The sequence below is a fragment of the Pteronotus mesoamericanus genome, unplaced genomic scaffold (genome assembly GCF_021234165.1).
Source record: "Pteronotus mesoamericanus isolate MK-2021 breed Mesoamerican mustached bat unplaced genomic scaffold, CSHL_Meso_final contig_557, whole genome shotgun sequence".
NCBI classification, from domain to species: domain Eukaryota; kingdom Metazoa; phylum Chordata; class Mammalia; order Chiroptera; family Mormoopidae; genus Pteronotus; species Pteronotus mesoamericanus.
Genome location: NW_026555200.1, coordinates 850,548 through 1,080,565, shown reverse-complemented (window position 1 = coordinate 1,080,565; position 230,018 = coordinate 850,548). Strand labels below are relative to the sequence as shown.

General features: G+C 55.5%; 1 protein-coding gene across 2 annotated transcripts; it reads left to right on the top strand.

The window, feature by feature from the left end:
* The first annotated feature begins 37,514 nt into the window (after nucleotides 1-37,514).
* On the top strand, nucleotides 37,515-178,249 carry ARHGEF10L (Rho guanine nucleotide exchange factor 10 like). 2 transcript variants are annotated; one of them, XM_054579670.1, is made up of 29 exons: nucleotides 37,515-37,648; nucleotides 73,251-73,334; nucleotides 78,891-79,079; nucleotides 79,761-79,794; nucleotides 93,815-93,906; nucleotides 95,545-95,628; nucleotides 99,320-99,489; nucleotides 104,032-104,148; nucleotides 106,903-107,011; nucleotides 109,452-109,558; nucleotides 111,866-111,943; nucleotides 112,831-113,010; nucleotides 114,026-114,142; nucleotides 115,575-115,667; nucleotides 116,408-116,581; nucleotides 120,593-120,738; nucleotides 122,365-122,379; nucleotides 122,623-122,804; nucleotides 125,662-125,777; nucleotides 126,336-126,463; nucleotides 128,014-128,114; nucleotides 135,176-135,297; nucleotides 141,431-141,517; nucleotides 142,979-143,211; nucleotides 144,006-144,160; nucleotides 150,323-150,471; nucleotides 168,288-168,462; nucleotides 175,682-175,804; nucleotides 177,009-178,249. In XM_054579670.1, the coding sequence occupies exons 2-29, from the start codon at nucleotides 73,298-73,300 to the stop codon at nucleotides 177,545-177,547; spliced, it is 3,852 nt and encodes a 1,283-aa protein (XP_054435645.1). In that variant the 5' UTR covers nucleotides 37,515-37,648; nucleotides 73,251-73,297; the 3' UTR covers nucleotides 177,548-178,249. The 2 variants fall into 2 exon arrangements, with proteins under 2 accessions (XP_054435645.1, XP_054435646.1); XM_054579671.1 differs by lacking the exons at nucleotides 37,515-37,648; nucleotides 73,251-73,334; nucleotides 78,891-79,079; ... (4 more) ...; nucleotides 104,032-104,148; nucleotides 106,903-107,011 and adding an exon at nucleotides 108,514-108,685.
* The last annotated feature ends 51,769 nt before the right edge of the window (nucleotides 178,250-230,018 follow it).

The following is a 230,018-nucleotide window of genomic DNA, read 5'->3' as shown; positions in this document are numbered from 1 at the left end:
GACACCTCTCCCGCTCTGATGTTCTTTGGTCTGTGATGGACCACATACTCTGACAATCTAGAAAAATCCTCTGAGAAGAGAGTCAGGCAGTGGACAAGAAAGCAAGCCTGTTTGAGCGCTCCCGTTGAACTGTGCAGGTCTGGAGCCGATCCAGGCAAACTTCTTCGCTTTGAAGATGTGACCAGATTTGCAATTTGTCATCAAATACCAGTGTGATGATGGGGCTGAGGAGGCCAGAAGCTGGCGGCAGAGAAGGAAGAGCCTTGCAGGTGGGAACCTGCTCTCTGCCCGCCGTGTCCAGCGTGTATGTGCGAAGCATAGTCGTTTCTGTGGCAGTTGGGTTGCTCTGGAAAGTACCATTTTCTAGCCAGAAGTTGGCCGCCTCCTTTGAAGAGTGCGGAAAAGGCAGGCTCAGAGAAGGGGAGCCGCCTCCAAGGAGGACGACCGCGTGCAGGCTCCCCGCCCCTCTGCTAAGGAGCCACCCCACGATGAAGCCCCTCATTACCTTTTATCTCCTGGGTAGTTTCAATCATAATTACTATGCACACATTTTTCAAAAGAGCGCGTTTATTACCAAATCTCATTAAATTGCTGGAGTCTTGGGCTGGTTTCCCTTCCTTGCCCTGCAGGGAAGGAAGGCACTGGGCTGGCGCAGACGCGTTCCCCCACCCCGTCATTACCTAATGCTCCGTTTCCAAAACGTGGTGCTAGGGGGGCCTCTGGGCAACCAGTCCGGCCGGGAGAGGGTTTCCAGATGACTCACAGGGCAGCGGTAAGTACAGGTAGCACCACAAACCCACTCAGGGCCCTTTGGGGGAGGCTAAAAAGAGCAGACCAGCGTGGGAGAGAGCGTGGGAGGGAGATGGAGAGCGCAAACGCTGGAAGGACCTGCCTAGGTTTAAGCCCCAGCTCTGCCCCTTGCTGCGTGATCCTGGACGAGTTGAATAGCTTCTCTGGGCCTCGTTTCCCACCTCTGTAAGTGATAAAGGCAATAGGATCTACGAGAGAGCCTCGCTCTGTGGCCTGAGTGAGCGAGGTTTAGAATGGTGCCTAGTATGAAGTGAGTGCTATTGCGTGGCTACTATCCTAGACCTTAGAGGGGCAGCCCGTGAGTCCATAGACCTGGGCCAGAGCCACAGCTCCAACCCGATTCGCACCATGACCTTAGCCCTCTTACTGCACTCCTCTGGGACCTCAGTCATCTCGTGTAAGGTCAGGGTCTGATGGAGCTCACCTCGAAGGAGCCTTGTGAGGAGTCATGAACTTGAACCCACAGTGTGGCACAGAAAGGGCCCTTGAAAAAGCAGAGCTTGCGTTAGCTAAGACCCTTGGCCATGGATTGTTGGAATCTTGTTGGGAATGTTCAGGACAGGCCAGAGCGGCGAATGTCTCTGACCTCATGGGTGGAGAGGGGGCGACAGATGAGGAAGTTGAAAAGACCCAGGGTGAGGGGCCAGGGTCTGAGTCTCCAGATGACCCTGGGCAAGGTCCTCACCACTTCTGGGGCCTCAGCTACCCCGGAGGTACAAGGGGAGCAGAATCTCATCAGGGGTCTTCTCGGAAGGTTTCCTCGGCGATGCCTGGGCCTGGGCTCCCCCATCCCAATTCAGTCAAAGCATATTAAAAAACAACAACAACAGATATCTGTTGGGTCCTTACCATGGACCAGATATTTGATGCCCATGTGCATGTAGCAGAATTTTGTTCCTTTTTACTGATCTGTATTCCATAGTATGAATGTACTGCAGCTTCTTCAACATTCACCCAGTTAAGGGACATTTTGGTTGTTTCCAGCTTGTGGCTAGTACGAATGACACCGCTGTGAACATTTGTACACAGGTTTCTGTGCGGACATGTTTTTGTTTCTCTTGGCTAAATGCCCAGGAGTGTAATTGCTGCCTCATAAGGTAAGCATACATTTAGTTTTCGAAAAGAAACTACCAAACTATTACATCCCCGGCAGTGGTGTAGAGAGATCAGCTTCTCCACATCTTCATGGGCATTTATGTTTATTTTTTTCCCTGTTCTAATAGGGATGTTGTGATGTTTCCTAAGGGTCTTGATTTGCATTTCTCTAGTGATGTTGAACATCTTTTCATGTTCTTTTTGCCCTCTGTAATTCCTCACCAGTGAAGTTTCTTCAAGTCTTTTGCCCATTTTCTAACTGGACTTTTTTTTACCGCTGAGTTTTGAGAGTTCTTTATATATTTTAGATAGGAGTCCTTTGTAAGCTATGTGGTTTACAAATATTTCCTCCCAGTCTGTAGCTTGTCTTTCCGTCCTCTTAATGAGCTTTTTCATAGAGGAAAATTTTCCAATATTGATCAAGTCCAATTTATCAAATTTTTTCTTTTATGGATTATGCTTTGGCTTCCTAAGACCTAGCCCTAGGTTGCGAAGACATTCTGCTGTTTTTTTCCTAAAAGTTTTAGAGTTTTACTTTTAAGTCTGAGATCCATTCTGAGTGAATTTTTATAGGAGGTGTGAGGTTTAGGTCAAGGTCATTGTTTTGGCCCATGGGTATCCAATTGCTCCAGCGCCACTTGGTGAAAAAGACCATCCTAACTCTATCCGGCATGGACTTATAACCGCAACCCTTTGACACCTCTATGCTTTATGAATTTGTGATCCTTGCAGGATTTTGTTTGAAGAAAAAAAATCCCACTGTTAAAAATCCCACTAGAAGAAGCAGATGTTCTCCCAGGCTCTAATGTCTTAGTTCTAAGCCCTTGGGCAATGCATGAAGTTCAGCGGCTGCCTTGAAAGTCTCCCAGAGAAGGGACTTTGGGGTTCCTGCCTCAGCACCAGCAGGCCTCCCACCCCTGCTTCCCAGTGTCCCCCGCCCCTATCTCACCACCAAGAGCCTCCTCCCTCGAGGGGGCCTCTAACCGCAGAAGGAGCAGGTCCTCATTAGTGGGACAAATGACATTCCTGGCCAGGGGCAAGGTCCCACAGGGAGGGAGACAGCCTCCTAGTGAGGAGCAATTATGAGCTAGCAACTTGGAAGAGGGGGTGGGAATGAAGGGGAAGAACTGGCCAGGACTTGGAAAGGTGCTTCCCAACGCCACAATTTAAATATTGCCTTCACCTCCCAAATCTTTGATGCTGGGACAGAATGGCAGCCACTTAATGCCCCTCCCGCTCCCTCCTCCTTGGTGGGAGAGAAGTTGCAGAGGGCCAAAGAGGTATGGGGAGCACTCCCTGCCCGCCCCCCCCGCCCCCGCCCCGCAAACGCATGTAGATGTACCAGGATTAACCCCATGCCAGTAATGGCCCAGGTTCCCCCATGAAGGGATCTCTCTCCTGCCATCCCTCCCAACAGCAATGAGACTTGAAGGTTGCTGGTCAAAATCTCTTGTTTTAGACAAAAAAGGCAGTTAAAAATAATACCTGTGGAAATTCACTCACTGCTCACATCACTATGATGATAGTCAGGCCTCACAACTCTGGTGAGGACATGGGTCACAGGTCATTGTGCCCATTTTACAGGAGGGGAAACTGAGGCTGAGAAGGCCAAGTGGGCTGCCTTTCCCCTTTTCTGGCTCTCTCCACTAGGCCACAAGTGCCCAAGAGGACAAAACACAGGATTTTTATTTTTATTTTTTTAAATGTATTGATTTTTAGAGAATGAAGAAGGGAGAGTGAGAGAGAATGAGAGAGAAGGAGGGAGAGAAAAAAATCTTAAGCCACATGTCAAGAAAGGGGCAGAGCAGATTCACCCCAGGCGCGCAGGATCCCATAGCCGCGTCCTCTCTGCAGCCAGCCTCTCCTGCGGCTCCGCGTGACCTCCCTCAGAGAGTTCCCTGGGTGTGGGAACCCCCTGGAGTCCTCCGCCACCCAACCACGGGGTCCAGGTTGCTACCTCCGCTGCAGCCAGTCAGCTTCCCTGTGGCCACTGCCTTCCTCTTGCCCGCCCAGCCCAGGGTATGCCGGGCGCTGGTGCCCTGGAGTTGCACGGTGCTGGCATGAGAGTAAGGGGGAGGGGCCTTTGGACAGGCGCCAGGCTCCAACCTGCTTTGCTTGGCATGACCCTCAGCCAGACAGCCTTGGCTCTCCAGCTGCCAGCCTGGCTGTGCCAGAGGTCAAGGAGGGATGCTTCAGGCAACACCCCCGCCGCTTCCCTGCATTCAAGAGCCCAGCTTCCCAGGCTCCTTCAGATAGATTGTGAAAGGCATTCGGAGGGGGGTTTGGGGGGAGCGGGCGGGGATGGGATGGGGCATCGGAGCTCTTCTTATGGCCTCTTACACGGGTCCCAACCGACTGGAGTCCAAACCCGTAACCCAGGCATGTGCCCTGGCGGCGTACCAAACCCGAGACCTTTCGCTTGGCAGGACAACACCCAACCAATTGAGCCACACTGGCCAGGACATACAAAACAATTTCTAAATTAATACGTAGTATTTCACAGAACCTTTTTTTTTTTTAGATTTTTAACATTTACTTTTTAGAGAGGAGGATGGGAGAGAGAAAGGGAAAGAAACAACCATCGGTTCAGTTGCCTCTCACACGCCCCCAACTGGCGACCTTGCCCGCAACCCAGGCCTGTGCACCAACCAGGAATCAAAGTGGCAACTCTTTAGTTCGCAGGCTGGGGTTCAATCCACACCAGCCAGGGCAGTTTTTTTTCCCCCAAAGGTTTATTTTATTCTCATTCGGCAGAGACAGGGAAGGGAAGAGGAGGGAGAGAAACATCAACGTGGGAAACACCCATCAGCTGCCTTCTCCATGTGCGCCAACAGGGGATCAAGCCTGAAACCTGGCAGGCACCCTAATCAGGAATCAAACTGGCAACCTTTTGGTTAGGGGACAACACTTCAACCAGCTGAGCCATGCTGGCTAGGGCATAATATTTGTATTTAGGAATATTTTCTTTAAGTAGATTCCCAGAGGTAGAGTTACTGGGGCAAAGGGCATGAATATTTTTAAGACTCTGGATGCAAATTTCACACCAAGGAATAGAGGTGCTGTGTGCTCTGCTGTAAGCAGCCCACAACAGGACACAACAGGGTATCATCGGTGGGTGTGTTTTAAAATCCTACCACCAAACACCCCGCCTGTAATCACATTCAGTCTCTATTGAACACAGGAAGGGAAGATGATGTGTGGCCCTTAGCACCTGCCATAGAAAGCTTGTGACACTTTTGCATATTCTGACTTTCTTAAGCCTCACAATGATCCTACGAAGTGAGTACTGTTGTTATCCCCATTGTACAGATGAGGATACTGAGGTGCAGAGAGGGTCAGAGGCTTGGCCAAGGAGAGTGCCTCTCTGGCCCCCTGCCCCACCGCATCCAGCCATTTCTGCTCCCCGCACGGCTGATCTCTGCTCAGCTGGACTTCTGGGCTCCACCTGGATTCCAGCTGCTGTGCAGTGTTTGAGGAACTGTCCCCAGGAAGCAGGTGGCGGGTGGGGCAAAGGGTTGGGCTCACTTGTGAGTTTCCTTCCTCTGGGACCACAGGCTTCTGCTGCCTGTGGTTTAAGGCCTGGAAACCGTCCCTTCGGGTACTTCGTCCAGTTTTGTGGTTGTTGAGGATGGGACCAGTTATTCCCACCACATCTACCAATGCAGCTCCCATTCCTTGTTAGCATGGCGTTTCTTTTTTTCTCATCAACGATTTTAAATTGCAGTAAAGTACACATAACATAAACGTTACCACCTTAATTGTTTTTAAGTGTCCTGCTCCATGGCATTAAGCACTTTCACAGTGTTGTGCAACCAGCACCACCCTCTGCCTCCAGAACTTTTTCATCTTCCCAAACTGGAACTCCCCCAGCGCCCTCCCCCCACGCCGGTCCCCCAGCCCCCACTCTCTTAGAAAAGAGAGTTTCTATGAATCTGAGGGCTCTAAGGGCTCCGTCTAAGTGGATATGACGGTGTTTCTTGAAAGCCTTTTTTAAAATATGAAAACAATACAGAGACCCCCTGAAGGAAAAGTAGAAAGGTACAGGAAACGGAGGAGAAAGATCGTCCAATACATTCTTTCCCTTTGACAGCCCCGCTTTTTTGGGAGCATCCAAGTCAACTGCGGCGTTTCAGACTCTGGCGTGCTGCAGCCGATGAAAATCATGAACTTGGGGTGGCCGGGACCCAGACACTTACTGGACCTAATCGAAGACCCTTTTTGGATGGAAAAACACTAACAGCTGCGTACAGACCTCGCGACTCACTAAGTTCTCTTCTGAGTGTTGTTTTCCCAGGCTTCATTCCCACCGGCAGCCTGGCCTGGCCAGCGAGTGACTCAGCCAAGGCAATGTCTTCCTATATTTTTGAAAACCTAAATGCAGTCAGTTACCCTTTTGGCTGATTTTGTTTTGGTGGTGACCTTCGTGTGCAGGTCAAGGAGAATTACGAAACCTCCCGTCCCCTTTGCACCGGGTCTGAGCTCTTGGAAAACAATTGAATGCCTGCCCCCGAGGCATGTGAATGCTAAACACAGGAGGTCGGGGGGAGGAAGCCTTGAACAAAGCCCACCCTGCCCGCAGTTTTGAGAAATCATCATAACCAGAGCTACCATTTCTTGTGCTTTTTCTAGGGACAGTTGGGTACTTAAGACCCATTATTTTATTCCTTCCTGTGATTTGGTAGTATTTCCAGCAGAGGGAAGCTCAGAGAGGTGAGTTGATTAACTTTAGCTTACACAGTATGTGGTAAAGCCTATTTTAATGATAATTTTTTATTATTATTATTACTGTTGTAGCAGGTAGCATGTATAGAGCACTTACGAGGTGCCAGCAAAGCTTTACTTTTGGAAATGATCCCCACCGATCTCAGGCGGGGGCTGGGACAGGCACTTTGGGGTTCATCACCCATTCTCTCTTGTCTGAAGGGCACAGGCCCCCTGCAATTCTAGTGCTTCTGCCGGGGACTGGCCTCCTCCCCCGCCCATCGATGAACTATTGTCTCGTGGCAAAATCTGAGGGATTATGTGCGCTTGCTTGCTCACAGGTACAGTGGTACCTCAGTACTCGTTATTCGTTCTAGAATTTGTGACAAGGGCCTAAACTGAGGAGAACCCGATGCTGAAGCATTTTCTCTTGGGGGGGGGGCGCGGCGTTGTGACTCATACAAGCTTAGCAAATGCCACAAGTCCCGAGCCAGCACCGAGTGCTGAAACATTTTTTTCCTCCTGAAAACACAAGGAGGACAGGGCGCATTCTGAAGCCCAGGAGTACTGAGGTGGGACTATTTGCAAGCGTGGTGACAATCTGAGCTCCAGACTGGTGGGGAAAAAAGGGCCGCATTTGTGAATTTGATGTCTGGAGTCTAAGAGAAGTTCCGCTCTTTCTGGGAACAGCCTTTTCAGCCTTCCAGGTCCTTCAGGCTAGCTCAGAAGTAAACCCTTTGTTCTCAAGTCCCAATCTTAAAAGAGTTCTTTCACTTCCCTCTCTGTCTTTGTTAGTTCAGACTCTTCTTTTTGAGGCGGAATTTACATACTGGGAAACTCTCTCGTTTCTACCTGCGGGGACCATCAGTTCCATTAACAGGCTACACCCTGGTCAGGGTGGGACCTGTGCCCGGGTCAGGATGCTGAAATCCAGGAAGTATCTTCAGCCCCTTCCCTCCCTCATGTTCCCTGGTTGAGGGCACCCACCAGAGGCCAAGCCAAATCACTGGGCAGCTCAATGCCCGGCCCTGGCTGGGGTGGCAGCTCTCCAGGGTCCAGGAGAGGGGCACCTAGTCTTAGCCTTCACAGAGCTGACCCACTAGGGGCTGAGCCGGAGAGGGAAGAGGTAATTCCACTGGGTGGAGACCCAGGTAATGAGAGGTTGATGTGAGGTACAGAGAGAGCCCAGCCGAGGGCCTTTCCAGCTACGGTGAGATGAGGCACTGGAGCACCAGTCTAAGCCTTGCCGGCACGTCTGTCGGTTAGAGCATCGTCCCGATACACCAAGGTTGTGGGTTCAGCCCCTGGTCGGGGCACATACCAGAATCAACCAATGAATGCAGAAGTGAGAAGAACAGAAATCGATGATTCTCTCTCTCCCCCTCTCCCCCTCCCTCTCTCTCTAAAAACCAATAAATTAAAAAAAAAAAAAAGAACACCAGTCTAGTTAATTCAAGGGGGGGGGGGTGTGTGTGTAAAACCCAACGATGACAATGGGTGCAGTTAAAAAAAAGAAAACTGCACTGGAGGCTTGTTAAAAACTGCAGGCCTGCGAATAGAAAGGAGAGACCATTGTTAACAGCGGAGAGAGTGAACTCAACTCTGAACGCATCACAGGCAGCTGGGGATTTATAGCCAAGGTACAGCGTGGGGGTAAATTTTTCTTTACTGGTGCCCCTGCCAGGAAGGGGAGGCCCACTTGATTTCTTTGTGATATTTATTTGCCCAAGGACCAGATCAAGGAGACACGCCTAGCACCTTTTCACAAATTGGGGAGAGGCGTGGCCCCATTTGTAGATTATTTTTTGGGGGGAATCTGGGCTGTGGAGAGGGGGAAAGGGAAAAGGGGAAGGGCAGAATGAAAAAGTAAGCGCAGTGCAGAGGTAAGGCGACAATCTCAGGGTTCCTTTGGCTTTGCTTTCCCTCAGATACCGGCCCTGGCATTGCATCCGTTCAAAGAGCTTCCTTTCAGATGTATTCCTTTCGCAAGTATTTGCTGACTGAATTGTTCACTGCTCCTGCACTAGGGATAGAGCAGGGACCAATCACGACAAAGATCCTACTCTCCTGGGGCTTCCATTCCGGATCTAAAACCCAGGGGGTGGCAGGAGGCAGACCTTAAGCAGGATGAAGAAGTAGATTGTGGTGACTGAGGGACGGGAGAAAGAAAGCTGGCCACACCGGCAGGCTTGCCTTAGCAAACGGGGTGGGCGTGGAAGATTTCATGGGAAAGGAGACATTCTGGCTGGGGAGCCAGCTAGGAGGCGGGAGGACACCTGGGGAAAATCACTGGGCAGAGGGAGGGGCAGGCGCAAAGGCCCTGAGGCAGGCTCTGGGGTTGGGCGGGGGATGGGAAACTTCCCCTTTTCCCTCTTAGTTCTTCTGGCTGGTTGAATAATTCAAAGGCCAAAGGCAGACTAACAGGAGAAAAGCAAATTTTCATACCTGCTCATGGGGAGTTCACATAGGCATGAAAATTCCAAAGATAGTGAGGTCAAAGGAGGGGCATATGTCATTCAGAACTAATTTGGGGGAACAAATGTATACGTGCTTTCCTGAGACAGGAAACACACCAATGGTTCTCACACACCAATGAGAACTTTGGCCAATCTCGCTAGGTTCCGCCCTGTCAAGAATACCTTACCTTGTTCATCATAAAATATAGTCATTTATGATGGTAACTCCCTTCCTGGAGCAGATTCTTCATCTAAATTCTTTTTGGCCTTAAGTGGGGGAAGGTCCAAGCTCCTTCCAGAGCCTTTCGGACTTGGGTTGTTTTCAGCTGCTAACAGTCTTCCCGATAGTCCAGGGTGGCACATATCGGGGGTCTTGTCCCGAACCCCTGCACTCGGATGTTGAGGATCCGCAGCACGGAGGCTGGTGTGTCTGGGGCCGAGGGGGGGGCAGTCCCAGGGCTTGGCCTGGAACCCCGCGGGCATGGAGTGGAGGAGATGTGATCCTCTTTTTAAATTGGGTCACTTCATTTGCGATGCCGAGAAGGTGGTAAGGGAGGCAGCAGGGAGATCACTTGGACGCCAAGGCGCATATGTGAGGTGTATTTTGAAGGAGGGGCCATTAGGACTCGTTGATTGTGGGTGTGGGAGAACAAGAAGATGACTGCCATTTTAGCCTAAGCAACTGGAAGCCATCAAAGGAGAGGGGAAGGCCCACCGAGAAGCAAGTTGGAGTGGGGGAGGGGGGGAGGGGAGACTGAAGAGGGGCATCCCTTGGAGTTCAATGTGGGGATGTCGACACGAGACGCCGCTAAACGTGTTACAGAACAACATTAAGCTGGGTAAATTTGAAGATCTAATTGGCTTTATTAATTAATTCATGAATCGGGCGGGCAGCATCCCATCTGGGAGCTAGAAGGGTTCAGGGAGTTGAAGAGAAAGGAAGGTTTCTCTAGGCAGAGGGTGGGGCAGTTTTTGGCCTGTTCTCCTATGTGGATTGCCTCCTCAGTATGGATTGGGAGTTTATAGACTGATTGGTTTAAAATTCCCTCTCCTGGTAGACGCTGAAACTGCAAATAGGTTTAGTTATTCATTTTTGGTTTGGTTAAGTGGCTTAGAAAAGTGACTCCATTTTTGGTCTGTTGTTTTTTCTTTTCTTTTTTTTTTTCCTCCCTTTCTCTTTTGTCTTCCTTCCTTCCTCCCTCCCTCTCTCCCTCCCTCCCTCCCTCCCTTCTTTCCTTCCTCTCTCTCTCTCTTTTTTTTTAACATATACAAGTGAGGATGTTGAGCAGGCAGTTGGCTCTCAGAGTCTGGAGTCAGGGAGAGAGGTCTAGTCCAGAGAGGTACATATGTGAGTCATCTGCTTGAGGGTAGGCATACTGTCCAAAGCCTTGAAACCACATAGGCTCTTCAAAGGAATAGAACCTTGGGTAATAGCACCAGAAAGCCCCTCACAGTTCCCCCAATCCAATGCTTCCACACGGAAGGAATGAGGCCTAGAAAGTGATGGCAAAGTGAGGAATCAGACCTCACTATCAGATCAGCCTGGATATCCGATCGGGTTCCTTGCCCCCCACCGCCATGTCTGACCACGCTGGCCTGCTTGCAGCAGGAATCTGGGGAGGGAGGTTTGGCCGGAATCCTGCCTTATCTCTGACATCCCTCTTAGTCATTTGACCACCCCTCACCCTTGGCTGTAAATTCCCACTTTTTCCCTCTCATATCTGGAGTTGAGCCCAATCTCTCTCTTACTGGAGAGCCCATGGCGGTGGTCCTTAGCTCTATTGCGGTGGTCCCTGTGAACGAAGCCGGCCTTACTGTCCTTTAACAAGGGCCGTGAATCACTTTTCTTTTGCAGTAGAAGCCACCTTGTGGGAGGCTGTCCGTGACCACCTTCCTGTAGGAGCAACCTGGTGCTTTGCCGTATCTGTAAACTGCACCAGGGACATGCAAGTGACTCAGAGAAGACGTGGAAGGTGATGGGCAGGCGGCTCCACCCTCATGCCTTGCAGGCGATACACCTGCAGCCAGTGGTGGGGAGAGGCCCGTTGGCTTCCTCCAGGCCCGGGTGAGAGGGGAACGTATTTTGCCTTCCATGGTGGTTAAACTTTCTTCCCCTTGAGACCATTCTCTTTGCTAAGGAATTTCCTTTTCCACTTGGCTCCTGAAACTTGCCATCTTTCCTGAGCCTGCCCATAGCCCTTGCCCATGGGCTCGGGCTGAGGCAGGGTTTTCAGGCATGCGTGACTTTGGGGGCCAGGCGAGCCTGCCATAGGGTCTATCCTGTGGCAGCGGGCGGTGCAGGAGAACCCTGGCCTCCACCCACTAGATGCCAGTAGCCCCCAGTTAGGACCGCCAAAATGCTCTGCAGACGTTGCCAGATGTTCCCTGGGAGCGAAATTGCCCGCCCCCACCCCCAAGCTGAAAACCACTGAGTTACTGGAAAGATTGTTTTCAGCTGTGGCAGCAGGGAAGCGGGGCTGAGGGGGGCCCCTCCAGGGCAAAGTGACCAGAACCAGATGGGTGGCTTTGATCATTACACTGAAGCCCACTTTAAGGCCACATGTTTCCTATCGAGCGGGGCCCCAGAGATGGCTTTTTTCACTGTTATAAACCCCTGGGGGTGGGAAGGATTCCGAGAGAATTACTGGGCCCCCTCAGCACAGCGCAGGGTGGTGACAGGTAAGCGATGTCTTGGTTAATGAAGAAATATCTCAGCCTGGGAGGGGAAGGGGAAGGAGGGCGAGCTTGGGATTGGTCCTGGCCCGCCTCAGCATGGCTGTGTGACATCAGGCTGATCATGTGACCTCTGGGTGGTGAGGATTCAGTGCACCCAGGGATGGGAGGCGCCCAGGAGAAGTGTGTGGCCTGCCATGGGCCTGCCCCAGAAATGCAAATTCTCCATTTTAACTCTGAAGGATGACGCTGGGCATGATTGCGGCAGAGGTTTCCTAATAGCCTCATGATGTTGAACTCTGGAAAAACAAAACCAAATGTAAAGATCATCCACCCAGGGGTAGATGTGAGGGCGAGTTAATGGTAGGTAATTCTGCAGCATAAGCAGCACTGAGAGCCAGGACGTGCCTATTTCTAGAAAGAAGACTCAAAGGGTTAGAAGGAAGCCTGGGGGGTTATTTAATGACTTCTTGTTTCACGCTGATCTGGCTCAAATATTCTTGGAAAGTTTGATGTTCTCTTAAAGATGTCTGGGGAGAGAAAACACACACACACACACACACACACACACGCACACACACACACACAGTGGCTCTTAAAGGAGTCTTGCCTGCTAAATTCCATGTACTTTTATTTTCAGTGCCAGCATATACACCTGCCCAGCCCCCTGCAAACCCCTAATAAATCTACATAATAATGTCAGAATGGGGAGGGGGGAGGATGACACAGATTTGCAGGAAGTACAGGGACCACAGAAAGAGTGGAAGTAGCTTTAAACAAAGAGAAAATCACAAATTAGGTCCCTCTTAATTTGACTAATGTTGACTGAGAGAAGTGAGCCTGACCCACCAACTGATTAGCTGCCCAGGGCTGATCTATTTGAACCCCCTTTCTTCTTTGGGTTCTGATTGGCTGGTCCAATGTTTTGTTTGTTCTGGAAAGTCCTGGCTTTGAAGCTTCAAATGCACCAGATCCTTTTGTTCCCCTCCCTCCCTCCCTTCCTTCCTCGCTCCTTTCTCCTTCCTTCCCTCCGTTCCATCCATCCAATGGTACTGACCTGCAAATCCCTAATTCTAGTTAAATGCAGCTCCGGTTGCCCTCACCCAGTCATCTCTGTGCAGGTGAACCTTTAAGTCAATTTCATTCCCAGGACACAGGTGACATTTTAATATAAGAATTATCTGCCTCACTCTTGGGTTTCTACAATTTACAGAATGTAAGTTAACATAAAGGCCGAAAGGTGAAGACGGGCAAGCTAGTCCGGACACCTGCCGCGTCTCAGACTCTCACGATTTTCTCAACATTCCTCCTGCCTTCTGCTGTTCCCTTCCCCCGCTCACTCTGTTCCAGCCACGGGTCCTCCCTGCTGTCCCTCAAGCAAGCTAAGCTCCTGTCCTCAGAGCTTTTGCCCCTGCTGTCCTGTCTGCCTGGAATGTGCTGTCCCCAGATCACCCCGGCTCTTCAGAGCCCTCGTCTTGCTCAGGTCTCTGCTCAGAGGTCACCTTCTCAGGGAGGCCCAGACAAAACAACCACTGCCACCTGTCCCCTACACGGCAAGGTCCCAGACACAAGAAATTATATTATTTTTAGAACTGGAAATGGGCTTGAGATCTTTGTGACACGCTGTTATTTTAAGGACAACCAAGAGCAGGAGAGGGAAGCGCTCGCCAGCATCACACAGTGGGTCTATTCAAGGCCAGGCAGTGGGGTGCGGCGGCGAGGCCTGTGTTCCCAAAGCCTGCTGCTGGGTTCAGTACTCATTACGTGACTCTAGGCCAAGTTCCTTCAGGATGCCGAACCTCAGGGTCCTCATCTTTGGAAAGGAGGTGCCGCTAGCACTTGTTGAAAGGGTGTAGGTGGACTTCTGAGCACTGCAACGCTGTGCAGCACATGTCGGCATGTACCCAGAAGCCCGCAAAACCATGAAATAAGCCATATGGAGTCTCAAAACTTGGACCCGCCCGCTCTCCAGAGCCCGTGTGGTTTTTGAAGGGAATTAGAGGTGCAGCTGGGAATTGATTTATTGAAGTCTGAATCAGAGAGCGGGACCCTCAGGAATTGCTTAGAACAGTGGTGCTCAGATTTTAGCCTCACCTGGAGGGACTTGTTCAAGAATTGGCACATCTCACGTGTTCCCAGGTGACAAGGGGCCACCTGCTACCCTGGCTCCCAGCCCAGTGCTATTTCTCCTTTTCCACCTTTGCTGAGTCTGCTGGGCTTCAGTTCCCACTTGCTCAGCCCAGCTCCCTGCCCTTCCTCCACCCTCCCCAACCTGGCCTGGGATTTCCTCTTCTGTCCTTAGGCACCTGTACACAGGTAGTTCTTCTCACCCTCTGGCCCCACTAGCGCCTTCTCATTCTTTCAGGTGCAGTCAGACAACAGTCTTGGGCTTTTATCACAGGCAGGGTGGTCCATGCCAATTACCCCTGCCAATTCAACCTAAATTGTTTTAGCCTCAGGGAATTGAACGCCTGAATCGGAATACCCATCTCTCACTACAGATCACCTCCTCAGGAAGCCTCTTGGTGAGGGGAGTGTGTGCATGTCAAGGCAGGGATGATGCCTGGCCCACCTCAGCATCCCTGGTTCTCTTGGTGTTATTTTTCACTGAAACCAGCAGAGGGCGCCTCAGCACCACGATTCTGCCCGCCCGGGTTCCTTCAGACTTGGGGGTGAACAGCCCAGAGCTTCCTGTTCTCAGGAGGCCTGGGATAAAGGGGAGGCTTCCCTTGTTCTTTGAGAACCAGGCCACCTGTGGTTAAGAGCCCCGGACTCGGGCCCACCCAGACATTCCTAACTGCTTGATTTTGGGCTTTGTGACTTGATTTTTCTCCTCTATAAATCGGCTATGATCAAGTCTCTTTGGAGTTTTGTATTTTTAAAAAATACTTTATTTATTTATTTTAGAGAGACAGGAAGGGAGGGAGAAAGAGAGGGAGAGAAACATCAATGCATGAGAGATACGTCAATTGGTTGCCTCTAACATGTCCCCAGCCAGGGATGTGGCCCGCAACCCAGGCGTGTGCCCTGACTGGGAACTGAACAGGAGACCTTTTGGTCCGCAGGCCAGCACTCAATCCACTAAGCCACACAAGCCAAGGCTTAGTTTGTTAGTATTTAATCAAACGATCAAATGAAGTGCTTAACCCAGCTAGGCTTGGGAGAATCACTCCACCACTCACTAGCTGGGTGACCGTGGACCGGAGACTTCATGTCCCTGTGCCTCAGTTTCCTCATCTGTAAAGTGGAGATAACTTGAATTCCTCACAGGTGTGGACACAAAAGGGGCCACATACTGAACCTGACATGCTCAGGGGAGGCCGCGTGGTGGACTTACAAATGCAGCGGCCAAAGGTAACCACACAGGATGATCTGAAATGAACACTTTCTAACTAAAAGCAGGTCGTGGCACGTAGTCATGTTCTAGGCCAGTATTTTTCCCTAACAAAGGTCAATAATTAACTTAACTGAGGCTGTCATGCTAATTGTTGACTATCCTGTACCCACCTAGGTAAAAGAAGTGTGTCTGTTTGTTTAACTTTTTATCCGGTCCCAGAGATTTCTCCCTCTTTGCTTTCTCCCGCGTTCCTAATCAATCACCAATGAATTTCATGTAACTCCCTTACTCTGATGTATAAAATAAACTGTGAAACTGCAAAGCCTTCCCCTTTGATTCTGATGTATAAAATAAGCTGTAAAACTGCCATTTTCTGGAGCATTTTCTCAATCCCTCGAGATTTTGCTTCCTGGCAATTGTCGTCAGTTCGGCTCAAATAAACTCATAAAAATTCTCCCAGGTTTGAACATTTCTTGTGTTGACACAGGGCTGCTGTGAAAATTAAGTGAGTTAATGTATAGAGAACACTAAGAACTGGCAGGCAAATGGTCTGTGCGGCATTATCATGTCCTTTTATTCTTATTACTTGATGATGAAGACAGTGATCCAGCTCTGATTGTCACCTGTCACATCCTGATGAGTCAAGGCTGCTCCACGTGGCCTCCCTGGGCTCCCCCTGCTCCCCCAGAACTGTTGCTCCTGGTCGGGGCAGGATCTGTGCCCCAACTTTTTTCGAGAAGAGTTGGTTGAGCCTTTTGCCCTGAGCTGGTGGCATTTGGAAAGTTGGCTTCCTTGAACCTGGCTGAGCTCAGGGCAGGAGTGAGAGTCTGCGGTGCCCCTAAGATACCCCCAGGATGCCCCCAGGATGCCCCCATGCCCACCCCACAGAAACAAAGACTGCTTTCTGAGGGGAGAAGAGGCAGCAGACAGCATCGAGGCTGGTGGCTGGGTCAGCCTATAGCCCAACTCAGGGTCAGAGGTCAGAGAATAGAGCTCGGACTGCCAGCTTCTCTGTTTCTCCATTTCTCCATCCATGTAACGGGGACAAAAAGACCTGTCTCCTCTCTTCCTCTGAGCACAGTCTGGTAGCGCCCCTCTGTCCAGTGGAGTTAGATGAGGGGAGGAGCCCACATTTTGGAGCCTGACCATATGGCTTTGAACCCTGAGTCTACTCCCTACCAGTTGTGTGGCATTGGGCAAGTGACTGAACCTCTCTGAACCTCAGTTTCCTCAAAGTGATACTGGGAGGACTGAGCATGTTGTATACATGTCGTATGTTATTGCTGGTTTACTTTTGCTGCGATTATTGATGTTAGAAGCCACACGAGTTTCTGTGTAATCTTTAGTTCAACAGTGTAAGGTTATATTCTCTAGTCCTGTGTCTTGACACTAGCTTGACCTTGAGCTTCCTGCTGCACGATGTTCCTGCTCTCGTGTCTGAGCAGAAAGGTGGAACTGCTGTCCTCGGGAGAGAGGGGAACTGTTCCTGGCACACCCACTAGGCACCAGCGCTTACAGATGGGACTTCACCGATTCCTCATAGCAACAGTGAGAGGTCATCATCCCAGTTTACAGGTAAAAAAGGGGAGGCTCCAGGAGGTGGAGGGACTTGTTCAAGATCCACATCTGCAAGACCAGGTGACCCAGAGGCTTCCTCTGGTGGGGAGGAGAGGGCTTGAGAACCTGCCACCATCCCGCCCTTGAAACGCCTACTGACAGTAGTGCTTTATGCACACACCAGGGGGCGCCATGCACCACCCAGATCCCTCCTGGAGATCCCGGCCCAGGCTGTCCCTCTGAGCTGGCGCCAAGGCTGACTATGGATTTCAGCAAAGATGGTTCTGAGAAGACAGCACTGTAGCTGGTAATGACTGATTATGCCCATCGCTGGCCTCTTGGAAACAGGGCCCCTTCCAAGCCATTGGCTTCAGTGTCCCCGCCAACTTGCTTGCTGTTTCTGCAGTGTCTTGAGTGTGTCCCGGCTGCTGTGCTGTCCATTAAATTCCCACAATGGCCCTGTGCTTGACAGAAGATAGACATGACAGGAACCTCATAAATATGTGCTCTGCCAGACAAATAGACGTAAATAAGTTGTGCCTGGGATCCTCGTCATGAGCTGACATCCTCAGAATACTCTTTCAGGGCCCGAGCCAGAAAGGGAAGAGACCCAAGTTCAATACCAAACACGGAGGGCATGGGAGACCCGAGCTGCAGCTGGAGACAGGATGCCATACGAACAGTGGGCCTGTGTTCAAATCCTGGCCCAACCACTGCGTAAGTGACAAAAATGGCCTCCCTGCTGTGCTTCTCCCACTGTGGAGTGTTTATCTACTCTTGCTTTGACCAATGGAACATAGTGGAAGTGAGGACTTGTGGCTTCCAAGCCAGGGTCTCTGAGGCCTTGCCCACGTACACGTTCTCTGCTTGGACCTTTGTAACCATCATCCGACATGAGCTTGTGCTAGAGTGCTGGCGGAGGAGGGACCATGCGGAGGGAAGGGTCGTGAGCAAGGCCACCCTGGACCAGCCGACCGAGGACTAAGCCAAGTCCAGGTGGGAGCAGCTTAGTTTGGTCCCAGCCAGAAGAACAGAGGATCATGGACTATATTAGATGTTTATTGCTTTAAGCCACCAAGTTTGGGTTTGTTTATTATGCAGGAATAGTTTATCAATACAGCCACTGAGAGTTAAAGGATCGTGCTCAAATTGCTTACCGTCTCTGAGCTTCAGTTTCTTTTTCTGTGGTAGGGGCATCATAATAGTTTATGCCCCAGAGGATTGACGGCCAACAAGGCTCGCCAGGGCAGGGGTCCAGCAGGGTGCGGCATGGCTGAGGTCATAAAGGGGACGTTTAGATGATTGTGCGTCCCTCTGGCTGGCCTCCCAGGGTCCCGGGGGCGCAAATGTCATCTTTGAAGCTTTATCTGCACCCATAGGAATTCCTTCCTCCCATTTATGTATTTCCTTCCCTTTCTCATAAATCCCCCTGCCTTCACCTCCCGATCAGAACGCTCCCTGGGTTTCTACCTGAATCAGCATTTCTCTCAATAGCCATTATTTTGGATCTCAAGTAAAAGCTTAGTTGCCACTGACTTTGGCCATTTATTTTTAGGTTAACACCCTCAACTCAGGACAGCTGGTGTAGCCAGGGCAGCTGAAATCCTGAACTTGAAAGGGAAAGTTTAATCTCTTCTGCGCATTTTTCATGAGTTGGCTTGGCCTGCTCGAGGTTTTAGTGGGTTTGTTTAAGAATCATTTGCCATTGGCCTGGCCATTATGAATGTAAGTGGGGCATCCACGGAACTCACTTTTGCTTTCTTAAATTTCTTAAATTTATTTATTTGCTCACTAAATATTAACTAAACCCCTACTATGTGCGAGGCACTGGGTTAAACACTGAGAATGCTGATAAAGCAGATACATTGCATAATTACAAATTCTCTAAATGCTTTAGAGGGAACAGATAAACTTGCTTATTAAAGCTTAAATGATATAAAGGTAAGTTTCAGGCTAACCCGTGGAATCTGAAGGTTTTTCTAGGAAACCGTAATAGAATTAGACATCAACACGGCCTGCTAAGGCTACATATGTAAATGAGTGCTTTATATAAGCAAGCTCCTTCACTCCTTACAACAGCTCTCAGAGCTGAGTGTCATTATCCCCATTTTACAGATGCCCATCCAGAGGTCAAGGGGTCAAGTGACTTGACGGAGGTCACATGCATGCCAAGGAAACTGGATTCAGACTCCGGTTTGTTTGATCCGTCCCTGCTGGAGTTACAGACCTTGCCCATGCAGTGCGGGCTGGGCTCCCGCTACATTATTTGTCTTGTTTTTGTTGTTAAGCTCTGGCAGGGATTTCTTAAAGCCGCTGGCTGTAGGGCTGGGAGAGAGCAATAGAAGTGGCTAGCGGGAATGCTGCCGCGCTTTGGGCTGAGGCTTCCCATCCGAGCCGGAAGAAGGGATGGATGTGCCGTGGAGGCAGAGGCTGGCAGTTGCTATTGTCAAGGTCTAGTCCAGAAGCTTGTCTCATGACAAAGGAGAATAACTGGCCTCCATCTCCAGAAGGGAGCAATAGGCACACCTGGAAACGGGCCCCTGGCCTCAGCCTTGGTTGCAAAAGCTGGGTGAGGATGATGGCTCGTGGGGAGAGCCCCAATTCTGCATCTGCATTGGCCAGCACGTCTCTCATGGCCTTGACTGTTCATGCTCTCAAGGCTGTAAGCACGTGGCTTAGGAGCCCAGGAGCCTTAGGAGGTTGGAGCCAATTTAGAGGCCCCCAAGCTCAAGAATCTGGCTCCCTTGCTTCCGGGACCATTTGCCAGCAGCAGTCATTGTATGGGAAACACAAGCTCCCCTAACCTCTTGGAGTGGCCGATAGTTTGGGAAAAAAGAAGTGGAGGTGGATTTGTTGGGGTTTTTTTCCGAAACTCATGGCTCCTTCTCAATGAATATTCAGCCCCTCCACTGCCCCCTGACCTCGAGGGTGGGGGGTAGGGGCGAGAAGCGGCAAGAGAAGGCCCTGGAGAGACTTTATACAGTTCGGGAGGATGGGGGTCTGGCCCAGGTGCCCCAAGGGAAAGACCAAGGCTGACGGGCCCGTCCCCCACTCCCACCATGACCTTTGGTGCTGCTGCTTTTGGGAACGGAAGGCCCAGGCTAGCCCCTTTGAGCCGGTGACATGGGAAAGGCAGTGGCCCTTTGGCATGGGGCTCTGGGAACAAGGGGGCAGCTTCCCAACAGTGGCAGCCTCTCCCCTGGCCAAGGACAAGGGATGGCGCTGGGGTGAGGGTGGGAGGCGGTGGAAACATCTCTCCTTTCGAGGCCCTTGAACTGGAACAAGGAAGCACCCCTCCCAGCTCGGGCCAGGCCCTCTTACAGGGAACGCTCACCCCACCCTCACTGCTGCAGGTGGAGGGGCCGCTTCTCCACCTCCCTGCCTCTTTGCTCACCCTTCATGCTCCAATAACAATGACAAAGCAGCTGTAGCAACAACAGAGGGCTCCTGCCCTTGACACTGACCTAGGTGCTTTACACGCACAATCTCATTTCATTCTCCTGTGCTCTTCATGTTCCCACCTTACAGGTGGCTCGTGTGGAGCAGGACTCGAACCGAGGCCGCTTCCCAGGAGGGAATGCAGGGGGCAGGTGCGTGTTGACTCTCTCCCGCGGTGTGGAACTGCCAATCCTACTAGAGCTCGTGAAAGCCCGCCTGCCCTAGGCCTGTGAGCTCACCTGGTAATTCGTGGAACCAGACGCTTTGGTTTCCGTCAGCCCTCATTCAAAATATTCATCTGTTACAGAATCTCAGTGTGACCTCAGGCAAGTTACTTCTCTTTCATAAGCCTCAGTGTCCCCCTCTGCAAAAAGGGGGACCCCTTGTCAAGCTTATACTCGTATGAAGTTATGCAGGGAGAGGTTTTTAGCAGGTCAGACATGTGAGATAAAAACAAAAAAATGACCAAGACTATCATCCTCACTACATTATCATTGCCGGGGATCAGCACATTTTCTCCGCAAGGCCAAGCAGCAAATAACTTTAGCTTTTAGCTTTGCAGGTAGAGACCCTGCAGTCTCTGTCACCACTTTCTTCTGCCCTTGTCTCTCCAAAGCAGCCATGGACAATAAACAACTGAATGTGGCTGTGTTTCAATAAAACTTTATTTACAAAAACAGGGATGGGCTGTTTTGGCCCGAGGGCTGCAGTACGCCAACCCTGATGTAGGACCTTGGCTTGATTGCCGGTTTCCCGTAGCAGAAAGTGGAGCAGGAACGCAGGCCGGGCTCGGTGTGAGGTCCAAGCATCCATGTGTAAACCACTGTTTGTGGGAGTTTGGAGGGCAGGGGCTGATCTACCTTTGAGACCCCCATCGTGGGCTCTCAGGAGCACATGGTAAATGCAGAGCGTTTGTGGTTAAATGACTTAGTCCTAATGTCCAGATGCTCGTGCTCTTAATCAGCACAACAGGTGTTTGGCTAACATCTGGGGGCCACTAACACTGATAATGAGAATGTAAACAGGGCCCTGGCCAGTGGGTTAGAGCACCCGCCCAATACACCAAGGTTGTGGGTTGCATCCCTGGTCAGGGCACCTATAAGAAGCAACCAGTGGCCCTGGCTGGTGTGGCTCAGTGGATTGAGTGCCGGCCTGCAAACAGAATGGTTGCTGGTTCAGTTCCCAGCCGGGACGCATGCCGGGCCTGCAGGCCAGGTTCCCAGTTAGGGGCATGCGAGGGGCAGCCGGCCCATCGACGTCTCTCTTATACGTTGATGTTTCTCTCCCACTCTTCCTCCCTCCTTTCCCCTCTCTCTAATAATAAATAAATAAATAAATATTTTTTTAAAAAAGAAACAACCAATGAATGTATAAATAAATGGAACAACAATGTTTCTCTCTCTCTCTAATCAATTAAAAAAAAAAAAAAAGAATGCAAACAGGACTCTCCCCAGTGTGCCATTCTACTTTCCTGATCAGGTGTCCTTTTAATCAGAGTGACGACTACTGTCTATCCCCTAGGAGCTGGGCCTCCAGAGCCCTTTCCCTGCGCCGTAGCATGCAGTTCTCACGAGAACCTTGTCAGAGCGGGCTACTCCAGTGGACCGAGAGAGGGAAACAGGCTTGGAGGGCAGGGATTCAAACCTGAAACTTTCCCAGGTCACAGTGTGTGCTTCTCCGCCTTCTCACGGTGCCCTGGCCCTGGGGCCGTTCCCGGGCCAGTGGGCAGCTCCAGTGCTAAGCCTTCCTGCTTGCACCCGCCTTTAGAGCCCCCCACCTTTCTTCAAGCTCCTTCTTCCTTTTTCACGCTGGCAACTTCTATGGTCCCAGACCCCGCCCAGACTCGGCAAGCTCTCTTTAGTAGACTTTTTTCTTAAGGGCTTTTGGAAAATCTCCTACTGCCCAGCAGGTCTAGCAGGCGCGTGACTCACACACCTGGTATACGCAAACCGGTGCGCCTGACCCCTGGGCTCCTTCCCGCCCTGCCAGCTGCTGCAACAGCTGGGACCCTTCCCTGCCGGTGGGGCCTGTCCCCGTCACCTGCACTTCTGTCCCTGAGTGCTGGAATTGGACCACACAGAATCCAGGTCAGGTTTTGGGTTTTTTAACATCTTGCTGAGCTGGAGGAGGATCCTTTGGGGCTCCCTGGGTGTATGGGTGGATCTCTCCGTTGTTGAAACCCTTGGGTTCAGGCCCAGGGTTACCCTGCCCTCTCCCAGGTATCGGTGGGGTTTGGTGAGGGGAACTCTGCTGGGGGCCTCAGTCCTCAGTGGCTGTGGTCCTGGCCCTCAGAGCCAGCTCGTGGGGCAGGTCAAAGCAAAGTGGGGGTGAGGAATGCAGAGGGAGCCCCACAAGGGCCAGTGAGTGGTGGGAACTCCCCCCCGCTCCCTTCTTAGGGTCACAGAGTTGGATGATGGCGTTTGATATGGCCTCAAAGAGCACCTAGTGCAATGGCATCATTTTACAGCTGGGAAAAGTGAGGCTCGGAGCGTGGGGACTAACTCAAGGTCACATAGTCGATGGGTGACGGAGCAGGGTCTGGAAGCCACAGCCGGCAGCTGCTTTCCCACCCAGTGCTTCTACCTTCCCCGCGCCTGCCCCTCCATCCCCGCCCCCGACCACCCTGGTACCCTCTCCCATCTCCTCCTACCCTGGCTGCGTGAGCAAGGAGGAACGCGATGTGCCCAATTCCACTGGCGGGATTCCATGGGCTCATAGTTGGAAGCATTTTGAAGATCACCCACGCGGGTCCCTTCCTCACGACTCCCCGGCAGGTGGCTGTTTAGTCACAGCGTGCCTGTCTCCGATGAGGGCGAGCTCGCTGTTTCCGTGGCAGTCTCCTTCCCTTGTGTGGCCGATGCTTGCTGGACGCTTACTTTGTGCCAGGCACTTTGCTCAGAGCGCGTTACAGGTGTTAACTCGTTTAACCCTCCTGGCACCTCTAGGAGGTGTTATTTGTTTATAGCTGAGGCAACAGGCGCAGAGAGGTTAAGTAACTTACTCAGGAGTCCACAGCTTGGAAAGGGGAGCTGAGATGTGAGGCCAGACAGGTCTGGTTGTGGAGTCTGAGGGTGTCCTTAGCCCCGTCCCTGGACTGCTGCAGGGAGGTGACGAGGTTCACCGGGGTGGGGTCCAGCTGGGCATGGCAAGGCTGGGTCGTAAGGGGGACATGTAGATGATTGCGTGTCCCTCTGGCGGGCCTCCCAGGTCCTGGGGGCACAAATGTCACCTCTTCTCCTTTCACCTGCTTCAGCTTTGTGACAGGTCACACTCTGCCTCATGCAGCCCCCCAGCTGCAGGTCCAGGACAAATGGTCCATGACTTCCGGGGGGGTCTGTGGTGAGTGACAGAATGAGGGTTAAAAGCAAGTGGCCCAGACTTTCACCCTCAAACAGGAGCATCGGGAGTCAGGGGTTTCCATGGACTCCAACCAGGCAAAGGAGACAGGAGGGGTGGGTGGGCGTGGCGGACGGAGCCGGAAAGGGCCTGGTCCTGGGGCTTTTGACTTCTTCCCCTCATCACCACCCTGAGTCACCTCTGCTGTGCTCCACCTTGTGTTGCCTGACTAGGGAGGGTCCCTTGGTGAGTAACAAGGGCAGTGCCCCAGTCTAAGGCACTTGGCAGTTTACAGAGTGTGCCTGCTGTCCCGGGGAGCCTCCTGCAAGGCTGGGGAGTGGGCAGGACAGCAGGTGTGATCCCCACGGTGAGGATCCGCGTCATTCAGGGACAGCGGCTCAGGGAGGGGAGGTGACCTACTTGAGGTCACACAGCTAAGAGATGGCAGAGAGTCAGGCCCTCCCGCCTGGCTCCTAACAGAGTGCGCTCCACACTGGGATGGCTCCTTTCTTTTGGTAGCTTTTCCTCCACAGATCCTGGTACCTCTGGGACGGAAGTGTCCGAGGTGAGGATGCCTTCCCAGCTTCTGGCCCCTGAATCGGCAGCGTCTCCTGAGGCAGAACTGGGGGCCACCGCCTATCTTCTGTCCCCCAGGGGCTGAGGTCCCCTGGGAGTAGGCCGGCAGTCCTCCTGGCTGCGTCTCCTCAGTGGGTGAGACTTTGGGGTCTTCACAGGGCTGACTGGTCCGGTCCCAGTCCCATCCCTGCCACCTCGGCCGTGAGAAGAGTCCCTGGTGTCTCCTTCCGGGGCCTGATTATCTTCTGTCTTCTCCCTCTCACAGTAGTAATTGTATCATGGCGCTATTGCCTCTTGGCACTGCCACCATGACGATGTTTCCCTTCGCTGGGCAGGCACCATATGCTAAACTCTGCGCAGGCATCCTGCTTTGCCATAGCTCCTTTCTTCCTCCTGACAATCCGCACGTCCCAGGTGAGGAAGCGGGGGCTCAGAGAGGTGAAGCCATGTGTCCTCTGGGCAGGGCTGGGCCACGCTGGGACTAGGGAGCCACGGGTTTGGGTTGTGTTCTGACGAGGGCAGGGCGCTCAGCCTCTGAGGGCCTCAGTCCCCCTTTCTGGAAACAGAGGCCATTCTCACCGAGGGCTGCGAATTATCGCCAAGGCTGGGACTGCCTTTAATCCCTGAATTAGTGTGAAGAGAGCTAATTCCCCAAGCAGCCTTTCCGTCCCCTCCGTGCCTGGGACGGCCTTGACTTGTAATCCCCACAATCGCCTTGGGAGGTAGGAAGTCAGCGCTACAGCAGGAAGCTGAGACTCAAAGGAGTGACGTCACAGGACTAGGGGTGGGGAAGCAGGGATTTGAACCCAGTCTGTGTGTTCCCAGAAGTGAGTACCTCCCACCGCAATGAGACAGCTCCCTGAAATAGGGGACTCCGCGGTCTGCTGGCTCTGAGCAGTGAGCGGATTTGGGGACACCCACTTTTTGGGTTCAAGGTGGTCAGACTCATGGGAGCAGGTCCCTAGCAGCTTAGCAGGTAGGTCCGAGGCAGGTGGGGTGCAGCCGCAAAGGGAGCCCCTAGCTCCCCCGCTCAGGCCTCTTCCCACTTCACCCTTTGGGTAGAATGAGAAAGACCCCTCCCCCATCCTTCTTTGTCTCAGGGACAGAGGCCGCCCTTGTTACAAGGGGGCCAGGAAAGAGGGGGCTCCCCTGGCCAAGTGGGGACCTGCTCTGCAGGTAACCCCGATCCCCTCTCCTGGTCCAGCCAAGCCCACTTGGCAGAGCGAGGGAGGGAGGGAGGCAGCGGGTTAGGCAGCACCTCCCTCCCCACCCTACCCTGCGCCCGGGTTTTCCTGCTGCGTAATGCCGTAATTAAATCTGGTAACTGTTCATTCTATCTGATGGAAGGGGCTCCAATGTCACGGCTTTTTTGAGACAGGCTGGTGTGGGAGAGGGGACCCCAGACTGGGAGCCCGGAGGCTGCCTCTGCTCCCATTCCATTCCTCACCTTGTGTGACTTAAAAAAAAAATTATTTGTCTATTCTTTTAGAGATAGGGGAAAGGAGGGAGAGAGAGAGAAACATCCATGTGAGAGAGAAACATGGATTTGTTGCCTCTCATATGTGCCCTTACCTGCAACCCAAGCATGTGCCCTGATCAGGGATCAAACTGGAGACACTTTGCTTTGAGGGATGAAGCCCAACCAACTGAGCCACACCAGTCACTGGGCAGCACTGTGTGACCTTGAGCAAATCCCTTGCCCTCTCCAGGCCTCAGTTTCCCTTCCATAAAATGATGGGCTTGGCTCGGATCATTCCTAAGGGCTCTTCCAGCTCTGGAAATCTCTGAATTGCTCAAACATGACTCTGAGGTGCCCCCTGGGCTCCCTGCCATCTTTCCCTCTTTCCCACAAAACTGAGGAGCACAGACTTGTGGGGGAGGCAGCGTTTGCTCCTGATATGTGGGAACTGGCGGAGACTGGATTGGTCTCCTCAAAACCCGCTCCAATTCTGGCTGGCCGATTTCGGAATAAACCCAGGATACCAGTGTTTGCCCCGCTGTAGGGGAGAGCCCTCCTGAGGTCTTAGTCACCTTGTCGTTGGTGGAAAGAGCATGGGCTTTGGGGCCAGGCTTGAGTTTCAATCCCAGCTCTCTCCCTTCTAATGGTGTGAACTTGGGTGGGTCACTTGGTCTTGGTTTATATAAGTGGACAGGAAGCTATTAATACCAAACTCACTCAGGTGTGACAAGGGTGATGCATTGTCCCCGGCAGAGCCCTTGGCATGGTGCATAGTAAGTGCTCAGAAAAAGCAAGGGCGCACCTTTCTTTTGGTCCCAGCGCCATTCCATTGCATCACTTCTGGCAAGTAGATCAGGCTGCAGGATGACAGGACACCTCAACCTGTTCTCCCGGACCTCGATGACATGTCCATGCACATGAGCAGATGTCCCCAGGTGGTAGGGATGATGCTGAGCTTTATAGTCTTTCCCCTTCCTCTTTCTTAAAACCACAAAACTGGCCCCATGCTGCAGTGCCCGCTCTCCTGGGACCCCTGGGTTTCTTCTTCCCTGAATCCTGCTGGAAGCCCAGGGCTCCGCAGGGGTGAGTGGGGAGGAGGACAGCCTGCTTCACACTGATCTGACCCCACCTCCGGCTGGCTGGCTTCAGCTGATGGTCACAATTCATGAGGTCCGAGAATTTGAGGGGCAGCATGAGATCTTTTAAATTATTAACTAGAGAGGACGCCCCACAAAGCTCAAGGCTCCTTGTGGGGGCTCCCCCAGAATTCTGAGCTGCCACCCAGGGGACGGGCTGGGGCTGACTTCCCGGGGTTTGTCCCTAGGCCCAGTCCCAAAGCCACAGGCAGAGAGATATGGTCTGGGATGGAGCAGATCAAATTCCCTGCCGAGTTTCTGGGCCAGGGGGGATGTGCTTGATCATGCTGCTGCTTACTTTCAGCTCTCTCAAGGCCGTCGCCCACATCTCGCTCCTTTTTCCCTCCCCTAACAATCGGCACACTCCTCTCTGCTTTCCCTGGAGACCTGGCCAGGGGATTTTTCCCATTAGCAGAGAAACTGCCTCCAGCGCTCTCTTGCTTCCCTGAAGTTGTGGGTGGCTGAGAGTGCAGGAGGCATTTATTGTTCTCTAGTTCTTTTCCTCTGTTTTTTGACTGTATTTATCCACCTGCCCATCCATCTGTCTGACCATCCGTCCATCCATCCATCCATCCGTGTGTCCACCTATCCATCTATCCATCCAATCATCCATATATTCATCCATCCATCATGCGTCTATCTACCCATCATTCATCCACCTATGTGTCCATCCATCCATCCATCCGTCTGTCCATCCACTCTTCCATCCATATATCCATCCATCCATCCAAAGACTGTTTACTGAGCGTCTACTCTATGCCTGGTACTGTGTTCAAGAGATACAAGCCTGTGTCATTCAGATGTGATCTTCTCCTCAGAGATACGACAGTGCAACAGAGATGACAGACATTTCAACGAGTAGTACAGTGTTTTGTGCTACGGCCTTATTGTCTCTACTTACCAGTTTCCTTATCTATTGCATGGGGTGATAACAGTACCTACCTCATGGGATTATTGTGAAGAGCTGGTGAGATAACACAGGTCAAGGGCTGACCCAGTGCCTGGCATGTAATAAGTGCGCGATAAATGTTAGCTATGATGCTAATGATCCCGATGAAGATGATGGTGGTGGTTGAGATCACTCACACAGTGTCTGACACTAACAAAGCAACCATATGTTTCCGTGAATTGTCCTGGGCAGGCTGGTTTTCCTCGCAGCAGCCGTAGGCAACGTGAATGGTGACGAAGGGCAGGCCCCATGCCAGCTTCTCAGGGTGGGGCGGCCCAGAAGGACATTATCTCCACCAAGGGTGCTGGCCATGCCATCTGGTGGGGGTGTATGTGTGTTGGAGGGCTTCCTGGGGAGTCTGAGACAACACAGTCACCTCTTTGGTTTGCCCAGTTTGGAATCGGTGGTGGAGCATCTTAGGGCAAAATGAGCCATGAGACCAGGAGCTGTATGTAGGCTGCCTTGGCAGGGGTTGGCACAGGCGATCTGGAAAGCTCTGAGAAGCTGAGGGGAGGCAGGGCGGCCAAGGGAGGCAGAGGCGGGGAAGAGCCCTGTGCTGGGGGTCGGGGGAAGTGGCTGCAGATGGAGCTCCAGGGGAAACAGCTAGAAAGGGTCCGGGGGTCCCTGGGGGTCCCCCATGGGGCTGGTGGGGCCTGGGCCATGTCTGTCTTGCTTACCCCTGTATCTCCGGCTCTGGGAATGGCGCCAGGCACACGGTAGGTGCTCATTTGAGGAGTATTGGGAAGTTTGCTGAGTGCACGCCAAGACCGTTGGCATTCCAATTTGGTTTCATTATTGTGCTGACTTCCTTGGAAAAAGCAGTAGTCCTGGAACGAGGCAGAAGTGGGTTTAAATCCCAATACCCCCACGTACCAGCTCTGGAGAACCCTGGTAAGACGCTTCCCCTTTCTCAGCCTCAGTTTCCTCATCTGCCAACCGGGAATTGCAATACTGACATTGAGAGTTACTGTGTGAGTGGGAGATGGTGAAGGGGTTTAGAAGCCACCCAACAAAGACTTACCGCTTTTGTCATTATCCACACATCTGGGAGACACCCAGAGTTGTGAGCCAGGACAGTGGGGCTGGGCCAATGGGGACAGAGTATCTGCTGAACCCCACATTGTGAAGTTTGGAGGACACCTAGGATCTATTGCTTACTTGCTGTGTGACCTTAGGTAGGCTACTTACATCTCTGTGCCTCGGCTCCTCCTGTGAAGAAGGGGATCTTGAAAGCAGCCATTTTATAGAGTTCTGGCAAGAGCACACAGGCTCATGTATGAAGAGAATGGGGCCTGGGGTACTGCATGTAAATAATCGGTAGGAGGGGGACTGTCACCATCCACAGTGGCCTCAGAGGAGGAATGGGTGAACCTGCTTGGGGAGTGTGAATGTGAGATGCGGCGAAGGGCTCCGATTTCACCCGAGGGAAGGAGCCTGAGCACTCTCCCTTCGGAAGTAGCCTGTCCCGCTCTGTCTCTGCTGACACAGGTGTAGACCAACAGGACCACGCTGGTGGGGGCGTCAAGGCCTCAGAAGACGCTTACTTAGTTCTGGGAGTAAATCCAAGAAAACCATTCAGCTTAACCTCTTGGATTTCGCGGGGCAGGACCTGAGTGGTCCTAACCAAAGGCCACGTGGTATGGGGGAGGGAGCCCAGAGTCTGGGCTTGAGCCCCGACTCCTCTGGTCTCCGGCTGTGTGATCCTGGGCAAGCCACCCAACCTCTCTGGATCTGCTTCCTTAATCATAAACCAGGACAAAGGCCCCTTCCTTGCAGGGCTGCCTGTAGGCTGAGCACACTGTGGGCCTCTGTAATCAGGAGTGATTTTGCAGGCTCCATGGAGGGCAAGGGAGTAGATGTTAATGAACGCTGGGGCTGGTCCAGAAATCCAGTCTATAAAACTCCTGCCTGCAGCTTCTGGTGCGTTGCTAATGGGAGTTTCTGTGAAGGACACAGTGGGATAAGGGCCCATTGTTCCGAGCTGGGATGGTTTTATGACTCTTAGAAAGCGTCTTTCATCTGGGAGACCAGGGAGCTTATGGAACCTTCCAGCCCTGGGCGGTGAAACTAGGGGACGCTGAAGGTTTCTGGGGCTGGTGCCAGGCAGCAGTCATGGCCAGGCCCTTCTGCTGCAGCGTGGGCACGCAAGTGGGGGTGAGGGGGCGGAGACCCCCCTCTAGTGTCACTGCAGGCCCAGGGGTGGCAGCTGTAGGCCTCCTTTCCCCAGGCCCAGGTCCTTTCCTCCTGGAGGCCTTCTGCTGGACCCCAGTCGCCTGCCTGTTCCCCATCCTCAGCAATCAATGCCACATTCTCCTCATCCTCCGGGCAGCTTCTAGAACAGGCCTTGGGCCTTGTCCGCTGTCAGCTGACCGGCAACTCTCATGCCTGAGAGCCTCTCCTGGCTGCCTGAGCCTGGCTCTGGGCAGTAATATGATGCCAGGAAGCGAAGACCTTGCTTTTCTTGTCCTTTCTGTCTCCTTGGCCAGGCCCCAAGCAGAGAAATTCAACCTCCCTTGGCTCCCGGACAGATGCAAGCCCTCTGCCTGCCTATCCTCCGTGGAGGCTACGGGCCCCCGGGGATGGCGCTGGCTTCCTCGTGTGGACTGGGCTGGCACACGGGGCCTGTGGGGTCTGTGTCTGCAGCTGCCTCTGATGCCCCAGGCTGGGAGGCTTCCCCTTTACCCCCCTCAGTGTTCCATTGGGGGAGATGCAGGAAGGCTAGAGCAGGATGTTTGGGATGCCTTTATTGGGCCCAGAATCCCCCCGCATCTGGCCGAGACAGTAGCCATGGGTATGGGGCACTATCTGAATGTTAATTAACCCCTCCTCTCGGTCACAGGAATAAAAATCCACTCAGGTGAGTACAAGGAAAGGGTGGGGGACTCTGTGGGGGCACAACAGGACACGCTGATGGACATTCAAGGCTAGGACAGAATGCCTGTGTGCCTCAGGTTTTTCATCTGTAAAACGTGATAAAAGTGCCTACGTAATAGGCTTGCTCTGAGGATTAAATGAGTTAATACCAGCATAGGGCTTAAACAGCCTGGTGGAGAGAGAGTGCTTTGGAAGAGCGCGCGGTTACATTGCTGTGAATGCCTTCTAGGGCTGTGTGGTCTCTGCTTCGCTGTCTTTTTCTCCCACTTGACTCTGCGCTCCTGCCTTTATTTTTTTCTGCTCTGGCGACTGATCTCCCAGAACCTCAGCTTGAACTTGGCTGTGGCTTGTTGCAGCATGAATGCTGGCCCAACTCTGCATGATCTTTCAGGCACAGTGTCCACTGTCATTTGACCAACTCAGCCTCTCAGCTCTCCAGTTCCAAGTTCCTGGAAGAAGCGAGCTGATTGGCTCACTTTCAGTCGGATCCGTCCAATCAGCTGCGCTGGGGAGGAGTGGGCTGCCGTGGCACATGGGGTTGGTTGTACACATCCTGTCTTGTTCACCCCAGCGGCATCAGAGGCTCTATCAGTGGAGCAAAAGAACCGTAAACTGTGGTTTGGTGCCTTTTTCCTCAACCCGCAGGGGTGTTCCCATGTTTCTCAGTGTTCAGGACAAGCTTTCAGAACTCTTTCTGGTGCTGGCGCTTGGAGCCTGTTTGGCTCACAAATTACTAGCCTACTTAAATTTGCAAATAGCTGCCCTGGCAGGACAGGTCAGTTGGTTAGAGCGTTGTCCCGATATGCCAAGGTTGTGGGTTTGATCCCCAGTCAGGGTACATACAAGGAGCAATCAAAGAATGCATTAGTGGGAGAGGCAGCAAATCAATGTGCCTCTCTTACTCCCGCTTCCTCTTTCTCTCCCTCTAAAATAAGGAAAAAATTTGAAATAGTTGCCAATATTAAAAATCAGGAGATGTCATATAGAAATTGGATTTCTGGTTTGTCCTGGGGAAAAAAGAAACTCTGGAGACACTGGGCATGGGGATGCACCTATCAGGACTGGGTGGTGACTACCCCTTCTCCAGGGGCATGTGCTTTCCAGGCCTCCAGAGGTGCCCCTCTCTCTTTAGTGTCCTCAGTCTCGAAACCTAGTGTCAGTTGTCTCACACATTCATTCTGCTTCTTCCACTTTCACCCCCTGCCTGGTCCCTTTGGCCCTGGAGTGTGCCACCTGATTCTATAGCCTGCACTTTCCCTGGCGATGGGAACTGCATGGAGGAAAAAAAATGACAACGTTTTTCAAAATTTTGGAATGTGTATATGAGTCCAGTTCTGTGCCAAATATTATCAAATATTATCTCATTTTATTCTCTAAACAACCTTTGCGAAGCAGGTATTATTACCTCCACCCATACTATACAGGTGATAACTCTGAGGATCAGAGATTTAAGCAACTTGTTCTAGATTAACACAGGCGCCTGGCTTTAGAAATAATTTCATATTTACATAATTTGTAAATATGTAATTACATAATTACAGAACATTTGCAAGTATAGTTTTTCTCCTCTGAGGCATTTGAGAGGAAACCGCTGATGATGTTTGTTAACTCTGGGCACTTTAGTGTGCATTTCCTACCAACAAGGATATGCTGCTACAGAACCGTGAGATGACCATCAACACCAGGAAATTACGCAAAACATTTCTACCATGTAACCTTCAGGCTCTATTCAAGTTGTGCCAATTGTCTCATTAGTGCCCTAGTAGGAAAAGGATGGGGTTCAGAACCATCCTTTTAGTTGTCGAAATTAAATTGTTGAATTTAGTTGTTGAGTGTCTTTAGTTTCCTTCAATATGGAAAAGTTCCTCAGCTTTTCCTCGAGCTTTGTGACCTTGGCATTTCAAGAGACATGTAGAGGAATGTCCCTCCGTTTGGGTATGTTTGATGTTTGCTCACGACTATGTGAGCTATGCATCTTTGGCAGGAGTGTCATGAAATGAGGTTGTGTGTTTCTCAGCGCATCACAGCAGGAGACTTGTGAGGCTCAAATATCCCCACAGCTGGTCAAACTCTTACGTGAGGATGTGTCTGCTAAGTTTCTCTGCCGTAGAGTTGTTCTTTCCCCCTTAGGGTCAGTAAGTATTTTGTGGGGAAGTACTTTGAGATTATGTAAACAGCCATTCCAAACTTTCAATTTGTTCATTTATCAATTGACATCTGTATGAACTCTTGGTTTTCTGTTGTATTCAATGGAATAGAAATCCTTACAGTTATGATTTACTTTGATGCTCAAGTTGCCCCCAGTTTGGCTATGTGGATCCTCTTTGAGCTGGTTTCTGTGTCCCTCTGCTATGTCCCCATTGCTTCTTGAGCAATTTGTTAATTTATGGCACAATATGTTTTTGGCTCAACTTGTTTTTCCCATGGAATCAGTCATTTTTCCAAGGAGTGCTGGTTCTTTTTAGTAAAAATGGTATTTAGAAACCATGATTTAGCTGCTAAATGTGCTAATTGCTATTGGGACATTCCTGTTCCCACGTCTTCTTGGTGGACAGAGCTGTGAGCTCACAGCAACACTTCCAACACCACAGGTTCATTCTACCCTCCTTTCTTTCCACATTTATAATTCCCTTCTCAAGCCCCTTCTCTATCAGGGAGACTCCCAAGAGTTTGAACTCTTGACCACCGCTATCCTAGTTTGCCTCTCATAAATAATAGTTATGACTGTTTATGATAATACGGTATTTATTTATTTATTTATTTATTTATTCATTTGAGAGAAGGGAAGAGAGGGAGAAAGAGAGGGAGAAAAATATCCATGTGAGAGAGAAACATCAATAGGTTGCTTCTCGTACGTGTCCCGACCAGGGGACCAAACCTAGGCATGTGCCCGAATCAAGAATCGAACTGGTAAACCTTTTGTTTTGCAGGAAGATGCCCAACCAACTGAGACACACCAGTCAGGGCAATAATATAGTATTTAATAGCATATTTACTTAATTTCATCAGTGAGAAGTTGAAATACCTCTGTTAGACTATACTAGATGGATCCTTCAAAATCTTGTGAGATGGAAGAGGGCAAACAGATTGTTGTTCCCACTTTACACACAGTGGGACCAAGTGAAGGAGGCTGAGGGCTGTTCTCAAGGTCGTATAGGGAGCTCAGGGTGGAATCAGGCCCAGAGCCCTGTACTGCATTGATGTCCAGCCCACGCGACATGAGCTGTCCACCCAGCCTGTGGTTGTCTTGGGAGAACTTGGAGACTACACCCCAAAGAGAATAAACTGCACAGACTGACCTCTTCCTAATACCAAGGCCCATAAAATGGTAGCTCAGAGAAGCCAAGTTTCTCTCCCTACCCGAGCTCCTGGGACCACCTCCACTTGTGGCTGTACCTTTGCCCTAAACTTGCTTTCCCACAGATGCAGGTCCTGGGTTGTGAGGAATCTGAGAGGCTTGGAGGGTTGCTCAATACTTCCCAGCCCCCTTCAAAATGCTCATCCTATAGAACAGGGGCAGGGGTGTATGGGAAGAGGGTTTCATCTTGGTTAGACAGACTCTATCATCCTCATTGGTAATCAAAGTGTGATCCAGACTCTCTTATACAAGAGCCGGTCCACGATGGGTTTGATGGTATAGTATATATTGAGGACTGACAGTTTCCTGCACGCTCTTCACTGTACTGCCTGTGTGAGGCTGGTATCTGGGCTTGGGAAGTCCACTGTCCAATCCACCCACTTCCTTTTTGACCCACTGTGGGCCTGGGCTGGTGGAAGGGGGGCCAGGCTGAAAGGTAGAGGCCGGAGCCCTGGGTTTCCATCTTGACTTTGCCACCAGTTTGCTAGGCAGCCTGGGGCAAGTCACTTAGCCTCTCTGGTCAATGGAAAGTACCGCCCTGCACTCCTTCCCTCTTTCCCAGGCCAGTGGTGGTGACAAGGGAGAGCAAGGTCCCAGTCCCATGTGGATGTATTATTAACGGTTATGCTTACACAGTAAATCCTGTCCTCGCCAGGATACACAGTGAGTGGGAAATTCTGGTTAATTGAATGTTCTGGGACATGGAAACAGTCCCAGAAATTCTTTTTGTTCCTTTTGTGGCTATTGAAACCCAGTCATTCATCTATTAGCAAATATTTGTCTCCTGCCTGTGCTCGGCCAGGCTCTGTCCCAGGTGTTGGGGATTCCAGCGGGAGTGACACAGCCAAGTCCCAGCTCCCAGGGACTCATGGTCTGGAAGGAGACATGGGACAAATACACCACACCACACAGTGGGATGGGCGCACTGATGCAGGAAGTGCAGGACTGTGTGTGAGCCCCGGAGACTGGGGACACTAGAGAAGAGACCCTTGAGAAGGTATTATTTATATTGAGAGCATCAAAGAGCCGTCAGCTACTGAGTCTGTGGGATGGAGGCAGAGGAGACAGCATGGGCAAAGGCCCCGTGAAACACCTTGTGCATTCGTTTGTGCTGTGGAGCGTAGACCCTGACGCTGGGGAGGCGAGAGCGAAGGGGAATGCGTGTCAGGAGAGGGAGGTGGTGGGGAGATCAAGAATGTGGGAGAACGTGGCCTGGCCTGGGGCCTGGGCGAGCCTGCAGGTGAGGGCTGCAGGCTCCTTTAGTCTCAAGTATGTGCTGCTCCCTCATAAAATTACAATGTAGAGGGGGAAATGGAATGAAAATGCTAATTCCCAGAGGAGAGGCCTCCAAGTCAGATGGGTTCCACAGGGTTGGGAGGGGTAGGGGCAAGCGGAGGACATGGCTCTGGTATGGAGTCATGGCTCCTTGGGGACTGTAGAGTGTGACTGGGGCGGGGGAGGGGAAGGGGGGCTGGCATCATCGAATCTTCACATTAGGTAAGAGAAGCCAGCAATCTGGCTTTTTATGGGATATCTTTCAATTATTAGATGTTGGTAACTAATTAACAGCAATTTGTCGGCAATAACAAAACTGTGGGGCAGTGGGTGAAGCAAAATGCTTCCGCGGGCTCCATTTGTTCTGTGAGCTGGTGGATCGCAACCCTGGATCCAGAGGGTTCTCCTGATAAGGGTAAGAGGGTATCCACCGAAATCTACTAGGGTCCTCTAATGGCCCCACCCTGTGCTGGGCTCTGGGGTGCGATGGGGGCCTGGGGTCTGGCCCTGCCCTCAAGGCCTTCCAACTGGAGACAGTTCAAATCAGCACATGCCCAGAGCCAATGTAACAAAACACCAAAGCAACTAACCAAAGCAGAGAGCGCTGTGCAGCTCAGAGGAGAGGTGGTCAGGGACCAAAGGCCAAGTGGGGAGGCTTCCTGCGCCTTCTGGTGGTTCTGGGAGGGAGGGTAAGCCCAGTGCAACCAAAGAGGGGCAGACAGTCAGCCTGGGGGGCTCCAGGGGGCTCACGCCTAGGAGGAACATGAGATAGCCAGGGAGGGGGGTTGGCGCAGACCAGAAAGGCTGCGAAAGCAGGTTCAAAACACCTAAATCCTGGTCCAAGGCTTAGTGCTGTGAACCCCGGCCCACTCGCGGGACATCTGGAGATGTTCTTGCCTCTTTGCTAGCATTCCAGAAGCTCCCCCTCTGCTGCCATGGCCACTGTTTATTCACCCCTGGAATGGAAGCTCCAGCAGGGCGAGGACCACGCCTGTTTTGTTCACTGATGTCTCTCCTACATGCCTAGAATGATGTCTGGAACACAGTAAGTGCTTAACGAATGTTTACTGGCTGATTATTCTGAGCCCAGTGTTGCTGTAGGCCTGGGGCTCCGGGCAACCCTATGAACTAGTCTGAGGACAGGCTCTATGGAGCTTATGTCCCTGTGTGGAGCTGGACAATAAACAAGCAAGCAAACAACATAATGAATAAGATGATATCAGAGAGCATGGCCCCAGTGTAGCTTGCTTCAGGACACTGTAGTTGCCTGTTTATTTCTGTCTCCTCCTGGACCGTGAGAGCGGAGGGGGCAGGGCTGGGGTCTTTCTGGTCCCTTGTTTCATTCCTGGCCCCTAAGACTGGTGCCTGACAATTAGGGAGTAGTTAAAAAAAGATTTCTGCGGGCTGTACTGGGTGAACGAACACAGCGTGAAAAAGATTCCTACCCACATACACCTGTACCCTTTGGAGTCTACAGAACTCATTATTATCAACCCAGGAGTAATTGCTGATAAGCCTGAGTGTGAATTTCATTGCAAATTGAGGGGTAGCAGGGCAGTGTTTAATAACTACAGGGAAAATCTTAATTAATGACCTGATAACTGTAATTAATTGCATCATATCTGGAGGCCCTCTTTGGAATTCTGGGAGGGAGTAACTAGTGCTTGGCAGCTTTGGGGGCTGGAAGGAAGGAGTTGCTAGGATCTCCTTTCCACGACTTTGCTGGGTGAGCTTTGGCAGGTTACTCACAGCTCTTAGCCTCGGTTTCCTCATCAGGAGGATGGGGTTCCCAGGCAGGGCTGTTGCCAGTTCAGTGAGAATTTCTCACTCAGCATAGCAAACCCTTCATAACTGTAGCTGCTAGGGTCATAGTTACTTAGTTTGTTGACCGAGGCTGGGGGCCAAGGCCACCAGGGCCTGGAGGGCTCTCTGTCCCCTGCGACAGGGTGGGGGCCATAGCACTTCTGGGTTTTCCCCTGGAGCCATCCCAGGACTCTCTGGCCCCTCTGGGAAACACCTGGACAAACTCCTCCCGTTGGGTAACGGGATGGTGTGTGCGAGCTTCTGGCGGGAGAAACGGGGAAGTGGGAGGGGACACTGGGAGTGAAGGAGTGCGAGGCACCGCCTCCTGCAGGCCTCAGTTTCCCCAACTGTGTTGTGAGAGTTTCGGTCAGGTTGATCGGAGCAGGGCCATCGGGAGGGCCGTAGCCCTCCTGCCACCAGTGGCTGGGGTCTCCCCTCTTCCCTGTCCCGTCCTCCGGGGGCGCCCGCGCAGGCAGGGGCGCGGCGGCGGCCGGCCACCAGGGGTTAAGCGGTGACTTCAGCGGCAGCGGGCCGGGCGAGCGGGGGCGGCGCCGTGTCTCCGTGCTCTGCGGCTGGACCAGGCCGCTCCGAGGCGGGCGCACTCCCGGCGGGGCCGCGACCTCGCGGGCGGCGCGCGGCGCGCTGCGCGGCCATTGGCTCGGTGGCGGCGGCGGCGGGCCCGGCGGCAGGGCGCGGGGTTGGGCCGGCCCGGCCATGGGCGCCCGCGGCGGCCGGGCGGCTGAGGCGCGGAGCCGGCCGCCGGCGCCTTTGTGAGCGGCGAGGACAACAAAGGCGCGGCCGGGCGGCCGGAGCGGGTGAGTGCGGCCTGAGGGAGGGGGACGGGCGGGGGGTCGCGGGCGCCGTCGACCCCGGGCTCCGCGAGGGGGTGTGTGGCTCTAGGTGACTCCAGGGCGGGGATAGGGGGGCATCTCTCTGCCAGGGTTGCGGAGAGTCCGAGGGCCCCGTTGCCCGGATCGTCCCGGCCCCTTTGCGTATGTCTGTCTCTGCGGGATCTTTGTGTGTCCCTCCGTCTGGCAGTGTGAGCCTGGCGTCTTCTCCGCGTGTCCCTGGGTGTGTCTCAGAGTGTGTGTCTCTGTGCCTCCGGGTGTGCGAGTCCAAGCCTGCATCTTCCGTGTCCTTGGTGTGCGTGTGTGGTTCCAGGAGCCGGCGACTTCTCTGTCCCTGTATCCCGAGAGCCTGTATGCTGTGGACGTGTCTCTGAGTCTGCTCACTGTATGGGGGGTCCCTGTCTGTGTCAATTGAGTGTGAGAGTGTATGTGTACCTCTCTAGTGTGGGTGTTTGAACCCCCTCCCCAACAGGAGTCTCTGTGTCCCTGGATGTCCTGTCTCTCTGCATGACTTCTGTTTTTTGTGCATCAGTGTATGTGTGTGTATGTGACTCTGTGCCTCACTTTCCTGTCAATTGATGGGACCTTCAGGTTCTGCTGTCACCATGGCTCACCTCCCCCTGTTCTGCCCTTGGGGGTCTCTGGGGTTACATGAAGTCTGGGGATGCTCCTGGCGTCTGTGCTGGGAAGCCTCTCTCAGCCTGGCCGCCCACCCAGGGATGGAACCGGGGCGGCTTCACAGAGGAGGGGGTGGCAGGTAGAGAGGGTGCCCTGCTCCGTGGGAAGGCCATGGCCGCAGAACCAGGTTGGCCTGGACACTCGCTGAGGCAGGAAGTATATCCGGGTTGGCCCTCGTGAGAATGAAGTCCAGCCCCCTGGCCTCCAGGGGTGGTCTCTGAGAGGGGAGCCCAGGCCTGATGTAGGAGAATGCGGGGGCAGTTTCTCCTCCCTTTCCCAGGGTGGCGGCCCTGGGCAGGGGTCAGGAACCTTCTTTTGCCTGGAGAGCCTGAGGACCCTGGCTCAGGCCACAGCAGGGAGGTGGTACTGGGTGGGCGGCACTTCTTCCCACTCTGGAGCTGAGACCTTGCCTCAAAGTCCTTGGTTTTCCTGAGGGACGTGATCGAGGGAAGCCCCGCCCTGCCTGCCCCGCACCATCTGCTCCTGCTCAGATGCTGGGGAGAGGGGACAGGTTGTGCGTGCTCATTAAGATGCTCAGCCCTTCCCTGCAGCCCTGTCTGCATGGCCGTCAGCTGCAGCATCCATCTGTCTATCTGTCCATCCTTTCATCCACCCAGCACTGCGCCCCACAGTGTCCAGTCCTCCAACCCGTAGACGAGAAAGGAGGGCCCAGCCTGGAAACCTCCAACCTCCCTGTGACTGGAAGTGGGGGCTACCCTGCCCTTCTTCAGGCTCCAGCGTGACGCTCAGAACCCTCCTTGTGGCTTGTGAGGGGGCCGAAGGCTGTGCGCGGGTCTGATTCTCACCCTGCTCCCTCATGCCCACCTTCCTGAGGCCCCCGACCCTCCTCACCAAAGGCCCTTCCACTTGCTGTTCCCACCATAGAAAGCTGGTCCCATCCTTCACTTCTTCACTTCTCACCCGGGGTCTCTTCCTCTTTGCCAGCCAGGCTGGCTCACGAATCCTTGTTCACGATGCTGTTTTGGCTTTCTCTGCAGTGGAGGTGGCTTGTTTATACCCCCAGGGGCCTGTAAGCCTTCGAGAGTGGGGACCGGTCTGGAACACTGTTCGATAAATAGTTGCTGATTAAATGGCTGTCTGGTCATTAATAGTTTGTAAATTCTGCTCTTTCAGGTTTTATCTTGGGAGGCGTCTCGGGGCGTGGGTATAGCTGGTGCGTTCCTTGGGGCCCAAGTACCAGGTTAGTGTATGACGAAAGCCTGCTGTTAATGAGATGAGTAGTAAATGAATTAACAGACATTTACGGTATCTGGTTAAGTGCCGGATGCTGGGCTAGCTGCTTCACAGATGGGGGAAGGGGCAGAGTGGAAAGCATATAATCTTCTTAGGTAAGCTTAGAAAAGATGAAGTGACCGAAGTGTATATACAACAACGGTAACTTAGACTCATCTTGCTCTTTCAGATTCTCTTTGAACCTGAAAAGGATTCATACCTCCTTGTTTCTACAGCAGCCCTGATAATTCGGCAGGGGACATGGGTTCATACCCATTTCACAGATGAGGAAAATGAACCACAGCCTTAAGTGACGGCCTTGAGGTCACGGTTAGTCAGTGAGAGACTGCAGCCTGGGTCTCCCTGATGGCCCAGTCCTTGTTATTTTTTTGCAAACGCTTGTCTTCACTGCCTTTGTAGTCTCATCACCTGGCTGGGCAGTGGTGAACAGGCCACTGTCCTTTGCCTTCAAGGGGGTCTGAATTTCAGGAAAGAAAATCAGGTTCATAAACAGCACAGTGGGCCCAAGTCCTCTGTCCATCGCACTGTGCTGCCCAGGCCCCAGCTCAGCTCCTTCCTGGTCACGTGTCCCTGGAGAGCTCCTTAGTCTCTCTCTGTGCCTGGCCAGAGGGCCTCAGAGCCACCTTCCTTTGGGGTCCTGGTCGGATAGAGCTCCCAGGAGTGGCTGTCCTTGTGCTGGGCGCCAGTTTGTACCGAAGCATGAGAGCTGATCACTCAATTTTAGGAATTTTGTGAGCTGGCTGTTAAACATAGCCTTTATTAAAAAAAAAAAAAGTAAGTATATACGTTTACAGTTAAATAAATCATACTAGAAGCAAGGGTAATAAATACTCAAAATATAGTACTTCCTAATTCTTTCCAATACCTATGTGCTTGGGGTTATTTGTATCTTTTATGTGTGTATATATGTATATTATATATGAAGGGGGACGCTCAAAAAACAGGAATTATCTTCTGAAGGGTGAACTCTTTGGAGTATAGGCTTCCACCGCTAGGTGAGTGTTCTAGGAACCCGTCTGTGTCAGTGCACCAGCTGGCGTTGTTGTGAGAAGCTGCGTTCGGCTTCAGTGAATTTTTTTGAAGACTCTTTCAATGCGTCTGCCCATTTCATGATGGGTGATTTATGAGCGCACCTGCCTACACTGCACTGAATGTTCAGCAGTTTTTGACCAAAAACAGAATGATCCCCCCCGCCCCACCCTCGTTATTCACATGATTTTGCCCCCCAGCAACTTTTTGTTTTGCTTTGTTCCCCCACCCAGACTAAAAAAGTCTTCAAATGGAAACATTTTGCTAATGTAGAAGAGGTGAAGCAAAAAACAGAAGCACTAAAAGGCATCAAAGCTGACCACTTCAAAAACTGTTTTGAGCCATGGAAAAAGTATCTTGATACATGTTTTGCATCAAATGGGTACTATGGAAGGCTGACTGAAGTTTAAACATGTAAGAATAAATACACAATTTTTTATAAATAAATTCCATTTTTTGGGTCCCCTCTTGTATATACAGTCATGTGCCACATAACAAGGTTTCCGTTAATGACAGATGGCATATACAATGGTGGCCCCATGAGGTGAGAATGGAACTGAATTTCCTGTAAGAAATGGAAGGATACGTGGTTCAGGAGAATTTTTTTCTCTCTGACGGGAGCAGTGTCTGTGGGGCTTGACAGGAGATCTCCTCTCGCTCACAGCACCTCCATTCCGAGGGCACAGGTCACCGCCCAGGCCGCCGGGCGCTGACCTGCTCGGCACAGAGGAGGCCGCTCCCCGCGCTGCGTGTGCAGAGGGTGCGGCAGGCCTCCCAGACCGGCCAGGCGGTCCCCAGAGAGCAGGCTGCAAGCTCTGTGTTGAGGACCTCAGACCCTGTACAAGGACACAGGTCCCCGGGAGCTACCTGCACAGGTGTGAAGTGGCGCTGCTGCTTCAGTAAAAGCTTTCTGTGGTCGTGTGGGGCCAGCCAGTCCCTCCCCTTTGGAAACATTTTGGTTGTAATGGCGTAAAGCATAGGTTCGTTTTATTCCTTCCATCAGTTCAATAACTGAAAGGGCCTTCTATGCCAGGTGGGGTCACTGGGACCAAAACCAAATTTCCAAAGTCAACATGGTGAGTCCTCAGCTCTACCCTCTCTCCCTGTTAAACAACCTCTTTTTCCCTGAATTCACCACAAAGCTCCCTGACCTGACCACTGCTCCGACAGGCAGGAGCCAAGCCACAGGCCTCTGCCGGTCCCCTGCGCTCCCCTCCCTCCGTCTTAGTTTCCCGTTCCTGCTCATCCTCAGGCCGCCTTCCACTCCCTCCTGACAGTCTCCGTGGCGGCATCTGCGTCCTACCAGCGGCTCCTCCTCCGTATTTCCAGTCAGTCCAGTCCCCGTCTCTGTTCAGGGAGCAGCTTCGATGTTCCGTCTCTGATCCTGTGAGAAGGAGGCGGGGGGAGGGCTTGCGGGACACTGTTATGAAGGCTACAGTGGGGTCCAGCAACGTCCTGGGGCTCCACGGGCACCTCTCACCCACGGACTCCCAGAGCACCTTCCAGCCCCACAGGCTCCACTCGTGGTGCGTGCCCTGTACAGGTGCCCTGATTTTTATCTTTTATACTCTATTTTTACTGTATCTTTTCTGTGTTTAGATATGTTTGGATACATAAATACTGTTGTGCTACAATTGCCTACAGTATTCAGTGCAGTAGCATGTGGTACAGACTTGTAGCCTGGGAGCAAAAGGCTGTGCTGTAGAGCCAGGTACACAGTGGGCTGGACCATCTAGGTTTGTGTAAGTGCCTCTGTGGTGTTCACACAAGGGCAAAATACCCTAACGATGCATTTCTCCGAATGTGTTCCCATTGTTAAACAACATGACTATATAATCACGGCTAATACAGAGTTCTTCCCAACTGTGTGTTTGGCGGTATCACCTTGGTAGCTTGAAATTTGCCGTAGTGAGTATTTACACCACAGAAATTGGCAAACTCTGCGACTCTGCCCCCCCACCCCCACCCCCAGCCAGCTGGTAAACAGTTACCAGCTCATCATCAGGATCCATCAGTCCCCACCCCCTGGAGTTTGCGTTCTGGTGTGACACCACTCCAGGGCTGGTTTAGGGTCTTCAAAGGTGCAGAGCGAGAGGGGCAGCTGCTGGGTTGGGCCTGCTATGGTGGGTGGGGTTGTAAATTACCCTCAGATGACCTCTCCCTTTGGAATCTGAGTTATTAGATTACCATGCACCACGAAGAGGGGAAATGGGATGAGGATAAGATTCAGTTAATTGAGAGCCTGCTTTGCTGTTGATTGAATAACCACACTCAGGGGACTGAGGCATCTGGGAAGCAAAGTGGTGGTGGTGTCCGAGGACCGACTGTGGACAAGTCAGATAGCTCAGGGCTGGTGCAGGTGTGATGTCCAGGACCCAGGTGTCTAGAGCTGTGTGGAGGAGGCTTAGGCGATAGTGGACGTGACCTGTCCATCAGGGTTCAGGACAGCATAAGAGAGTAGAGCCAGGCTGTGGAGTGGACATTGTTTACAAGAGCCATAGTTCTTGTCCCATGTGTGAGCTGTTTGGGAGATGGACGTGTGTGCAGGTACGTACAGGGGAGGCGTGAGAGCAGGAGAATGGGGTGGGGAGAGGGAAAGGGTCTAGATAGAAGGAACAGCATGTGCGAAGGCTCAGAGGCATGAGCTGTTGGGAGGTCAGTCTGGCTTGGGTGTCAGGACAGGTGCTGAACCTTCCTCACGTCAGAGGGCACAGCATCATCGGGGCACCAGCAAAGGACGCTGCCAGACCTCACCTGCTAGAGGCATTGTGTTGTGTGGGTTACCCTCTCCCCTGCACATTTTTCAGATTTCTTGGGGATTTCTTGGTAATTTCTTGTTATTCCCCAAGTGTTCTACTATTTCAGCCCTGGCATCTGTAGCTGGTAGATTCTCAAAAAAAGATTTCCATTTTAATATCAGACAAACAAAACAGAATTGGAAAGGTGGATCTGCTTCCCTCTACCTGGCCCCCCACCCCCAAAATAATATCAGAAAAAGCCAAAGATGAAAGTAACTGGCATTGAGATTATCTAGTGTTTTTGGTTACTTTGGCTACTTCTGTCCTTCATTTAAGAATTGGGAGATTATTTCTTTAGAGATGACTCATGTTCACTTTATGCCTGGACATGCCAGACACTTTTCATGTGTCAGTTCATTTCATGCCCATACTGATACTGTGGGCGGGCAGTTATCCCATCTTACAGGTGAGGAAACTTGAGTCTTAGGTTGAGTGACTTTTTCATGGTCATCATGTTTGTAAGTGGCAAGATTCAAACTAGGTAGTGAATCTTTCCAAATCCCTATTTCCTTCCTTTATCTCATTTTTTCTTTTTCCCTTTGAGGAGGGGAGGGAGAGAAGATCCACCACCGGTCTGTAATTTCAACACACCTTGCCATCCTTTGTTTGAAATTGACCTGTGTTTTTTCACCCACTGAGCTGGATTCATTGCCCTGTGGTTTAGGGTCAAGGCCTAGAATAGAACCCAGTGCCCAAGGGGGCCCGCAGGCCTGCTGTCAGGAAAGCGCTAATAATAATGGCTCGTATTTATGGAGGAGCTCTTATTTAGGGAGTGCAGGCACGCTGGCAGGCACGGGGCTCGCGGGAGCTTGTTCAGCCCTCAGCCATCCTGAGAGGTGGGTCACATTGTCACGTCCAGTTTGTCCCCAGGAAGTGGAGGCCCAGGTCAGTCATCTTGCTTGTCCAGGTCACGCACCTCTGATGGGTGGAGGCAGCACGGGTTAACCTCATTCTGTTTGCCCCAGACTCCCAGTCCCCAGCCCTGTGTGCTAGGGCAGTGCCACCCTTTCCAGGACCTGGCCTGGCTGTGCCCTTGATGTCCCCTGGCAGCAGTGACCACATGCGGTGGGAAGCAGGGAAGGACAGTTGACCACTTGGCCAGAAGTGCAGGTAGGGCTTCCCTCTTGGTGAGAGCCGGGCAGTGAGCCCCGTGCCAAGGACCCCAGGGGTTTGTCTTCCCAGCGGCCTGTCTGTCGAGGGGGTGGTCTTGGCCCAGGCCCCACCTCTGCCTTCTTTGCAGGGACACTATTAGTCCAGGGCAGTGCAGGTGGTTTGGGGGGCCCCTGCCCACGTCGGCCGGTGTCCAGGGCCCTAGGTAAGGCAGCATTTCTGGCTCTGGACCCCTCCTTCTCCTTGAGAGCCTGGCCCCTTGGCCTCTACAGAACCCCCCTTCCAGCGGCTGCCTGATGGGCCTGCATCCTGCCTCCCAGCCATTGGCACTCAGAGCGGGAACCCCCCTCACTACCCCCCTCTCTTCATTGTTTGAAGTGGACAGACTTGGAGAGAGCTTTAAAAATGCGGGCTTGTTATTCAATTTTGCTAGAAAAACAGTGGTTTAAATTAAGTAAAGGAATGACAGTCTCTGAAAATTGAAGAAAAATCTTCCTGGACCAAGACATTACCCCAAACCTTTGAATTTCTTTTAAAAATAAAGATTTATTGTACTTTAAATTTCATACGTGTTATACAACTATTGAAGAAAACTTGGAAAATACAGAGAGAAGAAAATGAAGATCTCCCTTATTCTACCACCCAGACACCACCCCTTTCAATATTGTGGTGCATATCTATCGTTCTTTGATTTGGTGATTGATTTGCCCGTTTGGCAAGGACCTATTTCGGATCCCGAAGGGCCAGGCTTTAGTTGGGCTTGTGGGGTAGGTGGATTCCTGCTTCTTGCTGGGCCTCTTTCTGTGCTGGACCTTGGGCAACTCACTTGGCCCCCCTGCATCGCATTTTCCTCATCTGTCAAATGGAGATAATACCAGTAGCTGTGTCATGTGTTGTGTGGATTTGACGAGACAGTGCGAGTGGGCTGCTCCGGACGGTGCCTGGGCCGTGGAAGGGCCTGGCATTGTCAGCATCGTGATGTCGCTGAGCTGGGTGCACGTCAGTAGCCCTGCCCTGTGGATCTTCCGTGATGGGGGAGAAGACAAAAACTGAACAGATCACTCAAGATTATAAAGTAACTGCATGTTATTGATGAAAGAATTGCAACCTATGGGAAAGTTTTTATGAGAGTTTATTTGAGTCACAATTATGAGGATACAGGATCTCAACAGATTGAGAAAGTGCTCGGGAGAATGGCGATTTGGTGGTTCTTTCTATGAGTTTGGAATCAAAGGAGAGAGCGTAGGGAAATCCATGGGTGGTAGATTAGGGAGGTGGAAGGAAGCAAGGCCAGGCAACCTGTAGGACTGGATTAAAAGCAAAATACGCCGACATTGGAGGGTGCAGAATGGTGAACATTTAACATCTACAGCCCATATGGACGGTGTGCAGGCAGCAAGATGACAGGGAGGAGTCTGGTGGTCTGTGCTCTCGTGCCCGCGGTTGTGCCTCCCAGGGGTCTGGAAAAGGAAATTACTGTAACATTCCAAGTGTATGTTATCCTAGGTGCGTAAGAACCATGGACAGTGTTCACTTCAGGTAAAGGCTGACCTTTGCGAAGGAAACTATAGGCCCGGGATATGACTTCCCGCTTTGACCCGCCCAGTTAGGGATTTATGATCAGACCATCTCATGGGGTTACTGTCATTCACTGAGCTGGCCAGCTTTGCCAGGTGGCCTCCAAGCTTGTCAGGGCTCCTGCGTCGTCCCTTTTTGTTCACAGTGTCACATAATAAATCCTGTGAAGGAAACAGCCTGATGCGATGTGACGGGAATGACCGGGCGCCTCTGGGCTGAGATTCAGGCTTGGGCGCGGGTAGCACCTAGATGGAGCAGGTGGGACCGTCCGGAGGTCGCGCAGAGGAGGAGGAGCCGGGAGAGGAGCAGCCAGGGAGGGGGCAGGAAAGGGGGCGCTGGGAGGAGAGAGGACAGTGGGGTCTCTGGGAAGCCTACACGGGATTCTGCTTTAGAAAGAGCTAGTGGTCAGCAGGGCTGCAGGCCTGTGAGAGTCCAAGTCAGAAGGGACAGAAAAGGGGCCACTGGTGCAAGTACCACGGAGGCAGTTCGGGGCTTTCCGTAAGAGCGGTTCCGGTTCCGGAGGGGGGTGGCGCTGCAATCCGAAGCGGGAGAGGGTCGGGGGATGGGAGGCGAGGAAGGAGAGGCCGCGTGTGTGGACCGCTTCCGAGACTCCAGCCAGTGAAGGGGGCTTGAGGAAAGTCTCAGCTAGAAGGGGACTGGGGCACCCAGGAGAAGGATCTGTGCTGTGGCCAAGGCTGCTCCAGGAGCGGACGAGACACGCGGGGCAGCTGCGGGAGCCGGATGTTTGGGTGGAGGAGAGAGGAGGAAGCTCCCAGGTGATGGTGCAGGGTGTGGGGGCGTGGGGGGGTTTAGGGGAGCAACAGCGCTTCTTGGGAAGTGGGAGAAGTTGGGGTAGATTTGGAGTATACATGAGGGGAGGTTGGGGACAGTCCCATTTGATAGCCTTATGGTTCTCAATGACACTTTGGCAGGTGGGGTTGGGGTACAGCCCAGCCAAGACTGCCCATTCTGGTAGAAGTCATTTGCAGCCACTATGAGAATGAGCAGAGACTTTTGTATCCCCAGAATGGCAGAAACAGGTGCTTCTCAGCCCTCCTTTCTCGAGAGGAGGGGACGGGCTCAGCAAGGGCAGTGGTGTGTCTGAGATGGTGCGGTGGGGCCCCCAGTCTCCAGGGCACTGGGCTTCCACGATGGGGGCCGGTGCTGGCCGACGTGAGGAGCTCCTGAGCCGGTTGAGAGCCTGGTGTCGGGAGAACTCGGTTCCCTGCAGCAGAAGCCATTTTAGCTGGGCCAGGTGGCCACTTTTCTTCCTTTACGTGAAGTGCAAGGAAATCACCTTCATGTGCTGGACACTGCGCTGAGCACTCTGGGAGGATTAGTTCACTGCATCCTCACAATAAGGAGCAGGTGCTCTTACTGTCCTCACCTTACAGAGGGGTAGGAGGCCACCCAGCCAGCACACTGAGACGGGGGGTGAAGGCGGGTGAAGGTCCCCACCCAGCTGTCTAGCCACCTCTCCTACAACATTCCTGTTTGGCAAGGAGGAAACCAAAGCTCACGGAGTAATTTGTTTTGATTTGTCTGTCCTTGCATTCCTCTCTTCACAGCACATATTTATCTAGCACAGATTTCCTTATGGAGCCGGTGCCAGGTGAGGAGCTAGAGATGAGTAAAATGTGCTTACCCGCTTTCTGCTGTGGGAGGCAGCCGGGTAGCCATGCAGAGATGGACAGCACCTGACCCAGGCGTAGAGGGACAAAGAAGCTTCCTAGGGGAGTGTCTGAGCAAAGCAGCCGAGAAGCGGTCAGGTCGGGAGAGAGAAGCATGAGAAGCATTGCACAGAGCGCAAAGGCTGCGGGAGAGCGCGCCTCGGGCCCTGCCCTGTCGGGGGTGGAGCCGTGGGGGATGCTGCTGAAGGGCTCTGGACATCTCACTAGGAGCTCCTACTTTATCTTGAGGACCACAGGAAGCCCAGCAAGTGTTTGCAGATGGGGAAGAAGAAGATCAGAACCTCTTGTTCTTGGTGGAGACAGGGTTGGAAGGGACAGGAAACATCAGGGAGAACTTTGGAGGCTCTGATTCCTCGATCAGACTGCCAACTCTGTTGCTTCCTTAGTCTTCCTAAACTCTGCTCATTTCTCTTTTCTAAAAAGGTTCCTGAGACTCAGAGAGGTTAAGCAGCTTGCCTGAGGTCACACAGTATAACAGGGCATCCAGGCAGGGACTGGTCCCCGGAGTGAGGCAGCCGAAGTCTCAAGGCTGGAAGCAGGTGGTGAATAACCCGGGAAGGGGCTCACTGGAGGCTCCAGGGGAACGTCACCGTCCTGCAATCTGCAGGTCCTCTTGCGGTTTCAACTGCTGCCCTGCGGCAGTCTCTGGAGCGGGCAGCACCTCCTGGCTGCCACCGCCGGGGAGTGGGAGTGGGTGCTCCCTGAGCCAGCGCCCCATGGGTGTTTAAGCATTTTCCTGGGCCTTGGCTTCCTCCCCGGCAAGTGATTAGAAAACTCCCTGGGAATGGGATTTGCCCCTGGACCTGCTTCACGTGAGGCAAGGGAGGGAGGCGGTCTTCGTTGGGGACGGCAGCTGTATTTTGCAGATGCCAGGCAGAGGCCTCATTTTCGGGGGCCAGGAGAGAGGGGTTGCAGTTCCCAGAGACCTGCCCCTTAGGAGTCCCTTCACTTCAGGCACCTCTCTTGCCTCTCTGCGGTTTCGGCTGTCTCCTCTGTGAAGTCTGGCTGATGGGAAATGTGATCCGGAAGGACTGAAAAAACGGCTCTTGTTTACTGAGGGCCTAGAGTGTACCACACAGCACACGTTATCTTCTTTGAATTCCTTGTGGCATTCTTGTGAGGTATATGTGGTTACTATCTTCATTTAACAGATGTGGCAGCTGAGGAACAGAGAGGGTAATTTGCCTAAGGTCACACAGGTAGTAAATGGCAGAACCGGAAGCCTGATCCGTCTGACTCTGGAGACTTTTCTGGAAACCCTTTGTTTCTTTGAGCCTTTCCTTGGCAAATTACCTGATAGAATCTTGCAGGGCTCCACCATTCAGCCCACGGTGGGGCATCTGATTTAGCCCCACCCCTTATGTTTTATCAGAGTGTTGGTGCTCCAGTGGGCCGAACGCTCTCTGCTCATCATCTCAGAGCCACTTGGAGGAGACTTGGGAAGAGAATTCCAGCATCCTGGACCCATGACCTCTGCTCTTTTCACTGCCCCAGGCCCTCGGGAAGAGCGCCGGACTGTGAACCAGGCACCTGGGTTCCAGTGAGGATGGTGAAGGGACAATGGCAGGGAGAGCAAAGACAGGACTGTCTCCCCCTGGACAGAGCTCAGCCCAGCTGAGTTCATGCCTCAGCTGCTTATGGGGAAGGGGATTTGTGACCGGGAGAGGTTGTGACTGGTGGGGAGAAAAATAGAAGCTAAGGATAGGACGATGGAGTCAGAGACTCATTTAGAGCTGGGAGGACCTTCAGGGGTCATCTAGGGCCAAAGTCCTAATTTTATGTATGGGGACATCTTCGTCTGGGGAGGGGTGGTGACTTGCCCCAGGTCACAAATCTTTTTCTGTTCCTGGTTCTGCTGCCGGTCCAGGAACAGAAGATTTGAGAAGCTTCACCTCTTGGCCTCTCTCCCTCCCATCAGAACATGAACAGCAACAATAAAAATAGACGGAAGGAATCATCTCAGTGTGTACTAAGCACATTGCTCTCCAGTGCAGACTCAAGGCATGCTGCCTTGCTCAGGTCCCACGGTCCCTGCTTCCTGGTCCATGACTTTCAGTACACGACCCCTTTTAGTCTCCAACCTTCTTCCTCCGTATCAGGATTTAACGTATTTGCTGTGTATCACGCGCACCCACGTTTTTGTGCTCATTATACATGGGATCATTATACCCATAGTATATAATCATCATACCCATGTATAAACGTGCATCCTTATTTTTCCCTCAGAAATTTGGGCCAAAAGTGCACATTATACGTGGCAAAATATGGGGTAAGCAGATTTTGAAATTGCAGGACTTACAGAGCCTTGAACCTGCCCAATATCGTTCACCTCTGGGAGAGAGGTCTCTACTCTGATTCTTCCATAGCCTTTGACCACTGAACACCTTTTTGTGCCAGTGAGCACCTGTTAGCGTATTTCAGGACATTAGTGCTCCCCCAGATAGGCTGATGGAGAAACATGGATGTCGTGGTTCCTATGTCATGGTTCCTCGAAGCTGTTTAAACTCTTATTGAATTTAGACACTGTAGACTGATCGTGGAGTTTTCTTTTTTCTTTTTTCTTTTTTTTTAAAGAATTTGTCTGTTTATTTTGAGAGAGAGGGGAAAGGAGGGAGAGAGGGAGAGAAACATCAATGTGTGGTTGCCTCTCGCGCGCCCCCTACCAGGGACTTGGCCCTCAACCCAGGCATGTGCCCTGCACTGGGAATCGAACTGGTGACCCTTTGGTTTACAGGCCGGCACACAATCCACTGAGCCACACCAGCCAGGGCTGATTGTAGAGTTCTGGGGAGACATTCTCTACTGAGCTTTGACAATCAGACCCCCTCCCCATCCTGTCTCTGGGGTCAGCAGAACCATAATCGCCCAGACTGTTTAACCGCATTCCATTCTTCGATGCCCACTCTTCCCTGGGGTATGAATTGCCTTATCGTTGTCCATGGTGGAGACAGCCAGGGCCTTCCATGATCGGAGCCACTGTGACTTCCTGGGGCAGCAAGGCTGGCTGAGATCCTCTGGGCTGACAGCTGCTGCCCTGCTGGAGACTCTTCCCAGGGACCCTGGCTCACCTGGGAGCAGGGTCAGAGAGTGTGAGATTGGGGAGAGCCTCCCCCGCAAGCCAGGCAGCCTGGGACTGTGGGGTGAACCTTGGGCATGGCCACCTGGCTTCGAGCTTGGCTCTGGCACTGTCTCTGTTACAATTTTGGGCAGGAGACAGCCTCTCTGGGCCTCGGTTTCCTCATCTGTAAGATGAGAGGCTGGGCTTCATGACTAACTGGTTCCCTTCAAGGCTCAGGTTCTGAGGAATGGGCACATTTGCTGCCTTTTGGCCTCTCACCTGGTTTTCTGGGTTTCTTGGCGTCCTCCAGGGCGGCCCCTCAGGAACTTTCCTCCACCAGAAGACGACGTGTGCATGAAGGTGCCGGCCACATCGGGCGGACTTAGCACCCTGAGGAACCTGCGGGCCAGTCATCCTCGTCCACACGTGTGTGCCGGGGGGCCCAGCTTGCCTGCTAAGGATGCAGGTTTTGGGAGCCTCCCCCCAAGAGACTCTAAGTTTATAGGCTGGGGTGGGACCTTCAAATCTGCTTTTTTAAAAAGGCTTCCTCTCACTCATGTGGTTCTGAAGTCGATAGGTCAAGGACCACACTATGAAAAGTGCTGTTAGACTCTCTTTTAACCTAAAAGTTTTTGGGAGGGTGGTGGTCGGCTGGAGCTGGTGGTGGCTCTGTAAGGCCCTGTTCTGAGATGCCTTCATGTGGTCGCAGCCATCAGTAGCTGGGGACTCCTCTTCCCCAAACCGCGCCGATCACTGGAATTGCCAGGAAGCTTTTGAACAAAATACGCATTCTTGCATTGGCCCCTGAGAGATTCTGCCAGCAGGCCTCGGCCAGCACCTAGCAAGCTCTGCGTTTCAGAAGCTCCCAAGGCCTTTCGTTCATTTGTTTGTCACTCATTCAACAAGTGTTCACCGAGGCCTGCCGTGGCCTCAGCCCAGGGAACGGCATTGAGGACGTAATTGTTAGGCCAGACGCAGCCTTGGGTATTATGTCACCTGCGCTACAAGCCCAGTGAAGGAGACAGACGGTGATGACATCGGGATTCTCCGCCAAGCTGGGGAAACGTGTCTAGAAAATGGTTGGGTCAGACCAGAAAACCTGGGGCAAAGCCAGGATTCCTAGGGAGCTGAGCTCCAGTAAATTCCTGATTGACATGGAGCCTCTGGTCATTACCTGTGGGATCCTATTGTTTGTTTATTCATTTAGTCATTTATTTATTCACCCATCCACCCACCCATCCATCTCTTCATCCATCCATCCACCCACCCACCCCTCTACCCACCCACCGTCTATTATCCATCCATCCGCCCACCCACCCTGCATTCCATCTTCTCTTGAATCTCTGCTGTGTGTGAGGACTGCACAGGGTGCTGGAGAGACAGAAATGAAAGGCATTGTTCCTGTCCTCAAGGAACTCGCAGTCTAGTGGGGAAGTCAGAGGACAAAGCAAGCGATTCCCGTCCCGAGCATGAGGTGCTCACAGGGGTGAGTGGCTGGCCCTCCTGGCGGGCATCGTGGAAGACTTCCCTGAGGTCATCTTGTGTTAAGGCTCAGAACATAGCTGGGAGTTTCCCAGGCAGACGAGGTGGGACACAGTGTCCAGGCCAAGGAAGGGTCTTCCCCTTGGGAAGGCAGGTCCTGGGGCTGGGGCAGGTAGGGGGGTGCGTCTTCCGCCCCCAGAGCTCAGGCTCTGTCTTTTGTTTTCCATGGCTGATCCCCATGGGGCCTGGCCCACAGCAGGTGCTCAGCAAACGTTTGTCATTGGTGTCAACGGGGAGATGGGATGATCCGTTAAAAAGGATTGCCTGTGGGCCACACTGAGGAGCTCCTGGCTCTGCGGGGCCCTGGACAGGGTGCAGGCGGGGAACGACACTGTTGCCCAGGCCTCCTCGGCTCAGGCGTGGCGTTGGGGGAGAATGGGGAGGGCGGACGAGGGGGCCTTCCCAGCGCTCACCTTCCCCGGCCTCCTGGGCCTTTAGCTCTTTCCCTGTGCGGATCGGAGCCATTGTGTTCATGAGACCTTGGTCAGCCCATGACTCCTTCCCAGTGGCGGTTCTGTCCTGCTATAGCTCAAGGGCTTTGCCCGTGTGTGTTGGGGGGATGAGGGGACAGAGTTATGTGGGGGACGGAGTCCATGCCGTGGTGGCCCCTGGGGTCAGACCGCCTGGTTTTGATTCTCGCTCTGCCTCTTGTCCTCTGTGTGTCCTGGGACAAGTGTCTCCACCTCACTGTGTTTTTCATTTTGGTTTCTCAGCCTGTCAGATAATAACAGCCTCTCCCTCATCCAGATCTTGGACCAATGAAGACAGTTGTCATGTGTAAAGCATGTAGAGCCATGCCTGGCGCTCGGTAAACATCCGATAAACTGTAGCTGAGATGTGGAGCTTTGGAGGCAGGGTGTTTATTTGCCTTGGAGCCAGGAGACCCGATTTGAATCCCCCCTGTACCGCCGACTAGTATGAGAGGCCTGGCAGGCCAACTGTGGGGTTTCCCTTCTGTGAGAAGGGGCTTGCTGTCCCAGACAGCTGCTGGGAGGGCACGGAGTCTGCTGCTTCCTTCTCTGCGGTGGGCTTCTTACTGAAGTCAGAAAACTTGGGTCTAAACAGCTAGAGCAAAATCTCCATTTGATGAGGGTGGCGTGGCTACCACCTCCACTGCTCACAGACATGGGTGCTCAGTCTTACGTCTGTAGGACCTTAGCCTTCACCCTCCCACATTCTCACTGGTTTCTGGGATTCTACGCAAATGAGTCATCGGGTGATTAGGGCTCTGGGTCTCTAGAGCAAGTACTACAGGGTGGAGGGTGACACTTGGCCTGCGGAGACATGCGGAAGGGACTGTCTTTTCCGGGCCAGCCTGAGTCCGGGTGCCCTGGAGAGTTTCTGACCCCTGTCCCAGATTCAGTACCCCCTCTCACCCCATGTCCTTGCTTGGTTAGCATTCTCAGCGCTGAGTGACTCAGGCATCCCTGATGGCCTAGAAGATTTGGGCCATAAGCAGGTAAATATTAACTCCACAAATCTAGATCTGAGGGCGAGCCTGTTTGGGCTGGTTGGCTGGGGCACTGCCAGGTTCAGAGTCCCCTGCCCAGTGGATGGCCAGGATAAACAGGCTCCCTCCAGGGGGAAAAGGGGTCCTGCCTCATGCCAGGCGATGCATTTACTCACCATTCCTGTTGGGGGGTCAGGGGCTGCTGTGTCTTTTTTTTTTTTTTTTAACAGAGGAGGAGACTGAGGCATAGAGTGGGTGGGAGGCCTGCTCAGGTTTACCCAGCTAATGGGGCGGACCTGCGGTTGGAGCTAGGGACGTCTCCCTGCAAAGACAATGCTTTCCACTCCTTGTACCCCCAACTGGCTTCCTTGCTGCTGTTGGGCCCCGCTACGATGCTCCGTGTGTCATGGGTGCTGAGGGTTTTTTTCTGGCTCCTCTGAGCCTTGGCCTCCGATTCCTCTTCCCCAAAGTGGACACAGGCTGCTTTGGGGTCCCTGGCAGGCAGGACCGGCACAGGACCCTTGAGCGCAGCGAAGTGGGAACAGGGGGAGCTGGACCCACACGTGACGTATGAGGCTGGGGAGTAACCACCGGGCCAGCCAAACAAGCCTCTGCATGGAGACCACACAGGAGGCACCATGGGGACACCTGGGGCCCAGCCACAGTTTCTGTCCCCTGGGAGCTGACACATGAGCAGGAATGAGAACACAGATTTGGGGACTTCAGGATCCAGGTTTGAGTCCGGGTCTTATTAGTGGTGTGAGCTTGGGCAGGCGCCTTTGGCCGAGCGGCGCCCTCTGAGAGAGGAGTCGGAACCCGCATGTCACGGTCAGTGTGGGGGTGAGGCGGCCCGGCGTTCTCAAAGCTCCTGGTGTGCAGTGGGCACTCAGTAAATTGGCTTCCCTTCTTGGGCTCTCAGATGCTGGTCTTCCAAGGCCGAACGGGACCAGCAGTTTTGAAAGATGAGTGAAGGCTGCTTCCCTGTGACGCCCACAGCCCAGCGGCAGCCTGGGGTGACTCCGCAGGCAGCTGGAGATGGGACATAGGGGAGTGTCAGCTCCACGCCTGGCGGGGGGAGCACAAATGAGATGTGGACTCAGTTTGGCTGGGGAGAGGGGGAGATGTCGGCTTTCACTGGGTTTGGCCCTGCCCCGGCCCCCTCCGCCCCTGCCCCTCCCCCACCCCTGGGCCCTGTAGGCAATGGCGACCTCAGCAAGGCTTGTGGGCATTTTCACAAGCAGGGAACACCAGAGCCTGGGAGCGGAAGCGACTTGCCTGACCTGGTAGGAGTTGGCAGCAGAGCCAGGCTGACCCCTGCCCGGCTGCCGGGGGTAGGCCCCTGGCACTGTCAGGCTGTCTGGCTGCTGAGGCCCGCCTGGAGCCAGCTCTGAACGGAATATTCCGGGGCACATGACTCACAGGCTGATCCTTTTTCCACCAGAGCACTTTTTGTTTTTCCTCTTTTCGTCCCTATAAGGTCTCATGGGGCACTCATCTCTCCTTTCTTGGGCCCAGAGGCTGGTGCCTTTTGCCCCTGAAGGCTGTTCTGGGAGAGCGGCTATTACACAGCTGCCAGACCACAGGTGCTCGAATGTGGGGAAGGTCAGGGAGAGGCCGGGCCGGGGCGCTGGAGTTCTGTAGACCTGGTCCCTAGCTGGGTGGCCCGTTCTAGCCGCGCGACCTCAGGCAAGTCACTTTACTTCTCTGAGCCTCAGCTTTCTTAAGTCAGTCCCACCAGCATTTATTGAAGGCCAGTTAGATGCCAGGTAGGGAGCTAGGCATTTTGGGAAGGCTCAGCCACCGATCGCTGGGAGCCTTGAGATTGAGCGGGGTGTCAAGTGGGAACCTGGATGGAGCTCCACCTTGAAGTGTCGAGAGCCTGTGAAATACCATGTGGAACTCCTGATTTTAGCAGAAGCGCAGAAACAATAGTGAGCATCAGTTTTGTTCCCAGCCCGTGAGAGCAGTTGCTGGGATTTCATGTGAGCTACTGTCACTTGAGTGTCACTTGTTTGCAGGAACGTGCAGGGGGCTGCTGCTGGAGGGCAGTGTTGATTTTCCCTGGGCATCGGCGATGTGAGTTAGTGTCCCTTGTTGTGAGCTGAGGCTGCCATGTTCCCATGCACACCCTGACCTTTGCAAAGAGGAAATGCAGCCCTGGGCGCAGAGGGGACACCCAAGAGGTGTTTGTTGAACTAATAAGAGGGGCCACAGCAGCCTGGACTGGGATCCCAGTGGGAGTGCAATTTGGGGGGAAGGAGGGCAGCCGATGGGTGTCCTGTGCAGGAGGCGGGAGCCTCGTTCTGAGAAACTCCAGAAGGTGAATTGAGGGCAGGTTTAGACCCTTCTTATGAGTCTTTCTCCAAAAGAGAAATTAAAATCCGAAAATATGATGTGGCACAGAGACCCAGGCTTGAGGTGAGTGGGGGGTCGTCCCAGGGCAGGGCTCAGTAGGGCTTTTGGGGCAGGGAGCCTTACCCATTGTTCAGTGACGTATCCCAAACACCTGGAACGGGACTTGGCTTACGGGGTGCTTAATCAATATGGGCTGAATAAATGAATGAGTGTATTACTTAATTAGGTGTCAGGAGAGTCATTACACCCAGTCTGCAGATGAATAAACTGAGGCTGAGGGAGGCCAAGTCACACATTTGTTTGGTTTTGGGGCTGGGATTTGAGGTCAGGCCTGCTTGACTTCAAAGCTCAAGCTTTGACGCACCTATCCGCTGGGATTAAGGAGTTCTTGCTCGGGCGGCCAGGCTGGATTTCAGCCTCTCAAACGTCCCTCCCTCCCGAGAGTGACTGGTTGTGGGAGAGGACAGACTGCAGGACTCAGAAATAATGGAGGGGTCCCTGCTGAGGAACATGGACGGTACCCCAGCCGTTAGCTACTGCTCGGACCAGGAGGCGCCCTGTTAAGGGGCCAGGTGAGGAGGGGATTTGATGCTGCTAGCAGTCAAGGGGGCCCTTCCGGGCGTGGGCTGACGCCATGGTCATCCCCAGTCACAGCTGGGGGAGGGCGCTGGCTCAGTCCATGGCTGCTGCACATGCCCGCTCAGGTTGGCACAGTGGGGCCCGAACCTCAGGCTGTGCCTGCCCAGGTGCCTTCTCCATGGTGCGGGCTGGATGGGCCTGGGTGAATCCCGGTTCACAGGACCATGTGCCCACCCCAGTTCCCCCGCTGGGCCCAGACCAGCATGCCCAGTGAGACTTAGCATGTTTACAGTGGCTGCTCCTGGAGCCCAGGGCTGGGACCTGGACAGAGGGCGCTGTTGTCGAGGCTCCATTTGGAGCAGTGCTGCTAGAACCGTCCCCGGGCACCACAGGGCCCGGTGCTGCGCACTTTGCCAGTCCCCCTGCTCTCTTCCTGATGTGCCTCCCCCTGGGGCCCTGACCCACCCACTCCCCTCGAGTGGGGTTCTTGTGGTCCCACCTGCTCACCGGGGTGGTTCCCAGAGAGCCCAGCTGACTGGTGGCGGGCTGGTGGCTGCCTGGTGACAGACTGGTGGCTGACGGAAAACCCAGATCCTCTTGGGGTTTAGCCCTGCACCCAGAGGGCCTGGGTTCAAATCCCGGCTCTCCCTCTATTGACCATGTGACCTTGAGCAATGTTCTTAACCTCTCTGTGCCTCTGTTGCCTAACCTGCAAAATGGGGATGACAATAATTCTTCTCTCATAAGGTCATTGCAAATATGAAGGTCATTATAGGAATGAAGGGCTTGGCATAGCTCTGGGCACTTAGAGGCAATTAGTCGACGTTAACCGTTGTGATGCTGGTTTTGGCACTCACTCTGTGGTAGCGTTAGGCAACCTAAGGAGCTGCTGCCTTTTTATGTGCTCAGAGCCTGGACTCTGGGTTCTACCCACTCAATCCTGTTTGTCACGAGGAAGGAGTACCTGGGCCAGGTCGCTGGGGAGAGGGGAGCGGCGGCAGCAGCAAGTGGGCCCCTGACTCCCACTGGCAGCCCCTTTCTGCGTTCTCCCCTCTGTCCTGCTTACATGTTCTCACTGCTGCCGTGCCCCGGGCCTTGCAGAGATGAATGATTCATGCTCTGTTCATTGTTTCCAGGAGTATTAACTGATGGGTAGGCTGCCACCCCCCCATCTAGGCTCAGGGCCCCTCCCAGGAGTGCCTACGGCCGCCACTTCTCCCCCACAGAAGCACTGCCTGCTGTTTACTCTTGGTACCTGTTCAGTTCTCCTTCCCCGGCTGAACTGTGAGATCCGAGGCGTAGGGACCGATGAATGAGCGTGTGTGGTTGAGCCATACACTAGGCTCGGCTTGGGGACACAGAGAGGACCTGGCCTCAGAGAGCTCACAGTCTGGTGGTTTGTTCAAGAACTCAAACCCAGCTGCTCAGAGCCAGAAGTGGCGCAGGGTGTTGGGGACTGGAGAGGCATAACACGCGGTCCCTACCTTGGAAGGCTGCAGTTGGCTGCCCCGCTTCCCTCTCTCCCTCTCCCCACCCCCGTTTCTGTATTCCAGGCGCTGGGCCAGGTGGTGGAGAGGCGCAGAGAAGTGGGTCGTGGCCTCTGTCCCCAGCCCAGAGTGGAGGTCCACAGAAACAAGTAACCGTGGTGGAATGCACTTTTTTAGAGGCCTGTAGCCTGGTATTTATGTGCTGTGGAAACCAGTGGTCATGACTTTGGTCTTTGTGTCCCTGTGACTAATAGCAGTAACATTACCCCGTGTTAACAGCACAGTATCTACTCTAGATCTCAAAGGACTTGACCCAACGCCCTGGAGTAAGGGTCCTCCGCCTGGGCACTGTCGACACTCCAGCCGGGTAATTCTCCGACGTGGGGCTGTCCTGTGCGCTGTAGGGTGTTTAGCAGCATCCTTGGCCTCTACCCGCCTAGATGCCACTTGCGTTCACTGCCCTTCCAGTTTTGACCAGTTTTGACCAGTTTTGACAACCAAAATGTCTCTAGCCATTGCCAAATGTCCCTGGGAGGACAAAAATTACCCTCAGTTGAGAACCACCACCTTAGATGGCTCAGTAAGACTATCTCCCTAAATCAAGGTGGGATGGAAATTTTGACATCTAACACTGCCTTCCCCCAAAAAAAGCAAAAGAGGGAAAAAGAGCCCACACCTTATTTCATGGGTGCAGACATGACCTTGTTTGGCATAAAATGCAAATGCCCATTGGGCGGTGGGAGGGCCTTTGGAGGCTGGGCGGTGTGTGCCTTGGCCCAGGCCACACGGAGGCAGAGCTCCTGGCAAAATTAACTGGGTTGTCACCAGGTTTTTGTGTTCCCTGTCTTTGTGTGGTTACGATGCAGGGCAGGTCATCAGATGACCACATGGAGTGCACAGGGCCAGCATCAGCCCTGGGAGAGCTGAGTCAGTGTTCGGCCGTCCGCCTAGCTGTCAGCAGAGCCCTGGTGTTCTTCCTCGCCTCGCGGTGCCTATCCCGGTTTGTAACGACGTGTGGATTTGTGTAATTGTTTAGCATCTGCCTCCCTGTAGGACTGTGGAATCCAGGAGGGCAGAAACCAAGGGTGTCTTGCTCGTCAGCAAACCGCAGACCTTGCACAGTGCCTGGCATACGGAAGCGCTCATTGTGTTGTTGTAGAATGATTGAGGGCTGTTGTTGGATGGCAGAAGGACCTAGAGAGTGGAGACTGGCTTTTCTGCTCCCTGCTTGATTGCTGCTGAGCTTCAAGGTTCCCAGAATGAGGGAGTGGGGCCTGGAGACCTCAGTTCTGACGCAGATGGGACTTGGGTGGGAGATGTGACCTCCATCACTCGCTTCCTGGTTTGTACCCTAATGGGGAAAGAGATGGTGCCCCATCTTCTGACCAAGACCTCCACGTCAGGAAGGACCGTGCATGAGCCAGGCAAAGGCGCAGTCCTGGCAGGGCGTGCAGGTGTCGGCGCCGGTGTTCACCCCTCCGTCTTGCACTGAGCACCGGCTAGGTGTGCCGGCTGCCAGCAGGGAAGAGAGCCCTGAATCCCGCCTGCCCAGGCCTGCTCTCTCTCTGCAGGTCCCTCAGGATGCTCCCGATGTTGTTGAGTGACAGCCCTGGGCACGTGGGGGGCCACGGTACCCTTGCTGCCTGGAGGAGGCTTGTCCCTGAGTTCAGCTGGATGTATTGGAGCTTGAGCGAGGGGGAGGAAGCATCCTCCCACGTTTGCAGCTCCCCTGGGCCGATTCTCCCGTCAGCGTGCCTCACATAAGGGGGTATATCTGCAGCCAGCTCCGAGGCCCCCCCTGCCCGACCACATGGACTCAGGGGATTGGAATGCCTGCCTGGCACCAGGCACGGAGCTTCCGTCATCGCTGCATTTCACACCAATTAAAGGAACGTGCTGTCTCTTTCGGGGGTCCTCCCCTTTCCTGCCTGTAATCCCTTTCCCTGGAATCTTGACTTTAAAAGGGATGGGAGGCAAGTGGAGGCTTAAGGGAGCTCACACAGCTGAGGGTCAGGTCAAAGGGGTGGCTGTCCCAGAGCACTTCGTTGGGCACCCCTTGCCCTCAGAGGGGGGTGCTACCAGGTCAGATGCTGCATGAGAGGCTGCTGCCCTTTAAGCTTGCTCTTACTTGGAGGGCAGTGATGGGGAGGGCTGTAGGGTCACTCAGCCCTACTTGGGACGGCACCCTCCTTGTGGGCAGGGCCGCCGTTCAGTTAGAAGGAGGTGGTTGTCCATTCATTCATTCATTCAACACACATTTATTGAGCACCTACTGTGTTCTAGGCTCTCAGCGAGGTACTTTTTGTGAATTAACTCATTTAACCCTGATAACAACCCTACGTGGTGGGGATTTGTACAGTGAGGGAGCCAGGGATCAGAACAGGGAAATAACATCTTGACGTCACAGTCAGTGGGGAGCCAGGACCCAACTGGGTTTGACCGCAGAGCTCACCTTCCTAAAAACCATCCGCATGGCATTATGGTAGCCAAAAGGGGCACCCGAGGGGTCCCTGTGGGACCAGAGACTGCTGAGAGCAGGAGCTGCCGGCAGTGCAATGGGCCCTCCATTTTCCACCGAACAAGTGACTGCATCTCTGGCAGGGGGCCGTAGGCAGGGGTCGGCCCCCGGCACAGCTTCAGTGCCAAGAGCAGAAGGAAAACAAGGGCGTTGAGGAACTCTTTCTAGGACCGGCCTGTGGGTGGCGCCTGAGCTACCCAGTTCCGCACATGTCCCATTACAGGGCTGGTAAGCGCCAGGTGGGTTCCTGGGAAAGCTGCGCGTGGAGAGCCAGTGCTGTCCCCAGCACCTCTAGCCCAGGCTCCTCAACCTGTCTCCAGCCCAGGCAGCATCCTCTCAGGGGCGTGAAGGTAACAGCCAGAGGGGGAGAGGTGGACTTACTGGGGAGGGAGAGGCACACCTAAGGGGCAAAGATCGGGACAGACCTTGATCTTATCAGGAATCTGCCTCGGATGCACTTGACTTTGGATACTGCATTTTGCCGTGTATAATGCGCTCCCACGTTTTCGGCCCAAGCTCTTAGGAAAAAAAGTCTTACGTTTTAATTTTTTAATTCAATTATTATTTATTTATTTATTTATTTATTTATATTTAGATACTTGTTTTTTTGTATTATAAAGGAATTTTTGTGTTCATTTTTGAACACATTAGGGTATAAGAAACATTATGTAACATAGTTACAAAACACAAGAACAGGTACAAGGTATTTCAGGTACTACCTATGTATAATGCACATCCTTATTTCCCCCCCAAAAATGTGGGCAAAAAGTGCGCATTATACATGGCAAAGTGCTGGTAATCTGCCTCTCTGAGCCTCAATTTCCTGCTCTGTAGCACGCGGTGGGTCCGCCCACCCGTGGGACAGACCACCTGCTGGCAGGGCTGGCAGGTGGAACCACAACTCTGAGCCTCCCCCACGGGTCTGGACAGAGAGCAGCTGGACTGACACTCCCCTCCTTCTTGGGGACAGGTCTGAATGTAAGTGCTGGCTGCTCTGAAAGTTCAGCCAGAGCTGTCCTGGGCCCTGTGGCTGAGGCTTCTGGTCCTCTGGGGCTCCAGGCAGGGCTCGCCTCTCAGGAGACCGCGGATGCTGCCTGGCCAGCTCGCTGGGCTCTGGTTGGGTAGTTGGAGTTATTTTTAGCTCTGAGTTTTGCACAGGTTTCTTCCTGCTCAGAGCCCTCTTGTGGGATAAAGTAGACGGCCCCTTCCCTGAGAGAGACAGAGGGTGGGTCTGAACGAACAGATCAGAACTAGATTGGACCTTTGTGGGCTTTGAAAGAGGAGCCTTTTCCACTTTCCATGGTCTGCCAGCCAGGGGCCTCCAGCACGCAGCTCTGACCCTGTGCCGCTGTGCTCTGTCCCTGGGTGGCTGGGTATATGGCAGGTGCCTCACCTGTCTGTGTGGGGAGGGCTGGCATCTGTACCTCCTGCTGAGCCGCTGAGGGTGGCAGCCATTGGAGCTCTGGGGTCCTGTTCCCTCTCCCAGCCACGTGCTTCTGACTCACCAGAGCAAGAATGTGGACTTTTTGGGAGCAAGTTCTTAAAAATAGTCCAAGTCCTTCCTCCTATCCTGCCTCTCCCTTCCTCCCACCCTGCCTCTCCCTCCCCTCTTCTTCTGATCACACCCTGACTTTGGCGCCAGACCTGGTTTTGGGGAACCACCCCTCACACAGATTGGCAGAGAATCTGTTTACGAAGCTCTCCTGGGAGGAGCCGTCCTGGCTGCAGGCTGATTTCAGATGGGAGGAGGCATAGTTCCCAGAAGTGGGTGCCCCACAGGCCTTGGCTGCCTTATCCCCTCCCGAAATTGGGCGGTGCTGGGACTGACCCAGACCCAGGGGTTCCTTCATTCATTTAGCAGGTGTGTGTGAGGCCTAGTGTTTGCCAGGCGCTGGTCCAGGGCTGTGGAGACAGCAGTGAACAGAAACAATAACACCCTGGCTTCTGTCGAGGCCACACTCACGTAGGAGGAGGCTGTGAGAAGCAACTGACATGCACAGATGCCTGGGAGTGTGAAACACTATGAAGACAGGGAAGCCGGGTTGGGGGACGAGTGTGATGGGGAAGTGTATGTGCTGTCTTAAAGAGGGTGGTGGGGGAACTTCTCTGGTATGGCGACCTTTGAGCAGAGCCCCGAGGAGGTGAGGGGGTGTCCATGTGTAGGTCCTGGCAGAGGGAGCAAGCGCAAAGGTCCAAGGCTGGAGCCAGAGCGGGGGTGTTTGAGGAACTGCGTGGTGGTCAATGGGACTGCGGTAGAGTAAGCCGTCAGGGAGAGGTAGGGTCAGAAGTCAGGCAGGGAGCGGGGGCGGCTGTGTCACGTCGGGCCCTTGCAGGCCAAGACGGGGACTCTGGCTTCCATTCTGAATGAGGTAGGAGAGCATTTGAGGGTTTGAGCAGAAGAGTAACTTGGCTGCTGTATTGAAAAACGGAAGCAGGAGACCAATCAGGGGTTATTTGATTGGTCCCAGGGAGAGATGATGGCGGTGTGGACGCAGTGGTAGCAGGGCGAGGGAGGGGAGTGGCGAAATGTGGTCAGATTCGGGACACGTTCGGAAGGTAGAGCCAACGAGGTGTGCTGATGGGGAGGATGTGGGTATGAGACAAAGAGGGAGACAAGGGTGAGTCTGCGGTCTTCAGCCTGAGTCCCTGGCAGGCGGGGCGGCCATCAGGGGCGCTGGGAAGACCGGGAGGAGCAGCAGTGGTGCCCAGGGGTTTGGATGGATGTTAAGTTCCAGATGCCCAGTCCACCACAGGCAGATGAGCTGAGGGGGCTTATTTCCAGGCAGAAGCCTGGAGTTCAAGGGAAGATCAGTCTGGAGTTGTCATGGGGAGGTGGTCTTAAACACCATGAAATGAGCGAGGTCACTCAGCGGGGCGCAGGTGGGGTGAGGAAGTGAGTCCGGGAGCGGCCCAGCGGTGGAGGAGAAGGGCCGGGCGGTGGGGGGGGGGGTGCGGGGGGAATGGGCGCGTGGCTGGCTGGGAAGGAGAGCGGAGGGAGCGCATAGAGAAGAGAGTGGCCAAGTGGTGGAGGGGCTGGGGTGGGGCTGAGGCAAGTCCACTGCCTTTGGCACCGCAGGGGGCCGCTGGTGGGACCAGTGAGCTGGTGGCAGATCGGCAGGGAGAACAGCCAACCTGGGAGGCGCCCTCCCTGGAAACCCCGGCTCCCTCCAGCCTCTCTGCCTTGGTCCGGGCCTTTTCTGCAGCCTCGACTGTCCATCCTGCCCCTGCATCCGCTCTGTCACAGTGCATGGAGCCAGGCGCCCCTTTTTTTCCTGGTTCCGCCTCATCCGAGGCACAGCTTCCCCATCTGTGAAAGGAGGGAGCGAAGCCCACCCTCTGGTTTGGTTCCCGCATGGAAATGGCTCTGCTGGTAGAATGAGTGTCCCAGAGCCACACTGGCCCTGAATTGCCTGAGAGGTGACCGCACGTGGGGAAACAGGCTCGGAAAGGTGAAGGGGTAGCACAAGGTCCATGCGGTTCCCTTCTGGCCCCCACGTGTGTGTGCTGTGGGGCCCTATCACATGGGCCACCCAAGACTGGGCTGAGGATCTGGGACCCTCTGGTGATGAGTGCGGATGACGAGCTCAGGATAGTTCAGTCAATAAATAGGAGCCTTTTCACCTGGCCCTTCAGCCTGGCGCCTCCTGTCTGGGCTGGATGGTTGGGGACAAAGGGGTGAATGTGACTGGGGGCTGTGAGGAGGAGGAAGGGCTGGGGACCAGTCTGGCAACAATGCCCCCCCCCCCCAACAGCTGCCCCTTCTACTCTCTTTCTCTCTCTCTGTCTCTCTCTCTCCCTCTCTCTTACACTTGGTCTTGCAGCTTCTGGCTGGCTCTGGTTTCCTAGGCAACAGCCCTTAGGGATCCCTTCTGGAGGGGTGTAGGGTATGGGGTGGAGGCAGGGTGGGTAGGCTCTTCTGCCCAGAGGCCTCTTCCTGGGGCTGTTCCCACTTGTCCCGCCTGGGGATCATTGACCAGGGCCGGCCTAGCCAAGGAAGTCAATGGAGGAAGGGGGGAGGGGCTAGGGACGCCTACTCTGGCAGGGACAGAGCCCCCATTGTCTGAGGCTTCAGCCACTGACCAAGCCTCACCCCTGCCCACAGCCAGGAGGGTGCCCCTTTCAGAGCCTCCCTCCCGCCTCCCACCGCAGGAAGCCCATTGAGCAGCCTGGCGTCCAGTGGACGAGGGCTGGGGCTGGCCCTATTGTCCCTCTGGCATTTGGAGGCTCCTGCCTCGGGCTGGGGAGGGCCTGGAGGATGTCCCCTCTTCCCTCACCCGCTCTGGGGTCCTGCCCTGGCCTTCCCCACTCACAGCCCAGTGACGCCTCTCTCAGTAGCTGCATGGCCTTGGGAATGTCCTTCAATCTCTGGGCTTCCTTTTCCTCATCTGCTAAGGGAATTAAATTAGACAAAAGCTGAAAAATGTTCAGCAGGAGGCCTGATGCACAGTGGCACTTGGATGTCAGCTATTCTTATTTGATCATTTTGTGACCTCAAGGGTGGTGAGGGTCACGAAGGGCAGCGCACAACCTGCTGGTTGACAGTTGGCCTGGACTCAGTCGAGCCATCTGCAGAATGGGACAATGCTGTGTATCCTTGGGGAGCGGCAGGGGCTCTGGGAAGGAAACTAGCATTTATGTAGAACCTCCCAGCCTTGTCAAGCCCCATTTTATTGGCGTTCACCTCTGACTAGCGAGGACGGGAGACACAAGGTGAATAACCTCCTGAGGTCTCGCCACTGGCGAGCAGCAGCTTCAGCGTCTGAAACGGGGTCCCTCGGACCCCAGGCTGTGCCCTCTCACGCCTCTCTTTGTAGGGCTCTGCATTCTGGCCATGTTCCTCTTGCTGTAGCTCCTCCAGTGTTTTCTTGGATCAGTCACCTTGTCTCCCTAGAGCCTCTGGGAGCCATCGGCTTCCAGACTGCAACGGGTGGCCATTTGTGCCGAGGGCAGAGCTTTGGGTGTCTCGCCACCCTGCCTACATAGAGGTGGGCCCCTCTTCCCACTGTCTGGCTGGACCCCCACCTTACCCTCTTGTTTCTGGTCTTTCTGGACAGAGCGGAGGACACCTGGGCAGCTGAAGTTCTCGCCTGGACGTGTGCTTCTCTTTCCATTGGCCAGAAGTCCCCACCTGCCCAGGCCCAGGGACTCCAGGGAGTAGGTGTCAAGCAGGGCAAGGTCTTCAGGCTCTTTGGTTCATGGCCTCTGGGCTCAATTTAGTGCTGGCCAGGCAGCTGTTGTCTAGGACGTGGCCCATTGCTCCAGACACTGAGATGAAAAGAAGAGGTCACAGTCTAATTAGGGAGACAATGATAAACGAGGCTATGTGTGTCCCAGAGACACCTGTGCTCTTTAATAATAGACTTTTCCTGGCGGCACCTCTGAGCTACGGAATCTTGGGCCTGGGGCACGAGTATTTTATTTATTTATTTATTTATTTATTTTGAAGCTCCACAACTAGGCTTGGGAACCACTGCGTGAGATGGGTCTGGGGGCGGCCTCACAGAGGAGAAACTGGGTCTGGGTTTTGAAGGTTGAGTGGGAGTTTGCTTGCTGTTTGTGAGAGAGAATTCTACCTGGAGGGAGCAAATGGGCTGAGCCAAAGGCCCAGGGAGGTAAGACAGGTTGCCATGGTCATGGGCCTGACAGCTCTTCCTGGGGCCGGAGCAGAGTTCCCTTTCAGGCCAGGGGTGGGAGCTGCTGAGGCCAGCGAGGTCTCCGGGAAGGGGGCGGGGCGCATCACCGAGGGCCTTGCCGTGGGCCTGGCCTTCATTCTGAAGGCGATGAGGAAGGGTCAGAGGGTGTGTGTTGTGGAACAGCCATTGCGGGGGTTACTTTGGCCAAGGACACGTCTGACAAGGGCTAAGAGCCAGGGAGACCTCTCAAGGTACAGTCACATGGGCAACCGCTGGTCCTGACTAGCCCAAGCACCTGGTCCTGCCCTGGGCCCACCCCTTTTGTTCCGGTGTCCGGGAGAGACACACGGGTGTCTGGGCCAGAATCTAGTCCTCGTTCCCCTCTGTGCAAGGCTAGGTGACAGCCACCATCCTCGAGCGAGGCCGCCCGACTCAGAGGTGCCTCCTCTGCTGCTGGGACTGACGTCTGCCTGCCTGGACCCCTGCCCTCCCCCTCCTCCCTGATGGGGTTCTGTCTCCTCAGGCCAGCCGTCCCTGTCCTCCAGCTCCGGGCCAACTTCTGCAGCCTCCCTGACTTTCGGGAGCGCTCCAGGTGTATTTGCCCAGCTGTCCTGCAGGAGGCAGGGGGATGGGGCCACTCAGCTGAGTGCTGCTGGGGGCGGGCCCAGGACGGGGTGGGCCCCCAGGCTAGCAAGGAGGAGCCGCTGGGAGCGGCAGGTGCAGGCTGGAGGGGCTGTTTCCTAATGAGCCTTTGGGCTGGATGGACCTTGACCTTTGAGAAGCACTTTGGTTAAATTAGAGCCAGGAAGAAACCTGCCCTGGTGAGCAGGGCTGCTGAGGATGGAGGGAGGTGCTCCTGCCGGCTGCTCTTGGGTGGTCCGGGTCACTGGGCCTGACCCGCCGAGGCACGCCCTGCAGCCCACAGCTCGGGCTTCCTCCCTGGCTCCTCTGCCTCTCGCCCTGGCTGAATGTGGCCATTTTGCATTAGCGGGAAAGGGCACTGTTCAGGGGGTCTACCTGCCCGGCATATCGGCAGCCATTTTCATAACGAGATGAACCCCCACCAGAGAAGAAACTCTCCCCTGGCACCCAAGCATAACGCTGTTAGCATTGTAATAACAACAGCCGGTTTGTACGGAGAGCTTACTCTGTGCGAAGCCTCTTGCACACCCCACTCGGTCCTCATTCCGTCACCCCGGGGGCTGTGCGTGGCAGGGGTTAGGGAGCAGCATGTTCACTGTGCTGCCAGCAAGTGCAGACTTGGATCTGAACCCAGATCTAGCAGCAAATCCCATCTTTCTAACCACTGAGCACCGTGGTTACGTCTCCACCTCTCTGGTCCCCCGAGCAAATCCCTCCCCTCCTTTGGACTCAGTTTCCGTATCTGTGAAGTGAGAGCCAGCGTGTCTCATAGCTGCTTTCTGGATCTGACCTGCTCTGATGTTTCTGTGCTAATCTTCCTTTTACAGATGAGATTTGTGATTGGTATTTTCTCTCACAATGAGCACTGTAGATAATCTGGGAATTTTAGAAAAATAGAAAGTAAACAGGAAATTCCCTATAACCTGACCCCTGAGCATAACACTGCATATCGCTGTGAATTTCCCTCTAGTTCCTTCCCTTTGTGCGCTTTTTTTTCCGAACTATAAGTGAAAGTTGATTTAGAAAGTTACAGAGGCAAAAGAAGGGTCCGGGGAAAGAGACCGGTAAAGTAAAGCGCCTGGAGGGGGAAGGGGGAGAGAGGCCCCACATGCTCGGGGAAGGGAGAGCGGAGCTGGGGAGCAGGCCCTGGGTCTTTGGTCTTGAGGGTTTTAAGGGCCGAGAGTTTAGGGGAGGATCTCAACAGGATATTTATCAGCTGTATGATGATGAGCCGAAAAGAGATTTATTCCCTTAATTTCACCACCAGGTCCTTGGGTGTGGTCCTCTGTGCTCTTTTATTTTTCAATCCTCATCCGAGGACATGCTTACCGGTTTTAGAGAGAGGGGAAGGAAGGGAGAGAGAGGCGGGGAGAGAAGCATGAATGTGAGAGAGAAACGCTGATCCGTTGCCTTCCGTATGTGACCCCCGTTGGGACTGAACTTGCAATCTAGGCATGTGCCCTGACCAGGAATCAAACCTGCAACGTTTTGGTCGACAGGATGATGTTCCGACTAACTGAGCCACAGCGGCCATGGCCGTGCACTTTTAAAATAGAGTCAGAGAAAACCGGTTCACACCGGAGCCTAGTAGGGAAAGCATCTTGGTCAGACCCGGCCGCATGGCAGGACTCTGAGCAAAACCTACCACCAGGGAGGTGCCGTCTGTCACCATGGGTAAAGGAGACTCCAGCAGGCCGAGAGGCAGGACGTTCTTGTTTGTCTTCTTTGTGCAAACCTACTGGGAAGAACACAAAAAGAAACACCCTGACTTTTTTGTCAGTTTTCCCGAATTCTCTAAGAAACGTCTGGCGGTTGGAAGACCATGCCTGCAAAGGAAGAGCTGAAGTTTGAAGATGTGGCAAAAGAGTGACGAAGCTCGCTGTGACAGGGAGATGAAAAATTATGTTCCTCCCAAAGATGGTAAGACAGGAAAGGAAAAAGATCCCAGCTCTCCTAAAAATACCCATCTGCCTTGCTCTTCTGCTTTGAACGTGGCCCAAAGATTAAAAGTCAACAACCTGGCTCATCCATTAGAGATACTGCAAAAACAAAAAACAAACAAAAAAAAACCCCCCAAAATTGGGTGAAATTAGCCAAAGACAAGCGACCACGTGATCAAAGAGCTGCTGAGCTAAAGGAGAGATTCGGAAAGGGTATTGATGCACAGCGTCTCCAGGGGCGAAGGGACGCGGGAAGGAGGGGCCCAGGCAGGCCGACAGGCTCCGAGAAGAACCGCCGAGGATGAGGAGGAGGAGGAGGAGGAAGAGGAGGATGATGGGGGAGGAGGAGGAGGAGGATGAAGATGAGGAATAAATGGCTATCCTGTAATGATGTGTGTGTGTGTGCGTGCGCTCAGGCAATTGTTTTGCTAAGAAGGTGAATTCCAGTGCAGCTCAATATGAACTTCAGTATAAAAACTGTACAGATTTTTGTAGCTGATAAGATCCTTTGTAGAGAAAGTACTTTTTTAAAAGGGCAGGTTGTAGCTTTCTGAGGGGCTGCTATGTACAGTTAGATTTTAAGGCTTCTGACATTAAGTGTTTCTAAATATGCAATGGTTTCTTTAATTTCTTGACTCGTGTGTGGTAGCACAATAAACTCATAGGAATTAATATCAATAGTAAATTTTGGGTTTTTTTTAGAATGTTGCATTTAAAAAAATTTTTTTTGTAATGAAACGATGTATATTAAAAAAAAAAAAAAGAGTCAGAATCCCCCTGTGTGCTGGGCCACTTTTGGTTTTCAGCCGGCTGCTGCTTTTGCCAGAGATGGTCATGGTTGGAAGGTTCTAGGTCGCTTTTCTGAGAGAGGCTCATTTCAGGGGCTTCACAATACATTTCTTTTGGCTCGGGCTCCCTCCTCAAAAGCTTCCAGACCGTGCACAGCTCAAGGAAGACATAAAGATGAAAAGGAAACAGCCTCCTGAGCTCTTAGCCTGGTCACACCCATGACCTGGCCCCTTGCATGTGACAGCCCGTGGGATCGTGTGGGCAGGTACTGTCTCCACTTTACAGAGACAAGGCTCACGGCACCCGAGAGGCTGAGAAGAGGTCAAGTTCGCTGAGAGGACCAAGGCAGAGCCCAGCCTGCAGGTGGACCCGGCTGCCCTAGGCCGCTGCCCCAGGTCCCCCGATTTTGGGGTCCCTCTCTGAGCCACCCATAGGGTCCTTTACACTCTTGGGGTGTGGAATCCAGACACAGAGTGCCATTTGCTGCCCCCCATTTTGGGGGGGGGCATCAAGGACTGATGCCTTGGTTCTAACTGAGCCTCCAGGGGGTTGGAGGTTGACCTCAGGTATGCTGCTGGGAGTCCTGTGGGGCAGGTACTGGACCCCCATTTTACAGATGGGGGCACTGAGGCTCAGCTCGCCTCCAGCGGACCTCAGCCTCTGGCTTGGGTCCCTGACTTTCCAAGGCGGAGCTGTGGCGATCCTGTGTCCTGAGTGTTAATGACAGCCATAGACTCGTGTGTCCCAGGGCCCTGCCAAGGTTTTTACACATTTTTACTCCTTAACTTCCTTCATAACCCTTTGAGGTGGGTACTTTGTAATCTCTATTTTGCAAGTGGGTAAACTGAAGCCCAGACGTGGGGGTTAAGCCACTCATCCAAGGTGTCGTAGCTACTGAGTGGTGGGGCGCAGGTGGTATCAGGGAGCCTGAAGTCTCTCCAAACAGTTGCACCATGAGGGTCTCTAGTGGTGACAATGGGCTGCTCTGAGCCATCCCTACTCCCTTGCCCATATCCTGTGAGACCAAGGGTACGTGTGTGCACAATGGTGGCCACAGGCCTATGGCCATGCATGGGGTTTGCAGGTCTATGTCCTTGCCTGGGGACCTCACTGGCCCAGATTAGCTTAGACAGTCCCAGATTCCATCCCCAAAGCCCAGGGAGGTGGTGTAATCAAAGGAGTGAGACTAGGGCTGGGGACAGTGCCCTCTGGTTGATTCCTAGGGTTGTCACCCTGTTCCCTTGCCTCTGTGACCTGAGGCAAAGCCTCACTCTCCCTAGCCTTGGCTTCTGCATCTGTAAAGGAAAAAGGCAAATGAAGCTCAGGCTCTATAAGTGCTGGTGTCTCCCTTCCTTCCCGGGAAAGCCTTGGGCTTGGAGCGGAGGGTAAGAATCGGCCAGGAAGGGGAGGAGGGAGGGGAGGGGAGCAGACTCTCGGCCTGGAATGAGGATCCTGACTTTACTACATCATCAGAAAACTGCACTTAAGGAGCAGCTTGCACATGATCTTGGGCGAGGTGCCTCCCTTGTTTCTCCGTAGCAAAATGGGGCTACGTCTCCCTGAGACCCCTGAGTGGTTTTGAAGGAGCCCACAGGGAGGAGGCACCACCCACAGAAGGACTGCTGGGCAGCTGCATGCAAGCATTTTAATTTGCTTTCCCAAACCGTTTGCTGGGGAAAGTTTGAGTCCTCAGCGTTCTCAGTGTGGGGCTAAAAGGCACAGTCACGCACTGGGTGGAGAGCCACTTGCATTCGATCAGAATTGACCCTGGCAGATCCGTTTCTAGGAGTGTGCCCTAGGTTCATGCATCTCTTTGCCCTGTTGTGGGGGAAGTTAGTTGCTGCATTGTTTATAACATCAAAAGCCCGGAAACAAACTCTGAACCATTGGTAGGGACATGAAAAAAAATATGGATCTGTTAAAAAAAGTGAGACCCATTTCCATGTACTGTTCTGAAATGATCAATCAGATTCTTAAGCAAAAATAGCGGTTGCAGCCCAGTGGGTGCAGTGTGCTTTGTCCTGTACAAAACAAGGCGTCTACCCAGGTCTGCGGGCTGGGTACCTGGAGAGTTCTGGAGGTTTCATAGGGAAACTGTAACATGGCCACTTCTAGGGGATTCGGGTGACTGGGGATGGGGGAGGTTTACTTTTCATTGTATACCCTTTGTCTTGTTTGGATTTTGAGAGGCACTAGAGAGTGATGGTTACTTAAGGAGCACAGACTCTGATGCCCATGGCCTGCATTCAAACCCTGGCTCTGCCACTTACCAGCTGTGTGATCTTGGGCAACTGACTTAACTGCTCTGGGCCTCATGTTATCATTTATAATGTGCAGTCTTGTATGTTAAGATTATTTGTAAAATGCTTAGTGTTTGAGATAAAGCAGGCACCATGTGAATGATCACTGTTATTAATTAATTGCCATGTACATGCATTCCTTGTTCATTTAGGAAGCCAGTTAATAGAAGCACAGGTTTTAGAAGCAGAAAGGAAAACAGGCACACAGCCAGTTTGTGGCAGGGGCTCATTAGGCAGGAGGGCTGGGTGCTTTCCCTCCTGGATGCTTCCCTCTTCCACGGGGCCGTCTAGAAGGATAGCCTCTAGTTTTGAATCAGGGGTACCAGTAGGGAGCGGGGAGAGCTCTCCTTCATTGCTTGGCAGGGGACGTCTGGCGAGAATGGCTCCAGGGCCCGGGAAGCCCACCAGATGCACTCACTGGCTTCTTGGTTGTGTGACCTCCCACTGCAAAGCCAGTTCCCTGCTCTGAGCATTTGAGATTCTGCCCCTATCTCACGTTGTCTGCCTCCCTGCAGCCCTTTACTTTCCTTACACCCATATGTCATGGCTGGGTGGCCCCTTGTCAGCTGGCCAACCCCTTGGGGCGGGGCAGGGAGAGAGAGAGAGTACATGGCCTCAAGCGGGGCTCTGGGCAGGGGCAGGTGAGGGCCGCTGGGCTCAAGGGAGCCTGTGGTTATTGGGCAGCCGGGAGGAGGAGGAAGTCTCCGGCTAGTGCCATGGCAGTTCAGGCGAGACCCAACTCCTGGAGCCTGGGGGGCTGAGCCCGACTCTGGTCTCTGGGGCTGGAGCTTCACCCACAAGTCAGAAGGGACAGTGCTGCGGGGGGCTAGTCTAGCCAGACCCATCAGACTCCTGAGGGTCCTTGACACTGGGCAAAAGGAAGGTCAGTGGTGGCAGGGGCTTTCTGGAAAGACGTGGCTACTGTTCCACAGCTGCTGGGTTTTCTGCATTAATGATTTGTGACGCGTCGGGGCTGGGCCCTTTCTGGCTGTCCTTTGCTCCTGGCGCTGCCGGGGAAGCCATGTGGGAGCCAGCGGGCTGGAATGCACAGGTCATGAGCCGGTGACCCACCCCTCTCTGCTGCTGAAGCTTCGGCCTTGGGTGTCATCTAATTAGATTTCTGGCCTTCTTTTCACAGGCGAGCGAGCGGCTGGGTCGGTGCTGGGCTGAACCGGACTTTGTCTGATGGCTTCCTCCACCCCTCCTCCACAGGCTGCCACAGGTACTGCGCCCTGGGCTTCCTGCCCATCCCCATCTGAACAGGGCTGTGGGGGCCAGCAGAGCACCCCCGGCTTGGGAGCAGGCTGCCCTGGGGTGTGAGTCCGGCTCCACTGGCGGTGAGCTGCGCGCCCCTGGGCAAGCATCCTCACCCCTCTGCCTCGGTTTCCTTGTCTGCAACAGGGGAGTAGTAATTTCCTTCTCACAGAGTGGGCTCTGGACAAGGGCTTATTCTCACCTGTGTCCCTAAGATCCCTTGGAGAGACGGGCAGAACCCGTCTGGGGACTGGAGCGCGCTGGGGGATGAAGTTTATGAGCTGAGGGTGGGGACCGGAGGGTTGAGGGGAAGGGGCATTTGCGAAAGTGCTAAGGTCAGGGCCCCTGGCAGTGGTAGGGCTTCCAGAGTTGGCAACAAACAAACAGGACCCCCTTCCCCCAAACAAACAAAAATGCTTAGGTTAAAAAAAATTATTTGTTGTTCATCTGAAATTCATTTTGACATCCTGTATTTTATCTGGCAACCCAGGTGGTAGGGCTTCAGACGCTGTGGGTAGAACCCAGGCCATACCCTGGAGGGGCTGGACATGGGCTGCTTCCCCCATTGGGCCTGGCTTCCTGTCCTATTGCCCCTTTTGGGGGAGGCAGATAGCAGAGTGGTAACGAGAGCGGGCTTTTTCGTCAGCCTGACCCTGCCACTGCCACTCGAATAACTGGGTGTCTCTCTGGCTCCGTTTCATCACCTATTAACATGGGGGTAATAATGACACCCTCCCTTATGTTGTTGCAAGGCTGAAACTCAGGTAAGGCTCTGGCATGTGGTAATCAATCGCTCAATGAATGGAAGCTGTTATCGCTGCGGGATGTGGGCAGGACGCTACGTGGGCTATGTGTGCTGTGCACTGAGCCGGGCTCCCTTTCAAAGGATGGGGGCCAGCAGAGTGGATCTGCTTTCTCTACGACAGGGGTGGCTTCCTGGGTCCCGGCCTCCTGTGCTCCCTGGGGTTGGCCGTCCCGACAGTGGGGCGTGTCCAGGAACACCAAGGGTACGTGTGGCTGGCTCCAGCTGTCCCATCTGTCCAGGCGGGTGGGAGGGGCTCAGTTTAGCTCTCAGTTGCTCAGGAACCGGCCTCCTGATTTTTCCTTCTGATAAGGAGTGATATCTGATCGCCTGCGTCTCAGGAGCCTGGGAGCAGCACTGGGGACAAGGGTATCTCCTGGTTCATGACCGTGACTTTGGGTCCCAGGATGCCCCCACTTTGGCCCCTGCTGCCATGGTCACCTTGCATCCTTTCTCTTACCTACCCAGGGGCTAGACATGGAAAGTGAAAACAAACTCATTTTATGATTAAATCCTCTTAGTTCTACGCAAGAAACACTTGATGGACATCTCTTGCTCCAGCTCTGTCTGCTCTTGCTGGCCAGTATCATCTGGTTGAGCCAGGCTCTTGACCATTCTCTTACTCTTTGAGAGCTCCCAATTGTCTTACCAAATAAAAATTCAGATTCCCAGAAATACCTCTTCAGTCATCTTTTAGCACCTTCATTCTTGCTCACCTGTTCAGGTTCCCTGGGAGCCTCCAGGTTTCTTCTCTGTACCTGCTGCAGCCCCAGCCTGGAGCACCTCTCCCCGCCTGGTCCTGCCTGGCCTTTGCTCATCCTTCAAGGCTCTGTGCAGGGCAGCCTTGTGCCCGGGGCCCCGGCTGGCATGAGCCCCCTTCTCTCTATCAGCCTCTGGGGTTTTATCTTTTTCTCTTGCCGTATCTGCCTGCCCCTACCTGCAGTGAGCTCCTTACGTTGGGGGTCACGTCTTACTTCTATGTGAACCTCCTGACCAGAGGCTGCTGGGAACAGTTTGTTGGATGCAGGCACGACTGTGTTGATGGGCGGGCTAACTGAGGCCGCCAGCCGAGAGAAGGTGCAGAACTGACCTGAGTCCCTGGACACGGTCTAGGCCTGGCCTGTGAGTGGGGTAGGCCTGCCCGTCTCACCCAGGGTCAGGGACTGGGCTATGATTCAGGGCAATGGTCATAATCGTGGTGGTGGCGGTGATGCTGCTGCTGCAATGACAGTGATGATAAATGGAATCATCATAAGAAGAGCCAACATTTAGTGAGCACGTACCTGGCACCAGGTGCTTTATGAGTGTTAGTTCATTCCACCCTCCCAACAATACTGCGAGGCAGTCACTATCATTATCCTCATTTTACAGATCAGGAAACTGCAGCTTGGAGGGTAAACGAACTTGGCACTCACACGGCCAGTAGATGGGAGAGCCAGAGTCCGTGCCAGGTGTGGTCTGACTGTGAAACTGCTGTCACTGGAGTGATACTGGCTGGGTGTAGAGGGAAGCCCTCCCCGCCATTGCCTGCCTGGCAGGTCTGGTGGACAGGGACCTAGAGCACCGAAGCCACCCCTGGCCAGGAAGGGCCTGTATCTGGCAGCCCAGAAGTGGTGGGCAGGGACTTTGGGGTCATTTGTTTTGATGTTTTTTAAACTTTTAAAACCATAACTCACAGATGTGACAACAGGTGTGTGTGTGTGTGTGTGTGTGTGTGTGTGTGTGTGTGTGTGTGTATTCAGCAAATACTTTTTATGTGCCTACCAGATGCTGGGGATACAACAATAAGCGGAAGAGACAACAATACCTGCCTTCAAGAAACTATTTTCTCAGAGGGGAACAGACAGTGAAATAAATGAAACTTAGAGAATGTCATGCACTCATATAGGCTGTAGAGAAGAATAAAGTGGGCAAGGCGCATAGGGAGCCCGGGTGCCTCTGTGGGCAGTTATGGGCAGGGCAGCCTCGCTGGGAGCTCATGTATAGCACAGGCCTGAAGGTGGGGGCAGAGCGTCCTGGACCCTGGGGCTGGAAGGACAAAGGTCCGGAGGCAGCAGTAGCAGCACACGGGTGGCGCATTCACGGTGCAGCAAGGAGACCAGAGTGGCTGGAGTGGAGAGGAGGGAGAGTGGTAGAAGGTTCTACACACACACACACATGCCAGCGCATACATGCACACACAAACACGTGTCACACATATGCACAGACGAATAGGGATGCATGCACACATTGCATGAAACTGAAGGTTTTCTATATTAGCTGAAACAGAAGAGTAAAAACAATGTCAAAAGTAATACTAAATGTGATTTTATGACTATTATAATATTTAAAAATACCTCAGATAAGCAGTTCATAAACAAAAAGTGCTGCCTGGGAATCTGCTAATTGATTTTATGACCCACCAGAGGGTGGGGAACGGTCACTTGAAAACCACTCGCCTGGCTTCCCACTCAGCCCCTGCACTTCCCATGGGAAATGCATCCCCGCGGGGCCAGGTGGCCAAGGGCGACTTGCAGGAGGAGGCAGCAGGGCTTATGGAAGGACTATGGGACGTGAGCGAAACCAGAGCCGGATTGGACTGCCGCTCCCCACTTACTAACTGTGCGACAGTGGGCATGTATCACTTGATCTCTGGAAAGCTCTGTGGCCCCGTTGTGGGGTGGCTGTGCGGCTTCCACGGGGAGCCCCATGGGGTACATTGCAGGCTCTCCACGGTGCCCGTTCCTCCACACCTGGGGGAGACACTCAGCGTCAGGCACAGAGCTGCCCAGAGGAGTCCGCCTGCCCGTGTTGATCTGTGGGGGCCCCAGAGCTCCCAGGAGGGGCTGGGTTCCCACCTCAATGACCTCCGCCTGGTCATCACCCCACAGAGGAAGTCGGGAAGGGAGGGTGAGCTCTGGGTTTCTGCTGCGGCCAAGCAGCGGAGGAAGGGGCTTCTTGAATTTGATACATTTGCGCCTCAAATGTCCCGCTCTGGAGGCCCCCAGGTCTCTGTGGGCAGGGACTGGGTTTTTCTGGTCAGAGGGACTGCTGGAATCTGACGTGTCCATCTGCCTGTCTGGCGGCCCCGCTGCCCGTCTCTCTGCTCCGTCCGCCTCCCTGCCATTCACTCATCATCCACCTGTGAGCACACCTGGACCAGAAAGGCCCGTCCTCAAGGATGTCAGGCCAGGAGGGGCACTTGTTACACCACCAGGTGATATTAGGTAACACAAATACCGGGCGCTACGCCTTGCCTTCTGTCTACCCGGCGGTTCTCAAGTAGGGGCAGTTTTGTCCCTCAGGTGACACTTGCCAATATCTGGAGACATTTTTGCTTGTCGGAGCTGGAGGGCGCTGCTGGCTTCTCGTGGGCAGAGGTCGGGAGTGCTACTACACACCCTGCAGCGTCCCCTCGACAGAGATCACGCAGCCTCCACGTTGACAGTGGCGAGGCTGGGAAACCGACCTGCCTCTCAGTGCACGTGCACATCGGCCACATGGGGTAGGCGCTGCTTTTATCCTCCGCCTCACAGTGGAGGAAATCAAGGTTCAGAGAGGCGGAGCGGCTTGCTCAGAACCACGCGGCTGGAAGGGGGCCCAGGCAGGAGGGGCTGAGCCCAAAGCTCACGCTCTCAGTCGCATGGCCCGAGCTGCAGCAGGACCACCCAGGGCAGCCCGAGGATGGGTGGGCAGCCTCGAGGACTTTGAAAACCAGACTACACTGCCCTTCGGTGTGGGAGCATGTTTGCATGAGGTAGGGAGTTGGGCTTAGAGGGTGTTTGAGGTTCTGTCCTGCTCCAGATTCTAGGGAAGAAGACTGGGGACCTCAGCGGAGTTAAACGGGTAGAAAAGCAAGGGCTTGTTATGCTTCAGAATATGGAGACTCTATTCCTTCACTTGTTTACGAAGCTGCTGGGCTCCGACCCGGGGCCAGGCCGGGACCTGTCCCCTAAACGGGCACAAAGCACACCCTTACATGTTCACAGATGAAGACAATAAGGGTTTAAGACAGAGAAGGGAGACAGGACCTCATTTAGTTAGGGCAGTGGCTGAGGGCAGGAGCTGGGAGTGTCTCTGCCTGAATTGAGCTTTGAGGGACAGCAGGAGGACATGGCCATGAAAGGGGTCTCCGAGGACGGGGGAGCAGGTACAAGGCCGCACCGGGCAGAACTCCATGCTGGGCGCATGCCCCCCTAGCCCTACCCCAGCCAGTCTGCACCCTGGCACCTGGGAGCTGGTACCTTCAGGCTCCAAATGCTTCCAGGCAGCTGTGCATGATGCCGCCGTGCACGCTGAATGAAGTGTAACGTGCAGAATGAGCCTGTGCATGCTCATTTGCACACATGCAAAACACACAGTCATATATGCACACACAGAAACGCACACACGTGTCCTTCTATGCCCATGTGCAAATGCATTTAAAAAGCCCCCTGCCTACAAAATAGGAAAATAGAAAACAAGAATATGAAAGATACACGTTCAAGTACAGATGTGCACATGTGCACCATGGAGGCGTGCTCCCTCCTCCTCTGTGTTTACTGCCCTGCTCAGAGCTCTAACGCAGCCACGGGACACCTCTGGGGCGCAGCAGGGCCATCGGGCCTGGGCTAACCTCGTCTCTGGGAACTGCCTTGCTCTCTCGCTCTGGCCTGCAGAGCTGCTCACCCCTTTTCAGCCATCTCCCCCTTGGCCAAACCCCGAGACCCTGCAGCCTAGCTAATAACTCCTCCTACCTTCCAGGAGATCAGCTGCTTCCTGGAGGAGGCCTAGGCCCCTCCTCAGAGGCGGAGGACGATCCTGGAGAGGCCTTTGATTTTGACGACAGTGACGATGACGAGGACACCAGTGCTGGCCTGGGCGTCCCAAGCATTGCTCCAGAGAAGGACACAGATGCCCCACTGATCCATTTGGACTCTGCCCCTGTCACTGGTAAGGTGCTCTGGGAGCCTCCAGGCCCCTGGGTAGGGGTGGAAGCGCCCGGCTCCCAGTGATGCCTCTGGTCCCTCTGCTGTCCCCAGAAAGCAGGAAGGGAGAAGCCATTGGGAAGAAGCTGCATTCCATTGCCTCCCCTGGGAACCAGGATTCCTAGCATTCCGGCAGCATCTGGTGCGCTTTGGCACATAGTAAATGGAAGCCCCCCCACCACCCGCAGCTTCTCCGGGGCATCGGGCCAGCCAGAGGAGCAGCCTCCCAGAGGACTGGAGAGCCTGTGGCCCTGGGGGCGGGAAGGCCATGATAAGGCTGGTGTTAAATGGCAGCTTCTGGGCTCTTAAGTCTGTCATCTGGGAGAGGCTGGGGACCAGACTAGCAGGAACTTCCTGCATGCTTGGGGACAAGGGAGTCCTTGAGGAGCTGGGGGTGGGGGCAGGCCCAGTGCGGGCAGGGCCACTGGTTCTGGTTGGAGTTGGGATGTGGGCCACGGGGGTGGGGGTGGGGGTGGGGGCGGTGCAGGCAGGACAGGTAGGGGAGCTTGGTGTCAGTGAAGTGGCTGGGGGAAGGGAGGCGGGCCCTGCAGGCACCCAGGCCGGCCAGGCCCTGTCTCCTGCACCCCGGGGAGTCCACCCAGCCAGCCTCCGGCCTGACGGGCTCTCCTCCCGCTCTTCTCCGCAGACCCAGACCCAGCGGCCGCGCCGCCCCAGACACAGTAAGTGAGTTTCCTTCCTTTTATTTTCTTGGTGGCTGGAGAAAGAGGAGACACTGGGCAGGAGGTGTGGGAAAGGGTGGAGCGGCAGCCAAGATGGCTCATGGCAGGTCTTGGCGAAGGAGGAACGCATTTCAAGATCTCCGGGCCCGAGGGAAGAGGTCAGTTCCTAAAACTCAGGTTACTTCTTTCTTTATTTTGCCCACAAGCCTGTGAAATAGCAGAAGGCAGAGCTCGCTCCCCTACCCTGACCCTGCCCCTTGCTAGCTGCATAGCTGGAAGGAGGCATATGAATTCTCCAAATACAAGTCTGCTCAAATGCAAAATGGAAACAGTGAAGTCCTCAGCCCGCTGGGTTGTGGCTGAGAATTAGCCGGCTCTCTGGTGCTCAGCTTAGTGCCTGGCCCATTGTCTCCGCAAGCATCGCCGTCTGTTCTGCCAACACCGTCCCCATTCCTGTGACTGTGGTCAGGGGCTCTGTCCTTCTCCACCTGGGAGCCCATCTGGGGCAGGACCGCCTAGTGGTTACAAGCTGGGAATTTGGGGTGATTGCCTGCGTCTGGCTCTGGCCCCAGCACCAGCTATGGGCCCTTGTGTAAGTCACAGTCCTCTGGGCTTTGGTTTTTCTTATTTGTAAAGTGCGCTGCCCTCCCCTTCCTAGAGGGACATGCTGTTGGGGAAGAGGCCCAGCGTCGCAGCAGGCCTCAGGCCAAGGACCTAACCCTTCCTTCTGGGGTCTTTGACGAGTCCGCTCTGGGTTGCACGGTGCGTTTGGGGGTTGGAGACCTGCTGCTCACTGCCCTGCTCTGGGGACATGGGTGCTTAGGGAGTCCTCTTCTGAGGGGAGCGCTAGTGGTGGATATAGTCTCTGTGGTGAGTGACTGGGCAGCCATCCTAGTGTTGGGAGGGACATTAGACACGTCCTTTGTCTTCCATGTGAGAGTGGGGGGTGACTGATTCTCAGGCAGGTATTGTCCCGCTGGAGGTCTCAGAGGGGCAGGTGTGGCCCTGGGCCCCTGGAGTAGAAGGCAGGCCTGGATTCAAATCTGTGTCCACACAAGTCCTTGTATGTGCTCATTTGTCGCCTGCAGTGGGCAGGCCCTGTGTAATTAAGAGCCGAAGTGGGAGCCCCTTCTCCTCCCTGATTAGGGACCAGAAATGAGTCAGCAGTCCTTTTCCAGGACTGGGGGGTTCAGAGACAGCTGTGATCTCCCAGGATTATAGCCCCCCAGGTGGGCTGGGAGTGGAGCAGCCCAGAAACTCACAGTCTGGTGGGGGAGGCAGACACATCAAAGTGGGACAGAGAAGGGTGCCCAGGGGACTGGTCCACTGGCTGGAGGGAAGCCAGGAGGGGGGTCTTGGCTGAACGAGTCAGCGCACATTCTCTGGTGGGAACAGGGGAGGCGTGGGAGGAGCGTCCACAGGGAGGAAGTGACTGAAGCGGGGGTGTGAGCATCGAGCAAGTGCGCCCCCACCCAGGGCCTGGCGCTCTTGGTTCTGTCAGGCCACCCTCCCAGGGACCCCTATTCCCAACCTTGGGGTCGGGAGCATAGCAGCCTGGCCCACCCTTGGCTGCCTCTGTCCATGTGTCCTGGGGACCTGATGACTCTGCAGCCAGATCATGTGTCTGGCAGGTGCTGGATGCCCCAATGAGCTGTGACCCAGTGGTCCCCAGAGCTGCTGCCTAGTGCCTTGTTTTCATCAGCCCACTGGCCAGGACAGCTTGAGGGGACCCAGTGTTTCTGAAGCAGAGGCTCAGTCCCTCTGCCTGTCACCTCGCAGAACCGCCTCTTGTCCTATGACGTGCCCCGGAGCGGCCCGAGCCCCCTTGAACGCCTTCTCCCGAAGGCACCAGGGCTGGAGCTCTGGAGGCTCAAGTCCCCTCACAGTCTCTCCCTGGCTGGGTGGCTTTGGGCTGCCTGTGACCCTCTCTGTGTCCCAGGTGCCCCATGAATAAGATGGAAATTATACCATCCACCTCGGAGCATCCTGAGGAATAAGTGAGACTGATTGCGGGAAGCACCACTTACACATACCCTGTGTGCCTCTGCTCCCCGCTCCTGTCCAGTTTGGATGACTCCAGTGCGACGGGGCGGGAGGGGCAGAGACGGTGTGCCCGCTGCCTTGGACTGGATTGGATGGCCTTGGGCTGGGCCTGGATTGCCAGGGCTGGAGTCTCACTGACAACAGGCATGAATAAAGATCACGCTTGGGTGAGGACAGAGTCGTGGGGATGCGAGACCCTGCGGAGCACTGACCACAACAGGTGTCTGAAGATGCTCCGTTCCAACCCTCTAATTTTATTCATGGGGAGCTTGAGAGGCAGGACTTGCCCAGGATCACACCCTAGGATGCTGGTGGCCTCTGGACTCCTTGTCCAGTGCTGTCCACCCTTCTCCCAGCTTCATTTCCTCCCTTCCAGGTCTTTGTTCCCCTAAGTTCCAGCTCTTTCCCTGGGCGGTGATTTTCCGCTCGTGAGTCCTCAGGGAGGTGAATCTATTCAGATCAAGTCCCTCCTTCTTGTTTCCCAAGAGAAAAGGAAAAAAAAACCCTTGATTATTCTTTTTAACCTTCCCTAAAGGTAGTCACCAAGCAAGCCCTGATTTGGAAAACAAATCTTCCAGTGGAGGGCATCTCATGCTTGGTGACCGCACTTCCTCCCTGGCCCCTACCCCAGGTTTGGAAGGGGCCTTGGGGCTGTGCCTGGCTGCCCACCTGGCCTCCAGGGAAGCTCTGGATGGTACAGTTAGAGAGTAACCGCCCAGATCCAGCAGAGCTGCCGCCTCGCAGGGACCTCCCTGCTGTCAGGGCTCTCAGAAGGAAGGAGGCAGCACCAGTGCGAACCCCCACCGCCCAGCTGGTGGCCGGAGCATGGTGTGTGCAGTGAGTGAGGGAGGCTGGGCCTCTGAGGGCCTGGGAGCGCGGGCTCTGAGCCACAGAGCTGGCTTCAAGTCTTGCTCTGCTACTTGCGAGCTGGGCATCCCTGGGCAAGTGGCTTCCTGTCCCCTGCCTCACCTCCTTACCTAGTAAAATGGGCTCTGTGAGGTATGTGCAAGTTGACATCTATTGAGTGCTCAGTCTGGCTGGCACATGCCGCCTGCCCCGAACGTAGTTGCTGTTGTTTTTCTGGGTCCTGGTTTAGGTTTGGTTTTTCGAAGGAGCTGGTTGCGCTCTGTCCCCTGGGAATCAGACAGACCTGGGTTTGATCTGGCTCTCACCGAGCAGCTACCCCACCGCGGGGAGTCTGCGCAGGGACGAGGATTACACCTGCCAGGTGGGCGAGTACAGGGACAGTTGAGGCCGCTTAGCACTGAAGTCCAGAGGTGTTGGGTCTGTCTCTGGCCGTGAGGCCCGTGGACTTCCCCGCCCTTTGCCTGCTTGGCCAGGTCACCCAGAGGAGGAACCTAGGCTGCTACGGGGTAAACAGACCTGCTGGGGTTGCTGGGTGTGTTACGCTGAGGCTGTGGGGTGAGTTTTAGGGTTGGGCTACCCTGCCCGACGGTCCCAAGGAGCGGGGATGGCTGGGGGTCTGTCTGCCCTGCTGCTGGGTAAAGGCAGCCTAAAAGCGCTCTGCTAACTGGTGGCCCTTTTTCTTTCCTCAGTAGGACACATCTATTATCAAATGATGATGATGGTAAAATAACAGCAAATAATAGTAGGGATACTAATGATCCTGTTTCCTGTGTACCAGGCACTGAGCTAAACGCCCAGGCCCACGGACTCCTCCCGTCTCTGGGAAGTGGACACTGTCACTACCCATGACACAGGTGGGAAACGGAGGCCCAGAGAAGTCAGGCGGCCAAGGTTATGTACAGGTAGCCTGTGTTCATTCAGAGCGGAGGCTAGGCCCGGGCCTCTCGGACCGGAGGCCAGGTGTTGGGCCGCTACGCCCCGCTCCGGGGATGCACTGGGTGGGGCTCCAGGTCTGAGCCCAGGAACTCAGACCTTGGTTCATGGTAGGGGGTGCAGCTGGCTCCTTGTGAACGATCTGATTGTCTGTGTGTTTTTTAAGAGCTTTGCCTGCAAAGAGGTGCTCTCTCGCTTTTGGGAAAGTAGTTTCTGAGCAGCTGGGATGTTCCATGGACCCCAACTGGGGAGCCAAGCAGTGGCCTCAGTGCTCCCTGTGTAATTCCGGGAGAGACCCCTTCTCTTGAAATGGGAGAGGAGTAAAAGCAGCCTGCGCTGAGGTCTTGTGATGGTAGAGGGGTGAGGAGGTGCCTCCCCAGCTGCAGGCCAGCCCCATGGGGACAGCTTGCTGCTGTGTGCTTGTCCTCGTGGCTCAGTATGGTGCCAGGCACAGGGCGAATGCTGAGGACATCCCTGTGGAATGGATGATGGGTATCGATGGGTAGAAGGATGGGTGAGAGGTTCTGACCGGGGACTTTCAGTGTCTCTGTGAAAATGAACAGAACACAAATGATGTGGAAATGGAATCTCTGAACCTGGGTTCTGACTCTGGCAGTGGACGGGGTCCAGGACAGAGGCCAGGAGGAAGGGAGCAGCTGAGTGGCCTGAGGCCACACAGACAGAGTCCCCGATTCTGCTGGTGCCGACGGCGTCAGCTGCGGTTATTGAGTGCTTCCTGCACAGCCGCTCATCTCCTGGGCACTGCAGCCCTGGAGACAGGGACTGCTGACGACTTCCGTTTTGCAGTTTAGTAACCGAGGCTTAGAGAGTTGAAGTAGTTTACCCAAGATCTCCTAGGGCTGGTAAGTGCCAGGGCTGGAGCTCGGCCCCTGCATCCGTCCCTTGGAGCCCACAGGGTTGGCTTTTCCTGGTGGCCTTTGTGGCCAGTGCTCTCATAACCAGCCTGAGCTCTCACGGAGGGAGCTGTGGCTGGAAGAACAGCGCCGAGCACACTGTGATCATTGGCTTCCTGTGTTTTCCTGGACCAGCCTGCACCTCTCACCCCTCACTCAGTGTGCTGGCTGTGGACTCTGGCCCCCTGCAGAGTTGTTTGCTTTTCCTGCCCAGTTTGCTGCCATCCCAGAGGAGCCCTGCAGTCTCAGCATTTCCTGTTGGGTCAGGCCTTTGGCTCCTGGCCTGGCTGCAGAGCTCACAGTGGCCCCTGGGAGGTACCAGTTTTGCCCCTTCCTTGTGTTACCCAGACAAGATGGACCATGCTGCCAGCATCTCTCACCTAGACCTTGACCCTGAGGGAAGCAGCTGGGCAGCTGGATCCCAGGAAGGACCGAGGAGACCGCCCTCCCTGGGTGCATCAGGTGCTGACAGGGTCAGGCCAAGAGGAGGCTGGGCTCAGGGAAGCGGCGTTTGCATAGCACGGAAACAGGCTGAGGGCCTGCTCGCAGCCGGGCCGTGGCCCTGCGGCTCCTGGGGCCTGTGGGCCGGGAGCGTGGGGAGCAGAAATTCTCCCTGGAGAGCTCAGTCATGGACTCCCTGCTCAAGGTTCTCCAGATTGCTCAACACCCAGCCTGGAGTTGTTTGGAACCCCGGGCTTGGCCTTAAATTTGCCATTTTCCCAAATCCCAAGTACTCATAGCCTGTTGTGTCCTGTCCTGCAGGGTCTGTGTGGGACCTGAGGCCTGGGGGAGATCAGCTCCCCACAGTGGAGTCCCTCATGGAAGACCTTCTATGGCCCCTTGCCAGTCCCTAAATTGGGGGAAAAAAAAAAAAAGCTGTATTTTTTGGGTTTTTTTTTTGTTGTTGTTTGTTTTTTGCCTTTCCACCCTGGTTTAATGGATTTCCACATCAGAGCTATGGCCTTTGGATCACAGACCCTTTGAGAACCCAGTATAAAGGGCACATGGTCTCTCCCTCAGAAAAGGTATACCCTGTGCATTTGTGACATTGAGGACCCGCTCAGGAATCTTGTGAGATCCATCCCCGGGTCCCTGGAGAAGTAGGAGGACCCTGCTTTCTTCAGCTTTTATCGCTGGTGCCTGGCACAAAGAAGCTGCAATGCTAACAGCTTGCACGTGCACGGACTTTACAGTTTACGTAGCCTGTCTACACACGTCTCGTTTTTATTCTAGTAATTGTGGTAGGCAGAGTAATGTCACCCCTCTCCCCCGGAGATGTCCATGTTCTAATATCTGGAACCTGTGAAATGTTATCTGCTGTGGCAAAGGGACTTTCCAGATGAAATTAGGTTAGGGATCTTGAAATGGGGAGTTTTTCCTGGATTATCCCCGTCACCCCAATGGGATCACAGGGGTTCTCATAAGAGGGAGGCCAGAGGGTCAGAGTCGGGAAACACTGAAAGATGCCCTGCTGCTGGCTTTGAAGGGGACGGAGGGGGCCACAAGCCAAGGGTTACAGGCTGTTTCCAGGAACCAGAAAGAGACAAGGGTCCAGGTCCTCCCGCAGAGCCCCAGGGGGAGCACAGCCCTGCCAGCGCCCTGCTTGCAGTCTAGTGGAACCCAGTGTGGACCTTGGACCTCCACTGCTATAAGACGATACGTTTGTATTGTTTAAGTCACTAAGCTTGTGGCAATTTGTCACAGAAGCAAGAGGAGACTGGTACAACAGCCCTGGGGAGAGGGAATTATTGTGGTGCCCATTGTGCAGACCGAGAGAGGAGCAGTCCCTGGTCCAGGGGGCTGGGCTTGCACTTGGGCTGACAGCCCGAGGTCAAGGTCTCTGTTTGCTCTTCCTCTGCAGACCCCGCTGCCCACCCAGGACAGAGCTGGGGCTGCCCTTGATCAGTATCCTGCTGGCTGGCTGGCGTCCTCCCTGCCCGGGGGGGGCTGCCTGATAGTTCTGCTGGCTGGCTGGCGTCCTCCCTGCCCTTGACCTCCAGCTGTGATCCTCTTATCATGCACAGCCTTACTGAGCGCCTGTGACCGGTGGGCACTGTGGTGGTGATCCAGGCAAACAGTCCCTGCCCTCGGATTGGGGGTGGGGCAGACATTCAACTGCAGGGTTGAGCTCTTCTCTAGTGCCCTGCCGGGGTGTGTGTGTGGGCTCCAGAGCCAGATAGTAGTGGCCTGCGTGTAATTAGCACTTCTTATTCGCAGTATCCAGTTCCAAGAGCTTTATCTGCCTTATCTCACTAGTCCTCGCACAGGCGGGCCCTATCATAATCCCTCTTTTACATATGCAGAAACAGGTGCCTGAGAGGACCTGTCATTAGCCTGAGGTCACAGGGCTGAGAGGAGGCAGAGCCCAGTCTGCTTCCAGAACCAGTTTTTCCACCCTCTCCCATGGAGATCTGGTTGGGACCCCACCCGCCCTGTATCTGAGCTCCCCTATGTATCAGCCCCTCACCTAGGACCTTATCTGCTACATTTCCTCTCTGTAAAGTGGAGCAATAGACCCGCCTGATGAAGCCCTTGGGAGGAGGAAATGAGATGTTGGGACAGATGCTCAGTCAGTGAGCTGCTCTTTATCACTGTCCCCAAGGGTGCGGACCTGTCTGGGGCCGACTCCAGAGCACTAGGGACCCATGTTGGCCAATGCCTCGCCTCCCATTATCTTCGATGTGTTTCCTTTTTTCCCCCTTAGTAATGGTTATGCATGTTTATTGTAGAAAAGTCGGAAAGTACAGAAAATGATAGACTAAGAGCAAGCTTTAATTCTACTGTTGTGTGTTTCCGTCCAGCTGCTTGGCTATGCACGTATAACAAGTATATATATCTATATTTATAGAACTGTGGTTTTATTACACATACTATTTCATGGCTCACTTTGTGACCTAATTACATGGCGTGAGCATTTTCCCATGGGAACCTGTGTTCTTTTTCAAAATCCCACATGGTTCTTGATAAGTCATTGCTGAGGGTGCTGTGCCAGTGCACGGCCTGGCTGCCGCGCCCGGGACTCAGGAGGCGTCAGACGGGAAGGTGTGCATGCCGCAGAGCCAAGGCCAGAGGCGCGGTCCGGATCCACCTCTGGGGCTGTGGGGCCAGGCTCCTGAGTTGAGATGGCTCCCTGGGGGCCCTTGGTGCTCACTCCCTGTGGGGGGGCTGTGGTATGGATGCTGCATGGGGGGCCCCTTTCCTGTTTTCCGCTGGGGGCTCCTCACTGCTCCTGCTTAATGCAGTAAGCGATGTGTGGCGGTGGCAGGGTGGCGCAGGACAGGCAGACTGGGTCCTGGAACCCTTCTGGATCGGGGGGATGGCCGGGCCGCGGCGTGAGGAGGTGAATGCGCACAGGGACCCTGCAACTGAGAGAGGGGTGGACGAGAGGATGGGGACAAGAAGTAGCACACCAGGAGGATTGGTCATGCACCAGGCCCTGTGCATAGTATTTTATATTTACTTTATATATATATATTTTATATATATATATATAGAGAGAGAGAGAGAGAGAGTAAAGAAAGGAATATAAAATATATTTTATTTTTTATTTACCCTAAGAAGAAGGAGGTATTGTTGCCCCATTTCACAGATATGGAAACTGAGGCACAGAGAGATAATACCTGCATTATCTCAGTTAATCCTCCCACGAGGAAGTAAATCAATTATTTGCTTCATTCTACAACAGCTCCCAGTGACTGTCCCTGTGCACAGAGCCAAGCAACAGCTGTGTTTCTATCCAGGCCTGTTTGCTCCAGGGTGTTGCCTTCACAACTCAGGCCCATGAGCCCTGGTTCTCAGCCCCGGCTGCACACTGGACCCAGTGGGACCTTTAAAGACGCTGGCGCTGGGGCCCCTCTGGACCAACGGGTCAGAGTCGTCCAGGCAGGGGCCTGGCTAACGGCAGTGGGCAGCTGCTTTGAGCAGACGATCTCTAAGGTCCCTCTGGCTGTAGTGTGTTACAGGAACTAGAGAGAAGCAGGCTTCACCCGGGCTTAATGCTTTTGCTCTTCTTTTGTGTCTCTTGGACTTGGGGATGGTGGAAATGATGGTGGCGGGAAATTTCTGAGAGCGGCGCAGGGATGCTCTGAGAAGCACGGTCCGGGGCGAGCCCCGTCACAGCCCTCCCCGGGCTGCTGCTTGGCTTTTACTCAAGGCCTTATAAGGCAAAGGTTATTCTGGTCTCTGCGTTTGCCAAAGGTAGAATTTTTCCTCCTTTCACATTAGTCATACCTTGTCCTGGAAAAGGCCCTGGAAACGCCTACCCTGTGCGTGGGGGCCCAGCTGGGAATCCTCAGACCATTCTGGGTTTGGGGGTCTTCTCCTTGACCACTTGCTCTCTGTAGGCTCTGCGGGGGGCTGGGGGCGGGTAGGACACTATGGAATCTGTGGTCATAGAGATTCGCTGAGAACCTGGGGCCTGTACCTGCAGCGCAAGGGCTTCTTGCATTTAAAATAGGCTGGGGAGGACATTGGTCACCACTGAGTGTCCACTGTGTGCCAGGGCAGATGCAATGGAGGGACCAGGACAGAGCAGGTTCCCACTGTCACAGGGCACTCATTCCCCTCTTGTCCCTGGTTTGTTCCTGGAGCCACAGCAGGTAGACACAGAAAGTGCCCTGAGCGCCGTGGTGGCCTTCCGGGGTACTTGACTGAAAAGTCTGGTCAGCGAACTCTGTTGCTGGGCGGCTGGGAGAGGCCCTTGGGTCTGCCCCCCGCCTCCTCTTTTTCATCAACTTGCTCATTCTCAGTCCCTCTCTGTGGCCTCAGCACCTTTCGTTTATATCTGGTGGCAGTGGCCTCACCTTGTAAAACTGCTGTCATTTTAGTCACTGGCCTTCCTCTCCTGTGCAAGCTGAGAGGCATTAGAGGTGCAGGAAGCTCAGATAAGGGTGAGCTAATTGGCCTCTTATTGCTTTTTATGGCTCTTTTATTATCTGGGGAGGCCCCAGAAGGAGTGTTTGCTTACAGGGAAAATTAGACTTCCCAGCCCTGCAGCAGCTGGTAGAGGTTGCCCCGCCCTCCTGCTTGCCCCGCCCCCCCCCATGAGTGCAGGGTGAGCCAGTGGCCTTGGCAGGATGGGGCAAGGTGGGAGGAGGCACCTGGCCTTATTTCTTGCCATGCCCACTTCCTCCCTTTCCTCCATCTGCATCTGCCTGGGGAACTCAAGTCTAGGGGCAGCAGCAAGCTTTGCGGGTACATTGTAGCTCTGTCGCTTGCCAGCTAGGGGGCCTGGGGCTGAGGACCTGGGGCTAGGTACCTGCCTATCCTGCACCTCACTTGGTTCATTTTTGAAGTAGTCACAATAAGACATGCACTTGTCCTCAAGCGTCTAACCCCCCCTTGGGCACAGAGTAGATACCAGCAAAGTACAAGGTGGGGGCAGGCAACCCTGGGAAGACCTGCCCACCCACAGGCACCGGCCTCTTCCCTCCCTTAGGGCTCCCAGCATCTCTTCTTGCCGCAGCCATGGAGGCAGTGTGGGTGGGCATGGAGGTGACTTCCCTATGCTATAGGACCCCCGCTCCTTAGCCCAGGAAGCTGAGATTGGTGTCTGGCCTGGCTGCTCAATGGAAGTGAGCCCAGACTAGCTTCTCCGCTAGTGCAGGTGGCTGAGCTCTGTGCTGTCTTGTATGATGGCCACAAGCCACATGTGGCTATTTCAAATTAAGTTAGTTAAAATAAAGTTCACTGTGTTTTGGTAATGTGCAACCAAGAGGCTCCTATTTTCTGCCCCACCCTGGATTTTAGTGTGTCATAAAGTATTTCCAGATCCCTGCTAAAGTTGCCTGACCTCGTCCAAAAATACCCACCCACTCCCGCTCCCCCTTGATGCCATCTTTAGAGTTTACCCAGGGCCTTCTCAGGTGTTCTCTGGTTGAACTGTACTGCAGCCTAGCAGCAGGGTATTACCATGCATGTCCAGTATTTTGTTGTAGCATCTTCACCATAGACATTTTTGTCACCAGCATTTTTGCCACCTAACTAAATGGCCATAAGGAAGTTTTGCCATAAAAGAGATACAATCATGACAAACAAAAGAGGGATATAAAAATGAGTAACAGGCCCTGGCCGGGTAGCTCAGTTGTTTAGTGCATCGTCTCGATACACCAACGTCGCAGGTTTGATCCCTGGTCAGGGCACGTACAAGAGTCAACCAATGAATGCATAACTAAGTGGAACAACAAACTGATGTTTCCCTCTCCCTTCCTCTCTCTCTCTAACATCAATAAATAATTTAAAAAATGAATAACAGAATTAAGAAGGCTACGGAGAAATAAAAAAGATTTGAATATATTTAAAATGTGTGTAGATTCATGGCAATCCTGTGCAAATAAGTGATTCTATTTTGTGGGTTGTATGGAAGCACTTGTGCTCATTCTGTGGGAAATGTGGGTTCAGCTCTGTGCTCTCAAAGACAGCCCTCGGTGCTTCTTTTTCTCTCCTCCCGATGTAGTGTGTTTCAGAATAAGCGACCAACTCCTGGCCAAGTCTCCATCTGGAAGAAATGCTAACTCTTTGAAGACCACGACTGTTTAACTATTTTCTCCACCAGTTTGTCAGTGGAGAAATGAAGCCAAACTGACAACTAGCTTAAATACATTTTACGTTTGCTGAAGGTGGTTGATATGTCAATGGGGAAATGAAACCAACCAACAACGAATCAAACTTATTTTCTCTCTTTTTATGGCAATATTGTCTTATGGCCAATTAGTTTTGCAGTGAAAATGTTCATGGCAAAATGTCCACCATGAAAGTACCTAGAACCATTACAGTTTCTTTTGGACGAAGACTTGAACTTGTGTTTCTGACTCTATGCTGAGCACTATTTCTCTCCTTCCTTAAAAAAACAGAACAAAACAAAACACAACACAATGGCTAAATAATCTAGCGAGGTTCAGTGACCTTATGTCGTAGGGAATCTGTGATCTCAGTGAATGTTTAAATGCAAGTTCCCAACTTCTGGCTGAAAGAGCACAGACTTTGCAGGGAGACACCCTGGGCTTTAGGTCCCAGCTCCCTCTGATGTGCCGAGTGACGTTGGCTAAGTCATTAAGTCTCTGTGAGCCTCAGTTTCCCCATCTGTAGCACAAGCATGATAATACCTAATATGCCCTGTTGTGAAATGAAATAAACAAATACGGGGTGGGCAAAAGTAGGTTTACACTTGTGAGTATGCGAAACAGTTTATTCTCGTTATTATTTATTAACTATTGAATTACTTGTATAGTATTCCAACTGTAAACCTACTTTTGCCCACCCCTGTATAAGCAAAGCAGAGAAAGCAGCACCTCACAGGTCCATCGTAATGTTCACCAGTTGTCACAGTTAATGTCTCAAAGCAAACTTTCAACCAGACTCTGCCAAACTCTCGTGTTGACTCTGGCTAGTATGGTTTGGTTCTGCTGAGCGTTTTGGAGTGGCTGTATCCCACACCTTCAAGAGGTCTCGTTTGAGCAGGTGATAGTTCAAGGAAGCAGATGGTAAGGGCTGGGGCCCAGGTGGCTCCCTTCATCCCACCAGGCCCTCCTGGTAGAGGTCAGCCCCGTCCCCTCTTAGTATTTACTTCCTGTTGGTGGAAAGCCTTGCCCCAGGACTGTGTCCCTCACCCCAGGGTGACACTGCTGACTTCTGGCAGTGAAACTTGAGCTGAGACTAGCTTCTCCCATAGGTGACTTAGACCTGCATTGTCCTATACAGTGGCCTCTAGCCACATGTAGCTATTTAAAATAAAGTGAAGTTCCTTAGTCGCATTAGTTCCACTAGCCACATTCCAAGTGCTCAGTCGCTATGTGCAGCTCATGGGGCAGCACAGACATAGAATGGTTTCATTAGCACAGCCATCTGGGCTCTGTTACCGGAGGTGCAGTGATAAGAGCCCAGCTTCGGGGCCAGGCAAGTGGGCTCCATGGTCTGCCTGTGCCCCTCATGGGCAGTGTGACCTTGGGCAGGTCCCTTTGCCAAGGGAGGGCGAAGGTCAGGGGCCCACTTACAGGAGGTGTCTCTCATTCTTCTCCTTCCCTTCTCCCTGTGCTGTCCCAGGCTTCACCTCCCCTTCCTATCCTCCGCTAAGGGGTCAGGGCTCGGGTACCAGGAAGTTCAAGCCAATTCTTGGCAACAGTGGCTGCTGTCTTGAACAGCTGGAGGCCTCTACCCTGTGGATTGGCAGGTATGGCCCTTGTTTTTTGAGCATGGGCTTTAAAAAGACACACACACACACACACACGCACGCACGCACACACAACTCTTTCATTTGGACAGTTCCAGCTTTACAGAAAAGTTGTAATGGTAGCACATAGAGTTCAACCTACCCCCTCACCCTGCTTCCTGGTTGTTAACATCTTACGTGACCAGGAAACGTTTGTCAAAACTAAGAAACCATTCACTGACCTCCAAACTTTATCTGATTTCTGCCCATGTTTCTACTCATGTCCTTTTCCTGGTTCAGGATCCCATCGAGGATGCCAGGTTGCATTTAGTTGTCATTTAGCCTGCTCTGGCCTGTGACAGTTACTCAGGTTTCTCTTGGCTTTTTTTAAATAAAGATTTTATTTATTTTTAGAGAGAGGGGAAGGGAGGCAGAGAGAAGGAGAGAAACATCAATGTGTGGTTGCCTCTTGTGAGCCCCTTCTCGTGTCATGTCATGTCTGGGGTACGTGATGCCTGAGTGATGTCACCGGAGATGGTCACGTGATCATCCCGCCTGCATGGGGTCTGCTGTATCCCCACTGTTTCCTTTGGTATGTGCGCTCCTGGGAAGCAAGTGTCTGAGTCCAGCCTGTCCTTGGGTGTTTGGGGGATGAAGCGCTGTATCCTGTGTGTGGCTTTGTGAACCTTTGCAAGTCCTCGTTTCTCCCAGGAGGCGGGTCCCCCAGCTGTAGCCTCCGACTCACCATGGGAGGACAACAGGGAGATGGAGTTTCCCAATGAGCCTGCGCCAGAGGGAAGACGGGTGCCCCTGCCCGGGGAGCACTTGGTCTTGATCACTGTGACACATGTGATCTTTATGCAGTTAAAGCAGCAGGTCGACCTGTGGTGCCTTCTAAAGATGAGGAAGGGGCTTGTCCAAAGCCTCCACAGCCTCCTGACTGATGGCCTTGGGGGCCAGAGGCTCCTACCCCCAGCCTGTCCCTGCTTATCATGAGTCCTGCTGTTCCGGTGAGGGGCTGCCGGCGGCTTCAAGAGCCAGCTTTCTCTGTCTCTCCCGCCATCAGAAGCCCCGTCCCCCTCCCTTTGGCTCACTGGCACTGTGTCTCGGCCCACAGGGTGCCGGCTGTGGTCAGCAATGGAGACGCTGCAGACACAGCTCTGCCCGGGGTCCGGCGCTCCAGCTGGAAGAGGAAGAGCTCCCGTCGAAGTAAGTCCCCCGCCCCACTCCAGGCCTTAGCCCCAGAGGGGTGGCGCCAGTATAACCTCAGAGTCCCCTCCCCTAAGCTGAGAGAGCTGACGTGGGCCCACGTGAGTTGTGGGGTAGTCCTCACTGAGTGGGCTGGGGGGCAGTTCAGAGGTGGACAGGCGGGTCACTGCCCACGCTTGACAGTTGCCCACATTTGCCCTGAGAGCCACGGTCCAGGAGTGGACCACACATTCAGCCGCTCATCAGTCCCCCAAATACTTCTGAAGCAGTTGGTGGGTATCCCTGTGTGACCAAGATGAGGCTCCTCTAGGAGCAGGGCCAGACACACAGGCAGGCAGTTGCCGCCAAGAGGCAGGTGCCGGAGTGGGGAGAGCCCACAAGTCCTGGAGGCAGAGCCTGGGAGCAGGGCTCAGGGAAGGGGCGTCCAGACAGCTTGTGCAGGGGCCCTGGGGCGGGGGGACACCTGGCCGTGGGGAACAGTAAGCATCGAAGGGGCGACAGGAATGAAGTGAGGCTGCTGTCTGTGCAGCTCCCCCTGGGCCCCAGGGGTCATACTTCTTTGAAGGCAACTGGGAGCCAGGAGGGGCCAGTGATGCAGCCACATTGGTATTTCAGTCCGGTCACTGTGGGCTGGGGGTGTGTATGAGGCAAGGAGACATGGCGGGGCGGGCTGCACCCCAGTGAGGAGGCTGGCCCGAGAGGAGGCCGATGGCCGGACAGAGGTGGGCAGGTCCGAAGCCACGTGGGAGGCAGAGTCCGTGGTGGGAGGAAGAGGGGCTGGAGGTTGAAGCTCCCACAGGACCCTGGGACTGTGGGACAGCGGAAGCATCGCAGTGAGGGTGGCGGGGACTTGAGAGGCCATCAGGTCCCATGTCTTTCTGGAGGGCTGTGGGGCCAAGACAAGCTCACATTAGGGGCGAGGGCTGGCTTTCAAATCTCTTGCTCTGCAGGGGCCCTATGCCCCTAAAGAGAGCAGAGAGTGGGCACACAGTTTTAGGGGGTGACCTTACATTTTGCATCTAGGGGACTGCTAACGCGGGCCAGGTGCACGCCCTGCCCTGCTCATTGACCGCCCAGTGACACGTCTGGGGAGGGATGTGCTCATTTGCTGACTTTTTCCCTATCAGGACCCCCTTGCCTGAGTTTGGGAGCACTCTCCTTAACTCCACTCTCCATCCAAATCCATCCTCCTCCCCTTATTTCCACTTACCCACTAGTGCTGGCCTGCCCTCCCCTGCCCCCTGCCCCTGGCTGGGAGGTGGTTCCTTCTGGGACAGTGCTGGGGGCCGGCCATGGAAGATGCTCCTCACCCCCGGTGCTGGGTCTGCTCCACACTCCCTGCAGGTGCTCTCAGCGGCTGCCTTCGGCCAGATGGGCAGTCCTGTGGGTGGCGGGGAGGCAGGTGGGGTCTGCCCCGGTCGCTAGGAGGGTGCCTTGAAGAGTCTGGGGGGGCGGGGAGAAGGAGCGGAACCAGCGTCCTCTGAGAGCGGTGGGGCAGGGGCTCCCCAGGGCCCTTGCTGCCTGATGCTGGCCCGGGAGCTGCCAGCTGGTGCAGCCTGATGTCAGTCTGGCAGCCGCCTCCGCCTGGGCCGCCGCAACCTTATTCGTGCTCTTTCCCTCCCCCTTCTTCGCTCCCAGTCGACCGGTTCACTTTCCCCGCCCTGGAAGAAGATGTGATTTACGACGACGTCCCGTGTGAGAACCTGGATGCCCATCAACCCGGTAGGGCCCCTTTCCCGCTTCCTCACTTCTCCGGGGATGCTGAGGGAGACGGGGACTGGGGAGGGTCTCCTTCCATTTCCTTCCCTTCCCACCCAGCCCATTGCCCCGCCTTCCTGGTTTTAAAAACCGCTGCAGTCCTCCAAGGAGAGGCGGGAGACGGCTGGGGGCGGGGCCACGCGGGGCGGGGCCCGGCTGGTGCAGGGGCGGGGTTAGGGCTTCGGGGCTTGGGGCGCTCGCGCTGAGGGTCCCTCCCCACTTCCCACCCCCACCCCGCCTGGGCCCCAAACCATTTGACCTCTCCAAACCGGGATTCCTCCGGGGGGTAATAGCCTGGGCTTCCCAGGCCTGCCTGCAGGGAGAGGGACAGCCGGTTAAAGCTGAGTGGGGAGACAGGGATCGCTGGAAAGCCTGTTCCCAGCTTTGGGGTGAGGCTCTTCGTCGGTCTGGTGGGCGGGGAGACCGTGGCCTCTGAGAGGAACCCTAGGGCGTGAGCCCTGCTGGAGCTGGGCCCGGCTTACTCATCCAAGGGGAGGGGTATTTGTTATCACTTTTGTCATCTTTGCTTGAACACATTAGGCCAGCAACGCTTATGTTTGTCTCCTGTACTCTGCTTTGAATCTTTGATTTGGGGTATATTACGTCATCATTCTGCAAAGAAATTGCCGGGACCGGGTTGGGATTCGAACCTAGGTCGTTTTGACTCCAAGTCCAGGGCTCTGTCCCCTAGCCCAGGACGATGGGGGCAGTTTCTTATGATAGATGAAGCACATTTGCTCCCACTGCTCAGTCAGCCTCACAAAGTTGGTGGGGTTAGGCTTACGGTTCCAGCCAAGAGTCGCATCAGAGAGGTCAAGCCACCAGCCCCAGGTCACACAGCCAGGATTTTGTGGACATCTGCTAGACTGCTTTTTTCTACTACACTGTACTGCCTGCTTTCAGGGGCCCCCCCTTGTTGGGGAAACACAGCCCCTGCTTTTGAGGAGCTCCTAGTCTGATAGGGGCAACCTTCACTATCCTTGGGCCTTGCACAGTCCATTGGGAGAGACATACAGACATGACAAGACCTGAGGGCCCCCAGAGCCGCATTCCTGACTCCTGTTCCAGCAACAGGGATAAATGGGCCAATGACAGGTGCATCCCTTTGCAAGCCCAGGAGGTGCTTCACATCCCTGCTTGTAGCTCATTTGACTCCAGGAGAGGTGGGGAAGGGGCACATTGCATAGGGAGGCAGGGGGTCTTGTGGGAACACCCCAACCCAGGGGATGTGTGGCCTAAGATGGTCATTTAACCTCTTTGGGTTGTTTTCTTACCTGAATTAAATCAAGCAACTAATTACTTGGTCTCTAGTCTGCCCTGAGCACTATCGTGTCCCCAGGGTACGGGGAGAGGGCGAGTTTCTGCTCTCTGCAGTTTACCCTGCAGTGGCTGAAAGCAGGTGTCAGATCCCTGCCTTTGTATCCCAGCTCTGAGCCTGCAGAGTGAGGCCCCCACCTGCCAGGCTGTGGGAGGGCCAAGTGAGAGGAGGCTGTGGCTGGCCCTGCCCTCCGTAGGTCTGCTACACAGGGACGCTGCTGTTGTTAGTGTTACACCCATCAGCACAGACCCATGTGGACTGATGTGGGCTCAGCGGGCACTGGTAGAGGAGGCTGTCAGCCGCAATGTACTCTAGTGGACACTCATAGCCCTGGGTCCAAATCTCGACTCTGCCACTGATGAGGGCACAGGGACCTGTGCCTCTGGGCCTTGGTTTCTTCATGTAAAATCAGAATGCCATCCTGACCTCACAGGACTTGGGGGAGGGTGACACCAGAGCAAGGGGGCCTTGATCTTGAGAGCACCAGTGAAGCCCGAGGCCCCAGAAAGTGGCGGGTGGGGGCAAGGACCACAGCGAGGCTCCCGATGGCTGAGGCATCTGGGGATGCTGTGTCCACGGGAGAGAGTATTTTAAATAAGCCCAGGGTGGTCCTCAGGATGGAAGGGCTTCGGCAGAAAGCCGCACGGTGAATGGATGGAGCTCGGCCTAGGAGTCTGCAGCCCCTTCCCTGTTTACTGCCCAACCCCGGGCAAGTCACAGTTCTTTACAGAGTCCTGTTTTCTCATCTGTCTAATAGGAGGGGTGATCTTTTGCACCATACTTACCAAAAAACTGGTGGGGCCTGCCCTGCAGTAATAGGACAATCAACCCAGCCTTGTGAAGGTCATAGCCTAGTCACCAGCTGCTCTACTCCCTGGAGACATTAGTCACTATTATCTTTTGCTTAAAAATAACCTCATGCTCTCCTGATCCCGGGACCCGAGTTTCCAGCTACGCCTCAGTGTGGCTCTTTTGTTCTTTGGCTGACAATCTTCCAGACCCCCCGCCCCCGGCTTTCCTGTGGGGTGCAGGTGGCGCCTTGAGGTCAGTGTGATGCCAGTGAGCCTGCCTAGAGCCCCCATGGGTGAGGATCAGCTGCTGTTTGTTAGAGCTTTACATACGTATTTTATTTTCTCTACCTTTTCGCTTGTTCTTATCATCCTTATTTTGCAGAGATCTCTCAGAGGTCCCCCAAAACAAAAGCTCCCCTTTCTTCAACACTTGTGCTTTCTGAGTTGATTTTTAAAACCCTTCCCAATGTCATGTTTTTTTCTGTGTTGACAACAGCATTTTCATCTGCGTGCAGTTTTTGGAGCTTGGCCTCACTTTTGTGAGGCTTGCAGTTCAGTTCTGCAGGTAACAGGCCCGGAAGTGAACCCCAGCGGGGTGAAGGTGAAGCTCACATCTCCCAGTGGTGGAGCTGGGGCTGGGCTGGGGCCCCCGTGTTACAGTCCCAGGACAGTGGCTTCACACCTCAGCCTGGAAGCGGTACCTCACGCTGACTTGACAGAGACCGCAGAATGCCCAGGCCTTGGTGGCAACTGTCCCTCGAGGCTAGTGGGCTCTCAGGTCTTTGTCCCCAAGTTTTTGGTTCAAGGCATTCATTTCCTGTGGGGATTTGGTAGGAAAGGGACCGCTCCTGGACTCTGGACCGGGTGCGCCCCCTACTGGACCCTCCTGGATGCATGGGGGAAACTCAGGTTTGGGGTCAGGGATCCTGGCTCACTTAATGCCTGACCATCTCTGTTTTACCCCCAGAATGCTGAGGCTAGAGCTGAGGGCCTGAGTCAGGACTTGGCCCTAGGCCTTCTATTTTCTACTAAAAAGTGCCTAGGATCCCTGGCTGGGTGACTCAGTTGGTTAGAGCATTGTCCCGATATGCCAAGATTGTGGGTTTGATCCCCGGTCAGGGCACACACAAGAATCAACCAGTGAATGCGTAAATAAGTAGAACAACAGATTGCTGTTTTTCTCTCTCTAAAAAAAAAATCAATCAATCCATTAAAAAAAAAAAAAAAAAAAAAGCCTAGGAGGCCCAGGGTGAGCACTCAGAGCCCAGAAAGGTAACACGGACAGCGGGAGGAAATTGCTGAGCCGGATGTGCGCCTGACACATTTCTTGCGCTTTTCTACACTTTCTCATGTCCTCCTCGCTTTACCGAGTGGATGTTGTGTTGCCATCCCCTCTGTGTTGTGGACAAGGGAGCGGAGGTGGAGCTCCAGGGCCAAACCACAGGCGCCCCTATGCAACCCCCAGCGGTGCAACGGGCCGGGACATTGCATCTTGTGGGCCTGGCCTCGGGGCCTCCGCTCACTCACCCTGTCCCTTGGCCAGCAGGGGCGGAGAGGAGCCTGCTCTACGAGGATGTGCACCGGGACGGGGCGCCCCGGGAGGCAGAGGACCTAGGCTGGAGCTCCAGCGAGTTTGAGAGCTACAGTGAAGACTCAGAGGAGGAAACCAAGCCAGAGGCAGAGCCCACCAAGCACCGAGTATCCTTCCAGCCCAAGGTGAGGAGGCGGGGGTGTCTCTCACTCCAGCCAGGGCACCCCTTGAGACCCCCTTCAGGGAGGGGGTAATGTGGGTGGTGAGAGCCCGTGATTCCCAGGAATGTGTGAGAGGAAGTGGCCCAGGTGTCCTGAGATGAGATGACCTACCGACATTGCTACTGGGCTGAGGAGAGCCCTGAACCTGGGATGGGCGTGGCCCATACCTGACACCCCGTCTGTGGCAGATCCAGGCGGGCATGGACCACGATGCTCACGGGCTCAACTCTGGCTTCAGGATCCTCCCCCACATAGGGCTCCAGGCAGCCCAACCAGCTGATTAGAGTTGGCGCTTGGATCACATCAGTGTGATCCTCCTGTCCTGCACTGGTTGGTGTTCTCAGAGCAGTCCGAGGCCTCCGGTCCTCTGCCTGGGAGGTGAACCTGGGGAGGTGAGCCGGTGGGGGCTGCCCTGGCCGAGACGGAACTGCCCGGAAGGCTTCTTCCACGGCCTGTCAAAGTGCCATTGAGGCTTTGGGTTCCTCTGCTGATTTCCGGGAGGGAGCCACAGAGAACGCCAGGAGGATGGATTGGCTGGGTCCTCCTTTCCTGTGACAGCCTCACGTCTCCCATTTATCCTATAGAAACCTCCAGAAGGCAGATTGTATTCCTGCTGAGATTAGGGATTTAATGGGAGCAGCTTCTTACAGGCAGGCCCTGACTGACCAGAGGTGACTGGGTCCCCCTTGGGCTCCTTTCGAAAAGACGCAGACAGGCACGTGAGCTCCACCTGTTGGCCAGACCTGCCTAAAGGCAGGACAGGGACAAGGTGGGGGATCCCGATGGGGCTGGGATCATCGGGGCGTCCTGTTCTAAGTTTGGGGATCCCCTCTGGGAGAGGAGTGCTGGCTAAAGAGTCTTCAGACAGATTTTCCTCAGATGAAGAGGAGCTCTCCAAATCCTGGTGAAGCCTGGGAGCTGAGCAGGTCTCTCCTGAACCCTGGTCTTCTTGTGGCTGGGCCTCTGTGGGCTGGGCCCCTGAAGATGGCCTTGATATTTTGCTAACAAAAATGTTAAGATCTGTGACAACCACTGTGTCCCCAGCCCATATCTTAAGGTATGTCCTGGGGTACGTGAGAACAGGAAGACCCAACCGGGCTTGGGGAACCTTTGGGTCTAGGAGGAGATATGGAAAATGAAACAATTTGTCAAAGATGAAGACCGGTGTCTTTCTGTAACCAGGAGCCCCTGTACCTGTGGCCACCTGCCTGACCCGGTTCGAACCCCAGGGGCTTGGTCAGAGGAGGAGTCTAAGAAAGGGGAGCCGGGAGCTGGGGGGTGGACACCAGAGGAGATGGAAAGGCGTTTTGGGCCAAAGGAATGGCTCAGTCAAAAGCCCAGGAACAGGCTGTTCCTGCTCCTGTCCTCAGAAGGGGGCAGCTTGCACCGCTTTAGGAGAGAAAGGGGGCTTCAGTTATGACGCCACCATGTCCCCTGGGCAGCTTCTCTATAGGAGGGTAGGATGGGTTGGTCGCAGCCCTGCTCCGGGTCGTGGGAGCAAACAGGCCTGACACCTGGGCCAGCCCTTACTCTCCACCTCGGCCGTTCCTCGTAATCCCCCGCAGCCACTTTCTAAGCCCCTGCCTTCTTGCCGGGGACGGGGAGGGCAGCACAGGCACCTCTCGGAGGCCAGGAGGCACAGGGACGCTGACTGGGTCTCTAGGGGTGGCCCTCAGACGTGCATGGGTATTGGGATCACATGATAGCTGGTCGAAATTGCAGGTGCCAGGACCTCCCTCCCTTCGAGACTCTGGTTCGGGGTTTAGGTGTGGGAGGGCCATCTGCCTGTTAACCAGTGCTCTGCCTGCCGTGGGTGCCAGGGGCCCACGGAGAGCCCCGGGGATGCCTGCCAGCTCCCACCATGGGTGTCCCATGTGAGCTCAGTCCCTCACACCCTGAGGCTGGGGTTTTGGGCTCTTCCTCAGCAGACAAACAACAGGGCAGAGTTCTTGGCATTTCTAACCACGAGGACTTTTTCTCTGGCCATGGGAAAGGCCCTCCTTCTTCCCGAACAGCAGGCTCCCACAAGGACAGGGGATAATGCCGGGGCCCTTCCTTCCTCTGGCGCTTACCTCTGTCCGGGGAAGTTGCCCCCTGCATCCCCCACCCCCAGCCTTGCACAAAGCTCTGCCTGCGGCGCTCTGCCTTCCTGAGCTCTTTGGGACGCACCTGCTCCCGCGCCTGGCACTGCAGTGGCTGCATGTTTCGAGGCCACCGCACTTGGCTGTGTGTTGTGTGGCACGGGGCAGCAGAGATCCGGGGAGGTATTTTGCCTGTCCTTGGGGGCCCTGGACCCTGCCCAGCTGCAGGAGAACTGGTGGGGTTCCTCCTTCGGGAGTCTTGAGGGGCCACTCTCAGGGGTTGAATTTTTGCCAAAGAAAGTGATGGGGGGCCTCCTGGGAAGCCGCTGACCCAGCTCTAAGCAGGAGCCCGATCCTCTTACGTTAATATGTACCTGACAGCTGCCAGCCCTGGTCAGTGACAGTTATTTCTTTCCCAGTTGTGGAGTGGGTCGCATTAAATTTTTCCGCTTTCTCATTGTGACCCCTTCATAATCAAGGCCACTGGGATCCAGCTGGTCAGGGCACGGGACAGAAGAGCGGGCTCTGACCTCAGCCTTGTTTCCTGCCCTGCTCTGATCTGGCCAGTTCTGCAGGCGACCTCCAGTCCTGGTTCTTCAGACCCTGAGAGAGGCGGAGGGCATCGGACGGCCCGTGTGGGCTTTAGGGTTTTACTGTGTCAGTCTCATTTATAGATGAAACAGGATTCAGGACATATTGCCACCTCCTCAGTTTTGGGGGAGTCCGAGGAACTCACAGCAGGATCTCTGTCCTGTTACTTCTTTGCATAACAGTCACGAACCTTTGCCTAGTGTGGTGTAGCTTTCAAAGCAGTTTCATTTATTTCTCCTAATACCTTAGAGTGGTTGGTGTTATTGGCATTAAGAGTCTCGTTTTGTTCATCAGAGAAACTGATGACAGAAGCTCAGAGGTGCTAAATGATGCGGTTAGGGTCACAGAGCCAGTAAGTGGTAGAGCCTACCTCATCACATAGGATTTGAAAGAAAATACCTCATCCATCCACCCACCCATCCATCCACCCACCTATCCATCCATCTGCCCATCCAGCCATCCCTCCATCCCACCAACTATTTATCCATTCAGCAGATACCGGGCACTGATTTGCATAACATAGTGGAATGATAGCTCTGGGCTTTACATGTATCATCCATCTCATCTCCTCAGCAGCTCTGTGGAAGAGATAGTATTATGGCCAGTCCACCAGGGGGGAAGCTGTCACTCAGAGAGCTGAAGAAACTTTTCCAGCAAGCAAGCGGGGAGTGGTGATTTGAATGCAGGCTCGCCTGCCTCCGGAGGTCATACTCTTGATTCCTTTACTTGTCCACTTCTCTAGAAGACATACCTGTCTTGGCCTTCTGTATACTTTACCAAATACCGTTATTCCTTACACATTTCATGCGTTTGAATGCCTGTCTGTTCATCCATCCATCTTTCTAGAGAGTATGTAAGCCTCTCACCCATCCGTCCTCACGTCTAGTTGTCCCTCCCTCCCTCTGTGTGTCCGCCCCTTCCTCCAGTGGTGTGCTAGAGCCAGCTCATCCTAGCTCGCAAGAGCCCAAGAACCAACTGTGTGCATCTCTTTCCAGCTCCACATTCAGTGATGTCAGATTAGTAGCTTGAAACTGGTTAGATGGTACCATTCGCACTGTGGAAATGCTGCAAAGCAGAGCTCTTTTTCCCTGGAGAACTGGCTGTTAAATATTTATCAGCACAATACTATCTCTATCCGTCCATTAGTCCATTCAGCGTTTTATTTTTTTCATCCCCTCTATTGTCATTCATCCCTTCATCCATTTGCTTTGTTATAATCACCTGACTAAATTTATCTGTTTGCTCACCTATCCATTTATCTACCCATCCATCCATCCATGAACCAGTCCATCTACTCCTCTGTCTCTGTTTCCATCCATGCAACCATCCCTCCGTCCATTCGCCCATCTTTCTGTGCACTTGCCTACTCATCCATTCATCCCCTTGCCCACCCATTCCGCCCATCCGTCCACCTGCCATCCATCCATCTCACAAAGTTGCCAGGAACCTCTTATGTCACGAGCCTTGGGATGGGGAGATGCAAAGACACAGTCCTTGTCCTCGCAGCACTGTTTCCCTTCCCTGAGAGGGGGCCTGGGCTGTTCGCCTCCTGCCGCTCCTCCCCAGCAAGGGGGGCTCCCTGCTGCAGAGACCAGCCCCAGCTTTCTGACATGTTGGGGTTGGATGGCGCTGGAGCCAGTTCCAGGCAGGAGCCCGGCTGGACCGCTGCTTGGGTCCTGGTCATCACCAGGCCTCAAATCCCACCCGCCCCGATTGTCCATCCGCCACCTTACCTGAGTCTCCTTTTTCCTCTGTTGTCCCTGTTTTGTCTCCTCCCTGTCCTGCCTGCTCCTCTCACCTGCTCTCCTTCTGCTTGGCCGCTTGGGGGCTCCAGCTTTCTCCAGACCTGACTAGGCTAAAGGAGAAATACGCCAGGACTAAGAGAGACATCTTGGCTTTAAGAGTTGGGGGGAGAGACATGCAGGAGCTGAAGCACAAGTACGATTGTAAGGTATTGTTTGTCTGTCCCTCCCAAGTCCCGGGGCCGCAGAGGGTGGGCCTGCATCCTGGGCTGCCCCCGAGACTGAGACCCGGCTGCCTCTCACATCTGTGCTGGAACTGGTCGAGGACCCAGCAAGCTTGTCTCTTTCCATGTTCTTAACTCTCTATTTCTCCCCACCCTCAAGTGCAGCCTTAACTGTCTCCAGGGATCCCTGGGTGGGTGTTCAAACTCAGGGCCCTCAGAATCCTCTGGGGTGCTTTGAAACGTGCAGATTCCTGAGCCCGCCCCCAGAGAGGCGGATTCTGCAGGTCTGGACCAAGGCCCCCCGACCTGTGGACTTAATAACTGTGGTGGATGGGTTTGGGTTACACTTTGAAAAATGTGAATGTTAGCGACACTGGATGTCCCTCCCCTTTCTAGCTGTTCAGAGAGATTCAGGGTACCCTCTTCTCAGATGGGCCTCCCACTTCCAGATGATGATGATGTTGATGGCAGTAGCTTCCATTAAGTGAGCACCTACTATGTGCTATGGGCTTTGAAGGCCCATAGGCCTGAGTTTGAATCCCCGTCCCACCACTTTCTTTGCTGTGTGATCCTCACAGGTCTCTTGACCTCTCTGACCTCGTTTTCTTTGCCTGTGAAATGGGGGCATTAACAGTACCAGCCCCGAGGGCAGATGTAAGGGTTCGAGGAGCTCAGATCTGCTAGGTGCTCAGCGCTGGGATGGGCACAACCCGAGAGCTCCGCGGATGGTGGCATTGTTATTTGCGTGCCTGCCTGCTCTGTCCCCAGGGCGACCTGGGAGGCAGCTGCCTTACTGCTGTCATTTAGCATGAGTGAGGATGGCGAGGGTCACACCAGCCGCCAGCAGCAGAGCTGGGCGTCAGACCTGGGTTTGTGCGGGTCACAGCCTACAGTGCTGACCTGTTCATCAGAACCCAAGGCCTCCCCAGGAAGAGGAGGAGAAGAGGTGCTTCACAGATTGCGGGGCCCTTTTACAGACGCCCCCTGACGGGCCTGGGGCCTGGGGTCTGGGGGCAGGGCAGGTTTAACTTCTCAGGAGCCGAGGCCGAGCCCAGGGCGCTTTTCCTGACTGTGTGGCCCCTGCACTGTGGGGACGGGTGGGGGTGGCAGGTTAACTCAGAGGCGCCTTTGGGGTGTCCCTCTGTTCTTTTTTTGCCCATGAAAGTGCCAAAAGAAGGGCTTCAGGTGTCCCCCAAAGGCCACTTTGGCAGTTTCTAGGACTGCCCCCTCCCTACCCGCCCCCGACGGCCCTCTGCCGGGACGGGAACTGGGCTCCGGGCCAGAGGTGTCCCATCTGTGTGACGCCCCCTCCAGAAGAGGATGAGCATCTTTGTGCAGTTTTGGGGTCAGCATCTGTCCCTCTAGTTAGTTCTCCAAGTGTTTTTGACCCTCTCTGCCCAAAAGGCGTAGAATTGCAACTCTAGAATTGTCCGCATAGATGCAGGGCAGGGCTGAGGCCTTCCCTCCCCAAGTGTCGGTGGTTTCTAGGAAGTTGGCCTGTTCCTGAAAAGCCACCACCCTGCACTCCGCCTCCCCCGCCCCCCCCGACCCCGCCTCTGCATCTGCTGGGTTTTCAGCAAGACCTCCTCCCCCAGACCCACAAGGAGTCTCTAGGAGAGGGTTTTCCTAAAACCACACTGTCCGTTCTGATAGCCCTGTGGTTCTTTAAACTGAAATTAATGAAAATAAAATACAATCAGGAATTTAGGTCCTCAGTTGCATCAGCCACTTTTCCAATGCCCAGGAGTTACATTTAGCTCGTGGCCACCATATTGGACACACGGAGAGTTAGCATTTCCATCCTTGCGGAGGCTGCTCTCCCACAGCGCTGGCTGTGTGTCGGGGAAGATGCCGGGGCTGGGCCGGGTGCTGAGGGGGCAAAAGAATGAGCTAGGGGGCAGCAGCTCTGTCCGCAGGCCCGGGGCTCCCCCAGAGCCCAGGCTGCCTGCTCCCCCTCCCGGCACGCCTCCCCCGTGCCCTAAGTTCTGCTTAGCTTGCTGCACCCGTGCTGGGGCCCTCCCCACCCAGGGGAAGCTGGCCCTGCTCTGTGGCAACTTCAGCCTTCTCTCCTTTCTCGGACAGTGGCTCAGTAAGAAACCTGGCTGTTTGGAGGGCAAGGGACGGGGCTCCTCGCTTGGGTTCAGCAGATGGGGTGGCGGTGTGGACTCACCTCCTTTTAGTTGCCTGTTAAGTAACCACCGGCATTTGTATGGCTCGTTTTCCTGTTCAGTGTGCCTTCCCAGACCCTGGCTGTTTAGTCCTCACAGACCCTGGGGGGTCTCCGTGAGAAACTGAGGCTCACTGAGGCTAAGATGCGTCCAGTCAGGTCGCTGGGGAGGGACGGAGCTGGGATTTGAACCCAGGCTAGGACCCCAGGCCTCGAGCCTTTCCCCTGCGTGACACCTTCTCCTTAATTTGATGGGAGTAGGTACTGTGTAATTTGTCCCGAAGGGGAAAAAAAATCAAGTTAGGACCTCCCCTTGATCATAAAGAGGGTTCCCCCAGGGAGACCCCCTGGGGCACGAATGTCCCTTCTCACCTGTCCCAGGAGGTCTCAGAGTTGTACTGCCCTACTGTCCCTCTTGGCCTCTGCTGCCACCTCCATGCGAGGGAATGGGCCCTGGGGGCTTGATGTTTGTAGCTGTGGTGGGGAGGCCTGGGTGGGGCTGGTGGCCCTTGGTGGCAGGTGCCCCCGGGCCTCCCTCAGCTTCTCTGATGAGTCACTCTGCCTTTGCCCAGATGACCCAGTTCATGAAGGCCGCCAAGAGCGGGACCAAGGATGGACTGGAGAAGACGAGGATCGCCGTCCTGCGCAAAGTGTCCTTTCTGCACAGGAAAGATGTCCTCGGTGAGGCGCTGTGGGCCGGACTGGCAGGAGGGTTGGTACTCAGTCCTGGGACAGGGGGACCGGTAGACAAGGTCACTGGTGTCTGGCTATGGGGCTTGGGGACTGGGCCCCAAGTGTCTGGCCGCTATCTCATTCTACTTCCTATTTCTCTCGGAGGCGTCGCCTCTCCCTTCAGTGTCCCTGCCCTCGCCCTTTGTGGTGGCCTTGCCATTGGCCTCCGGCCTCCCACGCTGTCTGGCTCACCTGGCCTCGTCCCTGAGTGCTGTTGTTCATTTCTTCCTTTACCCATCCGCCTGTCTTTCCACCGGCCAGTATTTACTGAATACCAACTAAGTACCATGCCCTGTGCTGGGTGTGGAGGCACCGTGATGAACTGAACAGTATTTCCTCCAGGAGCTCCTGGCCCAGTGGAGGAGACAGGCATGTAGACAGGAAATGTCAATGCAGACGACAGGTGGCGGGTGGCATGTGGCATGGTGGGGTATCGCGGCAAGAGGTGGAGAAGGTGGGCATGGAATGTGGGAGTGAAAGGTCGGAGAGGCCGAGAGCAGGAGGAGGGGGAACGAGAGCCCAGGGCACAGGAGTGCGCGTGTGCAAGGGCCGGGAGGCGGGGGTGCAGGAGATGCCAGGAAACAATTTTCCCGGGAGTCCCCATTTATCGAATATTTATGGGTGCCAGACACTCTTAAGAGCTTTACAGTTCCTCACTTAATGCGTGTAAACACCAGACAGCTACAGAGGACTGTCCTGTTCCCGTTTCGAGATGAGGGAACTGGCAGAGTAGCTTGGTGTTGGGCCGGGGACTCACAGGCATGGTAAGGGACGGAGGAGGCTCTCCCTCTGGCTGGAGCGAGGGTAGGAGTGAGAGACCAGGGCCAGGTCAGGCTTTTAGACCAAGGAGGACTTTGAGGCTCTGTGCCCCCTTGGAGAGTTATGTATTTTACTACATCTGTGTCTCGGTTTGCTCATCCAGGCAATGGGCTGATATGGCCCTGTCTCAGGCGGCTGTGGTGGGGGTGACCGAGGTAGTGCGTGGAGAGAGCCTGGCCCAGCCCCCAGCTCCTGTGTGGCGGGCGTTGTTCTCGGCAGGCCGGCACTAAGTGGAGGTGTCTGGTGTCAGGACTGAATCTGCTGTCCTGGGTTCAGATCCCAGCTTCACGGCCTCCTGGCTCTGTGACCCTGAGTACTTAACCCCACTGCTGCACTCACTGGATGCAGCAGCGCTAGACCTTCGGGGAGGCCACGGCCCCCGATGAAGAAGGAAACAGGCCCAGGGGTCATTCCGTAAGGAACGGAGTGGCATGGAGAAAGGGCAGGGGGGACAGGCCGCTGACTGGGAGCTGTTCCTGGTCACTCTCCCTACCCCCAGGCCTCCCAGGCCGCTAGCAGGCTCTCCCCAGGCCCTCCCCACCGGACCCGTTAGCCCAGGGCCTTTCCTAAAGTGACCCTCCCACCAGAGGCGTTATTAATAGCTGTGGCAGGGCTCGAATCACCAGCCAAGAATGTTACCCAGTGGCTCATGGGGGAAGAGGAAGCCTCAGGGCCGGCGGCTTGGGTGGGTGCGCAGTGATGCCCGGTGTGCCATGTGGGCCAGGCAGGAGGGCCCTCACCACTCCCAGCCCCACACTGTCGTCCGCTGCCCCTCCTCCTCCTCCTCTTCTGTCTCCTGCTCAGGTAAGGGACTGTCTGGGTGTCCCCGTTCCCTCGGCCCCTGGAGCCACTGTCACTTCCTCTTTCTTCCCGGCTTCCCCACAGCACCCACTTCCTGCTGCCCATGGCCGCCGCCACGGGGTTTCAGAGCCGTGAGCAACCAGGGTCCCGTCTCCCTGTGCCTGTGTCTCTTGTGGGGGCCGGACCTCCAAGGCCAGCGGGACCCCTGCGCTCTGCCTGGCGCCCCCTCACCCCCTCCGCCTGAGCCTCTGGCTGCTGTGTCCTCCATCTGAAATCCACCCCGGTTCCTGCCTGTGTTGCCCTAAGGACATAGGCTGAACTTTTTCCCTTTTGCATGTTTACATATTTTTTTTTAAAGGTGAAAATACAAAGCCAAACAGCTTGTTCTTTTTGGGGCTTTCTTCCTTCTTTTAGGCATCCAGAAGAAAACTATTTTTAGTGCCTAGTGATGGGGACACAGGCGGCCTGGCTCTCGCCAGGCCAGCCGCGGACGGGCCTGGGCAGGGACAGTGACTTCTGGCACCGTGGGTCCTGGGAGCCGGGCCCTGCCGCCTAATGTGTGTTTCCTCCCTCCCTCGCTCACGTTTATTTAGGGACAGACTGTTGTAGCAGGTTTGCCGTGGACGCAGTGACGGGCTCTGACCCTGTGTGGCCCCAGGAGTTGCTCAGCCCTTGGGACCCTGGGCTGGGGTGGTCCTCAGCTCCTGGAGTCTGAGCAGGGTGTGTCATCCTTGCCTTGCATGTGTCATCCGCCCATCTGACTTTGCAGGTGACTCGGAGGAGGAGGACATGGGGCTCCTGGAGGTCAGCGTTACGGACATCAAGCCCCCGGCCCCGGAGCTGGGCCCCATGCCAGATGGCCTGAGCCCTCAGCAGGTCTGTGGGAGGCGCTGGGGGGTGGGGTCTGCCGGGCAAGGAATGGTTGGGGTCCCAGCCTGGGACCACCTGGGGCCACAAGGTCTGCATCTTGAAGGGGAAATGAGGGTTGGGGGCTCTCGGCAGAGCCCCAGCTGGGGCCTTTTGGGTTCTCCTCCCACCCAGCTGCACAGATTTTCCAAACTGGGTTCCATGCCGTTGTCCTGGGTGTGGGGGTGGGGATGCAGCATCTGGAACGTTGCTTCCCACGCCTGCGGCAACCAGAGCAGCTCCGATTTAACTGTTCCACAGGAAGGCGGGGTTTGATGAAAGGGACTACAGTTAGAAAGGGGCTGAGAGCCCCAAGGTGGTCCAACTCAGAGGGGACTTTGGGGGTGGGCGGGGTCCCCAGTCCCAGCTGCTGTCCTCCTGTCGTCAAGCCGGGGCATCAGAGTCACTGCGGGTTTCTGCCAGGAGCTGGGCTCCTCGGGCCATGTCTCCCTTCTCTCAGCGTCACACGGAGATGGGGCAGCCTTGCCCTGGGACCTTGGCTGTCACGTTTGATCCCCTCCTGATCCGGTTTTCCCAGCCATGAAACGGGGTGAGAGGCCCCTGCTTTCCTCTGGTTGTGAGGATGCTGAGCAAGACATGGTAGGGGCACCCAGTTCAGTGAAGGGATGTGGCACTCTTTTTTGGGTGACAGAAAATCCCGATGTGTGGCCTCTTATAACAATCAGGGAGCCATGGGCAAACCTTGGGACTCCGCCTACCCGCTTGCTCCGTTTCTGTTCCCTGCCTGGCCCCTGAACAGCATTGAGATGGTTGCGCCGCCCCCTGCAGCCGTGCGCCTCCCGCGCCTGCCAATGCAGCAAGTCATGGCCCAGGCAGTTGGAGCTGTGTGGGACCCCAGGCTCCCAGCTCACAGCCAAGGGCTCTGCTTCTCTTTCTCTACTCTTTGCGTTCCTTGGGTCAGGAAAGATGAGTTATGCTAGGCCAGTGGCTTTCAACCAAGGTGATTTTGTGTCCCAGGGGACATTTGGCAAGGTCTGGTGACATCTTTGGTTGTCAGAACTGGGGGATGTTACTGGAATCTAAGGGATAAGGCCAGGGATGCCGTGAAACACCTTACAGCACACAGGGTGGCCCACAGCACACAGTGGCCTGGCCTCCAACGTCAGCGCGCTGAGGTCGAGCACTCTGCTTGGGGAGCAGCGTGGCCACTTGGGGATCAGTGGCAGCGTACCCAGCTGTGGGACGGCTCGAAGGACAGTGGCCTGGCCTGTCACACAGTCGTGGGGCCGTGTGGGCACAGTGAGGCCTGGGCTGCAGGCAGGGCAGCGGGAGGAGATGAGGCGGGGTGCCAGGCGGCAGGAGGGAGGTGGCGGAGGGAAGCAGGGACGGTGGCGGCAGGGGCCTGGAATGGCGCTCCCAGGATGGCTATGGGGGCACAGCACAGTGAGGGTCAGTCACCATTCCGGCCCTGGGCCCAGGTGGACAGGCTCGCCCTGGGCCACCTCCCCCATATGTGCTCTGACCTGACTTTGCTATTTCCAGATAAATAGAATTGTCTGGAAAGCTTTGAAAGCCCCGATACCCAGGTCGTACCAGCTCAGTCAGAATGTCTGGAATGGAAGCCAGGTGGCGATATTTTTTAAAGATGCCCATGTGATTCCAGCGTGCAGCAGCATTTGTACCCCCTCCCCCACCACCTGGTGTCCAGGTGAAAGGGGTGCGGGTCACATGTGCTTGACCTGGTGCTGCTCAGGCTACCCCTGACAGGCCCGCTGATTCGAGGAGAGGAGAGGTGGGGGTGGCGAGAGGGAGAGGAAAGGGGCTGGATGTTCAGCCCGAAGCAGAGAGCACTCAGTGGGGTGAGGGAGCGCCCAAGGACTGCCGTGTTGGGGAGGAATTGGATCTACTAGTTGTGGGAGCAGGGATTTCAGTTTCATCCAAGAAAGACTTTTCTACCGAAGTTGTTCCAAGACAGAGGAGGCCACCGTCCCCCAGAGGCTAGGTGGTGATTCCCCTATCCCTGGAAGTGTGCGAGCAGAGGCCAGGACTAGAGTCCCAGGGCCCCCGCACCGTTCTGCACTGGGAGGCACGGGCGTTTCTCTGGTGTGGGCAGGCGCCCTGGAAGGGAACGCGGGCCCTCCAGGCCCCAGTGGTCCCAGGAGAGGGCTCTGGGAGGGAAGAGCCCTTTCTGTCCCTCGGTTGTCAGCTCCTCTGGGCGTGGCGTCTCCTGGGGCTCTGCCACAGCCAGTGCGGGCTCTGTGCCGACTCTGTGCCGTGGTTGGCGCAGGCACTGACCGCGCTCTCTGGCCTGAGCAGGTTGTCCGGAGGCACATCCTGGGCTCCATCGTGCAGAGTGAGGGCAGCTACGTGGAGTCTTTGAAGCGGGTGCTCCAGGTATGACCCTGGGGCCTCTGGGGAAAGGGCAGGGAGGGCCCCACAGGGACACTTTGCAAGGAGTTGGGGACTGTGGGCAGTTTTAAGGGGAGGGGGCCCTTGGTGTTCACAGGAGGACTGTGTTTTCTGAAATAAAGTCGGGGTTCTGTGAAATGAGGGCTGTTCTGGAGAGTCCAGGGCAGGAAAGGGGCCGTACCTTCGGCATTAATCTGGAAACTGTCCCCCACCCCCGCCCCTCCACGACTGGGCCGCCTTCCCATCATCCTGGAGCTCCCAGAGGTGGGGAGGAGGGCACATCCTCTCTCTCCTTCAGATGCCCAGGGGATCGCTAGGTGGTCACGTGACTTGATTAAGGCATACCCAGCTGGTCTGTCCTTGGCATTCCTGAAAGATGAATCTGCTGGGACGTTGTGGGCCAGCAGGGAAGGGAATGGTTGGGGCGGGAGCCGCAGAGGGGAGCCCTGACCTCAGGCAGGTGGAGACGAGGATATCCTGTGTTTCTGACAAAGCTGGTTGGGGCATGCGGCCCTTGGTCTGAGGGCCAGGGGAGCCTGCTGGGACGTCCCTGCCACCGCTCTGTCAGAGCCCAGCTTGGCCAGCCTGGCCTGGGGGCTGACTCCATGGAGCTCCTCATGGGCAGGCGTTTTCCTCCCAATCCAGCTTCACGCATGAGTCACAGGGGTGGGTTGTGGGTGGGCACAGAGGGTCCGGGGGCTTACATGCAGGGAGGTCCTCCTAGAAGACAGGTGAGTGAGGAGTGAGGGATACGTGCTCCCTGCTATAGGAAGGTCCACCCGTGGCCCCCCGAGTTCTCACTTGTCTTGCCCCGGGTGGGTGAGGGGCTGTGGCCCGGCCGTGGGGAGCTCACCCCGGCCCGTCCCCGGCAGGATTACCGCAACCCCCTGATGGAGATGGAGCCCAAGGTGCTGAGCGTCCGCAAGTGCCAGGTGGTGTTCTTCCGCGTGAAGGAGATCCTGCACTGCCACTCCATGTTCCAGATCGCCCTGTCCTCCCGCGTGGCTGAGTGGGACTCCACCGAGAAGATTGGGGACCTCTTCGTGGCTTCGGTAGGTATCCCCAAACTCTCTTTCCCTGGTCCAGCAAGGGAAAAACCACCGCCTGCCGGATCTTGAGGTCATTTGGGCCAGTCTCTGGCCTCTGCCTGGTCGCTGCATCCAAGTCAGTGGGATCGGAGGGTGGAAGGCCCCAATATGCCCTGTGGTCTAAGCTGGGGGCGACACCTTCTAGTGCCCAGCATGCCCTTGGAGATGTCTGTAGGCGTGGTGCTGGTGACCTCCAGGAGACCGGCCACTGTGGGCAGCCCCCAGTGGCCTGAAGCTCCCCTGCCAAGCACTCCCGGGGTGACCTCTGCATGCGATGCTCAGACGGACCGTGCCTTGGGCCCCAGAGGACACCTCAGGGTGCCAGGACCTACGCAGCGTACTTGGTCATACTCCAGGAGCCTGGCCTGGTCCCAGCTCAGCTTCGCCGTGTCTGGCAGCTCTGGGCCCCTCAGGCCCTGGTTCCCTCTGTGGAATGAGGGGTGCATTGGACCGGTGGTTTTTCAAACTGAAGTCTGTGGGCCCTGGAGAGCATCATGGAGCAAAGGAGGGTGACGTCGGTGGACCTCCACCTTGATCTGTTTTAGATAATTGGGTTCAGCTAAAAGAAAGAGTATCGTTTTGAGAAGCTGAGCGCTCAGTTAAGATCTGACCCCCTGATCAGTATGTCCAGTGGGTTTGGGGTCAGGAGCCCGTGCCAGGGGAGTTTTTTTTCCTGGGAGTGGTGAGGCAGTAAGTACATACAGAACAGGGGTGTCATACCTGCACCCCTTCAACTGTGGGCCAGGGCTTCCAGGGCAGGAGGTGCGTCGGGCGCTCACATCACCACCTCTTCCCCCCGCAACCTCTCTGAGTCTGGTTTTCTCCCCTCAGCTGGTGACAGATTTCCTGACCTCAGGGCGCTGAGGTCCCGCAGGGGGTGCCGTCAGAGCAGCTGTGGTGCAGGGAGCGTGGGTGGGGCATACAGAGCCCCCCTTCACGTCGACGTGACCCTCCCTCGCCACACCCATGCCTGTTTCAGTTCTCGAAGTCCATGGTGCTAGACGTGTACAGTGACTACGTGAACAACTTCACCAACGCCATGTCCATCATCAAGAAGGCCTGTCTCACCAAGCCCTCCTTCCTCGAGTTCCTCAAGGTGGGCCTGGCGGTGGTCCGGGGCCCCTCTCAGGGGGGTGCAGGCCGTGGTGGGGCAGGGGGACTGCTCAGGAGAGAGCAGGGATTTTAGCCCAGTTTCAGGGATCACATCGCTTTGGCCTGGACACCTTCTCTTCCCTTTGGGGCACCCCCAGTCCCATGGGAAGATGGTGGGTTCCTCCTGCCCCCCAACAGGAGGGTAATAACGAGTTATTATAGTGTCAGGTAGCCTCACGGGGCCCTGGGCTTTGCCAGGTGGAAGGGGAGGCCCGCGACACTCGAGGAGGGGTGAGGGGGCGGTGGGCCTGCCGTGGGGAGACCTAGCAGTGCTGGGGCCTCACCTCTGATGGGCTGGGCTTGGGTGGGTCTCCAGGTGTAGCTCAGGGTGTTGCTGGGCTGTCCCCTTTCCTTATCTGTAAAAGGACCAGGAGAATTTCTCAAAGGGGTACCTTGGGACTCATGTGGGAGACGAGAGGTGATAGGACCGAAGGCCTTGTGTAGCTGTGGCCAGGCTCCCTCCGATTTCCTGGGGTGCACAGTGAGGCAAGTCACATGGAAACTCTCCCGGCAGGGAGGGTGCTGTCTAGTGGAGGGTTCAGGTGGGCCAGGAGCCGGGGCCTCAGCTGAGGAACCCACTGCCCCGATCCAAGAGGCCATCTGCCAGGGGTCCTGGGGGGATGGCGGTGTTGTAACAGGCGGAGATGGAGGAGGGGGGTAAGCGGGGCAGGGGTGGTGGGGCAAAGCAAAGGTCAGTGGCAGGAGAATGGGGTCGGGCGAGTCTGGTTGGACCCTGGGAGCACTGGGTGCCTGTGGGGAGTCCCAGGAGGGAAGGCCCAGAGGCAGCTGAGTTCGGCGTGGGTGGTTCTGGACCTGCAGGACGTTGGATTTCAGGCAAAGGAGCTGCTGCAGGGTTTGGGGCTGGGGCAGATGGAAGTAGGGGACAGTGGAGAGGCTGTGGCAGCAGTCTGCTTGCCAGGGATGGGAACCAGGGTCTAGGTGACAGGTGTGTGGACCAAGTGGCGGAAACAGAAGCAAGAAGCGGGACAGTAAGACCCCTGTGCCCACCCCTCATCCTGGCCTGGACCTGGCTGCTTTAGTTTAAGAGGAGGGAATGGCTGTCTTGGCTACTTCTAGAGTAGAGCAGACCTCTGCGATGAATTGCTGAATTTCCCAGTTATGCTTTTAGTCCAGAGACCTTAACATGATGGCTCTAGTTTCCCAGGGAGAGGGGGGCTGTGTGGGGACCCCGTGGTGGCAGGGAGCCCCTGCCGCAGGACCAGAGACCCTCCCCTCCCCTGGCTCTTCTCTCAGGCCCGAGGCTGAGCAGAGTCCTGGGCCCGGGGAGAGGAGCCCAGGCTGGGCGGCATCTGCACCCCCGGCGCTGGGGCCTCGCTGCAGAGGGTCAGCGAATGATTCCGCCTCGTCTTCAACAGCGGCGGCAGGTGTGTAGCCCCGACCGCGTCACGCTCTACGGGCTGATGGTGAAGCCCATCCAGAGGTTCCCGCAGTTCATCCTCCTGCTTCAGGTACCTGCCGCGGCTCCGACAGCCACTGGCCTGCAGGGCGCGAGCCCTGTGGGATGGGGGCTTCTCACCCGTCATCTGCAACCCGCTACCTACTGTGGGCTGTGGGCGGGGCCCTGCCTGTGCCCCTGCCCCCCTCTTTCTTCACTCCTGGAGTGGAGCCGATCAGATCATACAGCGTACTTCCCACATCCCCGGTGTAGGACTCTGAGTGGCTGGTGGTGGGTGAGCCCAGGATTTGGGAAGGGAATGAAGGCCTGTGGAATCCTAGGGCCTGTGGGCTCTGGGCAGGGAGGAGATGCTCAAGGGGTGAGCAGACCGGGGCCACTTCAGCCTTCCCAGGGAGCATGAGGCCTCCCCCCATACCACAGGGTCTCCAGAGCTTGGGACATCTCCCCCCACACCACAGGCCCCCAGTGGGAAGGAGGGCTGCCAGTCTCAGGCCTCAGCAGCATCCTCCTTTCTGTCTTCAGAGCTGCCAGCCAGCCACGGGAGTGGGCTGTCAGTGTACCATTGATCGGTGAATCAGGGATTGGTCCACATGTTTATTTTGTTTCTTTTTTCATTCATTTTGTTTCTTGAGGCCATGCTGTATGTCATGTGCAACCTGTCCTGGCCGCAAGCTGAACCTTTCAGACATGGTCTCTGTAGGGGGTGTGGGGGCTTAAGCTTTGACCCCACCCAGCGAGGGGAGGGCCTGCTGGGTACGGGCTCTCAGCTCTGGGTTTCTCTGGGCCCTTCAGGACATGCTGAAGAATACCCCCAGGGGCCACCCGGACAGGCTCTCGCTGCAGCTGGCCCTCACGGAGCTGGAGACGCTGGCCGAGAAGCTCAACGAGCAGAAGAGGCTGGCTGACCAGGTGGCCGAGATCCAGCAGCTGACCAAGAGCGTCAGCGACCGCAGCAGCCTCAACAAGGTGCGTACCCTTACCTGTTCTGCGGCCTTCATCACATGTCTCTCCGCCTCCTGCCTTGTGGCCACCACTAGGGGGCAGTGTTCCCTGAAGGCGGGGCTTCCTTGTTTCTGTCTGAGCCCACAGACCTTACCTAGAGGATTAAAAGTCAACTAGACCTCCACATTGATTATTGTTCATGTTACTTTAGGAGAAAAGCTCATTTTTTCACCCTTGTAATTACCAGTAAAGATAGAAGAAATGAGAGCCTAGAATTGTGCTTAAATGAGTGGGCCCTGGTGTCAGAGTTTGGGTTAGAATCGAGATATTGCTGTTGGTGTTCACTGTGTGGCCTCAGGGGAATCACAGAACCTCTCTGAACCTCCCTTGCTCCCACTGAAAGGAGCGCTCAAGGGCGTCTGACCCCCAGGGGCAAATGAGGGCACCAGCAAAGCCACAGGCCCAGAGTCCTTAATGGAAGGTGGCAATTGTTGTTATCAGTGTTATTTTTAATGAAGAGGAAAGACAAAAAATCCATGCTGTGTTTTGGGGTTGCAACTAAGGAAGATTCTACCAAAAAAAGTCTGGAAAGACTTTCAGATGAACCTGTAGAGACCTCTGTTTATAAAATACAAAGCCAGGGCCCTTGCCAGGTGGCCTAGTTGGTTGGAGCGTTGTCCTGTGCACCAAAAGGCTGAGGTCTGACTCCCCGCCAGAGCCCACGCAGCCGTGCCCAGATCCGCGCCCCGGGCTCCTCCTCCTTTCACTCCCTAGAGGGCGGAGGCCTGCCCAGGTGGTTCAGGGCGAGGTGGCCTTGCCCCAGGCACATTGGTGAGAACATGGGTCCTTCTTCTTCAGGGAAGGGACGTCATGTGGAGTCATAGGGAAGCATTCAGAATCTTCTGTGGGGCGTGGGGGTGGAACCCGGGAGCCTTCTGGCTCTGTGCGCCTGAAAGCAGAACTCAGGCCAGTGACTAAGGCCAGTGAAAGGTCAGCCATGTGGATGGAATTTTCTAATAGTACAGGAAGCGTTGCCAGGGAGACAGCAGCCCTTTCCGTGTGGACCATACTTTACCGTATATGATGCTCTCTAACCCACACTGCTATTTTTGATCTTTACCACAGCCTGCAAAGCCGGGCTGGGACAAGGCAGTTTGCAACATCCCTTGCAATTCTAAGTTACGAGGGGGGGCCAACATCTTAAGACTCCCCCACCTCAGGCCAAATTCAGGCTGCACATTGTGGTTTTGGGCCTACACAGTAGTTTCTGAGAACATGGAATTAGTTGCCAACATTTGAAAATGCAGAGATATCCTGTAAAATTAAGACTCGTGGACCCTCATGAAGGATTGGAAGAGCTAGCACGTTGGCCCAGCTGCCTACACCTGCCCGGTCCCCTCAGCGCCCACCCATGTCTCCCCAGGGAGGCTGCCTGCGGGCCCCACAGGCATCTGGGTTTGCTTTGCCTATTCCAGGAGGAGAGATTTGGGAATCTCTCCTCCTGTGCCAGCACATGTGCTGGGTCAGCTCCTGGGGTGTGCCACCTGTATTGTCAGAAGGGCCCCGCACTGGGTTTAAAGCTTTGCTGTCGCCGTCTTGAAATTCTTGATAACTTTTGAACGTGGGCCACAATTTCCTCTTGCCCCAGGCATGGTGAGTCCTGTGGCCAGAGGAAGAAGACATCTGTCTGTAGAAGACAGATGGGGACGTCCCCATCCAGGATTCCTCAAGGTGGGCGTGAAGGCTGGGAGCCACCCCTCGCCCCCTCCCCGCCTCCAGGCAGGATACCCTCAATAACACACAAGCCTTCTATTTTGGAATATCTCTGGAGAAAAAGACTTCAGCTCAGCCATGGTTGCCTGTGCTGGTACCCAATGGTCTTTGCATTCTGGAGCATCTTCTTCTGTCCTCTCCTTTAGCTCCTTTTCTGTAACCAGCGCGGTTTCTCTTGCCTCTGCTCACACACCTGTGTGGCCGCAGTGGGGCGGGGTGATTGGGAGAAGGAAGCCCCTTTCCACAGCAGTTACTCGGGGAGGAGCCGCCTGTCCCTAGTGGGGACCAGGGGAGTAAGGAGTGGGGGTCGCTGGCTGGAGGTGAGAGGAAAAGCAGTTGATGCTTGGCAAGGGGCTGAAGGCTCTGGGCCTGTTTCTCCGCCTGTCAGGCGGGAGGCGTGTTTGGTATGTGTGGAGGTTTTGAGGAGAGTGGTGGTGGTGGTGGTGGCTGCCACCACTGCCCCCGCTCCCGCCAGGGCCCCTGGGGCAGTCTCAGCCAGTTCTGAGGCCATGCCAGTGATTTTCTCTTGTCCACCACCCAGGGGAAAGCGGAAATGAAACTGGGTGTGCTCCAAACGGAACCTTGTGGCTATTTCAAAATGTGCCTGCTCAGGACCCTCCAGGGGGATGTTTGTGCAATATCTGGTTTTTTAAAAAATCTGCCTAAGGAGTGGAGAGACGGTTTCCAGAAGCCCAGGGACTTTCCTCTTCCAAGTTGTGGGTCATGGCACACTCGGCAGCCTTCCACGGGGCCCGCGTCCTCAGGGTCTGAGTCACGTGGTCGCGAGCTGGTGGGCAGCTTGTTGGTAGAACTAGTGGGATGGAGGCGCTCGGTGTTAGCAGCTGTGGGGGGAACCCGAGGAACCCCAAATCTCCTTGTATTAGGAGCAGCGGGGCCTCCCCTGAGTCCTGTGGCCCAGCCAGGAGCTGGAGGGACAGTGCATGTGGCCTGGCTTCATCCAGACTGGGTCTCCACAAGCCCCTTCACCTCCGGAACTCAGTTCCCCCCTCTGGGGACGGGGGTGGCCTGGGGACTGCTGAGCCAGCGAAGCGGCAGGTGGAATATTTAGTGCCGAGTACAGTGCCCGGCACACTGTGGGGTTTTGTGCTGTTTGGACTTCCCTGTGGACGTGAGACACTCGTCAACACTTCAGAGAGTGAAAAGGCTTTCTTCCCAGGAGAGGTTTGGGGTGCTCTGCCTTTTCCTAGGGAGGATGGGGAGAAGGGGAGGATAACGCTTGTCCTCAGAGCCATGGGTTTTGGGAATGAATTTTACTGACAATCCCCCCCACTCCCCGCTGCCACTCCAAATAGCCCTGTTGATAAGAAGATGTTTTCTCAGAGGGGTCATGGGTTGGATGGTGGTTCCCGTGCTGGAAGGGGGTCCTTGGTGTTCAGCCTGAGGTTAGCAAACGCCTGCTGAGATGCCTGAGGCTTGAAGGGCCTTGGCTACCTCAGAGGGTCGCTTCACTGATCAGCAGAGCTGCCTGACCCTGTTGGGAGCCCTTCCAAGGGTGAGACCGGCCGAGGCAGCTCAACAGGCCAGGGCGACTGCCTGCGTGAGGCCACGCTTCCTCATGGCGAGTCCTGTCATGGGCAGCAGACGCGGGGACAGCTGCGGTCTGGCAGTGTCCCCCGTGTGCCATGTGCTGGGTCAGCTCCTGGGGTGTGCCACCTGTATTGTCACACAGGGCCAGCGCTCAGCAGGGCCCCGCACTGGGTTTAAAGCTCTGCTGTCGCCGTCTTGAAATTCTTGATAACTTTTGAACGTGAGCCACAATTTCCTCTTGTCCCAAGCGTGGTGAGTCCTGTGGCCAGCTCTGCTCCTGCTTTAACTTGGTGACCTGAGCCATAGAGGTCGTCACCCCACTTGACAGATGAAGTGTGGAGACCTGCCAGATGGTGTCCCAGCTGGTGTTCGGGGAGCCAGGGTAGGAGCACCCTGTGGCTCGGGAGCCTGCATCCCTGGCAGTGCTGGTCACGTGGGATTGCCTTGGGATGGGCTGCCAGGGGCCGGCTCACCTGAGAAGGAGAGGATGCTGGCTGCTGGGCGGGGCGGGTGGCCAGGGGACCCAGTGTGTGTGTGGTCCTCCCAGCGCCTCCCATCTCCCTGGAGGTCGAGAGTGCGGCCCCGCCTTACCCTCTGTGTCTGCCAGCCTCAGTCAGCCTGGAGCCGGAGAGTTCTGGGTCTTTGGCATGGGGATGTCTAGGTAACAGCCTGCATGCTTGTTGGTGTTGACCTTCCTCTGTCCCCATCCCCCAGCTGTTGACCTCGGGCCAGAGGCAGCTGCTCCTCTGTGAGACACTGACGGAGACCGTGTACGGCGACCGCGGGCAGCTGATCAAGTCCAAGGAGCGCAGGGTCTTCCTGCTCAATGACATGCTGGTCTGTGCCAACATCAACTTCAAGTAAGTGGGCCCGGGCTGTCATCCCTCCTTGGGGGTCCATTTCTGTCCTGTCCCCAGTCCTTTGCCTGGCCTCTCTGGGACAGGGTCTTGAACTCAGTCTCTGCTACACCGGAATTCTCTCCCATCCCTCTTGTCCTGCCCTGTGGCCGGTCTCCAGGGCTAGGAAGTACCTGGAGAGGTCACTGGGGGCCACCTCCAGGTTTTGGGTGACAGCTGTCCATTGTGCAGTGCGGTCTGTTTTGAAACTCTGCTGTTGGTCACCTAACAGCCTCCTGAGTTTTTACCCTGTTGAAATGCAAGAGTGTATTCTTCGTGTCCAGCCCAAATTTTAGCTGCTTTAGTTCACTCAGCTTTTCCTCAGGCCACATCTCCCTGTTTCTCAGGCTGAGGCTGTGCCTCTCTCCCCACAGCCCAGAGCCTCTCCTTCCGCAGGAGTCTCGTGTCCTGGTTCTGGGTCAGAGGTTGTAGAAATGCCCAGAGCTAGGTTGCCAGGCTGTGCCCAAAAGAGTTGGAGCCCTGGATGGGGTGGGGGTGATTCTCTAGACCAGTCTACAGACGCATGTCCCATGGGCTGCATGTGGCCTTCAGGAATCGTTTGTTCGATTCACATAGAGGGTTCCCGCAAAAATAGGGCCCTTTGACTTTTCCTGAAAATGCGAAGACCCCACATTCCGGGGCCACACAAGCCTGGAGCTGGGTCCTGTGTCCCCTCTAATGGGGTTCGTGCTCTGCTGTTCTTCACCGTCCCCGTCAGCTGGTACACTCGCCTGCATCCCTAGCTGGGCCCTGGGACCTTCCCAGCAGGGCTCTTACCCACCCGTGCAGGAAAATCTCTGCTCTCAGTTTTTAACAGCACTTTTGAAAATGTCACGGGACAACAGTGTGGCCACAATAACCCAGATACAAGAGGGAAAGCAGTCACCCGTAGTTGAACGTTTATCCCGGGCCTGGAACACACGTGGGGTCAGGGCTCTCGCGGAGCCTGACGTAGACCCGTGCCTGGATCGGCTGGGCAGCCCGGCCCACGGCCATGGCCGTGGTGCGGTGCGGAGTTGGGGATCGTCCCTGGTTGTGGATCCCGTGCCCTAGGAAGGGAGCGAGCAGGGTTGTTTTGGGAACTTGGACACTATTAATCTGCCAAATATTTATTGAGCCCTTACTCGGTGCCAGTTCACAGGTGTGGACAAGACCCAGCCCTGGTAGGGGACTCCGGCAAGGAAGCCTCTGCCCCCGATCACTCACTCACGTTCTCGCCACTGCGACTTTAAGCCCCATTGATGCCGTAGGCACCCTATCTGACCCACGCCCGCTCTGCCCACCGAGCGTGGTGTCAAAGTGAGATGGGAATGCTAGTGGCCCTCTTTGCGGGGATCAGTTTGGGTTATTTGGGGTAAGTCGTGTGAGCTGAGCATCAGTGTCCTCGTCCAGAATAATACGAGCTTCCTAGAAGTGCCGTTGTGGGGACAGGCGAGAGAAAGCCAGTGCCCGTGCTGGAAGAAGGCCCTCTGTGCGGTCCCCTCCGCCCATGACTGGCCCGTCCCAGAGGCCAGCCCCCAGCAGTCTCATCCCCTGTAGAAACCATGCAGTAACAGTAATGGCGTTTTCCTCCTTCTTGTCTTTCCTCAGGCCTGCCAACCACAGGTAGGGGCTTGGGGTCACTGAGGGGGGGGGCACGTGATGCTGCATCTGGGGCTGGGCCCTGGGTGCCTGGTGCTTTCGCCTCATCGATAGCTCCCTGCCCCGCCCGGCTTGGTTTGGGCCTGAGGTGTCGTGCTTGGGCTGTGAGGTGCCTGGCTGAGCTGGTGTGCTGAGAAGTGGCGCTTGGGACTGGCCCCGGGGCTGGGGTGCGCCGGCACACAGGCCTCGTTCTCTTCGTCCTGGCAGGGGCCAGCTGGAGATCAGCAGCCTGGTGCCCCTGGGGCCCAAGTACGTGGTGAAGTGGAACACGGCACTGCCCCAGGTGCAGGTGGTGGAGGCGGGCCAGGAGGGCGGCTCCTACGACAAGGACAACGTGCTGATCCAGCACGCCGGCGCCAAGAGGGCCTCCGCCGCGGGCCAGGCTCAGAGTGAGTACCCGCCGGGCAGCTGCCCAGGGAGCGTCTGCCCAGGCTTAACTGCCTGTCTGGGGACCCCCAGGCCAGTGGGCGGCTTGGCCCAGAGGTTCTTGATGATTTGCAGCCCCACACTGTGCACAAATGCATACCCACAGCCCAACCTCCAGGTGCCCATGTACTTCCTGCAGTCAGGCCTCCAGCCCACATCCTGGACAGCACGGCCGGCCCCCCACAGTCCCATGTGCCCTCATGCACCCACATGCACCCACACGTGCATGACAGGCAATGACCTCTGAGTTGGAAAGCGTGACTTCCAGTCCCTGCCTGGCCATTGCCTGCCTCCCTGTGTGACGTGGGCAGGTGTCACCTCCTCTCTGTGCTCCCGTTTGCCCCTCTGGACAGTGATGTGCCCCCGTGACACTCACCCTGCCCCCTGCATCCTCAGGGACCAGGCTCAGGGCTGCCTGGCCCTGCCCGGGGCCTCCTTCCCCTGTCCCAGTGATCCCCTCAGACTCTTTGGGATGCGAGGAGAATGACTCCTCGGGCGTGACGCTTGGTGGCCTCTCTCTGTTGTGCACTTCTGTCTGCATGGTGCCTGAGATCACTGCGCTCAGTGATCTGGCTGCTGTCCTGTCCTCCACCTTTGTCCCTTTCCTGTCCACCCTGTACCCATCCCCAGAGCCAACTCTTCAAAATGCAGGTCAGGTCTGCATGGGTCACAGTGGCCTCCCCGGGTCTCAGGATGAAGTTCCCTTCCTGGAGGTGCCTGCTGCCCTTCCTCAGCCCGCTCCGCCCTGTCGATCCCCAGGCACAGCCACACTGGCCTCTCGGTTCCTGGGGGGCAGGAGGCCCCTCCTGCGCCGGGGTCTTCTCCTGCCTCCGCCCTCTCCCTGAGCATGCTCCTGCCGTCTTGTTTTTGTCTACTTGCACGGGCTCATCCTAGCTCCGGTGGCCCCTCCTCAGGAAGCCTTTTCTAATCCCTTTGGATGGGACCAGGTCCTGTTTCCCGCTGCCCCCCCAGACGCTCTCCAGCCTAGTTGTCTTGGTTGCTGTTTTGCCCCTTGGCGTGACTGTAGCCCTGCCTGGAGCCGGTCTAAGGTGGTGTTAGCAAACAGTTGTTGAATGACTTGAGGGTGCGGAAGTGACCGACCCTGCAGAAAGGAGGACTTGGCCGGAAGGTGCTTGGCTGCACCCCCTCTCCCCATCTTCCGGCTCGGTGTCGGACTCGGGCCTCTGTCCATCACCTGACCCTGGAGGTTGCCTCATGGGGCTGTTGGTACTTCTGGAAATTAGGGCGATTGCATCACTCGCTCTCGCAGCCCTCGGAGGGCTGGGCCAGACAGCGGCGCCCACGTCCAGATGCTGCGCCTCTTTCCCCGGGTCTGTGAGGCTGGAAGGGCTGTCTGTCCCCAGAAGCCTCCCTGGGGAGGGCCCTGGAGCCCCCTTCAGCCCAGGCTCTCCTCCACTCCCCCCTGCTCTGCCCTCACCCTGGGACCCTCCTTCAGCAGCAGTTTGTCTGTGGCTGCATTCCTGAAATGAGAGCAATTTCAGGGCTCCTTTTAAGGGGGAAGAAAGAAATTCTTGTTGAACCCCAGTTGGCTGTGAATGATTTTTTTATTATATTGTTATTCAAATGTGTGCAAATATAAGACTAGGTATAATAGATTCCTTATGCTCATACCCCTTGAACAACCATAAAACTAAAACAAAAATCACAAATGGGATAAAAATGAAGCTACAAAACAATAAAATTCAAATGAACAGCATTAATTTCTCATGATGGGTGATGTTTTGCTGGAACCAAACTGCTCACAATGTGGATGTGGCCTCCTACGGGGCAGGTTCTTTTGAGTTCTCTGCACCCATAGCACAGGGTGCCTCATGGTGGCCTGCGTTTCCCACCAGCTTGCGTGTTGGGGTGTCTGCAGAGCCTGTCCTGTCCTTTTTTTTGGTATGAGCCATCACTACCTCCCCTGTCCACTTTGCTCCTTGCTCCTTATTGGTGACCGTTCAAGTTGCCCTGCTCGGTACCGAAGTCCACGTAAGCCCTGACTATGCAGCAGAATGTGGCTTTAAGGTCACTATGTCCAGGTGTCTAAATGACAACCCAAAACAACTCCCCTCCCTGGGATTCCATAAGATCTCAGCTTGAGGAGCCACGACCTGGAGAATACAGCCTAGATGCCCCCGCGTGGTACTCCAGGACTTCCCCATCCAGCCCTGCTGGCCCCTCCTGCTCTGTCTCTTGCTGCCCATCTCCCATGGCCCCCACCCTCCGTTTGTGTCCTCAGCAGAGGGCTGGACCCCCTTACCCCCCATCACTGTCCGATTGCTCCAATGTCGCTCTCCTCAGTACCTTCCGCTGTTGGTGGTTGTAGTTGACTGCCGCCCCTTCCCCAGGCTGTGAGCTCCATAAGGGCGGGGACCCTGCCTGTCTTGTTCACAGCTGTCTCTCTAACACCTGGAATAGAACCTGGCACAGAGTACGTCCTCAGCATGTTTTTGAGCAACTTGCTGCGCATGGGCTTCCTCAAGCCACAGTGCCTTTGCACATGCTGTTCTACTTTTTAGTAGCACCTGCCACTCTCCGGGCTCTTTGAAGGCTCCTCAAGTCTGGCAGGCACAGCTGGTTCTCAGTCTTCCTGTCTCCTCTGACCCTTTGCACAGATCACAGGTGCTAGGCTTTGCCTGTGATTGGATCTGCGCCCCCCCCAGTAGACAGGAGCCGGGTGATCGGTGACGTTCCTTTCCGCATCCCTGGCGCCATGCCCTCAGGGCGGCGGCGCCTCTGCTTTGCAGTGAGTGGATGTTTGGGCTCTCGTTAGCGCCTTCCCGCTCCTGAGGCTGAGCTGGGTCTCTCTCTGCTCAGATAAGGTGTACTTCGGTCCCCCGCGACTCTTCCAGGAGCTGCAGGACCTGCAGAAGGACCTGGCCGTGGTGGAGCAGATTACCCTCCTCATCAGCACGCTGCATGGCACCTACCAGGTACGCAGCGCTGGCTGGCCTTGGGGGCTCAGGCTCCTCCCTGCGGGCAGTGCCCAGACTCAGCAGGCACAGCTGGGGGTCCTTCTCCTGGCCTGGTCCCCTGATGTGGCATTGGCGCTGCATTTCCACAAGCAGCAGGAGCGGTTATGCCTCCTGTCGCTACCTAGAAGGCTGGGGTGTGGCCTCTGGTTCAGGCTGAAGCTCTGGCTTAGTTTGAGTGGAGCCTGGCTGTGGGGCCTTTTTTTTTTTTTTTTTTTTTTTGCACAATAGCCAGTCAGTCTTGTAGCCCCTTCCTGGCCTGGCCCTAGGCTGCAGAGGAAGCCGGCCAGCGGGGGGTGTCCCTCTCAAAGCAAGGGTGCTGGGTGGGGTCTGGACCACGGGCTGGGCAGCCCGCCACAGCCCAGAGCTCAGGGGGGCCAGCCTCCTGCTGTGGCCGAGGGAGCAGCAGGCCGCGCCCCGTGTCTCTCCCCTGGGGCGCCCCGCCTGCTGCAGGATCCGCTGCGGCTCGCGGGGAGCTGGCAGGCTGTGTGGTGACTTCATTGGCCATCTTAATTCCAGAACCTGAACATGACGGTGGCTCAAGACTGGTGCCTGGCCCTGCAGAGGCTGATGCGGGTGAAGGAGGAGGAGATCCACTCGGCTAACAAGTGCCGCCTCAGGCTCCTGCTTCCCGGGAAACCGGACAAGTGAGAGGCGGAGGGGCCTGCGATGAAGCGGGGGTGCTCGGAGGGGGCACCCGGAGCGCTTCTCTTTGTGAGCATTGCTGTGACGGGAGCGGGCGTGCACGCACTGCGGGCTGTGCCCTGCACAGCATTTGGCACAGGGCAGGTGCTTGTAGCCGAATGAATGAATGAGTGAATGAGTGAGTAAAGGAGCACATCTTCCTACCTGGGGTAAGCCCATCCCCTGCTGGGGTACCCGGACGCTCTGCTGTTCGCTGGCTCCATTTGCGCTGTGTCCTTTCCACTTATATCACATAGTGCCGTTCCCTGGGACCAGGCCCTGGGTCTCCTCTCATGGACCCTCCTGCCTCCCCCAGCACTGCCCTGCCCCCCAGTGCCCCCACAGCAGCTTGTGCCCCGTGGACCCTCAGTGGCTGTTTGTGAAATTGATGACAGCCTGGCAGAGGTGGGGACAGGGATCTATCCTTCTGCAGCTCAGGAAGGTGGGTGTTGTTATCCCATTTAATAATGGGATAATAGCGGAGGAGGAGACTCAGTGAGTTAGGTGACAGACAGGCCCAGGGCCGCCTAGTAAGAGGAAGCGCTGGGTTGCAAGGGGTCAGACTGGGAAGCCTAGGATGGCGCAGTGAAGGGCTCGGAGCCCAGGTTTTGGCCTCCTGGGCGGGGGCCAGTGTGGGGGACAGAGTGTTACAAGCAAAGTAGCTATGAGGACAGGAAGAGGGGAGCGCGGTTGTTTGAGGCAGGGCCATGAGACCAGATGCAGGGCTCGAGACTTGAGGCGGGGAGTCGGCAGCTTGGGGCCCCAGCCACATCTGTGACCACCCTGTTGTGTGGCCCCCCTCTCCTTCTCTGCATCCCTTCCTCCCCCTGCACCATGGAGGTTCACACTGGTCCTGCTCACCTCCCGGGGGCTGGGATGGCCCGTGGTGGGGAGTAGGCTGCACAGAACACTGAGGAGCCCCCGATGCTCCAAGGTGAGAGGACAGTGTGGTGGCAACAGTGACCTCCGGCCACCCCAAGCCTGTGCATAACCCCATTCATTCATTTCTTTACTCACCCATGTGCCCTTTCAGCACACATTTACTAGGCAGCTGCCATGTGCTGGGTGCAGGGTGCAGACCCGAGTGAGACTTGTTCCCCCTCACGGAGGCTCCCGGTCAGACACGTACAGGTCCCCTGGGAAGCTGACCAGGTGGAGCCCTGGAAGGGCCTCTCGAGTCGCAGCCTACAGAGTGCCAGACACCTCTGGCCTTGCTAGGCACCCAAGCCGAGGCACCTGGGGCTGGGCTGGAGTGCCGCCTGGCCACTCTGGGGGAGGTGCCCTCCTCCTGGGGCCGTGGGGGGTGGAGGGACTCCTTCCCCAGACGACCGAGGCTTTGCCGGGCGGGCCACGGGCCTCTCTGGCCACCCTTTGATGCTCTGTGCTGACCTCACTCTATCTCCGGGGCACGCGGTGGGAGGGAAGAGCTGGGTGCTTGCCGGGGGGGGGGGGGGCGGGGTAGGGGCCAGATCCTTGTCCCGAGCACTCACACTCCTCGCCCTTCTCACCGAAGGTCCGGCCGCCCCATCAGTTTCATGGTGGTCTTCATCACCCCCAACCCCCTGAGCAAGATCTCCTGGGTCAACAGGTTGCACTTGGCCAAGATTGGACTCCGTGAGTAATGCCCCAAACAGAGCGCCTCAGGAGGCAGGCTGGGAAGAGGGGGGTCTTGGAGGGAGTATCTGTGTGTGCGTGGGAGGCATCCAGGCTCAGGGGGAGGAGGCTCCGGAGGTGGGGAGAGGGGGTGGAGAAACAGCTGGATTCAAGGGTCCTGAGTCCTGAGACTCTGCTAGTGACCTTGGACAAGTCACTTCCCCTCTCCAAGCCTCAGTTTCCTCATCTGTAATACAATGGGAGTTGACAGAAGGTAAATTAGTGGTTGCCAGGGACCTGGGGGGAGGGGGAAATGGAGAGAGATTGCTAAGGGCTTTTGTTTTTGTTTTTGTTTTTGTTTTTTTTTTGGTGGGAGTGATAAAACACATCTCAATTTTGGAGTGATGGTTGTGCAACTCTTAATATACTAGAAACCGGTGAAGTGCACACTTTAAAAGGGTGGCTTCTTTGGTAGCTGAATTATAGCTCAGCAGAACTGTTACCAAAAAGTGATGCTGGTTAGATGAAACTGATTTCAACCAAGGATCTCTTTATGTTTTTTCCCTCCTGAGCGTCCGCTAGTAAGATAGAGATAACAATGGATGTCTGCATTTACAAAGAGCACCCTTGTGCAAGGGTTTTTCTACGCATTTTACACACTTCCTTCATTTCACATTCACAGTCACCCTAAGAGGTAGGTCTGTTGTGAACCCCTTTCTACAGCTGAGGGTTCTGAGGCCCAGAGAGGTGCAGCGACTTGCCTGAGCTCACACGGCAGGGAGGCGCGGCCGCTGGGCGGTGGCTCCCGGGGCCCACTCTGAAGCCCTGCCCATTCTGCGTCCTCGGGCTGGCCAGTCTCTGTCTGCCAGACCACACTTGCTAAGTTATAATTTTGTTTGTGCTCTTGGTGACTTGGCAAGGCCCAGGTCCTTGCTGGTCAGAACTATCATTCCCTCTGATGTCCTGGATTCCCATTTGCTGGTTCCAGCCGATAGCACTGATTTCTTTTTCATTCTTGTTTCTGCTGTTATCTCTTTATAGATAAGTATATATTTCGAATACATTCTGAGACATTTCCGGAAAGAAGTCAGGCCTTTCGTCAATGGCCTTCATCAGTTAAGAAACTGTTTATTGAGTCTCTATAGTAACTTCAGGCGTGCGGGAAAGGAGCACAGGCAAACACGGAGAGGCAGGCTGCTGCTCTCACGGAACTCAAAATCGGGGGGCGGGCAGGCAGACTTCACATGAGGAGCACATCTGTGGGAGGAGGGGCGTGCTGCGTGGGGTGTAGTGCCAGGTGGTGTGACCGGCACCAAGCGTGGGGTCAGGGGTGCTGTCACGGAGGGCGTCTGAGGAGGTGACATCTGAAGCCATGCACAGCTCTGGGAAGAATGGTCCAGGCTTGAAAATAGCGAGTGCAAAGGTCCTGAGGTAGCCAGAGCTGGTGAATTGGGCAGGTGGGGGGAGGGGGGGGCGGCGACTTCTAGAAAGCCCAGGTGAGGTTTAGGCAGTGAGGGGGAACTTTTGTTGTGACACCAAGAGCCGGGCGGTGGTGTGGCCCAGCTTCTGTTTAAGTGAATCCTTCTGGCGCTGTGCACAGAGGGCCTGTGAGGTCGGGGAGGGCGGGTGGAGGGGCTGTGGCTTCGGATGAGCCGGGATCAGAGGCTTCTGCTCATCCAGGCCCTTCTTGGATCTGGTGCTGATGTTGCCCAGGCCTCCGCGGGATGTTCCTTGGTGACCCGGAGGGTGGAGGAAGGATTTTAAGCAGAGGCTGCTCCCTGCCCTGGTGGAGGGCTCTGGGAATTCTGGCCCTAGGAAAGGCTAAGTCAGCTCCCCAGCTGCCGGGCCTCCGGCCCCACGCTCCCCTCCCACCAGGCAGCGATTGCATCTTTGGCAGACACTTAAGCCCTGATTGTATACACACCCTAAAGGCAGGTGGATCTGGGTTGGAACCCCAGGTGCTTTGCTGAGTGGGGCTTGGCGGTGGTGGGACAGGAGCCCACTGCTGTGGGTGTCTCAGTTCTCAGCGGCCTGTGAGGCTCAGCCTCCGTTTCTTTCTCTACACAGTTTTCACTGCAGCAAAAAGTTTTAATGGAACGACAGTCATTTGAAATCTTATTTGAATGCCTGGGTCCCCCTGAGGCTTGAATAATTTGTTCCTTCTATTTTGCCAGTTTGTTTTTTTATCTTCAGTGCCTGGTGGGGAGGGAAGAATAACAGGAGCCCGTTAGAATATATTTTAAAAATTTATTCACAAAGGATATTACTCCTTACAGAAAAAAATTAATTTTTTTAAATATCTTACTTTCTCCCTGACTACAGTGCCGAGATCATAATCCACTGAAGACTGAGAAAGGGGAGGGCTGGAGTGGGGATGCCCGGGATCTGCCCCTGGGAAGGACAGGGGACCTGGGGAATCTGGGGACCCAGGCCACCTCCTGTCCTGGCCACCACTGTGCCATGTGGTTCTGGGAAAGGCAGGCTTCCTGGGGCCCTTTCGCCGTTGTGTTTTGGGATGTTAGCGCCCCAGGAAGCGGCCAGATGGCCTGGGTTCAGTTCCCCACTCTGCTGCTTACCAGCTCTGATCTCAAGCAAATGGCATAACTTCTAGAGGCCTTGGATTTGCCCTCAGAAAATGGGGATAACACCAGCGCCCTCATCTCAGGTCTCCAGTGAACATACGGGGTGTCGGTGTGTGCAGGGTGTCTGGGACAGCCGACACCTGGCATGTGGGAGGAGCTCCTAGCCGAGGAGTGTCTGCATCTCACCGCCTAAGGTCATGCCTAACTTGGGGCAGAGCGGGCCCGGTACCCTCCCACCTCTCTGCCGATCAGTTTCCTGTTGGTGTGGGCTCCAGAAAAGGGCTGCAGGTGGAAGGTGCCAGAGAAGGAAGGGGCGAGGTTGGGGTTTCGGATGCTCCCTTCTTGTGTCTCCCCGACCTGTGGCTCTCAAAGCTCAGCATCCCTGCCTCTGGGCGCCTGGCCCCTCTCCCAGCACGGCCTCCTGTTCCTAACCCCCACAGCACTTGGGCAGGGCGGGCTGTGGGAGGGCTGATCCCACGCTCACAGGGGCATGTTCCCACAGGCTTGGCCTGGAGGCCTTCCTTCGCTGCCTCGGACTGGGTTGGTTTTCCAGCCCCCAGTCCTCACAGTAACACCCAATGCTCCTCCGTGTGATGGGCCCAGTTACAGAGGTCTGAGCATGGCCCGAGTGCATGCCAGGGACACTCTGACCTCATGTCCTTGAACCTTCAACCATCCCTGAGCATGGGACCTGGCCCAGTCCTCGGCCAGAAGTAGTGGGTCTGCCTTCTAGGAGGGGCCGAGGTGGCGTTGGGGCAAGACTTGGGTTTTACCCCAGCTGCGTGACTGTGACCGGGGCCACGTGTCTCTCTGCAGGGAAAGGATGTTTGGAGAGGACTTGTGCTGAGGTCCTGCCAGCCTCCTCCTAGGCTTGTGTTGGGAGGTGGGAGAGGGAAGGTAGGGAAGCGCAGTCGGCTGTCCATGGGGCAGAGCGGCAGAAGGCATGATGCAGCCGCTGAACGTGGGAGGCACTGGGGAGGCAGTCGGGGCTAGAGAAGCAGGGCAGGTCAGCGGTGCCGTCCCCGTGGGTATCACTCAACACTGTTGCGTAGCATTAGGCAGTGCCCTTACCCTCCAGGACCATGATCACAGCGGGTACTATTTCCTGAGTGCCTGGGGTATGCCAGGTGTTGTATCCATTCTTTTCGGTGCTCACAGCAATTCCAAATGGTTGGAATTATTCCTCTATATTCCAGATGAGGCAACAGTCTCACGGGGGTAAAGTGTCCAGCTCAGCCACACTGAGCTGGAGGCTGCGTCGGGATCTGCCAGGGCCCTTCTGGCAGAGCCAGGCTCCCGCAGCCTACAGGGCTGTTCTGCGGGCTCGGAGGTGGGGGAGCGGGAGGGGACAGGGCCCCCAGCCCGGAGCTGCCCCCACGGCCCCACGGGCGCTCTTGTGTTCAATGGGTGCTGCAGAGCTGGGTGCTAAATGCCCCCCAGCTTAACGCCATTTGGAAATCACAGCTTTGCCGTTGGTGCCAGTCCTTAATGTCACTTATCCCAAGCGGGCCTTCAATTTTCAGCAGCGACAGCCTTCTAATTTGGTTTCAGCCACTCTGGTTTTGTGACGGGGACAATGGCAGTGGCAGATGGGCAGCCACAACTCCATTTTCTTTTAACGTTCCCAGGCGCAGACAGGGGAGGCACCATCTGGAAGGAGGTCAGATCATTACAGAAATATATACTAATAAATTGCCAGGACTTGATGGGCTGTGGGTGCGGGGGAAGGAGTGGAGGTCAGGGTGACGCGGTGCTGGGGGAGTTACATGCACGGACGGAGCTCCAGGGGGCCACCTGGCGAGGGGTGGGGTTTGGGTGCTCTGCAGGGCTCCTGCCTAGGAGAGGGGAGGGACGCGACTGTAAGCTCCTGGAGAGCAGGGACACGCTCAAACTTTGCCCGTCTTCATTCCTGCCAAGGAGGTGTGTGCGGCCCCACAGGCCGGTGGGCTGGCTTGGCGATCACCCTGCATGGCAGGCGCTGTGCAAAGTGCCCCTGTGGCTTAGTTCCTTGGCTCCTGCGCCCTGCCTTTGACTTCCCCCAGCCTCCGTTTGCCCAGGGTAGAATGGGGGTGCAAACACTGACCCCTGGTGGCCACGAGGATGAAATGAGACAGCGTGTGGGACCGCTCTGTGAGCTGTGAAGCGTGGTGTGCGTCGGGGTGCCCATCCTGTGCCGTGGCTGTCCTCTCCTTGATGACCTCTCCTCCTCAGCGGAAGGAGCCAGGTTTGATGTGACTTTGTCTCCAGGGCCCAGTGGGGCAGAGGGTCTGTTTAGGGAGTGAGCTCACCACCAGTGATTCCACTGCTTGCGGGAGCAGGCGCGCTGGGCGCGAGAGCCGGCTGGGGACGGGCACTGGAGCCTCTGCTGACGCAGTTTGCCAAGTAGTAATGTGTGACGTTTGCAAAGGTCTTTAACCTCTCAAAGGACTTCCACACCTGCTCCCTCATTCAAGCTCTTCTTGCTGTGACTGACAGTCAGGTGCCACCTTTCTCTGGTAGCAATGGTGTTTTTTAAAAAGCCACTTTATTGAGGCATGATTGACATTCAAAAGACTATGCATGTTAAATGCACACGGCTTGATGAGTTTGGAGATTAGTATGACCCCGTCGGCACAGTCTAGGCCATGACAAGTCCCTCCCATCCAAAAGCTCCCTTCCACCTGCTTACCTATTATTTTTTTTTTGACAAGGACAATTAGTGGAATATGTACCCTCCCAGCAAATTTTAAGTGCATAATGCAGAATTGCTGGCTATAAGCCCTGTGCTGTGCAGACAATCTAGGACTTGGTCCTCTTGGTAACTCAGACTTTGTGCCCCTTCCTGGTGTCCCCTGGTTTCCCCTCCCGATGGCGCCACTTCTCTAGCACCTGGTAGGAAGGCTGCTCCCAGCACAGTTCAGTCGATGACCCCTCCTGCCACCTCCAAAGCTCCTCGCTCCCCTCGGCTTGTTGTCACCTTGTTAAGCAGCCTTTCTCCCTTGGGGTGTCCCAGCGTCTCTGGCTCTTCGGGGCAGAGCCGTCTCCTCATTGTCCAGCGTCACCATGTCCAGGGTCAGTCATGCCCATGGCTGTCAGTAGGGGGCGGGATGCTGGGGGACTGCCTGGCTTGGTATGAAGAACCTGGGCTTTGGGTCAGACAAACCTGGGTCCCCAGCTGGGCTTGGCCATCTAGGATGGTGTCAGTCTCGTCATCCATAAAGTGAAAATCATGACCTCACTGTGCTTGGCTATTGTGAAAACAGAGCTGGGGGACGCGTGTTGTACTCAGTGTGGGCCTGAGGCGTGGACATGCAGTAGGTGCGCTTTAGCTACGCCACAGCCCTGCTGTTTGGGGCCCAGGAAGGCGGTCATTGTGTGGCATGTCACCAGGTGGCACGTAAGGGTGGGCTCCTGAGCGGGGAGAGCTCTTTGGAAGAGATGGAGGTTAGCTTACCCACTCACTTGCTCACTCCTTCCGTTCATTCTTTTAGCCCTTGTTTGCTGAGCACTCATTGGTGCAGGCAGTGTGCTGGGTGCCGGGGAGACAGTGATGAATGAGATATCCCAGATCCTTCTGCTCTGGACCTACATTCTAGGGACTTATGGAGATGGGTTATAAACAAGAAAGCAGACACAATGGTTTTAGATTGTGGTGAAGGCTAGGGGAGAATCAGACAGGGTCAACCCCCCCCCCGCCCCGAGAGGAGGGGGCCGCTGTAGCTGGGGTGGTCCGGGAGGACGTCCTGGAGGCGGGAGCCTGTGAGGGAGTCCTGACCCTTGTGAAGGAGCCGCTGAAGAGAAGGCAGTTTAACATATGATCGCAGGTCTCCAAATGTGAGACCAGGGTCTGGGCCTGGGCCTGGGTGTCTATGCTTTTAACAGGTCCCTGGGGTCTTCTCTGCCCAGCTGGATAGGGGGACCTGGAGGTTTCAGGGTTGCTTCAAAGGAAGTAGGAGAAAGAGCCTTCCACTTCACCATTATCATCACGATCCAGTAGAAAAGCAGCCTGAACTTAGGCCATTACCATCCAAAACCGTCTCGTGTGCTGGCTGGTTTATGACCTTCTCTCTTCTTGGGAAGGTTAAGGGTGAGGCAGCCGGGCCTGGGCTGAGTTTAGCATCTCAACCCTTCTTGAAAACCCTTTCCACCTACTATTTCATTGGATGCTCATAATAACCATGGGACGAAGGCATTTTTATTGTCCTTATTTCATAGGTGAAGAAATCGAGGCTCAGGGAGTTGGGATGATTTGCACAAGGATGCCAAGCAAAAGGCCGGTCAAACTAGGACTCAAACCTTAGGTGTCCTGGCTCCTTGGCTGGGCACCCACGGCCATGACCACAGGGTGGGGCTGGATTTCATCTCAGACGGGCAAGGGCGGGGCTGGGCAGCATGTGGCTGGGCCGCCGTGCAGGCCGGGCCTCTGGGCCTGCCGTGGCCCCCTGGGCCCCCCGGCTGCTCCCTGCCTGCCGGGTCCTCGGACTCTGACCAGCTTCACCCAGCTCCTTCCTTTTGCTATAGGAGAGGAGAACCAGCCGGGCTGGCGATGTCCAGACGAGGACAAGAAGAGTAAAGCCCCCTTCTGGTGCCCAACCCTGGCCTGCTGCATCCCCGCCTTCTCCGCCCGGGGCCTCAGCCTGCAGGTGAGTGGAGCAGATGTTGCCGAGCTCACCTTCTCCTGGGAGCATCAGCACTTCCAGGCCATGTCCACGGCAGGAGAGGCCCCGGCCCCAGGTCCAGCTCCTCGGCTCCTTACTGATGGAGTTGGCCAAGCCTTTTTATTGCCGTAGCAGTCAGCTTTCTCACCAAAAACGTGGGCGTAGATGCCCTCATTGGGTCAAGTGAATGGAAAATTCCATTATTTTGAGCTGACAAATAGCAATGATCTCATCTGTTGATGGCATGACTCCAGCCCAGAAGATAGGCCGGAATATGCCCAAGTGGCTGAGCCAGACTTTGTGGGTTGGACCCTTTGTGGGCTGGAGCCAGGCAGAAGGCGGCTTTGACGTGGGCGGGGTGCGGGGGCACGCGTTCCATAGGCATCACGCCTCCCGTTTGTCAAGCATCTACTGTGCTTCCCCGCTGCTCTGCCGTCACTCTCTTGTTTTAATATTTATGAGAACCCTGTACCTAGTTGTTTCTAGATGTATTTCACAGGCAGGGACCACCTAAGGCCCAGACAGATGACATGACTTTGTAAAAATGATGCAGCCCGTCAGGATGGGTCCAGGAACTGCAACCTTGCTCTGTCTGATTCTGACATCTGTGATCTTAACCTCCGCTGGTCACCTGTCCCTGACATCCTGGCCAGGCCCGCCCCTTTATCCGGAGCAACTGCTGCCCATCGCCCTCCCCCGGTCATGAGGTCATCTAAGCTCTGGGGAGGAGGAGCGAGCCTGGGACCCAGGCCCAGATAATTAAATCCTAGGAGAAAAGCTGGTAGGGCTGTAGGCTGGGGCTCTAAGTAGCTGAAAGAACACAGCCTTGAGATGTCAGTTTATTCATTAGTTCATCCATTCCTCCATTCACGTGTCCATCTGCAAATAATCGTTGAGCACCTACTGTGTGCCAGGCCCTGTGCTGGACACTGAGAATATAGTGCAACAAAACATGCAACATACCCTCAGGTAGCTTTCAATCTACAGAGAAACAGGAAAGAGCCTGGCAAACAAAAGGAAATAGAAAAGAGCCATGTGTGTTATACAGAAAATAAGTCAGATATAATGGATGCAGAGATCAGGCCAACAGAATGAGGTGGTCAGAGAGGGCCTCTCAGAGGAGGTGGCATTTCAACCAAGACCCGAATGGCAAGAAGGATGCAACCCCAGAGGGCCCAGGGGAAGAATGTTCCAAATAGACAAAGCAGCGCAGAGGCCCCCACAGGTACTGCCGGGGCAGCCGGCGGGGCTGCGGCTCCGGCTCCGTGAGCCAGACAGAGAGGCTGGGCGGTGAGGTCTGAAGGTGGGTGAGCTGGACCAGGTTTGGAGTTTATTCTCAGAGCAGCGAAAAGCCAAGGATGGCTCCGAGCAGAGGACTGGCATGGTCTGATTGATATTTTTGGAAGGATCATCTGATCCTTCTGGCCGTCGTGTGAGTGTGAACTGAGACTGAGAGACCAGCACAGAGCTTAGCACGGGGGCCCTGCTGAGACGAGGGGCGGGGGGTGGGGGGCCCGGGGCAGGTGCTGGTGGGGGCGGGGGCTGGGACTCGGTGAGGCAAGGGAGGCCCTCACCTAGGGCGCCAGCAGTCCCAATCATCCAGATAAGTGATGTTTTAATGCAAAAATTCAAATCAGCAAATCATGGACTTGGTCTGGCTAGGTGTTTTGTTTTTTTTTTTTTTGGAAATCAAGGGCCGGGATTAGGATGAGGCAGGGTCAGGTCCTGTCTTCATTTAAACTCTTCATAACTTGTTCATCGTGGGTGTTTTTTTTTTTTTGGCATTACTTTTGATTTTTTAAAATTGTATTAAAATATTTTTCTTGATGTCTGAGCGTGTTGACACCCCCTGCGAATTTGCAACTGAGGTGAGTGCCCCCTGTCCTCACCCTGGTGGAGCCAGGGCATGGAGGACTTGGGGATACAGCTAGGGGGTGCGGTGGAGCAGGGCTGGCCCCTGGTAGGAATTAGACGGGGCGGGGGGGGTGTGAGGAGAGGGAAGAAAGGCTGTGCCCAGGTCTTCGGCTTGTGCACCTGGAAGGTGGTGCCGGTGGTGGTGCGGGGTTCCTGGGCCACAGCCTGATTTAGGGGCTCAGGGAGAGAGAGCGGCCAGGTCCCCAGCACCACGCCTGGCACCCGTAAACAGTGCTCAGTAAGCAGTGGCCATAGCAACAAGAGCAAGAGTGATTAAAATTCTTTAATCTTGACACTAGGATGGCAAGCCCTCTGACGGGGTGCCTGTGTGCCGGGCCCTGTTCTGGCCTCTGCTTCGCAGGGATTCACTCGCTCGTTCCCCCCAGCTGCCCACAGATGTGGGGCTGTGAGTCCTTGAGGCTAGGAGGAGGGATTCGGAGCAATAACTTGCCCCGTGGCCCTGGAAGGAGAGTCTTCTAGACTCCTGCCAGATCCTGCTCCTTTCCGCCTCTCACGGGGGCGTAGCTGGCTGTGCCCTGGCGTGAGTCCCCTTGCTAAACATTCCCAGGGGTGGCTGCGATGCTGTTCACTGATGTAGGGCTGGGGCAGCCTGACCTTCATAGGGCTTCAGTCGTTACTTATTGAGGAACAAAGGGCCTGCTGAGTCTTTTGAGCTCCTCCCCAGCAGGCCTTGGGGGCCGCGGAGCGGGGATTGTTCCCGGTCCACCCCGCCTGCGGCGCACCTGGTCTTAGGGCATCTGAGGGGAAGGCTGACCAGGTCGGGTGGTGGATGGTCTCCATCTCCCTTCCACCCTGGGCCTCTGGGGACTATAGGGCTTAGGTGGTGTCCTGAGGGGTGGAGCTGCACAGGCCACACCTCCAGGGCAGAAGAAACCCCCACCCCGGTGTGGAGCTGCCTGCTGCCACTTCGCAGCTTGGCGGGGGGGCGGGGCGGGCACCGAAGCTGTTCATTCGGAGCTCTCAGGGCCAGGATGTGCAGGCGGGTAGCACCCCATCTCCCTACCCCGGGGAACCCCCCATGAGAGCCAAGGGAGCTGTGGGTGAATCCTGGGGTAATGCACCTGTGCAGCTCCTGAGGGACATATGGGAGCCTGCATGTCCCCATTTGCTGGGCCCCAAGACCCACCACACGGCCTGGGTGTGCCTCCCAACTGGACCGGACAGGCATGCCCCGTCGTCAGCTCTGCTGGCAGCAGGTGCCCGAGGGCCTCACAGCGCCGGCGCCTCGTCCATTGCCCCAGGAACAGGTGTGAGCGTGCTGGCCGCTGCCCCCTGCCCCCGCCCCCACCGCCTCTCCTCAGGCCCAGGCGCCCAGGACTCCGGCTCTGGCTGCCCTCCTGGGAGCCGGAGCACGAGTCCTCCAAGGGCTCAGCGGCCCCAGTCGGCTCCCCGTGCCCAGTGCTCGTGTTCTGCCCGCTGGGCGAGAGTGCGTGATGGGCTCCCCTCAGGGGAGCAAGGACGCGGGGGCTGAGGGAGGGAGCGTTTCTCTTCTCAGTGTGGACAGGTGGCTGGGGCCCAAGCTGGGCCCCGCACGGCCCTCTGACTCAAAGGAGCTGGTGCGGAGAGGGAGAGAGCGTGGCTGGGAGTCACCTGCCCGGTTGGAGTCCCAGCCGCGCGACCGGCCTGGGGAATGCTACCCCAGCCCTGGGTGTCACAGCTGTGTCTTCAGCGTGGAAACTGAGGTGGCCACAGAGCCTTCCCGACTGGGGCCCAGTGAGGACTGAATGGTGCGACTCACGTCAAATGCACCTGCTGCACGGCCTGCCCTGAGTTCAAGAAGCGAGTGTCCGAGGACATTCGGGTCCCCAGGAGGGAAAAGCTACTGGTGTTTTTTTTTTGGGTCATTTCCCATTGGCCCGGCTACTGAGGTGTTGAGAGGTTTGTATTGGACCCCCAGCCCCATCCAACTGGGAGCCTGTCCCTGAAAGCCAAGGGGAGGGCCCATCACAGACCCATCTGGGGGGCTGAGGGCCAGCCAAGAGGCCTGCCTGGGGACAGGGCCTTGGGGAGGGGCGTGGGGCGCTGCCTGCCCTGGGGTGCTTACCGTGCAGGCACCTGGGGGAACGGGAGGGCGAGCAGGGGGCGGGATGGGATGGGGGGGTGCTGTAGCTGAAACCCACAGAGGACCTGTCACCAGGATTGCTTAGGAGGCAGCATTCTGGCTGAATGGCTTCCGTCCTGACTGTCACCCTCTGTTAGCTCGTGGGGTCCCTGTCTCCTGACTCTGCCACAGTTGCTCGTCTCTAACAGTGCTCCCCTCGCAGTGCTGTTGTGCCAATTACGTGAGTTACTGCAGGTAGAGTGCAAGAATATTCCACAGGAGTCTTCGGTTAGCAGCGCGGCTGCGGGGTGCCCAGCCCTGTACCAAGTGCTTTCCATCTGCCGTCTCTAGTCCCCGTGACCATGAGAAGAACTGTTGATTTTTAAGTTTAATGTAATTTATTTATTTTTAGACAGAGGGGAAGGGAGGGAAAAGAGAGGGAGAGAAACATCAATGTGTGAGAGAGAAACAACAATGTGTAGCTGCCTCTCACGTGCCCCCTACTGGGGACCTGGCCTGCAACCCAGGCACGTGCCCTGACTGGGAATTGTACCGGCGACCCTTTGGTTCGCAGGGTGGCACTCAGTCCACTGAGCCACACCAGCCAGGGCGAGAAGAACTGTTTTGTGGGTCCCCCAGCTGGTGGCATCTGAGCTGCCTTCAAAGCCTGCTCCTTTCACCAGCCTCACGCTGCCTCCCTCTCTACTGCGTGGGTACGTGGATTTGGGGGAGTCCGCTTCCTGGCAAGGATGGGACTGCCGGGTCCAGGAGCTCTTTGAGTTTTAGCCATTGTGTTGGTTGGGCCCAGGCTCTGTTGACATCAGGGCCCACTGGGGTTGCCATGGGAACACCAGAGCCAGGGCTGCAATTACCCCTCCCCACCCGAAGGGACTGGCGCAGCCTGGCAGAAAGGTCTGGGCGCCCAGCTGCATGTGGTCGAGAAGCAGAATTATGGGGAGCAGGGGCCTGGGGTGCCCAGGAGGCCGGGCAGCCAGCTGGGCAGAGGTGGGACCCCGAGGCCTCCAGCATGGCCTCTGGGCAGAATTCAATCAGAAGAGACACTGGGAGGGGAGTCGAAACTGAATTATAGCTCTGACTCGGCCACTGACTTACTATGTGACTCCTGCCCTCCTTCTACGAACTTCAAGGTTGTTGACTCCTAAATGGGGGGGCTGGACGAGGTGACCTCTGTGGGCCCCCTCACGCACGGCCGTTAGAAATTTTGTTAGAATATTCCAGCAGGGCTGGTGCTGGCCTGGGCCTTCAGCACCAGCAGAGGGCAGCACCTGCTCGACAAAGCATCCCGCGGTGGCCCCCATCCCTCAGAGGGGCCCCTCTGAGCAGACCCCACTTTGCCCCTTTGCCCCGCCCTCTGCCCAGGGTTTCTAGCAAAGCCCTTGGAAGGGCCAGGCCATCTCTTTCCATTGCTATCCTGACCAGAGAGACAGACGGGCAGGGTCTAGCTCAGGAAAGGTCCCAGAAAACCACCTGGCATGGGTTTTGGGGAAGCAGTTGCAGGAGGAGCCAGCAGCCGGTGGCTCTGGTGACAGCCCTTTGCTGAAGGAGCTCCCAGCCCCTGTGGGCAAGCTGCACAAGCCACCCAGCCCTCTGTCCCAGTGGCTCACTTGCAGAGCGGTTCTGGGGCTCCCTCTGTAGTGCTTCCCAGGTGGCCGGTAGGAAGGCCAAGGAGCGAGGCGGGCACAGGCCAGGCCCTGCCGCTTGCCTTCCCTGTGGTCTCGGGCAATCGTGTGTCCTCTGGGGACCACGTTTTTTTTCCATCTGTAAAATAAAGGAGGGTGGCGTTAGTGGTTTTTAATAAATCTTAACTGGAAGCCAGTCAGTTTGAAAGATCCTTGGGTTCCAGGGTATCGTTCAGGCCCCTTTAAGCCAGAGGGTCTAGGAGCGCAATGGTCCAATGCGAGTGCGTTGGAGCCTCCCGGAGCCTCCTGGAGACCCTGTGAAACCTGTCATTTTCCCGGCCCACCCTCAGGGACTCTCATTTGGGGCCTGAAATGGGCCCAGGAACCTGCAGGTCTGAGGCCCGAGCCCTGCAGGTGGTTCAGACAAAGGTTCTGCAGACAGACATTGGCCTCTCGGGCCCTGTGACACTTAGCTCTGCATGTGTCATTTCTGTCTCCGCAGCTTGGGGCCCTGGTCCACAGTCCTGTCAGCTGTCCCCTGCTGGGCTTCTCGGCGGTCAGCACCTCGCTCCCACAGGGCTACCTCTGGGTGAGTAACCCCTGTCCTCAGCCAGGAGTTCTGGCCTCAGGACAGGAACAGGGAGAGTGGCTCCCGGCAGGGTGGTGCCAGAGAGAGCCACCTGTCTGCTGGCTCCCATTTTGGGCACTTTACCAGGCAAGGTCTCCCTGGGGACCTCTGCCCCAGCCTCTGTGCTTGGAATCGGCAGCTGCAACCTCACCAGGGACAACAGAAAACTGGGGGACAAATAAGTGAGCACGACTCTTGCAAACGGCTGCAGTGCCGCGAAGGACCTGAGCAGGAGCTGCGCAGAGTGCCTGGGGGGCGGGGCCTCCACCGGGGGCAGGAGCCCTGGCTGGATCTCTCAGAGATCCCAGCCCGCCTGGCTGCCCTCAGGCTTCCTGGTAGAGCTTTCCTCGATTCAAATAGGTGACCCCCATGCTCCTTAGGGTGCGGATTGTACCCTCTCATAGGCACCCTGAGGCTCCAGCCCCGCCACCCCTCTGGTCACCCTCTAACTGCCCCTGCTTATTCCTGTCTCCAGGCACTCGGCAGGAGCACTCTGGCCTGCCCTTCAGAACCCAAGCCGAATGTCCCTTAAGAGGGTGATTTGTTCTTCACTGTTTCTCCAATATCTAGCACATGATGTAGCCATCCACCCATCCATCCACCCATCCATCCACCCATCCATCCACCATCCATCCACCCATCCATCCACCATCCATCCATCCATCCATCCACCCATCCATCCACCCATCCATCCACCCATCCATCCACCATCCATCCATCCATCCATCCACCCATCCATCCACCATCCATCCATCCATCCATCCACCCATCCATCACCCATCCATCCATCCATCCATTCACTCATCTACCTGCCCATCTACTCATCCATCCTTTCATCTACCCACCCACATATCTATCCTTCTTTCCTTCCTTTCTTTACTCATCCATCCATCCATTTATCTATCTACCTGTCCATCCATCCATTCATCCATCTATCCATCTATCCTTCCTTCTATCCTTTTTCCTTTCTTCCTTCCATTATTCATTTATCCATCCATCCACTCATCCACTCATCCATCCCTCCATCCATTCAGCAAGTATGTATTAAGTACCTACCGTGTGTTAGACACTGAAGTAATAAGTGAACAGGCAGAAAAGGACATTGTAAAGGGGCAGAGTGTATGCTCACTATTTGTTGAATGAAATTTACCCTAAAGACAAGGAAATAGAAAGCTGATTGGGTATCTAGTCCACCTTAGTTCCTTTCCTGGTTTCCTATGGGCCCTGAATCTAACTTGCTGCCATGGAAGCTGGGACAAGTGACCTTCCGTGACAGCAGCATGCATTTGGGCAGGAGGGGGGATGTGCCTGTCAGTTTTCAGCGGCAAGCAGGAGTTGGGACAGGTCACCGGGAGGGCAGGAGTTAAGCTTCGCCTCTGCTCTCGGCTTCCTCCTGACGGCTTCTTTGGGTCTCTGCCCCAGGTTGGGGGCGGGCAGGAGGGCGCAGGAGGCCAGGTGGAGATCTTTTCCTTGAACCGGCCCTCGCCCCGCACGGTCAAGTCCTTCCCACTGGCAGCCCCTGTGCTGTGCATGGAGTATATTCCGGAGCCGGAGGAGGGGGAGAGTAGAGACAGAGACGGAGATGAGAGCCACACGGCCGCCGACCCCTCGGCTGCAGTGCACCCGACCATCTGCCTGGGACTCCAGGATGGCAGGTGAGGGGCCGGGGGAGGAGGGCCTGAGAGCAGCCAGGGGCAGGGCTGGGCGGGTGGGGTGGGGGCTGCTTTGGTCAGCTTGTTGCCCACCAACATTCTCCACCCTGGTTGGGAGGAGGAAGGTGGGGACCAGTGTGGGAGCCAAAGTGTCAGGAATCTCTGGCACCTTAAGCAGACCCTTTAGGGGCTGCTTCCCACACGCTGGCTCCTTCCTGGGCGGTGGGGCAGCCTCCGTGGGTGAGTGCTGGTGTCGGTGAAACCCTGTCCCTTTTGAGCAGTCACTCCCATTTCCGGTGGCTGTCATGCCCCGGGAACCACTCACCTGCTTCCTGTCCCCATGGACTTGCCTCTGCCACACATGTTCATAGACGCAGAGTCACACAGCGTGTGGCCTTTTCTGCCGGCCTCTCGCGCAGCCTAGCGCTTGCCCGTGCGCCATTCCCCTCTATGGCTGTGAGGCAGGCACTGTCGCCCCAGTTTTTGGAGAGGACTGACCCTGAGCAGACGGGCCGATCAGGTGGAAGGTGGCTTGGCTGGATTCGCACTTGGGTCAGCACCTTCATTGTGCTGCTCCTGGCCACCCTCCTTCCCTCCCACATCGAGTTATCCACAAACAGAGACCAGGGAGGTACCGTCCTCACAAGGCCACCCGTGGGAAAGTCTGCGCCTCCCAAAGGTGGAGCAAAGGCCTGGTCACACCACAGGGGGCCTGTGTTGAGCAGGAGGGAGCCCCCAGCCCTCCTCTCTGGAGAGTGCACGGGGGCTAAGTGAGTCACGTGGGCCTCTCCCCACAGCATCCTGGTTTACAGCAGCGTGGACACGGGCACCCAGTGCCTGGCGACCTGCAGGAGCCCCGGCCTGCAGCCCGTGCTCTGCCTGCGGTACAGCCCCTTCCACCTGTTTGCCGGCCTGCAGGACGGGACCCTCGCTGCCTACCCTCGGACCAGCGGTGAGGACATGGGGCTGGGGCGGTGGTGGGGGCGGCTCTGGGCCCTGACCGGGAAACAGATTCCGCACCAGAGTGGTCTGGGAGGCAGGCCGAGGAGGCAGCTCAGAGCTGGGGGCGTTGACGATCCCTGACCCCCATCGGGACCCCCGCAGGAATGGGGCACTCGCTACTGCGTAGGCAGCGCAGCCCACTGGCAGGATGAGAGCAGTGGGTTCTGGGCTCGGACAGACTGGCTTCCAGCGCAGTTGTCACTGTCAGTGCGCGGCTTCTCCTCCTTACGCCCCTTCTCCTTGTCTCTAAAATGGGAATGATGGTAGAACTGACCGGGGTAAACAACCTGGCAAAGGCAAAGCACAGGGCCTGGCACCATGAGTGCCCAGTGGAGTCAAGTGTCCGTTCCCTGTTACGTTATCGAGCCATCGACGGCACAGGTGATGAAGTCTGGAAGGCAGGCCTAATCGTGTTGGAACTGCTGTGTTCTACAAACCCGGCAGAGGGCTTCATGTTTGCGCATTATCTTAATTGTCACCACAGCCCTGGAGAATTGCCTTCTCTCTACAGACCTGATGCTGAGAAGAAGGAGGGGGTGCAGCTTGTCCACGCCTCACAAACACTGTGGCCCCCTGTCCCTTGAGGTTTGCTCAGCAGGCAGTTTGAGGATGATGAGGGCTGGGCGGAGAGGGGAGCAGCCCCGAGGTCCCCCCTGAGAGGGCTGGTGGGGCTGGAGCTCTGTGGCCGCCCAGCGCTCCCTCCCTTTCCCTCCCACGAGCCTCTAATTGCTGCGTCATCACAGCCTGTTGCAGAGTTATAAACGGATATTCGTACTGAGCTATTTTTTCGCCACTTGGCACTGTGTTGGTATTTTTAATTAGCTTTTGATAAGGCATTTATAGTTTTTAATTAAAGGGGGAAGAGGGAGGGAAAAAATTCCTCTCACCGTCAGAGCGTGCGTGCAAGTGCAAACATTGGCTCAGATCTTTGGAGATTAGACGAGGGCTTCTAGAGGGGCCTCCGCCCTGTGGCCCCCACCATGTAGAATGCTGTGGGCCGCGCCGTGCCCCACTCTGGCCCTCTTGGTCCCCGGTTTGGGCTGCCTTTGGCCTTTCCCTCCTGGTTTGTGACTCATCAGTTTGGGCTCCCAGGTTGGGAGCGGGGGCAGTGAGTGTATGGTTGCTGGGGCTGCCCTTTTTTATAACACCCGTGACATTGGATTGGGTGCCTACCCTACCCTAGTATGACCTCATCTTAACTAATTATATCTGCAACAACCTTATCTCCAAATAAGGTCACAGGCTGAGGTGCTGGGGGTTAGAACTTCAACATACGAATTTTCAGGGGACCGATTTCGGCCCATGGGGGGTTTTGGATCTAAGCATTGGCTTTCAGCCTGGGGTTGGGCCTGGCAGTTTGACAGAACCAGGGGGGCCATTGGGCACCATTGAATTCCACATCCTCATTTTCCAGGTGGGAAGGGACCCCCCAAAGTCTCAGAGGTGAGCAGAGACCAGAACCTGGTGTAGTTCGAGGCTAGAGCCCTCTGCAGATGCAAGGGGGCCTAGGCTTCTCCGAGCAGAGCCGGCAGCCATCTGGCCTGCAGGGGAAGGTTGAGATACCTTTCCCGCCTTGCAAACATTTGTCTCCCAAATATTTACTGAGCACCTACTATGCACTGTGGGTACGGTGGCCAGTAAAACAAACGTGACCCTGCCATCACAGTTTACAGAAGGAGACAGAATTAGTCAAGTGAACAAGCAGGGAGCTTACAGTTACGTGTCATGCTGGGGGTCCTAAAGGAGGGACAGGGTGCCAGGTGAGAGCCTGGCCCTTCTGGGCACCAGGTGGCCTGGTCGGCAAAGGCCTCTGTAAGAAGCAGGGTCCTGAGCTGAGTCCTGAAGAAGAAGGGGTCAGGTGAGTGCAGAGTAGAGGGAATGGTGTTCTCAGCAGAGGGAGCAGCATGTGCAAAGGCCTGGAGGCAAGAGAGGGCTGGTCTGGGGGCAGAAGCCAGAGAGGAGGCCATCTTGCCGGACAGTAACCATAGGGGGAAGTGGCGTGAGGGAAGGTCTGGGAGCAGTCGCTGCGTCCTGTGGGCCTTGGGCTTGTCTCAGTCGATGGGAAGGAGAATGAGGTGTTGGAAGCGGCCGAGCACTGTGCATCCTGTGGCCGGCGGACAGGAGTGGAGGCAGGGAGGCTGGCTGGGAGGCTGCTGCAGTCACAGGCAGCGGGCAAGTGAGTCTGGGTCCCTCTCTCCTCTCAAGTTCACCCCCTGTGCCTTCGGTTAGCTTTGGCCAGAGAAGCCTCTGGAAGGGGCCTTGCCTGGTGCTGCCCTGTCCTGTGGTGTCCTCCAGATGTGGCCAGGGCAAGGAGGGAGACTCTCAGGACTTGCTGCACAGGGTGGGAGAGGGTGTGGGGGTTCCTCTCCATTGCCTTTCACCTGGGCTGCATGTGGTTGGCACTGGGATCATAAGCTCTGCCCATGACTGAGCTGTGGGACCTCCTCCAGACTCACCAAGGCCTTGGATACCCCTCAGACACCCCTGCTCCATCCCAGCCCCGGAGCAGAGTACAGAGCTCACCTGTGCCTGCAGAACCTGTCTCTGGCGCCCCCTGGTGTCCGTAAGGTCTGGGGATTGTGAATGCTCCAGACCCTCCTCCTGGGCTTAGAGCTAGTATAGGATGAGAAGTTGCTGTCCTGCCTGGGTTTGGCTGAGACTAAAACCAGGTAAAACTGGCGTTCCTGGCCCACGCTTTGGCTCATTGCAAGAAGGCAGGACCAGAAATATTAACCTGGGATTTGCCTGAGTCCTGGAGGACCTGTAGAATCAGCAGCTGAGAAGTGACTGAGGAATCCAAGGCCGCCAGGTCACTTGGAGTCCTGGACTGTCAGAGCCGGAGGGGCCTCAGAGTTCAACCTCCAGGTGACAGATGAGGCAGCTGAGAGCGGTGTGGCCATGGTAGCGATCCATTCGTTTGCTCATTCACCCACTCAGATAATGTGCATTCCATGCCCTGAGGTGCCGTGCGCTGGGTGTGTGGCAGGGCCCAGAGAGGAGGCAGGCGGCCGCTGACCCTGCTCAGTCCTGTGTTCGAGCAGAGCTGCCTGGACCCCTTCTGCCGCCCTCCCCTTTGAAGAGGCACGGGAGCATGGCCAGGCTTGGGGGCAGGTGCCAGAGTGTCCCTGGTTCGATGCTGGGGATGCGGGTCAGGGGCACCCCCTGCAGAAGCCAGATGATGGAATGGGAGAGGGACAGGCTGGGGAGCCCGGCTGCCTGGGGTTGAGACCCAGCTGTGAGGTTGGGTCTGTTGCTTCATCTCTTGGAGCCCGTTTCCTCACCTGTCCAATGGGATGAAAACAGCCCCGCCGCACAGGCTGGTTGCGGAGGCGAGCTGCCGTCAGCCACACAGGCACCCAGGATGGAGCCTGGAGTGTAGACTTGTGCTTCTTACTGCTGATCTAAATGGCTGCTACTGTCCTTATTACTGACCAGGCACTGGCTGCCCTTTGGGTCCCTCTAGGTCTCAGTGACTTTTACTCCATGTCCTGCTTCTGCTGGATCTGGATGTGTGGGCTCTCTCCTGGGGGAGGGGGGTGGGGCTCCAGCCTCTTGAAGGTGCCTTTGCTGAGACAGGGCCTTCATCTCTCTTCGCCTGGCAGCGTGAGAGCTGGTGACAGACCCAGACGAATGGGCTGTCACACGTGCGTGCATGAGTGTGTGCGTGCAAGTACACGTGTGTGTGTTATGGAATGTGTATGTATGTACCTAAAACCTGGAGGGCAAGGAGCAGTGTGGAGGGCGGGTCCCCCAGCAGGTTGCAGGGGGCTTGCCTTGCCCAGAGCTCGTAATGATTATGTTAAAAATCTTAGAACTGTGGCCCGTGAGGGCTGAGGAGAACCTTAGAGGTCAGAGTTCTGTCCCCTTGGGGTGCAGATGGGAAAACAGTCCCAGCAAGGGGCAGCCTCTTGTTTCGGGTCCCACTGTGGGCCCTTGAATCGGGGACTACGGTCCAGAGTTCTTTCTGATACAACAATGTAGGTAACAAACTTCATCACAGTTTAGCATTCTGTCCTGGGGTCAGGACGTCTTTGAGGTTTGTGGAGCAGCCCAGCCAGTGGAGGGACGCCGAGGGCACGTGTGCCCCGCGGGTGTCAGGCCCTTGCCCCTACCCCAGGCAGCCATGGCCATGCTGTTCCAGGGAAGTACAGGTAGAAGCTGCAGGGGTTCTGGTGGCCATCCCCACCGTGCCCACGGAGCGGAGCCCCCATTTCCTAGTTTTCAGGGTGTGGTCCCAGTATCCCCAGCTGCTTCCTGGGGAGGAGGTTGCAGCCCCCACTTTAGCCTTAGTGGCGGGAGCTCCAGCTTTTGGCTATAAGTGCTACTCATGTGTGGCCACTCGGGGGAGCTCAAAGCCTTGCATTTTGTGGCTCTGGCATCTTGGCGGGGGCGGGGTCAGTGTGCCTGCTTCCTGGGGCCTGGCCGCCCTATGGTCACTTGCCCCTTCTTGACCCCAGGTACAGCCCCAGAGCCCCGTGGAAGCCCTTGGGGCCTGAGAAGGCATCAGGGGTTGGGGAGGGTAGCTAGGGCCGGGGTCAGCTGCGTTGCAGTCCTGCTTGGCCTGTCACCCCGTGGGTGGCTTTGGGCAAGTTCTCAGCTCTCTGGTCTCCCTTGTCACATTAGTCAAATGGAACCAACACCTGTTTCCATGGACTGTTGTGTTGTGACAAATGACACCAAACAGCATGAGCTAATGAGCACCGGGTACTTGGTAGCTGTGGGATTTGGGCTGGCTATTTAAACTCTCTCTGTCTCTGCTTCCTCAGTTGTAAAACAGGGATAAGAATAGAATGCACAGGCTGGGAGTTAGGAAATAATTCATGAAAACAGCGCCTGGCGTGCAGACACAGAACGGCATGCAGCAACAGTTGTCAACCTCCTCACTGTGTGCCAACCCTGTGCTAAATGTTCTGCCCGTGTCATTTGATCCCTGCAGCATCTGGCGAGGTGTAGGTACCGTATCACGCCCATTTTACAGATGAGGAAACTGAGGCTCAGGGAAGTGAAGCCCCCTGTCCTAGTTCATGCAGAAGTTTGGAGGCCACGGCCAGGATTCTGGCCCCGCCTGCTTCCCGCGTGCTCGTGTGCATGGGCTGGAAAGGCCTAGTTGTGTGTTGGAGGGGAGGGGTCCCTATTCCCCAGCTCTCAGGTGAGCTGGGAGTCTGCAATTTTAAGTAGGATGGAAGGGCGAGAGGCAAACCTGTTTCATGGGTGTTGGCGGGGGGAGCCTGGCGGTGTGGGAGTGGCAGGAGATGGCTCTGTCTTCCAAGGGCTCTTCCTGCCACACCCCAGGCAGTGGCTCCACCATGTGCCCTAGTGGCCCCTCCAGTCCTGTAGACAGCTGTGCCCCATCATGCCACCAGCCGCTGGCTCAGAGGGAGGCTCTGTGATGGGGCTGCTTTGCACTCCTTCCAGGGACCCAGTGGAGGGGGTGGGGCTGGCCGGGCACTGGCAAACCAGTGGCAGGCTCCACCCTGCCCCTCAGGCCCAGTTGCTGCTGCCTGTCTTTCCGGGGTGTGCCCCCACTTCCTCCTCACCACGCCCCCCCGCTTCCCCACATGACACCCTGGCAAGACAGGACAGCCACTGGGGATCTGTGTGACTCAAGAGAAAAACCAATCTCAGTGAACTCTGCCCGTAGTGAAAATTCTCTGCCTGTTTCTGGGCGAGCCGAGCATCCCTGGGGCGGGCGGGGAGAACCTTGTTCAGTGCGAGGCTAGGGCCCTTGATTTGTTCCATCTTCAGAGCTGGCAGACTGGGGACTGATTTCCTCTTGGTACTTCCTTCTTCCACACCTGGGGGCAGTGATGTCCCTGCAGGAGAAAGGTCAGAGATTTTGGCAAAGGTGACAGAGTGCTTTGTAATGGTGAGCAGATCTGTGAGAAGGCAGGTGTGCGTGGAATGAATGAACAGGACAGGGAAAGAGAGGAAAGGGAGGGGGGAGTACAGCCCCCAGAGGTGGCGCATCATGAAGGCTGATGGGAACAGCTGGCCTCCCCCGGGAGAAGGGAGAGGAGCCGCAGAAACGGGCCAGCGGGTCTTGCGGAACCTGGCTGGGCCCGCTGCTGCAGGCTGCCCTGGGCTCTGACTTGCTCCCTACTTCTCTCTCCAGGAGATGTTCCCTGGGACCTGGAGAGCCCTCCCGTGTGCCTGACCGTGGGGCCAGGGCCCATCCGCACCCTGCTGAGCCTGGAGGATGCTGTGTGGGCCAGCTGTGGGCCTCGGGTCACTGTCCTGGATGCCACCAGCTTGCAGACTCAGGTACTGGCTTTTCCTCGTGGCTGGTGGCTCCTGCCCCCGGAGCCATCAGCTGGGCACAGGTGATCAGGGCGGGTCCTCCTGACCTTCTACCTGGCGACGCTCTCAGGTCCCGTCTGTGTCTCAGGGATCAGTCAGAGTTTGTCAGGAGGCGGGGGGGACCCACACTCCCTGTGGGGCCTGCCCTCTGCCCCCACATGCATTCCTGGGGCTGCTGTGATGAGGAGGGTCCTGGCTACGCCGGGCTGTGCTTGGCATCCTGAGCTGTGACAGTTGCTGCCAGTGGAGGTGCCTGTCCTCACACTGGTGCCCGGTCCCCGCTGTGCTGAGGGGATGGTACTGTGGACGCAGCTGTCCTGGAGGCCGGCTTTTCTAAACAGCGTGCAGGTGGAGGCTGCTGGGTCCTGCCTTGGCCCCGAGCAGAGAGCCTGGTCCCAGGGGCTCACACTCCCAGCCCAGCCTGGGCCCACGCCCGTCACTGAGCGACAGCGTTGCCCAGGCCGCCTCGCCGTACCCCGTCGGGGGAGGCTGGCGTGAGACTGGGGCGTGGCTCCCTGAGTGGCGGTGTTGGCTGTCACGTCATCTGTTTGTGTTATCAGTCTGGAATGAGCTGCTACCAGGCCCAGAGTGGAGCTCTGGGGATAGGCCGGCGGTCAGAGCGGACAGGCGCCCCAGGTGAGCTCCCCTGTGAGGGCCATCCGCAGCCACCCAGGGGGTCATCTCTTGTACGGCTCTCAATCGGGTACCCAACAGCCAGGCGAGGACGCTAGCGGAGTGTGGCCGTTGTCCGATGGATCCCAGGTGATCAGGGAAGGTGCTGGATCACAGTCCCGGTTTGGCAGGTGGCGGAAACCGAGGCGCAGGGAGCGGTGGGTGAGCCCTGAGACTGTGGGTTGAGTCTCATCTTTGCTGAAGCATGTGGTGCAGACTTCGGTGCTGTGCGCTCCGGGCTCTGCGTCCCAGGCCTGCCACGCACTCCTGGGTTCCGGTGTGGGCCCGTGTGCGAACACGAGCTTTTTCATCTGGGACAGGGTCCTTTCGCTCACTGACTGAGATGATGCTTGGGAGCCGCAGTCTGACCAGTGCCGGGGGTGTTTGCTCGGCGGCTGCCCCGAGTGCCTGGCAGGAGGAGAGGCATGCAGCCCGGCCCTCGGCCCAAGTCAGAGGCAGCGCCGCTGTGAGCAGAGGGGAGGGTCTGGGTTTTGAGCTATCACTGTCCTCTGAGGCGAAGTGGACCGGGGGTTGAAGTGACTCCTGGGTCCCTCTCAGGGCTGTTTGGGCAGCACCCTCCCCCGGCGCTCAGGACATGGCACTGCTGGGCCAGGTGGGGTGGGCTCTGGGGGGGGCCCTGGGAGGAGCCAACAGAAGGGGAGGCCGCTGCCCCAGGGGCCCTGATTTCTTGGACCTCTTTGTCCTGGGTGGAGCCAGAGTGGGGCTGAGGGGCTCAGAGCCAGTGCAGCCCCAGGCGCCCTTCCCAGCCCCTGGTTTGCTTTGGGGGGGCTTCCCTGCTACTGCCACCCCCACCCCATCTCTTCTCTCGAAGGGTTTCTTACCTTCTCGGCCTCCTGAGAGGAAGGTGAGCAGGAAGGCTGGCTCTCCCGGGGCCTTTGGGGTCCTGGACCCACCTGGAGCTCAAGCTGTTTGGCAGGAATAGGTTACCAGGCTTGTCAGACAGCAGCTCCTTGGCCAGCCCCCCTGCAGCCCCTCCCCGAGTGTCCCCACACTGTCCTCACCCCAGGCCCAGGTGTCCCCGCTGTTTTCCCCTGCTGGCACCCTGCCCTGGAGGAGAGCTGTAGTGAGCAGGGGTGCTCGGCCAGGAGCTGCACACGGGGCCCAGTTTAGGGCCGTGGTGGCAGGGGCAAGGGCCCACACGCCGTCCTCGGGGGCCACCAGTGGGTGGGGGAGACACATCCTGCCCCTGGGGGGCCTCCAGTCTAATGAGGGAGACAAAGCCTCCCAGACCGATGGGGCCACACAGGTGAGCCGGGAGCAGAGAGGGGTGGGGTGGGGCAGCCCAGGCTCTGAGGGCCCCTGTGGGGCAAAGGGCATTCTCGGCACTGCGGTCCGGGGGAAATTAGACACGAGAGGGAGGAGGCAGCTGAGGAAGCTGGGAGGCAGAATGGGAACTGTGGGGTGTTTCTGGAAGGATCGTCGTGGAGGGGTCCATGGGGCCTGGAAGCCACGGGCCTGAGGGAGCAGAGAAGCTGGCTGTTGGGTTGTTGGGGGTGCAGTGTGGGTAGCAGGGCCTGAGGAGTTGGGGAAGGCCGGGCCCCACGTGGCCCCTCCCAGGGCCACAAGACCTGGAGGGGGCGGAAGTGGGAGATACCATCAAAGGTGCGGCCCCCATCCCTGTCCCATCTGTGCCCACCTCGGGTCTCTGGGCACCTCCCCTTCCCAGGTGCGTGGTTTTCTGGCAGCTGCTTCTGCTTCAGGGGGGACCCTGGTTCTGCCCCTGCCAAGCTGTTGACCCTCAGACAAGGCACCGAGCCTTCGGGGCCTCAGTTACTTCATCTGTGAAATGGGATAATCGTGTAGAGCTAATGGAGTGAATGAGAACGTTTATGTCAAAGGACAGTCTCACACACTGCCCGACACAGAGTGCTTGGCGAACACTAGTTATGATTGTAATTATTTGTCTAACTTAAAGCCTTGTCGCTGTATTCTGTGTTTTATTTGAAAAAACAAGCAGCTTCCTTAGAGTCCGTGTTGGTGGGCATGTGTCCATATTGCCTTGTGGGCCTGCCATCCTCTCCCCTCACCAGCAGGGACGCTTCCCCCTGCTGACAGCTGTCCTAGGAGCGGGAGACAGATGGGTGACAGGAAGTGCTGGGGCCTGGGCCGGCCCGGCCCACCTCCCATCCGATCCTGCCCCTTGCCAGCCACGGTGCATTGGGCCCAGGCCCCGCCCCTCAGCTCTGGCCCTGCCGTCCCTGGGGCCGAGCAGCCACCCGGCTCCAGCTCGAGGCTGTGGTGCTTTATGATTAGTTCTGGACCCGCTGCTCTTACGAAGGGGCTCAACATGGCCTTTCAGCTACTCTGCTCACCACAGAGGTGTCGGAAAGCACTGGGTGGGGGAGACGGATGCAGGAGAAGGTGGTGAGGGAGGCTTCGAAGTGGGGCCAGAGGGAGCACACGCTGGGTCTCCAGCCAGGGAAATTGAAAAGTTTGTGTGGGCAGCTTGCCTTCCATACACGCAATCCTTGGGCACAGTAACGAGGTGATTGCCATGCATATTTAATCACGCTGCGCTCTGCTGCTGCTTGGAATAGAGAGGAAGCCTCCCGCCCTGGCGCCTGGGCTCTGGAAAGAGCTTGGTCTGGCCACTGCTAATGACCTCCCGATCCACAAGGCTGCCCTGCATTTGTCTCGTCTTGGTGCCCCGCACAGCCTGCCAGGCTCAGAGGAGGGGGCTGGAGGTGCGGCTGCTGTGGCCTTGCACGTGTACCTAGGGCTCTGCACCTGCTGGAAAGGGTCTTGGCAGCAGAGTGCCTCACTTCAGAGGGAGGCCATCACTCCAGGCTCCAGAAAACCCCCTCTGAGGATTTGAGATACAGGAACCCGGGGCTCCGAGCCTGGAGGAGTGCATTGTTGACTTGAGGGTGTGGCTCCTGGAGGAGTGCATTGTTGACTTGAGGGTGTGGCTCCGTGTCTCCTGTGTCTCTGGCCCCCATTTAAAGACATAGGGGGTTAATCTGGGGATTGTGTTAACTCTAAGGAGCTCTCACCGCCAGGAAGTAATAACAGCCAATACATAGTGAGCACTTAATTGGACCCCGTAGGGGTTTCAGTACTTTGCATGAATCAACTCATCTAATCCTCAAACCACTCTCTGAGATGAGCATTGTTGTTATTCCCACTTTACAGATGAGGAAACAGAGGTGCAGAGAGGTTATGTGACTTGCCCAAGGTCACACAGCTAGAGGGAGACAGGGTTGGGATCTGGGCACAGGCACCCCTCACCTGAGTCTGCTCTTAACCTTGGCGCCGGTTGCCCTGGTAGGCTGGAGGCTCGGTCCCCTTTGGGCTGCTTTGTCCCCTGCAGTTCCTGACCCTTCAAACGTTTAGTCTTGGGAACTGTCATTTGTTTACACACCTGCTTTTGTTCACCAACACGTCTTCCGGTCCTCGGCTTGCACCCCGTTCATGTTTCTTCCCCAATGTCTGTCCAGCTCATGCAGCTCACGTGGCAGGTGTACTGGCCACGGAGGACAGACAGGAGGTGTCCTGCTCCCCAGGCCCTCAGGTCGGGTGCTGGAGGGGTGGACATGAGGAAGACCTGGTCTCAGCTCCTCAGGAGCCCAGCGTCCAGTGTGGGACGGTCAGTGCCAGCCAGAATGAGGAGGCCGATTGGGAGCCGGGGTGGGGGAGGCCGCCCTGCTGGAGGAGGGGTGGGAGCAGGGCAGGTTCTTGGAGGGCGGATCCCCGAGGAGGCTGGGCGCTGAGGGGCGCGGGAAGAGGAGGCTGGGAGGATGCTCCGGGCAGAGAAGCCCCGTGAGTCAAGCGCAGGCCAGCGCCCACCCAGGGTGAGTGGGCCTCGGGGCGGTGTGGGGCTCCCGGGGGAGGGCCCTGCGTGATGGGCCCACGTGGCCCTGGCCGCGGCCCCGGCCTTGCTGCGCCTGTCTTCCGTGGAGCAGCACCTGCAGTCTGTCTCTGGGTTTGACGCGTGCCCACCAACGGCCTGTTCAGCTCCCTGATTCCAGCGGCGGCGGTGGCAGGCTGTTAAATAATAATCTAGCTTGCCGGGGCCTGTGTCAACACCGCATCCTCCGGGTTCATTATCGAGATCCGCGGCCACCTTCAAAGTCTAATCCAGTGGTCTGGAGTTCATTTTAACCGGTCGCTGGAGGGGAAAACTGGCTGTGGGATGATTGTTGCATCTTCATTTTTTTTAAAAAAAACCTACTGGAGGACAGGCCAAGAGGAGGCCGGTAGCGTGCAGGGTGTGCGCTGCCGAGCCCGGCGGCCCGGGCTTGCTCCCTGCTGGTAGGAGGGTGGCAGGAACGCCAGCGGTGGGCAGGGCAGACAGGGCAGGGCTCCGAGTGTGCTGTCTGCAACGGGAGCCTCGCTTCGCTGCACAGACATCACCTGGGCCCATTTCACAGATGGGGATGAGGACCAGGAGGCAGGCCTTTTGCTTGTAGGCTGTCACCCCCGTCTCGCCTTTGCCTCTTCTGTCCCCCTGCCTGGGGCACCGTTGCCTCCTCCAGCGTCCCTTGGGCAGCTCCTCCTCATGCAGGTGCCAGCTGCTACCTCTGCTGCCCTCATCACAGCCTTGGCACATGTCCTGCCTTTATTGTCATCAGAGCACTGACCAGGGCCTGAAATGACCTCCTTGAACATGGCCCGTCGGCACCCGCTGGGCTGTGAGCAGAAGAAAGCAGGACCTGGTCTGCCTGGGTCACTGGCGGGTCCTGGGCGCCGGCCCAGCGCCAGCTCTCGGCCAGTGTGGGTGGGAGAGCCGGAGGATGCCCTGCCTCTGCCTGTGGGCAGGCCCCTGGATGGGGCTGGTGCGAGTGCGCCGTGTGCTGTGCCCATCCTTTCTGGGTGGGAGGCTGGAAATCGGGGCAGGAGGAAGCTCAGGGCGCCTGTGCCAGCTGACCCCGGAGGAACTGCCTTCGAGGAAGCAGGGCAGGGAGGCCACCCCTGGAGAAGGCGAGAAGGAATTTGGTAAAGGGCTGGCCAGGGGGTCTTGTGCCCAGGAGGGCTGGGTCCTGCCCGAGGGCGGTCGCTGCCACAGGGAGGACCTATGTGGGTGGGGCATTGGTGCTCCTGGCCCCGCCTGGCACCCGTGTTTGGGTCCCGGGCTGGCTCCTGCCCGCAGGGTTCACTGGGGTCACCCTCTCCCATAAAACCCCGGCTCCCCTACTCTGGGAGAAGCCTGTCCGGCCCACCGCTCCTCCTCCACATGCCCAGGGTCGCACCCCTGTGACCTGCTGCTGTGGCACCAGCCGTTCCCCTTCATGGCACTGGTCACCACTGCACTTTGACATTTTGGGAACGATGACCAGATTAACTGGACTGACACACTGTAGGGCAGGGCACACCTGGTTAGCTCCCGTTCTAGCGCTGAGACCAGGCTGCCGCATAGTAGGTGCTCGGCGAGCGGCTGTGAAGGACGGAGGGCTTTTGCCTTAGGGAAGTGGGCTCTGTCTGCGGTGGGTCCGGTAAGCGTGGAAGGGAGATGCGGGCAGAGCAGTTGACTGAGCGCTTGATTTTTAACCGGTTTCCGAGCTTGTGCAGCACGCCTCCCATCGGTTCCCGAGGAGCCACCAGCATTGATGGTTTTAGTCACTAAGCACATCAGATGAGAAACTTCCCTGGGTTCCTGGACACCAACGGCCCTTCCCCACCCTTAATTTTCACGTTTAGTGCCCAAACTTAGTTTGCATGTATTAGCTTTTGTAAATCTATCATAACAGTGTGGTGCAGCATGAATAATGCATCACTGGGCTGTATTAGTTTTCTGTCTCCTATCTTATTTATGACACAAAACGGGTGGGAATTTGCAAAAGCAAAATCCAGGCGCAGGGCTTCTTGGGTAATGGTATGCAAATTGACGTGAGGGCGGAAAGATCCACCAGGTCCCCTGTGTGTGCAGGGGAGCTGCCGAGCCAGGCCCTGCGTTCAGGCCACCTGTGCCAGGGTTGTGTCACTCCATGGAGTCATATCAGTTCAGTAGTTTTGCCTTAATTTTTTTGTGTGTTTCGTTGTTATTGCTGTCATCCTGTCGTCCCCCCCCCTGCCCCAAATTACAAGTTGGCAGGTGAAACTTGAGAAATTGATTTTTGTAAAGGTTCTGGAGATTCCCGTGGAGGCTTCAATAGAAACGAGTTCCAGGAGAGTGCATTTAACAGCAGCATGAGGGATTGAGGTTAGATGTTCAGAAGAACTTCCTTTCAGGAGGCTTGTAAAGGATGGTGTGGGGGTGGGTTTGGGGAGCATCGCGGGGCTCAGGGCCACAGTCGCCGACTTTGCTCCAGTGTCTGGGGCTGTGAGGAGGTTTCTCTGGGCACATCTTGTCTCGTGAGCTGGGGGTGGCTCAGCGCAGGGCTCCAGGCCCCTTTTCTCCTCATCCGGAAGAGCGCAGATCTTTCTGGTACCCAGTATTAGGTCCCCCCAACTCCCCACTCCTGGGAGATTTAGGACAATGAAAGGATGTCGTGGTTGGGAAAAAAAAATTGGTTTGAAGCTGTTGCTTCAGTAGAAAGTCCTATGAAAGTGTAGGAGACAGTAGAGGGAAGGCAGGTAGGAGGGGACATTGCGGGGAGGCTGGAGGGGGCGCCGGAAGTGAGTAGGGGGCAGACGACGGCAGCAGGTGGCAGTCCTCCTCCTTCTGGGACCGCGTCCCACAGGGTCTCCAGCTATCAGGGTCTGTCCTTCGTTCCCTCCATGTAGCTCCTCCACCTCCTGCCACCCCTCCATGGTCACTGTCCCTTCTGGGTGCTGCTGCAGGGGTCGGGGAGGACAGATGCCAAAGGAGCAGCCATCCAACCCCCTGGAACTCGGCAAGGTCATATAGGGCCATGGACAGGCCCCCCCCCCCGGATGCTGGCCCCTGTGCTGGGCCTTGATGAAGTGGAGGCTGAGGTCACAAGCCAGAGCCGGGCTGTGGGTGTGGCCACGGATTGATTGGGGTCACGCGGGCAGAGGTTGAGGCCTGTGTGGTGCTTAGCGCTCACTCAAGCTGTGAGGTGCTGTCCTCTGCAGCCTGGCAGCCTGGCTGGGGGAGGGGCTGCCTGGTGGGAACCTCCTGGAGAGTGTTCCTGGCGTCCCCTGCTGCCGTCTGAGCTGGCCAGGACGGTGGTCGCTGTGGGCTTGGGAGCCGGGCTGGCCAGCCTCAGCCCCTGGCTCTACCACTGCTTGCTTCCGTTTCCCCTCCCGTAAAACAGGACCATTGCAGGACCTGCCCCAGGACTAAGCTTGACATGGGTGGTGCACAGAGTGAGTGTCAGCAGCTGTCTCATGGCCATTACAGGACTGACACCCAGTAGGTAGTGGAGCCAGGATCACAGGGCGTTTCTGACTCCCGCGTCCCGGGCCGAGGCCCGCGGTCCCCTGTGTCTGGTAGATGTGTGTGCGCCTGCACCGCCCATGGGATCGCATGTTACCTGTGAGCCGGGACGGTGTCTCGTTCCCTCTGTGCTTTCCTCTGGGGCAAGTGCAGTGGTTGAGCTGACTTCTCCTTTGCCTTCCTTCTCCTTCTTGCAGCTGTCCCCACTGCCTCCCTCCCGCACCCTCCCTTCCCTGCTGCCTGAGCTCTGAGCTGCCCAGGGCTCCCAGCTGCCCAGCCTCCTCACCCCTGGCCTTTGCACAGCCACTGCTCTGACGACCAGAGGCAAAGAGCTGGGCATGGTCTGCGGGTGCAACTCGGTCTGCTCCTTGGAGCTGGGAAGTAAAGAGAGCGCAGAGCAGCCATAGGTGGACACCTGGAATCCCATTCTGAGGCCTGGCTGCTGGGGATCTTTCCAGATCAAAGCTCCCATCCCACCTGGCCCTGGTTCAGAACCGTGCAGGCTGTCTCTTCCCTGGCTCTTCCAGCCTCCGGCCCAGGGGTGGGCACTGACCAGCACCTCCGTCCTTGTACTGGGCACGGGGCTTCAGCTGTGGTCCCTGTCCACGTGGCAGTGAGTGAACCATGATCGAAACTTGCTCATCTCAGGCTGTTCCAAGCTCTCGGCAAGTAGCAACTCATGTAATCTTTACAACAGTGCTCTGCAATAGTGATCTTATTACCCCCATTTTAAAGTTGAGGAAACTGAGGCAGGATGTGGTAGAGCTGTGACTTGAACCTTGACAGCCTGGCTCTGGGCCTGTGGCCTCACTGTCTCTCCCAAGTAGGAAGCAAATGACAAGATAATCATCTCAGGCCACAGTGAGTGACATGCAGAAGGGGAGCGTGGCACACCAAGCTTCGCCTCCTACACCCAGGACAGCTCGCTCAGGCTCTGAGCCTTGCTCCTCGCCTGATAGAGGTGAGGTCCAGCCGCCTCGTGGGCATTGCAGGGTGTCGTGAGGTGAGCTGAGCTGCGTGACCGCAGCCTGGGCACGCACAGGTGCTGGAGATGCATGTCCCCAATCTCTAATTGCTTGGGCTTCACAGGGTCCCTACTGTGGCCGGGCCAGGGTGGGCACCAGGCAGACCCCTGGCTCAGCCCAGGCACCGGCTTGTACAGGAAAAGGCTGGAGCAGCTGCCAGGGCAAAGCCGTGCAGGTGCTGGGTGGCCCCAGTGGCAGCGAGCCCAGCTCCTTCCCGAGGTGCCCGTGGAGAGGGACCGCTACGCTGGCTCGCATGATTGAAGAAAACAGAAGGAAATTAAACAGTACTAATGAGGAGACTATCAATAGCCCATGTTCTGAGATGCTTTTATTTTCCCCTTCCTCCAGAATAGCCAGATGTGCCAGAGGATTTTAGTTTGTTTTGTTTGTAAAGGCAGAATGTCAGTGTGGCCACAGGGGGACAGTCCCCTGCCAAGGCTCTTTCTGTGCCTTGGTCTAGGCTGTGGTTGGGGTGGCAAGGGGTCAACCCCAACCTCCGTGCCCGCCTTCTTACATGCTTTGTGACAAGTAAGACGTTAGTGCAGGAAAAGTTTAACTTTTGGGTGGCTGGCTGGCCATCTTTCTAGAAAAATGGACCAAAGACCCCAAAGTCTGCACAATCAACTTGAAAATGTGTTTTTAAAAGTTTGGAACTGGCTCTCAATCTTTTCTTTTTTTTTTTAAATCCTCACCTGAGTACATTTTTTCATTGCTTGTAGAGAGGGAGGGAAGGAGGGAGGGGGAGAAGAGAGAGAGGGACAGAGAGAGAGACCGAGAAAAACATCGATTGGATGCCTCCCATATGCACCCCGACTGGGGATTGAACCCACAGCCTTTCGGTGTATGGGATGACATTCCAACCAACCGAGCCACACTGGCCAGGACTGGCTGTCAGTCTTAAAGCTGACGGGGATGTCCATTCCCTCCGTCCCTTCCAGGTTTCTGTGGTGACCCTGTGCTGGGAGAGCCCAGTGTCCAATGAAGTCTCTTGTTAGTCAGGAATGACTAATCCCCACTTTACAGATGAGTAAACTGAGACCAGAGATGTTAATCAACTTCTGGTGAGAGGTGGCGGTGGATGCCTCCATCAGAAAATGTGTCAGAAAGGACAGATCAGCTCTGGGCACACAGCCCCTTGGCCTTGACCAGGTTAGATTCTGGAGGCAGATTATTTAGATGTCGGATGGAACCCACAGGAAGGAGTGTATGCGTGGCCCAGAGACTGGGAGTAGTCACCAAGCAGGGTGACTAACCATCCCTGTTTGCCCAGGACAGGGAGCTGCACGTCCAGTGCTATATCTGGGGCCACCCTGGGCAATCTGGGATGAGTCGGTCACCCTAAGCTGGAATCCTGGCTTTTCCCTCATTTGCTAAGCGCTGGGATTTTGTGAACATGCGTCGTTTAGCCTCTCCATTTGTTCCCTCAGCTGTGAGATGTTGATAAGAAGAAGGCAGTTAAAGGAAGGGAAGGGAGTTGTTGCGTTAATTGTCTTTAAACAATGGACTGTGTCCACCCAGTGCAGCAGCTGGAGCATGACCTCTGGGTTTCAATCCCCAGCCTGTCCTCAAGCTGATGGAGGGACCCCACACCTCTGATTTCTGGAAGCTTTGGTGTCCTGCCCCTTAGATGAGGACGGAGTGGTGGCGCTGGGGCGTGGAGGCGAGGCGGGGTTGTTGGGGTGCTGGTGAGCGCTCTCTGCCTGACCTCGGGGCCCACGGCGGTGGCCCCAGGCCGGCTGGTTGTGGTGACTGAGCGGGAGGTGGGAGGCGAGAGCCCCTCACACCACACACCCTGCCAGGGCGCTTGGCCTGAGTCCCGGGGGGCGGCATGGAGCTTGGAGTCCGCAGGTCAGACCCAGCGGGCCACCCGGGCTCCCCTTCCTGGGCATGTATCCCTTCTTCTGTAAGGGTCTCGGTGAGGATGAGCACCGCGGGCTGGGAATGGCCTGGCGCATAGCAGGGCCCAGCAAGCAGAAGCTGCCAGCCGTCTGCCTTTGCCTCAGCAGCGCCCGGCCCCCGGAAGGCCCAGCATTTCTTCCCGGCTCCTTGGTGTCATCTTAGCCTTAATGAGTTTGAATTCGGAGCTTCTCACCTGAGAATTTATAGAAACCAAGCACAGAAGCGTCACCTGGAGGCACATAAATATTGCACGACTGCAGCTTGGGCTGTGTCAGCACTGCTGGGGGCAGTGCCGCTCACCGGAGTCCTCTGTGCAGATGCCGTGGGCTGCGGGGAGAGGGCGGAGGGGACAGGGCATCGTGGGCGGGTGCAGGGCCCCTGGTTTCTTCCCAGCTCCCTCGGCCAGCCCCTGGCTGCAGCCAGCGTGCACGGGGTGCTCACGGGGTGCCGTCTGTCCCTGGAGCCTGCCAACCCCATTGGCAGGTGAGAGGGGAGACCCAGAGACCTGGCCCAAAGTGGGCTGGGCGCCGGGAGCCAGACCCAGGCCCTCCTCTCTGGCTGCCAGCTTTAAAAAAAAGAAAAAACATTTTTCTCCCCAACTTTCATTTAAAAAAATTTAAAACTATAGGAACATCGATTGAATAGTACAATGAACACACACATATTCTTCACCTAGTAAGCCATCTCTTAACGGTTTGCCATAATTTCACTTCCCCGCCCCCGTATTATAAAGGCAGACACCCTTTTTTTGAGTAAACCATTTACAAGTCAGCTGTAGGCACCATTACCCTTCACATCCACATACTTCAGCACGGCTCTGCAACGTAATAACTTCAGTAGCATTTGTCGTACCCAGAAGTTTAACATCAATGGACTGTCCATATGCGCATTTTCCCAGGAATCCCCAAAATATCTTTCATAGCTTCTCCCCCAGCCCCATCCAGGATCCAGCTGAGACCACACGCTGCGTCTGGTTGTCATGTCTCTTTAGTCTCCCTTTGATCTAGAATAATCCCTCTGCTTGTGTGTGTGTGTCCATGTTACAGACTTTTTTGAGACGTCCGAGCCAGTGTCTTCTAAAAAGTCCCACAATCTGGAATTGCCCAGTTGTTTCCTTCTGATGAGGTGTGAGCGTGTGGCCAGATTCTTGGCCAGATGCGACTTCCTGTTGCATCACCCGAGGGGGCGGGTCCGGCAGGCTGGCCCCATCCTTGATCTCTGGGTTAAGGTGGGTCTGCCACTCTCCCCATCGTAAAGGTCCCAGATTCCCTTCGTAATTACTAAGTCACCTGCAGGTGGTTCATGGAGATTTTGTGAATACCCTGTTCCTCAGCAAACTTTCACCCCAAACTTTCATTAATTAAAGAGTTCTCCTTCCTCCCGCTTGACCATTTTACACCCCCCACCTTACCTACCACTACAAATTCATAGGATCTTTTAAAGTCCAGTGCGCTATAGTCTAAGACTCTCACGATTCCTCTTCATGCTCAGAGTATCTCGGATTTGGCCAACAGGAACCCCTTGGTGCCGACTCCTGGCCGTTTGCACACTCCCTGTCATTCTTTGAGCGCTCCTTTGCTTTTCTGCATCGGGACAAGTTCTAGGCTCAGCTGCTACTGCCCCTGCCCCCATCAGCCATTTCTCCGGAGTGCCCTGACCGGTTCCCTTCCACGGTGGGTGGGGGGGGCATGTATAAATCAAGATCTGGGGTGCTCACCGCTGCTGGGGTGCCCCTGCTTCCAGACCCTTTCAGTGGACAGAGCCAGGAGGAAAACACAAAGTCCATAGTGAGATCGCAGGACTTCAGCCTGACCTCCATCACTCCGCACTTGATTCCTTCCTGTCAGCATAAACCCTGCTTCCCAGTAATAACATCAGGGTACTTGCGTCACCCCACATAGTTTTAGGATAGCTGTGCCTGTCCGCCCCCACCCCCGCCCACCCAACTTCCCAAGCCTGGTAGGTAGAGTTCAGGATCTCCTTGCAGACCCGTTGTCCTGAAACAAGGACCAACGGTGTGTAGTCAGAGTGCTGGGTTCCCAGGCCACTTGAATGAACTCTTTTCTACGTGGGTGCGACCATGTTCCAGTAAAACTTGTTCACCAAAACAGGCAGCAGGTCGGTGTCGCCCGAGGGTCGTTGTTTGCAGCCCTCTGGTCCGGAATGTCACCAGTTCCCGCGGCAGGGTAAGCAGCCAGAATACAGTCGTGCCAGGACTATAAGGGCCAGGGGGCAGGAAGCTCTGGGCCTTTTGGAGCCCCGAGGAGGGGTGTGATTGGGCTGGTGGCAGGTGGCCCTTCCTCAGGGACAAGCAGGTTAAAGGCCCCTTAGAGGGTAAGGTGCGCTCTCCCACTCCTGGGTCCCAAGACCGACCAGAGATGAGGGGAGGCGTCCGGAGGTGAGAAACGGGAGGCCCTGACCTGGGTTGGGGTACCAGGTGGGCAGCGTTTCAACTGGCCCTGGCTGGGCGGAAAGGAGAACTTGGTGGGCAGCCAGCCTCTGGCCATTTCGGAGATGCCTTCTGGGCCAGCGAATACCCCACTCGGAAAACAATATAAGCTGTGCGGCTCCTCAGCACCGAGCCCATGGGCAGCAAGGGCTGGGACTCACTGCCCCCGGCCTCCGCGCGGCTGCTGCACGCAGCTTCCTCAGCCCCCCTGGGGCACCCGGGATGCCGCGTGTCACTGCTCCTGCCCTGGGTGCCCAGGGGGCCCGGCTGGGACTCCTGAGACCTGGTTCCTGTGAGCAGGCTCCTGGCATGGGGAGGGGTCCTGAGAGCCCAGAGAGAACCGGGGAACGAGGGGCGCGGGCTGCTGTGCCGTTTCCTGTGCCCTTGCCCTCCTCCCACCCGCCTTACCGCTGGGCTCGGCGGGTTCGCGCAGGCCTTGTGCAAAGCCCTTTGGACCTGGAGACAGACTTAGGCCTCCGGAGAAACGAGCCTGGATTTCCACTGCTGACTTCTCTTTTAATTAGATTCTGACAGCAGCACGCAGGGCGGGCAGGCCGCAAATTCAGGTGCAGCTTTCTGTGGTCCAGGCCTCTCCGTTTCAGTGTGGTCTGGCTTTTTTGGAGACAGAAATGGTCCTTTTCTGCAGGAGCCCGGCAGGAGTCTCGCTGCACACATGTGATCACACACCCGCCTTCCCGATGGTGCGTGTGCTCACGCATTTGTGTACAAATGTGCGAGCTGCCTTTGGAAAAGCCTGGAGGAAGCATGTTGGGCGCCCCCTCCCACCCTGCTCCCCGTCCGCTCGTCCATCTGTTCGCTGAGGGCGGGCACTCTGGGAAGTCAGGTTGGACCGCAGTGTCTCATCTGTGGCTGGGCTCAGTGGTTCCTCGCGGGCCTTTCCCAGCGAGGCCCCTCGGGAGGTGTCCTGTTTGAGCCAGGTGTCCTGCCTGTGGGGGGGGGGCCCTCCCGGAAGTTGTCTCCAGTGCAGGCGGGTTGAGGAGATAACATCCCTCCCAACCCCCACCAGGGCTTCCTTGAGGGACCCTCAAGAAAAGAAAACTGTGCAGGCCTGGGTGAAAAGGGGGAAGGGATTAAGGAAAAAAAAACAAAACCCAAAACTCAGACACAGACAACACTGTGGTGAATACCAGAGGGAAAGAGGGTGAGTGGGAGGGAAAAGAGGGTAAAGGGGGATAAATGGAGATGGAAGGAGACTGGACTTGGGGTGGTGAACGCACAGTGCAATATACAGATGATGTGTTACAGAACTGTACGCCTGAAACCTGTATAATGTTATTAATCAGTATCACCCCAATACATTCAATAAAAAGGTTAAAAAAAAAGGAGAAGAAAAGGGAACTGGAAGCCAGCATTGCCAGGGCTGTGGGCAGCAGATTTGGGGTGAAGGGCCAGAGAAATGGACATTCGGTCCCCCGCCTGCACTGCAGGGACTGGGCCCCGCTTTGTGAGGGCTGTGAGGCACCCTGCTGCCCCAAATTCCAGAGGCGCCCTGGCTGAGCCTCCAGCACCAGGGCCTTCACTGCGGCGGGGGTCTGGGGGTGGGGTGCTAAGGAAAGAGGGACAGAGACCCCGCTCACCAGGAGCCCCCCGTCTGAAGGAGGTAATAGCTCCCTGCCTTCTGAGTATGCTCAGCCCAGTGCAAGACCCTCTCCCTGCCCCTGGGGAGCCCCCACTTTGATGGAAACACGTGCCCCCGCCCTTGGTGAACTTCCTGTCTGAGAGGGAGCTAAGCTGCTGCTCTCGGGGTCTCCCCCCGGGACGGGGTGAGTGGTAGAGCCCTGTCTCCTGTGAGCAGGATGTCTTCCTTCCTCTCCCCGCCTTCCTCTGAGGATCTGTGGCTTTGCGATTCCCAGCCCTCAGGCCACCCCCACCTGCCCTGGTGGCAGAGCGCAGCCATCAGGGACTGGCTTAGAAAAAGCAATTTCGTTGGCCATCTCGAAGTCTTGCCCTCCTGGGCCCTGCATTCGGATCAGGAACGAGTTGCGCATTCATTGGCTTGGCTCCCCCTGGAGGCCACCCTGCCCCCACCAGCTTCTTTATCTCCACGGGAAATCTCCTGGTGACTTGAGTCGGGATGGAATCGGGGCTGAGGCCCTGGCTGGAGTGACTCTGTGGCATGTCACTGCCACTTCTGTTCACTAAGCTCACGCAAGGCCCATACTTCCAGCCTCCTGCCACGCACAGCTGACGAACTGAGCTTCTTTCAAGGTGAACCTGATCATGTCGATGCTGCCACTTAGCAGCTCAGCCCCCTTCAGCACTTCCTTAAATCACACTCCTCACTGTGGACCTCAAGGTGGCCCGGAGTGATCTGGCCTCTGCCCACCTCTCCCACCTCTGTCTCACCACTGTGCCCCCAACACTGATGCCCTTTCTGTCCTCAAACACGGCAAGCTCATTCCTGCCCCAGCGCCTTTGCACCTGCGGCGTCCGCTGCCTGGCATGCTCTCCCCTCCCCCGCCACCGTTATCCCTGGCCTGATTCCTTCACATTTTTTATGTCTGATTAAATGCCACCTCCTAGAGAGACGACCTTCCCTGACCACCCCATCTTAATGGCTCCCAACATGTTTTCTGTGCAGAGTAACCTTTATCTGTTTTTTCATTTTAATTGTCTCCGTACTGGGAACACACCCTTTATGAGAGCGAGCCCCTTGGTCCTCTCATTCATTACTACCTTCCCAGCGCCTAGACCCATGCCAGGCACGTAGTAGGAGCTCAGGATCATCTCTTGAATGAATGAGACCACGTCAGGAACCTGGCCTGTGCTGCACTCCCCCGACCCAGGTCTCTGTAATCTTCACAACGACTTCCACTTACAAATGGGAAACTGAGGCCCACGACTGTGAGGTTACTGAGGAAATGAAATTTGATAGCAGGTCTGATATCAAATACATGTTCTGTCCAGCATCTTCCTGCAGTTTCGGGCTTCTGGGCTCTTTACTGGTAAAATGGAGACAACAGGAACCTGGAAAGGAGGTACAGCTCCGGGACTATCCCTCAGCGTTCAGGGTTCTCCTCCCTCACGCTGCTTCCTCCCCCAATTTTTTCCTTTTGCACTTACCACTATAACATTCACATTTTCCTATGTTCTTCACACAGTCTCTGTAAACGATTTTTGAATGGATGTGGAACAGTCTGCTGAGTAGATACGTCAGTTACGCGGCTGTCCCCAGTGACTGAGTATTTAGGTGGTTTTCAGTCTGCTGTGCGGGATTTATTTACATCCAAGTAACAACTCAGTGTCGTAGATGGGACTCAAGGGTCCATCCGTTCACTCTGTGACCACATTTTACTGTGCGCTGGTACCTATGCTGAGCCGGGGGGACTGAAGGACCCGAGGCTCAGCGTCCGTTGTTGGAGTTCACAGTCCAGGGCGGAAGGCACTGGGCAGAGCCACAGAGTGGTGTAGGTGTCACCTGGCTGGGCAGCGGAGGACGGCATGCAGAAGGAAGTGCAGTGCGAGGGCGGTAGGGGGTGCCTCACAGAAGAGGGACATCACCCCGAAGGGGAGTCCTCGGGAGCTGAAAAGGTGTTCCCAGGAGAGCACGGAGCACACAAGTCCTCCTGAGGGTGGAGGCGTGGCCATGTGCCTCGTCCTGAGCATCCTTCCGGCACAGGCGTTGGCTGGCCTGGAGTGCAGGGAGCCTGCCAGGAAAGAGCGGAGGCAGAGGTGGGCCTGCAATGCCGAGTTAAAGAACTTGGACTCTGTCCTGCTATGGATGGGAACTCTGACTGTTTGCCTTCTCTCTTTAAAAAAGTGGCTTTAAAAAGAAAAAAAAAAGATCAAAATTATATATACACCTATTTAAAAAATCAAATAAGATAGAATGGTTCCTCCCCAGTCCTGCTTCCTGGGAGAAGATACTTTTCACCTGTTTCTGTTTATAACTCATTGGCACTTTCCTCGGGAGCCTAACTTGTCTCCTCTGCTGGATCCTGATTTATCGATTTCGGACGTTCTAAGTTGTGTCTCTACGGTCAAAGATGAGGATTTGGCTCAGCACCCACCTTCCTTCCCAACAGCTATGCTGGTTGCCTCCACAGCTTTAGACAATGCATAAGCGGCTACTTCCCATGGGAAAGTCCCATGGACTTTCAGCTCTGTCTTTTGTGTCGCGGAGGCATGCTGGAGCCCGGTCCTGTCAACTCACAGGAGCCAAGAGAGTGTGAATTTCTCGGTGCTCCTTGTTCAGTGATGTCATGGGGGTAGCTTGAGATAGGCTCTGTTAGAAGTATTTACACCATGGGAATTGGCAGACACACACATGAGGATGCCCTTTCCCAGTTAAACAATTACCAACACGCACTGCTGGACTTCTGAGGTTTCCTTCTAGCCTCAGCTGGTTTGGGCTCGGCCCCCAGATGTTTGGCAGGCCTGGCCCAGCACCAACACCCGCCCCTCTGTGTTGCAGCAAAGCTTCGAGGCGCACCAGGATGAGGCCGTGAGTGTGACGCACATGGTGAAGGCGGGCAGCGGCGTCTGGATGGCCTTCTCCTCCGGCTCCTCCATCCGCCTCTTCCACACGGAGACACTAGAGCACCTGCAGGAGATCAACATCGCCACCAGGACCACCTTCCTCCTGCCAGGTGAGGCTTCTGCGTGGGCATGGTCCTGGCTGTCCTGGGCCTGTGGAGGGAGGGAGCCGACATAGGCGGGGCACTTGCCACAGCCAGGCAGAGGTGGGTCCCGTCCAGCCCATCTCATTGACCCTGGGGGCAGCCTTGGGTCGGCCTTGGAAACTGGGCCTCCAGAGGGGAAAGCAGCAGGTTTAGAATTCAAACCCAGGGCTGCCATGTTGAAGTCCTTCTTGCTGTCATCGTGTGTCTCCTCACCCTGTAGCACAATGGGCTTACGCTCGCAGGAAGTGAGGCTCCGAGCTCAGTGGGCTCTCCCATGTCATGCAGCTGCTAAAGAGCCACTAGGGTGGGAACCCAGATTGACAAAAAACCAGTTCTGCCTCGCCACCTTCAGGACGAGGTAAAGGGAAAGTGAGAAGGCTAAGCAAGGGGCCCTTTCCTCAGAGGTTTTTCTAAGAAAGGCGGCTGTCCCTTTTGGTTCATTGGTTGAGATTTGGGGGGAGTTCCAGGGGCTTGGATAGCATCTCCCTGGGGCCTGTGCTTTGTCCTGCATAGCTGTTTGTGAGATGCGGTAGAGAGGGTTAGGTCGGAGCGCACCTGACGTCACCCCTGCCCTGTCTCTTTCTGAGGCCTCGGTGGAGTTGGCTCCACCTAACCATGTGCCTGTCTCCCTTCCAGGTGTCTGTCTCCCTTCCCATCTGCTGCCCGTGCCGCTGCCCAGACCCCTGTGGGCTGGGCTGGAGGGAGCTGAGGCAGACACTTGCTTGGGGCCCGTCCCTAACCCCAGCTGGCCTTAGAGCGGTCCACAGAGCCAGCAGGCATTAGCTGGCCTTGCCTCCCTGCTTGGCCCAGCTTCCGCCAGACAGGCAGATTGACTTGTGGCTGGCCGGCAGGATGAAGAAGCTCAGTGCAGGCTGGGCTGGCACGAGCAGCTGAGAGAGCTGAAGGGCTCTGGGGCCGGGGACATAGAGCAGGCATGGCAGGCTGGGGGCCTGGAGCTAACTGTCACCGGGGCTCCCAGATGGGCTGTGGCGGGTGCTAAAATAGGCTGTGTGCCGAGCAGGGAGACTGACCTCCCTGTGTCGTGTGGCCAGCCCAAGGGCGGGCACACTGGCCGGCACTTGGGGGGATGTGGGAGCCTCTGTCTTACCTCAGAGGCCTAGTCCCTAACTCCAGATAGGGCGCCTGGAGATCACCCTGGCTCCTGCTTCCTCCCGGCTCGTTACAGCTGTCCTGGAGCCTGGGCATGTGGCCACAGGGTCTGGTGGTTGCTAACAACAAGGTGAATGACAAACAACGAGGGTATAGAGTAACTGCCACCCTGCCGTGAGCCCCACAGTGAGCTAGGTCCCAGGCGCTTTACCTACAGGATCTCATTTCATCTTAACCCCACGAGGTGGAGGTGGGCCCCATTGTACAGCTGCAGACACCGAGGTTTGTTCGGCAGGGTCAGGAGGCTGGTCTGTGGTCATGCAGCCAGCCAGAGGCAGGACTGGGGGGTCACAAAAGGCCGGGCTCACTTCAGAGCCCCACTGTGAGTCATGGAGGAAGAGAGGACTTCAGAGGTGGCCAGAGTCCAGGCTGGGCCACTGCTGGGTCTTGGGCAGGCCTGTTTGCCTCCTGGAGCCTCTGGGCCCTGTATGGGGGACTGGAGGTGGTTCCTGGCTCCGGGTAAATGCCATCAGGCGTGGGAAGACACCTTGCCCAGGAGTGCGGTATGGCAGGTACGTCGGGAGAAGAAACACCTCCTTAACACGTTCCCTGAGGAGTAGCAGGGCCTCGTGGGACCTGTGTTCTGGGTCTTTTCTTTTTCTTTCTCTTCTTTCTTTTTGCAGGTTTAGTTTTATCGTATTTCATAGGATTTAGCCATTATACAAAGTAAATCCATTTTAACTACAATAAATGTGTCTCTGCATCACAAAAATAGTTCCACATTCATGCTGATAGCTAAATTATTTCAAGTTAGTGGAACAAGGAGAAACACGGGTAATCTTGTGGGCCTTTTGGGTCTTCTCAGTCTCATCCGTGGGAGGGGAGGAGAGGGAGAAGAAGAATCACGGCTGGCCAGCGGCCAGTGGCCGGATTTGTGGATAGATCTGGCTGCAGGCAGGGAAACGGCAGCTCCCACCGGTCCAGCTCTGACTCGCTGTGTGTGTTCAAACGTGGCTTCACGTCCGCTGACTGCCTGGTTCTGTGCATTTCCCCTTTAAAAGGGAAGAGTGTTCATCAGCGTGATGATTATTTCCGAGCCAGGTAAACTGAGGCCCAGGTGGTTAAATGGCTGGCCTGCGGTCGCGCCGGTGATGAGGCTAGAGCCAGGATGTCAGTCGTAGCTCTCTCACGCATTCACTGTGCACAGCATCCCCTTTCTGGGCCTCGGTCTCCCCCTCTAAACAACGAGGGGCCGAGGCTTGAGTCAAGGCCTGGCCTTGCTGTGTAGGGCAGACCAGAGTCTGGAAGTGGGCGGACCCCGCTGGGATCCGGGCTCTGCCGTCCAGCCCTGTGACTGGAAGCGCGTGGGGGACCTCTCTGATCCTCAGGGAGGTGTGGGCCTGAGACGGTGCGGTCCCTGGCTCGCGTAAGTCTCAGCCCCGATGGTGCTGCTCACTGTCATCGTCTCCGTCATGTCTTCTTGGCCATCCCCGCCCCTCGTCCTACTGGTCCCTGTGGGCCATGCATCTCCTGAGGGGCCCCTTGCTCAACCCCCACCTGCCAAGTCTGTGCCTTTCCCACCTCATCAGCTACATTGGTGCAGGCAGAAGCCACCCCTCTGCTTGCCGGAGCTCGTTGGGGCTGGCCCCGGGCACGTCTGGGGCGGAGGCCGAGGTTCTGGGGGCAAGGCTTCCAGAAGGTCCCTAGGAGTTACTGCCCTGGGCCTTCTCCCCCAGGCCTGACTGCTCCTAATCAGCAACACCAGGGAGCTAGGGCTGCCAGCCCGGGGGCCCCCCCAAACCCGAGGGGCTAGCCTCAGGCAGAGGGCGGAGCTAGCCTGGGGCGAGGGTGGAGGGCGGCTTCAGATCTACCCCACCTCCAGGCTCATCTGCAGAACAACAGAGCAGGACCCTTAAATTCTTTTAATTCTTTATTAGAAATATTTTAAAAAGGCTTTTAAGTATTTTTCTTCCCCCACGCCAGCAAATGAAATAATTGCATAATTAGTAATAAATTTGTTCCTCCTTTAAGCAGGGGCTTTTTTTTTAAGGGAACATTAAAAATTTATCACGCTTCCTTCCCCCGACCCCTGTCTTCCACTCGTGTACCCGGCTGGTATTAATGCATTTTTTTAACCTAAACTCCCTCCTCTTAACTAGACAGGTCATTAATAAAATGTTCTCCGAGAGCCTGAGCTTTTTAAAGTTGTATATCTCCAGATAGATGGCTTGGGTGAGTTGAACACTGCCGCATTAAGTCTCTGTGATAAAATATTTATCCACCATTAGAATTTTTTTCTTTCGGACTCCTTGTGAAGTGCCTTGCTCCATTCCTCGAGGCGGAGGGGGGAGGAGGAAGGGCCCAGGAATGAGGTCTGATGATGAAGTCATTTCTCAATTCCTGCATCTCTCTCGGTTTCTTGCTGCCTTCTTTTGGGGTTTCGGGGTTTCGGTTGTCTGGGGGGTGGGGGTGGGGCGCAAGGATGCAGGGGCATCAGGAAGGGGTCTCCTCCTGGTCTCCAGGGCCCCAGGGGAAAAGGAGGTGAGGCACTCGAGAGGTGACAAATTTGCCACTGTTTCCTCTCTTGGTTTTATTGTTTTTGCGGGTTTATGGCTCTGGTGGAGCTGGTCTTAAGACATTAGAGTCTAGGTCCTTTTAATAATTACAGCTGTTACTCTAATAGCCTCCATTTATTGATTGCATACTAGGGCTAAGAGCTGTGCTCAACTGTGTATGTATATTATGTCTCATATATACTGTATATATTCTAATAATCATAAAACTGAGCAAGGTAGATTTGTAATATTCATTGATCAATGGAAGTGACTTATTAATTCATACAGTTAGTAAGTGACATCAACACCCATGCCCTTGTTCGCTCTCCACATTCATTCACTCACTTGTTCACTCGCAGATGCTTTCTGAGTGCCTGCCATGGGCCAGGGTACCGGGGAATTGACTTTGGGCACACACATAGGTCTCTGCCCTCACGAAATTTCCATTTGGGACGGCGGACAGTAAACAAGCAAAGGGAAGAGGAGGGTAGTTGTAGAGCTTGGCCAGGGCCAGGAGGGAAGACAGCGGGTGATGAGAGGGCGCTTTCCGCCTGAGTCCCTTGCCCCGATTTCCTGAGGGCTGGGAGGACTGCTCTGTGACGGGAGGCGTCCCGGTAGTTTGGAGCCTGCGCCGTCTGCCTTGATGCAGGTGTGCGGCAGAGTCCCAGCTCCGTGGACCTCAGCTACTGCTGTTGGTGAAATAGTCCCTGTTGTCAAGCGACAAACTGGCTTTTTTTTCAGTGTGGTTTGCATTTCTCCACTGAATCAACGCTATGACTATGACTTTCTGAGTTTGCATCGTACCTCCAGACTCATATATTCCACTGCCTGCTGACAGCTCCACTTGGCTCTCTAACATGCATCTCAGACACATCTGGTAGAGAACCTGGACTTCCACCCCGAGCCTGCTCCTCCCCATCTCAGCCGATGGCACTGCTGTGTCCCCAGCTGCTAGACACAAAAACCCTCGGAGTTGTCCTTGATACCTCTCCTTTTCTCTCCTCCCACTCTAGTCTGTCAACAAGTCTGTTGTTTGAACCTGTTGGCTTCTCATTTTCTCTTTGCCGCGGCTGCGTCGTGGCCTCCTCTATCCTCCATCTCATTGCCAAAGCACTCCTCTAAAATGAGGTCTCTCACTCACCTGCTTAGACCTTCTGGTAGCTTCTCATCACACTCAGAATGAACAGTCACACTCCTCACCCTGACCCTCCCGCCCTCCTGACCTCCCTCCAGTCATCTCGAGTTTGCCCTCGTTCCCCAATCTGCACTGTCTTCACCGACCTCCTGAGCTCATTCTTGTCACAGGGCCTTTGCACATGCTGTCTCCTGGGCTTTTGCTCAAGTCTCAGTGTGGTTGCCTCCTCTTTTTCCCCCGGATCTTGCATCCTCACACCTGCCTCCCCATCCTTCCTGGAGGCAGACTGAGGCATGAACACCCAGGAATCCCCCTCCTCCACCCCCCACTCTCTGTCCTACCACCTCATTGGAATCCTCTGCCCAGTGTTTATGTTCCTTGTGTATGTTCCTCATGTTCCTCCTTCCCCCTCCAGTGCTGCATTGATATGGTAGTCACTATTAAAATAAAATGAAATAAAAAACTTAGCCCCCTGTCCCACTAACCACATTTTAAGGATTCAGTAGTCACATGTGGTCAATGGCTACATAATTGGACAGTTTGGTAGAGAACATTAGCATCATGCCAGAAAGTTCTAGAATGTTTGCTCCTCAAGAGCAGAACTTTGTTCATGTGGTTCCCGCTGTGCCTCCAGCTCTGAGTACATAGTAGGTGCCCAGGGACGTCCCGGGATGGTGAGTGAAGGGATCAGTGACGGCACAGTACACTGCATTGGACGAGGCTGAAACCCGGCTTCCTGGGCGGCCGCAGAGCCCCACCATCCTCCTCCGAGACTGTTGGCTCCGCAGAGCAGGCCCTTACACCTGCACGTATGGGCCTGAAGGAATCTGCGCAAGAGCAGCAGGGCAATATGAGCACCGGGCTGTAATACGCAGAGGCCTGAGCCTGGCTCCCCTCCCTGCCCAGCAGCTGGGAGAACTTTTGGACCTTAACATCCTCATCTGGAAAATGGGTGTAACATCTGTACCTTGCATGTCGCTCTGCAGTTGCAGAGCTGACGTCAGACCAGAGCAAGCACAGGTGTGCTGCTGACGCTCCAAAGCACGGTTTCTCAGTGTGGTCCCTGGACCGGCAGCATTGGGGCCACGCAGGGACTCTCTAGAAATGCAGGTTGGAGGCCTCACCCCTCGGGGGTGGCCCTGGGTAGCGAGCCCTTCCGTGGAGCCGATGCCATCCAGGGTGAGGCCCGCTGGTTTCAGCGTCATTTTACAGATCATGTGGTGGTGTTATTGCTGAGATATGTGGCATGAATTAGAATTTCCTTTGAGGGGAGAATAAGCCCCTCTCAGTGGGGCAGAAGGATTTGGGCAAGAAGCCAGCAAGACAGCCCTCTGCAGAGGCAGGAGTGCGCTCCCAGCCTCTCTCTCCCTCACGCCCACTCTCACGGACCGGAATTGTTAGCAACCGGGCGGCAGCGACAATGGCAGACAGCACCTGTCTGCGCACCACGAGTGCCCAGCTCTGGCTTAAGAGATTTACATTCATTGACTTGTTTCATCCACAAGACAAGGCTATGAATGCTGTTGTTGTCTGCTCTTGCAAGTGAGGAAACCGTGGCACAGAGAGGTTTAAAGACTGGCCGCGTGTCATGTAGCCAGGAAGGGGCAGAGCTGGGGTCTGAACCCAGAGTCTGGCCCGGCCCCTAGGCTGTGTAGCCCACACTGTTCTTCCTGCCATTGCTTTTTGCTAAAATGAAGAGACAGCACCCAGGGGATAGCCACAAGAATAACCTGGGTTGACATCAAAACCATGCTAGTTCCTGGCACTGAGGTGTCCGTTTCACTGTTGGGCCCAGGGATGGCAGGGCACGCTGTGTCCCCCCTGGAGGGAGGGCCCACATGGGCAAAATGTCAAGCCTTGGCTGGAAATTTAGGGGCTGAGACAGTTTGCCAGTTTCCCCTGCTTCTCGTATCTACCCTGGCCCTTCCCCATACATCCCATCTGGACCAACATCCTCCCCGCTCTCAAATCCACACCTTCTCAGGCCTCCCTGGCTTTACTCCCCAGGTGGCTGGTGGTGACCCTCGTGTGGGCCACCCAGGGTCCGCCCTTTGTGCCAGAGAACCCAGCCGCTATATGCAGGGAGCAGACAGTGGCCAGCCCCGTGCGCTGTGGCATTGCCCCGCTGCATCGCTGCAGCAGCCCCACGTTACACGGGAGGAAACGGAGGCTGGGTGAGAGGAGTGCTCGGCTCGGGGATCCAGGGGCTGGACCCCAGCCTGCTCAGCCTCCCAAGCCCCAGGTCTGAACTGCACCCTATCCAGTTTCTTGCTTGTCTCATGGGAGAAGCCTGCACTGTACCATTTTCTCAATTTGGGGCGGATCCCAGGACCCACTGCTGTCCCCCAGGATGATGTGCTGCTCACACTGGCCTCTCCCTCTGCAGGCCAGAAGCACCTGTGCATCACCAGCCTCCTGATCTGCCAGGGTCTGCTTTGGGTGGGCACCGACCAGGGTGTCATCGTCCTGCTGCCTGTGCCTCGGCTGGAAGGCATCCCCAAGATCACAGGTGAGGTTTTGGGAGCCAGTCTTGCCCGGGCCCAGGAGTCGGCTGCAGAGAGCGGGGTTGGGGGCGGATGGTGAATCATGCCCCGATATCGGGGGAAATTTATTCTCCAGTGCTGTCTCACTCAGCACTGTGACAATGCAATTAAATCATCTCAGCCCCACAGTCTCCCCACTTTCTTTCTGAGCCTCAATTTCCCAGCCTGGCCAATGGGCACAGCAATGCACGTTGGCCGGATGATTTGAGGAAAGGCTGAGACACTTGATTGATTGATGGCAGAGGCTCTGCTGGGCCCCTTCTGCACACCTCCCCCCAAAGCAGTGTCAAAATGTCCGGGCTCCAGAGATAGAAGTAGCTGAGGGCTCTGGGGATGGGAGCCGTGTACAAATGTGTGTGCACAGATTAGAGGAGGGTCTGCCCTGACCTGCGGCACTGGGGCCCCGGCGAACACAGTGGGGTCAGTGCGGACCCCAGAGCTCTGGGCCTCTCTCTGCCTCTTCTCAGAGAGTGATGACAAAGTGGCTGGAGAGCAGGGGTGAGTGGGAGGGAGGGACCCCGACAGTAGGTCAGCGCCGGCTAGATCTCGAGCTCTCTGCTAAAGAAATCTTTCTCAGTTCTGAGATTTCCTGTTTTCATCAGATAGGTCATGTTGTTCTTCCCAGGCGGGGTCCTGGGGTTGCAGGGACGTGCTAGCAGGGCAGAGACCCTGCCCCCAAAGTGGGACGGTCTGGTGAGGGCAGCTGTTGTCCAGCGCGACGGGCGCTAAGATGGTGGGTGATGCGGGAACTGCGGGCTCAGAGGCAGGAGTGATCGGCCCTCCACGGGTGAATTTCAGAAGGATGCGCTGGCGGGGAGCTGGGGCTGGGCTTCCAGGGATGAGTCACAGAATCAGGTGGGTGGGAAAGGCTCCATAGCGGAGGCAATGGCTTAGGAAAGGCAGGGAGCTGCAGGCGCTTTCACACCGGGGGTCCCCAAGAGGTTTATAAGGTCATTCCTGTCCTCCTGCTACAAAGAAAGTAGCCTTGGAACATGGGAGAGCCCTACCCTACACCTGTGGCTCTCTGCCAACATTCCAACATAGACTGCATTTACCAAAAACAAACCAACCAAAAAACCCACGACCAGAAAGTTCTCCCAGAAATGTGTGTGTGCACCTCACTTAAAGCTCTGGACCTGTGGGCTCCTTCTCTTTTCCCCATTTCTGCAGGGAAAGGCATGGTCTCCCTCAACGGTCACTGTGGGCCTGTGACCTTCCTGGCTGTGGCTACCAGCATCTTGGCCCTCGACATCCTGCGGAGTGACCAGGAAGAGGCCGAGGGCCCGAGGGCCGAGGAGGACAAGCCAGACGGGCAGGCTCCTGAGCCGGCACCCGCACCCTCCAGTCATGTGGGCCGAGAGCTGACCCGCAAGAAGGGCATTCTTCTGCAGTACCGCCTGCGCTCCACGGCCCACCTCCCGGGCCCGCTGCTCTCTGTGCGGGAGCCCGTGCCGCCCGACAGCTCAGCCCTGGAGCACAGCGAGGAGGACGGCTCCATCTACGAGATGGCTGACGACCCCGACGTCTGGGTGCGCAGCCGGCCCTGCGCCCGCGATGCCCATCGCAAGGAGATCTGCTCCGTGGCCATCATCTCGGGTGGCCAGGGCTACCGGAACTTCGGCAGCGCCTCGGGCGTTGGCGGGAGGCTGGCCCCGTGTGGGGAGACGGACAGCACCCTCCTCATCTGGCAGGTGCCCTTGACACTATAGCCCCCACCCAGGGGCACGGCTGCAGCGACGCCGGGCTCTCGGGCACTCAGCCTGCCGGGGCCCCTTCGGCCGTCCAGGGTCCCAGGGGGTGCGGGTGGAATGGCCTTCCAGGGACCTGCACGGGGCTGAGTGGATATCCCCGGATCTCTAGTAACTGCCCCAGGCCAAGAGGCCTGGGTCTGTAGTAAATATCTTGGCAGAGCAGAGGAAAACCTCTTTTTTAGGGAAAAAAAAAAACTTAGAGTGTTTGGGGGAGGGATTTGGGTTTGTGGAAAGGAAAGACTCCTCTGGAGGAAATGGCCTTTTAAAAAACAAAACACAGAACCTCACAATTGCCTGGCAAGCCCAGCGCCTCTTGTCTGGGCCAAGCAGGGCTCAGAGGCGGCCACGTGCCCCCGCTGGGAGGGCGTGTGCTTGTAGGAGAGCGTGTGGGCTGGTGTGTGAATATATATAAATACGTATATATGGTGTATATTATCTGTGTATAATAAATAAAGTCTGTACATATTGGAGCTGTGGGAGATGCTGGAATAAAAGGCAAGAATAACGCAGTTCTTGGATGGAGGAGGTTTTTGTTGGTGAGACGTGTTGGTGAAGAGACTGAGAGGAGCTGTCCTAGACAGGGGTTGTCCTGGAGGCCGGGACCGCGCCCCCCGCGGGGAGGGCCGAGGCCAGGCACCAGGGGGGCCCCCGGCCAGAACAGGCCCCAGAACTGTGCTGTTCGATGCGGCTGTCGTTGGTCACAAATGGCTGTTTACTTTTTTAAATTAATGAATTAAAATGAAATTAAAGGACAAATGCAGTCTTCCAGTCCCATTAGCTGCATTTCTCAGGGCGGCTTGAAGAGCCCCACAAGGTGAGTGCCGACTGTATTGGGCAACACGGAGATGCCTGTTTCCATCATCCCAGAAAGTTCCCTTCTGCTTAAGAAGGGGCTCCTGGGAACTTCCTTTCTGAATAATTTTTGGAAAAAAAAAACCAACCCAAAATGCTGGTCCCCCAGCTTTTGAGTGGTGTGAGGGCGGGAGGACTTGGCTCTGCCAACCTAGGAGGGAAGGAAGCTGAGGGCTTCACCATGTGGAAGGTGGGGTCTGGGGCTGTTGCTCCGGGCAACGGAGCAAGGCAGGGAGGGGGCTGAGGTCCCTGGGTGTGAGGGAGGATGGGGTGAGTCCTGGGTAGTGAGAGCAGAGCTGCAGGGTTGGGGGGCAGGCGGGGCTGCCCAGGGCCCTGGCTTCCCTCTTCTGGCTTCATTTTCATCCTTATGTTTCTAGAGCTGCCTGCACGGAAATAAAAAACAAAACCCAAACCCACCACCCAAAAGGGAAGTGTTTTCTCCATCTTCCCACCCATCCACCTCTCTGTCATCTGTCTGTGTGTCTGTCCACCCACCTAACCGTCTGTTCTCCCACACTCACCAGCGGCCCCAGCACCAGGATGCAGGGAGAAGGAAAGCGGGGCGCCGCAGACAGGGGAGGACCTCTTACCTGGACCCAGCTGCGAAGTTCAGTGATGCTCTGGGAACCCAGTGAGAAGAGCAGCCATGGAGAGAAATTTCAGCTGGGTCCTAACCCCCTGGTGGGATCTCATTCACATGGGCACTGGTGGTTGCTCATTCACATCTTTTGAAAGCTCTTTGAACTTCTGCTAGTCTCAGGCACTGTGCTGGTTGCTTGGGCTGCAGAGGTGAGTAAGTCAGTGGTCATCCCTGTCCCCAAGAAGCACATGGTTAGAGGGTAGGGCAGGCAAAGGCGTTGGCTTGGAGGAGGGGGAGGGCCTCTCAGGGGGGCCGCCTATGCAGAGGTGGGGTGTGTGTAGTGGTTGGCTTTATTGCCAGAAGGCAAGCTGTCCAGTGCAGGTCCCCATGGCCGTGGGCTCTGACCAACGATGTTCCATCCCAACTGAGCCCATCCTCTCTGGGCCTCAGTGTCCCATTTTGTATCAGAGACTCACTTCTGTCCTGCCACCTTTCATGGGAGAGGAGTGTTCTGTCCAAGTACAAGTGGGACAAAGAGCTCTGTGCCCAGGTTCATTACCAAATGCCCTGTCGGTGGGGCTCCCAATGGGTGCCTTTATCCTCTTCATCAAGTACGAGTCAAGACTTTTCCTAGAACAACAACTAGTACGTAGAGGCTGCTTGGGACAACGGGCAAGCCTGAAGTCTAGGACCCGGCAGGCCTGTGTGCAAGTTCAGCTCTGCCAGAGACCTGCTGTGTGGCTCCCAGCCTCGGTTTCCTCATCTCTAAAATGGGGACCACGACACCTTGCACAATTGCTACGGACAAGGGGTAGCAAGCCCACGGAAAGCACCTGGAACGGCAGTCCAATGGCAGCTTTGTGACTATTCCTTGTATCAGTGTAGCCTGCCTTGTTGCCAACTATTTGAGGCAGACTGTTTTTGTGAAGAAGTTGCACAAATTCCTCTTGCACAGGAGTTGGTGTCTGAGAGTTCTGTGGGTCCGTACAGAGAGATCTATAGATCGCTCAGCTGAAGAGGACCCGGGTGATCTAATGGGCCTATGAAATCCATCTGTCACTGAGAAAATGAGGACTTTGTTTACTATAGTGAAATTATTGTGTCAGTCAGTCGATACTCATTTCCAAGTCTCTGGCAACAGTGAGGGAGGGTTGGGGGGCTCTGAAACAGCTCCAAATTGTGTAGAATGGGGGGCCCTTGCTTTAGAGCGATCAGTGTGACAATAACCAGGGCATCTGGCAGTGTCAGCCCATTTCACCCACTCAGCCACCCTCCTTGCCTCATTTTGCTGGTGAGGGACCTGAGGCTCAGGGATGTTAAGTAAATTCCCGAGAAAGCATCAGGGTCCCGACTGAGGTCTGTCTGCCACCAGAGCCAGACTCACCACCAGGCGACTTACCTCTGAGAGTGAAATTTTGGACACAAACACAACAGAGTTCAAACTGTGCCTCTTCCACTTCCTGGTTTTGTGACATCAGGTAAGCGAGAAAGGATAATCAATAGTTCCTGCCATGGAAATAGAGCGCCATCTATTCAGTATCTATTGAAGGCCTACTACGTGCCAGGGCCTGGAAATAGGTAGGTGCTGGGGAGACTGGTGAACAAGACAAATACTGTACATTCCCTGCCACCCCGTTTTACCTCGGGGTGCAGGGGAACAGACAATGAGTAAAATGTATCCGACTGTGTTGGTGCCTTGGAGAGAGAGTGCTGAGGAGGGGCTTGTGGTGTTAAACAGGGTGCCCGGGGGCGGCGTCCTGAGAAGGTAACATCTGAGCAGAGACCTGCAGGAAGAGCAGACATCCAGTGTGGAACATTCTGGGTGGGGAGAACAGAGTGCACAGTGTCTAGGCAGGAGGGTGGCTGGCATGGAAGGCGTAAGGGGCCCAGTGGGAGAGAGTCACGAGTCACCAGGTCGGATCATGGGGGGACTTTGCCTTTTCCTCAGTGACATGGGAAGTCATTGGAGGGTTTTCAGCAGAAGAGTGACACCATCTGTCTTTGTTTTTAAACAATCACTTTGGCTATGACATGGTCAAAATGTGGGGCCAGGAGGCGACTGTGGAAGCTGTTGCAATAATCTGGGTGCAAGGTGCTGGAGGCCGGGACCAAGGTGGTGGGGGTGACAGGGACTGGCCAGATTCCAGGTGGATTCTGATGCTAGAGCCCACGGGGTTTGCTGATGGGTGTTCTGATAGAGAAGGGGGAGATGAGGGTGACCCCAAATTTGACCTGAGAAATTGCAAGCTGCTGCCATTTACTGGGGTGGGAAGAGCAGGTTTCTGGGGGAAGTTGGGGAATTGGGGATGGGGCACGTCATGTTTGAGGTGCCACCGGACGTCCAAGTGGACATGCAGGGAGGACAGTGACTGTGAGTTTGGATCTCAAAGGGGCAGAGGAGGTGGAGAAAATGTGAACTGGGCACAAGGGAAGCCGGAGGTGGAAGGTCTGGAAATGAACAGGAAGTGCCAGGGAGCTGAGATAAAGGTGAAAAATCAGGAGGGTGTGGCGTCCCAGAGGCCGCGTGGAGAGCACTGGCGGAGGAGGGCGCGATCTCCTGTGTCGAAGGCTGTGGAGGCAGTATGACAAGGCCTGAGAACTGACCTGCGGTTTAGCCACGTGGAGGCTGCGAGTGATCTTGACCAGGGGGCTGTGGGCAGAGTGGTGGGAACGGCCTGAGGGGAGTGGGTGCACGATACTGGGGGGCGAAGGGCCAGCTGGTCTGAGGGAAGAGCATGGGAGCAGCAGGTTTCTGGGTGAGGCCCTGAGGCCGACGTGAGCTGCGGGGTCCTCGAGGCCCGGTGGTTGGTGTGGAGAGAGTGACAGGCGTGGGTACCGCAGCTCAGAGGGCCCAGAGTTGATTAGTCCACAGGCGTTTGTCCCTTCGCCCTTGCCTGAGAGGGAAAACAACACTTCCTTCGTCTCTGATGAGCAGGCACACGTTTTAGACACGCTCCTTGCCAGGAGGCGGCCATGGGCCAGCCTGTCTCCCCGCTGGGATTCTGCACAGCTGCTGAGTGGGGCCTCGGGCCGATGCCTGCTGCTCACCCCCACCCATGGGTGGCCCAGCCCGCTGTCCCCTTCCCGGTGCCCTTGCCTGCGCCACCCCCAGGACACTCACCGCCTGGGGCATTCACAGCCGCAGGCCCAGCCCCTGCTCTGCCCAGCTGTCCCCGCCGGTCCCCGCCACCCTGTCAGCAGCAGTTGGGAGCGCAGACTCCTGCCCACGGCTCTCGGTCTCCCTTCGCTCTTTCTGGTCTTCCTCTGCACTTGGAAGGCCCAAGGTGCGCGGTTGGGGTGCTCTCTGAGCAGCCCTGGTAGTACCCAACTTCAGGCTTGTCCCCTCCAGTCTGTCCACTTTCCAGTTTCTAATTAACCTACCTGCCCTGCGGCCTGTAAGAGTCTGTGTTTACACAGCGAGCTTTGCTCTTGCTTCGCAAAAGCAAGTGACTTGGTTTGGGTTTCTCTTATTAGGCCGGGGACACGGAGAGGGGGTGTGGAACAGGAAAGGGTAGGGAGTCAAAGCAGCGTGTATTACTGAGCTGTGGCCTGGGGAGCTCCGGTAGACAGAGCAGAGCGCGTCTGATTTACCCCAGCTGCGGGCGAGGATGCTGGGGCATTTCCCCCAGCTCTCATCAGCGGTGCCCTTGGCTGTGGCCGCCTCCACACTGGCCTCCGGCACTCTGGCCTGCCTCCCTGGCCTCCCTGGGCGAGGAGAGGACCTCAGGCGGAGAGAGAACTCTGGCAGAGAGTCCCCGATGCTCCCTGTACTGCATGTGTGCCCAGTGAGCACCTGGGAGACCTGGCTGTGGCTTTTATAATTTTAAAGTGTTCCCTTCCCCAACAGAGCCAGGCTTCTAAGAAGATAGCCTTGCTATGGACACACAAAAGTCTACGCTGGAACTCAAAGCTGGTTGTTGGTTTAACCTGACTGAGACAGCTTATCTGCCCGTCTCAGTCAGCACGTGCTGCTGTAACAAAATACTGAAGTGGGGGTGGGGGGAGGCAGGGGGAGGCTTCAACAACAGGCATTGGATTCCGGCAGGTCTGGAAGCTGGGGAGATCAAGGTGCCGGCTGATCCGGGGTCTGGCGAGGGCTCTCTCCCTGGCTTGCATATGCTGCCTTCTCCCCATGTGCTCACATGATGCAGAGAGGAAGCTCGCTGTGTCTCTTCTCATAAGGGCACTAATCCCTTCACGAGGGTGCCATCCTCATGACCCAGTTACCCCCAAAGGCCCTATCCCCTAACATCATCACGTCAGGGGCTAGAGCTTCAACATCTGAACTCTTGGGGGAGACATTCAGCCCACAATACCCTCCCTTCCCAGCCCTCTCAACACACACACACATACACACACCCCCTGGCATTGATTCATGGAGGTGGGGGCTGGGGACACAGCAGCTCATCAAGATTTATAATGAAAAGAAATAATCCTTGGGCTTACATCTCAAACAAATTATCCCCCTCCACAACTGAACACCTTTGCTCGCCTGACCCTAGGCTAGAGTCACTGGGGATGTAACATTATCCCTGTGCTCACGGGACAAACAGTCCAGCAAGCAGGATGCTGGTGTGAAGGAGATTCAACCAAGGCAGGCTTCCTGGAGGCAGTGAGGTGTGGTACAGCAAATGTGGGTTTTGGAGTGATGCAGATTTGGGTTTGAGTCTTGGCTCTATCACGTGTTTACTGCGTGGCCTCAGACAAATAAGTGATAGTCTTCTGTGCTGCCGGCTCCTCAGCCAAATAAATGGGCTGATTGCACCTGTCTGGCAGAGTAGCTGTGAGCACCTGCTAGGTGTTAGGTATTGGCTATTACTACTGACTCCTCATCCTGCTGATACTCCAACAAACATTATTTCAGTGAATCCTCCAAACTAACCAGAATTTGGAGGCTGAGAGGATGCAGCAGTTTGCAGCGCACACAGCCTGGGAGGGGGACAAGGACAGGGTGGGAACGGTCTGCAGTTCTGGGGGGTCTGGTTCTGGAAGGGACTGGGGCTGAAGGCGGGGGCTGGGATTGGGTTCTGACCAGAGATGGCCTGGCCTGTTTCCAAGCCCTGAGCACAGGTGGAAGCCCCAGCTGCTGCTTCCTGCGGCCCGGAGCATGTCAGCCTCCTGGGCACAGGCTTCCCGCCACTCACATGTTTTGCGTGACTCTCAGCCTAGGACACACACGCAGAAACCTAGGAACTGCCCTGCTGCTCCGTGGGAGTAACAGAGCCTCCAAGGCCGCTTTCTTGTGACAGCAAAGCATGTGCATGTGTGTTCATGTGGGTGGCGGTCACTCGGGGACAGAGTCTGAGCTTCAGCCGCTGAACGTGGGGAGGGATGTCAACAGCGCTGACCCCAGCAGTTTGATGGGGGAGACAGAGCCACTGACCTGGAACATTTCCAGTCTGATGAGGGAGAGGTCCTTGTTCTTCTCAGGTGGTTCTCAGTCTGATGGAGGACTCAGAGCCCCTCTCACCTAGCTCGGTGTGGAAGCTGCTAGTCTGAGGGGGAGACATGGCTCTGTCGCTAAGCACCCAAATCTGACAGGGGAGACCTAGCCTAACTCTAAGGGACTTTGCAGTTTGATGGGGAAGACGTATTTCTGCCTGGGAGAAGCCCCTAATCTGAAGGGACAATCTTCAATCAGACGGTGGAGACCTCCGGGCCGAAGTGGGAGATGTATCCTTTGCCTTTGGGGTGCTCGCAGTCTTACAGGGGAGGCTGGACCCTCAACCGTGAAGAGACTTAATACTAAGGCACACAGCAGAAACTTTTTAACAATGCAGACCTAATTACGGTGCTGCTGAACTGCCCAAATTCCTCATTTACACTTTCTTAGGAACCGTCAAATAGCAAGAACGTGTAAATTGAGGAAAATTAATATAATTATCTGAGCTATTTCTTGTCATCTTTGCCTATCAACAGAAACCACAAACGTTTCCTGGTGAGAAGGCTGGTTGTGTGAACTCTCTCCTGGAGGCAGACAGCTGGTCGCTCTCTGCAGGGAGCAGGTTCTTACAGGTGCCCCGGGTGTGAGTTCCAGAAGCCAGTCTGCCTGACAGATGGGCCGCTGGGCTGGCCTGTGGGGTGGGGAGGGCCTTAGCCTAGTGTCAGGAGACACGAGTTCGAGGTTTGGCATCGGTGTGAAGGTGATCTCAGGTGCATGCACCTCTGTGAACCCAAGTCTTGCCAATACTAGTCCCAATGTACTGAAGCCTTGTTGGGTCCAGGGGCCGTATTTAGTGTCTTCTACCCCTGACTGTGATGAATTGTTACAACCACCCCTAGAGGACATTCTATCATTATCCCTACTTGCCAGATGAGGGAACTGAGGCTCAAGGAGGTGCAGTCACTTGCCCAGTGTCACAGAGCACAGAAGACCCCAGGGCTGTGGGTCATAACCCTGCTGGCCCATCCTTGGCCCATTTCCTGGCCCCGCTCCCTCCGCTCTGCCACCTGAGGACAGGTGCCCAAATACCAATACAAACCACAGGATGTTTGCAAACGCTTAGCATTGGTCTCCTCTTCTTGAATGTGGGGATATTAACAACATTGACCACCTAGGATGTTTTGAGGATGAAATGAGTTAATTTATGTTAAATACTCAGCAGCTCCTGGCCCGAGTGAACCCTCATTAACCTGATTACCTTCTCATGCAGGATCGCTGCCTGGGGTCTGCACTCAGGCGCTCCCAGTGGGGCGTTAAATGCGCAGGCATGTCGCAAAGCCCCTGGCACCTTCTTCAGAGAGGCCTGGCTCTGCTTCAGCCAGCTCGGAGGACCCCGCAGTCTGTGCAGAAACCTCTAACAGCTCTGCTGCCTTAGGACTCCCTAATGCCGGTGTCACTCACCAAGCAGTTTGGGAAATAAGGACAAAGTGCAATAAACACCACAGCGATGGGCTGTTGGCTGGGTCCAGAAAAGAGATGGAAGTTTGCAGAAAACAGACTTGTGTTTGAGCAAGTGATATTCTAGAGTAGGTTTTGTTCATTCATTCATTCATTCATTCACTCACTCGTTCATCTAGCAAGTGTCTGCCGCTGGTTGCTGGGTGCCAGGTTTAGGGTGGGGCTCTGGGGTCAGGGCAGCAAATAAGCAGACACTGTCTCTGCCTTTCTGGAGCAGAGGCTCCAGCCTCATGGGCAACACAGGTTTAAAAGAGGAAGTTCACGAAGGCCCAAGAAGTAGGGATGAGAACAGGGGCTCTCACAGACAGGGGTCTTCCACTCGCTGGCCTCAGTTTCTCCTGCTGTAAGATGGTGGAAGGTGCTGCTTCCTGGGGTAAAGGGGCCCATGTGTGGAAAGGGCACAGCGCAGGGCCCGCTCACTCAGCGTTCGTACTTTTTAATAGTGGCGACATCAGTTAGGGGCCTGCCTGGCAGTGGGCGCGTGGCTATGCGGGGGGAGGCGGGGGAGCATCCTCTTCCGGGGCCCTGTTGGAGGGAAGGGAGATCCGCCATGAAGCTGGGCTCTGCTGGCAACCCCAGGGCTGTGGGCTCCTGGTTCCAGGGATCGGGGGGCTGTGGCCCAGGGAGACTGGGGACCCCCCAGCCCCATTCCAGAAGTTCTGAGTTCTCATCAGCCTGAACCTAACTCTGATGGACAGTCATGATCTTTTCTCCCTGTTATTTCTGCTGAATTTGGTGACCAGGTCTTTTTCTTTGGCAAAGCACAGGACATGCATTTTCATACTGTTTTGCATAAATCAGGAACTCATTTGCATCCATTTGCATGTTTTGCTGGATGTGAGGTTTAAGAGGCTCAAATTTAATGTGTGTGAGGTGAAATAAGTGTGTTGAGTTCGCCCCCTCCCAGCTGGCTTGAACCCCACGGTGGGGATGCAAGGGCTCAGAGGGGCCGGCGGTCTCCACGGGATGGTTAGACCAGGAAGGGTTCCGGGACCAGCTCCCCCAAGTGCTGCTCGGGATTGAGGAGGAAGGGGAGTTTCAGGCAACTGGCTACAAAGAAGCTAAAGAAACAGAAGAAACTACAGGGCAGGGTGTCCTCCATGGCCTGTCACAGACTTTGGGACAGGGATGGACAGGAGGAGTGGTGGTGACCCTTCTAAAGGTCTTCATGTTCCAGCATCTGCTATGTGCCAGGCCCCGGACTAAGCTCTTGACACATGGTAGTACATTTTCTCCTTAGAGCCTTATGAGGTGGGTTATTAACTCCACTTTAAAGATGAGAAAACTGAGGTGCAGTGAGCTGAAGCAACCCATCCAAGGCCACGTAACCGGTCTTGGGAGGCCCTGGACTCCACCATGTGCCAAATTGGGTACAGACCTCTCTGCCTTGATGAGGGAGAGGAGGAAGCCCAACCTTCGGCAACCCCTGGAGCCCCTCAGCATCTCTCTCCCAGGGGAAGGCCCTCTCTTCTTTTCCTGTTTTGCTGGGCTACCTCGTGAAAAAGGAACCAGGGAAGTGCCCACGCCTCCAGAATGGCCTGGTCTCCATGACAACAAACACACAGCCCAGTGGCAGGCCAGCCCCGGGGAGGCATGGAGGAGTGGCTTCCTCGAGGAAGGGACCTCAGCCCCAGCCCCTGGCACAAGCCTGGCAGTGAGCAGGGCCTCTGTGAGTGCTCCCTGAGCTGAGTCATGAATGAGTGGACATCAGGTGGCCCCATCTTCCCCGGGTGAAGATTCTCAGTCACCGCCCCCTGCCGAGAAGTGGCATTCATTTCCCTCCTTTTGGCCCAGAGTTGGTCTTGAAGCTACTTTGATGCTGAAATGTGACTGAAGTGACACTGTGCCAATTCTGGGCCTGGTAGCTTCTGCTTCCCTGCTTTAGGGAGCTCTGAGTTGCCACCTGAGAAGTCTGGCCACCCTGATGGAGCGATGACAGGGACGCAGGCATGGAGGCAGAGAGGACTGGAGAGAGAGCCCCAGCCACATGGGCGCACATGCACCCATTATCTTGGACACAGCTGCCTGGTCAAGCGCCCAGAAGACTACAGATCCAGATGACGTCACATCCAGAAGAACCACTTAACTGAACCCGGTCGGCCCACAGAATCATGAGAGAGGCTAAGTTTCGGGTGGTTTGTGTCCTTTAACCCCATGCTTCCTCCTCTCCAGCAGTAAAAGCATCCCCTGGGATGTCCCCTCTCTGGCTTACCCAGTGAGGGTGCCAATTATAATAGTGATTAGCCCGGAGATGGCCATGTGACCCAAGGTGAACCAATCAAGTCCCTCCCCTGGGCTCTACGTATTGATGCTGGTTAACTATATAGAGAAGCTATGTTTTTTTTCTGGGGTTGCTAAACTGGAAGGATGTAAACTTGGAGGCTGTCTGTGGTCACGTTGCCCACTCTGTCCCTGTGCCAGCTCGGTATGGAACAATCCCAGCCAAAGTGGCAGAGATGGAGACTAAGACAGCGACGGGAGAGGTGGCTTGGTGACCCCTTTGGGTTCTTAGAGTCTCTGGGTCAGCTCTCCCTCCAGATTTCCCAGTTTCATGAGTCAATAAATGTCCCCCTCCTTTAAACTGGTTGAGTTGATTTCTGTCACTTGCACTGATGGGACACATAACACCCTGACTCCATTTCTTTATCAGAGCAAGCTTAGAAATAGCAGGGGCTGCGCTGTTCTGTCTCCGAGGCTCGGCGCTCCTGGGAAAGAGAAGCTATCCTTGCTCTGTCTGAGGCCCTATGGGGTGCCTTGCCCTGTTCTCTTTCAAAACCTCGCCACTGCCTTCAAAGGCTGTGGCTGCTGGCCCTTTCGCAGGGTGGGAGCCAGTCAGAGGCCGATTGGTAGACCCACCCATCCTCTCTCCAGGTGGCAGCTCTGCGCTGGGGCAGAGGGAGGGGGAGACTGGGCAGGGGAGGCGGGGGCAGACAAGGGAATCCCATTAATTTTTCCACTCCTAAATCAATTTAATGGAGCCTCCGATGACTCTGATCTGATTTTTCATTTTCAGTATTACAATTATCAGCTGATATTACTGGCAGCTCAAGCTTGAAATGGGACAGCACCGCGGAGGCTGTCAGAAAGGGACTTGTACCAGATTACACCAATTATCTAATATTTTGCTAATGAGACACCCAGTGCATCTCTCTTGTTTACAGCAGGGGACAAAAAAGCTTCACACTATCATGGTTTTTCTCCTTTGCTGACTGTCCTGTGGCCAGCTCTGGGGTTCTACCTCCCAAGGAGAGCCTCTGTTTTCGGGATCCTTTATTCCCTGGATGCTGCTGGAATCCTGACCTCCATCCTCGGTCCCCCTGGCCACCCTCTGAGGTAACAGACTGCAGGCGGCTCCAGTGTGCTCAGCCCCTGTGAGGATAACACAGTGCGGGGTTGCAGGATGCGTGGTGAGGGGGTTGAGGCACCTCCAAACCAAAGAGCAGGTGGCTCCGAGGAGAATCCGTGGAATGAACTGGGCTGGGAAGGTGTCCGTGGTCAGAAACTGTTCTTCCCCCTCACAGATGGGGACCAAGGCGTGGAGAGGGTGCAGGTGCCACACGAGAGCTGTGGCAGAGCTGTGCCTGGGCCCCATCTCCTGATTCTTGATTCCGTAGTCTTTCCACCCGCCGCCTATGGCCAGTGTGAACTGGGGTGAAGTCGGCCGTGTAACCGACTGGGCTGGGGAGCAAGTCTGGATCGCGAGGAACACAGAACCATGGGTGGCGTTCAGGCCCCGGGGCAGTCCCCTTGTCTGCAGGCTCAAGTCCACACAGCTGCCCTTCCTCAGCGCATGGCGTGGCGGGATGGGCTTTGCTCTTGAGTCGGAAGAACTGGGTTCAAACCCCGCATCTACCACTCCCTAGCTCTGTGACCTTGACCAAATTTTTTAACCCTTTGAGCCTCAAAGGAAGCAGAAGGCCCAGAATGAGGGAGGGCTCATGAAAATCAGGAGTTAAAGGTTCATTCCAAAGAACCATTTTCCAAAAGGACACACAAGGTAAGGGAAGGGAGGGGAGGGGACTTCCATTCTTTTATTTTAGTAACAAGAATAGATGTTACTGTTTACTGCGGACCCACTGTGTACTCCAGGCAGGTGTCAAACACTTTACATGCCTTTCTCATTTCCTCAGCGCCGGGAGGCAGGCCTGCCACGCCCATTGCGCAGCTGAGGACGCGGAGGCTCTCAGGGATCTGACGGCCTGACTCCCATGGCTAAGCCAGGGTGGAAACCCATCCAGAGACCTTTAGAACAAGATGCATCCTCTGGCCTCCAGAGGATGAACTGCGTGGAGGGGCAGGGAAGACAGGGGAGGGACGGTGTGTCTGGGAGGCACTGCCCACGAGCCTCAGCACCGCTCGCCGGATCCTCATTTGTAGAACTCAGGCCTCAGGGCAGCTGCTCTCGGAATCGTGGTCAGCTCTGCTTTGCTGAACTTCATTAGTGTATCAAATTAATTTACGTGAGCCCGTGTGGCCACCTAATTAAGATGTCTCCCAGGGCCCTGTGCTGGCTGCTTCAGGGGGCAGGAGCGGCGGGGCTCAGGTTCCCAGTGTCCTGGCGTGAGGAGGGGTGGAGGTGCCAGAGCGTGGCCTGACTGTGCTGGGTTCCCGCTCCGCCACGGTCCAGGGCTGAGAGCGATCGGCACCCACTGCCTTACCCGTCTGCCTGCCACGGTGCCCACCGGCCCCCCAGGACTTCTTGGGAAGGAAGTGTGCTGCAGCCTGTCGCGCCTGAGTTCCTCGTAATTAATTCCGTTAGTGACACAGATAAGACTTTCTGTTGTGTCCGATAATGGCTCAGCCCGCGGCAGAATGCCCCCAATTTGGTTAATGAACTTTATTTCTTTCCGTAAATGAGGTTTTGGGGCTGGGAGGGGAGGATGGGCAAGGAGGCCAGCTAGGAGGCGGTGGCAGCACCTCAGGTGAGCGAGGGGCCGTCTACGGGGGAGGTGAGGTGGGGCCGAAGCGAGAGCAGCTCCTCAGGCGTGGCAGCTGGGGGTGAGGGAGGGTCGGGGCAGTGTCCTGGGTCTGGTTTGGGCAACTGCACAGATAGTGAGTGTTCAGTCCTGACAATTCACTTCATTCATTCATTCATTCACTCACTCACTCATCCAATACATACATGATCACACACACACACACACACACACACACACACACACACACATTCCTCCCCTATACACCAAGCCTTGTGTGCCCGTTACTGGGGATAAAACAAGAACAAAACAGACCAATTCCCTGTCCTCACTGAGCCAACACTGGTAAGATTTAGTTGTAAACTCATAAATATTTAGAACCTTCCAATCTTGAGCCTTGGAGTCACTGAATCTTAATATCAGAGACCCTTCACTATATTTCTGTTAACTTCCCTCAAGTGAGTGGACTTCATGCACCATCTCGTGCAATCCTTGCAATGACCCTGAGAGGCAGATTGTAGGGTTGTCCCCATTTTACAGATGGCACGTTTGAGGCTTAGGGAGCGCCAGGTCCACAGGGCCCCTAGGTGGCTGAAGCCAGGATTTGACCCAGGCCTATCTGACACCTCTGCTTTCCTTTACTGTCTCCCTCCTCTTAGAAATTTCGGTAACTTCTAACAGGCAGGTTCGAGTCTCCTTGGTGCCACTCATAGTCCCTCTGTGTCATGTCTTGGATGAGATTGTGCAGCCTCCTCTTGGTACCACGTTCATTGTTGTCCCGATCCGCGGGTGCTCAGGGCCCTTCCCCGCCTGCCCAGGCCCCTCCCTCACCCCCCAGCTGCTTCTGTCTGCAGTGGACCGGCAGCTTCTCTTCCTGGGTCAGCCAGATTCTTGCCGCAGGCCCCCCGCAGCCACCGCCCTCCCCTTTGCTTCGCCCCTGCTCCCACCCTGCCGGGTCTGCTTGGTTGACTGCAGAGCCGTCTCAGGGAGGAGGGAGTGGCAACGACAAACATGGCAAGGATCCCTGGCCCCGATGGTGGGCTTCCTCCGTGCCTTGCCCTGCCTCCTCCCATCCTCCCAAGTGGTAAGTGGGGGAGCTGGGATTTGAACCCAGGATTGAGCCTCTGGAGCCCACACTCTTAACCAGGGTCGTGCAGAGTTGGGAGGCTGGGTGAGAGCCTCCCCCCGCCCCACCAGGGTGCGGCTGCGTAAGAAGGGTCTGGTCTGTGAACAGCTGCCTGGTTTGCAGCGAGGGGAGCGGGGAAAGAGGGCGGGAGCGGCCTGTGATGGGGTAGCCAGCCTGTGGTCGGCAGCAAAGACTGTGGCCAGTGCCACCTTCCTCATGCAGGTATTAAGGGGTGGCCTCCCACTGTGATCCCCCAATCTCATTTTTGTAGAACTGATCAGTACCTAAACATCGCCGTGACTGACTTGTTTTTTCCCTCTAGAATGCAAGCTCCAGGAGGGCCAAGGTCTCGCCTTGTTCACGCAGGGCTGGAGCCCCAATGCCAGTGACCTGGTGTTGGCTCCGTGCTCAGATGAGGATGGGTTTTTCCCCTGAAGAGACAAAAATACCAACCCCCCTTGAGTGTAGCATGTGGGGCTGCTAAGTTCCTATCATGTCAGGTCAAATGGGTACAGACCGAATGAACAGAAGCAGCCAATGGCCACAGCCCAATCGCCTGTTCTTTCTATCTAGACTTAGGCTGTCGGGAGCCGCCTCCCAGCGAGCCTGCTCCAGCTGTGACTCAGTGTGGCTGCCCCTGGGATCCTGGCCTGATTTGCTTTTCAATTTTACGACCTTGTTTACAGCAGCTCAAGGCTCGGCCCCAAAGACCACATGGGCCACCGAACATATATGGCTGCAGGTGGTTTTCCATGGAGGCAGGGGGGCTCTGTGCTAATGGGTGGCAAAGGGCAGCGAGGGTGTCCCTGAACCCTGGCCACAAGGACGGGGAGCCTGTGTGGGGTGGGGCCTGTGTGGGGTGGGGGCCCTGAGCTTTTCCTCAGGAATGAACCCCACGTGACTGAGCACAGACGAAGTGCTGGGTGCCACCCCGAAGCCAGCGGTTTGGGCATTGCTATTATCACCTGTGGTTTTGAGATGAGGAGACCAGAGACGTGAAGGCCCTGCAGGGGCGGCACAGCAGGCTGGGAGCTGAGCCGGCTGGGAGCCGAGCCTGCGGTGCGAGCTGCAAGCCGTGATGGGGGAGCAGAGGGGACCGGTGGGTTAATAGCTGTGTCAATAGCTGTGCCAGGAGAGCAAGGCTGAGGAGAGGGAGGAAGTAAAGTTAACTGCTTTTAGAAGCACGGGAGGTCTGCAGATATGGTTCCCACCGTCCCAAGGTGCTTGTAAATTGTCACCTCTGCCTCCGTCAGCCAGCCTCCGAGAAGCAGAGAGAGTGTCTGGCCTCACCCGTCGGGATTTCCACATCCTGAGAAACTCAGCTGCCCGCGGAAGCTCCGGCCTTTCCCAGCTGGTCAGACACTCCGGCCCTGGGGCTGGGGGCCGGCGGCGGGGGCAGGGGGCCGGGAGTCGGCTGCCTCTCCTCTTTGCTGCCGAAGGTCAGACTTTGGCAGTCACCCAGTCACCAGAGAGGAACCAGGGAGGCGGGGACAGGGGGGCTGTCAGCTGGGGCGTGCTGTGGTCCTCTCTGAGCCCCAGTGTCCTAGTCTATATGCTGGGTGTCCCGAGTCCCTTGGGCCCGCAGAAGCCTTGCAGAGGGGGCAGCGCTTCTTGTCTCAGGCCCTGGAGACAGATGCGGCCGGGGCGCTGGCTGCCCTGCAGTCAGGCAGCCGGCGCAGGGCCCCCGCAGGAGACGGAAGGAGGAGGGGTGCCTGCCGCCCAGTCTCCTGGTGCTGACTGGGGACACTGCAGGGGACGCTCCTGGTGCTGGGGAGCAGCCCAGGCTCCAAGTCTAATGAGCTTTCAAAGCCCAGCTGCGGGGACTCGGGTGCGCTGCTCAATCTCTCTGAGCCTCAGTTTCTCCAAAGTCCCTGCTGCGTCACCACAGCTGTTGTGGTGCCTATTTGGCGGTGTAGAAAGAGAGGGAACCTCCCCAGCCTCCCGTTCAGGCTCTTTCCAGGACCTTTTAGGCCTTTTCAGGTCCATAGCCGCTTCCCAGTAGGTGCGCTCCCAGCCTGCGTGGGCACAGGGGGCTCGTACTGATTCTGAATGAGCAGCCGTGCGGGGAGGCAGTGGCCACGAGCTCCTCACCCACCGCTCACCTTTGCAGGAGCCAGAGCAGCAGGCCTCTGTGCCTCAGTCCCTCCCACGTGCCCGAGCCCCTCCCCACGAGTCCTGTGGCCATTTGCTCTTTCCCAGAGCAGTGTGGTGGCTCTGGGATCCGCCTTCACCTCCACAAGGCCAGCCCGGGCCTGTGCAGGGAGCACGGGCCCCGGAGTCAGAGCTGGAAGCCGCTGTGGGCCCACCGCTGCCGGTGCAGCGTGGGGGCCTTTGCCCTCCCCATCGGTGAGGCAGGCCTTGGTTTCCTCCTCCGCCCAGGGCGCAGGATGGTGAGGGTCTCCTCGTAGGTGATGTGAATCTGAGTCACGGCTTATGACTGGTTCACTTACGCATTAGTGAGGGATTGGGGACATGGGGCTCACCCATTCACCCTCTGCAGGACACAGGGGAGTCCTAGCTCCTGCCCATAGGGAGCTTGCTGCCAGGGCCAGGGAGGCAAAATGCAACGCAAAGTCACTAATTAGGTAGAGATTCAGACTGCTGCAGTAGACGAGGCAACACGTACTCCTATCCCCAGGGGCTCACTGTGAGCCCGGGAGACCGGCAACGATAAAAATGTGTGCAAGAAAAATACAGCTAATAAATAATAACGATAATTCGTTGAGTATTTATTATGGGCCGGGAACTGTAAAGTGTTTTACATGGATTTTATCTTCATTCTCACAAAAACCTGAGAACGCAGGTATGATGCTCCTCAGAGCGGTAAGCTGCTTGCTCTCAGGGTTCTGCTGCAGAACTCAGAGGAGATGGAGCTGTGATGTGAAGCAGAGGGTTCTGCTCGCTGGCGCGCTGCCTCCCTGCCCGAGGCTGTGGTCTCCTGAGCGCCCTCTGTGTGCCACACCAGGCACTGTTCCCACAGTAATACCTTCAGGACTATGATTAGGTTTGCAAGTGACAGAACACCCAATTCAAACAAGCTTAATAAAGGGAATTCTGGTTTATATAACTAAAAACTAGCTAATCCCGGCTTCAGGCAAGGCTTGATCCAGCCTCTATGCCCTGATTGGTATGGACGTACACATTTTCCCGTTCCCCATCTCTTGGCTCCACTCCCTCAGTGTGGCAACACTCACAGCAGGCCTGCCCCACCTGCCTCACGGTGACCACCAGCGGCTTTCTCCGTAATGGTCGTGAGTAAATGAGAGGCCACTTCACCCAACAGCTCAATCAAAGTCCCAGAATTTGGCTTGTGGTTGGCCAGACTTGGGTCATGTGCCCATTCCTGAACCAATTCCTGTGGCTGGGGAAATGGGAGATATGATTGGTCTAAGCCCAGCAAGCCCTCTCACGGCCAAATCACATGACCAGGAAAGGTAGGGCAATGGGAGGGAAGGGGAAGAAAGAAGAGGACGCCAAGGAAGCAAACTGCACATAAATATCCACTACTCCCTTCCTGCAAGATAGATGTTATTCTCCCCACTTAACGGCTGAGGCAACGGAGGCTCAGGGCAGCCACCCAACAGGTGCTGTCTGAGGCGGGAGGGAGTGTTCTAGAGAGTACGGCCAGCTCACCACTGTGGGTGTCTCACATCAAAAATACTGTGCACAGCCCTGACTGGTGTGGCTCAGTCAATTAGGTCTCATCCTGCAAAGCCAAAAGTCGGCGGTTTGGTTTCTGGTCAGGGCACATGCCTGGGTTGTTGGTTTGGTCTCCTGGCCAGGGAGCGTGTGAGAAGCAACAGATCGATATTTCTCACATCAGTATCTCCCTTCCTCTTTTTTTCCCCTCCCTTACCCTCTCTCTAAAAACAAATAAATAAAATCTTTTTTAAAAAGTCCTATGCACACACACATGCTTAAGAAGGTTCTTGTAACCCTAACACTTCCGACTCCCAAAGCACAGAGCAGCACCTCACTCTACTAATCAGCGACTGCACGTGGAAACCGTGGGACTCTCATTTTTTCTAATCAAGTTGGCACAGGTAGGCAGCATGATCTTTCTCAGTGCAGCGACGTGATTCATCCTTGGCCGGTGGGGTAGAAGTTGGTACGAGCTTTCTGGAAGAGAGTGCTTCTATACTGTGTGAAGGGCTTGGAGCGGCCAGGAGCCTGGGACTCCCAGCATTTTACTTCCCGGAATCCCTCTTACGTGACGGGAGTTGGGGACTGTTCAATAATGATACATAAAGCTGTCCGCTGCTGTGTTACTTATGGCAGGGGAAGCCTGGGAACACTGTGACTTCAGGTTTTATCCATGTTTGTCTTTGGCACACATCTCAGTCTACCAACCACAATGCTGTATAGCTGGGATGTTCTTGGTATTGGGTTGTGGCTGTTCTTTTAAAAAATATTTTGTGTGTTTATTTCTAGAGAGAGGAGGAAAGGGAAGGAGAAAGAGAGGGAGAGAAACCTCGGTGCGTGAGAGATTCATGGACCGGTTGCCTCTCACACGCACCCCCAATTGGGGACCTGGCTTGCAACCCGGGCACGTGCCCTGACTGGGAATCGAACTGGTGACCTTTTGTTTCACAGGCTGGCACCCAACCCACTGAGCCACACCAGCCGGGGCTGTGTGCTGTTTTCTGATGCATCTGGGAGAACTTCCTGTGTGGGTTCTCTTAAAGGGACTGTGTGAGTGAGAAGGGAGGGGGACATAGATAAGTCTGGCTTGACATCCAGGTGATGGGCTCTGGGATCGCACAAGCTCCACCTGCTACCGGGCATGTGGTATGGGGCAAGCCCTGCATTCTCTCTGCCTCTTGGTCTTCATATCTAGAAAATGGGTATAATAATGCCCATTTTCTGATCCTACAGACATAGCAGCATACAGAGTCCTCCCATAACCTTAGCCAAATTCACCGGACGCTTGCTGTGTAGTGGGCACCACGGGCCCTTGTTCTGTTCCGGGCCCTGTGCTAAGCATTTTGACATCTATTTGATCCTCACCATTCTTTGGGGGAGGCGCCGCTACCCTCCCCATTTTACAGGGGCGGAAAGGGAGGTTCAGGACGGGGAAGGCAGAGGCCCCAGGTCACACAGCTGGGAAGAGGGGGTTGGGTGGTCAGCCAGACCTTTCTCCTGCTGCACTCACCCATGGCTGGCTCGTGCTCCTGGCCTCTGCAGCTCAGCCTTCCGGGCCAGCTTGCCTCTCCCTGTCCCCGCCCTCCCTGGACTGGGGTCAGAGCACCCTGTGGTAGGCAAGTGATGGATTTTACTGAGGAGGGAGCCATGAGAGAGGCCCTGAGCTGGAAGGAGGTGGAGAAATGGGTGGATACCGGAAGCTCTGCCAGATGAGGGCCACGTACCTCTTAGCCCCCACACCCCCCCTCCCGATAGCTTTCAGTCCCACCCCCCACCCTCCCGATCCTGGCTCCCTTAGCCTCTCAGAGTGGTCTTTACGGCTCATCTATTACAGGCTTTCAATGGATTCCTTGAAAATTGTGAAACCTTTTGTTGAAATGACATCTTATGTGGACTCCCAGCACATTAAGCAGATAAAAGTGGGTCTGGTCGGTGGCAGCCCGGGGCCAGGGCCAGAGCTCCACTTTCTTGCCCTCGCTTTCAAAATGCCCAGAGGCCTTTCCACGGGAGCCCGCAGGGCCACAGGATATACCTTAACCTCCCTGATCATGTCCATACCCTTCCTTGAGCAGAAAGAGGCTCAGAGAGACTGCCCAGCTTGCTCAAGGTCACCCAGGGAGTCAGGAGCAGAATCAAGGCCTGGGCTGCCTGGCGTCTATGACATGTGTCCCCTGAGTCCTCTACACTGCTGGGCGCTCCACGGAGTGTCCCAGAGCCACACTTTGTAAAATTCCCTATGCAAATGCCTGGTGCACTTTGCTCACGGTGCAGAGACCAGTGTTTCTAATTCCTTATCACTGAAGTGGGGATCATCACTCTCGGCCTCCCCCACCTGCTCTCCAGGCTGAGATAAGGGACATTATCTGTCTCAGAGGCCGGAGCTCCAGGAGCCGGGGACGTAATAAATGATGTTTGCTGATCAACACTGTAGTGTGCTGAATCTCCTTGAAGAAAAGACACAGAAATAGCTCAGCGGGCCCTAAACGCCCCAAGGTCTGAATTCCCCTGGAGATGTGAGAACCAGGCAATGCACGGCCTTGGCAGGCACCGAACTTCACGGGGACCCTTCTCAGTAAGAGCCCATGGGGAGGTCTCCAGCCCCACACAGGATAAGCTGGGTTAGTAGCCGGTGAAAGGAATGCCCAGCGCCCAGTTGCCTCCATCTGTTTGTGTGACCTTAAGTCTCTGCTCCTCTCTGGGCCTCAGTTTCCCCATCTGTACCATAGCCCTTGGCCTGGATCACCTCTAGAGCCTTAGTAGCTCCGGCAGCCCGTCAGTGAAACCCCAGGACTGCCTCGGGCCCCGCTGACGCAGGCAAAGCCTGTGGGCTTCCCCTTATCGGCATGCCCAGGGACCAGCTCCACGCGGCAGCCTTCCCTCCAGCTCCCGTGGCTTCCACCTGCCCCCTCCCGGAGGACTGACTCCAAAGGAAGCCTGTCCTTTGTCAGCAGAGCTGCTTTGCTCAGCAAAGGGGCTTTCATCTTTGCGAGCGGTACTTCCCACCACATCAGCAGAAACTTCTGGCTGGGGAAAAAACGGCTCCTCACTCCCGTGGGAGCCTCCAGAGAACCCCAAGCATCTTGTCCTCCGGAACGTCAGGGCTGGAGCTGCTGTTGGGAGGGTGGACAGGCTGGTGCTGCCTAGTGGCTAAAGGCGTAGACTTTGGAGTAAAACAGACCTGGCCTTGAATTCCGGCTCTGCCACTGACTTTCTACGTGACCGTGGGCTAGTTGCTTAATTGTCACGTGACTCAGTTTCCCTAACTGAATTAGGAGGGCTAGGAATAGTACCTAATTAAATTATAGGAATGGTTCAAGAAATGTGAGTAATTGATAACAAGTATAAAATCTCCAGCACACTGCCTGGCCCATGGTCAAGACTGTTATGACAAACTGATTGTCTTTAAAACCCTACTTTTCAGTCATTCTTATATGTCCTTTGCAATGAGACCTTGCATTTGCCCTCCCTTGTCCCTGGTCTGGCCTTGTCACTTGCTTTGGCCTAGTAGGAATGTGTCGGGAGAGGTGGCGTACCAGCTCCAAGTCTAGTCCTTGCGCATTTCCACGTGTTTGTTCTTGCACTGTTGCCTTTGCCATGAGAACATGCGCAGGCTACCTGCCGGAGCACAGGGGACACGCTGACAGGAGCTGAGTTGCCCCAGTTGATCAGCTGACAGCCAGGCAACCTCCCAACACAGGGGCCCAGCTCAAACCAGAGCCCCTTACCTGATCTACAGACTCAGGACTAAGGAGATGCTTATTGTTTTAAGCTACTGAGTGTGGGATTGTTTGTCACATAGCGTTGTCATGGCACTAGCTAACTGATAGAGATATCTGTACTACTGGACTTAGAATATCTGAGGTAGCCCCGTGTACTAACTTGCTGTGCGTGGCCTTGGGGAAGTCACATCTTTCTGAACTGTGCATTCCTATTTGCTAAATGGCAGTAATAACGCCCAGGGATTTTTGTGGTGACAAGCGTGGTTTAGATGCTGGAGGTAGATTGAGGTTTGAACCGTCGCTCCACTGCTGTCTTAATGCCTAACCTTGAACGATCACTTGACCTGTCTGAGCCTCATGTTCTGCTCTTCTTGGGTAATAAAATCATCTTAAAAGAACTGATATGGAGATTAGACATTCTTATTTAAAGGCTGAGTCCAGCTTGGCACATATTAGGGACACGCTTCAGTTATCTATCACTACATAACACAAAACCCCCAATTTAGAGATTTAAAACAATAATTGTTTACAATTTCTCTTGATTCTGTGAGTTGGTGGGTTGGTTTTTCTGTGGCATCTGTTCTCAGTAGGGTGACGGGGATGGGGGACCCGATCCTAGGGAGTGGGACTTTTCAGTGCCCCAAGTGGGAGAGCCCCAGGCTCCCTGAGGCGGGGTAGTCTCTCTTGTTGATGTCTGGGTCATCCCTGCAGCTGCGCTGGCTGGGACGCCCGAGATGGCTTCACTCACACAGCTGACGGTGGGCTGCTTTGTGCTGGGAGCTCAGCTAGGGTTCTCTGCTGTGGCTTCGAGATTTTTATCCATAGCCTGGCCTTCCTTGCAGCTTGGGAGTCTCAAGGTAGCTTTAGTTCCAAGAGGGGTGTTTCGGGAGAAAAAGCCCCATTGAGTAAGCACCTATAGAACTTCCGATTACTCAGGTCCTATTGGCCAAAGCAAATTGCACGGCCTAGCCCAGCGTCAGTGAAGGAGGGGCCTCCACAAGGGCAGAAATACCAGGAAGTGCCTGCCGTCGCTGGGGGCCGCCATGCACTGGTCTGCTACAGGCTTTTTGGGGAGTTTGGCTCGTTGCCGTGATTCTAATTGATGTAATGAAAGGCCTGGATTGATGACCTCTGAGGCCCCTCCCTCCCAGCTCCCCTATTCTGTGATCCAGGAGGATGAATGACTCGCCCAGGGCCATACGGGGAGGTGGGGGCAGAAGCCGATAAATCAGGAAACTCACATAGGCAGCACTATTGATAAAACAATCAGTAACCGAGAAACGACAGAAACATAAAACATTATACATCCGAGCATTTGTTAAGAGTTTTAAACATGGAAGGACCACAGCAGGGGCCAGCCATTCAATGTCAGCATCATTGCAAACAGTGAAAGGTTGGGAAGAGAATCAGAGGGGCCTGGGGCCACGGGGTGACTGTCACGCAGACCCTAACTCCTTCCCTTGACTGTGCAGAGTCTCTGCTGGAGGAGCTGTGTTTTCAAGACAAAGCGTGAAAGTGCTTTTTCAAATTGAGGCTCAGAGTGGTCAAGTCACTTACCTGAGGCTACGCAGCTAGGACATGGCAAAGCAAGGATTAGAACCATCCTGTCTAGTAGCAAAGTCCAGAGTGTATTTTTGGAGCCAAGCTGCCCTCGCTTGTCATGTGGCAACAGCCCTTCCCTAGGGGTCTGGGTCAGGGCAGACAGTTGGTGCTCAGGTGGGCACCAGCCTCCTGCCTGCCCTGTCTGGAGGAATGGGAGGGCTCGGCTGAAATGAACGGAGGCCACCAGGGACTGCACCCAGGGAGTCTGCAGGCCAGGAAGCCACAGCGCTGTGCATTCTGCACCCTGAAGCCCTTCTGACAGGTAGCCTGGTGGGTGGTTAAGGTCAGACCTTGGATTGGGGTAAGTTGGAGTTTGGGGTGCAGCCAAGTCCCTTACTGGCTCCGGGACTTTGGAGAAGGAACCCAACATCTCCGAGCCTCAGTTTCCCCAGCTAGCTGCAGGATGAAATGAGAGGATGCACATTGAGCCCTGAGCCCGGTACCTGCTCCCAATAACCCCTCTGTAATGCTCACTGGTATCCTGCACTCAGGATCTGTGATCCTATCCGGCAGTGGTGGCTGGGACAGGGTGACAGACGATCTCTCTAGGCCCCTTTCGGACCGGATTCTCCCCCAACACCCAGTAAAGTGGGTGCTGACATGTCTCCCCCACTCCACTAACCCCTGCACTAGGGGATGATCAAAAGGAAATGCAAGCAAAATGTATCAGTTGCCCTGCGGCCCCGGCTGTTGACTTATTTCTGGGAAGGGCCCTGCGTCCCCTGGAAGGGTGACCTCTATTAATGTCAATGTGTTCAAAAGCTGCGTATTGGGATGCAGCGTGCTTCTCCTGTCTCTTTAAAGAACCTGCTGTTAAGTTTCAAAGACTCTGGCTGAGCGTGAGGAGTGTCTGGGAGCGCAGCTCCTGGAGGAGGAATATTCCATCAAACGCCCATGATGAATGGGGCCCTGCACGTCGATGAGCGGCCCAAAGCGGAGACTTCACTCGCTGGCATAAAAGGAGATTCATTCCAAACGGAATGCCTGAGCAAACACCGGTCCCTGTGTGCGTTTTTGCCGCCCTGTCCTTTGCTGCAGCCTTGGTCCCTCCTCCTCTCCCTGCCAGAGCCTGCCTGGGCTTTCAGAGGGCCAGGTCCTTGCCAAGAAGCAGAACCAGTTGCAAGTAGAAGGCACCTCTGTGTGCCCAGGACGCGTGGGGTCCTTTACCCATGCGGTCTCCTTGCATGCCCACCACGTGCGGCATGGTGGGAGTTATTATCAAATTCTGCAGATGCACGTGAAGCCCAGAGGGGCTGGCGTGCCTGCCTAAAGTCCCATGGCCCAGCAAGCCAGGAGCCAGGAATTTGACTCTGAAATGGTTTTCTTTGCACTGCCCAGAGGGCTGGCACTGAATGAACTCTTCCAGGTAAGCAGTACCAACCACAGCATTTTATAGTAGGGAGACCGAGGCCCAGAAGTGAGGATGTGACTTGCCCAAGGTCACACAGCCGATTCGGCAGAGAGGAATTTTCTAGTCATCAACGGAGAAAGGAAGTTCAGCTCCCAACCTATAGTTGGCGTTTACTAGATTTAAATTCATTTCCTTCTTCCTCCTTTTTTTTCCCCCAGCCACTGCCAAAGGGAAGGAGAGGGAATTACAGTGATGAGAACTGAAGACTCAGTGAGGTGGGGCGAGTCCCGGGTCGCACAGCCAACCCGGGTGGGGGCCGGATTGTGTTGTCTCCCTTTCCCACACAACATTCCCTTCAACCCTGACCTCTGGCCTGCAGATGCAGGCTCAGCTGGGGGCGGGGGAGGGCGGCGAGGGGGCAGTCCTCAAGGTCCAGGGTGGGCTCTGCGTCCAGGGTTCCCCGCAGAGCTTATTATGCGCCTTCCAGAGGGCCAGGCCCCGGAGAGCCTGGGCGCCCAGAACGGCAGTCCCCTCTTCCGTCTCACCCGCTCTCCCGTCTGTGCCCCACTCCAGCTAGAAGGGCCAGAACGGACTCTTCCAGCGCAGTTAATGCCTGCTCATTGCTCACAGGCTAACGAGGGACCCCGCCTTCCCCGCTTGCCCTTGCCCTTGCCCTCAGCTGGATGGCTGCTGGTCCCTGCACGGATACCTGCTCTTTCCTGCCACTGGCCCTTTCTCACGCTGTTCCCTCGGACTGGACCACTTCTCCCTCGCTCCCTGCCTAATGCCTAGGCCTAGGGCTCGGCACAGAGTCCCTCCTCCCTGGCCTTTAGCCTGGGCCCATGCCGCCCTCCTGAACTCCTGCAGCCCCTGGGCTGGCCTCTCTCAGAGCACTCATCGCCTGAGTAGTGATTTCCTGTTCCAGGTCTGCTCCCCAGACGGGACCGCATCCACTCACCTCAGTAGCTCCAGGGCCTAGCACACAGCAGGTTCTCTGCAAACACTAGTGCAGCTGAATGGAGTTTGTGACTTGCCATCCCCCAACCTGCAGTTGTCCATGGGGTGTAGGCATGGCTGTACGTGTGGAGTGTGTATGTGTATGTTCAGGTGCTTTGAAACCCAGCCACTCCTTTGGAGAAAGGCCCAGGGGTCGTGGTTCAGGCCCAAGGGTCCTGTAATTCCCTCCACTGAGCCCTGCCGCAGGGAGTTGCCCATGGGGCCTACAGGGAGTTGCAGGGTCAGGGCCTGGTCCTCACGGCCTCTGTTCACCACACCCCTGAGCTCCCCATCCATCCCGCTCCTAATATGCCCAAGGATTGATGTTCTTCCTCGACCTGGCCAGGGGCAGAGCGATTCCTCTCCTAAGGCCCCCAGCCTCCCTTCAGAGCCATCAGGGGCATTTGGTGGAGGTGGTTGTTTAAGGGCACCCTTTCCTCTTGTTCTTGACTCAAGTCATTCACTGACCGTGGGCGCAGGGCAGGCGCTGTGCTCAGTGCGCTGTGGTCGTTTAATCTCTTGATAACCGTTTGAGATGGGCTATTACGATCCCCCTTTGGATGAAGACACAGAGGCCAGGCTGGTGTGGTAACTCCCCTCGGGGCAGGGCTGGGATTGGAACCTTGTTTACTGGACGCTGGGTGCGCAGGCATGAGCGGGACCTAACCCAGCTCGGCTGAAGCGCTGCCGGGCAGCCCCTCCCTGTGCCCACCGAGTGCCCGGGTTACCCTGCTGCTGGCTGCATCCAGCAGTCTCAACCCCAAGCCCCAGTGCTGTGGGTGAGTCTCTCCCTCCCATCCCTCACGCAGCCTCCTGCCTGCTTGATTGCAATTAGGGATGAGAACCACTGAATAGGACTCGGCTGGTGAATTAATAACCTTATCTCGCCCCAGCCAACTCTGGGGCTGCCACACAGCTGGGATGGGTGCGGGGACGGAGGGGAGGCTTCTCTATCAGGCCGCAGGCAGCTCTGAGATTTCCCTTCTTGGACAAGAGGACACATGATTTCGCGTCTGCGGCTGCTTCCTGTCCCTGTTCCCGGTTGCGGTTGCTGGCACCCAACCACTGCCAGGGATGTCTGCAAAGCCTGGGACTTCTTGTCCCAAACGTCCCCCGAGTTGCTGGTCTAAAATCTCAAGGCTGATGGACTCCAGCAGCCACCAGGTATCTTCCTCTGTCACGGTGCTGGGAGTGATCAGGTGCGCCCGGAAGGGATGGCAGTCCGTCTAGCTTGTCTGGGCGGTGGGGGTGAGTCCTTGCAAGGGCCACTACCAGGCTGTGAGCTCCCACCTGCAATGGCAGGGAGTGGCATGGGGCCTGGCACAGCACACACGGAGTGAAGGGCGGAAGGGAGCCACCCAGCCTCGTCTCCGGCGGCTGGTTTATTTTCCGTTTAACTGTGGCGGCCATGAGGTTCTGCCTCAGGGGGTGGAAACCCACGTCGTAGTGAAGGGAACCAGGTTTTGTCCATGATGCTGGAGGGAGAGAAACATACAAATCCTGGAACTTGGGCTCAAACCGCAAATGTTCTTTTAGGCAGCTCGTTGCAGCGCCGAGACCGTGGAGGCCAGAATGAGACGAACCTCGCGCAACGCTGGCTCTGCCACTGAAAGACGGTGTCTTTGGACGTGCGGTTTGACTTTGTGGAGCCCATCTCCTCCTCTGGGAGCCGTGAACCCGGGCAGCAGCTCAGACTGGGTAAGCTGATGGGGGAGAAAGAGCTGAGTCAGTTTGTGTAAGGGCCTGCGATAGCGTTTGGCCCCAAGTCGGGGCTGTATGGTGCTTGTGGTCATTGCTTTATTTGATCTTCATATGAAGTCCACCCCTTACCCCCGCCCTGAGACGTGAATAGGAAACTGAAGACCAGAGATGGGGAGTAACTTCTCCAGGGTCACAGAGCTGTAAAGAGAGAGCTGGGATTTAAACCTTTAAATTCTACCACTCCCGGTGAAGCCGTCTCTCTTTAGAGGGCGAGGGCCCAGGGCTCTGGCTCTCTCTTTTGTCCCTGACTTATCTCATGACCTTGGGCAAGTCACCTCACCTCACTGGGCCTCCGTGGTTCCACCTTTAAAATGGTCACATTACTTTCGCTGAAGGAGGGCAGACAGCTGGACTGGATGGAAGGGGTGGGCTGGGAGGGGCCTCAGGGACAACCCCGCCTCATTCTGTCCTTTTACAGATGCTGTCACTGAAGCCCAGACAGGAGCAGATTGTTTCCGGAATCACACAGCACGTGGGATTGGAGCCGAGGACCAGAGCTGACCTCTGGTGGTCCTCCCTCCCGTGGAGACCTCTGGGTCCTCCGCACCGGGCAGGGGTGACGCCCGGCTCCCTGGTACCCTGCCTCTCTGCTTCTTGCCTCTCCCTCTTCTCCCTCCTCTGATGGGTCCAGCCAGTTAGGAGCGGGGCTCTTCTGTTGAGTCCTGGGGTTCCTGTTTCTGAGGCTTCACCGTCCCTGTCCCCACCCAAAGCTGGACTGACCGAGAGACTTGCAGTTTCACCAGCTGATCAGCTCCTCCTCCTCTGCCCCATAAGGAGCCCATCAGCAACTTGGGGGGCAAAGGAGGAAGCATTTTCTGAGCGTACAGAACCCCCATTGTCCTCTTCCCTAAGCCTCAGGGTCTCGAGGAAACACCTGTGGAACAGGCCCCCCTTGGCAAGTGGAGTGGAAAGATGAGAAGGGACCTCCCAGGATGTAGAGAGAAATATCCTGGATATGAATGACACCCTGCCTGATGTAGTATTGAAAGGTGATTGGGGTCCTGTCCCAGGAAATGAATGCTCCAATCCCGCTGTTCTCCTAATGGTGATGTTGGATTATCGACATCTCAGAAAGTTAATGCCCCAGGAATCCTGAGACGTGAGGACCCCTGGGACCCCGTTCTCTAGGAGATGTGATTGTAGAAGTATTAGTCACCCGAGAGTACTGTTATTTAAGAGCTGAGACTCTCAGCCTAGGACATCGATTCTCCCAGAACACCGGCCCCGCTGTGCTGTGGGTACCCTGGAAGTACCCCTCTCTCTGCTCGGGTCCTCTGCAGCCCGGCTTTCCCGGGAGCTCGGTCCAGGCCTGACGGGGTCCCCGGGAATGATTCCTCCCTGGAGGGATTTGGCAGGAATGCTTCTAGAACCTAGAGCATGGCTCTCATCCTTGAGCTCCAGCAAAATCACCTGGTGACCTCCTTAAAACACACGCTGGGCCCACCTCCTGCAAGGGTTAGATCCAGCAGATCTGGGTGGCTGGGGGTGGTCCAACAATTTATATTTCTAACAAGCTCCGAGTGACGTTGATGTCGCTGGCCCAGAGGCCACACTGTGAAGCCCACTATTCTAGAATTTAGATGCTGGGCTCTTAGCTCTGGCTGCACCGTAGACTCACCTATGGAGATTTTAAACCACTCCTAAGGCCTAGGGTCCCTCTCTGGGGAATCAGTTTAATTCATCTGGGGTTGGGAAGGTAATTTTAAACATTTTTCTAGGTGATTCTAGTGTGTGGCTTGGGGCTGGGAACCACTGGTTTCAGCTGAACTTGGGTTGAAAAGACTGGGCGGTGGCTCTAACGTGTTAAAGGTTCTGAGAAGGGGAGGAAAAGACATCCTCTGGGGCTTTGGGGGAGATCCCTGGGCTTAGCCCCCAGCGGGGTCTTCACCCAGACTTGGAGGACTGGCCCAGGCAGCCCGGACTCTCCTCTAGGAGCTCCTGAGATGGCTTCTCCGGAATCAGGCACCGCCAGGGATCCTGTTTGTTCACCCACCCGCTTTCAATAGACATGAGTTTGACACCTGCTCTGAGAACTCTTCCAGACCTTGGGGCGCACAGCTGAGAACGACTTAGACACAGGGCCGCGCCTTTGTGAAGCGCACGTCTGAGTTCACAGCACCAATGCTGCAAAGTGAGGTCCGACGTTGCCCTGGCACCTGAGCGCCTGTCTGTTCCTGCTCATGACTGTCAAAGTGAAAGGACCTAGAGACTGGGCCAGGTGGTGGGGGCAGGGCTGGGCACGGGGCGGTGTGGAGGCTCCCGGCCCACCCTCGGGGTGGACTCTCAATACATGGCCAAGAGGGAAGTCATACTGTCTACTAGGTTCCCCCTCCTGTTGGCAGACCTTGGTTCTGCTCCTACGTGACAGGCACTTCAGGGTCACCCAGTCTACCCCCTGCCTCCAGCAGAGATGATGGCAGGTCTTCCCCAGGGCCTGGCCCATGGCGGTGCATCTGAGAACCGCTTCTATCTCATGTCTCTGCCTTGGTCCGCTCCTCCTTTGGTTGTGTGCGTCTCTTTTTTAATTCACGGCCTCGGTCTCCTGCCTTTCTCTCTCATTCCCTCACTGTTGGCCTGCAGCCGTCCCTCGGGCACAGTCAGACCCCTGACCCCCTTAGGACACCGGGAAGCACCTCTCTTAGCTGGAGCTCCCATCTCTGGCCACAACCTCTTTCTCTCAAAGAACATGTTCCCAGCCTGAAGCTCGATGACCCTTTGGGCACCTTGGCTTGTCTCCCTCCCTCTGCCAGCCGCCTTCCGTGGCCAGGGCTCTGCAGGGCAGACGGTAGCATCCTCGGGGCTGGTGGGGGCAGCGGCTCTAGTTCATCTCGGATACATTAATTCAGCGAACACTGATTGGCTGTCTATGGTGTTCAGGCACTGAGGCAGAGAGACAAATTAGTCCCCTTCCATACCCTAAGGAGTCAAGTGAATAACATTTAAAGAGCCATCCATCTACCCTTCTGTTCTCTCGTCGTTCATGCATTCCTCCATCTATCCATTCCCTCGTTCAGTGAATAGCGAGCGCCTACCAGGTCACAGGCACATGGGCATAGAGGAATACACCCGAGGCCGACCCTGCCCTCCAAGTCACCCCCTAGTGCAGGACACAGACCAGCAAAGGGACAATGGAGGGGCTCTGAGCTCTCGCCGGATTCTGGGTCTGGGCACCCAGAGCTGACCTGGGGGTGGGCTCTGCGGTCTGTGATGGGGTGTTCACTGCAACCTTGGCCCAGGCCTGGTCTGGGGATGGGGCGGGGCTGCCAGGATTCAGCGGGGAGGGGTCCTAACAGCTACAAAGTCTCCCAGAGGTGGGAAGGGTCGGGGGCTGCGGGCCAGAGTGTGCAGTAAAGGGCACCCGTTAACACCTTGATGATGTCGCACATAAGAACGCAAGACGCCTGCCGGGGGAAGGGGAAGAAATCCATTTCCCAGCTAGGAAATTATTGACTATTTAGGATCCAGAGCAAATTGTTTAGAAGGGAAATGAATTTCTCTGGCTTCCTCTGGGCTAGGTAAATCAGTCCAGATGCTCTTGTATTTTCATTTTCCCCGCAGAAGGGTCTGGGTGGGTGTTTATGCAGCGCTCGGGTAATCGTTTTCCCAGAAGTGGTAGCAGTTGCTCCCAGAGCCATCAGCTCCCTCTTCATGCTGGTGTGGAGGCCCCGCTGGCCAGGCCCTGCCCTGCTCATCCCTGGGCCCTGGAGCCCAGGAACGGGAGGCCGGGGACAGCTGTCCACAGCGCCATTTCCCTCCTGATGGTTGTTTTGTTGGCTCGATGAGGGGGTTAAGCAAGATTTAAGCCTCAGCCAATAACAATGGGGGACCTAATAAAGAACTCAGGGTTGGGTCAAGGGGCTGAGCCATGAGGCAAGAGGATCAGAGGTACTGGATTTAAGTTAGACTTAAGGAAGGACTGCCCCCTGTCAGAGGGTGGTTATGGTATTGCTTTCCCTAGGGGGTTGGTCAGAGCAGAGGAGACCTCCGCCTGTGGGAGCAGAGGCCGGGGGGCGCACTGAATGGCCTCCGAATCCCGAATGACCTAAGGGTCTGCGATGCACAGGTTACCAGCCTGTTAATGCCTTAGAGACTCCTGTCTTCATCCCGGACACTGACTGGTTTTTCCTTGGCAAAGTTGGGTTCTTCTAGACCAGGCCAAACATTTCTGCAAGGGGCCAAGTAGTAAATATTTTCATTTTTGCAGGCCATATACAATTTCTGTCACAACCATTCACCTCTAAGGTTAGGGTGGAAGGGGCCTCAGACAATATGTAGATGATGGGGGTGTCTGTGTTCCAATAAAGCTTTATTTGTAAAAGCAGGTGGCGGGCCAGGTTTGGCCCCCAGCCACAGTGTGCCGACCCCTATTCTAGGTTTTCAGTTATGAAACTGGGACTGAGCCAGGGGTTTCTGGCTTTGGTCTGTTTTAGAAACAGCTGTCTTTTATTTCTCTGATTAGAAAAGTAATGTTTGCTTATAGTGAAAAACTAAAATAGAAGGTGAAAGCTGTTGGTAACCCTCTCCCTTCTCAAAGAACCTGTGCGCACACTTTACTGTTTGTATTTATTTTTGTCCCAACACTATCTTTTTAAAGGTCATCTTGTACGGACCATACTCACTGAGGCTGTTAGATTCTAAATCCCAAGATGACTCCGGTTGGAAAGAAAACCGAAGATGGCCGCTGGGAAGTTAAGCCCCAGGTGGCAGGAGAGGGGTAAGTGGACTTTTCTTCTGGGACTGTCCCTCCCACGGAGCCTTTGGCAATGGTGTCTCCCCAGGGTGCAGAGCTGAGGGGGGAAGAGTTGCGGGGGAGAGGACTGGGAAGGGGCCGGAGCAGCTCCTCCTGGCCAGTGGGGGGTCAGAGCTCACTGCAGGGGGGACCTTGCTGAACCCAGCCTTGGAGCAGGACCTCTAACACACCCCGGCTGGGGGTGTTCCTGGCAGCGGAGAGAGGAATCGGGGCCACACAGGTTCGGGTTGTTGGCTGCCCCAAAGGGCTCCCCTAGCTCATGACACTGGGGCGTGGGTGGGCTGAGCTGCCACTGCGGGAGGAGCAGGCAAGCCCCCTTCCAGAAAAACCTGAGTGCAGGGCGAAGGTGCTCCTTACCCTCCCTCACGCCTCACTTTGAGCAAAAATGCATTGAAACGGTGGGAAATAAAGAGGGCACAGGGAAGGAAAGAGCATTCCAGTCTGATAAAGGGCTCCCGTGGTCCCCGTCGTGGTCCCATGTTCCCTGGGAGGGTGGGGGGTGGGAATCCTGGCTCCCCTGTGGGTCCTGAAATGGGAGCTCAAATCCCCAAACATTAGCTTTTCTTCCGCCTCAGTTCCATGGGGGAGAAAACGTCCTTTCCCAACGACAGGCTCGAGAGGAAAGGAGGACAAAATGCTGGCTGGGCAAGCTATGCACCCCCGTGGCAGAGGTGAAAGGGGTGGGCAGGGCCCCTGCCAAGGCCAGCTGCACGGCACCAATCCCCGATGCTGCCAACACACACTTTGGCTCTCCTTCACCCGTTGCCGGCCGTTGGCAGCCTGGGGTCACGCTCACGCCTGACCTGGGCACAGGGGAGTTCCCAGCACACCACAGTTTTCCATGAGGGATAGAACAGCTTGGTGGTTTTAAGAACACGTTTGGCGATTATTCAGGCCTGGGTTCAAGTCCCAGCTTTTTCACTCCTTCATCATAGACACGTTTTGTCCCCTTTGAACCTCAGTTTTCTCGCCTGTAAAATGGGCATATGATTAACACCCAAAACAATCACATGTAAAGTGCCTGCTCCCGTGAAAGCTACAGGAGCCACCTTTTAGTCCTCTGGTAAAATGCAGTTAGGGACAGTGACTTAATTTGTACTAAAGCTCAGGCTGATAGGCGGTCTGGAGAAAACTTTTATTTTATTTAATTTTTTTACCCCAGAATCTCACAATCCTCAGTGACCAAGTTGGACCCAAGGGCCTGGGGCACTTGTTCATGACTGTATTTCTAACACCTAGCCAGGGCCTGGTGCCCAGTAGGTGACAAAGGTGACAAAGGGGGTTTCCCCCCTGGAGAGGGTAAGAAGCAGAAGAGCCGAGCGGTGACCCCCGACACTCGCCCATCCCCGCCTACCCTCCAGCCTCTCCTTCCCCGCCAGCCGGCAAGCCAATGGCCCAGTTTCCCACACCACCGTATTACTCTGCAAATTAATTTCAGGTTGGCTGGATTTAATTTGGTTCCCAAGTTAAAAAAAGAAGGAGGTGCAATTAAAAAACAATAACAATGGAACGGAAGTTCGGTTTCCACCGCTGATTTTTCGCAGAAGCTGGTGATGGGGAAACTGGTGCAGCCACATGGTTCTGGAAGCCGTGAGGCGGGGAGCAGGCCGCGTGGGCCCCACCTCTCAGACCGAGTACAGTGCCGGAGGGAGCCCGAGGCTGGGTGTCTCCCCCCACCCGCTGCGTGCCCACCTGCGGAGACAGACCTTGCATCCCTTACAGCCAGGCTAGTCTGTGTCCCTCTTTGTCTCCTTCTGTGGCTCCAAGTCTCCGGTCAACATTCTGCAGCCTTGTCCTGCATTTCTCTCTCAGACCCAACGCCTTCCCGCCGCTCCCCCCGCCCCCCCAATCCCTTGTCACCTACGCTCCCACAGCCCAAGGAGAGCACAGAGTCAGCAGAGTAGAGCTGAAGGGTCTTGAAGAACATGGGCTCCAGCACCTCATGATAGTTCATCATCACAGCTGGCCATTACTGTGCACCTACTATGTGCCTACATCTCCTTCTTCTCCTCATGATACTGTGAAGTAGCTACTGCTATGTCCCCATTTTTTATAGATGGAGAAGGAGCCTTGGAGGGAGGAAGGGTTTTGTCTGAGGATAACAACCAGAAAGGGGTTAAGTTGGGTAAAACAGTGCTAGACACTGTGTTCCTAACAGCTGGGAGGACAAAACAGGTAAGAGAAGGCCCCTGGTATCAAGGAGTTCACAGGCAGGGCAGACCTGGAACCAGGCTGACTGGCGGGGTGAGTAGCTAAGTGGGTGGAAGGATGGGTGGACAGGTAGATGGATGGACAGATGAATAAATGAGTAGATGGATGAATGGATGAATAAGCAGATGAATGGATAGGTGGGTGGATGGATGGATGGATGGATGAGTGGATGGGTGGTTGGACAGAAACCCAAATTTGAAGACACAGAGAAACACGGGTAATGAAGAGGGGTAGAGAGTAGACCCCAAAGGCAGGGGACCCCTTTGTCTTTGGGTTGATGGGGAGCAGGTCTCGCGGGCCCTGGTCTCGCTAGCTGAGTGGCTCAGAGAGCCAGGTCACCTCCGTGAGGTGGTGACATCCTTCGTGAAGTGAGGGCCTGAATGCCACGGTCTCTGAATTCCCACTGGGCTCCAATATTCTCTGATTTTCTAAGTCTATAAACCCGACAACTGTAAGACCCACATTTATCCTGGAAAGAAGAGGTAGTTGTGTGGATGGTGGACAAAATCCTAACTCTGACTCGCTGAAGCTCTTGAGCAGCCACGAGGAGCTAGCTGCTGAGAGTTAGACACATGGGCGTCTTTTGCTTATGCCCATAAACATTATTATTTTTTAATTGGCAGCTAGCCTTGAAAAGCCAGGCTATTTTTCAGTTTCCCTTGGACAACTGGAAGGGCTACACGGGCTGCTGCCCCTCACACGGTAGTGAAGAGCCCAGCTGTGCTCCTCGTCTGAAGGGGCTCTGTCCCACCCCGGCATTTTCTGGGGTGGGGGGGAAGTTACTCAAACTCTTTGGGCCTCACTTTCCTTATCTGTAAAATGGGGATGATAATAGTACTGACCTCAGAGGGTCACGGTGAGTGTTAGGTAAATGATGTAGGGATTTAGAATAGTTCCTGGAACACAGTGAGGGATGCATAAGTAGTGGCTTTTGTTACTATTATCACCAACCCCTCCCCCGCCAACTACCCCGCCATGTATATTACTCTGCTCGGGGCTATTGTAACAAAATATTGGGTTGGCCAAAAATTCTATATGGGGTTTGTTTTCTTTTTTTTTTTGTAAACTAAAAGACACATTTTTCATTTTCACCAATAACTTTATTGATTTGGATATTTTGAGTATGTTGGCTATCTCCCACATGATATGATGATTGTTCTCAGTTAATGTCTTGCTTTGATTGCTATTGACTCCAACTGGTCCACCCAACCATGGAGCATCTCCCAGTGAGATATCTCCAGCACGGAACTTCACAAACCACTTTTGGCATATCCGATCAGTCACAGTACCTTCTCCAGACACTGCACAAATCTTTCTTTTGGCATTCAGTTGTGTTTTTACCTTTCTTGAAATAATAAAGCATAATATGCCAAAAATGTTGCTTACTTTCTTCCATCTTTAACATTAAAATGGCTAGACAAAAATTCACCGATTTTGGTAAGTTTTTTTTTTTTTATGTGACAGCTGTCACAATACAATCTCACAAAATTGTTTCGAATGAAGTTAAAGACAACTGAAGTGCTAGTAGAGCCATCTGACGGAAAATAACAAACGCAAACCTTTTTTGCCAACCACAGACTGGGGGCCTTAAACAGCAGAAACTTATTTTCTCATAGTTCTACAGCTGGAAGTCCCAGATCAAGATGCCAGTGAGACGGGTGTCTCCTGAGGCCTTTCCCCTTGGCTTGCAAACGGCCACCTTCTTGCTGTGTCCGCGCGTGGTCTTTTCTCTGTGCACATCCATCCCTGGTGCCCTTCTCTCTCCTTCGGAGGACACCAGTCCTATTCAATGAGGGCTCCAGCCTCATGACCATATTTAATCTTAATTATGTCCTCAAAGCTCCCTCTCCAAATACAGTCCCAACGGGGGGTTAGGTTTTCCATGTGCGAGTGGGGGACACAGTTCCGTTCACAACACCGCACGGTAGCAATCAGCCCGAGGTTACTAACGGCTGCTGTCTCAGAACGGGATTTTTTTTTTTTTTATCTGATTATGACCGTTCCAATGAGAGCCACCACCCTTCAAGGTTTCCCCAGGACAGAGGGGGTTCCTGGGATGCCAGACTTTTGGTTTTAAAAGGAGGCAAACCAGGATGAGTCCGATGCACTCTAGTCCTAATCGCAGTCGGTTTCCTTCATTTCTTTTCCCTGCCCAGCTCCTGGGCTTTGACCTTGTGTTGGCGCGACCCCTGCCCAGGACGGCTGGTGGGAGATGGGAAAAGATGTGCCCGTTGTGCTTCAGGGAAGCAGGCGTGTGTCTCGGCCGAGGGAGGGGGAGCATGGAGTCCGGGCTGCCCAGGGTTAAACCCACCTCGAGAAAAAAGCACCCAGCGAACACCCGGTGAGGGAACTAGCCAAAGCATTATCGTGATTAATGTTATTTCCAAGACGTAATTTTTCCCCTTCTTGCAGAAATGTTGGTGTGCCGCTGGGCTGAGTACTGGTTCTTGATTCTGAGTGTCTTTCCCCTGGAGTAATTTGGAACGAGGTGGCTGTTTACCGGGCGGCCTTCTTTGCCTCTGGTCTACCCACAAATAGCCCTGTGAGGCTGAGGGGCGTGAGCAGCAGGGGAAGCATAGCCGGGTCAGATGGGGGAGGGGGTGCTTTCAGGGCGGGGCCCTCTCTGGCCCCGGCAACCTCACCTCCCCCAGGGGCAGAGGGAAGCTCCAGCCCAAGGGGGCAGGAGTGGGAGGGGCTGGGGAGAGCATCAAGACCTTTGTTCTCAGCCAACAAGACCCCTCGTTTGGCGGAGGAACTTCTTCACGTCTCAGTTTCCTCCCCTGCAAAGGAGGGACAGGAGTGCCCCCCGCACCCCCCAGATGGTGTGTAATCTCTAGATTTCTGAGAAGCCCGAGCACTTCTCAAGCTCAGCGGCGCACGCCCGTGCCCTGGAGTGGGGGAGGGAGATCGGGTGCTGCCCCTGCTGCTGGTCAGACGGGCCACGCTTGGAACAGCAAAGCTAGTAAGATAAAATGCAATGCAAGTTTTTAGCATCATGAGAAGTGCTCAGAGTGCATATTATTTGCCATCATGATCAGCAGCATCATGACCATCCTCCTCCTCTTTATTGCGTCCTCGTCATTTATCACATCATCGTACACAGTTAAAACTGTAGATGTTGGAGTTGGACAGTCCTGTACTGAAATTGCCGCTGCATCACGTGCTGGTTGTGGGACCTCAGGCAAGTCACTTCCTCTGAGTCTCAGTTTGGTCATCTGTAAACTGGGGTGTGATAGCCAGTTTCCAAGACGGCCTCCTGGTGTTAGAACCCATCATCAGCCTCCCCCCACCTTGTACCTGGTCTGTGTGGTCACCAGGATATGACAGAAGAGATGGTGTTCACTTCCCAGCCTAGGAGGCTAGGTTATGAAAGATGCGGTGGCTTCTGTCTTGGTCTCTCTCTGCCTCCCTCTCTCTCATCACTCACTTTAGGGGAAGCCAGCTGCCACGTCCTGAGGCCACTCAGGCAGCTATAGAGAGTCCCATGTATCAAGGAATGAGGTCTCTGTCCAAAAGCCAGTGAGGGACTGAAGCCTATTAACAATCACGTGGATGAACCGAGCTGTGGGTTCTCCAGCTCCACCCGGGCCTTGAGATGAGACCACAGCCCTCAGCCACAGCTTGGCTGCAACCTCGTGGGCGGCCCAGGACCATCCTGCTAAGCCATTCCAAGATCCAGGGCCTGCCAACGCTGAATGAGATGATAAATGTAATTTTAAGATGCTAGGTTTGGGGGTAATTTGATACACTGTAGGGGGTAAATAACATGTGGGACTAATGATATCTACCTTGCAGATCGCTGGTGAGGATGAAATTCACGAAAACACTTTGCATCGCACATGATGCACTTGAGGGCTGCACGAAATGTAACAAAGTGGTGACAGTATAACTGATAATATCATTGACAACCCCCAGGGCTCCACAGTGAGTGAGTGCCAGGGTGATGATCCGGTGCTTCCCAGCTGCTGGGGTTTAACCATTTGTGCCCCCTCAGCCATCCTGACCTTGGTGGGCACCGAAGGCTTCGCCAGAAAGAGAAGGGCAGGGTCAGAGTCAGAGTGTGGAGGTGAAGGTGTGACGCTGGTGGTGACCGTCGCTGGGCCTCTGGGACAGGGAGCAGCCACAGGTGCGCTGGGGTGTGGGGGGCCGAGGCACAGGACTGGTGTGTGTATATGTGTGCGCGCATGTGCCCGTGCATTTGTGTTTGTATGTATGCGCATGCACACACACACACATATGTGAGTTTGCATGTACGTCACCCCTGAAGACGTTCAGCGCAAGATCGCTGATTATTTGATTCGCTGCTTGTTTCCGGGCCTGCTCTCTGTGAAAGGCTCAGAAAAACCATGGCAACAAAGGGGTAATTAATGAGCAGGGACGGAGGAGGCCAGAAACCTGGGTATCTGTGAGGCCAGGGGGAGAGACGCTCAAGAGAAGGTCCCCTGGCGCTTGTGACCCTGCCCGTGAGGGGAGATATTGGCCAGAGAGATATTAGAGAGGGCGAGTGGGAGGTAAGCTGCTGGACCTCCAGCTCCAACACGGCAGGCCGCACGGGGCTCTCTGGGCCACCAGACAGCTCCTTGGGGGTCCTCTGCTCCCACGTCCCGGACTGCTGAAATTAGACACACTGTTCTTGGGAGGCTGACTGCGGCCTCTGCCAGGTTCTCAGATGGGCCTGTGATACAAACCATGGAGACGTCCTATATATTATTCTTCATTGCAGGGGCAGGAGAAAGAGAGGCACAGAGAGGTTAAGGGACCTGCCTCGGGTCACACAGAGGGCTGAGGCAGAGTGAGGGCTGGAACCCAGGCCTCCATGCTGAATGCTCTGTCCCAGGGTGGGGAGTGCAGAGGGTGTCCTGGGACGCTGTGGTCCAGAGGGCGCTGTGCGTTGGGGCTCCTCTGGCTGGTAGATCCCCGTACAGGAGAGGGGGCCCCCCCTACCCCCTGCCTGGACAAGATGGCAGCCCTCTCATCCCCGGCTTCTCCTCCCCTGACTTTTCACACGGAATAACTGGGGCAGAAAATTCTGGGGAAGCACACAGTCTGCCAAGTGCGGGCCTGGCACCAGCCCAGGCACCTGGATGCCAGGCGGGCTGGAAACAGAATTGGTGAAGGGGGTCCCCCGGGGGCTGAATGGCTGGGAGCAACTTGGCGGCCTGCTCTCCTGGATCCTGCCAGATCTTCTGTGCCAGTGAGGTCTCCTCCCTGCCAGGTCTTCCCGCTATGTGCCAGGAACATCGGGAAGATTTTTCTGGCTGGTTTTGGGGAGCAGCAATGGGTTACAGGGGTCTCGGCCATGTACACAGTCCCAAATATCCGCCAAGGAGAGGGAAGTGGTGTGTGTCGGGAGTGCCTACTGATGCAAGGCACCGAGTGAGGGCCCCGCACGTCATCCGCTCCACTTCCTGTCACTCCTGTTATACCCGAGTCCCCATTTTACGCTTGAGGAAATCAAGATGTGGGAATTCTAGACGACTCACCCAAGGTTGCCCCACTTTTAAGTTTTAAGTGGCAGAGCTGAGGTGTAAGCCCAGGTTTGTCTGATTCCGGAGCCTGCTCTGAGTGCCTCTCTGAGCGCCCTCTAAACCCACTATGTCCAGGTATTAATCTAGATTCTTAAGATACAGAGGTTACTGAGCTATGAGCCTTGCCTTCAAAGTCCTCATAGCTCAGTGAGTGTATTAGCTATTGCTAGTCTGTTAATGCTGAGTAACAAATAGGCCTCCCCAGTGGCTCATAACTATAAGCAATTATTCCTCTTGCTCGTAGTGGGTCAGCTGGGGTGGCTGTGCAGCAGGCTGCAGGTTGGGTCCAGATAGGGTTCACTTGTCTCCCATTTTCCTTGTATTGGTGGCTACTCAGGCTCTGTTTTTATGACTGGGCCGAAACATACATGTCCTAAGTCTTCATCTTCACTGTCCTGCTGCTTGCAATCAAGGTACGTGGCCAAGCCCGTCATTGGTGGGGCGAGGAAATGTTTACCGCCCACTCTAGTGGGAGGCATTGCAAAGTCACATGGAAAAGGCATGAATGTCTAACTCTCTAGCAGGGAGGCAGGAAGAATAGGGGACAATAACCCAATTATCTGCAGTGGGGAAGACAGACTTGTGAAGATAACATTGTAGTGCATTTTATCAAATCTGAGAAACCATCAACTGTAAGACACACCATTAATCTGTGTTCCACTCAGGAAGAAAAGCTCCTGCCAACTAAAGAATGACATGCGCTGTCTTATCTCATCATATTTTTATTCTTATTGAAAGAGCTATTTGCTGCTTGCTTAGACATGGAAGTGACAACAATATGAACAGTTTTGACCAGGTTTGCTCACGCACAAGCAGTGACAACCGTGTCACAATGGCCACCGTCCAAAGAGGTTGTGAGATGCCATTGATTGGAAGACACATTCTGATTTCAGAGATAAAATCCACTGCTTGCTTACGGTGAGCACATGTTCTGAGAGGAACACTGTGCTGCGCGTGCTACGCAGACGATAAGCTCACTTGTCCCTCATGACAACCCAAGGGGAAAATATTATTATCCCCATTTTAGAGGCGTGGAGAGCAAGGCTTGGAGTGATCAGTAGTCTTGCCTAGGACCTTCAGCTGGCAAGTGGAAGAACTGGGGTTTGAACCTAGGACAGTCTGATTCCAGAGACAACGTGGTTAAGAGTGTGGACGCGGTGACAGACTGTACCTCAGTTGCCTGCTCTGTAAAATGGGGATGATGGAAGTAATGACTGCGTAGCTGTTATGACCATAAGAGCCTTAAAATCAGTGTCAGGCACAGAGCACTCAAGGCATGCGGGTTGCTGTGGCAGAGCCAGATCCTTTTTGCCTCTCCAAAGCTAACATCCATGTAATAAAAGCAGTGACTGAGCTAAGAGCAGAGGGTTATGGGAGCCCAGGAACGCAGGCCAATTGCTTAGTGATTTTCATGAGCTGTTTGATGTGAACGTGTTTGATGTGAGCAAAGCAAAAAGAGTGTGATTCATGCATGCATTTATTTACTCAAGAATACTTATCAATATTTACTTCCCATGTGTAGACAGTACAAAGAGGCTGGGTTTCAAACCCAAACTTACAGGGCTAAATTTAAAAATTGAGATATAATTCACTGACAATGAAATGCACAGATTTTAAATGTTCAATGTGAGGGATTTTCACAAATGTATATACATTTTGTTACCACCAGCCCAATCACAATAGAGACTGTTTCCACTACCCCAGCTCTGTGTTCACCTTTCTTACCTGTGGGGTGAAAATGGATCTGGGCCCTTTAATTTCTCCCCAGGCCAGCTGGCCAGCCACGCTTCGTCAGCAGAGGGCGCTGTGGCGCCCCTGTGGCAGGGAAGGTCCTCCTTCCTGGCCTTCCTGGCCTCCCTGGCCTCCTGCACACGTGCAGCCTCTCCAGTGCCCCGCCCCCTGCAGTGCATGGTGGGCAGCAGCACCCCGCAGCCTGCAGCTTCCCCAGCACCCTTTCTCAGGCAGTTCTCTAGCTGGGTGCCCCCAGGGAGACACCTTCTGAGAGCAGCTTTCGTGGCATCCTCCAGGGCAGACTTCTGGTAAGTTCCACAGGTTGGACTTCTAGCAATTTCCACTGGTGCGGGACCAGGCTAACCTTTGCCAGTGCAGTGAGCCACAGCCGTGCCTTCAGCAGGGTCTGGGTGTCAGCCCTGCAGGGGGCGTGTGTGTGGTGAGGGGGGGCTTTGCAGGGGTGTCTCTCTCCGCCCAGGGGCTTTTCCTTGGAAACTTGATTCCAGTCTTAGGGTCTTGCTCAGGGCCCTGGCTGGGACCTCCTCCTGGGAGGGTCTGTTTCAGCCTGGTGGGAGGTCTCGTCTTTGGGGCTGTAGGCTCTACGTTAGCCCCAGGGGGCTTTTCCTTAGCTCTTGGGAGGCTCTCCCTTGGTGAGGGGTATAGCTCTTGGAAGCCTCTCCCTTGGTGGGGGGTATATCTCCTCCTGGTGGGAGGTCTCTTTCTGGCAGGCTCCATGTCCCATATCAGCTCTGGGTGAGGGAGGGGCTTTTCCTTGGAAGTTATACTTCAGCCTGGGAGGGGACCTTTCCTTGGGGGCTCTGTCTCAGCTTAAGGAAATGCTTTCTTGGGGACTTCCCCTCAGCCTGATGTGGGGGTCTCTTCCTGGAAGGCTGTTCTTGGGGGATCTACTTCCCCACTGGGGTGGCGGGGTTCTTTGGGGTTCTAGCTCAGCCCTTGAATGGGGGGGTCCTGTTCCTTGGGGACTCTACCTCGCCCCTGTGGGGCTGCTTCTTGTGGTTTCTATTTCACCTCTGAGTGGACTAACCCTTAAGGGGGGTCCTACCAAACCCCTCATGAGCTCTCCCTGGGGACTCTATCTTCGCCCTGGAGGAGGGGGATTCTTAGGGGCTCTGTCTCCCCTCTGTGTCTGTGGCTGATCCTTACATTCATTCTCGTATTAATTATAGTTCTGTGTTTTCTTTATTAGCTAATAGCTCCTTCATTCAATCCCCTATTATAAGTTCACAAGTCTTCATAGGAAACTCTCTCTGTTAAAATTGCTGTGTGGTTTCTTTTTCTTGATGGGACCCAAACCAGCACCGAATTGGCGTCAGGAGTCACACTAGGGGATGGGCCTGCAAAGAGCGTTTGCAGGCTGGTTTTCACCTGCATTTGGGGTGGAGCGTGGCCCTGAGCTGCTTGCCAATGGGAAACAAGATGCTAGTAACCTAAGACAGGTAGCGGCCTTACAACCTGCTACCCACGGTTGATTGAGATGAAGAGCCATTGAGGCATGTCCCTTGGGAGCCGGAGTGAGGCTGCACTTGACCGTTAGGGCAGCAGTGATGGCTAATAAGGACTGTGGGTTGGGACGGATCCTTTCAAGGGCTCTTAGCGCTTGCCGAGAGAAAGCGGCACCTGCAGGTCTATGCGCTCTTCCCTCAAGTTACGGTCTGCGCACAGGGAGGCTTCCACGCACGACAGCCCTTCAAGGAGGTGTTTCTCATAGCCACAGGGCTGATCTTGCTGAAAATCAAACCGAACTTTAATTTTGTTTTTATCGCGCTGGTTGCTGAATTACAACCACAATTGAATTTGCAGCTTGACAGATTTCTCATGTGAAAATTAGGGCATTGATTGGGAAAGAAAGGAGCCCTGAAATGCGGAATGGGGAACATCTGTTGGACCCAGATGAAATGGACAAAACCCCCAAGGGGCTCCGAGCCTCCCTTTCTGGTGGTGGGAGCTTGCCATCCAGTGTCTGAGGAGACTATTCTTTCTCTGTTAAAAAAACCGAAACAAACCATGACAACCTCGGCAGGAGCAGGTGCCCTAGGAGAGGAGTCCCATTGTTGTCAGGACTCACTGCGACCACCCCCATCATCACTAGACTCTAACTAGGTCAAATCTCAGCATGTCCCATGATAACAGGGACACACCACGACCTAGAAGGAATCACCACAAATATTGCAAGACTTTGCTAATATATATTGTATCAAACTGGAAACATGTGTGGCAGTGGGTGTTAAGGGTTTTCGACCAGAGGGCAGGATATAACCCTAGATTGGGCTGAATTCATTGCTATGGATGCATTTGGCAGAAACTCTGGATTTGGTTATTAGCGTGTGCAGCTGGAGGTGGCTCTAACAACTTACTTCGTTGATTGAAATTTAACCCCAACCGTGGCCCATGGGTAATGTGGTTGCGATGTCATGATGTGGAGGAAGGACTGCAAGAGCTTGGGGAGACAGGAATGTTCGGCTGGATTGTTACGTGCGGTCTGCACGCTGCTGTTACCCCCAGCTATGTTCCACAAGCAGGAGCAGAAATTCATGAGCAAGGGGAGGACACGGCCCTTTAAATGCTCAGTGGCTTCCTTCTTGTCGGTGGGGAGTCACAGCGGAGGCTGCGTCCCCTGAGGTGGGCTCCCTGATTACATCTTGGGCCCTTTAATTCCCGCCCCCCGCCCCCACCCCACCCCGCCCCGCGCCAGCTGGCCAGACATGCTTCGTCAGCAGAGGGCGCTGTGGAGGCCACACGGCAGGAAAAGGTCCTGCTTCCTGGTCTCCGTGGGCTCCTGCACCCGTGCAGCCTCTCCAGTGCCCAGCCCCCTACAGTGCACGGTGATCAATAGCAGACACCAAGGGGTATCCCTTCACTGCCAAGGACAAACTAGGAACAGCTACACATCTACTATAAGGCAGCAGGGATGCATAGGCAATCAGAATGCCTTGGCCCATAGGGATTTAGGGGATGGCTAATGGATCACAGTGTCCCCAGGAACGAAATAAATGGCCAGCCCACTGGAGTATGGCATTATATCTATATCTATACCTATACCTATATCTATACCTATATCTATATCTATATCTATATAATATCTCTCTCTCTCTCATCATAACCTCTGGGTCTGGTAGTTAAAACCTGACTTGCATTGCACCTATAGAGTATCTTGGGTTCTCCTCCAGTTTCCAGACCCAAGTCAATTCACAGACCCACACCCCTTGGGCGGTCAGGTCTCTGTGAGGAAGGATCTGCATCGTTGCAGCCATAATTACTAAAATGCTTCGTCCACGCCTCCTCCAAAGGGACCTGTGGCCATTTACCAGAGTAACTGTGCACTGGGGAAAAGAAAACATATCCAGGTGGTTCTGGGATTACTAGCATGGGCTCTGAATAAGCACAGATTCCTGGGGACCCACGGTGCCTGTCCGACCCTTATGTCCAAGTGAGGGCTGGCGAGAGGTGAGAAAGAGTCACCCAGCTGGCCCATGGCACCCCCCTGACGTTATTTCCCCAGCTTTGGAATGAATAATTAGAATATACATACTTAGCACCTAACCATTTTCTTCTGTCCCTCTCTATTTTTATTTTATATTCAGGTGTTTGGAAGTTAACTTTACAATTTAGTATTTAAATGACAGAATATTCTAAGGAACTGTGGCTGAATTTGAGGAGTAATAAATATGGTCAGGGATGACTTTTGGGACTGTCGGTTTTACTAATGGAAAGGGGGAGAATTTCTTTTGTAGGAACGGTAGCTACAGCTTCTTAGGTTTCTACCTAATACAGAATTGTGTTGTTGTACAGGAGTTCAGTTATGTGACATGGGCTCATAGGGAAGCTGAGTCGCCACAGGGATGGAGTTGCTGGTTATTGATGATTGCCTCTCAGCTCCAAATTCACCCCTCTTGCCTGTGGGGTGAAAATGGATCTGGGCCCTTTAATTTCTCCCCAGGCCAGCTGGCCAGCCACGCCTCGTCAGCAGAGGGCGCTGTGGAGCCCCTGCGGCAGGGAAGGTCCTCCTTCCTGGCCTCCCTGGCCTCCTGCACACGTGCAGCCTCTCCAGTGCCCTGCCCCCTGCAGTGCATGGTGGGCAGCAGCACCCCGCAGCCTGCAGCTTCCCCAGCACCCTTTCTCAGGCAGTTCTCTAGCTGGGTGCCCCCAGGGAGACACCTTCTGAGAGCAGCGTTCGTGGCATCCTCCAGGGCAGACTTCTGGTGAGTTCCACAGGTTGGACTTCTAGCAATTTCCACTGGTGCGGGACCAGGCTAACCTTTGCCAGTGCAGTGAGCCACAGCCGTGCCTTCAGCAGGGTCTGGGTGTCAGCCCTGCAGGGGGCGTGTGTGTGGGTACTTTCTTAGGGATTCTACCTCAGGCTTGGGGGTGGGGGGCTCTTCCTTGGGCATTTGCACAACCTAGGGCATGAGGGGGTGCTTCTGTGGGGCTGTATCCAGCCCATATTGGGGGCACTTCTTCTGCAGGGGCTGTATGTCAGCCCCTAGGGGAAATTCTCCTTGTTACTATCCTCCAGAGCAGTGATTTTTCACCCGGTGCGCCGCAAGAATTTTTAACACATGCAACACCTGACTGTTCAGTCTGGGGCACTGACCTCTTTCCCCTTAGGTTGTTGAATAAAAAATGACAACAGCCAAGGCAACAGTAGCCATCTGATATGAATGAATCAAAATTACACCTCCATTTTTTTGGTCGGTGGGCAGAAAATATGTTTTATGGTGTGCCGCCGCATTTTGGTAATTCGTTTATGTGCGTCACAAGATGGAAAAGGTTGAACATCGCTGCTCTAGAGTTCTCTCCTTCTTTCTAGCCAGTCCCTTGTTAATTCAATCTCCTGTTACAGTTAATAATTCTTTCTGTGAAACTTTTCCTTTCAAATTACTGTGGGGTTTCTTCCTCCTGATTGGTCGCAAAATGATTCACATTGTTTGCCTAGCTCATAGTCCGTTTATCAATTTTCATGTCGATAGCTCCAATTTGGGGCTGTTAGGAATAATCTGCTATGATATTTCAAGTGAATAAGCCTTTTTGTGTACCACGTTTTCATTTCTCTTGGACAGATACTTCGACGGGGTTCCTTTGTGGAGGCCCGGCTGAGGGGCTTTCGCTTTGTCTAACCTGCAGGGGTGTCCAGCCCGCAGCCCGTGGGCCACAGGCAGCCCGGGATGGCTGTGAACGCGGCCTGACACAAAATCGTAAATTTACTTAAAACATTATGAGATTTCTTTTGTGATTACGTGTCACAGTGTATTTAATGTGTGGCCCAAGACAGCTCCTCTTCTTCCGGTGTGGCCTAGAGGCACCAAAAGGCTGGACACCCCTGGGCTCTGGAGGATGCTGAGGAAGTTCCTGGGAGCTTTGCGGGTCTCCTCTGTGTCGCAGCGATTGGACTCGATGTGGGTCTTGGGAGGATCGCTCGGCCTTGTGTCAGTTGCGGGGACGGGACTCCAGCTTGCATTTCCCCAGACGAGGGTGGCAGCTCTGTCTAGGAACACAGGGCGTGTGGCTTTGCTCCCTCACCTATTTCCAAACCTGTGAGGTGGGAACGTTCACGTGCACCCAAAGGATGGTCGACAGGACCAGCAGGGATAATGCCTGAGGGGCAGGTGGCATGGGCTGCACTGAGTCAGCGCACAGCGGGCGGCACCCAACACGGGTTCGTGTTAGGCGTTTAAGCCAGGGTGAGCCAGCGTCTCCTCGGCACCAGCCATTGTGTGTCTAGCGCAGTGGGAAAGGGCTCCGCGCCCTGCCGGGAGGCAATTCAGGACCCAGAACAGGGGGACACAGCTGACAATTGCTGCCCAGCGCCTGGCACTTGCCAACGCCTTATGGCTTCCCTCCGAGGAGAGGACCCTCAAGATGGTGGGTTCTGGGCTCCATGCCTGACCCCTGACGACGGTCACCTCAGTCAGCACCCTGCCGACCCGAGACCAAGCTGTCGTACCCCAGCACGTCAAACAGCTATGATTAGTCAAAGAAAATTTCATCTGTTGGAGAATTTATGAGTTGTTACTATAAAACTGATTGGAGGAGAAGGATGCATCAGGGGAGGGGGTAAATGCCTCTAATTAGATGCAGTAGTGAGTTTCAAATAAGGCTGCGGATGTCTTTATTGGAGTGAGCCAGGTCCCCAGTGCTGTCTGGGCTGGAGGTGGCTGGGCAGGTGGGGGCGGGTCCTTCCTTTTCAGGGCCACTCTCTGTCCCTTCCTGCCTCCCCTGCCTACTCCCTGTCAAACACAAACCAGCCCCCCCCACCTCTCAGGCCCTTTAAAATCACAGGCCCCGGCCCCTACAGCTGGTCACACTTTCGTTCCTTAAAGGGCTCACACCTGCGGCCAGCAGCCAGGGAACTCCGTCCTCCCCAGGCCCCGGCTCACTCCTGGCAGGTAGCCCTTGCTCTGGGTCCCCCATTCTCTGCCAGGCGGGTTGCGTGTGACCACGTAGCACCAGTGTGCCCTGTGTCTGGGGTCCGCCGGTGCCAGCCTCTGGGGCGGGGAGGGGTGGGAGGGCAGGGGCCGGCCGGCAGCCGGGCTGCACGAGGAGCCGAGGCTTCTGCCCTTGCTGTGCCTGTGGAGGAGGCCCCAGACTGTGGGTGACTCGAGCGACGTGGTCCTTTGGGCCGAGGATGGCCGGCTGTGGAGGGGAGACTTCGGCTCCATGGGGCTACCGGCTCTGCGGTTGGCTGCGTGATCGGAGAAGGTCCCCTGACCTGGCCGGGACTCAGATTCCCTGCCTGTGAGTGGGGATGATAAGCGACAGTGAAATGACAGCCTTTGAGTGAGAGAGAGAGGTGTCTGGCGAGGAGCGGGTGTCCGTCGGGTCCTTGTTCGCGTTTCAGGTCGGGCCAGGTGAAGGGGCAGAGGTGCGGGCCTGCCTTTGAGCTGCGGCGTCTGAGGACCGACACCTCTGTTGTCGGGGAGGCTTCTGGGGCTGGGGTGAGCGTGAGCGGAGTCTCGGGAGTTCTCCTCGGCCCCCGGCACCTGGCTCCCAGCGCCCGGCGCCCGTTAGGGGGTGAAAGGCTCTGGAACAGTGAGTTTTTGTCTTTGGATGAGCTTATGTCGTGCTGATGCTTTCATTCCTGCTTGGGCTTCACGGTGGGTGCCGGGGGTGCCGGGGTTCATCAGGGCAGCCCTTGGGCTGAGCCTGGGCTGGGCCAGGGTCCCCGCTCAGGCTCCTCCCTCCTCTGTTCCCCCCCAGCCCTCCCCACAGCCCCCCACCTGTGGGACTTCAAGGTGAAAACAACTCATTACACTTGGTTTACAAATAAGGAAACAGGCTGTGGTTTGGGCTGGGGTGGGGACAGCTGGTTTCACGCCTCAGAGATGAGACTTCCTGTCACTCTAACAAATTCATCACTTATTTACTGAACATGGCCTCTTATGTTGGACACTGTACCCGGGGCAGGAGGTGCAAGGATAGCCTGGAGCCAGTGCTGGTGGCGCCTTGGGTCTTGTCGGGGGACAGGTGATGAACAGCAAACTGACACTGAAGGTTTCCGGTAATGGTCAGTGCTGTGACCGCAATGGGGTGGATGTTATAGGTGTGGGTGGGGGTGGGGAGGGGTCTTCAGCCCGGCTCCCCTGAGGATCCGATGCCCCTGGTTCCTCAAAGTCATGTTTGCATGTCCCCCACCCTCATGGTTCTCCCATCTCAGACCCAGGGAGGCCTGGATCCTGTGCGCCTGGCCTGCCCCTGCCAGGAGCCGTTGAACGCCCCCTGGCCTGGAGCCCCCCGCTTGGAGCTCCCCCGGGGGCCCTGCCCTCCCTCCCTCCCGCATCACTGAACCACAGGCTCAAGGACCCCGACCCCTCTCCCTGCTGTTCCCAGGGCTCCCCGGGGAGAGTCTGGCGATTTCCGGCATGTGAGGGTGGCTGCAGGGCACTGTGCATCCCTCTTCTGCTTGGAGAGGCTTTGACAGAGGCTGGCTGGGTTTTCTCTTCCCCATTCCCCGTTAGGCAGAGGCCTTCTCCATGAGAGGGTTCCCGGGACTTCGGGTCTGTGCCCGTGCCTTGGGCATGGGAAAACTTAGAGCAAAATGTTTCTCAGTTGCCCCCGACCCCCCAAAAAGAAGGGGAGATGGGGAGTCTTTGAGCTGGTGAGGTGGGCTGTGTGTGGGCTGGTAGCTTTGAAGTGGAGCTCAAACCTAAAAAACCAGTTGATGGCCTGGTCAGTCTCAGCTTTAGTTTCCCGTTTGGTACACGGGGATGGTGTCCTCACAGGGTCGTCCCCAGGGTTAAATGAGACAACGATTCCTCTAAGGCCTTCTATCGTGATCATCATGATTTTTAATAATGTGTCCCAGACCCAGGTAGCAAAGGATGGAAACCGAGCCATGCAGTTTTGGAACTGAGGGAGGCCCAGGAAGCTGGTGGCAGAGCTTGAGGACATACCAGCCCCTGGGTGGTACCTCGCCTTGGGCGTGACCCTGTGGTCCTCCTTGCTGAAGGTCCTTCTGTCTTTCCCTGAGAGCCTGGTTCCTGTCTCCATTGGCTTTGCTGTTGAATAGCGTCCCTTCAAGTCTAGATTTCCCTTCTTGACCTAAGGAGAGAAAAAGTCTCTTTCTAGTAGGAGGCTGAGGGCACCCATTCATTACAATTCCCCCGAGGGTGAAGGCTGTCTTGGGCAAGCAGGTGATCATAGCATGGGCCGGCCCACAAAGCGTGCAGGTGGCTGCTATGAGGGAGTTAGATGGGAGCACAGAGGGTGTGCTACTTACTGGGGCTTGGGAGCAGTAGGGGAGGCTTCCTGGAGGAGGGTACCTCTGAGTGGATTCCTTAAATGCAGACAGACAGAAGCCAGGCAGAGAAGGGGTTGAAAAAAAGGTGCAGGCCAGGAGGCAAGAGGGTCCCGAGACAGGGATGACCTGTGCCTTGTTGTCTCTAGAGGGTCAAGTATGGGGCAGGGACTGGCGAGCATTGAGATAGAGGAGCCAAGTCAGGTGGCCTTGTATGTCAGGCCATGGAACTTGGGTTCTGTGCCAAAGGTCCTGGGTGCCAGGGAAGGTTTGAGGTGGGGAGCAGCAAGTTCAGACTTGCTTTTTAGTTGCTTTATTCTCTCGAGCTCAATAGTTTTTAACTGGGGTGATTTTGTGCCCCAGGGGAATTTCGGTTGTCCCAGCTGGAGAGGGGGGCACTGGTCCTGGCGTGTGGTGGGGAGAGACCAGGGAAGCTACCGTGCGCAGGATGGTCCCAGCGACAAAGGATGAGCCAGCCACGCATGTCAATAGTGCTGACACCCTCCAGCTCCGCGCCCGGCACATAGCTGACTCTCAGCAAAGTTGAATGAATGAGATTCTGGGGCAGAGCCAGGTATGAAGTCAGCCTGCAAATTGGGGGCTGCCCTCCTCTCAGCGGGCTGTTTCTCTGCAACGCCCTCACGGTCCTGCACAGGAGCGGCACGAGGCCGGCAGGCAGGCTCCAGCCTGGGGCCCCTTGGTGGGGGTGGGGCGGTGCCGCGACCACCGTGGCAAGCCTCCGGGGGCCCTTCTGCAGAGCCCCCCATCCCGAGGCCATGTCCACTCCTGGCTCCCCACCCTTGCCTCAGCCACAGGCTGCTTACACTGCACCAGCCCCACTTGGTATGCAGGCCCCGTGTGGCCCGAGAGCCTGGGTTTTAATAGCTGAATATTTCTTTATAGAAAAATTTGACTTGTCTCGAGGCCCTTAGTCCTCCCACCTGCCCGCCTAGCTCCCTGGGGGAGTTCATGCAGAAACTGATATGTTAATAGGCCTGGCAGCTTCTCCCCATTGGCTCTTCGCTTAGCCTCCTTGGCCCCGTCCCTGTGCCCCTGCCTGCAGCCCGACGTGGCATTTACCTTTGGGCCCATCCGTGTCCAGGTGGCAGGGGCCAGGTGGACACCCAATCTCAGGCTCCCCCTGGGAAAAGCCGCCTCATGGAGACGTGTGGCCACCCCACCTCTCGGTGAGAGAAGCGGAGGGAGGCCTCACGGCTGTTCTGAGGCCCAACTCACCCTCCTTCACCCAGCTTTCAAGGCCTGTGTCCTGTCTGCTTCCTACCGTCCATGCTAAGCTGGCTGCTTAGCGTGTGCTGGGCACCTGGCAAGCCTTTATTTTATTATAAAGCCTTATATGAGGCCTTACAACCACACTATAATGATGATTGTGCTATCATTCCCCCCATTCCATGGATGAGGAAGCTGAAACTTGGATGGGTCACTTGCCCAAGGTAACACCTTGGGTGAATGGTGCTGCTGGGGATTGGACTGGGGTCATCTGTCCAGGCCCAGCAGGCTTTCTGGGACTTCTCTTCAATCAGGTAACACAAGGAGCAGCCTTCTTCAGTGGAGTTGCAGGGCAGGATGGGCTTCCTAAGTGAAAACTTCCTAGCAAGACGCCAGCCAGCCTCACAGAGCGATGGGCTCTCTAGTGAGGTAGTGAGCATCCCATTACTGGGGGCATTCAAGCAGGGGCTACTGTCCAGGTGGGACAGAGAGAACCCTTCTCAGGTATGAGGGGCTGGACTGGAAGTTCTCTGAGAGGCCTTCCCCTCTATGGATCAAGATCCTCTGAGCCAGCCTCAACTTCTCCAAACCCTAGAGAAGACGGAAACCTTGCCCCGTTCTCAGGGTGGGGACCTGAGGCTCAGAAGCAGGCACTTCCGTGCCCAGGTCTCTGGTCCCTTTTGCCTTTCATTTGCCCCAGGCGGCCAGGTGCAGAGCAGGTTGCCCTTCATGTCTTGCTTGGTGGCAGCACAGTGGGGGGGGGGGCACTTTGATCTGGTTATAG

Coding starts and splice junctions, on each gene's coding strand:
- ARHGEF10L (XM_054579670.1), top strand. CDS start 73,298: ATGGCTTCCTCCACCCCTCCTCCACAGGCTGCCACAG. Junction 104,149..106,902: donor AGCACAAGTACGATTGTAAG/GTATTGTTTGTC, acceptor GCCTTTGCCCAG/ATGACCCAGTTCATGAAGGC. Junction 107,012..109,451: donor GCACAGGAAAGATGTCCTCG/GTGAGGCGCTGT, acceptor CTGACTTTGCAG/GTGACTCGGAGGAGGAGGAC.